At 40.4% G+C, this 288358-nt stretch overlaps 4 long non-coding RNA genes across 6 annotated transcripts, besides 5 other annotated features; 2 read left to right on the top strand and 2 right to left on the bottom strand.

Moving 5' to 3' along the window:
* Positions 1 to 39592: 39592 nt before the first annotated feature.
* On the bottom strand, positions 39593 to 41064 carry LINC02349 (long intergenic non-protein coding RNA 2349). The gene is made up of 2 exons (NR_146448.1): positions 40978 to 41064; positions 39593 to 40400 (listed from the first exon to the last, which is right to left on the bottom strand). It is a non-coding gene; the product is annotated as a long intergenic non-protein coding RNA 2349 (long non-coding RNA).
* Positions 41065 to 55795: 14731 nt separating this feature from the next.
* LOC107984782 (uncharacterized) lies at positions 55796 to 264120 on the top strand. Of its 3 annotated transcripts, none has more exons than XR_001751569.2 (4): positions 55796 to 55867; positions 135493 to 135567; positions 180979 to 181066; positions 263742 to 264120. It is a non-coding gene; the product is annotated as an uncharacterized LOC107984782 (long non-coding RNA). The 3 variants fall into 3 exon arrangements; XR_001751570.2 differs by lacking the exon at positions 55796 to 55867 and adding an exon at positions 117737 to 117793; XR_007064667.1 differs by lacking the exons at positions 55796 to 55867; positions 135493 to 135567; positions 180979 to 181066; positions 263742 to 264120 and adding exons at positions 117737 to 117793; positions 131270 to 132055.
* LOC107984783 (uncharacterized) lies at positions 81270 to 83890 on the top strand. Its single transcript, XR_001751571.1, has 3 exons — positions 81270 to 81560; positions 82701 to 82778; positions 83821 to 83890. It is a non-coding gene; the product is annotated as an uncharacterized LOC107984783 (long non-coding RNA).
* Positions 89549 to 90150: an enhancer, noted in NCBI's record as "NANOG-H3K27ac hESC enhancer chr15:61973031-61973632 (GRCh37/hg19 assembly coordinates)". NCBI's record gives its function as "activates a minimal SCP1, AML or CMV promoter by ChIP-STARR-seq in primed H9 embryonic stem cells {active_cell/tissue: H9 hESC(primed)}" and the evidence as "EXISTENCE:reporter gene assay evidence [ECO:0000049][PMID:30033119]".
* Positions 89638 to 89932: an enhancer, noted in NCBI's record as "tiled region #8834; K562 Activating non-DNase unmatched - State 22:ReprW, and HepG2 Activating non-DNase unmatched - State 24:Quies". NCBI's record gives its function as "activates a minimal TATA promoter and a strong SV40 promoter by Sharpr-MPRA in K562 cells, with weaker activation in HepG2 cells {active_cell/tissue: HepG2 | K562}" and the evidence as "EXISTENCE:reporter gene assay evidence [ECO:0000049][PMID:27701403]".
* Positions 129700 to 130328: an enhancer, noted in NCBI's record as "OCT4-NANOG hESC enhancer chr15:61932853-61933481 (GRCh37/hg19 assembly coordinates)". NCBI's record gives its function as "activates a minimal SCP1, AML or CMV promoter by ChIP-STARR-seq in naive H9 embryonic stem cells {active_cell/tissue: H9 hESC(naive)}" and the evidence as "EXISTENCE:reporter gene assay evidence [ECO:0000049][PMID:30033119]".
* Positions 165741 to 172468, bottom strand: LOC101928850 (uncharacterized). The gene is made up of 2 exons (NR_187928.1): positions 172381 to 172468; positions 165741 to 166577 (listed from the first exon to the last, which is right to left on the bottom strand). It is a non-coding gene; the product is annotated as an uncharacterized LOC101928850 (long non-coding RNA).
* Positions 213817 to 215016: an enhancer, noted in NCBI's record as "CDK7 strongly-dependent group 2 enhancer chr15:61848165-61849364 (GRCh37/hg19 assembly coordinates)". NCBI's record gives its function as "activates an origin of replication core promoter dependent on BRD2, BRD4, P300/CBP, MED14 and CDK7 cofactors, with strong dependence on CDK7, by STARR-seq in HCT116 cells {active_cell/tissue: HCT116}" and the evidence as "EXISTENCE:reporter gene assay evidence [ECO:0000049][PMID:35650434]".
* Positions 233309 to 233810: an enhancer, noted in NCBI's record as "NANOG hESC enhancer chr15:61829371-61829872 (GRCh37/hg19 assembly coordinates)". NCBI's record gives its function as "activates a minimal SCP1, AML or CMV promoter by ChIP-STARR-seq in primed H9 embryonic stem cells {active_cell/tissue: H9 hESC(primed)}" and the evidence as "EXISTENCE:reporter gene assay evidence [ECO:0000049][PMID:30033119]".
* Positions 264121 to 288358: the final 24238 nt, after the last annotated feature.

Below are 288358 nucleotides of genomic sequence, written 5' to 3'. Positions count from 1 at the left end.
CCTCATTACCCATGAATTCCTATCTGTACCTCTTCAGCTCATCAAGACCTCAGAGTTCTGCTTGGGCACCACCTACTTACTTTGTGGCCTAGAAAGTAACTTTGAGCAGAAAGGTGGGGTGGCTGTGGCTATCACCTCATGTATTTTTCTTCTCTGAGGGATGACAGCCCTCTGGTGGGTCTTCTCAGATGGATGACAGTCTTATGCTTCTTGGGGTAACAGTATTCTGCTGGTGGTAATGGTAGCATTACTTTAATGGCAAAACCCACCATTGCTTTTGCACCAACATAATACATATTTTGCTAGTTTGAGAGTTGTTTACAGCAGAAAGACTAGTCTGGTACCAAGTACTTCATCATGATTAAAAGCAAAAGTCTCACTTATTTTTTCATTGAATGTAATCTATTATTTAAAGTGGAGTTAACTAATTCCATCTCCTGTTTTCCCTTACCCTCCTTAAAATAAGTCAAAAGCTTATGTGAGCATCCAAAATATCAAGGGCTAAGATCATGAAATATATGTAATTAATACTACTTCACTGATAAATTCTACTATGAAGGTATAAGTTGGTATTGAAGTTTGAATTATGAATTTGGCATGATAATTCCTAAAACTCTTTAAAGGAAGAATTTAGAAAAGGCAAGCTAACAGCTCTCTATAGATTTAATATTGAAAGTTTTTTTTTTCCATTTGGAAGCATTGATTTCTTCCCTTCTTGGGTTTTTATGTGATGCACTGATTGACGTGGCTGCCTTAAGATGGCAAGTCTGTTGCATTTCATTTTTTATCATCTCCAGACATCTTGATTCAGGCCTCAGAGTCACTGATTGATTGCAGTGCTGTCTTGAGCATTGTAATGGGTTGTTTTGTTCTAAAAAGTAACCACTGTGGGTTACTTTTTAGTGAAAGAGAAGAGTTTATTATTTTGTAGATCCTGTTTTAAATGGCTAATTTCATAACCATTCATTCAGATTTCTATAATTTGTGACTTATGATTCCTAGGCAAGTGCTAGCAGAAGTCAATCTGTCTTAGGAAGCTCCTTCTTTTTAGCAGAAACAATGAGTTTTAAGGATGCAAAGGACTCCTCTCCCCAATTTTCCCAGGGCAACCCTGATGTGCAGAGGGATTCAGGGTTTCATATGTCATAGAATGTGGCTCTGAAGAGTGAAGCACATTGTTTCGCTTCCCATTAGTGCACCAACTGAATATAGCAAGAGCTGAGCTTGATGTCCTGAGCTCAGATTACAGAAACAGGACAGCTTGTATGTATCTCCACTTTTGCTCTCTATTTCTACTTTATCCAAAGATGAATCTCCTTTGTCCAGGACTGAGGACTATTTCCTCAGCCTCTTACTAGTCCTTCATTTAAGATGGTATTTCTTAGGCCCAATATATAGAGCGTTTCATGCAATATCAGTTTTTTTTCTCTGGTAGAAAGAACTTGGAAGAAACTTGGATATGTGGACAGTATGTAGGAGTTATATTTTAATAAACTATTAAAATATTTCCTAAAATCATTGATTTTGTCAAACTTGGTTAGGTTTGCTGTTTTTTTTTCTGTACTTCTTGAGAGTAATAAAGCTATATTTGTTTAGATAATAGTTCCCAATCCTTTCTTCCTAGTTAGTCTAATTGAATTAATGACATTTTCATATATTTTAATTTTGGGACTCAAAATGGGCATTTTTCTCTTTCTCAGTTTTTAATGCTGTTCAGATCTGTTCAATAGTTTAGCAAAAAAATCGTATTATTCATTTAACTTTAAAAATGCTCTTAGATGCCTTTTAGACTCTGTTGATGCAATATGTTTATTTGCTGTGAGAATTTAATGTTTTCTAATACTATGCATGGGTAACTCACAAATATGAGTAGGTCAGGCCTTCATTTGTTTTACAGTGCCTTTAACTCCCTGTTCTGGGGCACCCTCTTTGGAATAGCTTGTATGGAAAACTGTGGAGTGGGTGAACTAAAGAATTCATCTAATTCTCCACACTTAGAAGTAAATGGTTTGTTAGACTCACTTATCCTATGGAGATCTCATGATGACCTGAGATCACAGGTGAGTTGAGATTTCTCTGAATCCTCCTGTATTCATACATTTCCCTGTCCTTCTACTGTGAAGACTTGTTAGGACACTTGCCTCAGACAAGATTTTCTAGTCTTTTAAAAAAATTCCCAAACTGGAATTGGTAGCAATCTTTAACTTCCTGCATGCAAAGACAGAGAGGAGATACTTTAATCATAAAACAATAATAACAAAATTTAGTAAGAGTCAGAATTTACAAAGGACTTTCTTTCTTTCTTTTTTTTTTTTCTGAGACGGAGTCTCGCTCTGTCACCCAGCCTGGAGTGCAGTGGCATGATCTCAAAGGACTTTCTAATGAAAGGCTCACAACAACCCTGGGAGCCAAGCAACATTATTATCATCATTATTATCATCATCATTATATGGAGGAAGGAATGGAGCTTTGCAACCGTATTATACAAGGATGTTAAGGAGTATAAAAATGAGAATAGCTTGAGAAGAGAGTAGAAAGATTCTGGAATTCTGAAAATCAAATTTTGTTTTAGATTGCACCATAGAACTAGAAGGGATCTGTGTAGGCTGGCTCCTGAGTCATGCACTGAGACATGGACTGGGGAAGCCAGACACTTACCAATCAATCATTGAGAGGCTGCCTGGTGTCAGAGCTGGGGCAGGGTCACCTGGGTAGCAGGGCACCTCCTAGGGCAGAGCTGACTCTCTATGTTCTCAAAAATCTGCATCCTCTGAACTGTTTCTCAGGACTTCTATCCAGACTGGATATGGTAAGACGGTCTGGCTTGTTGAGGGCACTGTCAGGGCAGGTAGCTAGCTCCCCAGGTGTGGCATGTCCTGCTTTAAAGTCACCTTTGCTTTAAGTCATTGGCTCTCTCAAGACCCTCATTAAAATGCAACCTTATGACATGTGAGGGAAAGGCACGTAGGCAGTAGGCTTTCTGGTCGCAGTAGCACAAATTAGTTAGTTCAGTTGGCTTGTTGTCACCTTGCAGACTGACTTCCAAAGTGATAGCTGACTGGGCTGGAACATTTAGATTGGGCAATGAAGAAAATGAAAGGCTATAGTACACAGGGCTGGTAAAGGTGGACCTAACTGGGGAACGATAATGGGCAGTCCTGGACCCTGGGCAGCTGGATGTGCCAGGTTGGGAGGACACCAGGCTTCACCTATTTATGCACAGGGCCACTTCTATCCAGATCTTTCAATGGGACTTCAGGGATTGTTTGTTCATTCATTCATTTGGTCATCAAACATCTGGAATTACTTTTTTTCTAGAAGTTTTACTGAACCTGTTATAGGTAGAGGTGACTAATTAATTAACCAACCCATAATGCATTATTGAGAACCAAATATAGACAAGGCGCAGTGCTAGACACCAAAAGAACACAAAGATGAAAGTGACATCGTCTTTGCCTTCAAATGGCCCACAGTCTAGTTCACAAATAAGTGAAATAAAAGGAAGGTAGACTAGGTGCTCATGGAAATATACAGAAAAACAGTGTTAAAAATCCAGAGAAGCTTTGAGCAGCTGGGGGAGAAATTAAAGAAAGATTCATAAAGGAGAAGCCATTGAACCTGTCTTAAAGTTTGAGAAGAATGTCACTCCCAAATTTTAATCTTTAGGCCACACCTCTCCCCTGAAGCCAGACTCAGATGTCCAACATCCTCGTGCAGATATTGAGTAGATATTTCATATCTGACATGTCTATAATTAGACTTTTTATTTTACTACCCTTGGTCAGGGTATTCTTCCACTTGGTCAGGGCTTTCGTCTTCTCCTAAATCACCCCTTTCATTTTTTGCCAAAGCCACACTTTATGCATTCAGTAGGTTATTGCTGTGAGATCTAGATTTTTGATGTGTTAATGATACTGATAAATAGCTAATAGGGACTCAACAGCATTTAAATAAAAGATCTGATGGAAGATGATGTTTTACATTTGTAAGATAATATACCTAGAGTCTCTTATTTGTGCCCAAGATTGCACACATCCCTGTATTGTATAGGGAGTCATACATTCATAAGATTTGTGTCACACTTAACCATTTTACCAAGTGTGCTCTCACTGTATACTTCCATTTCACTTGTCAACAAGAATGTTGCCACAGGTGTCTTTATTTTTCTCATTCCCTGCATGAGGAAGCATAAGGAGAATGAGTGGGTTACCTGTGACTTGACAACTGGTATAAGGAAGAGCCCATACTCACAGCCTGGCCCCAAAGCCTATTGAGCAGCTTGGAGCTTCTAGGCAATCAGTGATTCAGTTTGATTGCTAAGGAGGGAACAGCAGTGGATTATGCTGGAAAGGAAGTTTGAGACTCCATTGTGGTGGGCCTCGAATGCCACTCAAAAGTTAGATTTTTTTGTTTTCTTTTGTTTTGTTTTGAGATAGAGTCTCACTCTATCACCCAGGCTGGAGTGCAGTGGTCTGATCTCAGATCATTGCAATCTCTGCCTCCCAGTTTCAAAAGATTTTCCTGCCTTAGCCTCCCAAGTAGCTAGAACTACAGGTGTGCGCCACCACACCTGGCTAATTTTTGTGTTTTTAGTACAGACAGGGTTTCCCCATGTTGGCCAGGCTGGTCCAAAAGTTAGATCTTGATCTTCTCAAACTAGGGTCTCCTGACTAAGACCTACTCCTTTCTGGGGGTGTGCTAGGCAGTCCACTAGGGCACAGTGAAACATTAAGATTTCTGTTTAGATTTGTAAACCTCCTCCTTTCTAAATATATTTTTGTTAATGTTTTATAATATGTTAATATATTTGCAGAGTGAGACATGGATATATATACATAGACATATATTCACTCACACATATATATCTCAAAATGGTTTTTATTGATAATAGTGCAATGATGCTTTTCGAGCAAGGCGGTATCATGAGGACAGCAAATGTTTAGGGAAATTAATTGTGTGTAACATAGCTGGGGACATGAAGAGAGCCCTTGTTCCCAAGGTATTGTGAACATACCAGCGAGTCTGTTTTGGATGGGGGAGCTGAAGTTAGAAAATATGAGTGAAAATACCCTAAAAATATAAAATAAACAAGAAAGCATACTAAAAAAATGCAAACAGAATTCATATTTAAAACTTCTCAACAGCTGATTCTAGGTACTTGGAAATCAAGGACTCCGTTAAAGGCTGAGAGGGGAAGCCTAAAAAGTAAGATGAGGAATTTGGAACGGATGCTGAGGAAACCCTTTTCAGATCTGCCTGAGCAGATTTTGAATTGTTTATGTATTTGGCATTCCTACTGTCTATTCTAGAATCATTAAAGCCCTAAATGTGGAAAAATACAAACACTGTAGAAAGCAGAGCTGTGCTTTGAAACACTAGAGTGAGTTTTTAAGGCATCTTTACCTTTTTATACAGGATAGCATTTATCATTTTGTGGTCCAGCGCTGATAAAACTTTCACAGAAAGGCGCGGGGGAAGGAAATGGCCGTGTGAAGAAACTGACTACCCAAGCATTAATAAGTAGGAAGTTCCATTTGTTCTCAACCTCCTCAAGCTTCAACATTTTTTATGCCCAGAAGTGAAGACGACGTTTTCTTGTTTTTTCAAACTGAGCTGAACCTGTGTTTCAGGAGCTCTGGCTTTATACGCTTTTATTTTACACGGAACAAAGTGGCAAACTTTCTAATTTAGTTAAAATTCCTGTAACTTAAGAAGCAGTTAAAAAGGATCTTGGTGCAGAACAGTCTGTTTGCCAGAGTGAGGACTCCACTGGCGTGACAACTATTTTTAGGGAGAACGCTGGCAGGCAGCATTCTAATGAAAGGGACAACAGAAGTACTCTAAATGCCTTCCCTCTTTGTCCAACCTAGACTGGTGAGAGGGCTGGTTTTACAATCGCATTTTCCCTAGTTCAAAGATGTCATGTATCTGCGCATATTTCATGTGTTTAAAAAGCTGCTAAGTTCCATGGAGGGGTAAAAATAACCATTTTAAAATCCATGGCTTAATAGTCATTGTTGGTTGGTCAGGATTGATCGGTTCTTGGCTCAGGGAAAGTTGGATTGAGAGACATCAAATATTAAGTAGGAGTTTAATTAAAGAAAGCATTGAGTAAACCTGTGTCACTGTAAATAAGTAAAATTCAAACTTTTCCTGGGGGAAATAATGCATTTATTGTTAACGAATGTCTTTGTTGAAGGCAAGAGATTTTTTTTGTTGTCATTAGAACAAAGGATTCTACTTAAACAACAGAAGGGTAAACAGGACATTCCTCATTGCTGCCTCTGGCTTTGGGTTTCTTGTGGGTTGGCTTCTTGTAAGAATTCTGGCGGGAGTGGGAAAGGGCAGAGGGAGCCCTGAGCTGGGTGGAGGTCAGGAGACTTGGGTCTGGCTAATCGCTGTCAAGAACTGATTCTTCAGCGTGACCTTGAGCAAAACCTTCTGCTCTTGGGTCTTGATTTCTTCTCCTGTCATATGGCATGGTGCTTCCCGAGGCTCCCTCTAGCTCTAAGTGTGTGACTCTGTATCTGTAGTTTTCTAGGTTTCTTCTCTTTTCACTAGACAACACGAGAGTAACTTTTCTTTCATCTGGCAACAGAGCCCTCCTCTGGCCTGGTCCTGTACTCTACTTATGAAACTTTGGCTATCCACACTGTCGACCTCATCTTGATTTCATTTGTTTAAACATAAGATGAGTCAATTAGTAGTAGTAGAAGTGTTTAAAAAAGATAACCATATGTAGCTGAGGATGAGGTATGGACCTATGAAATGCAGTGTGGTGACTGGTAGAACAGGCACTGGAGGAAGCACCAGAGAAAGGGCCACTTATTCTGTCTGGGGTGGGTGTGGTTGCATGTCTTTAAAGAGGCTTCCAGGTCAACTGAGAGGCAGTATGGCGTTAGAACCCAGCCTGCCTGTGTTCTGTTCTTGGTTCTGTCACTCACTGGCTGTGTGATTTAGGGCAAGTTTCTGCATTTCTTTGTAACTCAGTTTTCTCACTTGTAAAATAGGGATAAGGTTAGTAATTACTTCATAGGATTGTTGTAACGATTAAGTGAATGAATGTATGTAATATATATAGAACACAGCCAGACAGTTAGTAAGTATTCCTTGAATGTAAGATTTTTTTTTTTTTTTTTTGAGACAGAGTCTCACTGTGATGCCCAGGCTGGAGTGCAGCAGCGTGAACTCAGCTTACTGCAGCCTCTGCCTCCTGGGTTCACGCAATTCTCCTGCCTCAGCCTCTTGAATAGCTGGAACTACAGGCACCTGCCACCATGCCCAGCTAATTTTTCTATTTTTGGTGGAGACGGGGTTTCCTCATGTTGGCCAGGCTGGGCTCGAACTCCTGGGCCCCAGTAATCCACCTGCCTCAGCCTCCCAAAGTGCTGAGATTACAGGCATGAGCCACTGTGCGGCCTGAATGTCAGGTATGATGTGATTGTGCGATTAATGCCTGGCTCCTCCACCAGCATGTGAGCCCCAAGGAAACAGGGAACATCATAGTTCCTAGTGCTTATCAAAGTCTGCCGTATGATAAGTACCCAATAAATAATTGCCAAATCCATGAATTTGCTATTTGGGATCTCCTATTGGACATTAGCCAGTATTCCCCTTTTTTCATGACAATACACCCCATTCACTGATCTCACAAGGCTGCCTGTCCCTACTCGTTGATGAAACGAGCACAATAAAATCTATCGAAATTAATTCTGATACAGTTAGCAAATGTCTCATACAACTATATTCTTAGGTCCTTGCAAACGATGGGTGTCTTTGTCTTATCAGCCTGTAGGCTCTGGCCTGCTAATAAGGACAAAAGGAGAAGCTAGAAATAAATGAATAAGAAGACCCGCTGTTCCCACAGCTCAACTTTCTCAAGGCTTGGCTGATAGGAAGGCAGATGATGTCCTTGAGCAACTCCACAACCTATATAAGGCTGTCTAAGATAAAGGGATTGTCCCTGCTTTGACAAATGGGACTGACCTTCCAGTCCGGGTAAAACATTCGGGTTTCAACAAAGTCTGTATTAGGTTGGAGATGATATATGACTGGAAGTATGTAAATCCACAGGCAGGTGTTAACTGGCTGCCTGGTTATGCAATTAACCCACAGTTGTCAGGCACATCCAAGAAAGAAGGGAAGTTGTATTTGCCATCTCATCTGGCTTTTTAGTTAAGTGGCTGTATTAAGAAACACTTCTGAAAAAGAAAGATTCATTAGTCGTAGATTCTAAGAGTCTCAGTCTGAATTAAGGCTCTGTAATTTAGCCTCAAACAACACTTGTCTAAACATAAGATGAGTCAATTAGCAGAACTGGAGGGATATCAAGCTTTCTTTGTATGTTTTCATTGGTGCTACCCCCAGCAGTCAAGGAAGATAACTGCAGAAACATCTTTACTCTATCAGGCCAGAAGTGAAGTGGCAACCGAGGAATGAGGATTTCACATTTAATTTGAGTCAAAGTAGGAAAAGACATCTTATATTATTTGGTTCTCTGTCCCCAGTTTTAGATAGCAGCGTGCCTTCCCATCCATTATCTCTTTGTCTGATCCAACATGTCAGTTTGGCTCTCCTTCTCTGAAGCGAATCAAAATTCCTGTACTTTTCCAAACTTGCTGTTCAATGTCACTGTATCTTCAGATACTTGAAGTTTTGAACTACTAATTGAAATTTTGATTGAATTTGTTGAAGTGAGGACCTGGGAGGGCATGATAATTATCTTCAAATAGTTGAAGGTCTGTCATGGGAAAGATAAAAACATTGTTCTGTAAGGGTGTAGAACAAGGGACAGATGCTGCAGAGGGAGTTTTTAATTCATTATAAAGATGGATTGTTTATCAATCAAGGATGAGGAAAAAATGAAATGGATTATCCTAGGAGATAGTCGGTTTCCCATGGCAGGGCAATCCCTGGATTTGCTAAGAATTACCGATTCGATAGCTATGAATGATGATCTCCAATCCAGTATCTGCCTCTCCTCTCATTCCAGTCACTTGGAGGAATGATATTCGTGGCTCCCTTATGGCCTAGCAGGGCCATGTGACCCAGAAGTTCTGGCTGTTAGGTCTAGCCCTATTTAATAGCCTGTGTGAGACTTCAGGAGTTCTCCTCCCCGGCCATTGACATTATGGAAACACAGGGATAGATGGAGCTTCTATTAGCCAGACTCCCTGGGGGGATAACAATGAGCAGAGACCCTTGCCACTCTGCACTGGACCCATGGCAGGAGAGAGAAATGAGCTTTGTTGTTTAAAGCCACCACAGCATAACCTAACTCAACATGAACACAGATTTTGCTCAGTTTTTCTTGGGCAGTTTTAAGTTCAGCAAGGCAGACCCCGCTCCAGCCTCAGGGTTGAATTGTGATTGGTCACAGCCAATCATGGCACTTTGATCCCCCTTTTCCAGAGAATAACCTGCTCAGGGCTGGCCATGTGACCCAGCTCTGGCTGATGAGACTTAAGGGTGGTCTTGGGTACGGAAGCCTTTGAAACAGATTTTCCTCCCTGATAAAATGAGGGAAAAGAGCGAGGAGGAGAATTATTTTTTTTCCTGCTTTTGATTGTTTGATGTGAGTGAGATAATGATACCTGAGGAGAGAAAGACAGACATATAGTCTATTTCACACAGAGTGACATGCTTGTGGAATGCATTATCCTTGCAGATAGCACAGATTGAGTTGTATAAAGTGGAGTTTCCGCTTTCTAAGTCCATGTCTAGCCAATTTCACTTGTATGTAGAAACAAATACAGGCTCCTCAAACTTGTGTTCAAAACCTGTTCCTCTTCTTAAGGTCCCTGTCTCAGCTGAAGGAACCATAGACCTCCCTGTTGCCAGATCAGAGAAGCCTGGGACTGCATGTTCACTCATAGCTCTTCCTCATCGAGTCTCCAGTATTTCCCATCTGCCCACTCCTCTCCTCCAGCATTGTCTCTACCTTAGCTCAAGCCTTCAGCACCTCTGCAAATGACTACTTACCTAACTAGTGGGCCTCAATCCTAGCTCCTTTCCAACTTAGGTCCATATCATGGCCAGAAGGACCTTTCTAAAACAAATTGATCATATCGGCCTCCTGTTTAAAATGTCTTCTTAATGTTCCCTGGGTAAAGTTCCAAAATCTTGGCCGAGTTTATAGGACTTTTCATGGCTTAGCCCTAGCTACATCTTCAGTCTTGGTTTTGGCCACTCCCACATATCCTCTTTGCTGCATTCCTATTTTTTTTTTTTTTTTTTTTTGAGATGGAGTCTTGCTGTGTCAACCAGGCTTGAGTGCAGTGGCACGGTTTTGGTTCACTGCAACCTCCGCCTCCTGGGTTCAAGTGATTCTCCTGCCACAGCATCTCGAATAGCTGTGATCACAGGTGCCCGCCACCATGCCCAGCTAATTTTTGTATTTTTAGTAGAGACAGGATTTCACCATGTTGACCAGGCTGGTCTCGAACTCCTGACCTCAGGTGATCTGCCCGCCTCAGCATCCCAAAGTGCTGGGATTACAGGCATGAGTCACCGCACCCGGCCTTTGCTGCATTCTTAACTGCATCACCCACAGGCCACAGAATGCTGCATGCTCTCTTCCTTCCCTGCCCCATGAACATACCAGCCTCCTTGCTTGGAACAATCCTCCCTTTTTTCCTCTCTCCCTTGCCTAGGTAATTCCTCATCCTTCTTAATATTTCAGTTACTGTCTTCTTATGGGGGCCTTCCCTCACTTCCCCAGTGCTGGTGGGGCTGATCCTTTGTGCAAGCACCACATTCTATTTCTACCACTCCCTTAGCATTTTTCACCACTGAGTATTAATTTCCTACTAATACTCTATGTCTTCTAGCAGACTGCAGCCCTTTGAGGGTGCCATCTTTGGAAAAGCACCTGGCATGTTTTAGACCGTCCGTGAAGCATTGTATGTGCTGTCATTATACAGCTTGCCTCTTTACTAGGCAGAAGTAGTCCATGCATGCAGGTTTTCAGAACACCGCTGTGGGGATTGATGGCAGGAGACAGGGATGATGGTAAGAGAGACAACTTGGGCTAGACAAGGCTCTGGGGCTGGAAGTGTAAACCAGGCAAACAGCCTGTGCATTGAGGAGCCAGGAGTCAGAAGAAGAGCAGGAATAGAAGCTCAAGAGGCATGATCTGGGCCCGGGAAGTCATCCAGCTGGAAAGATTCTGGGCAAAGGCCCTAGGAAGACAGAACACCCAGCTTGAGGTGACAAAGGCCTCAAACAAGGGCTGTCTCTGAGCACAGAGCCACAGGAAGCTTGCTTTCTTTAAGTCAGAGGGAACTTAGCTGACCTGAGAGAGATGCAAGGTGGAGCAAAAACAGAAACCTGTGTTAAATTAGAGAAAGCTGGCTTTGTAACCACACATGCAGCTGGGAATCTCCTGCCTGTATAGAATATGTACTCCAGGACTCTTTACTTTGCGGTAGATGAGACCTTGTGTTCTAAGTAGGCAGACAGTGGGAGGCAGAGCTTGGCTCACAACACAGGAGGAGCAGAGCTGTGGACCCGGGCTTGGCCATGGTCTGAGAGGAGCTGCACTAATAATCATCAGCAAGCATAGGATGCTCTGGTGCGAGATGTCCCTGGCTTCTCTCACAGATGAACAAAAATGGTTCAAGTTGGTAACGGATCTGTGAAGATCCACAGATCTGAGAGAAAAGATATTGAAGCAGGAGAATCAAAACTGGGCTTTGCTGGCAAAGAAATTTGTTAAGTTATAAGTGTAAACCAAAAAACCAGAAAGGATACTTTGTGCTGGGGAAGGGCCTCTAAAATCTCACATGGGAACTTCATGTGAACATCTAAGCTGTCCTTAGAACTTACTGAGAATCCCTATGTGATAGTGCAGGCTTATTTGCTGGTCTTTTCTAAGCATTAAGAGGGTCTGGAGAATCTATGTCTTTCTGCTGAATTCAGGCAAGTGACACCCAAATGATAAGTTAGAGTCTTCTAAGACTTATGAGGACAACAGAGAAACCCATCTCTTGGGTCCTCATTGCCTCAGTGGGGCAATGGTGGCCTTCACAATCAGGTTTCAAGTCTCTTCTATGACCAGGCCTTTCTCCTCTCCCCTCCAAATGCTGATCACACCAGGGTACCACGTGGGTCAATTACTTTATCTTTACTTTTATTTTATGGAATAAAACCTCCCCTGACTGACTCTACCCCATCCCCAGCCCCCTGTTGGTGCTCTCTGGGCATTCTTTCTTACCACTCTTATTTCTTTTCCATAATGATAAGTCATTCATCATAGCATCACGAAGATTAAGCAGAATATTATGGTGAGTGTGCCCAGATAGAGAGCATGTTCCGGAAATGTGTGTTCTATGTACAGGCAAGGAAGTCAGACTTTTGAACACAATCAAATTTAGAATTAAACTTGATCCTCTTGAGTCTTTCTGTCCCCAGGATAATTTCTTTACAAATATGTATCTGATCATTGTTTTCCCTTGTTTCTGTGTTTAAAAAGGTCCACTGTTTTGTTTTTCATGTAACACGTGGAGCTCGTGTTATTTTCTATTGTCCTCAAGAAGTGCATAAAATCTATCCTATTCCATTAAGATTTTATAACAAGTGAGGAGATTTTATAACAAATAATGGAAATATTTACTGACCAGTCATGAACAATGACGTGATACAGACTGAGAAGAGCCCATGAGTGTCTACACAGTCAACTTCAATTTGCCAGGCATTCATTGTATACCTATTGGGCCCAACGTTGCATCTATAGAAGAGTAATATTTTCTGGAGAAACAAGCAATATTCAAAAGATGTTAAAAGAGACTAAATTTGCAAAACAGAAATCATCACCTAAAATATCACTCAGATTAAAGGAGATCCAAGCAAGAACATCAGGGTGAAGGCCAAGGAGCAAGCCCAGGATGAGGGTAGAAAGGGATTGTTGAGCTAGATATAGTTTCTTCCATCAGTGGGCTGTGAAGATTCTAACCTTTCAATACCAGCACTAATGAAGGGGCATGGCCCCAGTAATAGGAAATACTGCATGCTCTGTACTGTGCTAAGAGAAACTTCCATGTTTTGTTTTCTATAATCCCTACAACACCACAATGGAGTAAGAACTGTTATTGTACCCATTTCATAGATGAAGGGAATTGAGGCAAAGAGAAGTTGAGTGACTTGCCCAGCTAGAAAGTGGCTGAAGTGGGATTTGAACCTGGGCAGTCTGGCTCTGCAGCCTGGTATGCGCTATTGTCTCCTAAGACACAGGATGAGAACAAAACCATGTACTCATTATTGACTTTGTAGTTCATTTTCTGTTTTTTCACCTCAAGCAGTTCTTCTCACTTGTAAATAAATAGATCTAGGGACACTTGTTGAAGGCTACGTGCCCATTTGCATTGTTTGAACATGCACTTGTCTGGAGTTTTGGGAGAGACCCTTAGAGGGTGGTTGGTGGAGATGGCAAGTTGGCCTGGGAATGAGCCAAGCATAATGGAACTGTCTGAGGTCAGTAGAATCCATGAGCCAGAACATAAGTCAGAGCCCAGTGAGACCTTGACACAGCACCTCTCCTTGGGGGTTCCTCTCCAACCCAGGCCTGTGCAGCTGGTGACTTTTGGGGCCGTGGGTTTAGTGATGTGTGCATGTGAAAAGGCTGGTGTTTCTTTACATTCTATTTAGAGGGACGGGGAAGGAAAGGATTGGAAATGGAAAAGAGCATGGTTCTCTAGTTGGGGCAGATCAGCCAAAAGAGAGGCCAGACTCTTCTCTGCTCATACCCCAGCACTCTCCCTCACATAGTCTTCCCAAGCCCCTTTGGAGCCTTGGCCTTGTTGGGAGTGCCCTCATGCTGCATTTTGGCCCACACTCTGTGCATTTTCCAAGGTCCACCTTAAGGCTGTGCTTCTCTTTGATGCTTTCCTGGTCCGTCACTGCTCTCTGCCTCTCCCTTCCCTGAAACCGTTAGCATGTGGTGGGAAACCCAGCGCTCCCTAAAGTACTTTTACCCCCTGTTGCACCCAAGTCTTCTGCTCTGTACCAGTATGGAACATACTGGAAGATGGAGACTGTCTCCTGACTTTAATCTGCTCTCCCAGCGCCCCCACTATACTGCCCCACTGTCTACTGTCTACTGGTGGATTTTGGTTGTAACCCACACATTTCAGCAGAGGGTGTGTAATCTGTGGATTTGGAAAAAAAGACGAAAGAGAAGCTTGAGAGAAAAAAAAAGTGGTTTGCTTTAAAAGAAGAGAGATGCTTCTCTAATAAAAGATAAAATGGCCAAATGGGGGTAGGCTTGTGCCCCTGAGATAAGAGGAAAGGTCATTTGTTTAAACAGTAAATGGCTAGAAATGCAGATCAGATTTATAGGGCTTCTACAAATCCACAAAAAATGCTTGCACACAGATGCATGCATAATAATCCTGAATTGGCTATGAAATTTATCTTCATGAGTAAAGAGAGGAGGGATTGTTGATGCTGTTATGATTTTTACTCCATCTTTCCAGAGAAGACAGGATTAATACCAGGAGAGATAAATCATGATCTGATTTTTGTATATATGCACAAAACAAACACAATGAATATTTGATTTTCTCCAACTTCTGCAGGGCTAAATCAATTTGAAGAGATAATGGTAGAGGATTAAGTTATTGAAATGTGTGTAACTATAAAGTTTTGAATACAGTTAACTCACAAGTTATTACAATTTCAGTATAACATCTGTTATCATTGAACTAACAGATGTGTTGTGTATTGTGAAACTAAGGGAAAATGGATATGCACACAGTTTCAAAAGAAACCAGGCTCATATTAAATTATTTGTGAAATATAACACTGTAAAAATTATCGCAAAGGGTAGACTAACTAAAGGGGTTTCCCCAAGATGAAGCTACAATGCAAATAATGTTATTCATAGAAAGTCGCCTTAAAACATAAGGCAAACGAAATGTTCTATGAATTCTTACAGTTTGTCGAATTGGAGAGAAAGGAAGTTATCGTACTTAAGAAAGTAGAAAAACGTAAAGACATAAAACAGAACATAGCAATCCATAAAAGTGGGCTTGGAATAAAGAATGATGATTTCTTAACTCTGCCATCTACACTCAGTAGTCTTTGCTTTTATTCCCTTACTATGGCAGCTTAACTATAAACTCTTTATGAATAGTGAATTATGTCCACCATTCTTTCACTGGTCATAGTTTCTGAACCCAGAGTTGGTACATGTGCTTTAACAAGAACACAAGGAAGCACAGAAATTAGGGGAGAGGCTTTCTGACATTGAGGCTTTCTCATAAAATACGGGAATGTATCAGTCACTTTTCCTGTGTTGCTCCACACAGTGCTGGCCTCAAAGCAGAGGCTCAGAAACTTTTTCTGCTTGCTGATGCATCTGAAATCCCTGTTAACTAGCTGGACTATTTCCCAGCCCTTCGCCAAGTGCCACCCTTGAGGCATCTCTGTGAGTTTTCTGATTACATTATTATGATTACATTATTGGTGATGTTCAGCTATTATTTTGTATAGAGTTATAAAATCTGTCACTGCATTTTTGTTTTCTTTCTCCACCTGTTCACAATTGTGCTTCTTTTTTTGAAAGGTTTGGGGGAAATGAATCCCACTATATTGTTATTTAGCAAGGATTATGGTCAGGAATGAATATACCAGAAATGTGAGGTTGGAGTTGGGGGGAGATCTAATTAAACTTGACTTTGTCTGGTTTTCAATTCTACTACCGTTGACAGCTTGCTCCTAGGAGAAAGAGGTCCCAGTTGGTCTCCACCACAAAAAGGTTTTTAATAAAATATTCAGGATAGCTGAGGACCTTTAGAATGGGTAATTTTATTCAACATACACTGTGATCTTCCTGCTGGTTGTGGGCTCTGGACCAATACCCAGGAGCTTGTCTTGGAGTGTACGACTATTATGCATTATGTTAGAGTATTCTGTGAAAAGTCAGTTTACTCGGAGTCAGATACACTATATTTTGACTTTGAGACTAAAATTGTCTCTGGGGCTTAGTTTGCTGCCATGATTAAATTTTTACTGTTCTGCAAATCCTAGATTTATTCTTAACTGTTTCGATGCTGCATTTTAAAAAGACTAATAATGAATGGTTAAAAGAGAAAGAAAAAAATTGAGGATTCAGGAAGGATTCTCTGATAAAGTGCAAACTTTCATTAAATAATGCCTGTAGTGAGTTTACCTGCCGTTGGCTTTGCCTCTGGTTTCGAGAGCCTGCCTAACCAGGCCTAGGACTTAATGAGGTGGCTCCCTTCAGTGTCTTAGACACTTAGCTCTCAAAAATCTCCATCTACAAACCATTTTTTCCCATCCGTTACAAAACGAGCAAGAGAAATTGAAGGCGTGGGTTGAAATCCCTGTTAATCAATTGGACTATTCCCCTTAGGTTGTAGTTGAAGAGCAAGTTTTCATTATCTCCAATAATTAGCATCATCTTTTTTGAAATTAGCTGAATGGACTGACACAATAATCTGTGGTAGATATGTCATGTGTCTTTCCATTATTAACTTTTTGAAAGGAGGGAAGAGTGAGGAGGGGAAGAAATGAACTATGGGATTTTTTTCTTATCTTGGTGGCATTTAACCTGAGCCTGTGGGGCAGTGGGTGTCTATTTTAGATGATCTGAAAGTATAACTTTGGAGACATAATCAAGAACTTGGGTGCTGTTTCTACAACTTACTTGGTGAGTGAAATTGGACAAGTTACTTACTTCTCTAAGGCCAAGCTTCTGCTTCTGTAAAGTGGAGATAATAATAATGCCTTTCTCACTTGGCATTATTGCAAAGATAAGGTTTATTATAAAAATAAGGTTATTGTAGAGATTCAGTGGGAGAGTGCACATAAAGCACTTAAGAAGTAACTAGTGTTTAGTAAATACCCAGTGCATTGTAACTACAATTATTGCAGCTTTGTTACTTTAGGCATTGTCATATTAAATGGGAATTCTTATTTATTCATCAGATACTGATGGATTCATTTAACCACTATGCTCAAGACTGCTGACTAGGCACTGAGAAACATATGCAGATGGACCCGCTGTCCTCGTAGAGGGATCAGAGGTTGTCAGAAATGATTGTGGTGCAGGTGGGGGGTGGCAAGCGCCATAGGAGATGACCATGGCAGTGTCCAGTGCAGTGGTGCTGATGGAACCAGGCCTCCATTAAGTGGTTGATGGCAGAGGAGGTGGTGTTCTTGTGGGACAGCTCTATGGAGTAATTTTGGGTGTGGTGACTGGCAGCAGAGCCACAGAGCCTAGCTTTCCTTTCAAGGGTGTTATGGCCTGAATGTATCTCTCCAAAATTAATATGTTGAAGCCCTAACCCCCAATATGATGATATTTGGAGGTGGGGCCTTTGGAAGGTAAATAGGTTCAGATGAAGTCATGGGGGGATAGGGCTGCCATAACAGGGTTAGTCCCCTTATAAGGAGAGGAAGTGAGACCAGAGTGCTCACTCTCTAACCCTAACACCCAGCCCCATTGTGAGAACACAGTGAGAAGGCAGCTGTTTGCAAGCCAGGAAGTGGGCCCTCACCAGAAAACAAATTGGCTGGCACCTTGACTTTGGACTTCCTAGCCTCTAGAGCTGAAGAAATAAATGTCTGTTGTTTAAGCTACTCTGTCTATAGTATTTTGTTATAGCAGTCTGAGCTGACCAAGACGAGGGCTTCTGTGAGCTTGCCATTATCCTTTTAACGAATTTCTTTCTGCTTCAATCAGCCAGAGTTCATTTGCTGCTTGCCAGTAAGAAGCTGACTGTCATGCCCCTCAGGGGCAGGATCTTCACACTCGGGCTGTGGCACAGCTTCCATCTCTGGTCCTCTCTGCCTACATCTTCTTTTCGTCCTGCTAGAACAGGCTAATTTCTTCATGGTTCTTTCATTCAACTTCCAGAGTTGGGGGATCTGATTGGCTTTGTTAATTACCGCTGGGCAGAGTGTGGTATCAGACCATCCCGAAGGACTCTACTCCACCTGGAAACTGGACCACCTTTGGTCTAACTAGGAGCAAAGATGTGCTCAAGGCAGAGCTTGGAGCATCTTCCCCTAGCACAGGGGCAAGAAGAAGGCCCTGGAAAGGGATAGTGAGCACGGTAGACACCACGATTGACTTTTCTAGTACAGTTTTCCCCAGATTATATAAAGCGAGGTACAAGCCAGCAAGATATAGCAGAGAAAATTCAGGCTGGGATGGAATAACTGGGAAAGGCTTATCAGAGAGAGGAGCCAACTCCACCTCTTCCTCAGAGGTCACCATGTCTCTAAAGGCTTCTCCTGACTGCATGCTTTTAGCTCTGTTCACATAGAATATTAGAAGAACCTTAAACATTCTTTTATTGCAAAATTCTCATGTTCTATTTATGTTATTCTTGTTTCTCTCTCTCTCTCTCTTCTTTTCTGTGAATTTTTAAGGTCCGGGACTAACTTATTCAAACAGAACTTTCTATAGAGCTGGATCTGTAAAAGTTCACATTAGGGTGTTAATGGTTGTTGTAGTAAACAAACTTCCAATTACAAGGACTCAGATGCGATGGGTGAAAATTTATTTCCTCCTTACATGAGACCCAGATGGGAGTTTCTGATTAATGGGTGGCCTTCCTCTAAGCAGGGATAAGGGATTAGGGACCTTCTATTACATGGCTTCACTGTCTTCAACATGTGGCTTCTGAGGTCTCTTTGCTTAGCTACATCAGACTAGAAGGAGGATTCCAAGTGCATGCAGAGTTTGATTAGGTGGGCCTGACAGTGGTTCTCGTCACTTCAATCCATGTTTTTTGGCTAGAAGGCAGTCACATGGCCATACCTAAATGCAAGGGAGGTTGGGAAATGTAGTCTCATCGAGGGCCCAGGAAGAAGAAATGGGTTTGGCATGCAGCTAACTAAGCTCTTGAATCTTGAGCTGGGCCATAGAGAAAAGGAAGGATCTGAATGGACGGAGAGCAGAGGATGATATCTCAGCAGCAGGCGGCGGGGCTAGAGTGTGGAGAACAAGAAGAGAGGCTGGCTATGAGGAGCTTGGCATGGATAACTCACCTGTTTCTCATCAGAGTTTCTGGTCTGTGATTTTGGTTTCTCAAACAAAGAAGGAGAGCTCTGGTCAAAGATGCTAGTTTGGAACCCAGAATGCCTGGTTCCAATCTCAGCTCACGTATGTATTGGCTGTGTTACCTTGCATAAACTCTCGTTTTCATTTTCCTCATCTATAAAATGGGGATAGAAATTGTATCTACCTCATGGGCATGTTGTAAGGATTAAGTGAATTAAAACCTATAAAAGATTTAGAAGTCTGCCTGGCATATAATATGAATTCAGTAAATGTTACTACTTTCACTCTTTCCATCTGTATGTGTGTGTATTTTTATGTGTGTGTGTGTGTGTGTGTGTGTTTGTGTATTAAGTACAGCACCATGAGCACAGGGAAATAGCAATATGAGGGTAAGGGTAAGAGAAGGGAAGGAGGTCAAGAAATTCAACTTCAGCTTTGCAGTTTGGTCACTAACTAATAGTGTTGCAACACTCACTCTTATTCATCTTAGTACTTTAGGCAGGCCATGCTTTCTTCTGATTGCCTTTGCTGTCTCACCAATTATCAATTGGTTCTCTAGTGACATTTGGTCTTACATTTTGTGTTTTGTGTTATGATATAAATCTTTTCCCTCTCCTACCTTTTGTCTGAAATTTGGCTCATTTGTATGAGGAATATAATGATGCTCATTAGTATTGGTAGGGCCCATCAGCTGTCGGCTTCCTTAGAGCAAAGCCCCACTCATGTGGGTCTTTATTTCAGTGGGTGTGATGTCCATTAATGCAAGGTCATTGCCAGTTCCTACACTTGTTTCCTCTTTCCTCCTGGTGGCCTTTCTGTCTCCTCCATTCTATTGCCGGTGGGCTGCCTTCCATGATCAAAGGCCACCCCCGACTCGCTCTCCACTCACTTGGGTTGCAATATCCCCAGGCCAGCAGCTGCCCCGACTGTGAGTCCAGTGGCCACCCACACCGGCAGCCAGGAGGGGTAGAGCAGCTGCGTCTGGATAAGGTGATGGGTAATAAGCACTGACATTTGATGAACTACCTCTCTGCATTCTTGCTTCGCAGAGAGGCTGGGTGGACTGGGTTTGCCAAGTCCTCAAATAAGAAAACACTGTGTTTCCACTCGACTTCACATTCGGAAGTAAACTCGCTGGGCAACTTCTTGCATGAGGCTCATGTAACTTTAATGCCTTGGCACTGTTTACTTGCCTGGCCGGTAATGGCCCCTTTGCTCGGCCTCCTGGAGGACAGGATTTGTTGCGTGCCTCCAGGGCGTGCCATCCCAGGTCAGCAGATGGCCTTCTGATTCCTATTTCCAGCCTGTCTTACCTGACCATTCCTTCACTGTATGAACAGCTGTTTCCTTCACTTCAGTGCTGCCCAACCAGATTGGTGATTTTTCTTCTGCCCTTTTATTTGCACAGAACATAAATCTTTCTCTCTTTCTGACCTGGCCTGCAGTTCCATCCACCTGTGCCTGCCTTGAGCAATATATAACTCTCGCCAGGTTCTGTTTACCTTGCTTGCTTCAGCCTATAAACCAAACTTTCTTCTTTCTTCCTCCCTCTCTTCTGGGCTGATTCAGCACTCTCTTAGCACCTGGCTGCCAGTTAACACTTAAACACACAAAAAAATACATTATTTTATGAGTCTGATCTGAACTGGAAACTTCCGACAGAATGAGATGCACTACAGAAGTCTCAGTTCCATTGGCCTCCTTTCTCTCCTTTGCTTGAGTCTGAGGAGACTTAATTTACACTGGGCCAGAAGCGACTGTGCTAATTGAAAATGAGTTAATTAAATAACTTGGTACTTAGGAAGGATTTCCAGCTGTCAAAGTATAGCCAGTCAATTGAATCAATTCAGTTAAATGTTTAACAATGATCACAAAAATTGGATATGAACTTAAAAAAGGAAAAGTAACCTATGTTCCTAAGAAGACCCTCTTGTGGATTTCAGGCCATTCCTAGTCAAATACTATTGACCTCTCCAACTGCTGCAATTGTTTCATGGGTGTTTTGCTTTATAATTTTATTTTGGTTTCCTGGACTGGAGGAGAATCCTTCTGTACGTTCTCTTTTTGTCCTCTTTTTATGGAGTGTGTAACATGCACTCAAAACAATGTTTCTCACTTCCAGTTGAAAATCAAGAAAGTGAAGTCCTCATGCAATAAAGTTTGTAGCAACAGGCTAGTTAGAAAGAAGGGACTCAGCTGTGCTTATAACAACCTTTGTAGTGAAATGAGTGAGATCCTAGGATGTTATGATCCATAATCTGCCAAACACACACACACACACACACACACACACATACACATACACATAACTGTTCATAGGTGATAACTGATTGAGAATGCTTAGCTCTTTCCATTTTTTTTTCTGAATGTTAAGCGTGTAAGTTTAACACGCTTTAATGATGGACTTCTTCCTCTCTCTCTTCCTAGTTGTTTTTTGAATAGCAGGTCAAGGTTTGGTGTGTAATCAAAACCTAAGTATCTAAATGAGAGCTTAATATATTAGGAGAGTCTGTGTGGCATATGGGATGTCTTCAAATTGACTTAGGCTGAGTCAACAGGGCAGTGAACATCCGGCTGGAAAATGGCAACACTCCAGCCATTTGGCGGGCCGCTTCACCCCACGGAATTGGCATGTTGAATCCTGTTTGGACTGATGCATCATCCCATTTCTCTCACAGAGAAGAATAAGTTGATGGTATTTGTTGGGTGGTTTTTATCGTTCAGTTTTTTTACAACCTGTTATAACTTTGAACCTCACATCAACCCTATGCGATAGGACAGATACAGTTTTCCCATCTTATATGCAGAAAAAGGAGATTCAAAGTGGTTTACTTGGTTATGGAACTAGTTAGTATCAGAACTAGAATTATATGCTTGACACCCTGATACCTTGTCTAGTGAAGCATTTTCATTTCACATCTACCTTGAAAGGTATACTCTTGAAAATTAAAAGAAAAGACACATAGGACAGCAAATTTAAGTTCACAAGCTCATTAGCCCCAGCAGCAAAGCTCAAATGATCAGGTATGATTTAGAGTGTAATTTTATGGTTTCTGTCTCTAATGATGAGCCTCTAGCACTACCAGATCCTGAAGTGCTGTCTGAGTCATCAAATCAACAGTTGATTCTAAGACCAAGCCACTGGTGATGAACATCTCTTTCTTGAACATGTGTAATTCATTTATGGTACTTATGTTACTTGTCAAGTAAACAGAACATTCAGTTATTCGGAACACTCATTCGACAGGTATGTTGTTGTTAGTGGGTAGGAGGATAAAACTTGGGAGATGACAGGGACAACAGAGCCATCTAATTGAGTCTTTTCATTTCACATATGAGGAAATCAAGGCCCAGAGAAGTGAAGTGACTCAATCAAGGTCTTAAGACTATATAACAGCAGACATGGTTTCTTGCCTTTCAGTCTAGTGCCTGTCCACCATGTCATGTCAAAGATGTGCACCTACTCACCTATCCTCAGAGTGGAGCAAGGAGGAAAAGAACCTTCCTAGGGGATCTTGGGTCCCTTTCATAGTGACTGCGTGTATAAAGAAAATCACATTTTATACCTAGTTTTTCTGCAAAAAGTTACACACACAAACACGGTTTGTTTAAAAGCATGGAATTTAGAAAAACAATCTATTATTAAAATATATATATATATTTTGAGATGGAGTTTCGCTTTGTCGCCCAGGCTGGAGTGCAATGGCATGATCTCTGCTCACTGCAACCTCTCCCTCCCAAGTTCAAGTGATTCTCCTGCCTCAGCCTCCTGAGTAGTTGGGATTACAGGCTTGTGCCACCACGCCCAGCTAATTTTGTATTTTTAGTAGAGGCGATGTTTCACCATGCTGGCCAGGCTGGTCTCAAACTCCTGACCTCGGGCGATCAGCCCGCCTCAGCCTCCCAAAGTGCTGGAATTACAGTCATGAGCCACCGTGCCCGGACTAAAAGATTTGAAGTAATAATAGATACAGTGATTTGTTTTCATCCTACTCTTCTATATTGAGGCTTGTTTCATAATTTGTAGATTCCCTAGGAAGTTAAGATCACTATACTATTTTCTTTGTTTGAGGCTTAAGATCCTGGAACTACAAATCTCACACACTTATAATAAATGTCTTAGAGATTGCCATGTTCAAGCACGTTGATTAGTTTTTCCCACTTAATTCTTTCAAGCACCCTATGAATCTGATACTATTAAGATCCCATTTTACAGATAAGGAGGCTGAGACTTAGAGAAGCTTGAAGTCACACCCTCTGTAAATGGTAGTTTTGAGTTAAGTCAATATGATCTGAACACCAGAACCTGCAATTTCAAACAGTGCTCTTCTGCCCCCAATCATATTTCAAAATTAGTTTTATGAAGTTCTTATGCTGCTTGATTTCTTCGATAAGCATGAAATGAACTGCAAATTTAAATAAAATAAATTGCTCAACATTTTCTGTTAAGAACTTTTGGAATTGGTTACCAGGTAGTGTCAAGACAGGCACCCTCCTGAGTTGGTGCAAGAGGGCTTGCCAGGATGCTGACCACCGCAAGCATCTTGTAGAAGGACTCCTGGGGCTGACATTTTTCCAGCAACTTCTGTACCTCTAAAGAAACTTCTAAGCACCCAGTCTGAATAAAAATCTCTTTTATAATTTGGACACTTGTTTTAGAAGATAATGAAGATATATACTTAACAAGATAACAAGCAGTGTGGAAATCATTATCATACTAGGTCTTAAAGGCCAATTTATGTTTTTATTTCTTTGTTTCTAAGTTAGGAATAGGGCATTAAATTACATATCTTTTTCTTGCTTATTCATTTTCTGGGTGTCATCAGACAAATATTTACCTGTTGATCACTGAAGCTTCAGTGTGAAGCACAATGGCCCAGGCAGGCTTCCAATCTCAGATGAGAGTCCTTGGAATAATTAGCTTTTGATTTTGAAGATACACCAACTTACTAAGAACCCACAGCAAGCTTAACCAATCTCAGAATGCCTCCTTTACAACTCCATTTTCCCTTGACTCACCACCAGCTCTTTCAATAAACATGAGCTTATGAGAGAAAGAAAAAGCCACATAAAATTTTCTACTTCTCATATTGTTTTCCTTTTTAAGTTGCAAACTCAAGCCTGATTGTACAGCACTCCAACCAAAAGACCCCCTCAGGCAAAAATCACATTATGAAAAGCTGTTTATAAGGTTTAAATTATCCATATTAACATATTTAAGATTCACCAGTGTGGTTTTTAGATGTCAGCTCCAATCCACAGTGAAGCTTCGGTACAGGGTTATAGTCGACCAGAGACTCTTATAGGAAGAAAATGTGGAGTGAAACCACAGGGCTGGAAAATCCCTGGAGGAGTTAACTAATCTATCCCCCTGCCTCTGGCAGGACCAAAAGCAAAACCCATTTAGGTTTAGGTACAGACCTATATTCCTATTTTGTTTGCAAAACCTGATTGGTTCATCTCTTTCCATTTTTTAAGTGAAAGCTGTAGGCAAAGTATGAGAGAAAAAAATTACTTAGTATATATAGACATGAATGTATACAGCCAGTCCTTGATCATTAAGTATTTATTGGAATTCTTCTATATTAAAAGGACAGCACTGAGCTCAGAAAGTTAACCCAGTTTAGGTAAAAACATGGTTTATGCTCACAGTACGATTTCACTAGGGAGATATGACATATACCAGAAACATTTATATCCCAATTCAAGCCAGCACTGGATTGTCTTGACATAAGTATTAGGAACCTAATGTGTACTAGCACAGACAGTTCTAATCACATTCACTCAGACTTCTAGTTCTTTATACTTTCATGTCCTGGGAATTCGTTCATAGGATTTCAAAATTACAAAAACTTTATTTTAAGGAGGTTGGTGACATCCAATTTTCGTATCTTGAATTCTTGCCCAGAAATGTTATCTGCTCCCTCTATGCCCATCCCACTGCTGGAAACTACTAGTGTCATCAACTGGACTGATGTAAGAAACCCAGCAAAGCAGGGCCAAAGTCTCCATGCAAGGCTATGTCTTATGGCATTCTCCTAGGCTATGGGGAGGTTTTTTAGCTAGGGAGAAATGGTTAATGGTCTGCTGCTCTTGTCTCTCCTCAAGTAGGGTCAATAGGCTCCTCCTACTTGGGTCAGAATGCATAGAATTAAACAGAATTAAACTAGGTAGAAAGGCAACCTTTCATTCATTCATGAACTCGGTCAGTGGGCTGTTATGGGCTAGACTCTGAGGCTATAAAAATGCACGACACTTGGTCCTCATTTGTGAAGGGCTCACAATAAACAAGTAACAATGTCGTGGCAAAGGGCAGTAATCGAGGCAGATACAGTGGGAGCCAGGAGGGAGAAGGATTAGATTAGCCATGAGGTCTGTAGATATTTCATAAAGTATGTGACATTTAAACTGAACTTTGGAGTATAGGGGATTTCATCAGATGGAGAAGGTGCAAGAATTATTCTAGGCGGAAGAAATGCTATGTACAAAGTACTGTCGTTGGGACACAGTGTGGTCAGAGAAGGACGAGGTAGAAAAGGACCTGTGGACGGGGCAAGGGGATGGGGTTAGAACAGCAGTGTGACGACCACATCATAAAGGCCTTTTTATAAAGTTTGGTTTGGGAATTTTGATCCAGAAAGAAGGATGGAGAGAAGGGATGGGAGTCACCTAAAACTCTTAAACAGGAAAGGACATGTCTGGGTTTATGTTTTAGGAAGATCACCCCAGCCCCCAGTGCCTGGAGAGAATACCGAGCTGAGGAAAGCCTGGAACAGGGAGACTGGCTTGGAGGCCACGGCAATAGTCCGGATGAGACAAGGTGGAGAGAGGAGATTGGAGACTGCTGGCATCATAGGAGATGACAGGATTTGCAGACCAGATCTTGTGGGCAAAGGAGAGAAAAAGCTGGGGGAAGGGTTTGTTACGCTTCTCTGGAGATCAATAGAACATGAAAAGAGGATCACATTAGAAAGGGGTGAGGTGTAAAGCCCAGGAATCTTTGAAATGAGTTTAACTGTAGACATGTTGTATTTGTGGGACAAGATTTTAGTGATGGTTAGCTCAGGTGAAAACATTAGACTGTAGAGCTGAGGAGTGACCCCTACGTGGGACAGGACAGTGAAACTCACCATAATGACCGAATGGATGTTCTAGTTCTGGGAAATGCTCCTGTTGCTGGGGCCGTTTCCCTGTTTGCATCCCAGAGATAGCTGTGAGAGCATTAGTTTCAGCCACACTGTGGTTTACACGTGTCAACATTTCTCCGATTTTTCTACCAAGATGCCCTTATACCGTGGGGGAGACTGGGGCAAGGAGAAATATTATTTCAAGTGCCTTTTTTGTCGGCAAAATGTATTTAATGTCTGGATTCTGCTACATGTTTGTTTTGATCTAAATAATGTTTTAAATTATTTACCATTTAAATTATGCATAGTAACCACTCCCCACCCAAACCTACGAATAGCCAGGGCTTTGGGCCCCCTTGGTATGTGACTGGCCATACTGCCTGGTGGGTGAAGCACAGAGCTAGTAGAGATCTCGCCATTACTATGACCACCGTTCTATTCAGAAAGACCCTCCTAGGCCCCATCTGTGCGCGTGTCAGATTGCGGTGGCCCAGAATTCCCTGGTCATTCCCTCAGGCACAGTGTGAGCACATTCTGACTTCATGAAAAGAAAAAGAAAAAAAAAAAAAAGAGATGATCCTTTTTCTTTTCATAAAAAACAAAGAGAACTAGATTATGTATTTGACCATTTTTAAATTACAAAGATAGAACACAATGGAAAAAACTGAATAATACACAAGTGTGTAAAATATCAGGTAGGTTTTTCCCTTATTCCGCTCCCTCCTCTCCTCCCCAGCTCCCACTTCAGGGCTTCCTATCTGAATCATTGCATGTGCTATATTGCCTCAAAATAAAATCCAGTAACCAGTAGCAGCAAAAGCCTCACCTGGGAGCTTTCTAGGAATGTAGCGTCTCAGGCCCCACCCAGACCAACTGAGTCAGAATCTGTGTTTTAGGACACTCCCCAGGAGATTGATATGCACTATCAAGTTTGAGGGGCAAACTCTTTGTGAAATTAGAAGGAAAAGTTGATTTCCCTTCTCTTCATCAGGAGTATCAGTTTCTTGAGTCCTCAAATGTTGCTGCTCTCTCTGGGCTTGTTGTACTTGCCCTGTCCTGGAGGGGCGGGGCTCATCTGTACCTGACTGTGGACCATCCTCTCTGCTCTACAACCGATCAATCCCCACCCAGACAAGTGGTCACCAGCCAGCCTGGCTGTTTGCAGGTCCCACCATTCATTTAGCACTCTCTGTCCTCAGATTTCCAGGAAAGCAAAACAAAATGTCAGGACAGAAGGAACAATCCACAAATTGTGCTTTCTTGGGCACCCCTCCAGCCATTCACACCCATTTGAATGGATTCCAGCTCTCCTGGTGTGTTGCTCTGAAGCTGCTAGGGAAGGAGGCCCACCAGCTTCTTGTGATAGATCACCTGGATCTCACTAAATGCTCATTCCTGGCATCACTGCTGCTGGGGAGCAGTTGGCTAGGTTGTTGGTGGAGGTCTTTTATCGGGGACTGGTGTGAGGAGACTAAAGCAGAGCTGCCTTAGAGATGATACTCACATTTTCTATAAAACTATGCATGCTGGAGGGCCAGGTGTGGTGGCTCACACCTGTAATCCTAGCACTTTGGGAGGCTAAGGCAAGTCTATCACTTGAGGTCAGGAGTTTGAGTCCAGCCTGGGCAACCCAATCTCTACAAAAGTGCAAAAACTAGCTGGGCGCACACCTGTAGTCCCAGCACTTTTGGAGGCCAAGGCACGTGGATCACTTGAGATCAGGAGTTCAAGACAAGCCTGGGTAACAGGGCTCTAAACAAACAAACAAACAAACAAACAAACAACCAAAAACAAGATATAGCTGGTCATGGCGGTCCACATCTGTAGTCCCGGCTACTTGGGAGGCTTATGTGGGAGGATTGCTTGAACCCAGGAGGTGGAGGTTATGGTGAGCCAAGACAGCACCACTACACTCCAGCCTGGGCAACAGAGTGAGACCCTGTCTAAAAAACAAAAACAAACAAACAAAAAAGCACACCAGAAGGTGCCTTGTGGTATAGGGAGTCTAGTTTGTATGCTGTTGGCATGGATCCAGGATACCTGGGTGATAAAGATTCAAGTTAGTCCTCAAGGCTTCTGACTCATAGTGGGAGGTTGTACTGGTCACATTGGTTATGGATCTTGGAGTCAGGCACACTAGTCCATCTTTCTCCTTTGTGTGGGGTAATGACCACCACAGAAGCTGAAATATTTTGGATGATCTAAAACAATTATTCAGGGTTAAGCCATGATTAGTTCCACCAGGGCTAGTTCCTCTGGAGTTGCAGAAAATTTAACTGAAGGGATCCGAGCGTAGCAAAGCATGTACAAAAATGACTGTCTTAGCTAGCTCAGACTGCTGTATAACAACAACCATAAACTGGGAGGGTTAAACAACAGGCATTTATTTCTCACAATTCTGAAGGCTAGAAGTTCAATATCAGAGTGCCAACATGGTTGGGTTCCAAGGGAGGCTTTTTCCTGCCTTGTAGACAGCTATCTTCTTGTATCCTCACATGGCAGAGTGAGAGATCATGTCTCTTGTGTCTCTTGTTATAAGGGCACTAACCCCATTCATGAGACATATACCCTCATGGCCACATTGCCTCTCAAAGGCCCCACCTCCAGATACCATCTCATTGGGGGTTGGGGCTTCAGCATACACTGCAGGGGGAGGAAGGAATACAAACATTCAGTCCGTAGCAAGTACTAAGAGGATGATGTATTTTAGACCCACTTATTTATTTACTAATTTGACGCATCAACTGAGGAGAGAACAGGCCAGTGTTTTAAAGCCATGCTTTATTGGATATACCCAAAACTCCCTTCCTTCACTGCCAAGATTTTGATACACTCATTATCTCACCCTTACCTCCACCATTTCTACTTAAAAATCAATATATTGTGTTTATCTCCATCAGTTAAGACAATTTTTTAGACTTTTATTTTCATGCTATGAAAGTAATGCTTGTGTTTTTCATTTTTCAACCATAAAAACATATGATTGAATATGTTTTCTTAAATTACATGTTGTCTCCATGTCCCACCAGGGGAGTTTGAGCCACTCCTTTATGGAAATGTGCTCCTGGAAGTGAATCACTATCCTAGGAATCTAGTGCAGGTGAAATTTTAAAAGTAATGATCTTGCAAAGATCATGCTGGAGAGCTCAGAAAAACAACAAGGCAGCTTCTTTCAATAGATAAAGAAGACAAGACAAAGGAGAGGTATAGATAATAGAGTTTGGGGTTATTCTTTTACCATTTCTCAAATTTGCTTTCCACCAAATCCCTCCATGGATGAAATATGAATCTGGGAAGGTGCTTGGCTATTTCAAAGTTATAATTTCAGCATGCTTGTGAATATTTGAAATTTCTTTCATAAGTAACCGATTTATTGTTCCCATTGAAAGTGAGTTTTAAAAGCCCTGGGAGATGCCCTTCAGAAAAGAAACTTCTACTGATGTGTAAATGATTGATGGTGGTCCTTCCTTAAAGTAGATTTTGAGGTGTGGAGAAGAAGAGAGCATGAGAGCTTTGTGTATCTGAGAAAAAATGTTTGCAAAAAACACAGAAAGAGCAGACACAGGACATGAAAGACAAGTGTGGCTAGTGTCACAGTTATTCTGTAGGAGTTTTAGTGTTTCAAGGTTATCTGACAGCTTATTTCCAAGTGCAGGTGGAGAGGGACAAACATGATGTTTCCACTCAGTATCCCAATAGCATCTGACACATAGTAGGTGCTCAATAAATGTGGACTGGATCAACACATTCTTAAAAATATTACTTAGTGTTCTTCTCTAATTCTTGCCACCTGTCACAAGTGAAATAATGCTTGGTGGGCAGATGGTTTGTAACATCCCAGAGGCTCAACTTGATGTTCAAAGTTCATCTGAACATCCTAAGAGAATTTTTGCAGAAAAATGATTTTCACAAGATATCTCTAAGGCACATAGAATAAATGTCAGAAGCCTGATCTTAGCTTTTGTACTACTACTCTTCTGAAATTCTCTAAGTCTCCGTTTTTCATCTGTCAAAAAGTAGAAATGAATATTTCATCAAGTTGTCATGAGGATTACATGAGACATGTAGGGCACAAGGCATAGGGCCTGGCACCTTGTAGGTGTTAAAAAAAATACCGTTATCCCAAGTCATTCACGCTATGAAAATAATGCTTGTGTTTTTCATTTTTCAACCATAGAAACATATTATTGAATATGTTTTCTTAAACTACATGTTGTCTCCACATCCCACCAGGGGAGTTTGAGCCACTCCTTAATGGAAATGTGCTCCTGGGAGAGAATCACTATCCTAGGAATTTAGTGCAGGTAAAATTGAGTGGGGATCGGAGTTCCCTGCCACTTTATATTCCTTTGGAGTAATGGCTTTTAGGCCTGTGGATTTGTTTATGAGTGATATATTTCAGAAACATACAGTGGTCCTTTATGGGGACATTGCTTCCTTCTCAAGGTAGGGTGAGAAGGTTGGCTTTTGATGAACCTACTTAGGAGTGTGACTCAAACCAAAGGTGTAACTCAGAGGTACTGGAATCTCCTTACCCTGCGAAGAGCCTGAGATTTAAGGCAAATATTATAATAGTGTTCGCAGAAGCAGTGGGCTCTCTTAGGGCTTGGCCTGGTGATCTTCAAGCTAAACACAAATATATCTCATTTTATCATGCTTTGCTTTATTGCACTTTGCAGATACTATTTTTTAGACATTGAAGCTTTCTGGCAACCCTGCATTGAGCAAGTCTATCGGTGCCATTTTTCCAATGGCATGTGCTCACTTTGTGTCTCTATGTCACATTTTGGTAATTCTTGCAATATTTCAGATTTTTTTTATTATTACATCTATTATGGTGATCTGGGATTAGTGATCTTTGACATTACTGTTGTAATTGTTTTGTGGCACCATAAACCATGCTCATATAGGTTGGCAAACTTAAAAAATATTGTTGGTATTCTGAGTGCTCCACCAGTCTACCATTCCCTCATCTCTCTCCCTCTCCTCAGGCCTCACTATTGCCTGAGACACAACAATATTGAAATTAGGCCAATTAATAACCCTACAGTGACCTCTTCTTAGTGTTCAAATGAAAGGAAGACTTGTGTGTCTCTCACTTTAAATTAAAAGCTAGAAATGAGTAAGCTTAGTGAGGAAGCATATCGAAAGCTGAGATAGGCCAAAAGCTAGGCCTCTTGCACAAAATAGTTAGCAAAGTTGTGCATGCAAAGAAAAATTTCTTGAAGGAAATTAACAGAGCCACTTCAATGAACATACTAACGCTAACAAAGTGAAGCAGCCTTATTGCTTATATGAAGAAAGTTTTGGTGGTTTGGATAGAAGATCAAACCAGCCCCAACATTTCCTTAAGCCAAAGCCTAATCCAGAGCACAGCCCAGCTCTTTTTAATTCCGAGAAGGCTGGGAGAGGTGAGGAAGCAGAAGAAATGTTTGAAGCTAGCATAGGTTGGTCCATGAGGTTTACGGAAATAAGTTGTCTCCTTAACATCAAAGTGCAAGATAGATCAGCAAGTGCTGATGGAGAAGCTACAGCAAGTTATCCAGAAGATCTAGCTAAGATAATTGAGGAAGGTGGCTACACTGAACAACAGATTTTCAATATAGGCAAAACAGCCTTTTTTGGAAGAAGATGCCATCTAGGACTTTTGTGGCTAGAGAGAAGAAGTCAATGCCTAGCTTCAAATCTTCAAAGGGCAGGCTGACTCTCTTGTTAGGGGCTAATGCAGCTGGTGACTTTAAGTTGAAGCCAATGCTCATTGGCCATTCGGAAAATCCTAGGGCTCTTAAGAATTATGTTACATCTACTCTGCCTGTGCTCTATAAATGAAACAACAAAGCCTGGATGACAGTACATCTGCTTCTAACATTAGTTGCTGAATATTTGAAGTCCACTGTTGAGACCTACCACTTAGAAGAAAATATTCCTTTAGAAATATTACTGCGTATTGACAATGCACTGAAACCCTAGAGCTTTGATGGAGATGCACAAGGATATTCATGGTTTTTTTTCATGCCTGCTAACGCCACATACATTTTGTAGCCCATGCATCATTGAAGCATTTTGACTTTCAAGTCTTATTACTTAAGAAATACTTTTTATAAGGCTATAGCTGCCATAGGTAGTAATTCCTCTGATGGATCTGCACAAAGTAAATTGAGAAACTTCTGGAAAGGATTCACCATTCTAGATGCCATTAAGAACATTTGTGATTCGTGGGAGGAGGTCAAATAACAATATTAGCAGAAGTTTGAAAGAAGTTGACTCCAATTTTCATGGATGACTTTGAGGGATTCAAGACTTCAGTGGAGAAAGTAACTTCAGATGTGGTAGCAATAGCAAGAGAACTAGATTAGAAATGGAGCTTGAAGATGTGACTGAATTTCTGCAACCATATGGTAAAATTTGAATAGATGGGGGAATTGTTTCCTATGGATAAGAAAAAAAGTAGAATCTATTTCTGGTGAAGATGTAGTGAACATTGTTGGAATGACAACAAAGGATTTAGAATGTTACATAAACGTAGTTGCTAGAGCAATGACAAGGTTTAAGAGGATGGACTTCAATTTTGGAAGAAGTTCTACTGTGGGTAAAATGCTATCAAACAACATCATATGCTAGTTGTGAAAAAAAACTTAATCGTTTTATTTTTAAAAATTGCCAGAGCCGCCACTTGGATCAGCCAGCAGCCATCAACATCTAGGCAAGCTCTTCCTCCAGCAAAAAGATTACAAGGCTTAGATGATTGTTAGCATTTTTTATTTTTAAATTATTTTATTTTATTTTATTTTATTTCTAAGACAGGATCTTACTTTGTCACCCTGGAATGCAGTGGCAAAATCACAGCTTACTGCGCCCTCAACCTCCCAGGCTCAACGGATCCTCCTACCTCTGCCTCCCAAGCAGGTGAGACTACAGATGTGCCTCACCACACCTGGCTAATATTTTTTTTTTTTTTTGTAGATGGGGTTTTGCTATCCTGATCAGGCTGGTCTTGAACTCCTGGGCTCAAGTGATTCGCCCACCTTGGCCTCTCAAAGTGCTGGAGTTACAGGCATGAGCCACTGTGCCCAGCCAATCATTAACATTTTTTTAGCAATAAAATATTATAAAATTAGTGTATGTGCAATTGTTTTTTAGACATAAGGCTATTTCATCCTTAATAGAATGCCTTATTTTAGTGTAAATATGACTTTTATATGCACTGGGAAAGAAAAATATTCATGTGACTTGCTTTATTGCAACATTTACTTTATCACAGCAGCCTGGAACTGAATCCACAATATCTCCAAGGTATGCCTGTATTCAAGTATCCAGAGCCTGGAACATGAGCTTATTAGCAGCAAGGGGCTGTGATCTTTTCTTTGTGACTGCACAGCTTCTAGTCCAGGCCTCCTGGGAGCTGATAGATATTTGCTGAGTGAATAAATGAATGCCCAAATGAAGGCTAACCAGGGACATGAGCTAGAATGGTGAAGACTTCAGACAGGAAACCAGCCCAGAGAGAGGGAGGCTGGTGATGGATGGGGACAATGCCAGAATGCTAAATAGAAGTAGTGCAAAAAGTCACACACCAGAGCAAAGGCCACACCCGGGCCAATTCCCACACAGGTTTTTTGTTGTTGGTGGTTGTAGTGCCCCCAAATTCTACATTCTAAAGGGAAGCTATAGATTTTCTTGGTGGCCCTTCAAACAGGCAGCTTGGTCCTGGCCTTAGAGCATCCCAGGAAACTATAGAGAGGTGGATTGACCAGAGGCCAAGTGTGGGTCGCCTTTGGTGCTAGGGTCTCTGACTCTGACTTGCATGACTGCATTGCATACTTCCTGTTTTGAGCAGAGACAGAAATCTTGAGGTCATTTGTGTGTGAGGCAGCTTTGGGCTCTTTTTTGCACAGTAGGCCAGAACTATTGCAAAATGCTTTTGATCATGTCATTAGTAGCAGTTCTTTTTTTTTTTTTTTTTTCTCTCTCTCTCTTTTACCTTCTTAATTGAGACCCACCATTTGACACTGGAAGATTACACTCAATGGGCATCATAGGCCCACAAAATAGGTACACTCAGACTCAAGCAACATTTATTTGTTTATCCTTAAAAAGCTTTTATTATGGAAACTATGAACCATCACATACTCATTTAATATCTTCAACAATTATCAGCTCCTACAAACTGCTTCCCCCTGAAGATAATTCAAACAAAATATAATTTCATAATCTAGAAGCTAAAAATTATTATCATCATCACTACTACCATTACCACTACCACCATCACCATTATCCTCAAAGCTTCTTTGAGAGTCTGGTAAGAATTATAGACTTCATCATCAGAAAAATGCATCTGCCTGCCTGTACCCCCAATCCTTTGTACCATTGAAGATTTTCAAAATTCTTGAGGTTTTGCTAAGGACTCATGTTAAGAAACCTTGCTCTGGACTGAAGTAATCAGTTCTGGTCTTAATTCTTGGACCTCCATCAGTGAAGAAGACTGTTGATTAAAGCAAGGACAATGTGATGTTCCTCAGCAGAGTGAAGAAACACAGGACCTCCAATCCTGATTCATTACTTTAGTGTGTTTCTGAGGAGTTACTTGCATTACTATGAAGCACAAATTATTATTTTCATTGAAGGTGGAAGTATCTCAAAGCCTTTAAAAGTAATACTTATGAATATGTAATAAAAAGTTAGTCTGGGTTTATTGAAGTAGCAGGTACTTTTAATGAATATTAATGAAGAAATATGAGACTAAAAACGATACTAGGTTATAATACTAATGCACTGAAATTGAGAAAGATAAATTTTAACAAAATGATTAAAGTAATTGATGCTAAAATAATTTTTATATGTTCCAAATTTTTTAAGGGACAAGAAATTACTTTGGAATTAAGCCAGCAAATGATGTGTTTAAATGCCAGCCTGGCTACCGTTGTGTCATTACTAACTTTCATTAAGTATTGAAAAATCTATATGGGGTGTATTTCGATTTCCTAATTTTGCTCGTTTTAAAAGAGAAAAGTTAAAAAGGGGAATCCATCACCAGCCTGGTATTTAAGCTCACAATCAAGATGACCAGCATAACATTTAAGATACAAGCTGCTGAAAATAATTGATCACCTTATGTGCAGACAATTTATTAACATATGGCAAAGATTATAGGCATAAATATGAGAATCAGCATAAAATCCTCTTGCTTAAAAGTACTAAACATTATCATTTAAAAAACAGTAGACATTATTAGGTAACCAAGCAGATATCTTCTCAGGTCTTGGGAATGATTTCCTTCCATTTCTGCCATCTACCTTCTCTTCTGCTAAACCCACCTTCAATTCCCTTTGCAGTGGTAGTCAGGCTTCCCCATTACCTAAGGGTTCTCCTTGACCATTTAGAAAGATAGTGATGGCAATCACTTAATTAACTACATCATTATCTCCTAAGTGGCTTCACCAGGGAGATCTGAGCTCACCTTTGGGATCTTTACCTATTTTTTAAATCACTCTATCATCTTCAGCCTAGTATATTTAATAGAATTAAGAGTAAGCATGCTAACTTCTGACTTGGTCTCTCTCTCTCTTTCTCTCTCATTCCACACACACACACACACACACACACACACACACACTCTTTTTCCCTCTGTGTGAGCTCAGACTTGCATTACCGAAATAATGTATATCCAGAATTTCTAGATAGTAGGAAAATTTTGAGCGTGTCTTTAGTTGGCCATCTTTCTAGAACTACAAGCTTGTCTTAGTTTGCCTCTATCTTTGCTTGGCCTTGTGTAGTGTTGGCTTCATCCTCAGATTCCACAATATAGTTTCTAGAAAGATCTAGGCTTCTCCCTTATGGTATCAGGAGGACACCAACAGTTCCAGGTGTTCACATCAACAAATTTAGAGTAAAAGTGATGGTCTCTTCTGGTAGTTTTACTGAAAAAGAGAATAATTTCACTTCCCTGGAAACTCCCTGGTCTCACTGGCTGACATTGGGCTGTATGCCCCTGAGCCAGTCACTGTGGCTGCGGATGGCATATGCTGAGTGGCTGAAGCCCTCAGGGAGCTCGCCCCCACACTCTTCAAGCCACGTGGGTGATAATGGGACAAAAAATAACAGTATTCTGTCCAGAAGGAGGGTAAATATGTGCTGGACCGCCAGTAGGAGATGCCCATTTTGCTTTCCTTTTTTTTGTGAGGCTGAGTTTCACTCTGTCACCCAGGCTGGAGTGCAGTGGCCTAATCTTGGCTCACTGCAACCTCCACCTTCCATGCTCAAGTGATCCTCCCACTTCAGCTTCCCAAGTAGCTGGGACTACAGGTGCATGCCACCACGCCTGGCAAATTTTTTTGTATTTTTTTTTATGGAGACAGGGTTTCATCCTGTTGCCCAGGCTGGTCTCGAACTCCTGAGCTCAAGCAATCCACCTGCCTCAGCCTCTGAAAGTGCTGGGATTACAGGTGTGAGCCACCATGCCCAGCCCATTTTACTTTCCTTTTCGCTTTTACCTGGCCACATGTTTACTGCGATGTGTCCAGGTTCTTGTTATGCCAAAATGTGGGGGTTTGCAATGGTGGGGTCATCAAATGGGGATCAGGAAAAAGATATGCAATATCTTCATCTGCAGGCAGAGAAGTTGTGTTATACTGTTATTTAGTTAAGTCTGTTATTAGGACTTAAAAGACCTACAAGTCTAAAAGTCAAGATAGAAAGCAGAGCGTTTGTAATACCTGTGGTTGATGGTACTAACGCTATCATAAATAATCATAATAACACAGCTGTATAGAAACTTACCATTTATAGAACACTTTTACACTCATTTACATTTAATGGTATATATAAGGCAGGTGTGAATTTCATTCCTAGTAGCAGAATCCCCACAAACATACCAAATAACCCAGTAACTTGTAGAAGTAACAGCTTGTGCTAAAATTAAAATGTTATTTTGGCATGTAAGTAAATATGTGCTTCAAATTATAACACATTAGCTACTCAAAGGTTTATGTAAAAAAGATATTTACGATAACAAAAATTGAAAACTCTATGAATATTGAACACTAATAGAATGTCTCAATAAATCATGATATCCACTCCCTTGCATTATTAGTAGATGATTTTAAAATCATGCCCTTAAAGAATGTCTAATGACAGGAAAAGTTCATTATATAAGTGATAAAAGCAATTTTAAAATCTGAATGAGCATATATATTCAGTGTGTTTCCAAAAACAAACACATATGAATGCAAAGTGTGCACAAGCCTAGGGTAATTCTGGGAATATTTGGGAATTGTTGTAGCTGGGTCCAGCCAATCAGAATGGACACCTCTGTTCTCCATTGGTGTGGCCATGCCAGTGTTTACTGACTCATTATCTATCCTCAAAAAACCACCAGTGAAAAGATTATGAGATTGATTTTTCTTTTCTTATTTTAATCTTTAAAAAATTTTTGTGTCTTTCTCTGTTTTCTAAATTCTGTACACTGAGAATGTGTTGTTTATAGTAAGAATTAATAGAAAAGGATATGATGCCTTAATATTCCTTTTAGTGAAAGTAATTTATAATTTCTTAGAATTATACAATGTTTTTTGCATTCTTTTCTGTTTCTGTAGCCCTTTCTCACCCTTCACTGAATTTGTCTGGACTAAAAGTCCATGCAATTTGCAAAGAATACCGGGAATGGGCCAAAAGATGTGCTTTTTGAACTGCCCAACGAAGCCAAACTAAATCAACACCATAAAAAAGAAAAGTCTACCATCTCTTAGTGCTTATTGGTGTGAAACCACAATGTAACCAGTTGTATTTTTAGTGGAGGAGTCTTACAGGCCAGCCTACCTATTGACTATAAAATTCTCTTCTCTGTCAACAGAGGAAAATAATTACAGTATTCATTTAACTTTTACTATGCACTGGGCTCTGTTCTAAGCCCTTCTCTGAGATTATTTCCTTTCATCCTCACAACCACCCCACCAAGTAGTTGCCATTATTGCCTTCATTTTATAGATGAGGCTTAGAAAGTTCAAGTAATTTGTGCAAGGTCACACAGCTAGCTGTAGCGGAGCTGAGATTTGATATGAGAGTCTGACTCCACAGCTTGTGCTCTTAATCAGTTCATTACCCTGACATCATTATTTCATTTGTGTGTGTAAGAGCCAGCATCGTTCTGAAAATAAGAGTGCAGACACGCTATACTTACACACACACACACACACAAAAGAACATACTGTAGTAGATGCTTAATAAATGATAGATAAGGATACTTATTGTTATTAAACCTGTTGGCATTTTAAAATCCTTCTAGTAGACAATGTAGCATAGGACATGGAGCCTCTCGTCTTCAGGGTCTTCTTGCTTTCTACACTATGCGGTGGTATCTATGGTCTTTAAGCCTCAGTTTTCTTTCCCACTGAATGGAGATAGGAAAGATAACTTTCAGCGCAGTGTGAATTAAACAGGTAAAACATATAAAGCCCATAGACTAAAGCCTGGTACAAAGTAAGAGCTCAATCCATATTAGTTGTTTCTAAGTGAAATAACTTAGAGATGGAAATATCTGCCCCTAGGAAGCTACAAAAAGAGGTTTATACCTGTTCATCAGTAAGGCTTCCATGACGTAGAAAGGGAAGGCACAGAATCACAAATCATAAAGGTCAGCATGGAGCATTTAGTTATTATCTTCACTTCTGTGTGCCTGATATTTATTTGCACTATATATTCCCTATTTTTCCCCCTTGAATAGCCTCCTCCTAAAAGACCCTGCTTTGCTCTGTAGTTTGGTTAAGACAGTCCCTAATCGATTTTACATATACTGCTCTTATGTTGTTTTAAGATTAGAGTGAATTTCAGCTGGCAAGGGTTTTCATGATTGCTTGTAAGTTCTATCCATTCATAATATGGCTGAAGTGAAGAGAAATGTAACCAGTAGTTTAAAGTTAACATGGTACGAGGCTAATGGGGCACTAATTGAGTAGTGAACGCCTAATTAGGAATCACGGAGGGCTTGAGCTGGCATGTGGCGAGTGAAGGTTCCCAGTGAATGCTGAGTTGTGGATTTTGGAAAAAGGACTAACTAAGCTTAGACGTGTCTACACTCTTCTTGCAGCCCAATGGGCCTTGTCATTCCAAATTTTCTTTGCAAGTGGCAGCTTCTGGGAAAGAAATTCTTATTTGTGGGCTTGAAAAGGTGGTAAGACAAAGTGCTCCCTCTCCTCCTCCACCCCCCACCAAGGATGAAGAGGACAAGCAATTGATTTCTGAGGCAGGCGATCTCTAAATGATTGTGTACTCCCTGATAATTTGGGGAGCTGCTAACATTTATGGAAATGGGAATATATTTAAATTCAAACATATAATTTCTAGCTATTTCCAACCTCCCATATGTGTATCGCCAAAAGTGAATTTTGAGAGCAGTAGTGGGAAAATACTGCCTGGGGATAAAGAAAAGTTACTGCAGGAGTCTGGTTTCTATATTAATTTATTTCACAATAAGAGCAAATTCCTTTCCCTAGGGGAGTATTTGACAGAGTAATTGCACTAGGGAACAGTCACTGTTTCATTTCGTTTTCTTTCTCTCTTTTAAACTTTCTTTGTGAAGCAGAGTGTCATAAATCTTCCTGAAAGAGCAGCTTAAGCAAGATATGTGGGCCGTGAGATACAGGTTTTATTTGTGTGTGTGTGTACAAGTATATGATGAATATATACACATTCACTCATTCATTGTTGGATTTCAGAATGACATTTTCAACAATTAAAAGTGAAAGTTAAAATTTTTGAGATTAGAGGTACTATGAAATGCATCTTTCCAGATTTAGAGAGGGTAAGAGAACACATGCCATCTACATATTACTGATCAGGAGCAAAAACCATAGACCTAAGCTTGACTTGCATTGCTTCTGACCCAAGTAGTAATGATTTTCTTATAAAGATTTGTAAACATTTCAGTTGTATCTATAATACAAATTTTAGTCAACAAACTCCTATACCTGTGATGGTTTTAATGGTCAATATCCAGTTATTAATTAAAAAAATGCTTAAAGGTAGACAGATCTGAGAGGCATGTCTTTCTGAGCTCTAGCGTTTGATTGAGAACTGGGCTCCAGTATCCTGTAAAACGCAGCAGCCTCCTGGTTCCAGACTCCTTCGCACCATCCCCAGGGTCTTAGTACTGTCACAGGCTCTTGTTAAGGTCTGGAAAACCTCTAATAAACTCAGCTGCACCAAGGTTTAGAGACTGAAGATGCTGTTCCTCCCAGGAGCATTTGTAGCTGCAAAGACAACACAAGCCAGAGGGACGGATTCCACTATTAGAAACATGGAGTTTCATGCGTGAGGAGGATGTATTTCAGGATGGGAGGTTTTCTGGCATACCTCAGTTATTATCATGAACAAAGCATGCACGTAATGCTCACATGCTGCATTCTGCAAGGAAAACGAATGTTTACAAAAATAAAAGCATTACAAAAAGTTTAAAAAGTAAGAGAGGTAATCAAAGGCACCAAAAAAATAAGAAGAGAAAAATAAATTGATTCTAAAGGGAGGAATAACAGTTCAAACAGACATTACATTATGATATTATTACCATTATTTTCATTACTACAAAGACAATATAACACCAAGAAAGTTAGGAAACTGACAAAAATAGTTTTCATACTCCTTTTCCCAGTAGGAAAATTACTCTTTTTTAAAAAATTATGTTCCAACAATCTCATTTTCTAGATTAAGAAACCGTTATTGAAAAAATTAACTCATGTGCTGATGATTACCCAGGTCAGACAGAACTCACCAAGACTGACAAACAGGACCTACTTTTAAGGAAGCGTTATAAATTATTTTGGAAAGTACCTTGCTGATTTTCAGGTGCCATCAACTCATGCCAGCCTGTGTCCAATAAAGACTCCATGATCGAAACATTGCATTGGATTGCATTCTCTCTGGCTTACAATAGGAATGAGAATCCTTTATGAGCATCTCCATAGCCCTAGAACAAATTATGAAAGGAAAACTGGGACAGATGCCAGCATTCCTAACTCAAAGCCCAGCTCATCCCCTTCTGCACTTTGCTACTTTTATTGATTGAATTGTTAAGTCTAGAATGGATGCTGTTCATAGTTTTCTCTGCATGATTTGTCCTTTTAGATAAGGGTGGTGCTTCTTTTCATGGGAAAATAAGTTTAGGTTGGGAACAAAAAGGAGCAGCTCTGTGGGGAAGTTAATATTATGACCTTTGATAGCAGACGAGACTATCAGAAGGTTGAGTGGGGAGACTGAGTCAGGCCCTGACTTAGGCCTTCACCCTTCCAAAGCCCATGCTGTCAAACACTATGTCAAGGCAGAAAATCCGTAGGAGGCATGGTATTGCTCCTCAATTCTGTGTCTTGCCAGACATTGCTAGTTGAGATACTGTTTTCTCTTGAGTCCAGATAGCCTCAGAATCTTTTCAACACATCACAGTTACTACCAACCAATGCAAACTGACTGTTTGTGTGAAACCTATTGGCCACCACAACTGCAAACCTCCCCTGAATTAGGCTTATATGGTGGGTAGAGCCCGGAACATCTGCCTGGATCACTTATGTGAGTTTGTGAGCAAATGCCTTAAACTTTCAGAGCACAATTCTCCATATTATAAAGGGGAAAAATCCTACCCCTTTCCAAGGCTGGTGTAAGGGACACATCAAATAAGAAGACACATTTAAGAGCACCTGGTAAACTGTTCAAATTGAAGGATAATAATAAAAATAATTAGTTTTACAGATGAGAAAAATTGGTTTTGCTTACACGATTCACTCCTTTAGGTATTTACTACTTTTAACCCTTTTAAAAATAAGATTTAATATGCTCTTATATTAATTATCTCATTTAAAGCCTAGACACACAGAAGCAGGGATAGTTGCTAGAATTGTGGCATGAAGTTCCGCTAATGATTTTGTTTTCAGTTGCTCCCTTTCTACATAATAATATTGTTACCTTTCCTGGATACATGAGGGTTTCTTTAATTACTGTGAAGTAGGTCCCTTTTTGTTTCTTGGGTAGTATAGCTTCATCTCTCTTTCCATGCTCATAGCATGGGGAAATTGAGGAGCAGGACTATTTACAAAAGCATGAGTAAGGTGAAAGACCACCACCAAAGGAAGTGCCCTACCCTAGGGCTAAAATCAGTGGGGGAACTGTTACCTCTTGGGCTTGCAGAGGGACAGGAGAGGGCGGTCACTACAACCCGGAGAGGATGGCCATTCAGAACCCTGGCCTTTGGCAGAGGAATAACTGCAGCTGGTGCCACCCTTTGACCCAGTAGAAAGGGAACCCAGAGCTTAGAAGGCACAGGAGGTGTTGGTGGGATCCTTGTGCTCTGTCTCTTGGGCACAGAGAGGTGGGCTAGGGAGAGACTAGGGTACACAGAGGACACCCGGAGCAGTAGGCATTCAGAGGGGAGAGCAGAGTGGTGCTTAGAGGAATTAGATTTATTAGGGGCTATGGCAAGATGTAAAGAGTAGAGGAGAAAGAGGACCCTGTGACCCCAATGTCTTGACCATCCAGTTGGGAAGCATGTGGCCTTATATTGTGGAGAGATGCCAGACTGAATCACTCTTCTGGAGGCAACGTGGAGACCCAACATGAAGATCTGAAACCAACCATACATTCTCCTAGGCTCTCCAAGCTCCATCTCTGAAGAGGGTGGGATTACCAGAAAGGTAATATCTGCACTAAACTTCCTTAGTTCCTGATGGAAACATCCTCCCAGGGCAGTGATAGAATCCTCTGTCCTCCATGTTTTACCAAGGATTGAGCTTTTTGAGAAGTCACTCAAAGAATATTTCTTTGCTTAAGTTTCTTCTAGAGATAATGATGATGATTGTGTTGTTCAGAGAGCCTGCCATGAAGTTCTCGAAAATCAGCATTTCTCATAGATGATCACTAAACCATCTTCATCAAAACTACCAGGAATGTGTGTTGAAAACAATGATTTCTAGGTTCCAGGCAGGACCTACTGTGTCAGAATCTGCAGAGGGATCCCAGTCATTTGTTTAACGTAGGCCTTCCAGGTCATTCTTGGGCACCCTAAGTTTTGAGGGCCACAGCTTTAGAGTTTTGCGCCAGAGAGAACAGTGTTGTTGAGGCCTAAGCGATTGTGATTACCTCATGTGATCATGAACTCTCTGGCAGCATGGTTCAAGCATCTCTCCCCTTTTGCTACTTAAGCTAATTCTTTTACCCCTGTATTAATCACTTACATGTATGTTTAAGCCACCTCAAACATTTTCATTAGTTGACCACGTGTGTATCATTAAAGTTCAGCTATTATAAAATAATAGTTTTTTTCTCCTGCTGACCCATAGACACTTGTTTCAGACCCTGCTCTTAATATAAAAATTTTACTTTAACTTTTGATTTAACTTTCTTATAAAGTTACTTTTAAACTCACACCTTTGATTTAAAAGCTCACATTCTGACTTATCTATTTACTTAGTACAGTTTGACTGCATGCCTAGAATCCCAGCACCCACAACCACCTGCACTTATATTTAAAAACGGGTCTTATTTCTTGAGTATCTCCCTTGGGGTCGGCAGGGGGTCCAGCTATGAGTACAGAAGGTGAGGGTCATTGGGAAGGGTTCCCAGAGATGCTGTGTAAGGCTGCCATGGACGGCTTTATGCCAAACATATTTCCCAGGGGCTTTTGGAAAGTAAAGATGCAGTGAGGATATTCATCTGTTTTTAGTGTCTGACATACTTGATTTCAGTCCTGGCTTTGTCAGTTACTTCTGTGTAGATAACTATGAACATATTTCTTAAGCTCCTGAGCTTTATATGGTTTTAGAGATTTCATTGGAGGAAATAGCAGTAGATTGGATTAATTGAAAATGCTATCACCCCACAGCATTAGTGGTAGATTGGATTAATTGAAAATGAGGAATGAAGCCAGGATGACACTGAGGATGTGTTTTGGAGGTCAGAAAAGGGGACTGTTCCCAGGAGCACCCTCGGGGAGCTGTAACATGTTTGGGGGCTGACCGCAACCAAATTAATTAGGTAGATCCCACTTTGAGCATCCCATGAGCTCTTTTCAGATTGGCATCCTATTTCTCTGTGCAGGTGCCCATTGACCTGTCTCAGTGGTTAGCAAACTATGGCCAGTGGACCAAATCTAGCCTGCATGCCCAATTTTTGCAAATAAAGTTTTATTGGAGCACAGTCACATTCATTCATTCATTCATTCACACGTTGTCCATGGCTGTGTTGATGCTGCAACAGCAGAGTTATGTAGTTGTGACAAAGACCCAAGTGGCCCACAGAGCCTAAAATATTTACTGTCAGGTCCTCTAGAGAAAATGTTTACTGACCCTTGTTCCGGGACAACAAAGCTTTTTTGGTCCCACCTATCCCTTTCCCCAGGGCCCTAGGAGGAGATTGGCTGATCTGCTGCATGCTCCTGATGAAGTTGTTCCTGGTGTCAGCCCTCCCCGGTAGGGTTCTCTTATCAGCATTAGCCTTTAAAGCCTGGTCCTAAGAAGGAAGCGATGTTGAAAGTGATGATAGAATCAGTGGGGGTGCGTTTGGGATTGTGGAGATTTTGTCTTCACCGAAGTCATACTACATTGACAACACACAGAGAATGAACGTATCTTTACTATCGGTGGAACTAAAAACAGCTTTTACTTACAGATCTCCTTCCTTGTCATTAGGAGCAGCATCCTGATGTTAGAAGAGAGGCAGAGATTAAAGTGAAGATAGAGGATAATCGGGGAGATGTGGGGCTACAGCTTAACCCCCTTTGGGCCTGTTGGGTATCTCCTCACTGTCCTGAGTGTTTAACCACCTTGAGGGTGTGGGTGAGTCCTTAAGGCTAATGAAAATTCAGTAATGAAAGGTGAGTCCTGCTGCTTCTTAGGCTAAATGCTAGCCAGATGTGCTGGGCTGCCTTGGACACACCTTCTATTCCATCCCTACCTTCCACCCCACTTCCACCCCACCCTCTGGTGATTGTAGAGACCCAGTGACAGACAGTTTTGGTGTAAAGTTGTGGGGCTGACTCCCCCCACCATCCGAGTCTCTTCAGTCTGGGCAAGGACACCTCCCAGTCCTTTAACCCTCCCACCCATCCCCACCCCCGCAGAAGCTGCTTCCCCTTGGCTCGCTTTTCATACACTTCCACTCCTTTGGATGCCTCTTTCCTTCTGCCAGGGCTGCCATCTCCCTTCGAACCTAGATCTCATGTCTCCTTGCTGTGAATCTTTCCTTGGCTTCCCCAGACAGAATCCCTTCTCTTTCTGCGACCCCAGAATATTTTTCCTACTTTGTTGTAGCTTCACTCAGATGGTGTATTTGCATTTTTATCTCTTGCTTCCCTGGAAAGTGGGCAAGGACTACATCGTTGTCATTTTTGCATCCCCAGTTCCCAGCACAGTATCTGGCAAGCAAGAGAGCACCAGTAAATGCAAAGTAATAAAGCAGCAAGTTTATGAGCATGAGTTAGAATCTGTGGGACTCTGGACAAGTGGCTTAACCTCTTTAAGCCTCACTTCTTCACTGTCATGTGGGAATAATAACAGTTCCCAGCCATAGGATTGTTATGAGGATTAAATGAACTGATTAGGTAAGGGGCATAGCACAGTGCGTGCTACACAGTGAAGACTCAATAAATGTTAGCTAATGCAAGTACTAATAATACCCTCCACTATTTAATTATCTGATATAGTTGACAATAGTACTGATAACAATTTGATGACTGAATGACTTGATGGACGAATGTCTATTTCATTCTCTTTTATTCCCTTGATGGGGCCATGATAAAGACAGTGGTTTGCTACCTAAATGAAAGCATTGTCCTGGGCAGTGAAAGGACCTGATTTCTTCAAAAGTATCTCCTTTTCTGGAAGGCCTTCCCTCCACTTGGGCAAAGTTTAGAATCTCTGAACTTTCCTTTTCTTCAATCAGGTCAGGCACTCCTGTGCAGGGAGGAACCGACACCAAAGGCCAAGGAATGGGCTCCAACACCCCAACTCATTAATATCGTCAGCATCCTAACAAATGGGAGGCCGGAGAGCCAGACCGAGTGGCCACTTGGTCACATGGCGGGGGTCTGCCCTGGGGCCCTGCGCACATTGAGCGGACGGGCACAAGTGCCATCTATATTTCTCTGCACAGCCCCGGCCCCCACCTCCCATGTCAGCCTGCTGAGCGGGCTTGGCCCAGGTTCTTGTGCTTCACAGAGAAGATTTATTCCTCAAGACTGACCTACATGGACGTATGTATCTGAATTCACAAAAGCTTGAGTTTGATGGCAAGCAACGAAAGGTCAGAAGAAAAACAGGCAAGGCATTTAAATCAAAATGATGAAACTGGGTAATTTCATTAGCAACAGTTGTATTTACTGGAAGTCACAGATGGTGCAGTTTAGCTCATAGCCAAGTTTTTAGGACAAAATAAGAATGAAGAAAGAAATATTTCAAGGGAGAGGTGGTTAAAAATTAAATAGGCACCAGATGGCTCAAGATTGTCCTTCCTATAAATTTGGTGAAGGAAGGCATGCTGAATCCAAAGGCTTTCTGAATGGGTTTAGAGTTTGAAAAGGAACTTTAGGAATATATAAGGCCTTTAAAAGAAAGCAATATTAAGTTTGGAATGATATTGAGTGGAGGTGACAGTATTATATAAACCCTATTACATTTTATTTACTTATTATTTATTTATTTAGCATTTATTAGGAACCTCCTGTGGGCTGGATCCTATTTCTAATGTCTGTTAATGATACTAAGGAAGGTTATAGTTTCCTGGAATATTGGAAAGCTCCTTGCTTAGGCTAAGAGGGGGAAAATGTGGATTTGAAATACATTTAGCCATGAAGACACACTTGTTTTTCCTCTGGTACATTTGGTGAGAAATGCTTCAATAATTTCCCATCTTGTAGAGATTAAAATCTAAGCTCTGTACCATGCCCCGAGCCCATCGTGCGCTGGCATTGTCTACTTCTTTAGACGAGGAGTTCGTGAAGTAGTAAGCTGGCGTGCATCAGATCGGGAGAGACCTGCATTTCAACAAGCAACCTAGTTGTTGCTATTGCAAGCTAAGGATTGAGAACTACTGTTCTAGACTCTTCTTTTACCTATCCTCATGGTATCTTCTCTTCAACGTGCTGGGAGCTAGTTGTCACTCTCTGAACTTCTAAGTCTGTTACTCTTACATCTTTGTAATGATATTCCCTGGCATGTTTTTGCAAGTTTGTCCTCATGTTCACCCTCCACATCTGAGTTTAAGAAGCATCTCCCGCTGGGCACGGTGGCTCACGTCTGTAATCCCGGCATGTTGGGAGGCTGAGACAGGTGGATTATCTGAGGTCAGGAGTTTGAGACCAGCCTGGCCAATATGGTGAAACCCTGTCTTTACTAAAAGTACAAAAATTAGCTGGGTGGGATGGCAGGCACCTGTAGTCCCAGCTACTCAGGAGGCTGAGGCACGAGAATCACTTGAACCTGAGAGGCGGAGGTTGCAGTGAGCCAAGATCTCACCACTGCAATCCAGCCTGGGTGGCAGAGTGAGACTCTGTTTCAAAAAACAAAACAAAGCAAAAAAAAAAAAAAAACAAAAAGCAAAAAAAAGGAAGCATCTCCTCTGAGCCAGGTGTAGTAGCACACACCTGTAATCCCAGCTACTGGGGAGGCTGAGGCACGAGAATCGCTTGAACCCAGAAGGTGGAGTCTGCAGTGAGCCAAGATCACGCCACTGCACTCCAGCCTGGGCGACACAGCAAGACTCTGTCTCAAAAACAAAACAAGAAACAAGCAAGCAAACAAACAAACAAACAAAAACCCCTACATTTTAAAGGAAATTGACCTGTTCTAACAAAACTTCCACTAGTTCAGGGTGATCACCAGCAATTTAAATGTCTGCAGTAACCAAACTCATTACTCTTCCGAGGAAGCTCTACACCTTAAAACGATGGAATTTCTTCAACAGAGGATGCTGAGAATGTATACATTTTAAGATTTTATATTCTTTGCTCATTTATTTGCTTTTTTAATCCATTGGAAAAAAATTTCTATTCCTAAATAATTTCAAATTAAGTCACATCAGGCCGGGCGCTGTGGCTCATGCCTATAATCCCAGCACTTTGGGAGGCTGAGGCGGGCAGATCGCTTGAGGCCAAGAGTTCAAGACCAGCCTGGGCAACATGGCAAAACCCTGTCTCTACTAAAAATACAAAAATAAGCCCAGCATGGTAGTGCATGCCTTTAATCCTAGCTACTCAGGAGGCTCGGGCACTAGAATCGCTTGTAACCAGGAGGTAGAGGTTGCAGTGAACTGAGATCGTGCCATTGCACTCCAGCCTGGGCAAAAGAGTGAGACTCTGTCTTAAACAAACAAACAAAAAGACAAATTAAGTAACCTCACATATAAGTGCTTTTGAATGTCAGGGTTCCAAGATCCAATACCCAGTAATGTATAGTGCAAAGCCATCTCCTTATCTTTGGGTCGCTACCACATTTTCTCCACAATTTAAGTTCTGTGTCACTTTACAGTCTCCAACACTATTCCATCTTAATTCTTGGTAATTTCATTATAAATATACATGATGCTCCCAATACATTTTTTAAAGTGAATTAAATAATCTTTATTTTTCTAGGCCCTCTCAATTCCCTGATCTTGTCTTGCTGATGATTCTATCCTACCCTAATTCACCTGCTCACTTTCAAGGTCAAAGCCTAGACCTTGTCATTACTAATAACTGCAGTGCCGCCAGCAATCACAATTTTAAACATCTCCTGACCACTCCTTCTCTCTTTCTAGCTCACATGCTTTTCTACACCAGCTCCAATAGCCGTTCTTCACCTATTAGCCATGAATCCACCAACATTATGTCTCTCTCGAAATTTCCAGAAGCCTTCTATTTTTTCCTTACCATTTCACTTCCTTTGCACACCTCCACCTTCCTAGTTTCTCTCCTGGTTCTTCATTCTGGCTTGCTTAGCCACAAGGCTGATGATATCCAACTCATTATCTACTCCAAGGCTATGCCTGTGCAGCTGGAGAAAACATAAGACCAAATTGAGGTCTTCACCAGAGCCCTCACTGCTGTTTTTTCTCTCTTTCTTGGAGACAACTGTTTCTACTCTCTCCTTGTCTCCTGAAACCCTCAGATATCTTCCTTACACTTTCAGATAGACCTTGCCTTCTACATCGCTAAAGAAAACAATTTCACAAGGAGGAAATCAGTAAAGAACTTCCAGAGACCCGTCACCATCTCTCCCCTCTTCCACCCTGTGCCTGGCCTGATAATATGGACAAAAAGTCAGTGGTGCTGTTTCTCCACATGGGCCCTACCTCTTGAGAGGGGGGTCACTCCAGCTGTCTTCTCCTTTCCCTGTTGGAGGAGCAGCTGCGTCCCTCTCCACTGGCCTTTCCCCACAGCATACGGATCTGTCTGCATTAAAACTCTGACCCTACTTTTTCCTTTAACTGCTGCCACCCCTCCCCTCATGAGCGTCTCTCTCCCCAAGAGCACAGTCTCTGGTTGCTGCCCGATGTAACTGTTGAACCCTATCATCTTTGGTGATCTCAGGATTGAATATTAGGTGATTAGTACAGTGGCATATTGTCTTTTTACTTGTTCTTCAAACAACATTATATTTCAGTGAAGTTATGGGTAATCATGATTTTCTTCCCTTTACTTATTTGTTCTTTCTAAATTTTCTATGATGAATATGCAATACTTTGGTTAAAATGAGAAACAATAAAATTATATAAAAAGAAACACCATATTTTATGAATACTTTACAATCAATTGCATTTTTATAGCAAAAAATTGGCAGTGGGTTGGAGTGGAATGGGCATTGGGATTGGGGCCAGTTCTACTCCTGACTTGCTCTTCAGAAGACACTTAAATTCTCTGAATTTCAGATGCCTCAGCTGTGAAGGGGAGAAACTGCCATTTTCCCGGCTTTCCTTTCAACAATATTGTGAAGGTCTTAAAAAAAAAAAAAAAAAAAAAAGGATGTCAATATGCTTGGGGGCTACATGGATGTAAGCCCCTGTTACTCCTGGCCCAGACATGTGTGAGCTACATGGGTAACATCTTTGTTTTACTAATGAGGAAATGAGCACCCTGAGATGGGACAGGTTTCAACATCACATTCAAGGAGAACAGTAATAATATCAGCTTTTCATGCTTCTTGGCCAGGTTCTTCGCTGTGTCCCAATTTCTTCATCTAACCCACTCCCAAAATATCTAGTGAGAAGGATTCTTCTTCCTTCCACCGAAGGTGATTGTCGGGCTGGCTGACAAGAGGTGGGTACATGAAGGCATCTTGGCCAACCAGATGCTATGCTGATATTGGCTGAAGGTTGTTGAAAGCATTTGGGTTTTAAATATCTGTTAGAAAGAATACTCCTTAGCCATGTGAGATCCTCAAGAAGACTGACCTAATAGTTTGGCTGTGTGCTAAAGTTGCAATCTGGAATCTATGACACCAAGGCCTGCTTGAGTGTGGGAGTTCTGACTCGTGTATGCAGAACCTGAAGTGCTTGTGTTAATTGTTTTTCTCCTAGCCCTTTCTTTGTTTTCTCAATTTTCTTCCTTTGACTTGGTTTAGTTTCTAGTAAGTAGGAAGGGGACACCCCACTGATACTGCAGAGGGAATAGATTTAGCGCATCCCTAGGCTTGACCCATTTTTCATATTAATCACATGCTGGGTGAAGTGCTTTCTTCCCCTTCTTTTGTCCTTTGGTTCAGCCCTTGAACTCTTAGTCCAAGATCTGATCAAAGAAGCCCCGTATTCACTGAGTTGAGTAAATTTCAAGGCATTAAACTGACAAGCAAATTCCTTCACTGCCCAGCCCTCCATGGTTTGCCTGATGGTTTGGTCCCTTCCTCCTAGGAGGGTGCTTATCTCTTGCTTTCTACCAATCAGCATTCCCAGCCTTCACAAGGAAGGGAAAAGCATTTCCTGAATGTCTACTTTGTGCCAGGGATATTCATATACATTGCTTCATTTAATCATCAAGACCCGTAGAAAGCACATATTAGCCCAGGTCATTGAAACCCTTTGACCTTGCTGTATAGAGATGTAGAAGAACTGAAGCTCAGAAAGCTAAGAAGCCACCACGCTGGGATTCAAAGCCAGCTCTACTTCCAGAGCAGAGCTCTTTCCAGCACCTCCAGCAGTTTTTACAAGGCTTTTCTTCTCTAAAGTTTTCCTTGACTACCCTTCTCTCTCTACCCATTAAAATGAATGCAATGGTTTGCTAGCACACTTCCTTGACCCTCATCCTTCCCTACTGAAGAGCACAGATATTTTCAGGATCGTCCTTGAGTGTGCTGGGATGCTGACTAAACCCATCCAGACAGGGACACCTGAAGCTGCTTCCTGCTGAACAAGGGGTTTCCTGGGGGAGGAGAAGGTCTCTACCACCAGGCTTAGAAATGACATGTTGGTTTTCTTGACAATTGGATTGTTAGAGTTTTCAGAGAAAAGAGTCTGAATCCAGAGAAGCACAATTTAAATGTAAATGAATGTTTACATGGGTATTTGGAGGGACTCTGGGGTTGGAATACTGATGTGGTGGTGCTTGATAGCACCCAGGGAGCTGACTTTGGAGGTGCAGGGGTGGAGAATTGCCCCTCCTCCTGTTCTTATCTTGATGGAAAGAAATGGATCTGCTCTGGCTTAAGGGCCGCTCCCAGCCTGTTCATGTCTTCTTGTCAATCAGTTGGTGAAAATTCAACAGTGGAAAAGTACTTATTGAGTTATAGAAGGAGTTGTAGAAATGGCCCCTGCCTCTTGATAGTTAGAGCCCAACCAGACTGCCCTTAGAGAATCTCTTACTGTCCAATGTGATTGTCTTTTCTGCCTCTGACCTTTAAGCTGCAATTTGTACTCTACTCTAGAGGGCTGTTATTCTTCCTCTGCTTAGACCTCAGGGAGCCCAGGACTCAAGGCTTGAGTTTTTGTTCTTGGCCCTACCTTCCTATCCCCGAGATAGCTTGTCTGTCCCCCACTGGATTCAGTGGTTCCTCTTTACTGTTCATTCTTCCCCATACTTGGACTTCTGGCTCCAGCATTCTCCTGCCCAAGTGCTCACATCCTATTCTCGAGGACAGCCTTGTCTCCTTGCAGGTTGAGAGCATGTTTAATCCTGCTGTGTACCCCCTAGGGCAGAGCTGGTAGTAGATGTTCAAAAACTACTGTTTTTTGAAATTCACACACACAGAAATTCACTTTCACAAAATTCACAAGATTAAAAATTCACAAAATCCACATAATTAAAATCCATATACATACACACAAAATTTACTTTCAACAAACATGTAATGAACATGGATGAGCATAAGGAATGGTTTTAAGATTAATACATTAAAACTGATAATATGTTGTCTTAGTCCATTTGTGCTGCTGTAACACAATAGAATAGACTGGATAATTTATTTAAAAAATAGAATGTATTTTTCACAGTTCTGGAGGCTGAGAAGTCCAAGATCAGGGAGCCAGCAGGTTTGGTGTCTGGAGAGGGCCCGCACTCTGCTTCTAAGATGGTGCCTTGTTACTGTATCCTTCAGAAGGGATGAATGCTGTGCCCTCGCGTGACAAAAGGAATGTAAGGACAAAAATGGCAAATGTGATAGAAAGCTTTTTTTTGTTTTGTTTTTGAGACAGAGTCTGGAGTACAGTGGCATGATCCTGGCTCACTGCAACCTCTGCCTCCCGGGTTCAAGCAATTCTCTTGCCTCAGCCTCCCAAGTAGCTGGGATTATAGGTATGCGCCACCACACCCAGCTAATTTTGTATTTTTAGTAGAGACTGGGTTTCACCATGTTGGTGAGGCCGGTCTCAAACTCCTGACCTCAGGTGATCCACCCACCTCAGCCTCCCAAAGTGCTGGGATTACGGGCATGAGCCACTGTGCTTGGCCAGAAAGCCTCTTTTATAAAGGTCTTAATCCCATTCATGAGACAGGAACCCTCATGACCTAATCACCTTCTAAAGGCCCCACCTCTTAATACTTCTGATGTTCCTCAACTTATAATGGCGTTATGTCCTGATAAACCCATTGTAAGTTGAAAATATTAAGTCAAAAATACATTTAGTACGTGTAACCTATCAAACATGTATAGTTTAGCCTAGCCTACCTTACATGTGCTCAAAACACTTACATTAGCCTATAGGTGGCAAAATCATCAACACAAGGCTTATTTTATAATAAAGTGTTGACTATCTCATGTCATTTATTGATACTGTACTAAAAGTAAAAAACAGAATGGTTGTATGGTTACTTTAAGTACAGTTTCTACTGAATGCATATCACTTTTACATTATGGTAAAGTTGAAACATTGTCAGCTGGGCCCTGTATTACAATGAAATATTACACCATATTTTAATATTACCATGTTCTTATTCAACATGAATTTTGGAGGGGACATGAACATTCAAACCACAGCGCCTGTGGAATCACAAGCTCCCTCCTCCTCCCTGCTCCCCGCCAGGCTAAAGGACATATGAAGACAACAGAAGATTTTTCTTCTTAGGTGGGGAGTAAGTTATGATTAAAAATACAGTTTGTTCTCCATTCAATTAATCCAATTTAAAACTATTTATTGAGTCTCTACTATGTGCCAGGCAGGCTGTGAGCTAGGTGTTAAGATGTGACTATAACCTCTTTAGCGGATTCATCTGGAAGGATAGACAAACAGGTTTAAAATGTTTATATGGGCCAGGTGAGGTGGCTCACACCTGTCATCCCAGCACTTTGGGAGGCCAAGGAGTACAGATCACCTGAGGTCAGGAGTTTGCAACCAGCCTGGCCAACATAGTGAAACCCTATCTCTACTAAAAATACAAAAAGTTAGCCGGGCATGGTGGCACGCACCTGTAGTCCCAGCTACTAGGGAGGCTGAAGCCAGGGAATTGCTTGAACCTGGGAGGCAGAAGTTGCAGTGAGCTGAGATCGCACCACTGCACTCCAGCCTGGGTGACAGAGTGAGACTCTGACTAGAAAATATAACAACAACAACAATAATAATAATAATAATAATAATAATAATAATAATAATAATAAAAGGTTTATAGTGTAACGTGACAAGGAGTTAACTCCACATAGGAGATGAGGGCTGCTGGGAGTCAGGGAAGACTACCAGAAATGTATTCTAGAAGAAGGGACCATCTGAGCTTTGTTGTAAAGGCTAAATAGAGATTTGCTAGGCAAGACTGAGAAAGGAGTATGTCAGGCACAGAAAGTTGTGTTCGCAAAGGCTGGGAATGGACAAAGGCAGCTGTGTTGGAGGCCTGGGAGTGGTTACCTACCAGCAGGGCAGTATTAAAGTGCAGGGAGAATGGAAAAGACATGGGGGCTAAGGGAGGACACAGACCCAGAGGGACCCCTGCAGCCCATCTTAAGATCTTGTTTTTTATCCTGCAGCCATATGGAACAAGTGGAGGGCTAACCCAGAGGGTTAGGGATGGCCCTGAGCGGCTATAAAAAGATAGACAAGCACAGGGCAGGGCTGCAGGCTGGCAGACCACTTATGAGCCTGTTGAAACAGTCCAAGAGAGAGATAATGAAGGGGTAGAGACGAGAGAGATTTGACAGATGTATTTTTGCTGTAAAGAAAGAGAAAGAGAAAGAAAGTGAGATACCAGTCCTGTATAATTCATCCTTATTCTTCCAACCCTGTATTGCAAGGAACAGTGTTTGATGCACTGTGGGCTCTTAATAACTATGGAAATGTATGAATAACTCCTTTTTTTTTCTTTTTTTTTTTTTTTAGTCTCACTGTGTTGCCCAGGCTGGAGCGCAATGACACAATTACTCAATGCACCCTCTGCCTCCTGGGTTCAAGTGATTCCCCTGCCTCAAGCTCCTGCCACGAAGTGCAGCAAATTTTTTGTATATTTTTTTTTTCAGTAGAGATGGGGTTTCCCCATGTTGGCCAGGCTGGACTTGAACTCCTGACCTCAGGTGATCCACCCACCTCGGCCTCCCAAAGTGCTGGGATTACAGGTGTGAGCCACTGTGATTGGCCAACTCTAAGTATTATATATAATTCCTACAATTTATTAAAAGAAAAAACAGAGCTGGGTCTTTACATAGCAAGATATTAGTCACCTGGAGACTAGAAGAATTAGCACCAGGCACAGTTAGATTAGCTAAGACACAACTGGATTATTGGTAGTAGAATGCATAACCTTGGATAATGCACTTCAATTATCCAGGATTTGGGTGGAGAAGATACACTTCTCACAGCAGTGTTGTGAGGATCAAGAGAGAAAATATGTGTCCAAATATTTTACAACATATAAGGGCTATAAAAAGCTACAGTTCATTAAGGTGTTGCTCTGGATGGTGTGTTGAGCTCTGATCAACAGGGCTGATCTTGAGAAGTCAACCAGATGGGCAACAAAGCTTTCTCTGTGTCCAGAACTGGCAGGTCCCTATGGGGAACCTAGAGCTATAGCAGCTGCAATTCCTGAAATGTTGCCCTCCCTGCTCTCTACTCTGGTGCTTCCTTTCCTGTGTTTGCTTTTCTTTCTGCACTTGCCTTTGGCTGCCCCTGCCCTGTGGTCACTTCATGGGCAGCACCCAGGATGATGTCACCCTTCTTCTGTTCCAACAGTAACCACCCCCAACTGCTACCACCCAAGATAAGCAGGTGTGGCTCTGGGCCCCTCAGCAGCAGGCCAGTGGAGAGGTGAGACTAGCAGTGTGTGGCCTGGGACAGGAGTAGATAAAAGGCAGCCATGGTAAGTGTTCTCTCCCACAAAAGCATGCTGAGGTGGAAAGGCATGTATGAGTCAAAGTGTGTGTGTGTGTGTGTGTGTGTGTGTGTGTGTATGTGTTGGGGGCGGGGGCGCAATAGTAAAAAACTGTGCTATCACAGCAGAGCAAATACAACCAGCTAAGGTTTAGATGGTACTTGGATTTACAAAGTGCTTCCACTTCTGTTCCATCACAGGTGGTCCTTACAATATCTGGGTAAGGAGGAGCTGTTATTCCTATATTCCTATTTATCTAAAGAAGAAACTGAGGCTTACAAGAGCTCATCCAAGCTCCTCTAACCAGTGGCTGGGAGACTGAAAGCCCAGATCAAGCTTTCAGACTCTATTCTTTCACCGTCTTTGGTGGAGGGACAAGAGGAGGTGCCAGTGCGCCTAGGAAGCTGCATTCTATGAAGGAACCATTTGAAAAGTTAACATTTTCAGTTAATACAATAAGTAAATGCTTATTGTAAAAATTTTAACAGCACAGAAAAGTCTAAAGGAAAAGTACAAATCACTCAGAATCTCACCATTCAGACAAATACTGTGAATTTACCATTATTTCCTTCCATTGTTTCTTCTGTGCTTATGTTCTGTATAGCTGAGATTGCATTTTATATGTAATTATGTATCCTACGTTTCCACTTAACATTATATTATAAACATTCTTCTCTATGATAAAAGAAAAACTTCAGCCGAATTAAATTTAAAAGAGTTTAATTGAGCAATGAATGATTCGTGAATTGGGCAGCCCCCAGAATCACAGCAGATTCAGAGACTCCAGGGGTGTCTCGTGGTCAGAACAAATTTATACACAAAAAAAGTAAAGTGACATACAGAAATTAGAAATGAGGTACAGAAAGAGTGAGATTGGTTACAGCACTGCGTTTGCCTTATTTGAACAGTTTGAACATTCACTAGTCTTTGAGTGGTTGAAGTATAGCCATTGGGAGTGGCCAATACTCAGTCATTGTTACAGGTGCATATTACTAAGTTAGGTTGTCAATTTTGTCAGACTATTAGGCTAAGTTACAGTTCATCCAGAAGGGCTCAAATATAGAAGTACAGAGTCCTTCTCAGGCCATATTTAGTTTGCTTTAACATTGATTATTAAAAGCTCTTGACCGGGTGTGGGTGGTTCATGCCTGTAATCCCAACACTTTGGGATGCCAAGGCAAGTGGATCACTTGAGGCCAGGAGTTCCAGACCAGCCTCAGCAACATGGAGAAACCCTGTCTCTACTAAAAATACCAAAATTAGCAGAGTGTGGTAGTGTGTGCCTGTAATTCTAACTACTCTGGAGGCTGAGGCATGAAAATCATTTGAACCCAAGAGGCAGAGGTTGCAGTGAGCTGAGATTGAGCCACTGCGTTCCAGTCTGGTGACAGAGCAAGACCCTATCTCAAAACAAACAAACAAAAAACCCTCTTGTTTATAACTGTAATTTTTACTGATTGTATAATATTCCTTTATGTGAGCATACTGAAATTGATGTAAGTGTTCTCTATTTATCGATCAGTTAGTTTAGGGAGGAATTTCGTATTACTTTGTTCTTCAGGTTCCACAGACACCAAAGCAGCATCCCAGCTGGCTCCTTGCTTCAAAAATTCAACTCTTTCCATAGATTCTCAGTCTTGTAGGTTGAAACAACTTATCTCTAAATAATCTAACCATTTATTGATTTAAGACAAAACAAGCATCAGTGAAAACAGGGGCTGAGGTGGACAGGGAGGAGGTGATACATAAGTCGCTACCTTTGAAGAGCTTGCAGTATTATGAAGCTTAGATGACTAAAGCCTATGAAACAAGCAAGTTAAGGCAGATGCTCATTGCTGGGCTGTGATCCTTACTGCCAGAAAGCTCATGGAATGGGTTTGCGGGGGCAGAGCCATGGTGATGAAAATAGACAGCTCTCTTACCTGTCTTACGCTTCCTTTCATAAGCAGATCTCTCTCACAGGTTTGTTCCTCAGGAGTGAGTCGTGGTCAGCGACCCACTTGGTGGACGGGGCCTGGAAACTTCTGTTAAGCTTTGTGTTTATATGTTGCATAGCCTGAGTATGACTCTCAACTACAACATCTAACACTTGTAGAGTGTTTTCTGTATCCCAAGCACTCTGTGAAGTACTGCATGAGATTCTTCTTATCTCCCTCACACAGGGAGGCAATGTAGCATAATGGTCAAAGACCCAAAACCAAAACTGCTTTCTGACTGTGTGACTTTAGACAGAGTATTTTCATTTCTCCATCTGTTGAAAGGAGAGACAAAAATGTCTACCTTAGTGCATTGTTGAGAGGGCTAGATAAGACAGGTGGAGCATTTAGCTTGGTAACTGACACAGAGCAAGCATGTACCAAAGGTGAGCTCTTATTACTTAAGCTCCCCAAAACATTTCCCAGGAGGTCCTATTTTTATTTCCGTTTCATGGAGGCTGAAATTGAGGCACATAAAAGTGAGGTGCCTTGCCCACACAGACACAGACAGAGTAGGCCTCTAGAGACTGCACTCTGAATTCTATGCTGTACTGTCCAGAAGGAATTTTCCATCAAGGCACAGGGCCCTCCAAGGAGAAGCAGGGAACACTAACTTTTGTATGTGGTCAGGTCTCGGAAGATGAATGCAGAGCCTGAAAAGGAAAGAGAAGACTAGAGATGTTTGTTTGCCGGGGTCCCAGGCAATAATAAAAGAATTCTCATGGCTGCCAGAAGCCAGGGAAGCCAGCTGTAGTCTTTTGGTCTTTAGAAAGGGAGAAGGATGGGAAACTTAAAATATTTTGGCTGCATCAAAGTGCCCTATGGGATGCTGGCTGATTTACCGATGATGCAATATGTGCAAGTGATTCAAATTTGGTGAAAGAAAATGCTGTTCCTGAACTGGTATCCTGGGGAAGGCCCTGACTAGGGGCACTGGCCTGGGCAGAAAGAGTCAGAGAAAACTTGGTTTTGTTTTAATCTTTCACTTTTTTCTCCAGCCAAGTCGAAGCTTATTGTACCCCTCCCCGATTTCATTCTCCTCCTTTCCTCTCCACTAAAGTATATTTGGTGTGGTGTGGTGTGTGTGTATGTGTGTGTGTGTGTGTGTGTGCGCGTGCATTTATAGAATATGTAGCTACCTATTGTTTTACACAAATATACCAACTTCAGTGTTCTTTTTTTTTCTCATTTTTGTGTTTTTGCAGTCTATGTTGATACACATGGCTCTAGTTCATGTAATTTTTTAAAAAAATTTTCACTTCCATAGGTTTTTAGGGAATAGGTGGTATTTGGTTACATGAATAAATTCTTTAGCGGTGATTTGTGAGAGTTTGATGCACCCATCACCCAAGCAGTATACACTGAACCCAAGTTGTAGTCTTTTATTCCTCACCCCGTTCCCACCCTTTCCCTGAGTCCTCAAAGTCCATTGTGTCATTCTTATGCCTTTGTATCCTCATAGCTTAGCTCCTACTTATGAGTGAGAACATACGATGTTTGATTTTCCATTCCTGAGTTACTTCACTTAGAATAATAGTCTCCAATTCCATCTAGGTTGCTGTAAATGCTATTAATTCGTTCCTTTTTATGGCTGAGTAGTAGTTCATTCATTTTAACTGCTGTATAGTAGTCCATAATGAGAACATTCTATAATGTGTCCATTTCCTTACCAATGGAAATTTCCATTTTGTAAATATTGGCTATTTCAAATAATATTGCAGTGAACATTTTTGTACTATTCTTCTTATAAAGACGTGAGAATTTCTGGTTTTGGTATCAAAGTTATCCTATCTTTTATAACAAGGTTATCATATAAAATGAACAGGATAATTTTTCATTTTTCCCGAATTTCTTGAAACTGGTTAGTGTAGGATGAGATGCTCTGAGTTTTCTTTTCTTTTTAGGGTTTGATAAAATAACTTGTGAAGTCATTTGGATTTGGTTTGCCTTTCTTTTTCAGGAGGATGAGAGTGTGATGAGATTGGAAGATATTTGACTAGGAATGAAATTGTTGAACTAAAAAATAGTCACATTTTTAATTACGAAATTTCTCTTCAAAGTGATTGTATCAATTTATGCACCTACCAGCACTGTATGAGAACTGTTTCCTCATATTCTCTTCCACATTTGGTATTATTTAGCTTACCTGATGACACCTTATACCTGATGATACCCTATAGTTTAAAATTTGCATTGCTTGTTCATATATTTTGACTAATTTTTCTAATGGTATATTTGTCTTTTTTCTTAATGATTATAGGAATTTTATCCTGCATTCAAATCCATATCACAGCAAATATCTTCTTCCAGTTTGTTACTTGTGTGTTTGGCTGTGTATTGTAATTTAGAAATTTTAATCTCTATGTAGTCAAGTTTATCAGTTTGTTTCTTTATTATTTTTGCTTTTTTGAGGTCTTAAGATATTAGTCTTTAACTTCCTAAACATATTATTTTACATTATATTATGATAATTATAAAAGTTTGGGATTTTTTTACATATAGGCATTTAATTTTTCTGGAGTTTTTTTGTGTACAGTATGAGCTGGGTATTCAATTTTATCTCTTTCTATATGGAAAACTAAACATTGACTAGCAATTCAGTTTACTTAATGGTGACTGGTTTATTCAGATGTTCTTACGTTTTCTTGGGTAAATTTTGCATGCGTACGTATATCTATGTGTGTTTGTGTATACACACCTATTTCTGTTTTTATCTATATACTTGTATATAATTTTTCATGTTATCTAAGTTTTTGAATTTATAAGAATTCACTTTTTTGTAGTATTCTTTTATGTATGTGTAGTTCATCCCTTTTTCTTTCTAATTGGGCATCCTTGCTTGAGATTTTCCTTTTCTATTAGTAATGTAACTAGCAGCTTTTAATTTTGCAGATCATTAATATTTTTTCCATTACTTTTACTCTTATTTATTTTCTATTTTCTTTGAATTTAATGTTTTCTTTTTCTTCTTGAACACTTAACTCATTTATTTTCAATATTTAATTTAACACATGGATTTAAGACTATAAATTTCTCTATAATTCTTGTCTTCATTGACTCCCATAAATTTGATATATAGTGCTTTCATTGTTATGCAGTTTGAAATATTTTATAACCTCCATTGTGATCTTTTTTCTCTAATTCATTGGCGGCCGGGTGTGGTGGCTCACGCCTGTAATCCCAGCACTTAGGGAGGCCAAGGCTGGTGGGTCACTTGAGGTCAGGAGTTCGAGACCAGCCTGGACAACATAACGAAACCCCCATCTCTATTAAAAATGCAAAAATTAGCCGGGCTTAGTGGTACACGCTTGTAATCCCAGCTACTCTGGAGGCTGAGACAGGAGAATCGCTTGAACCCGGGAGGTGGAGGTTGCAGTGAGCTGAGTTTGTGCCACTGCATTCCAGCCTGGGTGACAGAGCAAGAATGTCTCAAATAAACAAACAAACAACTCATTGGTTACCTAGATGTGTGATTTTTGCTTTCCAAATTTATGATTTTTTATTCAATTTTATTTTAATTATTTTGTTGTTGATTTGTGAATTCTTTTTAACGTAGAGTCTATGCAATTTCTAAAACAACCTTTATGACCTAGTAGGTGCTCAACTTATGTGTGTGTGAAAAGAATATATATTCTGCACTTGGGTTCTATGTGTCATTGTTAGATCAAGATTGACATTAGTGCTGTTCAAATCTATTCCTTTGCTAATTTTTTTGTCTGCTTGATTGCTGATACGGTTTGGATCTGTGTCCCTGCCCAAATCTCATGTCAAATTGTAATCCCCAATGTTGGAGGTGGGGCCTGGTGGGAGATGACTGGATCATGGGGGTGGTTTCTTATGAGTGGTACTCACTCATAAGAAGTACCTCACTTGGTACTGTCCTCATGATAGCGAGTAAGTCGTCATGAGATCTGGTTATTTAAAAGTGTGTAGCACTTCCCTTGTCTCTCTTGCTCGTTCTCCCACCATGTGAGATGCCTCACTCCCCCTTTGCCTTCCACCATGATTGGAAGCTTCCTGAGGTCTCTTCAGAAGCAGAGGCCGCTATACTTCCTGTACGGCCTGCAGAACTTTAAGCCAATTAAACCTCTTTTATCTATATATTACCCAGTCTCAGGTATATTTTTATAGCAATGTGAGAACGGACTAATACAATTGCTTACTAATAAATGTGTGAAAAAATTCCTGCTATCTGTGTTGATTTGTCAAGTTAATGTAATTCTGTCATTTTTCGCTTTACCTAAGCAGATACTGTTGGGCACACACAATTCATGACTGGTATATCTCCTGGGTGGTTTTTCCCTTTTATCATCATGGTGTTCCCCCTTTGTGGTAGAGAGAGTTAGTACTCTACATTCTTGCTCTTAGGTTGGGCCATGTGACCTGTTCTGGAGAATGAGTTGTGAGGAAAAGTGTGCTTCTTCAAAACTGTGAGGAAAAGTGTGGCTCTGCAGTGCCTCATTCATTTCTCTCCTCCCCTGCCATGGTGATCTGGGAGGCCTTACATTTCAAATGACATAGCTAAAATATGTAACCAGGCCTCCTAACTTATACTGACCATATGTAAGTGAGAAATGAATCTTTTTATATTAACCCACCGGGATATCAGAGGTTTGTTAGTCATAAAAGCTAGCGTTAATTATTTTGAAATATATTCCTTTATGATATATATGTATATCACATATATATTTTAATGCCTTTTTGTTCAAATTTTACTTATCAATTCCTTCATATTCAACCTTGCTTTAAATGTGCAGTTCGAGACCAGCCTGGCCAACATGGTGAAACCCTGTCTCTACTAAAAATACAAAAAAGAATAGCCAGGCATGGTGGCAGCTGCCTGTCATCCCAGCTACTCGGGAGGCTGAGGCAGGAGAATGGCTGGAACCTAGGAGGTGGAGGCTGCAGTGAGCTGAGATCCCGCCATTGCATTCCAGCCTGGGTGACAGAGTGAGACTCCCTCTCAAAAAACAAATAAACAAAACAGAATATTGCTGGATTCAAAAATTCATCTAGGTGTCTCTGTTTTTTAATAATGAATTTAATTTGTTGTGATTACTGATGTATTTGGTCTTATTTCTGCTATTTCATTTTGTGTTTTGTATTTAACAAGCTTTTTCTTTGCTTCTTCCCACCCCAACACCCACCCTGCTTCCTGTTTTCTGTTGGATTGCTTTCATTTTCTCTATTTTCTTCGTTTTTATTTTCTGGTGGTATTCCTGAAATTTTAATATGCGATCTTTTAAATGTACTTTTTATTTCTTAATTTTCATTTTGTAATAATTTTATACTTACAAAAGGTTGCAAAAATAGTACAGAGAATTCCAACGTATCCTTCTTCATCTGCAGATAGTAACGTCTCACATAATCACAGTAAAATCATCAACACGAAGACATTAACATTGATATAATACTATTAACTAATTTATAGGCCTTATTTGCATTTTTCCAATTGTCCCCCTAGTGTCCTTTACCTGGACCAGGGTTTAATCCAGTATCATTTATTGCAGTTAGTTGTTTTATCTCTTTAGTCTCCTCTAATCTGGGACAGTTTCTTGCTTTTTCCTTATCTTTCATGATCTTGACATTCTGAAGAATACTAGCCAAATACATCTCGTAGAATGATCTTCACTTTGGATTCATCCGATGTTTCGTTGTGATTAAATTCAAGTTATGCATTTTGGGCATGAATACCGCAAACACTATGGGTTCTTAGTACTACACGATACCAATTTCTCATTACTGGTGATGTTAACTTTGGTCACTTGGTTATGGTGATGTCTGTCAGGTTTTTCCACTGTAATGTTACCATTTCTCCTTTCCAATTGAGATATATCTTGTAGGAAGATGCCTTGAAACAGGAAAGCATCCTAATTTTCATCTTCATACTCTTATCTGTCACTGTTAGCATCCATTGATGATTCTTGCCTGCAACACTTATGACAGTGTTTGCAAAATGGTAATGTTTCTATCACCATCGCTTCTTTTGTTTTTATTAACTAAAGTATACTATAAGGAAGAGTTTTTCCTTTTTTGCATTTCCTTATTCAACTTTTTTATTCTTATTACGTACTCACTTGTTTTTTCTATGGGCCATAATCCATTATAATCATGATTTATGTTACTGCTTAAAATGTTTCAGATTTGGCCATTGGGAACATTTTCAAGTTGGCTGCTGTGGATATGCCCCCATCAGTTTTTGAGCGTTTCTTTACTTTTTGTCAACATGAGATGTTTCAGGCTCACCTTGTACTGTTCCTGCTCTAGCCCTAAAGTCTGCCATTTCTCTCAGGAGTTCTGGTTCCTATTAGTGGAGACCAAATTTTAAAACAAGATATGGTTGCTAGGTTTGCATTGCTTCTAGATTCTCTTAGTAGACAAAACTAGGACACTGTTCCATGTCAGTTCATAGAGATCTTCTTCTTTCTTCCTATGGCTGCACAGAATTCCATAGTGTGAATGTACCAGAGTTCATTCAATTACTCTTCTGTGTGTGGGTATTTAAATGTTTCCAGGATTTTGCAATTACAAAGAATGTGGCAATGAATAACCTCATGCATGTGTACTTTTGTATTGATGGAGGTGTATCTTCAGGGTAAATTCTTAAGAGTAGAATTACTACATTAAAAGGTAAGTGCACGTGTAATCTATCAGATATTGTGAACTCCAAAAGGATTGTAGTGATTTCCATTTTCACACCAGTATTTGAGAGCAATTGTTTTCTTTTTCACCACCGTTTTGTCAGTAGAAGTAGTCTTTTTGATTTTCACTAATCTGATAAGAAATGGATTGTCATTTTAATTTGCATTTCTCTACTTATGAGTGAGTTTAATATCTTTTTTATGTTTGAGGGTCATATTTATGTCTTTCTTTTGGTACATTGTCTGTTCATCTTTTTCACATTTTTGTATTGCAGTTTTGGTACCTTGTCCCTCAATTTTTAAAAGTTCTTTATATGTTAGTGATATTAGCCCTGTCCGTAGTATCTGCTGAAAGTATTTTCTCTGTCAGTTGTCTTTTAACTTTGCTTATGTTTTGTCTTTCCCATAAATAGTTAAAACTTTAATAATAAATGTTTGTTTATTCTTATTTAAAAATTCTATAGAAACATTTATCCATCTATTCTTTTGTTACCTCTGGATTTTGAGTCATAATTAGAATACTTTTTAATGTATACCATATATATGGGTGACTTTCTGTTTAACCTAAGCATGGGAAAAGTGACCATATATAAACATATATATATATATATATATATTAGTACTTGTATGGTTCTATTTTAAAATTTATATTTATTTGGAACTTGTTTTTTATTTATTTTATGAAACATTTTTATTTCTTGAATGAGGCATGGATCTTGTTTTGTTTCATTCCAAATGGCTATCCAGTTTTCTAAGCATCATGTATTCAAAAGTCTATCTTTAAAGGAAGAAACAAAACAAAAAATAAAAAATAAAGAAACCCAAAAAGCAAAAGTCCATCTTTGACCCAGTTACTTTAGATGTCATATTTTTAATACACTAATATTCCATGTGTACTTGGATCCATTCCTGAGCTTTCTATTATATTTGGCTGGTCTATTTGTCTATGCATGAGCAAATACCATACTGCTTTAATTATATGGGTTTTACATTATAGTTTAATGTCTGTCTGACAGAGTTAGTACCCCCTTATTGTTTTCATTTTTCTGTTGTTTTTGTTGTTGTTGTTAATTTTTTGAGACTGAATCTCGTTCTGTTGCCCAGGTTGGAGTGCAGTGGCGCGATCTTGGCTCACTGCAACCTCCACCTCCTGGGTTCAAGTGATTCTCCTGCCTCCAGCCTCCTGAGTAGCTGGGACTACAGGTGCATGCCACCACACCTGGCTAATTTTTGTAATTTTAGTCGAGACGGGGTTTCACCATATTGATCAGGCCGGTCTCAAACTCCTGACCTCATGCAATCCACCCTGCCTCGGCCTCCTAAAGTGCTGGGATTACAGGCATGAACCACCACGCCTGGCCTCTGTTGATGTTTTTTAAAGTGCTTTCCTGGCTATTCTTACGTATTTTCCCCATATGAATTTTAGTATCAACTGGTGTAACTCACTAAAATGCTTGTTGGAATTTTCTTGAGTTAACATTAAATTTATAAATTAACAAGGAGAACTGATAATTTTTGTGATGTTGAGTCATCTTACTTAAGAATGGATTCTTTCTATTTGTTTAAGTTTACTTTTGTGTCTTCCAAAAGGTTTAAAGTTTTGTTTATAGAGATTTTGCCCATTTCTTGCTGGGTTTTTTCCTATATATTTAATCTTTTGCTATTGTAAATTTCTTAACCATTATTTTCTATAACTGGTTATTATGTATGTGAAGGCTATTGATTTCTGTATGAGCACACATTTTTTGATTTAGCAAAACTCTAACCCTCATTCATTACCTTCACTCTCTTCCAGAACAATATAAGAACTTAAGCTTTGATCTCTGCACTGACACTATTCATTTTATTTTTCTCCAGTGTTTAAGTTCCTCTTTGATTTCTTCCCATAAGAGATGAGGGTCTCACTATGTTGCCCAGGTTGGACTTGAATTCCTGGGCTCAAGGGATCCTCACTTCAACCTCCTCAGTAGCTGGGATTGCAGATGCTCACCACTGCTCCTGGCTTTTTCCCACTCTTGTCGTTGTTATTATGATTAGTACTCAATGCTTATTTAGATGTTTCCAAAAGAAATCTAAGTAAGAAAAATCTCATTTGGATATTTTAGAAATATTCAAAAGATATTTGCCAATATCTTTGCCTAGTGTTACTTTTGAAGCCTTTTTATCATTTGAGGTTCACTGTCTTTCTTCTTGAAATACACTTTTAGCAGATCTTTCAAAAAGAATTTGTGTAGTAAACTCTCTCTTTTTCTGAAAACACCATTGTTTTGTGCTCACTCTTGAATGTTGTTTTAGTTAGATAACATACTCTATTGTCTGGAATCCTTTGTTGTGGCAGAAAGTCTTAGCCTAATGTTACTGCTTGTTAATTTCTCTGTTTCTGAATGGCTTTGTTTATAATACTCTATTGTTTTATTGCTATGTGTGTAGAGGTGGGTTTCTTTTAATTTATTTGTCTAAGAATTTTTATGTTCCTGCCATATGAGGACTTCTTTCTTAAATTCTGGAAAATTCTTAAGTATTATCTCTTTGAATATTAACTCTTTTCTATTTTTTCTTTTCCTGTGTTCTGGAATTCCTAATGTACATTTGGACATTATATCTTCCACGTATTTAACCCTTTTTCATATTTTCTCTTTGTGTTGCATTCTGAGCAGTTTCCTTATATCTATTCTTATAATTCACTTAATTTCTCAATGGTTTTGTCTAGTTTTCTGTTCAACTCACCCATTGGATTTTTTTCACTGACTGTATATTTTTATTTCTAGATTTGAAATTTGATTCTTTTAAATCTTTTCTTTTTCTTGCTGCCTTATTTTTACCATGTAATTTTCATTCCTGCTGTTAACTTTCAAACCGGGGCAGATCAAGGTTTTGAAGAATCTGAAGCCTATACACTTTGGAAGTCCCCTCTTTAAGAAAAGTAATAAATCAACCACATACAAAATTAGGTAAAATAGTGAATATTTATTTAGAACAAGGAAAGAAATCACAACAAATTATGGATTCAGAAAGCTGACAAATACCACAAACATTATACAAAATCCAGAAAAATAACAATATACTTTAATAATTAACTGCCTGACACATCTCTGTAGTTGACATCTTCTTCATATGACAAGTTTATAGTATTTTCTAAAGAGAAAATAGAAAGGTAGTTCAGTCTTTTCTATACCATATTTGATCAAAATGTAATTTTTATTTTTTGTGGTTTGGAAAAGTTAGTTTCATTTTCATACATAGTTATTGGCAATATCATAAATTTCTAGAATGGTTGTAAAATTTGGAAAAAGCTCTATCAAGTTTTTTCTATATATAAGCTGTATGAATTGGAACTTTGGGGGGTTCCTGAAGCGTGGAGACCCTCAAGTTGGTGATTACTTGCCCTAAAGATCATCTATCTGCCTTTGATCCCAAACCTACTGGCTGCTGCGTGCAGTTCTGTCTCATGTGGGAGTAGCAAGGATTTTGGCATGTTCTCAGCCTCATGGCTTGTGAGGCAAGCACAAAGGAACAGCCAGTTACCATGCTGCAGTTGTTGCCCAGTATCTTTCTGGGAGCATGTATGGGGTCTGCCTGCCAGGCTGCACACCTGCTCCAGCTTGCTCATCACATGGCCCATGGAGCAGCAATTTCCCTTATATGAGGTGGTTACACACCTGTTTTCTTTAGTCAGGCAAGCAAATACATTCGTGGCATGAGCCAAATTTCTCCTTCAAAGACATGCTTAGAGCACCTATTGCAGGTGACAAGCAGCAACTGCACCTCTGGGGCCAGGATGGGCCCCTGTGGCTGGCAGGGGTAATCTCTCCCCACACCTGTGTGCTTCATACTCAAGCCAAAAGGACATAAAACACATATTAACTACAATCGCTGCTTTGAGGTTGCTTCCTGCCATTTTGGAAGCAGTGTGCCATGGTGGAGGATGTTCTTGTACATGTTTGATGAGTAAGTGGTACATCCTGTCCTTTTAGTCAGGAGGCATAGTTGTGTAGAATTGCAGTGTTGAAAAGACCCTAAATGTCATCCAGTTGAGCCACCCAGGGGACCAGTGTTATTTGGATGGCTGTCTCTGCCTGTCTGCCTTCTGTCTGCTGCATCACAGGAGACAGCTGATGCTGACATCGCAGATTGTGTCTTCCCTGGAATCCCTAGATATCTTAGGGAGAGCAGCAGAGCAGCATTGATGACATAGGCTCCCAGCTACAGCCAACCCCTGCTATGCTAACTGAGAAGAAAAGGAAAAGATCCTGGTTTTATCTAGTGGTTCTTAAAGCTTGATTTGTGTTCAACTTCCTGATTTGATTTTAAATTCCATTCCTTTTCTTTGGTTCTTATTGACAAATGTTGTGTCTGTAGAAAGATTTTATTTTCCCTTTTTTTCATTTCTGTTTCTGTATAGAACTAAGGCTTACTTAGTAGAATCTTAAAAAGTACTCTACTAAAAGTTACTAAAAATTTAGTGTCTTGGACTGAAATTGTTAGTTTATGAAAAGTTGGAGTCAGGACTTTTCTCCTTACAAATAAAGACCTTCTCCGTGTCCCTAGTACATGCCAACTGATTCCCACTCGAGGGGCTTTGCCCTCACTGTTCTATTTGAAGACTTTTGGTCAGTTATGACTATTAGAAATGTCTAAATTTTTTAGAATTAGGGTTAAGGTTAGGGCAAAATCTGTTCCCCATTGTCTTTTCCTTCTTGGCTGATGTTTTTCCGGTAATGCCAATTGCACGGACTCCTGGGCACCCCTTTTAGAGAGAAGAGATAGACATGTATTATTGAAACCTATTTCATCTCCCCAGTGCCTGGAATGTGTGATGTAATTTTACAGTAGGTAAGCTTCCTTCACTTGTTTTTCTGGCATTAATTTTGGACTTTGACCTTCACCGGGAAACGCTAGGCCAGAATTCAACAATTTTAAAAAATTGGTTAAATGCTCTTTGTAAACATCATGTAAATGGCCATATACATAGACTGTATGTCCCAGAGTTTACTTAACCTTCTCCTACTTTGGAATGTTTAGATTTAAATGATTTTCTGTAATTTTTACAGATCCATAAAATAGGAAACTCACTCATACATAATCAAGAGGTGACTGCATTTGCTAGACTTAGTGCAGACCATAAAATATCCCCTGGAATTAAGGCAATTGAAAGCTACAGTCCAAAAAGAGCTTGTTCATGTTTTAGTTTCAAAATCCTAGCCAAGGAACTAGGTAAACAGTTATCAAAAACACAAATGGTATTCAGGGAAAGAAATCTGTAATATAGTTTAAGTATGCATTAAATCTTTTATTAAAATATCTTGGCTTATTAAATGCCATATTTAAGGTCGCTTTCCGAATAGTTTTAATAATGCTTATACTGCAGTGTAGTTTGTGCACCCATTAAAAGAGAGAAATATGTTTACATGGTGTAGTCATAAAACCTATAAACTGCCATTTTGTAAGTGGCTAAGATGTGAATTGCCACAGAAACCCAGACCTGCAGCAGCTGCAAGTACAGGAAATAAGTTTCTAAATGCTGACACCGGTCATGAAACTGATATTTTATTTAGATGTCCTTGCAGCACAGAGCTCTTGGAAATCATGTTTATAGTCTTCGTGCAATAGAAATACAAGCAATGGCGTATATTTTGGCAGGTGGTGCCCGATTTAGTTGTAATAATTCACAACACTGCTTCAGGGCTTCCATGTTGCTCCAGGCAAAAACCTGTATTATAAATTATAGCACACAAAGCTGAATTTGACCTACCAGTTGATGCATAATAAACTGACTTAATTCTGAATATTAACTACACATTGTGGCCTAAAGGTTTTATGCTCTCTAAATGTAGCAATACATTATACAAAAATCTTCCTCTTGGGTGAAGCCTAAATATAAATAAATCCCCAACCTTAATACTATGCCGAAAGACCGGTTACTATAGATACCAGAGGAATATATTAATTTTAAATATTATTGCCGAATAAAATAACTTTAGAATATCACTAAGTACCTGCACTAATTATAGAAACTTTCAGGAGAAGTTTCGGTACTTTAATAAACCATTTTCCATTTGTCACATTTCTTGAGTGGTAAACTGAAAGATATCACCTTGTCTCTTCAGTGATCAGCATGGGTAAAATGATTTTTAAGAATTCACCTCTCTAGTCTCAAGCACAAGAGTTAGCCCATATATATATATGTGTGTGTGTGTGTATACACATATATATGTATTATATATATATACACTTATATATACTTATATATATATATATATATATACACAATACATATATATGTGTATATATATACATATATATATACTTAGCAAATATTGGTCAGTGAATGAATGGAAAGGAATGTTTTGAAAGTGATCAAAATAGTCTTGGGTTTGAGGAAGGTAGATTCCTGGATTTAGGTATTTTGCTCTACCAATGAGTTTCTGTGTGATACTGAGCAAATCACTTAGCTTCTCTGAGCCTCTTTACTTGCTGGTAAAAGAGAAATTAAAAAAAAAATCCATCCCTATTTCACAGGATTTGAGGTTTGTGCATAGTTGAGACCAACATTTGTGAAGTATTTTGAAAAGTATTACTATCTCTAGCAAAGATGTTTTCTACAGGTGAGAAACAATCAACCCTAGCCAAAGGGTGGACTCTTTTTGCCATGTTTGTAACATGGGGCCCCATTTCTTTCTGGCCACAGTTGACTCTTTCTGGGATAGATAGATCTTCTCTTTTAAGAATTTGAACTGACAGACTCAGAGCCTGGGAGTTGGTTCATAATTGTCCCTGAACCAAGAAGTATCATGTCCTTCTTTGGGCCTGATTCTATTTTATTTCCTGCCCCCAGTTTCTGTGAGCTCTCCCTATATCTCAGTAATAAACCCCCCTTTCTTTGAGTTATATTAAGTGGGATTTAATTTCTGGCAACAGAACCATCCTGAGACAATTTTATGCACATCCCTTCTGCATTCATTTCTTGAGAACCTACTATAAATCAGACTCAGGAACTTTTGATTTTAAATTGTGAGGATAAAACAAAATTCAATATGATATGAGTCAAAAATGCTAATACACATAAAAATATGAGTTGTGGCTTAAATGAAATAGCAGGAAGAAATAATATCTGCACCAGGAGGAGGGGTAGAGTAGGAGAGTCCTAATAGAAGAGAGTTTCTTATATACACCCCCCTCTTTAATTTATACTGCCTCTATTGTGCTGAAAGCCCTGATTATGTCTTGTGTGGACTATTAACAGCTTCCTAACTACTGTCCTTGTCCTCAGTCTGCCCTCAATACTACTACCAGAGTTATCAGGTGGCATCAACCATATAATATGACAACACTCTTAAAATCAGCCTTGAAAATACCCTCACATCCATGGGCTAAAGTCTGAACTCATGCCTTGGAAAACTGACCATTCTTTGTCCCAGAATTCCTTTCTATGGTCAGGTCTCATTCCTTCTCCACATACTCCAGGATCCAACAATCTGGAACCTTGTCCTTGTCCTTGACTATGTTTTGTCCTTGCCTCTGTGCCTTGGCTTACACCGTCCTCTTGTCTTTACCTGGAAATCCACTGTTGTACCTTACAGCTGAAGTGCTACCTCTTCTGAGCCTTACCATGATCCTTCTCACTAGCAGAAATAATAATTAATTTTTCGAAGTCTATCCATGCCTACACAGTGCACTATACATACCAGCACAATGTCTTATGGTTAATTGTTTATGTGTCTATCTTCCTTCTTCTTAGGAGGCAACTTGAAGGCAGGAGAGGTATTACTCATCTTTTCATTCAGTGACCCAATAGAAAAAGCTCATGGAAGGGGCTCAGCAAATGATTGTTTAATCAGATTGGGATGAAATTTGAATTGGACTTTGTACAATGGTTACAATTTCAGAAGGTAGTTGTGGGACAGAGAGGCCTTAAGAACCAGAGAACAAAAACCTGAGCCGCGGGCAGGAGCATTCAGAGCAGATTCAGGGGAGGGCATGTTGTCAGTTAGGCTGGAAAAAAAGAGAAGAGATAATGAAGATGAATAAAGAAGATAATGTTGCAAAGATTGGTTAGGACCCTGTTGTGGCAGATTTTAATTTTAAAAATGTGAGCTTAATTTTGTAGGCACCAGGGAGCCATGCCTAAGTCCTTGAGCATATTGGAGATGTGATCAGAACTGCATTTGAAGGAGATTAACCTGGCAAGGTGTGAGGGTGTACTGGGCTGGAGGTCCTGCAGGACTCTCATGCTCCAAGGGAGAAGGCCAGGCATGGTCCCCCACTGTGTCCATCTAGTTAACTATTTCTTTATATTTTTCCATTCTTTTTTTAGACAAATTACAACAGACTTATTCACCATGCCAGTCTCATTTTCTTCATTTTGGTTTTGGGAGTCAGAGCATTTGATAGACAAGAACAAGGGCGTATCATCCCCATCCAGATGTCACCCTGACTTTCATTTTTAGCAATGCTGGAGAGATGGAAATGGTTTGATATGGAGACACACTTGACCTGTTCTATTTTTGCCATGCTTTCAGGCGGCTTCACAAGAACACTGGGTTCCTGCATCAACAAGGGAATTGGAAGGTTTCACATTGCCTCAGTGGCTTTGGTTTCCCTTCTGACTCCCCAAACTTGGCAAAATTCAGAAAGCATGACCTCCAGGTTTCAGCTGCTTTTATTACAAATATTACTTCTTACCTGGAGCCTTTGTTAATTCTTTACCAGCCCCCAAGGCCGAAGCAACCCCACCTCTATGGTATTTACATTTTCTACCTGAAATTATGATTATCTATAAAATGAGCTTATGTGTCCACAAGCCTGAAATCTCCCTGAGGGCAGGACCAGGTCTTGTATATTCTTAAAACCTTAGCACTCCTTACTCCCTATTCTGTTTCATCTATGTCCATGGTCCTTGAAAGTAGCAGGTACTAATACCTTACATTTGAATAACACTTAATAGTTTGCATAAACTCTCTGTACATCAGGAAAGGAAGGCTTTCTCATTCCCGGTTCTGTTTTGCAGATGAGACCATCAAGACTCAGAGTATTTGAACATTTGCATAAAATGACAAAGCAGAGATCAAGATTCATGTTTTTTTTCCCTTCCAGGTTCATAAATACTCTTTCTACTACACTCTCCCGCTTCATGCTGGCTGATGAATGAGTGAATGTGAGTTTTAGTTAGGATTTTATTTTGGAATTACATAATATTTTAGTGAGGAAAGAACCTGTTGAGATGTCATCACATTCTCTGTAGCATCCTGGGGAGGCACATATGACAAGCAGTGGAGTGCACGGCAGTGTGGAGATTTCCTGGATCCCACTGAAATATTTAAAATTCAGCCATTAATCATAACAGCTGTATTCTTGCTTCAAGTGATGAGCCACTAACGATTTCAACATTCCGAGTTTTAGAAATTCCCATTAATTGTCCTTAAAAAAAGGGCAGGAATGAATAAACTTGACTTCATTTGTGAGGAAAGAATCAGTTCCTCTAACTCTCTTAGTTGCTCTTGGTCTCCCATTTTTTTCCCTTCAAAATCATTTGATCTAAAGTGCAACTATTTTCTGAACTTGTTTCTCCGCGTCTGAATTGTAAAGGCTGAATGTTCTAAGTGGCTGTTGGTCTCCAGAATCAACAGGAAGGAATGGGCCCTTTGATAACCGGTGCTTCTGGGAGCAGTCCCTGCTAGCCAGCTTAGCTTCAAAACAGAGCAATGCTAGAAGAGACAAGGACTGGAGGCTGAGAAAGGTAAACACTCATCAATATGTAGAGTGATAAACTTCTTTAACATTGAGAAGACAGTATAGCTTTAAGATAATGTATGAGTATATATGTATGTATACATAGATGTACATGTCCATATCTGTGGGTTCCACATCTGCAGATTCAACCAAATAAAAAGAAATGTAAAATTTTTGAGAAAAATGATAAAAATAACAATATAATAATAAAACATAATACAAATAGAAATTATACAGTATAACAACTATTTACCTGCCATTTACATTGTATTAGGTGCTAGAAGTAATCTAGAGATGATTTAGAGTATATGGGAGGATAAGTATAGGTTATATGCAAATACTATTCTATTTTATATGAGGGACTTGGGAATTCATGGGTTTTGGTATCTGTGAAGGGTCTTAGAACCAGTCCTCTGAGGATACCAATGGACAACCGTGTGTGTGTGTGTGTTCATGCATGTAGTATATATGTGTGTCTATGTCTACATCCTCTATATCATTGCTTTATACAAAAGCTCTCAGATTTTCCATAGTTCCCTCGCTCATTGGTTCACAGAATTTGGTATGAATGTGTAGACAAGTTTGTATTCTAGTTCGGAGTTTTTCAAAATGGGTTATTTCTCGTCTTAATCTGCTATGTAATGTAATCATTCAGTTTTAACAAGTCAGTAATAATTTCAGAAAGACTGAGCCATTCCATGTAGACAGCATTCAATTGCTCTTAAGTGAGGAGTTTAATTTTCTTTCTTTCAAGTATATTTTAAATTATTTGTGTTTAGATGTTTCATATGAACCTGTGTATTCATTTGCTAGGGCTGCTTTAACAAAGTACTGAAAACTGAGAATTGACTGGCTTAAACATTAGAAATGTATTGTCTCACAGTTTTAGAGGCTAGAAGTTCGAGATCAAGGTGTTGGAAGGGCCATCTTCCCTCTGAAGTTTCTAGGGACAGATCCATTCCAGTCTTTTCTCCCACCTTCTAGTAGTTCCATGGCTTGTAGCAGCATAACTCCAGTTTTTACCTGGTAATCTCTCTGTGTGCATGTCTACATCCAAATTTTCTCTTTTTATAAGGACGCCAGTAAAATTGGATTAGGGGTCTGTATGAGTCTGTTTTCACGCAGCTGATAAAGGCACACCTGAAACGGGGAAGCAAAAGAGGTTTAATTGGACTTACAATTCCTCATGGCTGGGGAGGCCTCAGAATCATGGCAGGAGGCAAAAGGCACTTCTTACATGGCAGTGGCAGGAGAAAATGAGGAAGAAGCAAAAGTGGAAACCCCTGATAAACCCATCAGATCTTATGAGACTTATTCACTATCATAAGAATAGCATGGGAAAGACTGGCCCCCAAGATTCAATTACCTCACCTTGGGTGTCTCCCACAACACGTGGGAATTCTGGGACATACAATTCAAGCTGAGATTTAGATGGGTACACAGCCAAATCATATTATTCTGCCCCTGGCCCCTCCAAATCTCATGTCCTCACATTTCAAAACCAATCATGCCATCCCAACAGTCAGTCTCCCAAAGTCTTAACTCTTTTCAGCATTAACGCAAAAGTCCACAGTCCAAAGTCTGATCTGAGACAAGGCAAGTTTCTTCTGCCTATGAGCCTGTAAAATCAAAAGCAGGCTAGTTACTTCCTAGTTACAATGGGGGTATTGGGTAAATACAGCCAATCCAAATGGGAGAAATTGGCCAAAACAAAGGGGTGACAGGCCCCATGCATGTCTGAAATCCAGCGGGGCAGTCAAATTTTAAAGCTTCAAAATGATCTTTGACTCCAGGTCTCACATCCAGGTCACGCTGATGCAAGAGGTGGGTTCCCATGGTCTTGGGCAGGGTCCACCCTGCTCCAGTATGGCCTCTTCTTAACTAACCATATCTGTAATGACTCAATTTCCAAATAAGGTCACATTCTGAGGTTTTGAGAGTTAATACTTCAACATGTAGATTTTGAGGGGGATGGGGAGGACAATTTAACCCATAATGGTATGCCTTCTGACACCCCTAAATTCATTTCCTTCTCACATGCAAAATACAGTAATCTCATTCCAGCATCAAGTCTAAGTCCAAAATCTCATTCACATACTATCTAAATTAGGTCTGGGTGGTACTCACCACATGATTCATCCCTGGGGCAAAATTCCTCCGTATCTTTGAACCTGTGATACAAGTTATTTGCTTCCAAAATACAATGGTGGGACAAGTATAGGATAGATATTCCATTCCAAAAGGGAGAAATCAGAAGAAAAAATAAGGGTTATGGTTCTAAGTGAGCCTGAAACCTAGCAGGGTAAATTCCATTTGATTTTAAGGCTTGAGGATTATCCTCTTTGGTTGAATGTTCCATCCTCTAGGCCTGCCAGGGCGGCGACCTCACCCCCTCCACCCTAGGTAACAGTTCTGCCATTTAGAATGGAGGAGGTGGCTTCTCCTTCTGGAACCAAGGAGGTGGCCCCATCCTTGGGGTCATTCTTCCTTCTTCTTGAAAGATAACACATATCTGTAACCAGACATCTCTATAAACCCATTTGCTGCCTTTAGAAGCCCAGAAGTCTGGCATCTTTCCTTCATTTTTTCCTGTCTCTGTCCCCTTCCATCCAAGTTGGCAACATTTTTGTTGAGATGGTTGATTGGCTCCACCTAGTTTCTATAGCAAACACCTGTTCAGCCACACCCGTGGTGCTTTCTCCAGAACATACTTTTTAAATTTTTTGTAATATATATAAGTTGATAATTTTCCTGATCTTCAAATTCTGGTTTCTTTTTGCTTAGCAGCTCCTATTTCAATTTATCTTTCTCCTCTCACATTTTACTATAAGTAGCAAGGAGAAACCAGGCCACACCTTCAATATTTTGCTTATAAATCTCCTCAGCTAAATAGCCAAGTTTATGACTTACAAATTCTACCTTCCACAAACAGTAGAACACAATTCAGCCATGTTCTCTGCCACCTTAAAACTAAAATTGCCCTTCTTAATTACAACTGCAATGACCCTATTTCCAAATAGGGTAACATTCTGATGTACTGGGGGTTAAGATTTCAACATATGAATTTTTGGAGAACACAATTCAACCCATAACAACCTGCTAAATTTTCACTGTTCTAGAAGGACCTAACAACCGTCTGTCTCAAGATCCACATTATGTTTTTGACTTGGGTGTACTCAATGACAAAACAGCCATCAGAGACGTCAGCAAGTAACCCAGTTAAGTTCTGTGGAGCTGATTTCATGGTTGTATGAGTTTCCAGGGCAAGGTCTCAGCCCTGCGTCCTGGTCTAGCTTAGTTGGGAAGCATTAAATAATAATAGTCACCATATATTAAGTTCCCATGATATGCGAGGGGCTATACCAGAGTCCTCATAGATATATTATGGAATCTTTAGAATAACATTGTGGGGCACTATTTATGATTTCCATTCTAAACATTAGAAAACCAAGGTACAGAAAGTTTAAGAGACTTGTACATGGTCATAGAGAGTACAGAGAGATCCATGCCTTGAAGTATCTCAGAAAATTACTGGGGTGGTTGAGTCAGTCTGGAATCATCTGCAGACCTGGTATGTCATCTGCCTTGGGGAGTTCATCAGTACAACCTTATTCACTTTGAGCCTTTAGAGCTAGATACCCAAGAATCTTCCCATTTAAAAACAGTTTTTAGTTCTGGTTGGTTTTTCAGCTCATCATCACATCCACAGATCAAATTGGTGGTCTGATGATCTGGTTGGTATCCAAGTCCCTGCCTTGTTCATTTTAGCCTCTTCAAGGGATCCTGCTCTTGAAAGCCTGGCTACTGAAATGATTCTGTGCCTATTTGGAAGAATCTGTTTGTAGTGGAAATTGCTAGCAGACATGGGACTCTGCCTATTTAAGCAGTCTCCCCGTAGACCAAGTTCAGCTCAAATCACACCCTCAAATTTTCAGGTCCTCTTGGACATTATGATTGCCACTGCTTGTGCATCCCTTAGGTTCAGTGGGCTTGGCAAGTGAGGGATAATTACTATTTTGGATAATTAGTTAATTAAATATTTTGAGCATGTGTCATTTTAACAGTAATCAATTCCATGGTCATGATTTCTTCCCTCCTAGAGCATTACAATCTCTGCCCAGGCCCAATTAACTCCCCTGTGCCTGAAGTCTTATCATTGAGATCCTGGTGTGCTTCACAGCCATGGCTGCGTGAGTTAGACAGAATATATATGCAGGACAAAAGCCCAGAGAACCCTTGAGGTGAATTTGGAGTTCATCTGTTCGCTAAGAAATTTCAGGTTATAGCCACACTATGTTACTTTAATTCTCACTCATTTCAGTATCCTTGCTTCATTAGGTAATAAAGGGTAGAGGTACAGCTCATATTTTGTCTGTGGCAGAGGCCAAAATCCGGAGATACCCATGGGAATATGTGTCATGTTTGTGAATATCATCCACCTGTGCTGTGTTTGATAATAGCCCATCTATTAGGTCAACTACAAAAGATCATGGCAAACCCTAGTCAAATATCCTGACTTCCCTGACTGGTCCACAGTGGATCTCTTATTTCACACATTCTTCTAAACATGCTTTGATTCTATTAATAAATGGCCTGTACCACCTCAAGGGCTAGTAAGTCCCATAAGTTTCCTACCTGCTGTGTAAAGTTACATTTCCTTTCAATTTTTCCCAAATGGCTTCCTTCCAATTTGGAGGCTGCTCCCTAGTCCCCATGTGTAGGGTTAGCTGAACAAGGCCGTGTACAACTTCTCACTCCTCTTAATCATTATCTGCAGAGACTTTGATTGGATTGTTTCTGAGTCCTGATCTTTTCAGAGTGAGGAAGCTGTGTCATTTAATACCTTTTCTAACACAACAGAGGCTGCCTACTCTTGATCATCTGGCTTTCCTTCACAATGGGTCTGCTGTGGTTGTTAAAGCTCTAGAAGTGTGGCACCCAGGACAGCAGGGGTCCTCCCAGGCAGGACCCCCCACCTGCACTCCTTGCCAGCAATAATGAAATCTCTTGGCCCCATCTTCCTCAGTTCTTATTCCCCCGAAGATTCCTTTAGCCAGAAGAGTGTCCCTCTTAGAATTCTAAAGCAGCTAACATCCCACAAAAGGGGAAGCAAATTTCCTCTGGGGTCACGTCATTTGCTGTCATTCCAAGCGTCTGATTATAGATTCTGAAGTTCTGAAAGCCCCCAAAGAGTGGAATCACCTGCCGAGAAGCTGCATGGCTAGCCAGGGAGAGTCTCTTGATGCACGCTTTATTTCAAGCATGAGGACCTGGTTTATTAGAAGCACTAGGGGAAAAACCCACACCTGAGACTTCTCACATGCTTGTGAAATTCAGATATGAGAAGAAACATTGTTGGGATCAATCAGAATCTGCTGGCCACCTGGCTGGAGGGAGATGGCCGAGGAGGCAAATGGTGAAGACTTTGAATATTCTGCCTTGAATAAAGTGCCCTGGCTCCCTGGGGTTTGGACAAGGATGAATGAAACCTGCTTTGGCTTGTTCTGACATCCAGTCCCTGGAGCGAATGGCATCTGCAGCGGGAGGCAGGGGATTCAGTTCTTCCTTTTTAACAGGAGCCTTTGTGGTGCCTGGTTTAGAATCTCTCAACCCTGCCATTCCGGCTCCCTTTAAAGGGTGGCTTGTCAACACTGAATGTTGGGTGAGCCTTGAAAAGGTAGGCTTGTTCTTGGCAAAATTCTGATTTAAAATTAAGTTTTCCTCCATACTTACAACTGAAGGTCAATTCAAAGACTTGACTTCACTAAGGGTGGGCCAATGAGAAAGAAAATTAAAAATCTGCTGACCCCAACTTTTAGGGAACATTACCCAAAGTGACACTATTTTATGTTCAACCACTTGTAGGTAGAGAAACCCAAATAGAGAGGTAAGGAAGACAGGGGTAGAGAGGAAAGTCGATGAAAGTGCTAACACCAGCATGGCTTTCAGGTCAGGTAAATCCAATTACTTCTAGCTAGCTGTGTGATCTTGGGCAAGTTAATTAATCTCTCAGGGATAATGATACCTATTGCACAAGGTTGGTATGAGAAATAAATGTAGTATTTACACAAGGTGCAACACATTGTAGGTATACAATAAATGTTCTTTTTTCATTTTCAGAGACACTATCATAGATTCTTCTACAAAGAAAATGCTTGCCAAAATGTAATTACTATTACATGCCCCCCCAAAAAAAATTAAACAGAGAGATAATGTGTGATTATCTCTTTGTTTTACTTTTTGGGGGGCATGCTATGGAATGAAGATGTTTGAACCAACAGCAACATGTTCATGAGGAAGTTAAGTTGTGACTATAGAAGGCAGACAAATGGGCAGTCCTTATGTCCTTTCTCAGGAGAGCCTCCACAAAAACTGGGCAGGATGTCATTTAAGGATACATGCCAGATCTGTGACAGAGGTCCTCTGTGAGGACAGGTTGAGGAAAAGGTGTTTCACTTCACGGGTGTTAATAATGGGACAAGTGTTAGAACAGCATATATTGGTTGCATATAATTTGCTACTAATATAGAAGGTGATTACATTTATTTTAAAAATTTTGGCAAATGAAAACATGCCCTAGAGAAAATAGCAAGAGAGGAAAACATGGATAGAAGTTGCAGAATTCAGAGGCCTTGATTACTTAAGAGGAGAGGGGTCCACTTTAAGAAAAAGAATACAAAATTAGGCCTAAAAATATTTATTTAGGATGAGAGAAGAAATCGTAACAACTTACACATTTAAAAGCTGGGAAATACTACAGACATCACAAACTTTGGGGAAATTGTTCATTATTTTAATCAATAAATCAACTGATAAACCTCTTTCCTTTATATTTTTTTGGTTTCATATTCTTCGATTACTTTTTCCTGTGATAGTGATCTTACAATATTGCAGAGAAAGCAGAAGGATAATTTGCTCTTTATCATAGTTGATTGAATATTATTTTCATTATTTGTGATTTAGAATAGTTTCATTCAACTTCACAACTCATCACATAAATTTTTAAAGGACCAGCCCAAAATGGCAGCATAGAGCAAGCTGGCTTCGCTCTCCTTCACAGAAAACTCAAAACAAATATACAGCTTTGGGATTTTCACCAGCAACAACCCAGACTCACTATAAGAATGAGATAGTTCCTGGGGCCCCAGAGAAATAAAAAACTTTGAGCAAACAATAGGATAATTGGACTTCCACAACTTCAACATTCCTCCCCAACATTCTACTCAGCACCAAGCATGTGGAAAATCTCCCCCCAACTCCTGGTTTCTACACCGGAAAAAGTGGGATTGAGGTGGTCAACCAGCTTCTTCACCATCTTGGGTGTACTTGCAGGAGGTCTGTCTTGCCCTTACCCCACAAACATCGTGATTGTCTGAAGGGAGAAAGAACTGTCCCCGAGGACAGCCAGAGACAAAGGGAGAAGGTGGGATGACTATCCCCAGCCCTGGAAACTCTGCTGTGTAACTTGGCCAAATGAGATGCCTCATCAGAGTGGCTGCTTAGCAGCACCATGCCATAGGAGGTACATTCTGCAGGTCCCCTGGGCACGAACCCCTAAGCCAGCCTTCCACACTGCTGAGATAATGCCTGTGGGACCTCCCCAATTCAGGACAGGAAGTGCTCTAATCATTTACTGGAGCCAAGGCGAACCTGGGTTTAAGGCACCACCTAGAGCCAAAAAGGAGGCGGTGACTTAGCGGTAAAGATTCACTATGTGGGCCGGGCGCGGTGGCTCACGCCTGTAATCCCAGCACTTTGGGAGGCCGAGGCGGGCGGATCACGAGGTCAGGAGATCGAGACCATCCCGGCTAACATGGTGAAACCCCGTCTCTACTAAAAATACAAAAAATTAGCCGGGCGTAGTGGCGGGCGCCTGTAGTCCCAGCTACTTGGGAGGCTGAGGCAGGAGAATGGCGTGAACCCGGGAGGCGGAGCTTGCAGTGAGCCGAGATCCCGCCACTGCACTCCAGCCTGGGCGACAGAGCGAGACTCCGTCTCAAAAAAAAAAAAAAAAAAAGATTCACTATGTGAATATATCCAATAAAAATCCAACAAGGTGGATAGGGAAAACTGGAATACATAACTGATCCTTCAATGCAAAGACATAGATGCATACCCTTAAGAAAAAACAGCAGAGAACCCTGACCTCCCCAAAAGGACAAAACAAAAATCCAGTGACTTGGTCCTAATGAGACGATGATTTGTGAGCTCTCTCACCATGAATTCATGTAAATTGTTATGATTTTCATCAAGTTTGGGAAAACATCAATCAAGCTTCTTTCCTGTGTGAACTATAGGATTTCAGGGCATTTCACTTTTTTGGTTCATGGACTAACTCTCGATACTCCTTGAATTGATGATATTAGGACTGTTCCTGGAAGTGCCCATGGCCAGTGATCATTTAATTATGCTTGGGAGTGACCACATTCCACTTAAAAACACTTCACTAAACTCAGACGTGTTTCCATAACTCAGCTTCCCAGAAGCTACATCCTCCAAGTGCCCAAGATTCCTCCAGTAGCCTTTAACTCTGAGGGGGAAAGATCATGGCAGGTAAATTGGATTGGGAAGCAATAGCAGTAAACCAACTGAAGTCGAACTATCTTTTGCAAATTTTATAAAAATTTTATAATCTTAAATTTTATTGGCATCATGGATAATCTGCCTCTGTCCCTTTGTCTCTAGGATTGCCCATCTTGTACCTGGTAGAAGGTCAGTTGGGTGAATCAGGGTTACTCCAAGCCCTTCTTTACATTCTAGCCCCTCTAATGCTTTCCCTTCTCCTCACTCTATCCAGTTTCTGCTCAGCCTTTGAGGCCCAGCTCATGTACATGTCTTCCACCATGACCACCTGGTCCTGTATTGTTCACATTGATTTCTCCCCTGCCACTGTCATATTTCCAGTTGAGACAGGGAAACCTGGAGGCAGGGACACCTAACACAAATAATTCTTGACAAATGGACTTGAAAATCCATCTGTTTCCTATGGTTAACTAATTACTGACTGTCCTCTTGACCTGGGCCACTCACTAGAACCAGATGTTCTCTAAGTTATTTTAAGGATTATTTCATAAATGTAATTTTGACTCTTTTTTCCCAAAGATAAAGGAAAGCCTGCTGGGCTATTGCTCTGTGCCTACTGATTATACAGGAGAGAAAAGCCTCTCATAGATGACTGACTTCTAAAGCAGATGTGCCAAGTTCCTTGGGCTAAAAACTCTTTAGTTGGAAATGATCAGGGCATTTTTAATATGAGTTTTCAGAATGTGTACTTTGAGCAACGCTAATTATGATCAGTGTGATGGTGACTTGGTTTAAGGGTTTCAGGGATTTCAAGTGCTAATAAAACTGCCCAGAGGAACATGAACTCACCTGATATAGCAGAACTAATGAAGGACTCGGCGCACAAAGTGTCCCTTGTCAGAGCGGAAGTATTTGTGTGTGGCCTCATCCAACGAGGCATTTGACAAGGACAGAAATAGAAAACCGTTTGTGGCCACCTGGCAGAGATTTTCCTGGTGTCTTGGTTTGTTATTCCTACTATTGTACTTCATTCTTTCCTAAAAATCTTTTTTTCCCCTCTTTGCCTTTTCAGTTGGCTTCAGCACCTTTGTGAGTTTTCATCAGCACATTTCATTCTTTACGGAACAATGAAAATATAAGAGAGGGATAAATGAGGGAATGAGTCTGTTAGTAATTGTGATGGGAAGTTGGGGGAATTGCGTTGGCTTCCCTGTTGTTCGTCTAAATCACGTTGTTCATTTTCCTTGACACATGCACGAGGGAGATGAGGGCTCCTGTATTTAAATGAAGAACGATGAGCATCCAGGCTCCTCTCTGAGTTAGGATGAAAATTATTATTCATTGAGTACCTACTATGGGTTGGGCTAGGTGTTTAGCACTGAGGACAAAAGGAAAAGACAAATTTGTTGTCCGGGGTGCTTAGAATCTCTCGAGCCTGTAGTTTGCCATCCTTACAGCACAATGGCTGCAATCCTTAACTGCACAGCTTCTGGGTGCCAGGAATGGTGAGAGATCCAGAGAGGTCAGGCAGCCTCTGCCCACCAGGCATAAGGTGGCAATGCCAGAGCGTAGTCAGGCCCGAAGTCCCTGGGAAGACAGCAGGAAATCAGTGTGGGCTGGTAGCGGAGAGAAAGGACAGAAGAGAAACCTGGTATTCCGTTTATCCTGTTTAGCTCACAGCAGCCCTAAGAGGGGGATAGTATCCTAATTAAAATATGAGAAGTTCTGCCTCAGAGAGGTCGATGATTCTTCTCAGTGTCACACAGCTGTCTGCAGAGCTTCTTGAAAGCCAGGAGTGTCTTATGCATCTGTGTATCTTCAAAATGTCCTGGTACAGAGGTAATGCCCCATCAGTCCTTGGGAATTAAAGAAGTGATGAAGTGCTGAAAGCAGGTTTCAAACTCAGCCCTAAGCAGGTTTCAAACTCAGCCCTGTCTGAATCCAAGGTCTGTGGTCTTCCCTCTGTTCCACGGTGGGTTCCACTGACAGAACCAGAGGCAGAATTGGAGGATATGGCATTGCCACATTCTGCCTGGCCTGCCCTCTTTGGGCAAAGGCTGCCTGATCTCTCTAAATCTCTCACTATTCCTGGCACACGGAAGCTGGGCAGTTAAGGATTGCAGCCACTTGGCTGTAAGGATGGCAAACTTCAGGCTAGAGAGATTCTAAGCTCTGTAAGGACAATGGATTTGTCTCATCTTGAGTAAACAACTTAAACAGATTGAAATCCATTTTTAAGCCTCTTGAGGTTCAATGATAGTGGGGATTTCCTGTGTCTCCAAGGAAAAAAAAAGACACAGGATTGACACCAAGGAGTGAGTTCAGGGCTCAAGAGGAGACTCTAGCACCATGGGGAGTGGAGAAGGAGCTGAGATGGCTACACAGAGAGAACAGGGAAGGAGAAAGTTGCGGGTCTGGGGCAAGTGATCTTCTTAGCGTTGTTTGGATGATTCAGATTGGGTGGTGCCTTGGAGATCATTCAGCATGCCACCTCGTTTTGCAAGTGAGCAAACAGAACTGAGAGGTTAAGTAATTACTCGAGGTACAGGGCAGTCAGTGGCTGAGCTGATGCTAGAACCCTGGTTCATGGGCCCCTATACCTCCCTTTTTTATGATTTCTTCATAGTTACCCATGAACAAATATTTAATGTGTCTACTGTCACTGGTGTGCATCTTTGTATTTGTCTTCTTTAAATAGAGAGTGAGGGCACCTAGACAAGCATTAAAACCCAAGAAAGGGCCGTGTTTTGTTTTGCACCATTTCTGTAGTGCAAATTATATGGTCATTGGTCTCTAAAAAGATGAGACATGGAGATCTAGTCACATAGTGTCCAGTATTTAGCATGACTCTCCATTTGATTTTACATAAATACTGCAAGGATCTGAGGGAATGATGCAATAAAAAATATCCTGTGTACAAATTTGATAAGCTCTTAACAATATGGTGCCTGACAGCCTCTCACTTAAAGAGAAGAATCCCGTCAATCAGCATGAAGCATGCTAAAACCTCTGCTTCTGTGAAGTTCTTTATGCCTGCAAAGCAGCTTTCTTCTCTCCAACTCTTAACTGTCTTTAATATAATATGCCAACTGTAGCAATTGGAAGCATAATGAACAGTAAGTTGCTTTCTTACTCTCAAGAGCTTGTTATTCCCCTGACACTAGCAAGACTCTGGCTTCTGAGTGTTGCATTTGCACTTTTTCCATTCTCCATCCTCCACTCTCTACCCAACTTGGAGTGCAGGGCAGAAGCAAACATCCATGAATCAGGCCTTTGCCCTGAGCTGGGCATAGTGTCAGATAATTTCTTATTTACTTAATCCTCACAATAGTCCTGGAAGAGTGGTAGGTGAGAGGTGTAATAGTGTCCCCATGGTAGAGATCAGGAAACTGAATGTTATGGAGTGAATTATGTTGCCCCCCAAATTCATAGGTTGAAGCCCTAACCCTCCGTGTGACAGTATTTGAAAATAGGCCTTTAAAGAGGTAATTAAGGTTAAATGAGATCATAGTGGGTGGGGCCCTAATTCCATAGAACTGGCCTCCTTACAAGAAAAGGGAGAGATTGCAGGAGCACAGGTGTGAAGAGAGAAAAGGACTTGTGAGGACACAGCAAGAAGACAGCCATCTGCAAGCCAAGGAGAGAGGTCTTGGGAGAAACCAAACCTGCCAACACCTTGATCTTGGACTTCCAGCCTCCAGAACAGTGAGTAAATAAATGTCTGTTGTTTAAGCCACCTAGTTTTTGATATTTTGTTTATGGCAACCTGAGCACACGAATACACTGAGGCTCAGGGAATTTAAATCAATAGCACAGAAATGGCTATTCTCCCACTGAGAACCTGGAGAAGCCCTCTGAGGCAGAAACATGGGCTCAGGGGACTTGGGTTTGCATCCAGGCTGTGTCACTAATGAGCTGTGTGACATAGGAGAGTTACTGCATGTCTCTAGGCTCATTTCCTCATCTCTTACAAAAAAAGAAAAAAAAAGTGAAATAATTGACCTTTAGTATCCTTTTCAACCCTTGAAATTCTGTGTCTATCAACATTTTCTTCTAGGCCTCAATTCCTCATCTATAAAAAGGAATAATAATACCTACCCTAAATAGCCTGAAGAATGTAAAGAGAATCTAATGAGTTACAGGACTAAGGAAGGACTACGTATAAGATAGGTGTAGGACATGATCTGCCCGGGCCCAAGTCCCAGCTGGGCCGCTTTCTAGCTGAGGTTCCTTGGACAAGTACATGTACTGTTTCGAAGCTTCTCTTAACTCACCTGCAAAATGGGCCAAATAATACTCCCTACCTTAAGGAGTTGCTACAAAGAACAAATTAGATGCTCTGTGGACCATGCTTAACAGAGAGCAGAGCCCATCCCATTCTCTATAGTGTCAGTGATTTTTATTGTTATTATAGCCCCAGAATGGTGGGCTTGTCTTCAGTGAGCCCTGTTAGAGTTAGCAAGGTCGGGCTTCGGTTCCAATTCCAGTGCTTACTTGCCTGTGAGCATGGGCAAGTTGCTTAGCCTCTGGGATTTTTGAGGTTCTAAGAATTCTGAGTGTTAGGTTAGTGCCTACTGTACCGATGATAAATTGAGATAAAGCACGGAATGTGCTTTGTCAATTATAAGGCTGTATATAAATGTGAGGAATTACTGTTATGAGCAAGGATCATTTCCTCCGTTTTCTGCCAATACCGTATATGTACTGCCAAGAGCCTTGCTTAGAGATGCTTGAAAAATGGAGAGTGTGGAAGGAATGGAAGGCAAATGCTTACTGTAGTTATAGTAGCACACAGAGGTGTCATATTAAACAGAATTAATGATAAACTTGGAGAGGGTGGCATGGAACATGTTCCAAAGTATCCCCCTCCCCCATCATTGCTAGAGAGTGTCTCAAGGCAGGAAAGTGTTTACAGGACAAACACCGGCAGAGTGCTTCTAGCCAGTCCAGATAAAGCTGGGATACCTTTGTTAGATAAACACAGCGCCCAATGGCTGCCAGAAAGGTCACTGGTGAGAAAGGGGAAGGTGATCTGTTTTTTTCCTATCTGGCATATGAAAGCCAGACTTTTTGAGGTTAGGCCTATGGTTACTGGTTGTGGCCTATCTGGAACATCAAAGGGTCAGGTGCATGGTAGGATGAGGCCTATAAGGACCCTGATGGCCAGTGGAGAAGGTGGGGTCAGAGCCTTCTAGGACCAGAGGCTCCTGCCCAACATAGCTCTCCAACATAGATGGGGTCCACCTGCCCACTCCTCCTTCCTCTTCATGGATGTAGGGGTTATGGTAATGTGTTGGATGGGGGTTGGAACCAATAATGTGGGGCTTGGGATGTTGCAGAGATTTTGGCTATCGGCATTCTTTTCTAAGCTTTTCTGTCTCTGAATGAGATTGGTTCAGGATATTTGCTGACTCTCATTGCATGAGGAACACTGTGAGACCAATAAAATGTCCTAAGACTGCTATTCAATAGTTTCTATCTTAATTTCTATTAACTGTCTTTGAAGTGTTTTGAAATAAACTCTTTCACATACACATTTTCACAAATTATTTCTTACCTATACTTTGTGCAATGTACTGTAATATTTTCTATTCTATTTGATTTTATTTAAAAAATGTTGATCAAGACCCATTAAATTAAAGTCATGATGTACAACAAGTTTGCAACCCTCAGCTTGGAACCACAGGAATGCTCTATGGTCATCCAGAGGTACCGCAATGTCCTGTGAACAGTCACTGAGCTGTACCTTTGTGATGTGTGCACCTTCTGAAACAGGATGACAATGTAGAAAGACCATAGGCTTTGGTGTTAGACCTGAGGGCCAATGCTATCCTTTCCTGACTTACGCCCGTTTTTCCTTACAATGCCTACTTTACAGAGGAGTTGTAAGGACAGGGTGATCATGTGTATGTGAAAATGCCTGACATAGTCTGGCCCAAAGTAGGACTTCAATAAATATTAACTCCCTTCTTATTTCTAACCAGTTGAGAGTCAGAGTCCCTGACAATACTTGCAGTTTTTTAGAACATCTGTCCTTGCTATGTCCGCCTGTTAGGTTCAGAGAGCCTTTGAAGGAAAACAAAAGAGTTGCTTCTCCGCACTGATTGCTTTGAGGGGCTTCTTTAGGGTTGAATTTCAATAATCTTAAAGTTGCTAGGGGAGCTTAAATATCGTTTGCTCTCAAAGAATTCAGTGGCTAGGGATCTTACTATATAGAAAGACGATTTTTTTTTTTTTTTTTTTTGCCTTGGTTAGATGTCTTTTTTGGTTAAGAGGCTGCTCTGCAAACACATCAAGAAGAGATAGTATCTGAACCCAGGACAAGAGAAAACTTACCAACAGCTGAGTCAATAAAAGCATTGTAGCACCTGGTGAGCAGTTAGGTAAAATGCATCTGAGCCCTCCTTGTCTGATTTCAGATTTTTCTGTCCCATGTTTGACTTCCCATGACACATCCTTGCTCACCACCTGTACTCAGTATAACTTAGTTATCACTCCCTGCCTGTGTCCTAGACACATCATAGAAGGGTCCAGGCTGGACTGTTTTGGAAGAAAGAGTAGTCTGTTTTGTGCTCCTTGTCATTTTGTAACTCACCAGCACTTGCTCCATTCACTTTGTGGCCAGTGCTCTGAGACCCTCGTCCTCTCAAGGTTCTCTGCTGCCACTTCCAGCTAACCACAGGAGATGAAAAGCAAAAGCAACACTGTCCTCCCCACCACTCATTATCCCAGGTATGGACACAGGCTTCCCCACCACATCCCAGGACTCTTGTGTTTAACACAGTTGAGTACTTGAGGACCAGGGAGCACTAGGGGGATGGGAACTGAAGACTTGTTCAGATACTCGCTCCCGAAGACCATCAGTGACATGCACCATCCTATGTGATGGGAAGGGCCAATGCCTTAATTCATTTGCAGCAGAACCCTCCCTTTCATTTTCTCTCTTACTTCAACTCTGCCTCCCCACACATCTGCCTCCTCTGGCACTTCCTCTTCCTGATATCCCAGGGAACCCCCCACTCAGTTTATGATGCAATAGCTTCTCCCTCCAAATGACCTGCTTTATCATGCAGATCAGTTCAGTTCTTTGTTTCAGTCCCTTTCCTTCTTTGCAAAAAACCCACAGCAGACTCATAACTTCAAAAATTGTCTTCACTCCTGAGATAAATTTTTTCACTCCTAGAATTTGGAAATACTGGGTTTTGTTTTGGTTTTGTTATTATGCTTAGGATGATTATTAGTTGATGCCCTTTGGGTGGGCTATCTATACCAACCTCCACACCCACCTCTGAAGTTATCTCCTGGGTCTCAGATGGTTTCTGATGCCAAATCTCGTTTGTCTATTCCCAACTGGTGAGCCCCTGGAGTGGATAGAAACTACAGAGGGATAGACTTTGTTCTACATAAGAAAGGACTGAGTCATGGTCATAGTTAGGGTGAGAGAGGATGTCTGAGCAAAACTGTCGCATCCAGAGGCTGGTTTCCATGAAGCAGGACTGATAATAAAATATAATCTTATCCTAAGTGGCATCCCTCTGGCACTAGGTAATAACAATACTTGGATCTCCTGTCAGGAAATATCCAAAAGGCAGAGATGTCTGGCATTTGTGGAGGACATTAGATGCATTAATATGTTATTAGGAAATGATAGGAGCAAATATTCCAACCAGGGACTTGGCTCTGATCAGTGGGGCTGTTGGTGCATTAGGAGAGAAATTACCTCTTCACTTGAGATGCACAGCGTGTGTTCAGACCTGTAAGTATGGTTTTGGAGTCACAAATGGAGATGTGCTGAAGTTGACAGAGGTGACAGCTCCTCACATATGGAAAACTGAATAATAACAACAATTCCATTTGTGAAGACGGGCTGGAAATTACATTTTCAATTTTGATGCAAGGCAGGGGCTGAGATGAACAGCTTCAAATTGGAGTTTGCCTGGGCTATTTTGCTTTTTAAGTGACAAAGGAAATAATGGTTGATGAAGTTGCCTTTAGGGGATCTGGGAAAGATTCTTTCTACTATTAAGAATATGAGATTTCACATGGAAGCTATTAATTACTACTAGCCATTTGATAAATGCAGCATTCACTGATCTAACTCTGTCAAACGCTGTGTTGCCCACACTGCTCCGAACGGCATAGTTGTAAATACAGATTGCTGATATTCATAGAGGAGTATCTGCTTATAAAAGGCTTAAGTTGGCTTCTGTTTTTGTTCTTGTTTTTCAATGGATAGTGTGATGGGACTATGAATGTAAATAAATATATTGTTTACGTTACTTCAAAAAATGAATATTAAGTCAAACTGGTTTTAAAGGAGGGAAAAACAGAATCTTGAGTCCTAATCTCAAAAAGGATAAAATATTTACACGATTACTTTGTCTTGAAACTAAAGTTACTTCTTTTAATTTCAGCCAATTATAAGAGTCTCTAAGAGCTTGGGCTCTTGAACCAGAGGCAAATGAACATGAGCCCCTGTTCTAGCTTGGTTTCCAGTTCTTGTGTAGACAGCTTGTTAACATGGCTATTGGCTTCCACTCCTAAATCAACCCCAGATTAAACCTTACAACAGCAGTTTTCTACCTTTTACCTTAGAATCACCTAAAGAGTTTTTAAAAAAAACACTGAGGCTGAGTTCTGCTCTAAGTTTGGAGAAGCAGGCATCTAACAAGCCAATTCTCCCATAAACAAAATCTATAAATCCTAGACAAAATCTCAAAAACAATTCCTTGAAGTCTTTCAAGACTGAAATCAGATAAGTGGATTTTGGAGACGTGCTGAATCTCGAAACAAGCAACTTCCACAGAGTAAGTTCCATGGCTCTGTGGCAGCTAAAACTCTAAAACAAACCCCTCTGAAGATTTGGACAGAGGAATCAGTTGAAGGAGCTCAGATCAACCAGGGTGGCCAGAGTATGAGGGGGAAACCCTGAAAAGAAAAGAACTAAAAAAGAGAAGCTCCAAATTCTGTGTTCAAACTCAGTCCTAGTTTCTGGCTGAGTTTCATGAATTCATGGGACAAATTGGAAGCGTAATACGGCTAAAGCTTAAAGAACTAAACTGAAGTCCTAATGCTCTCTCCCCACCTGAGGTGTGATAGTTTGTAGTCTAAGTTGAATCAAATTAGTAGTCTACTAAAACAAAAATGCCAACACTCTTTGGATAAATATAACATAATCCAGAGTATTTACAATTTAATATTTACAACATCTAGGATGTTGCTCAACATATTAAGAGCCAGGAAACTATGACCTGGTCTCATGGGAAGAAACAATGAACAGATGCTAATCTCTACATAATAGTTTGCAAGGGCTGCCTTAACAAACAATTACAAGCTAAGTACCTTAAAACAACAGAAATTTATTCTCTCACAATTTTGGAGGTCAGAAGCCTGAAATCAACATGTCAGCAGGGTTGCTTCCTTCTGGAAGCTCTGAAGGAAACTCCTTTCCTTGCCTTTCTCCTCACTTCTGGTGGTTTCCAGCAATCCCTGGCATTTCTTGGCATGGGGCTGCATGAATCCAATCTCTGTCTCCATCTTCACATGACCTTCCTCTCTGCATCTCCATGTATCTAATCCTCCTGTCTTTCTCTTATAAGGACCCATAGTATTTTAGATATAAAGTTTTGTATCCAGACATATTATTATTTAAATATGAAAACATAAAAGTATTTTCAGCCTACAGGGCTGTGAATGGGGCTTAAACACAAAGATCCATATTGAAAAAAATTTGGAAGGAAGTATTCAAATCAGTAGAGAAACAAATCCTGCAGATATGGCAAGAGATATATAAAATAAGAATGATCAAGTATTTCAGCAAAATTGGGTATTTTTTGACTGTAAAGAAAAGCTAAGCAAAAGGAAAAGAGAAAGCATATGCTTAATAATTCATTACTAAAATTCTATGTAGTATCACTGAGAGGGAAGTCTGGAATATGAGAATGTGGGTGGGTAGAGACCAAGTGATATAAGAACAGGATAAAGTTCTTATTTTGTTAGAGGAGTGTTATAGGTATCAATTTTTTTTAAAAAAAAGGCAATAAAGAAGACTAATAAAAAACCAAAGAATTTAGTAAATTGAAAGTAGAAACTAAAGTTATAGCAACAAATCCTTGTATACTCATTATAAATATAAATCATCTAACTAAATTCCCAAGTTAGAAGACAGAGATTACTAGATTAGGTTTAAAAATATAGTTTTATGTGTTTTATGAGACTAAAACAGAATGAAATAGAAAATTTTAAAATAAAAGAATGGGAAAAGATATATTGGGTAAATATTAGCCAAAAGAAAACCAGTGTAAAAGAAAAAGTAGGTTTTAAAACAAGAAAGCAACATCAGCGTTAGAAAGGGTAATATACAATGATAAAAAACGTTTGATCCATCAAGAAAAGGATGTGACAATTCTAAACGCATATGCAATTAATAAAATAGCCTTAAAATATATAAAGCAAAAGTTGATAAAGCCATAGGGATAAACTGATAAATCTCCCACCATGTTGGGAGATTTCGACTGATTCTTTTGTTTACAGATAGGTCCAACAGGCAAAAAAATTAGCAAAGGTGCCAATAGTTTGAATAACAAAATTAACAGGTAGAATCTAATAAAGATGTGTGGAAGTCTGTAGCCACAAATTAAAGAAAATACATGTTATATTTATTATAATATTTATTAAGTATTTAAGGAGTTTAAACCGGGTAGCAATTTCGAATGTGTTAGTTATTTTCGCATGTTACTTACAAAACTATACATGTTTTTATTGTCTCACTCCTTAGTTTTCTGTTGCTATGTAACAAATTACCACAAATATAGTCACTTAAAACAACGCAAAGGTTTCTGTAGGTCAGAAGTGCAGCATGGTATGGCTGGATCCTCTGCTTAATGTCTCACCAAGCTAAAATCAAGGTCTCCTCAGGGGCTGTAGTTCTGGAGATAAGGGTCCTTTTCCAAGCTCACTGATGAGTGAATTTGGTTTTTGGCTGTTGTAGAAGTGAGATCCCCGTTTCCTTGCAGCTGGTCTCTGCTCTCTGCTCCTGGGGCTGCCCACATTCCTTCTCAGAGGGCCCCCTCCATCTTCAAGCCAGCAGTGGCTCATGTCATTCTTCTCACACTTCCAACCTGTCTGACTTCATCTTCTATCTTTGTCTGCGCCACTATGCAGAGAAAATTCTCTCCTTTTAAGAGCACATATGATTAAATTAAGCCCACCTGGGTAATCTCCCATTTTAAGGTCCATTGTGCCATATAGCATGTTAGAACTATGGGAATGATATGTCATTAAATTCACGGGTACCAGAGATTAGAGCATAAAATATTGGGAGCCATGTCTAGAAGTTTTGCCTGCTATAAATCCTCACTTATTTTTCTCCTTGAGTCCTGTTATTTTTATTGTGTGAAATTCCATGACATGGTACTTTTGTAGAAATTCATAAACTATACTATAAGAGCAATGACTGTATGTCATAATTCCCCATATGATCATCTCTTTAACCCAAAGGTATGAGACAGACATATAGGAGTTTTGAGACATGTAGGAGATTTTGTAAATCTATCATTTTGTAGTTGATATCTGCATTGGGGTCACAGAAATAGACTATAAAATGTTAATTCTTTAAAATTTATAAAAGCTTTCCTTGAAGTCCAGTACTTAGATAACTTTTCTGAAGGTTCCATTTGTTCTCAAAATAAATTTATGTTCTACATTTGGTATAAATGTCTATTAAATTGTGTTATTAAAGTTTTTTATATTTTATTTATCGTCTGTGTTATGTTTCTGAGAGAAGTATATTAAATTTTCAACTATAGATTTTGTTTCATATATTATCCCCATAATATTGTCACTTCAAGGCTATGTTTTATGTACATACATGTATATGGCAATTATATATTCTTTTGTTTTCATAAGCTTATGCAACTTGGTTAAGGGAAAATAAATCAATTACCAGCCGAGGTATTAGATGATCACTCTTCCATTGACAACTTCCAACACTTATTCACAGGTAAGATATATTAAAGATTATATTGGAAGATAGACTAACTGTGTTGTCTTCTAACAATTTAAATGGAAATTATAAGATGTTGAAGACTATTTTTGAATCAAGGTGTTCCACAACTTCTATTTTTCTAGAGACCAAGAACAGATTATTCTTTTATTGACAAGCATAACATATATCATGTTTTGTTTTGCTTATGCTATATATTCAGCACCAATTCTTTAGCCACCTCAGTTATGAGCAAAAAGTATATCATGTACATGAAGTCTCTATTGCTGCAGGGCTTAAACAAGATGGATGCTGCTACAGCAATGATGCTTCTCCCATGTGACACCTGAGTATTCATCTCCCTGCTGCTCAGAGGATCTCCTTAGCAGGTTAAAGCAGTGAGGAATGGTTTTAGCATCATTAACTAAGTTAGATTGAAGTATTGGACACATAATATACAAGTTTCCATATTGACAAATTCTGAATCTTAGCTACCTATTCTTTTGCAACAGCTTTACATTTTCTGAAAGCAGTTACTGTCCAAAGTTAGAAACAAGTCATTTTGGTTGAGCGTGTACTTGAGTAAAGAGATGTAAAAAAAATTAAAATGTAAAAGAAGAATTCATATAGGAGAGTTGCCAGATTAGAAAATTAAGAAGTGCCAGTTATTTAAAGTTTATCTCTCCTGTAATGCAGGCTTTTTTTTTTTTTTTTTTTTTTTTTTTTTTGAGACAGAGTTTCACTCTTGTTGCCCAGGCTGGAGTGCAATGGCACAATCTTGGCTCACTGCCACCTCTGCCTCCCGGGTTCAAGCGATTCTCATGAGAGCTCCCGAGTAGCTGAGATTACAGGCATGCACCACCACACCTGGCTAATTTTGTATTTTTAGTAGAGACAGGGTTTCTCCATGTTGGTCAGGGTGGTCTTGAACTCATGACCTCAAGTGATCCACCCACCTTGGCCTCCCAAAGTGCTGGGATTATAGTCATGAGCCACCGCGCCCGGCCTAATGCAGGCTATTCTAACATTAAAGTAGTATCATTGCATGTCATACTTCTGAAACTGCCCCCAAGATATTTTATTGATTTTTCTTTGTTTTTGATTTTCAGGCAATCTCTGATAGTAGAGGGTTATCTTCGTTTGGATCACATAGCACTGGAAAATAGTGGATAAAAGAACCTTTGAAATAGTTTAAGCAGACTACATTGATGTTAAAATATCAAGACAAATATTGCCGTTACTGTTAACATATGGATGATAAATTATTTTAAGTGCAATCTTAAGTGGTTTCAATGCAACCTTAGGTTGATTTATAAGAAAATAAATTTTCACAAAGTAAGCACTACTTGATATGGACTATTAGGTCCCATAATTGTGACTTGCCAATAACACTTATCATTCCTGACCAGATCTGCAGAGCATTGTGCTAGAGGGTCACGGGCCAAAGAGCTAAGTTTCAGTGCCATGTGTTGCCTTTATTTGATCTGGCTCTGTACCCTCTTGGTGTGGGCACAAGATTTGGACTAAAATACTTGATTTTGGCTGGTAGGAAGGCAGGAAGGGTGCCTTTTAACTAAATAAGCGGTAAGTTGGATAGGGAAGACAGGACCAGGGGCCAGTCATAGGATAAGCAGGAGAGGGCAGTGGAAGTTTGTGGGCAACAGAAACCCTCAGATGTAGAGATGCAAAGAGAATCAAAGCATCCCCACCGTTATAAGTTCTTTTGCTTCTGTGCCTTTTATTTGCGTAGGCTATTAGTTCTTGTTTCTTACTATAATTTCTAGCCTTAAATCCTAGGTTATATTTTGACTCAACCCTGTTTGTTGGGCATGAGGAAAATTAGAGACACATTCTGGGGTTTGGAGTGAATACACTGTCTGGTGGGGGAAGCCTCTGCATCATCTGCAAGTAATGGAAGCACTTGCCTGAAGTAGGGAAGAGTTGGACACCTTTGCAGGTCCAATGGTTCAGGGGAATCTAGGGATCAAAACATGTTACTGCACTAACCCAGTTGACCCCATCATGTCAGGGTCCCAGTCTTTCCCAATCGGGGCCCTAATTTTGCCTGTGTTGAGAACTTAACCTTCTCTGGATCTTAGTCCTGATCTTCAGTTTTCTTTCCATCCCCCAAGGAAGCCTTCTGGTTTTCACCCAGCTTTTAATTGATGATCACCATCACCATCTTTCTCTACAGTTTCAATTGTCCCCAGCAACAGCCCTTCAATTCCATTGTTTTTAAACTCCTATTTCCTCTATATTTCCTCAACAGCTGACTATTGCACTCCTTCCACCGGTATACCATCCCAGTTCACCACTTGTGAACATTTTAGCAGTTGTGCAGCAAACTTGTGCTAGGTGCAGTCTGTGCTCCTCCACCTGCCCTGATGGTGTCCTTGATCTGACTCCAAAATTCTATTTTAGTGTCTACTGTCCTGGACCTTTCTTGGTAGTACCTGTTGTAGGTTGAGATCCTCCAATAGCATGTTCTGAGACAGAGATGAGTGTGTAGGGATTTTATTAGAAAAAACTCTGAGGATCAGCCTCATCGGGGTAGGGTAGACAGCAGGATCAGTAGAAGGAGAATCTGGGCTGCAGTGCAGTTTTAACAGAGGCCCCAGCCAACCACACAAGAAAGAGCTGAGAGTCTGGGATGGCCTTTTGGCATTGTCCCCATTGGCCTTTTGGGACAGAGGATCTGGTTCCTTATACCTCTGCAATGACCAGATGTTGGGTACAGTTTGCCCTGGGAATGGGGTATGATCTTGAGCTCTTCAGCTGAGGACAATTTCTGGAGAGCACTGACAGCTGAAGGCACTGTGTGCAGCTAGCTGGGTGAAGGGTGATGTGGGCACATTTGTGCCTTCCAGGAAGATGCCAGCAACTCTTGCTAGTTATTACCTTGTTACCTGCTTTTCTATTTCCTAGAGTTGGTATGAAGATTAGAGAGAATGTGGAAAGTGCCTGGCACAGAGTTGGTGCTCAATGTATTATTATTAATAGTAGTATTAATATTAGTATGTATATCTTTATAGTACTTTGCCATGTATTTTTTGTAGTTGTAATCAGCTAAAATTAAGCATATATTTCATGTTGCCACATAATCCTTATAACCATGATTTTGATTGGTGCTTCAAATGTAATTCCAGTGGGTTGATCATAATTTACTATTTTTACTTTGTGTATAGTTTCATGTCTTTGCAGTTATAATACTGAATTGGACATCTTCATGCATCAGTATTTTTCCAGGCATCAGATTATTTTCTTAGGCTAGATTCCCAGAAGTGTCATTACTGAATTAAAAATATTTTGATAGCTTTTGATTAAGAGTGCTAAATTGCTTTACAAATATATTGTAATAATTTTATGGCCACTAGCAATATTAAGAATATCAATTTTCCTGAAGCTGTATCAATAATGGGTATTATCAGTTTTTTTATCAAAATCAGGTGAATAATTTCAATTTCTATTTCTTTAAGTGAATTGAATATTTTTATAAATATTTACTAATACTGTAGTATACTCTCTTTCATGAACTATCCTTTCATGCCCTTTATCTACATATTTATTGGGATATTTTTTTTTTTTTTTTTTTTTTTTTTTTTTTTTTTTGAGACGGAGTCTCGCTCTGTCGCCCAGGCCGGACTGCGGACTGCAGTGGCGCAATCTCGGCTCACTGCAAGCTCTGCTTCTATTGGGATATTATTAATGCTTTAAAATAATTTTGTGAGTTCTTTATATAATTATACTATTCATCCAATGCTTTATTCATCATGCTTTGTGAGCCTGTTATTTGCTTTATTCTACACTATGCTTTAGCTATATAACACTTTAGGTCTTCAGGTAGTTGTATTTGTTGATCTTTTACTTTGTAACACATTCTTCATTTTATAGCATAGTACCTCATATCATCTTAAGGATTCTCATAAATATTCACTTTTATTCTTTTAATTTTTCTGTTTTTTTTTTTAGTCAACTAATTCATTCAGAATTTATCTTACCTGTGATATGATATGAGAATATAAACAGTTAACCAGGTATGACAGCGCTGTTTTATTTGTAAAAGTTAGTTGAAAGGGGTGAGGTGGAGTTGGGCTGACAAGATAGAGAGGAATTTGGGAGATAAAGCCCAGCGCTGGGAAGGAGCAGAGTTGATAGAGGTGGATCAAGGAAGCCAGGTCAGAGTGTTCTGTTGAGTTTGGTTTCTGATGCATTAAACTATTCCGGTGAAAATGAAGCTAGATAACTCCGTGTTAAGGAAGGATGTGCAGCAGCGCTTGACTGACGGTGTGCAAGTTCCCACTTAGTAAGGTCATGCTAAGAAAATGTCCCCTTCCATGTGTCCAAAGTGTTCTGCTGCTCTGGGGCCCTTATGCAACCAGATTGGAAGCCAGCCCGTTGAGAAATCATTCCTTTTCCCTTGATTGGTAATCTTGTATTTTCTTCTAGTTTCTATTTATTCTATGCTTTGGTTAAGCTGTTTATTTTTGCATCAGTACCAGAATGTTTGAATTATTGACATTTTACTCTGTGTTCTGGTTTTGGGAAGGGCTTCTTTCATCCCATTTTATGTTTTTAATATAATTACATTTTCTTAAACTTGATTATTTTTCCAAATTAAATTTACCATAATTGGATCCAGTTTAAACAAACAAACAAACAAACAAATAAAACCCCTATTGGGATATTTATTGAAATTGCTTTAAAGCATAATATGTTAATTGGAAAGAATTGGCATCCTTAAAATATTTAGGCTTTTCATAAAGAAACATGCTGAGTCTTTCCATTAGTCAAGTTTTATTTTATATCTTTCAGTAAAACACTTGAGGCTTCTATCCCCACTTCTCCCAATCTAGGTCACACATTTCCCATTAAGATTCTATCTTAGTAGTTTGTATTTTTGGTTTTATTGGGAATGGTTTTTTCATCCTCTGTGAAATGTTCTATATCTTTATGTAGCAATTTTATTGATTTTAAAAATTAACTCAAATATTTTTTTCAATGGATTGTTATAAGTAGTAGTAATTTTCCTATTTCCTTTTAAATATATATAACTTTTTTTTCCATCTCCCTCTTATTACTGGCCAGCTATCTATGAACATATTTGTTTTGTGCCTGATTTTACTAGTACTATCTCTAATGGCATCAGCTTTAAGCATGATATTGCCTGTTGGTTTAAATCAAATGTTTATATGTTGAGTGACACATGCTTCTATTTTCACTACTTGAAGATGTTTTATAAATAGTGGGTAGTGAATTTTATCTGCTATATTTCTGTCTTTTTATGATAAGATTATATGGTTTTTCTTACTTGGCATATTGCTAAAATTATTGTTATTTCTGGTACTAATCTGTCCTTGTCTCCCAGCAATAATCCCTATTTGATTATAATAGTCAGGTCTTTAAGTTAGCTTTCAAATTTCATTTACTCTTATAGTTGAGATTTTTATGTCTGTATTTGTAAATGATATTGGTTTATAAGTTTTTATCCTGCATATTGCAGGTTTTGTGTCATTTTTATACTTGCTTGGAACTGTGTAGCTTCTCATTCTATGTTCATCAAATTTTATAGACATTTGTAATGGTCTTTTTTGTTTGTTCTTAAGGTTTTAAAAATCTCACCAATAAGAGAAACTTATGCCAGAGATGTGAGAGAGGCACAGCTGTCTGTTTAAACATGTTTACCTTTGCTTATTTCATATATATATATATATATATATATATATATATATATTTTTTTTTTTTTTTTTTATTTTTATTTTTTTTTTTTTTTGGAGACGGAGTCTCACCCTGTCGCCCAGGCTGGAGTGCAGTGGGACAGTCTCAGCTCACTACAACCTCTGTCTCCTGAGTTCAAGCGATTCTCCTGCCTCAGCCTCCTGAGTAGCTGGGATTACAGGCGCCCGTCACTACACTCAGCTAATTTTTTGTATTTTTAGTAGAGACAAGGTTTCACCATGTTGGCCAGGCTGGTCTCGAACTCCTGACCTTGTGATTCACCCGCCTCGGCCTCCCAAAGTGCTAGGATTACAGGCGTCAGCCACCGCACCTGGCCTATTTATTATAATCTTTAAGTTTTATATTAAATTAATTTGGTAGTTTTTTTCAGAATATTATTAATTTCTTTAATGTTTTTGTATATAACAATATTCTCATTCTTTTAACCTATATATTGTATGTCATAGATCCTTTCATTTTAAAAAGGTTTTTGGTTTTCTCCCTGATTTCATATGCCATAGATTTTATTTGTAATTTTAAAAAATATCCAGGAACTCGTTCTATTTATTTACAAGTCCAAACACAAAAGCTGCGTGCCCACAAATGATTAGGAAATGAGCAGTAGAATTATTAAATGAAATTAGTAATCTGATGCCAGTCTTCTCTTTCCTTTGTAGATAATCATTTTTCTTCAATCTGGAAAACTAAAGATTTCCTTTTTATCCTCAAAATGTATATTTCCCCTGGTTACGCTTAGGTCAAATTCTTCAACAATAATACTCTTTCAACTCAGTTGGCTCTTTTTAAAATAGAGTCAAATCTTTCTTGGAAACATTTTCTGCTATTCTTTTAAAGTCCTGTAGCTTCTGTTTAAAATGTAGCTTTTATTTTTTTCAAAGTTTTATGTGCACATTGTTTAAAGGGTCTAATAATTCTACAAAGCTTGCTATGAAACACATCCCTCTTCCCACCAGCCAATCCCACCCCCGCATAACTTTCTGCTTCTCAGAGGCTTTCTACTTTCATAACATTTAGTTCTTTCATGTCCATATTTTTCAATAACATGCTTTTTTTTTTATTACTTCTTGAGTCTTCAGTTTTTGGCATTTTCTGTTGCTTTCTCATTATTGAAGTTGTTTTAGCACTCCTCCTCCTCATTCCTTCCATACACATGCACACGCCCTGTTCCCCATTATCCTGATTTAATATATTAATGTTTTGAGTAGATCATTTTTATTATTTATCTTATGATGACAATGGGGTATTATTCAAAACATTGAACAAAATATTTATAGGCACCAACCAGACAGGATCCCCCAAGACTCTTACTATGCCAGTTATTAATCCTCTAGTTCCTCATTTATGAGAAGGACCTAGGGTTCCTTGGGAAGAATTTAGGATGAAAGGGGGCTCCGGGCAGCAGATTTTCACCAATCAGTAGTATTTTAATATACCAGTTTGTAGGTACCGAATATAAGCCAGTTTATGATTAGAAAGCTCTTCGCAACCAACCATCTAATATGGTTACTTTTCCTTTCTTGAGCTACGTCGTTTTGTTTTCTCTAGAGCCAATGTTTATCTTATTTATTCATTAGCTTACTTTTCTGTGGATATAACTGCAAGTCAATTCCAAAGTTTACACTGGTTTTCTACAGCTCCTTTCATTTTGGTATTAATCAGTGTAGGCTAAGCTAAGCTAAGCTATAATGAACAACGCTAGAGAACCAGAGGACTCTAATAACAGAGGCTTATTTCCTTCCCGCTTTACGAGTGCGCTGCGGGTTGGCAGGGTCTCTGCTCCTTATCTCTTTACTCCAGGGCCTAGGCAGATGAGCCTCTATCTTCAGGAGCGTGAGAAGTTGCTGACGCCCGCGGAAGGGGGACGTGGTCAGGCACTAGCTCTTACAGGATTCCTCTTGCACCATTAGCCAGAGTCAGTCACATTGCCATCTCTGATTTCAAGAGACAGAGAAACGTGCACTATAACTGTGAGCCCAGAGGAAGGAGAAATGAAATATCTGATGAATGATACTATGGGCTATCGCAGCTGTGTTCAGCAAATTAACTATTCTATTTTGTCTCCTTTCCTGGAATCTTCTGATCAGTTCCAAACTGGACTGGTTGCCCAAAGGCCTGCGACAAAGCTGTTGTCTTGGAGTCGGCAGCTAAGGGGGATTCCTTAGCTCTTTGTTTGTACGGAATCCGTTTCCTCAATTCCATTTCTTCTCTTAGTTGATTTTTTCCTGTGTTTTAATCAAGCACGTATTCTAGAAACTACCTGAGAAAGAATCTGTGGAAGTAAAATGTTTGAGACCTTTGCTGTGTGAAAATGTCTTTATTGTACTTATATATTTAACTGAAAGTTTGGCTGGGCATACAGTTATACATTGGAAAGGCATTGCTTCACTGTCTTCTCACTTGTGGTATTTGTGTTTAGAATGCTATTATCATTGCAATCTCTATTGCTATGGCTTTTTATCTTTCTTTTCAATACTTTACGAAACCACTGTTACTCAAATATTAGAATACCTGAACTAGTCTTCTGATTTTCTTACATTTTCCCTTTATTTTCTATCTCTTTGTCTTCTTGTTTTACTTTTTGTGAGATTTCCTCAACTTTATATTTCATCCTTTTCTTTACTGTCATTTCAATGGGGTTCTAGTATTGCTAAATGCGTGTTCAAATTTCTTTACTTAATAAAAAAAATCTGATTATTGCTAGTTTAGGTTTTCTTTCCCTGTCAAATTCTGGTGTAAAAGAATTAGATCTACTGAATCCATTTTCTTTGCTTCTTATATGTTCTCTTGAAATTTACATTTGTGCTTTTAGCTATAAAAGAATTTCACCAGCATGCCTTTTAAATGATTTCCTCTTTGTCTTTTTTTAGTAACTTTTTTGCTACTCACTACTTTTATTCAATTCTTTTTTAAAGATAGAATGATTTAAAACATTTTCCAATAACTCTTCTGTATTATGCAATAACTTTTCTGTATTTTCCATTGCTCCACTTGCTCTTGTTTTATTGAATACGCAAATATATATATTCAAGAAGAGTGATATATAATTTCCCGAATTCAGTCTATTTCAATTGGAACTATTTGCCTCAAAATTTTCAGCTTGGTTCACCTCTTTCAAACTGTTGGTCTTTTCACTTATCCCACAATTTTTTGTTATCTTATTTTATGAGTGGAAATTTTCATAACTGAAAGTCTCATTTTTATAGATCAATCAGGACTGAAAGCTGCTACAGATTTCATCAAGAATTACAGGAATTCTTGTAATTGTAGGAGTGTTTCTTAAGCTTATTCTCTTCGTCATTCATCAAAAGACAGTTGCTATTTGGCTACTTCAATTTTATTTTGGAGCAGTCTTTTTTTTTTTTTTTTTGAGCAGTCTTTTTTGATTCAACTAGAGTCATCTCCAATGTTATCCTATTGAGAACAGGAAGCAGTTATTTCCTAACATTGGTATTGTTTTGGAGTAAATCAATTTCAAAGAAAGAATTCTATTCTGATGCTGCAAGAATTCGTTCTTACTGTCTTTCACTGGGTCCTTTTCCTTTCCCTTTCCCTTTCCTTTCCTTTCCTCAGGGTCTTACTCTGTTACCCAGGCTGGAGTGCAGTGGCAAAAGCACAGTTCCCACTGCAGCTTCAACCTCCCAGATGCAAGCGATCCTCCCACCTCAGCCTCCTAAGTAGCTGGGACTACCAGCACATGCCACCATGCCCAGCTAATTTTTAAATATTTTTGTATAGATGGGGTCTCTCTATGTTGCCCAGGCTGGTCTCAAACTTCTGGGCTCAAGTGATACTCTCGCCTTGGCTTCCTGAAGTGCTGAGATTACAGATGTGAGCCATCATACCCAGCCTGACTATTTTCATAGACTTCATTTTCTTCTTTTCCTATTGGTTCATTCTCAAGCAAGGAGAAGTGTTGGCCCCGTAGTGGCAAGGAGTCAGGAAATGAGGTTCGCCATCAGCCACTTCATGTTCTGCCCAAGCACTGTGCATTCCTTTTCTCAGGTCAAACAGAGCAATTCCTGTCTTGTAGAAAGAATTGTATGCTCAGCTCCAGGTACTTCCAAACCTCCATGTCAGCACTGTCCAAGAAAACTTACTGAAATGATACTATATCATCACAATATTATATTTGCTCTGTCCAATAGAGTAGCCACATGTGGCTATTAAGCCCTTAATATGTGGCTAGTGTGATGGAGGATCTGAATTTTAGATTTAATTTAAATTAATTTGAATTTGAATAGCCGCATGTAGCTAGTAGCTACCATATTGGAGAACAGAGCTCTAGGCAACTCACAGCATTGAGATTGAGGAGAAAGTCCCCATTGCAGGAGTAATTCTTATTTCAGTTGGAAGGGAGATGTCAGCCAGAAGCCAATGGCCTTCTAAGATCCTGGGTCCACAGAAGCAGAAGGAAGCTTCCAGTGAGACTGAGAGGTCTTTTGGTTTAAGAAAATGTAGATTCAAAGGATATTTGAACTTCCTGCATAGAAAGTACACATGCTTCGGTATAGTGACCCAAATGCTCATTGGAGTTGGAGAAAGATACATGGGACTCCAAGAAGTTAGCTTGACAGTCACTGATTTTTAATCCGTGACCCACCACTTTATAAATTCCCACCAGCATCTGCATATGGTTGTTTCTTGCTTCTCGTTGTGGCTACACAAAAGTCTTCTTTTATAAGGCTTAACAGGTACTATAAGGAATCTCTGGGAAAAAGATTTCCTTGTACTTTTACTGCTTAGCCATCTTCCCGGAATTCTTCTGACTTTATTTTTAAATTTGGAGAAACAGAAGTTATCAGCCAGGCAGATAAATTGATTAGTTTGATCATCTAGGGAGTGAGAGCTTGTAAAAGGCATTTGTTTGAGGGCTCCGGTTAATCTTGACAGCACCTTGCCATCTGACACTCAATTTAATGTGAAATTCAGAGAGAAAATAGAAAAGGAATGGTGCAGGTGTCATCTGTTAGCACTTCGAAGACAAGGTCACTTCTATCCTGCCTGCTGGGACCCTCCCCATCCCATTCAGATTCTGCAGTCTCTGGTCACTTTACCCTGAAACTCAGCAAAACATCGTCCCACCAGGCTTCACCCTAATCAGATTCTTTTTAAGTGCAAAAGATTAGTTCCATGATTACATCCTCAAAACTCCATCCACTTGGCACTGTGGCCAGGTTCCCAAACAACCTACAGACTTACTGTCAGTGAGTTCTGTGAAACGGGTGGCACACCAGGATGGACTTATTTGCTTTCTGCTTTAAGTAGAAAAATTGGATTTAGAACGCTTTTCCTAATCTGGATCTCTGCAATATATAATAAACTCCTTACATCTGTCACCATCAGCATTCTCCTTGCAGTCTTTACCTTTTATGTTTCAAAGGGGAAAGACAGGAGTGCTCTTTCTTTCTCTTCCTATTCATGCACTGTCTTGGGACAGCTAGCCTTGAGAATTCGTGACATCTTCCTGGCCGGGGTGACGGGAGACCGGAACAAATTTAGGATTGTCCTCTATATCAGCCATGTTCTATCCCTATTAACTCTAAGAAGCAACTCTTGATGTAGAAGCTTCTAACTGTTTGGAAACTTTTCAGACAGAAAAATAAAAGTCAAGCCTCATAGTCTCTGAAGACATTCTTTATTGGGAACATGGATTACATCCTAGAGGCAATGTTTTCAAAGTAGGGACTGAAGTCCACTTGCACCAGAATCATCTCTTGTGCTAGTTAAAATGGGCATTCCCAGGCCTCACTCCAGGCCCCACTGAATCAGAATCTCAGGGCTCCATCTGCATTTTAAAACCTGCCCCGGTGATTTCTATGCATTGTGAGAAATACTCTGAAAGAAGTAATGTTATTAAAGAATTCATTCAGTGGTCACTCTTAGAGGCTGGGGAATTAGACAGCAGTCTTTTCATCAGCAGAGAAGTGTTCCAGTGCAGAGTGAGGTGTGAAACGTTAAGAATGAAAGAGGCAGCAGTTTTAAGTCTTGTGCCATTATTTGCTTGCTATGGGGCCGTACAAAATCAATTTAGCCTTCCTGACTTGGTTTCCTCATTTGCAAAGAAATTAATGCTTGCTTCACGGGCTTGATGAGGTATGAATAGAAATCACCTGGTACAAAGCGAGCACTTGATGAACATTTTCTATTATGATTTCTCAACAGATGCTATGTTTAAAGAGGTTTTATGTCTGAAATAACTTGATTTTATGAAGCAATAATATGTTTATTCAACAGAGACATATACATCTGCCAATTAGAGTTCCGATGAGCTTAAGTTCTTCCACTGATGTAATTCCTATCAGTTGCGAAGGATTTTGGTGTCTCAGACTGAACATTGACATTTGAGTTTTTTGAAATTTTCAAGTAGCTCCTATATCCTCATTACTACAAATCTTTGTCAGTTCCTACTGATACCTAAGACTAGTTGGCAGCTGCAAGATTTTAGGCTCATGGGTAGCTAACAGGAGCCAAATATCTCCATGTCTTGAGAGAACAATTCAAGAGGGCTGAATTCATAAGGCCACAGTTAGGTCACCAGGATCACTCTATGTTAGGGCTGTCGATTGAACATTACTCATCTTTTTCCCTGCAGAATTTTCTGGGGACTTGGGAGCTTATTTTGCCCTTCAGAAATATCTTTATTCATGTTTTACAGGTTAGTTTTGGGAGTAAGATTCACCTGGGGGATGGGAAGTCAGGGATCTGGCTCCTCTCTAAGGAGAAGTCTGAAGTACAAAAGGGCAGGTCCAGCTGGGGGCTCTAAGTGTTCTCCAGGTTTCTCAGAGGTGCCCGAGAAGTCTTAGGGGAAGGAAGCTAAGATCTGCCTTTCACAGCCCTTTTCAAGCACAGCCACTCTGCAGGTAATCTGTTTCATGTTTTAGTATCCATGTATGAATTTGTTTGAAAAAAGAGAGTCATTGTAAAACACTGAGCAACAGTCATTGAAAATTATCGATGTGGTCCAACCCATTAAAGTTTGAACTATGACTGAACAAACCGAATTTCCATCAGGGAGCTTAAATGCCTAGAGTAAGAACTCATGGTTGGATTAAGGCAATCACTGTGCTTGGCTAGCTGCCTGTCTATCTATCCATCTATTTGTCCATCCATATCTGTGAAATGGCATCATTTCTTACATTTTAAAGATGAGGAAACCAAGATGTAGAGAGGTTGTGTCTTGCCCAAGTTCACACAATTAGTAGCTGGCAGTAGTAGAAGCTGGGATTCCAGAAGAGATAGTCTGACTCCAGGACTCACACCTTTATCCTCTAGGAAAATCTAAGAACATTTTACCAGGAAGTAGTTTCAGAACTACACCTAAAATGATAAGAATTATTTTAAATAAGAGGTGGGAGAGGATTGTGGGGAAAACATTCCAGGCAGTGCCCAGTACAGACAAAGTACTGAAAGCCTATTAACATGATAAAAACGCAGTGTGGAGCCACATTTCGTAAAGGTTTTATAATTGCTATCTCAAAGAGTGAGACTTTAATTCCTAGTGCACACAGACTAGAACTTAGCTCTTAACTATTAAGCGAAGATGCGCTGGGAGACAGCATGAGGATTGGGGTCAGTGTCTGCCACCTCCCAGTTGTGCAACACCAGGCAAGCTACTTAATCCCTCTGTGCCTCAGTTTCCTCATCTCTAAGATGGGAGCGTAATAGCCACTTCACAATGATATTATGAGGATTCAATGGCGTAGTATACATAGAGGCATTAAGGGTAATACCTATCCTATGATAAGTAATAAATGGTTGCTAATTATTTGGATTAACTCTCAATCTAATAAGACAAGCTTATTTTTTGAGCACTGATACGTGTCGGGCATGGCACCAAACACTACATAGGCATTATTACTCTTTACAACAACAGCTCTATGAAGCAGCTGCTATTATCTCCCTGATTTGCAAAGGATGAAACTGAGGAGGAATACAGTATTGATTTTAGTGTCTGATTCCAGAGCTCTTAACTATTATGTGGCCCTGTCCCCTTTACAGGACACTGCGTGGGAATTTCAGCAAGTTTTGATGTAGACAGGAGGTTCACTGGAGAGAGAGATATTTGGAACAAATGGGCTTTATAACAACCTCTTGAAATTACACCAACGAGATGATAACCCAATTATTGGGTCTTATGCCTCTTGAAGGGTCTGTAGTCTCTTGTATAAGGTCTAGGGTTTTGCTTTTTGCATACTCTTAACTCTTTTACCAGCCATTCCATGAACGTATTTTATTTTTTTACATCTTTGTAAAAGGCTATATAAGTTAGCTTTCACAGTCTACCCTGATATCCCGTGACTTAAACCCTCAACCATTTATTTAGCTCATGATTCTGTAAATTGGCAGACCAGGCTGGGCTCAGCTTTGTGATTCTTCTTTTGATCCTGGCTGGGTTATGTATAAAGTCAGCTGCCAGATCTGCTGGGGCTTGTTGGTCTGATAGGATATTCAGTGGGGATGATTCATTTGGTCTTTCATTTTTCTAGGGTGCTAATCTGGGTTTATTCTTGTGGTGGGAGAACAGTTCCAAGAACTAGAAGAGAGAGAACAAACCCCAGTGTGCAAGTACTTTTAACGTTTCCACATTTTGAAAGTCTGCTGTTGTCTCCATGGCCAAAGCAAGTCACATGACCACTCTGAGAGTCAGTGTGGGAGGAGGCTGCTGAAGGGAGTAATGCAGGCACATGAAAAACTTGGATGCAATGCAGGAATAATCTACCACCTAGGCTTTAAAAAGTTAGCCACAGTGGCTCTGCAGAGCGGCTGCATAGTCACAGGTTTGGAAGGATGCTGGAGGAAAGCATCTTTTGTTAAGTTGCACTGGGTACTCAGCTTTTACTTGGGAGCAGTTAGACACCTCTTTGGTGTGACCGTGGTATCAGATGGTACCAGAAGGTGGCATGACACATCAGGGACCATACACTCTTAAGTTGTCCCCTTCCCACCCTCCATGTCCAGCCCTTCAATCTAAAGGAGGACTCACCAGAGACAGCATTCTAGTAGCTAGTGAGGGCTGAGCTGTGGAATGACTGATTGTACTATTATCTTTACCTTATTATTATTATTTTTTGTGCACACAGGCTGGCATGGCCTGAAGAAAAAGCTGATATATCCATTAGAATTTATGCAGCACTTAAGATATCTCAATAAAGTCATCTGCAACCCTCTCCAATCACTATCATTCTAAAGGACCACCTAAGTTGATCTTGCTTACCCTTGAAATAAGATTGTGGTGGTATCACCCTACAAACTCACTTGGGTAATAAATTTCAGGCTTACATTCAATTTAGTTACCATATTAATGGTTTCTGTAGTTTATTTTTTGCTCAACCGTATGTTATGTCCCATTTTATTTCATGAAGAAAGAAAATGCTGTAGGGTTTTTGAGGACCTTAGTATCTGGTATCCAGCCACACACACATAACGATACAACCCATTACTCAATGCTGGCCATTCTGGGAAACACAATAAAGAGTCTGGTGAAAATAATTTTTCAAAAGTACTTCTTGTCCTCCTGTGATTTCAATATAAATGTCGGTATTATAATAAAATCCACCAGAACAGGAAAAATTCCTTAGCTCTTTGTAAATATCTTAAGAAATAGTATGATAATACTTTCATACCCTGAAACTTGGGGCTGAAAACAAAAATGTAATGATCGGATTCCATGGGAATGAGATGATGGCATCCATCCAGGCTCAGCAGTGTTTACTGCTGCTACTGCTGTGTGTCATCAAATTCTGGATTTTGATTGCAGTTTTGATGCCACAGACCTTGCGTGGAAAGGCCCCTTTTGCATATGCAGTTTGCTTACAGTTTCCATAGATACCTTTAAGGAGAGTTTGAGGATTTCAGGATTCAGTGCCCTAGGGACATGTTGTTGTTGTTGTTAAACCATCAGCTGAGTTCATTCCAATAAGCATTAGTATAGTTCCTTCTGGGCTAGGTTCTGTAGCTGGTTCTGAGCCAGGCATATACACAGCCCTGACCTGTGGAAGCTTCAAATCTGGTAGAATTCAGTGACAGAGGCAGGCCTGTGGGATGAAATAACAACTTTGATAAAGATACCAAGAAGTACCCAGAAGAGAGGAATACATTGTAGAGTGGGGAGGCAGGAGAACAGAGAGGAGATGTTTAAGGGGTATTTTGAAAGATAAACATTAAAGGACATTCTGTTTGACTTGGTGAAAACTGAAGATTAGAAAGCTTGAGCGGACTACTAGGTCTGGAGAGACAGTGAACTAGTTTTTTAACTACCTAAATATGCTTGACAAAACAGCTAGACTATCTAAATATACTTAACAAAATGTTGATATATGATAATTTTAAAATAAAAGTTAAGCATACCAGAAAGCAAGAGAAACTCCCCATGGTTGAGAATGTAAGGGGAGTAGGAGTCCGGAGAGGTAAGTGATGGTCAAAGTTGCTGAGTACCAATAAATTCCAGGTTAATCAAGAGCTCTGGCTTCAGTAGCTGTGCCTATGTGTAAGGGAGGCAGATAAAAAGACCTCACTCGGGAGAGAAGCCAGTGGTGTAATCCTGTGGTAAAGCTGGGACCGATGAAGGACAACATTCTCAGGGAAAGAGTGAACTGGAAAAAAATGTATATGCCAAAGAGTCAGATGGCAAAGAACCTTGACTGATTTAAACTGGCTATTGAAGGGTGGAGAATGTGGCAATATACCAGCTTTAACATAGGTTCAAGGCCTGAATTCACAGTGTTTGCATGGTCTAAATAACCACAAGCGAAGAATTCAAATTTAAAGCAGACTCAGCAGGAGTGAACACAAATTTCTAAAGGAACTCAGATTCGATTCATTCATAAAGAATTTTCATAGGCTGAGTTCCAGTGAGCATGAGCTCAGAAATGGCAAAACATACAAGAAAATAAAGCATCATGAGTGAGAGTCAACAGAGACAGCCAGTAACAGCAAATAATTACCTTGAGTGTTTAACATGTTTAATACATTTAAAGAAATAAAATAGGAAAGCAAAAATATGAATAAGGAGTGAAAGGCTATCAAAAATGACCTGTCATACCTGAAGAAGTACTAAATAGAATGTCTAGAAATAAAAAAGTAATTGAAATAAAAAATTCAGTGAAATAATAGCCCTAAACTAAAAAAAAGCAAAAATTCATCAATAGCAGAAGGAGTAAATTGTGATATATTCATATAATGGAACGTTACAACACAATGAAAAGAGAAAAATATTGCTAATGCAACACCATGGATAAACATCATAGTCAAAATATGAAGCCAAACAAGCCAGATACAGAGCATATGTACTATATGAGTCCATGTATAGAAAGTTCAAAAACAAGCAAAGCTAATCTAGGTTGATTGTGGTCAGAATAGAGGTGACCTCATGTGGTAGGGTGCTGTTTGAGAAGTGGCTAGAGGGAGGGCCTCTGGGGTGCTGGAGATGTTCTACATCTTGATACAGATGGTGGCTACATGAGTGTGTACACCTGTAGTGTCATCAGGCTGTCCCTTTAAAGATTTGTACTTGTACATTATGTGAGTTGTATCTCAATACAAAAGCATAAAAACTTAAATGGCCCTATCTTCCAGTTCCTTTGACCCCCAAGACCAGAATAGACACAGCCAAAGAGAAAATTAGTGAACTGAAACTGAGAGAAATACACAAAATTCAGCACAGAATGGAAAAGACATGAAAATGACAGAGACGTTAAAAGACAAATGAGGCAAGGGTGAGGTCTAAGCAGAACTCTAAAAGATATAGAGAATAAACAACTTCTAAGAAAGACTCAGATCCTTTGATTCAGGATATCTAATAAACTCCATGCAGGATAAATAAAAGAAATCTACACCAAAATGCATCACAGCAAAACTACAGGCCAAGGAACCTAGAAACTGCCCAGGTGAAAATAGAGATTGCCTACATAGGATGGTCAGACCAAGGAAGTCTTCTCAACAGTAATGTTGCAAGCTGGTAGAGTATGATGATATCACCAATGCCTTTGAAAGAAAGTAACTCTCAACCTAAAATGATTAACTGAGTGAATGAGGGCAAAATAATAATAATTTAAACATTAGGCAAACAAAGCAAAACTAAAAAATACAGATTTTTACTACCAACAGACCGTCATTCAAGGAATTGCTAAAAATGTACTCTTAAAAGAAAAAAATGATTACAGGACTGAGGTACAAGAAGGAATGAACAGCAAAGGAATATTAAATAGCAAGGTGTATATACAACATGGGAAGTATTTGGTTCTCTCTCTCTCCACACACAACACCACACACACACACACACACACACACACACACACATAAAATAAAGAACTAGAGTGTTGTGCAGGCAGGCAGGAGGCTTATGCTAAAGCAGGGCATACTGACTACAGTTAGTTGAATTGAAATGGACTCCCCCTCCGTATAAGTCTATTTTATATCATGAGTTGGGAGTTTTGTTACATTCCATGGAATTTCTAGAATTGCCACTGGACATTGACCTTGTTAGATGAATTAGTTCTGCCATATCTAACAATTTTCAATGTTCCCTTCTTGGTAGTTGTTGAAAATAGCAAGCCCATAATAAGATAAAGACAGATTTTATTCTTATAATGCAAGTAAAGCCTAGAGATTAATTAAACAGATTTTATTCATTTACATAATTAGAAAATTGTTTGCAACATCAGTCCTAATAAACTTGGATTTGTTTCACAAATGGGATGATTGGTTCTGGGATAAATATATGTCCTTTGCAAATACTTTTGATATTGATGGAGGGCATGGCCTCTTAAGGAGCAAATGATACAAATGCCTGCCCTTTGAAGGGTGCTCGGTGCTGTATAAACATTCAGTATTACTCTCAGTCACGGCGAGGTGAGTACAGCACCCTGCAGCGGGTGGAAAGGGTGGCTGCTGGCTGCCTCAGCTGATAATTCAAGAAACCATTTTCTTGGCATTCAGCTATCATTGTTGTAATGACAGACTGGTGGTTTTAAACCTTGACCTCAATTTTCTAGTTCTTCCATGACCCCACAGCTCCCTTCCATCTTAAACATTCCTTCAGTGGCCTTTAATTCCTTAGTGAATATTTTAACCTAAATAAAATTTTCATCTTTTCCACCTTCAAGAGACAGCTCAGAGCTCACCTTCTCTGTAAATTCTGCCCTGAATTCCCTGGCAGGATTAACCATACTCTCCTGCCTGCTCCCCTGCCACTCATAGCTCTCTATGGCAATTATTTGTAAGTAGACAGAGAACACAGGAAAGGCAGAGACTTCGCGAATTTCTCATGTCTCCATCCCCAGTGATCAGTCCAATAAATGTGTGCTATACTGAAATGGAATTATTTCCATTTGAACAGAAACATGATTAATATGACATTGCATCCATAGGCTTATAGTGAAGATGCTTTGGCGAAGCATTGTTTCTAACGGCTTATGAATGTCTTCAAGCGCAGTTCCAATGATATTGTCTTGTGACATCTGCCCTCGTTAAGTAGTTGGAGCAAATATTCATACCTTCATCTGATAGATAAGAAGCCCAGGAAGAGAAAGCTTAAGTGGCTCACACAAGGCTCAGCAGTTTATGCAGGGTGTAAGTCAATGGATAGGGTGGTAGATGGGAAATAATAAGAAGTAAGGTTTGTACTCCTCAGAGAAACGACTTCATTAATTTTCTCTCCATTTACATCCAACTCCATCTTCTCCAGTTCTTTTCTTCATGGGATCAGAGGAGCAGCCTTTTGATAGAAGGAAGACATACCACTGAGACGCTGAATATGAACTGACCCTCACGTGGGAACCATTTTCCTGTAGAAGCAGCAACAATCATAATGCTCGCTTGAACTTGGCGCTTTTCTTCTCTTGAGCATAAAGTCTGAAGTTACCCGCTGATGCCTTCGGCACGGCAGTGGGCGGATGAACAGAGGAGAGGCTGGGGACTGCGAAGTGTGTTATTGTGGAGAAATTCTTGGGGCTGTCAGGGCCATGAATGGATCTGGTGAATAAGCCAACCGGGGCAGTTCAATAGGCAGGGTGATAAGGAGGAAGCTGTGACATTGTTTCTACAGAAGGAATTGCTGGAGATCTCTCAGGGGCTGTGTTGTGCTCAAGCCACTTGGCAGAAAGGCTCATGGGAGGACTACGCCAAACGCTTAGACGTAAACCAAAAACCTACTTCTTAGGGACCCCAGGAATGTCAAGAAATCTAACTTCAAAGAGGATTGGAAGCATTGATAAAAATCAATAGCTCTTTGACTTCGGGGTGTTGGTTTTCTTAGGTCTGTAATGCAACCCAGGTCTGTGGCAATCTCTATCGTGGCATAATGCAGTGTTTTGTGCAATAAAATAGCACTCATGAAAATTTAGGAGCCTTGAAGTGAGAGCTCTTCTTCCATGTATTTCTTTTGGCAGCTTAGAGGATAGATTTCCAGAACACAGACGTCATTGGCCTCACCCTTGTGCCATTTTCAACTTGCAGGGGGAGGGTGGGAAGAAAGACAAGAAGAAAACAGTGTGGCATGCTTGGAAAACTGTAGTTGTTCTGTGTTTCTGGGGTATGGAGGATGTGGGGAGCAGTAAGCAATGAAGCAGGAGAGATGATCATGGACCAGGTTGTGGGGACCTGATGGACCAGGCCAGGAAGTATGGACCAAAGCCAGGGGGACCGCCCCAGATGTAGGCTGGCTTTGAGGGGGTGCTGGAGTTCAAATCATGGTGTCCAAAGGTACATGGCATACTTGGGCTTGATTCAGACTGCACAGGTATCAGAGGGTCTGATCTGAGGGCAGTGTATGCCCATAGGAATTTCCTGGTGGTAGTGACATTTGATGCCATGTGCTGGGTGGCCTTTTCTGGGTGATCAGGACCCTACGCTGTTGCTACAGAAACAGGACTCGGGGTTTAGTCCTCTGCAGGAGAGGGCTGCCCAAGACAAGGCCTAATGCCAGGGTCCTAGGGAAATGGGCTAGGGCTCATGGAAGGAACAGCTCAGCTGCTGTGTACACTGGGCCAATCCAGAGTAGGGGAAGTTGACATAAGAAAACGGAGTCCAGACAGCAGAATAATTCCAGATCCCACCAGCCAGTGGAGGGGAGTCATCTAAAATACTCTCTGGCCTGCTCGGGCTAACACACACATTTAGTGGAACAGAAGTACATCCGGAGAGGCAGGGACTAGAGAAAGTAGAGACTGAAGTGAAGATTTCAAAGCAAGAGTAGCTCAAGTTCGAGTGAAGGAGGCCTCGCACGCTCCTTGGACACGCCACACTGTTGTCTTTGTGACCTTCACAGGTGTCCTCAGCCTGGAGCACTCGCTCTGCTCTGACTTCAGCCATGAGCTGTCGGCAGGCCAGTCCACAGGCTGAGAACCCAGTGTGAACGTGGGAAGAAGCCTGCCGTCCAGGCCGACCCGAGCCTGGAGCTTTCTCTCCAGAGGTCTGCTTGATCTGAGTGAAAGCTGGGACAGGCCGTCCTCTCAGAAGTATTTCCTCACTGCCTCGAAAATAACCCTCTGGATAGGACAGGCCTGATTGTGAAAGGAAATTCCAGCTCTACAGGGGACCAGTCCAGACCCCTGTCCTATTACCTAAATAATCACTTTGTGAGGCTTCCAAGAGCAGTATTTTCAGAATAGTTTATGAGAAATTTTCTGATAATCTGCTCAGTTTGCAGAAAGATTGTTTTGTTTTCATCTACCAAACACACATCACACACACACACACACACACACACACACACACACACACACACACACATTGTGGGACATTTACTGCTAATTTCAAAGAGCAGCTAATGGGTTTTTTCTTCTCCTAGTCATCTGGGATGCTGAACGATTTTAAATTGAATTGTTCCTGCAGTACTGTGAAGAAATGATTTAAATAAAACTCTCCTGCCCACTGAGGCTGTGCTTTGGGCCCTCAGCCACAGTCTGGGGTCCTGTCACAAATCCAGGGCCACCATGTTGTCACCTCCCTGACCCTGAAGTGCTTGACCTGATGGGTAGCACACGTTGAGGAGTCCCCAGGACACAAGTGACATCTGCATGTTGATTTCCCTCTGCTCTAACACCAGCCAGTGTGGGATGGTGCTGCAGAGGCTGGGTTGTGGGCTAAAGACAGCCACCGAGATCCCTAGAGAAGGTAGGTCCCTGCTGGCAGACAGGGCCCAGGTCTTTTTCTCTTGGTAACTCCAGGACTAGCAAGTGCCATGCCTGTAGTTGCTTTGAAAAGTGAGTTGCATCAATCTGCAGAATGAGGCGTAGCACCGTCTTGTCTTGGGAGTCAGGTGGGGGTCAAAGTTCAGGAACTCAGCTGAAATGAGGCTGCTGCGGGGTGGGGCACATGGAAGAACAGGAACCAAAGAAATGTCAGAGACCTGGTGTTGGATTAAGTGAACCCAGCCTCAGGATTAGGTGAACTTGTTGGAAGCGCTGGCTGCTTTTCCATCTCCGTCCCCGGGAGCTTTTCCATCTCCTTAAACTCTAGTAGAAGCTGCAGCTGTGAGAACTGCCAGTGGGCCTCAGGGGAACACAAGGCCTCTGGAGGGGCTTCACACCAGCTTCCCTCACCCCTCTTTCCTGCTGAGATCCCCATCTTCTCAACCATCCCCCATACAGTTTTCTAAGAAAGCCAGAGGAGGAAATTATCATGAAAAAGAGAATTGTAAGTATTCTTCTGGGTTCTGTATGATCCATAAAAAACTCTCAAAAGAATTGATTTTCTTATTTTCAGATAGGTAAACCAAAGCTTAGAGATAAGTCACCCAACTTGGGACACTTTGAACAGTAAAAAGGAGTGCTAAAAATACTTATACAGTATTTATCATCTGAAAAAAATTGGTTTTATTATATTTTTGAATGTACAAAATAATTATACTCAAAAACTCTTAAGAATAAAATTCTTTCTCAAAAAATCAACAGACATAAACCAGGTCTGGCAAGTGGCAGTTCTGCAGTTGCCCTGATGTAAGTGACTTTTCCAGGATCACACAGCTAGTAAGTGACAAAGCCAGGCTTCAAAGCCAACCTCATTTCATGATTTCATGCTGCTTCGTTTTGTAAGCGAAAGATTGTTGGAAGTCTCCTAAGTGTTCCAGAAGTTTCCTTCCAGCCTCAAGCATACCCCTCTTTCCACGCAGGAGGTGGACTTGTCTGCCGGGCCATTTCCTTCCCACCTAAGCTCCTGCCAGATGGCTCCCAGTTGCTGTGTTTGAGCCCAGGCTGACCACTTCCTAGGCAGTGGCGTTGGAGATGGGTGTGGCCTTGCCTCCAGGATCTCCTCACAGCTTGTGCTTCCTGACAGCTGTGGACACTTGGGCTGACTGCAGACCTCCCGCTACCCTGATTTCCAGCAAGTAGGTGTTACTGGGCCTGGATGTCTCCGTCTCGGGTCCTCTGTGTTTCTTGATCCTTCCCTGCTCCCTCGGGTTCTGGCTGCTGCTTCTGCCTTGACTACCCACCCTCAAGCATGACCCTGGGTCCCTGAGTATGGCTCCCTCCCTGCACAGCTTTGCTCACCCCTCCCTGACTCAGTCCAGAAATTCCTCTCTGTGGTCCCTCCACCCCGCCTCCACGCCCCTATTCACAATTTGACAGTCTTTGAGATTTAATCAACTAGTTCATTGAGCAATCCAGGTGTATACCCACCTGATTTGAAGTGATTTAGTTTAATGAAGATAATCATGTGGCCCAGGTTTTCTGGGGCAGCCCTAATTTCAACTATTCTCTCTCTTTGTCCTCACAAAAACTATCAGAGTGGTAAAAATCCTAGTATTTTGGCACAGAAACATCACGCTCATGGCACCCAGAAAACAAAAAAGAAGCATAAATCCCTAGTCAGGCAATATGTCCCACTTTTGGCTCAGGACATACAGGTCTCTGTTAAACCATTATTTTTTTTGCAACCTGGGTGAGCCTAAGAGAGAACAGCTTTTTTGTTTATTTTCTTGAATCATAATATTTCTCTAGTCCCTGTGTTTACTAAAGACACATCATGGTGGGACACATTTATTTACAAAATAAGTTTTAGTCTTATTATGCTGGCCTGGTTATTTGTATAACATGCAGCAACAATAATTATTTGCCACCTAGGCCCCTTTTAACAGGCGAACATAGCAGGGACAGACATTCTAAAAAACTGCAAGTATTGTCAGAGACTCTGACTCTCAACTGTTGTTAGATTCTAGGCTGTTGTTTCTGAGTTTTTATTATTTTCTGCAATTTGGACTAAATCCTGAATTCTTTCTGGGATACAAATTCCTAAACTAACACTTTCAAAATTTTCTTCTATTTTTCTGATTTGGACTCAATGAAATTAATACTACATTATTCCTTGTAATACAGGCAGGAAAAACATATCTGACTGTCACTGCCTTTCTCTTCTGTAGCTAAAAATGCTTTGAGTCTAACATCTGGATAAATTCTGTCCAATGTTAAAAGAAAAAAAAAGAGGCCGGGTGTGGTGGCTCACGCCTATAAGCCCAGCACTTTGGGAGGCCGAGGTGGGTGGATCACCTGAGGTCTGAAGTTCAAGACCAGCTGACCAACATGGTGAAACCCCATCTCTACTAAAAATACAAAAAAATTAGCCGGGCATGGTGGCACATGCTTGTAATCCCAGCTACTTGGGAGGCTGAAGTAGGAGAATCACTTGAACCCGGGAGGCAGAAGTGGTAGTGAGCTGAGATCGCACCGTTGCCCTCTGGCCTGGGCAAAAAGAGCAAAATTCCATCTCAAAAAAAGAAAAAAAGAAAAGAAAAAGAAAAAAAAAGAATTAGCCCTGCAAAGTCTAAATATCTTTTAATATATTCAGGGGTTTTTTTTTTCTTTATACATTAAATTGGGCATTCTTAACCTGGACTGCATAACTCACTAAGGTGGGGCTATGGGGCCAATGCATATGCCTTACATGTCCAGAAATTGCCTGAAATTAAAAGCATATTTTTTTTGTGCGTATGCATAGGTGCATTTTTTGAAGGAGGGGAAGGTTGCTCTAAGCCACAAAGTAGGTTTTGGTCTCTGTGAACTGCATGAATCACATCCAGAAAAAAACTCCCTGGCCAGCAGAATTCACTCTACAACTGCTCATTGAATGGGGGCTCTGGCACTCCCTTGGACCCCCTGGGGTTCTGCAGCCTGTCTGAGGCACCGTGGCTATGCTGCTTCATCAGCAAGACTTTGATTTTGCTTGGTCCTCTTGCTCTTGGGAGCTGCAGCTTCTCTGTGATGCCTCGTTCCCTCTGTGGCCTGCAAAGTCCTTGAAACCCACTGTGGCTGCTGCTGTAAATCCTGCTTTATCTATGGATGGCTGACATGACTTTCACAGTTACACAAATGGAGCAAGCAATGTGCATGCCAGGCAACCCAGGCTACTTGCATTTCAGCAGTCAGTTGACACCTGTTGGTGCCAGGCACTGTGCTAGGACCTAGGTGTAGGGAGGTGATAGAAGATAAAAAATGATGACAAGTCTGGTCCCGGTGGCTCATGCCTGTAATCCCAGCACTTTGGGAGGCTTAGGTGGGTGGATCACGAGGTCAAGAGACTGAGACCATCCTGACCAACACGGTAAAACCCCGTCTGTACTAAAAATACAAAAATTAGCTGGGCGTGGTGGCACGTGCCTGTAGTTCCAGCTACTTGGGAGGCTGAGGCAGGAGAATCGCTTGAACCCGGGAGTCGGAGGTTGCAGTCAGCCGAGATTGTGCCACTGCACTCCAGCCTGGTGACAGAGCGAGACTCCATCTCAAAAAAAAAAAAAAAAAAAAAAAGAAGGAAAAAAAAATGATGATAAGCAGCTCTTGCCTTTCAGAGGACTCAGACAAATGAGCAACTCATTATAAGTAGTAAAAGGGCAATGATATGGAATTGTGGTCCCTATCTTGTCAGAGCTGTCTAGTGACACTAACACTGTAGAAGGGTGAGCCTGCCCTGTGTTCTCGGTGTCATCATTTACTCATCTAACAAATATTGATGGCGTGCCCATCCCACGTCAGGCACTGCACTAGGTCCCAGGATCCATGGCTGAGCAAACACACAGAGTTCCTTCCTAGGGTGGAGAAAGACACAAATTAAGTCAAACCATATAAAATTATGACCGAGATGTGGGCCATAAGGTGGGGAGACATGGCGCTATAGCAAATATAGAGACTATGACAAGGGACGTTGGGTCTTGTCACAGAGATCTTGGAAGCTTCCCTGAGGAAATGATGCCTGAACTGAGATCTTAAGGAAGGAAAAATGTGAATTAATAGGATGAAGAGGGCAAGGACAATAAGGGAACTCCAGGCAGAAGGCACAGCGCGTAGGGAGGCCCAGTGTTAAGGGGTAACCTCGTTCCTGTTAGAAAATGAAAGAAAAGCCATGGAGGCCGGAATCCAGAGAGTGAGGAGCACTGCCTAGAACAAGGCTGCAGCCAGACTGTCAAGGGGTCAGTTTGGGTTTTGGTCTATATGTTGCTATTCAATGGCAAGCCCTCAGGATTTCTTTTAAGGTGGAGTCTTACTCTATCACCCAGTATGGAGTGCTGTGGCAAGATCATAGCTCACTGTAACCTTGAACTCCTGGGCCCACGCAATTCCCCCCAGCCTCAAGCTTCCAAGTAGCTGGGACTAGAAGTGTGTACCATCATGCTCTGCTAATTTTTATATTTTTTTTTATAGAGACAGGGTCTTGCTATGTTGCCCAGGCTGGTCTTGGACTCCTGGGCTCAAGCAGCCCTCCAACCTCAGCATCCTACAGTGCTGGGATTACAGGTGTGAGCCATTATGCACAGCCCCTTTGGGATGTTTTAAGCGGGAACATGATATGATATATGAGCAAACCATTTCAACTGGGGAGATCAAGGAAGTTTTCATGTGGTAGATGCTTTGGAGCTGACTTTTGCAAGATATGTAGGAGCTCAATTGTTAAAGAATAAGAAGGACCTTCATGGGAACCGCCGAAGATGGAAAACACAGAAGAACGAAGGCATGCACGGTGCCTGGGGAGTGGTAAGCTGCGGGTATGACAGAAGCTTCATGTCTTTGAAGGAATGACTGGAAAAGCTAAGGGAAGCCAAACCATGAAGAGCTGAACCACCACACTGGAGGGTCTAGGTTTTATCAAGTGGAAAGTCAGAGTTTTGGGGAAAGGGTATAGCATGATCTTATCTGCAACTTGAGTCCTGAGATTTCCACCAGAAGTGGCCCAGCCATTTCTAGCTTCTGGCATCCATATCCAGTTGTACAGCCGGGGATTTTAAACAAGGATTGCTGCATAACTTGTATTACTGAGAAAGAAACTATTGCTTGGTTCCCCTTTTGGCGTGGGAGTGTCTTTGGTCATCATTGTACGTTGGGGTTGGTTGCGTTGATTCCTATGAAACAGAAGAATTGCAACATCTTAATCCCACAAAGCAGTGGGATCTAGACGTTCTCCTCCTGCTCTGCCATTGATCATGGATGAGGCTGCACTACTGGGGGAGTCTCCCAAGCAAGCAAATGAAAGCTAAATTTATTATGCATTTGGAAAAGTGATAGCTGCATTGAATTCTCAAGTTTGAGATTTCTTGGTCTCTAAAACCCAGTAGGTAACTGAAACAATTCTAAATTTTCAAGTTCCCACTTCATGGAAAAATCTTAAACATCTTCCTAGGATAGCATTTTTATGGCATGGAGAATGTGCTTGAATGGTACCAAATGGTTGAACCTCTGCAGAAGAAAGTAGCCATTCTGCAAAGGGAACGGGAGGACCAGTTTGTTAAATATACATTGTAGCTTGGAACACTTAAGCCATGGAAATAAAGCAAAAATACATGCTGAGTGTTTCTTCCTAGGACACGCTCTGAAGGTGAAGATGTAAGAGGAAATCAGTATTGTTTTGAGATTCTTGAGATATTCTCTGTATATGTGACAGTAATTTTTTAAAAAATGTGTATGGTTTGAGAATTGAGGAAGATGTTCTCTCCTTGAAGTGCCTGAAGGAAGGGAAAACGTGAAAATGGGAAGTAGATTTTATTAAGTATCTGATTTGTACAGGGCATCCCACATACGGCATTTTACTCACTCCTATGACAGTCCTGCAAAGCAAGCTTTACTGAACCCATTTTATGGCTGAGGTGGAGGCAGGCAATTCATAAATGGCAGGTCTGAAATTTGGATTTAGGGTTGACTGTCTCCACATCCATGTTGTTGCATTATTCCACTTTTACAGATGAAGAACCAGAAACAGAGAATTTCATTGCTTAAATGATGGTGCCAGCTCTCAGGTCCAGGTTGTCTGACCTACTCACCGTATTGCCTCTGGGGAATAACGGAGTGAAACCCAAATAATCATAATAATACTAACTAATGTTTATTGAGCATGGTGCTAAACTCTGCACAGATTTTTATCTCATTTAACTGTCATAACCACCCTCTAAGGTAGGTGCTTGAATAATTCCCACTGTCTAGAAGAGGAAACTGAGGCTGGGAGCTGAAATAATTTAGCCATGCTCACATAGCCAGCACATGCTAAATCTGTGATTCAAACTTGGGCATTCTGTCTCTAAAACCTGTGAGCAAAGCTCCATTGCCACACAGCCTGGCTCTCAACAACCCACCCAGAGAAGCTCTTTGAAAGAGCTCTCCCTGCTCCCACTGAGATGATGCTTCTGTTTCTCACTAACACAGCTCCTGGGTCTAGTGTTTCCTTTTAGATCCGTTTTGTCCTGCATATAAAGATACTGTTTACGTATGTCGTCTCAGGCTGTGGGAAATGCCATCCCTGTGTTCCCCTTGACCAACTCCTAATTCAGAAGGTTTTGTTCTAAGCATCCTGTAAGAGTTCGAGTAAGCTTAATTTACATGGCCATAAGCCATAAAACACAGTTTCTTTTTGGATAGGTTTCATTTACTGACTTGCAGGATAGATGACTCATAAATAAATTGCTCCTTTTCCTTGTCGATTTCTGTCCCTATCTTTGGGAATGCATGGTTGCTTTAAATATCTGCAAAGAAAAGAAATTGGATTCTGTGTTAGTGGCACTGCTGGTTCTCTTTCTTTCTCTCTCTCTCTCTGGCACATTCTGAATATTTTACCCTTTTTCCCAGCATGGAAATCTTTATAGTCCTAATAGAATTATTTCTTGTATGGTTCTTTATGCAAAATGACATTATTAATATTAAAATGATAAATATTGTGACTCCTGAACTGATGTGTTTTGATCACACTTTAACTGTGGCAAAACACTTTTTTAAGATCCTTTCAAATGTTGTTATAACCTTATACTCACATGCCTACACAGATATGGGTCATATGTGCTGACATTTAAAAAGATGAAACCCAGCTAATTCTCCCACAATAGTCTTTGATATAAATTACAAGGGAACAACAAATTGTTTTGCCTCTGATGAATGTAGGGTAGGTATTTTTCAAAAGAAATGTTAATCTTTCCTTTTCAAGAGGAAAGTCTTAAAATGGATTTTTGGACCTTGGCTCACAAAGCTGAATTTTTATATTAACCTGGCCTTAACCATGCCAGACAGAGTCTGTCTCGGTCCTCAGGAGACAGAGCCATGCACAGTACTTGCTGCACCGTCGCAGTCTGATGAAATAAAATGAGCATAGGGCCAGGGATCAGGAGGCACAATTGCTGACACCAGCTTAGTTACTAAGAGATGCGCTGAATGACTGGGGCAAGTTCCTTCCCCCAGCGCCTCCGTTTCCCCCATCTGCACAATGAAGGACTGGAATTAGGTGGTTATTAAAGACTCTCTGGCACTAACATTTCATGATTCTATGGCTCTTGATAATGGCCATGTGTGAAGTCCACAGAGGCCTCCTTCTTAAATGCTTAATGTAGAATTAATACTTTATCACTTTTTCAATTACCAGCCTCTCTAGCTTTTCTTTGGAAGGAGCAAGAAAAAAATGAAGTACAAGAAACGGTAGGTCTTGTTATACCTGAAAATATTAATAATATAAAAATATCCCTTATACTGCATGTTGGTGAAAAACATAGGTATCTCTACAGAGCGAGGTCCTTTGCTATTTCTAACCTTTAACTCACAAGCGAAGTATTAATTGTCCCATTTTACAATGAAGAAACTGAATTTCAGAGATGTAAACTCACTTCCCCAAACTTGTGATGCCACTAGAGAGAAAAACCCTGGTGTACAGAGCTCTATACTTGAGCTTGGCTGCTGTCTCCACAGCCAGCCTGCCCTAATATCTGTGGGGATTAGGGCAAGAGAGTAAATGGACACCATTTATCTAAATATTTCTAAGTCAACCTTCATGTTTTCCCCATAGGAGCCTTCTTTACAAGGTGCACATATGTGCCATTGTCATACTCTACTCCTCAGAGTCCAGGTTGGTAGCGGCATTCCCTGCCCTCTCATCTAGCTCATGTGAGTTACTTGAGCTCTCCTTCATCGGCCTTTGGTGAGCTGGAAGACTGGGCATTTCATAGCTTCATGTAACCACAGCTGCTGACTAACGACCCACATGTCTTTAGCTCTTATATTAGTTTCCTGTGGCTGCCGCAACAAATGACCATCTACTGGGTGGCTTAAAACAATAGGAATTTATTCTCTCACAATTGTGGAGTTCAGAAGTGCAAAACCAAGATGTTGGCAGGGCTTCCTCCAAAGGCTCTAAGGGTGAATCCTTATTTGCCTCTTCCAGCTTCTGGTAGCTCCAGGAGTTGCTTGGCTTGGGGATGCATGTCTCCAGTCTCTGCCTCTGTCTTCATGTGGCCTTCTCACTGTATATCTGAGTGGCAAATCTCCCTCTGCCTTTCTTTTATAAGGATACCTGTCATTGGATTTAGAGCCTAAGTCTAGGAGGATCTCATCTCAAGATCCTAAACAAAGAGTCCAGCAAAGACTCTTTTTCCAGAGAAGGTCACATTTGTAGGTTCTGGCAAATAGGTTATGGACATATCTTTTGGGGACCACCATTTAACCCACTACAGTCCTGGATGCCACCAGCTGGGCTCAGCCAGGGCTAGGAAGATCACTGGATGTGCACAGGCATAGATGAAACCAAAAGAAACATGGGAAATAACTACAGCATGCAGAGAAGGAGCAGGACATGAACTTGGGGAAGGAAGGGAACATTTACTGGGGAGAGCTGCAGCAGTTGGCGCACCAGGGCCCAGGGCTGTGGCAGGAAAGCCTAAATACATTTCAACAGCCAAACTGCATTACGTTTCTACTCTGTGAGGTCCTATGGGAGAAGTCAAGACATTTGAGCCGGTGCTGAGGCCCATGGTTTGCAGATTGATGACAGGAATAGCAAAGAAGAAGGAACCCTTTTGTGATAGTAACTCAGGTGGTCCCAGGATGCAAACCAGGTTGGGACCTTGGTAACATCACAATGGTGAAGGCTGGCAGGAAGCCATGTTGCAGTGAGATGGTGGCTGAAGAAATGGTTTCAAATCCAAAAGACAGCTCAGCAAAGGATAGAGCAATGAACACTAAGCAAGGGAGGCCAAATATTAGATTAATCATTGATAAATGCTATCATTAGTAATATTAAAAGGTACCATTGACCAGGTGTTTACTGTGTATCAGGAGCTTCTGTGCTAAACATTTTTACTGAGATCAATTTATTTAATGCTCACAACAGCCTATGAGGTAGGCGTTATTTTTTAGGGAAAATTTGAGACTTGGAAACGTTCGAGAACTTACCTAAATCCCACAGCCACTGGGGGGCAGGGCTAGTATTCAAAATCTGGATTACATGAGTTTAGTGTTTCTTTGTTTAGTCCTTGACTGAGCAAATGGGTGGAGATCTGCCCATATCTGGCAGGGGCCAGCCAGTGCCTAGGAGTACAAGGGGATGCTGAGTCAGTCCCTGGGAGGAGAGAAATAAAAAACTAGGGCCTCCATCAAGCACACTGGAGTTCACAATGGAGCCTCAAGCTGGGGACTAGTCAAGGAAACCAGCCAGACCAGTTGGCGGGGACAGAGGCAGGAGGCTGGTCCTGCAGACTCAGCTATGGGCTAGCCCTGGAGATGGCAGGGGCTGTGTGTAGGGGCTTTCACACCCCAGAGCTTGCTCCTTGTTCATGGAATAATGGTGAAAGTAAGGCAGGCATTCTTGCAAAGGAAGCAGCTTGATGATTGGGTGCGAGGAGACTGTCTCTCTACTAGGAACTTCCTAAAGCAGGGTGTGGGCTATTTTGGTTCTTCCTGCTTCCAATTAAGATCAGCTCAGGAGCAGATTGGAGGCAAGGGAATGGGCTAGGGGGATGGGCCTCAGTGCCCCCAGCCCTGAGAAAGTAGAGAGGAAGTGAGGTGGCAGCTGACAGGCACAAGTCTATGTGCATGTGTGTGTCCATCAAGAGATGGAGGGAGACGGGGGACTTGACTCTTTTTTTTTTTTTTTTTTTTTTGATAACTCAGTTACGGGCAGGGGACTCTGATTGCAGTTTCTCATAAGTTTGCCTCTGGCTTTCACATCCTACCATCTCAGAGTCTTTGTCTTTCCTGTGTAAAAAGTTAAGGCCTGTACAAGTTCAGAGAATTTCTCAAAATGAACTTATTAACACATTAGTTGTATAAATAAGTATTTTAATTTTTGTGGTGCACATTAAAGTTGGGGGATAGGAGACTGTCAGAATTCTTAATCGTCATGAAATATGCTCTTAATAATGAATCTTATTAAATCTAAATGAAATGCCTGTATGAGGCCCTATTTTAGTATTTTCTGAACTCACTGCAGCTTTTTTATCTCAAACAGCAACCAGAGTCATTCTAAATCATCATCAAATTAACTATTTATGTTCCCTTTCACAAACGTTCCCTTTCTCCCCCTTCTGCCTCTCCACCAACCTCTGCACAAATCTCATGTTTTATGAAGAAATAATCAGCTCTTGCAGCTCAGCGGTGGGCATTCTTTGTGCGCTGGAAGGGAGATCCAGTCACGGGGCAGAGTGATCCCCTGAAGTTCCAGAAGTGCAGGGGAAGTATCTCCTCAGAGGCGGCTATTCCTGAATGAGAAGTCCTCGGCATCAGGGGGCAAGAGAGTATGCCCACTGGAGCGCAGCCTTTGCAGAGAGACATCTGATTGCTCCCTTAGTCAGCTTCTTTTGGCAGAAGGCCAGTGACAAGGTAACGCCTCATCTCCATTCCCTTCAGATGTGATTTGGAGGAAAGAAGCCGACCAGCTTTTCAAGACCTTTTCTGTTTTGCCTTTTGGAAGCATAGCGGAAATTTGCCAATGCAGAGATCTAAGTTGGCCAAAACCATGGTGGCAGATACAATGCAATGTCACTTCAAAGTCTGGAGAAGATCATGAAAGAGTTCCATCCACGATCTTCTAAGATGCAGGGAAGAAGAAAACTCAGAGATTCAGAGGTGACACCTTCTATGTATGGACAAATTCCCCCTCCCTTTACTTTGGGACAGTAAGTTGGATTTTTACCAGAAGAAAAGGAAAGAGAGAATGAAGTAGTGTGCTATGAGAGCATACAGAGCACAGGTTTCTTATCCTAAGATGACTATCATCTTGCCCTAGCCCCTGCAGGAGGCTGGCACCATCCTGGGAGCCCCGTGCCATGGATAGGGAAATGGAAGAGATCTGCCCAGCTTCATTCAGCCTTTGCCACCCTCCCTTCCCTCCATTCATCAGGACAGCCTGGGCCAGGAGCCTCCTTTTCTTCAGCCCTTCTGCCTTCTGTTGTTACTCTGTTCTCTTTCCAAGGGTGGAGCTGAAGCTGGACCTTTGGTCAGGGCCATCACTTTCAGATCCATTAGCGGCAAATGGTATAGGGGCCAGCTAGATATGAAAAAGCTTTACATTTTTCTATGGAAACATCATTTAGCAGTAAGCACAATGGACACCAAAGCTCACCTACTTGAAAAAGGGGATATTCTCCCAGGAGTAGGCAGAAGGAGGGAGTTAGAGAAAGTCTGAACACCACCATCCCTGTTGCATCCCACATGGGTAACTTAATTAAGGCCAGGGGTAGCGAAGCCACTTTTCCAAAGTGACATAGCTGTTAGCACAGAATCTAAACCATTTGGCATAGCTCCTGGTTCTGAACATGGTATCTCTATGACCTTATGGGAAACGATTTCCTCTTCTTCCTCCTCAGTCCAGCCTTTACTAATAGCTCCTCAATACATCTGGGCTCTGTTTTGGCATCTGAGCCACGGGGGGCATCTTGGGGTGTGGAAGGAGCTTCCACTGTGATGGCTGATCTGGGCTTGAATCCCACATCTGCCACTCACTAACGAGTGGCCTTGGTCAAATGAGATAATCTTTCTGGGTCTTAGTTTTCTTATCTTTAAAATGGAGGTAATAACATCTTCCTCATCAAATTAAATGAGAAAATGCATGTGAAATTCCTGACCCATGATAGGTGCTCAGTAAATGCTACTTCTTTCTTTCCTTCCACAAGAATGAATGTAATCAATTTACGAACAGGATTCTGGACTGTGTTTGGCATCATTTACATGCTGCCATTACACAAACAAAGATGTTTGAGCCTGGAGTTGGCACTACTTTGTTGTAAACTGAAGTTGTCATTAAACTGAAATGAACACAGTATGTCAAGTTCAGCTATTTTTACATCAGGGAGAAAAACGCATGTCACTTAAGGACATAGCACCCATCACAAGGAGCTGGGAAGGCACATTTGTGAACATTGACATGAGGCAAACCAGGGGCTTTTCGTAAGTTCAGCTGTGCCCTGTGAATGTGATGGTTTCTGTTCTCTGTCGTGGCTCAGATGGGCCGAAGCCCAAAACAACATGGTGGCATACCCTCTGCGGGCCTTGCAGGTGGCCAGTTGCCAGAATATACCTGAGTCCTGGTTCTTCTCAGTCTCACATCTGGGATCCTCACATCTGAGCAACCTCATAGACTAAGTTTCTCCTAATCATTCAGTCTTTCATCAGACATTTACAAATATCCGCTTTAATCCTAAGCCCAGGGGATACAACAATGATCATAGGGCACTGAATAACCAAAATGTTTACAAAGTAATATTGCACTTAAATGATAGAAAGTTACATTGAAATAGGTAAAATAACCAAGCAACAATCGAAAACAATTGCATGTCAGCAAATCAGGAAATGGCTTTCAAAAATGGCCATTTAGAAGGGAGAACTAGGTTTTGCTGCAATCACCTATGCAGCAATGGAAAAAGAATTGGATTGCAACTTGGGGTAGCTAGGTTTAAATCCCAACTTTTGGTTCTGGATAAGTACTTTGTTTGAGCCCCAGTTTCCTCCTGTGTAAAACTGGAACTATAAATACTTTCCTTATGGTATTTTCATTAAAAAGATTAAAGTCAGTAAGGTTCTTGGAAACACCTAGTACAGGGCCTGATACATAACAAGTGCTTGGTGAACGGAGGCTGAAACTGAATTTGGAGAGGCTGCAGAGAGGGTCAGAAGCTTCAAACAAATCTCACATCAGATAAGGTTCAGGCAGCATGACTTAGAGCAGATGGCTCTTCAATTATCCAAATTAAATTGGATGAAAAATTCACCCTGGAGATTTTTAGGTGAATTTCAATCCTGTGTCTCCTTTTCAGTATTTTAGCTCCTTCACTTGCCCACCCACTGTGTAGAGTTGTTTTTCCTTTAATTTACTCAACATTTGCCTCTTTCAAACTCCAAGGGGAACTCTTTTGTTCTTGTGGGCCTAAACTCTTTATTGACAAAGGAATTAGGAAGTCTGTGGGCCAGGGAAGTGAATCTACTTTGAAGCTTCATAATTAGTATCTGCCTCAAATAGCTTCTTCTAGTGCCTATTTAAAACAGAAACCAACTTATCCTCAACTCCCTTGATTTCCCTCCTGCCCTTTGCCCCTTCTGTAAAACAATGGTTATTTACTTTAATTGATACCAGAAAGTCACAGAATCATAGGATTAAAATAGGCTGGGAAAATGACAGTAAGTGATGGTCAGGACCCGGCAGGGTCTGGTGTCCTGGGACTCCTTGTCTCGTGCTCTCCTTCCTCACTCAGTCTCTGCTCCATGTTCAGGTGCCCACTTAGTCTTACCCCCACCCCACCCTCCCCAGCCCCTCCCTGTCTTGGACACATGCCCCATTCACTTACAGCCGATACGAGGAGCCCATCTAAAATATATTCTGCAAAAATAGGATCAGTGCATCTCCATTTCCCCTGAGTGAACTTACCAAAACCTATGATTGTTTTATTGCCTTCTTCTCATTGCCATTGATACTGTCATTCTTAAAAAAACCTTCTGCAATTACATAGCAAAGTTTGCTTTTCAAGGCACTTTTATATACATTATTCCAGTTGATCCCCAGAAAACCTTCTGCAGTAGGTGTGGTATGATTATCTGCGTTTTACAGATGTGATAAAAGCACAGACTTCCCTCAGCTCACACAGCAAGGCCAAGATGGAGCACCCACATCTCTCATGGCTGGCCAGGACTCTGCACTACACCTCTCTCTAGGCACCAGAGATGTTTAGGGAAACTCAAACACCAGCTCTTGCCATCGTTTTCTGAAATTCCTCTTTAGCTAATTCCACCACCCCCATACACACTTGCAGGCCTCTTTCTTCCAGGAATGATTATGCAGAAAATGGGAACAGACAGTGATAGATGGACTTTTCCATTTTCTGCTAACGTGGCTATCAAGTCAGAGCCCATTTTAATGAATGTCCATTAAGGTCAAATTTGGAAAGCAGGTATTAAGAGTCATTGCCGCTAATTACACCCTGAGAGCTCTATTTGTATTTTCAAATTGGATAAAAAGGTTAGTAAAATGGAACGTTACAGCACAGGCTGACTCCCGGCTTGCTCTCCAAGTTTTCGGAAATGATCGGCTGCCCAGACTTGCTAAGAAATAATGTTCTGTCTTATTCTTGCCTCGTGCCTCACAGGTGAGCCAGCGCCATGAGGAGTGGCTGCCTCTTGAATCCTGTCAGTCTCCGGCAGATCCGATTACATCTGGGACCCTTAAGAGTACTTGAAGCAAACGGCGCTGGTCTATTTTAATCCTGCTCCTTCTAGAAACTAGAAACTGTAAGGAGAGTCTTCCTGCTGACAGGTGGCTCCATAAAAGTCGTCCATCTGCTGCTAATTATGGCAGAAAGAAAATTCACAGAGCCGAGTTTTCAGTTTATTTGCTAAAGATCTCCAAAGGTGTAACTGTCTTCCCAGATCACAAGGCCATTCACAGCGTTACATCTATAGCGCTTGTTAATTATTTAAATAATTTACAACTCGGGGTGGCAGCGAGCATTTAACAGAAGTCTGGCTGGGTGAGGATGGGTTTGATGGTTGATCATGGCAGAGGAGGAGAATCTGTTTTCACAGCTCACAGAATCTAGACTTGTGGGGTTTTGTTGTTCTCCTTACCATTCTTTCCAAGGGAAACTCAAAAAAGGGTCAGAATTTGGAATATTTTGGACTTGATTGCTTTGATTCCCAAACTTCAGTTCATCTCCCTCTCCTCTTCATGGTTTCATCTATAAAATGGGTACAATCTCTCAACTGTTTAACTCAGAAGGCTTTTGTGATCTTGGAATAGGATAATTTATTAAAAAGTGTCATGTATAGCATAATATATAAAGAATTTTAGACCCATGAAATAGATAGAAATGAGTAAATCTGATAGGTCAGATGATAAAATAATTTAATAATAAAAGACAGATATTTTTCCCTTCCCTGTAGTTTTCTTTTCCTTCTCCCATCTAGATACCAGTAGAATTTAAAAGTTGCTTCCTTATTTTTGTTCTTATAGAATTATATGTATATATATTTCTCTTTTTCTGCAACAATAGTCTTACATTATAGTTTAGTCATGGGTTTATGGATCCATCTCCCTCTGCTAGACTGGGAATGACTTGAGGATGGGAACAATATCTTATTCATAGTTATGTTCCCAGTACCTAGCAGGGCCTGAAACATCGCAGATGTTCAATATATGTTAAATTGAAGAGCCTTGACATTAAGCAAATGAAACAAAGGTGATTTTACTTTATGATGAAGTTATATTCAATATTAACCTTAATTAGTGGCACTAAATCTGTCAAATTCAATCATTTTTGACATATTTGATGATTTTTCTGCCGGTGCTAGAAATACTATAAAATCCATTTTAAAAGACGTATAGCTCCAAGTTGGGTGTGATAAACTGGAACCCTCCTGATCTGTTCTCTAGGTTCTGTCCTTGGGCATTACACAGAACCTTACATAAGACTCTGGTTTTCAGGTATAAAATGAAGGTAGGATGGGGTTACACAGAACCTGATGTAAGACTCTTGTTTTCAGGTATAAAATGAAGGTAGGATGGGGTTAACCACATGACTTAAGTTACATCAAATACTCTGATGGCTATAACGTGGAAGTCAGAAATTGGTCCCTAGTTGAATGATTTGCAGAGAATATACCAAAAATACAGAAATCAAATGAAGTCATTGCACATGAAAATGGTAGAACAGTGAGGCAATGGTGAGGTCAAAGGCTAGGGTCCATGTCATGAGGCAAAAGCAGTGCTAGGTCACCCCTGACTCCATCTGGCCCATTTTTTGACATTATATTTGGATGTCCTTTTACCTAGATTATATTGTTGGAATATAATTCATATGGTTTTCTATATATTCAAGTTCTCATAGAAGGGAGGTTAGGAAAATAAGTTTTGATAAAAATGACATAAAACAGCCCAAAACAATGAAGAAGTCTAAAAAAGTGGCTAGAAAAGAATTGGCTGGGATAGTGAAAAGATTTTTATTGCAAAATGTCCTATTAGATAAATCTGGTTGCATTTGCTGTTGATTTTATTTTTAAAATGTTTCATTCTGCCACTGTTCTTTGCAGACTTTCTACTTCTGGTTTTTCAATGTTGCTCTATTCTTTGAAATGTTACATGCATATGGAAGCTGCAAAGTGGGCACTAGATTGGAATAGGCCTCTCAAACCCTGCCATTGTTTGAATCTCAGTTTTGAACTAATTGCCTAACTGACTTTGCCTTGAATACCTCCTGTTCTGGTCTTACCAGCTTCTTACTTGTGACCCAATCCCTTGAAGCTGAGCTTCACTTGGTCTCATTTCTCTGTGCATTTCTTGGTTGCTTTCCTTGATCTCTCCCTCTAAATAGATCTATTTTCTAGATCTCTCTCAGCAAGCTGTCAAGCCTGCTGGGTAACCTCTTCTGGCCTGGCTTGGCCTTTGAAAGCATCACTTCTCTCCTGGTCCTTCTGGCCCCTTGAATATGACTTAGCAAGAAACTAGGTGGATAAGCCTCATGTTATGGGAACTTTTAGTTACAACCAGACTTCAGTGAGTCTTCCTCCAATCTCTCTCACTTTTCACAATTTTTCCATTCTCCATTGTACTGTTGCATAAGTTCCCATGGCAGGATTTTCCAAAATCTGGTTGTGCTCAAAGCCTTATATATTTGATTGAAAGAAACATTGCCATAGCTCTTTCTTCCTCCTTTTCCTATAGCTAATTGTAAGACTTGAGGAAAATGAAAAGGGGCTCCTACTTGGGAAAGAGCTGGAGAATTTTTGACTCATAATCTGTATAACATGAACTAATGTATATTATACATTGTTGTATGATATTCCTTATTGACATTGTCTCTCTAAATATATGGCTGATTCCTTAGAAGGTAAATACTTCTCTCTTGTCTCTCTCTCTCAAGTTTAACACCATGCCTGCACATACTGTAGGATTATTAAGTATTTTTTTCTTTAAAAATTTTTTTTTAAATTTCAATAGCTTTTGGGGTACAAGTGGTTTTTGGTTACATGGATGAATTGTATAGTGGTGAAGTCTGAGATTTTAGTGTACCCATCACCCAAGTAGTATACATAGTATCCAATGTATAGTTTTTTGATCACTTACCACCTCCCTTCTGAGTCCCCAAAGTCCATTATGTCACTTGTATGTGTTTGCATACTCATAGCTTAGCTCCCACTTATAAGTGACAATATGTGGTATTTGGTTTTCCATTCCTGAGTTACTTCACTTAGAATAATGGCCTCCAGCTCCATCCAAGTTGCTGCAAAATACATTATTTCATTCTGTTTTACAGCTGAGTAGTTTTCCATGGTGTATATTTAACACATTTTCTTTATTCACTCATTGGTTGATGGGCACTAGGTTGGTTCCATATCTTTGCACTTGTAAACTGTGCTGCAATAAACACATGTGTGCAGGTGTCTTTTTGATATAATGGCTTCTTTTCCTTTGGGTAGATACCCAGTAGTGGGATTGCTGGATTGAATGGTAGATCTACTTTCAGTTCTTATGCAGTGCACAAGTGCTCCCTCTTCACCACATCCACCTTCACGTCTATTGTTTTTTGACTTTTTAATAATGTCCCTTTTTGCAGGAATAAGGTGGTATCTCATTGTGGTTTTAATTTGCATTTCCCTGATGATTAGTGATATTGAGCATTTTGTCATATGTTTGTTGGCCATTTGTAAATCTTCTTTTAAGAAATGTCTATCCATGTCATTTGTCCACTTTTGATGGGATTTTTTTTTCTTGCTGATTTGTTTAAGTTACTCGTATATTCTGGATGTCAGTGTAAGATCATTAAGTGTTAACTATAAAAGTCACCATAGTGTGTCCACTAACTCACACTTGAGTGTTATTGTTACCGCCAAATGGCTGCCGAGAATCATATATTCTTATCTCTTCATTTCGTAAAGATGAGATACCTTTGTAAATCAAGGCCAGTGAGGTTATACTTTTGTTTTTCAAGAAGAATTATTAGTGAGAGTATGCCAATAACCCTAATATGGTATAATGATGTCCTATGTCATCCTGAATAAATAAACAATTATTTGGGGGTGATTTTGTACTTTAGCAAAGGTTTTTTCTGTGATTAAGTGAAGTATATATGCAAAATATTTTTGGCAATTATATTCTCAACACTCCAGTGTGTGGCTTGATGTTTTGAGAAAATACCTTCATTGTTACTACTCTGTGGAGCTTTTGCCAAGGTACATTTTGCTTTGCTAGTGTAGAAATGGCCTTTCTGTGGCCACTAACGATTTCTTGGCAATCCTGAATCAAAATGTCCTTGCCAGAACCTAATTTAGGGAATTGCATCTTTTTCCCACTAATTAACTCCATTGTTTCAATTAGGAAAGAACTATTCCTTCCAGCCCAGAACACTGTCTCTGAACAGCAAGATGGCTTTGAAACGCTTTCACAACGAAGGTAAGGATTTGTTGTACTAAGCTCACCCAGCATCTCTTGGGGCCACATTTTCAAGATGGCTGACCCTGTTTTTTGAGGGTCAGTAAGTTGGAATCAGAGGGTTATATAGAGTTGGAAGTTATATCAAAAGAATGCAGGGGAAGCTAAAATGATTCTTATTGTTCCCATTCTATGGATGAAGTCTCCCTGAAGTCAAGTATCCAGGCTCATCACAGTTAGAAAGTGGAAGAATCAAGATTAGAGCATAGGTCTCGTCTCTCCTTGGATAGGCAGACTAGTTCTGACTGGCTCAAGTGAATGTCACATCATTGAAATTGATCTCCTTAGAAGTGTAGTAACTAGCTGAGTTAATCAGTCATAAATTCTAAGAGCCATATCAGCCACTTGACTCTCATGGTACATGGCTGAAGTGATACTTTTCACCTAGAGTAGAGAGCATAGTCAGCAGTCTCTGATCTTTGGCTAGGAAATCTAAAATTACTTCCTCTCCATTAATGCAAATTATTATAATTAACATCAGTGATGTATTTAATTGCTATTTGTAAAAACTACTTTCTATCTGCATTAAGGTTTGAAAAATAGCTATAAATATTTTGGTGGCTTGTGACAGTAAATTAATTGCAGTACTGACTTAAGAATGATTTAAAACCTTGTTAATCTATTGGCTCATTTTTCCAAGTGACTTTGCCCCTTTAGCCAGAAAAAGAGAAGTTACCAAAGATACCTTTGCCTTTGACAGATGTTTCTTATTTGTTATCCCTGTATTGGATATTTTAATGTTCAGAGAGAATGGTAGAATGTAAAAGATGCTTATTTGGCCTTTCAGAAGAGGCTCTAAGAGCTGATGGGAGGAGGAATAATATTAACTTACCCTTTCCTATTCTCATAAGAGTTCTTCTCTCATGTCACCCATGGAGTGTTAACTGAGTATAAGACACGGGATCCAGGGTCAGACACATGTTCCTTTCAGCTCAAAATATGCCCTAACAGCAGCTTCAAGATTGTCAATGCTAACATCAAGAGGATAGGAACAGAAATCAAACAACCTCTCATACATCTTTAGTCTATATTATCCAGCTCTTAATTTACAGGGTATCATCTCAGCTAGTATGTCATTTTGAATCAATAAGTTCCCTGTTTTGATTCCTAGCTGTGTGAAGAAATATTGCCCTTTATTTATTTGCTCTGAATCTACACTTATAAAAACTCCATGTACTGTTCTTTATCCTGATGTCACTGGTTTAATTAGGCAAGAATGGGAACTATGCAAAGGCACCTGGCTGACGGTCCAGCCAGCGCTGAAGGTAGTCATCATGAGAACACCATGTCCAGGGTATTGTTTTCTATTGTTCCAAAATTGCTGGTCTTTGGCGCACTGAGAATTGAAGCAAATGTTCCCCTCCCAATATTGTATTTTGTCACCGGCATCCAACTAGCATTACTAATACTCAAATCCTCATTCTTACTCAGTATTTCCTTCCTAATGATGTCTAGTATTTGGCTGATTTTTTTTGTAGCTGTTCATTGACAAATTTTTTTTGTAATAATGATTTCAAAGTCCATAATTTGCCATATTTTTCTTATATATTAGGAGAAGATCTTCCTATTTAAGATTTATAGATTAAGCACTGTTTAAAAGATTGGACTATAATGTAAGAACCTTGTATTAGTCAGTTCTCACACTGCTGTGAAGAAATATCCAAGACTGGGTAATTTATAACAGAAAGAGGTTTAATTGACTCACAGTTCCACATTGCTAGGGAAGCCTCAGGAAACTTACAATCATGGTGGAAGGCAAAGGAGAAGCAGACACCTTCTTCACAGGGCAGCAGGATGGAGTGAGTGCAAGCAGGGGAAATGCCAGATGCTGATAAAGCCATCAGATCTTGTGAGACTCACTCATTATCACAAGAATAGTATGGGGGAGACTGCCTCCATGATCCAATTACTTCCACCTGGTCCCACCCTTGACATGTGGGGATTATTACGATTCAAGGTGAGATTTGGGTAGGGACACAGCAAAACCATATCAAACCTTGAGGGCAAGGAATAGTTGACTTCATAATTTTATACCTAATGGTACCTAAAATAGTACCTAAAATATGGTAGATACATGACCCAAATTCTCTAAATTAAAAGAAATGACTATGGCCGTTTGTGGTTATCAACATATTATCTAATGGTGAGATCAATTTTGGATGGAGAGATTCAACTCCGGAAAAGATGCTGACACATAGTAGTGAAAGATGATGTCATTTGTAACTTCAGTGGGTGGTTCCTTATTTCATTCATTTAATAAATATTGATTGAATCCCTATTATGTTCTAGGCATTGAGCTAAGTTGAAGGAAACTAGAATGTAGTTTGAAATTCCTTTGGGATCAATCAATTACATTTTTAAAATGAATTTTAATTATTATGTCTCAACAGAGGTATAATTTACACAGAATAAAGTATATAAATGTAAAATGTACAGCTAAAGTTTTTACATTTATGTCCCCATATAACTACTACCAGATCAAGTTATATGATATTTTCATCACCCCAGAAAGTTCCTCCATGGGCTTTTCTGTTAATTACCTCTTCTATGTAAATAAGCATATTCTAATTTATACCAGCATATATTAGTTTTCTGTTCATCAATTTTTATAAAAGAAATCATACAGCATATGCTTTTTTGTATGTTTGCTTTATTTTACCGAATATACTCTTTTAGAGATTAATCCATGTTGCATGTGTAAGTAGTTTTTTTTAAAGTTAGTAGTTATATTTCCAGAATTATATTATTTAAAATGGTATTAAGAGGACTCTAGGAAATGGCAGTGTCAAGGCAATAGTTTTTAAATCTCTGGAAACACCCATTAAAAAAAGTCAGAGTAGGATAACAAAGCCAAAACACCATGTACGGTATCCACAACAAAACCAAGTGAAAAGATGTCCCTACAAATGCCAAGCATTGAGCCATACTAACCAGACTACTATAGTAAGGAGGAGGCAGAGGGGTAAAAGAGGTACTTCTGATGTACTGACTAACAATCCCAAACTGACAACAGACAGTCACTTGAAAGCTCAGCAAGCCAATCTAAGGAGAGCAGTCAAATCTGGGTGGGAGCTTAGCCGACTAGAATTCCCGGGTAAGACTGATGTAGCCAGAGATGTCTGGGACCTCTGTACTCTTGATACTAATCATCCAAATCTCCCTTCAAGATGATTTCACCAGGAAGGAGAAACTTCTGTGAGCAGAATCCAAATTAGTTAGGTTAGGGAAAATAGGGGCAAAGAAAGGAGAAGGAGGGAAAAAGGAAAATGAGCAGAGCCAGTGGATCTCAGGAAGTATGAGAGTATATGTTTTCAAAAACGCTTGAGAACAACAGAAAAGAGAGCTCTACAGAATATAGCATGAAATCTATCCTGGTTCATCTTTCCTTTCTAGCAAAGAAAAACCTGTTTCACTTAAAATGAGCAACAGAAAATGATTGCAGGCAAATCCCACATAAAGTCACTATAAGGGGGAAAAAAAAAAACCAGGACCAACACAATATTCATATAGACAATCAAAGAAATCAGAAGATTATGTTTACAAAATAGATGAAAATTATAAACTAATATTTCAGAAGAGATGAAAAATAATATGAAATAATGCAAATAGAGTAAAAGAAGCTATGAAGGAACACAAATAAGCTTAGAGAAACTCAGAAATGGTATGACTGAAGAAAAGATAAGAAAAAGAAAAGCTTTGAAAAAGGACCTGTCTAAGCTTAGAAAATAATGAAAATTAAAACATTATTTCAGAAATAAAGTCTAAATGAGAAGGAACACAAGCATGAATAAGCAACACACAAAATTCCTTAGATAAATAGGAGATTGAAGAGAGTGACACAACTTTAAATCAGAAAGGAATTCAAAAGAGATGAAACAGATTAGACAGTGATACAGAAGCTAGACAGGGAAGATCCAATGCATGCATAATAGGAGTTTTCAAAGAAGAAAACAAAGATATGGAAAAGAATTAATATTAAAAACTATAATTCAATCAAGCTTTCCTGAAATAAAAGTAAACAAAAAATATGCACTGAAAAAGGGCATGCTATTTCTGAGAAAATCAATTCACAGTGGCCAAACTGGCTTAAAAATTAAAGAAAAGACTTCTTTATGAGCACCCAGACATTGATACTGGCATTCACAAGAGAGGGGAAAAAAATCAAAAAATCAGTTTGTCATCAATCTTTTCAAAAACAGTGCTTTAACCTGAAGACAATAAAGAAACATATTTAGAATACTCAAGGACATAAATGATAAGCAATGGAATTTATACCCGGCCAAACTGATCTTCAAGTATAAAGGTTGTGGCAGAGTATTACATACATGCAAAAACTCAGGGAGCGGTGTTCTCCTGAGTTTTTCCTCAGGAATTTACCAAAGGGCTGAAGAAACATGGACGTAAAGACTGATGTCTAACAGCAGCATTCAGAATGTGTACAGATAAAATTATATTTTAACATACTTCTGTAATGGGACCACCGTCATGGCACACACTGACATTTCAGTCAATGATAGACTGCATGTACGATGGTGGCCCTATAAGATAATAATACCATATTTGTTTCCTTAGGAATGTTTAGATACACAAATACTTAACATTGTGTTACAATTGTCTGCAGTATTCACTATAGTAACATGCTGTACAGACTTGTAGCCTAGGAGCAATGGGCTATAGCATATAGCCTAGATATAGGCTATACCATCTAGGTTTGTTTAGGTACATTTTATGGTTTTCCCACAAGGAAGAAATAACCTAACAACACATTTCTCACAATGTATGCCTGTCATTTAGTGATGCATGACTGTATTTATTCTGAGAACAAAAGGCTTGGTGCAAATGAACCTTTGAAGCAAGTCTGAATTATAAGAATAAGATAGTCAAGGATAAAATAACAGTGTTCAAGTAGTTCAGGTGCTTCAGTATCAGAAACAAATTTATTATGGATGAATCTTCCTTAGGAAAACCACTGGTTGTGTAAGATGAAGTTCTGTGTATGACGGTGGAAGAATAGCCATAGGCCAGTATCCATGAACTGTTGCCTGCACGTAGCTTTTGTAAGGATCCAGGCACAAAACACCTGCAAAGAATTCACAGACAATCCATACCAACACAAGCTATACCCAGGCTATACCTTCGGCAAACAGTCACCTTACACAAAGTTTTCCTCAGGTTAACTATTTCCAAAAGTGGATATTAGCCTGTTCTGGAAAATAAAGTTAGTCATTCTGTATAACCCTGACAAGAAAGGAGACCCACAGCCAGTGGTGTTATTACATTGTTTTGGGTACAAGGTGATACACTGAAGGCACTGTCTATAGAACTGTGAGGGATTTCTGAGCTTGAAGCTTGTTTCACGTGGTCCTCCTATGAATGTCTACCTGTAATCTGAATACCTGAAGCATCCACATTACATCTGGATTTGCGTTACCTGACTTTGGTTACAAAGAGCCATCCTCTTCCATTGCAGCAATACTTCCAATTTGTTAAGCACATGTGACTCAGCCACACCATGGAACTCACTAGGATTGAAGGTCTGCCTCAAGCAACTTATTCCAGTTCTCTGGCTACGTTTGCTGTATGCCCTATACATCTTATTTCTACAGGAATGGCAGTTTGGGGCATTTGAAAAAGTTGAAGTTCCCTGTTGCATGTCCTTGGTCCCCAAATCCAAGGATTGTAATTGTCCCCAGACTGTATTGCTTGCAGAAAGATAGGACACAGTATTTGAAACCAATGGGCTAAATTTTGCTAAATAACATCTTGTTTTATTTATTCACAAATAAAAATAATTTTGAGATACTCTATAAATAATTTTATTGGAAACAACGTTCCTTTTGGAATTGAACTGAAATAACCATGTCAGAAGCCAACAAGCAGATGGTAAACTTTCTGTTTCTGCTGACTTGGGCAGATTTTCTTTAAAGCTGAAGAGGGGTTCCATGCCCTAAAATCTCAATGCCTTCTTGTACCTTTCAACTGTATCAGATTTGGATCATTCGCTGAAGACCCACATTTATTTGTAGCCTACATAATCTCAGCGTTATCACACTATTTAATTACAGTACATGATTGACACCAGGAATGCTGAAATATAAACCTGAAATTGTAGAAAAGTGTTAAATTCTAGTGTTAACCCAGCATATTTCCTGTTTCAAGGTTTTGGGAGCCTGCAAGGTATTTTTTTTTTCTGAATAATTCTAGAACCATGTTTTGCTTATTGAAGACACTAAAGGTCTGTCAGGTCAATATATTTGTGGCTTCAGTTTTTGTAGTTCCTGGCAGACCTGAGGTAGTTCCTGACTTCTTCTATGATTTCTATGTTATCTTTTTTTCTTGTGTTATCTTTTCCTCTCAGAGGTACTGCCCCTTCTCAAACCTCTACTTCCATGATTCAACAGCATTTACTAAACAGTCATTCTACACAGGCATTTTGTTAGACACATTCCCTTTTCCAAGTTAAGTCTATATACATATACAGTGACTGACTGTATATGGTAGGAATATTTGTCCTTTCTTTTTCAAAAGATAAGAAAAACTCAAGTTTATTAAAGGAGTAACACGCTTAAGGCCACAGAAAGTAAATTGCAAATTTAGAATTTGAATATTAAGGCTTTGGAACCAAAACATCTGGTCATGAATCCTAAAAGGAACATTTGCTAGCAAATTACTTACCTGAGTTTCCTATTTATTACAAGTGAACATAATTTCTACTTTATAGGGTTGTAAGAACCAAAGATAATATACATAAAATGCCTGGCACAGTGCCTGAGACATAACAAATGCTCAATAGTGGTGGTGATTGTTAATTTATAACACTCACATTTTTGTTTTAAATGCTTTTCATTCAATGTAACTTAGAGACAAGTGTTTAGGCCCTGGAGATAGAGGTTTGGACATGAATCCCATCTCCACCACTTACTAATCATTTAATTTCTCATTTAATTTCATTATCTGAAAAATGGGAATAATAATAGTGGCTACTTTATAGAGTTGTTGTGAGGATTAAATAAAATAGTGCCAATTAAATTTTTTAAAGTGCTACTTCCCAGTAGGCACTTAATAAATACTAGCTATTACTATCCTACCTCAGTGCCAACCTGTTCTCAGAAAAGGATCAGGCAAATTCCTGTACCCTAAGAACTAAGTTATTGAGAAGTCTTGCTATAACATTCCTCTCAGATAAGTTATTTGGCTCAAAGTTTTAACATCTACTGGTGAATTTTTCGGAATCAACAGCACAAGCTGGGAAAACTCTGCATCTGTTCGATATGTGTCCCAAATGTCAAATTTCAAATTTTGTGAAAAAATCCACCTCAGAGACACAATTTGGTACTGAATCCTTTAGTTTAGGTCTGGTCCACGGAATGATAGGCTCTCAGATGGGAAAGATCTTAGCAGTTTTCTGGTCTGGTCTTCTCACCATCAATTCCAGGTAAGCTGTTACACCCTCTCTGTGCAAATTGATTCACAGCTAGGGAACAAGCTTAGGTCCACTCCTCCCCTGTACTCTTCTCCACTGTTGAAAGGACTTCTTCCTCTTATCCTGCACTCCTGATTGACCTATTGTCGGGGCAATGCTGTAATGCTCTGTGCCATATATCTTGTGCTCATGTTTAAGTTCAATCTTTAACTTTTCCAGAATCTATGGCCTCTTAAATAGAATATAAGCTCCCTGAGGACATGGCTTATGAATTAAATTACTTTGAACTAATTATTAATAACAAATCCTGTGTTCTGTGCTGTGCTATGGGGGGTACAAAGAAGTTGGTAATAAATAAATAAGTTGATAATAAATAAATAGGCCAGGTGTGGTGGCTCACACCTATAATCCCAGCACTTTGGGAAGCCAAGGTGGGAGGATCGCTTGAGCTCAGGAGTTTGAGACCAGCCTGGGCGTCAGGTGAAACATGGTGAAACCCTGTCTATAGCAAAAATACAAAAATTAACCAAGCATGGTGGCACATGTCTGTGGTCTCAGCTACTCAGGAGGCTGAGGTAGGAGGATCTCTTGAGCCTGGGAGGCAGAGTTTGCAGTGAGCTGAGATGGCACCAGTGCACTCCAGCCTGGGTGACAGAATGAGACTCTGTCTCAAAAATAAGTAGATATATAAATAAATAGTTGTAAAATAAGATTTTTAGCCCCCAATCAACAACAGCAAATCCATTTCACCTCTCCTATCAGTGCTGACCCTACTCTAAAGTGGTTTGTATTCAGAAAAATGGCAGTATGTGGTATACATACCACGTACCATTCTAGAAAGGAAAGGAGAAGTGGGCATTGTCCCAGTCCTTGAAAGATAGGTAGAATTTTAATAGAAAGACCCATGAGTGACAATGGCAGTTCACATGCTTTGAGAAAAGGCATTAAGTATTCACAGTAGTGCAGAATATTACACCTTCACTATGGTAGCTGTGCCATCAAAGACAGTTGAATTCAATGCCTATAGGAAGAGACTTCCCTCCAGGCTCAAATTCCAAGACAAGTCCCATGAGAGGGTGGCATCATTAAAACACCAATTTTTTTTAGATTGGCTCAGCTGGGTGTCATCTGGCTGGGGTGCCAGGATTCAAGTGATCTGATCAGGTTATATAAGGAATTGGTCAAGTAGCTGAATATTAGAGGGAGGTCTCCAAGGGGACTTCAGTTTTTTTTAGGGAGTTATGGAAGATGACAGCCATCATCAGCATTAAGCACTCCTTCTTACTTTTGCAGAAAGGTGCCTGGATCCCCCTGGGAAAAGTGCTGTCTCCAGTTGTTCACAGTATATGCTATTATATAATTGTGTGGATTATTTCCCACTTACATGTGTCTGGGTTTCTATAGTAAGGGCATAGTCATGTTGGTGTTGATTGGGCAATATAGCCAAGTGGTTAAAAGCATGATCCCTGCATATGAACAATGGCTCTATGACCACTAGCAAGTTACTTAATCCTGCCAACCCTCATTTTCCCCATCGGTAAAATTGGAATGACAGTCATGCTGATTTTCTAGGGCTTATGTGAGAATCAAGTAAAATAAACCACTTAAATATACCAGTCACTGTTTTAACCACTTTGCTTTTTTTCTTTTCTTTTCTTTTCTTTTTTTATGATGGTGTCTCATTCTGTCACCCAGGCTGGAGTGCAGTGGTGCAATCTCAGCTCACTGCAACCTCTGCCTTCCAGGTTCAAGCAATTCTCTGCCTCAGCCTCCTGAGTAGCTGGGATTACAGGCACTCGCCACCATGCCTGGCTAATTTTTGTATTTTTAGTAGAGACGGGGTTTCACCATCTTGGCTAGGCTAGTCTTGAACTCCTGACCTTGTGATCCACCTGCCTTGGCCTCCCAAAGTGCTGGGATTACAGGCGTGAGCCACTGCGCCCAGCCACCACTTCACGTTTATTAAGTCACTTAAGTAACTTGACAATCGTAAAAGGAGTTACTATTATTTTTTCAATTTCAACATGTGAGGAACTAAAGCAGCAATCAAGTGATTTCCCTGTTATTATTATTCTAGACACATTAATGCAGTATTTTCTCTGAGGGAGAATTTCTTCCTGTGGAGCCACAGGATTCTTCTAAAAAAAAGTTTGGCAGCTTCCAAGCCTCTCAACGTGAGAGCTTTCAATGTTTGAGATGATGTGGGGTAGGGGTAGAAGGTTCCTCATGAACCCAGCCAGGCTGACAAGAGGCTTAGGTAAGGTCAGTTTCAGCTTCTACACTATTCTGTGGACCTGCACATTCTTTGTTTTTTGTCTTTTTGGTTTTTTTTGAGACGGAGTCTTGCTCTGTCGCCCAGGCTGGAGTGCAGTGGCACAATCTCGGCTCACTGCCACCACCACCTTCCAGGTTCAAGCGATTCTCCCACCTCAGCCTCCCAAGTAGCTGGGATTATAGGTGCTTGCCACCACGCCCAGCTAATTTTCGTGTTTTTAGTAGAGACGGGGTTTTGCCATGTTGGCCAGGCTGGTCTCAAACTCCTGACCTCAGGTGGTCCGCCTGCCTCGGCCTCCCAAAGTGCTGGGATTACAGGCATGAGCCACCGCGCCTGGCCGACCTGCACATTCTTTGTGTCCTAGGACTTATCATATTTTAGGAATCTATGTGACTCAATTATTGGAAAGAAATTGTGTGATCATAATCTCATGAGGTTTTATTTTTTAGGATTTGCTTTCTTTTTGAAAAGACATACGTTTTAGAAAATCACATATTTATCAACTTCTAAGTGAATTTGCTGACCCATGATAATGTTAGGCCAGTAGTCTTTATACAAAATCTCAAATACTTTCTCATGCCTGACACAAACCTAGCAATGCGCCAGGATTTGGGACTGAAGAAAACCAAAACGACCTGCCTCGTTGTTGAGTTGTGCTTTTAATTTTTGTGAAGTGACTTTCCTCATCACTTCACAAAGCCTAACTTATTCCTCAGGATGACAATCAGGACATGACAGAACCAAGAAGGAAGGAAGCTAAGGACTCATGCCAATGTGTGTCACTGAATAAGCTTGCGCCTCATGTCTGCAGAGCATGGGTCTCCCCAGACCACCTTCTCCTCCATTTGGACAGATCTTGACATTCTGTATTCAGCCCTCATCTCAAATTTACCATGTACAAAGAAACATCTGGAGAATTTGTAAAACATAGACTCCTGGGCTACAGAGATTCTGATTCAGTAGGTTTAGCACAAGGCCCAAGAATTTGCACATTTAACATGCCCCCTCGAACCTTCCTTAAGAATTGCTCAACTCTGCAAGGAGCAAGCTCATTCTCACCACTGTCTGTTTGTCTTTACTTTCCCCCCACTGATACACCTTCATCATTCCTCTTCACCCATCTCAATTCTATCCATTCTTGAAAATCTTGTACCAACTCTGCCTCTGCCATAAGCCTTCCGCAGCTACTCTGATCTCTCTCTCTCCCTTTCTGTCTCTCCACCTTAAAAAGAAATTAAACCTTTTGGATCATTCTCAATCACATGATCTCAGACTCAGCCATTCTCTGGTTTGTGGAAGGGGAGGGAGTGTGATATTGGACGGATGATTGATTTGCCCAGATCTTGAGGAATGGGCACGTATCTGTTTCCCATCTCCAGTCGAAGTCAAGCTGACACCAGATGCCACTGGGGGTTTCAGTTATTCCCCATCATAGCCACAGCTTGCCCAAACTGCAGGAAACTGGGCAGGAACGGCCCCCCGCATCCTAGACCTTAGACCCACAAAGTCTGCTTGGTTGAAAAAGCGCTCCCCTTCCTGTCCCAACGTGTAGAGTTCTAAAAGTCAGAGTGGGCTGTGAGAAGCCCTACTTAACCTGTACAGGCCGCTCGTCTCGGCACCGTTTCCCGAGCCCTTGGTTATTTTTACTCTCTCTGAGCTTCTTCCCATTCTTCAGGTGCTGGACGAGGTGGTGTTCATTTGGCTTTGCTTCTGACACAAGATAAACGAGCTTGGGGCCTTCGGCGATTCACTCTGGCTGCCAGGGGGTTCCAAAATAGCAAACTATTTTTCATAACAGCAACGTGATATGAAGGGAGATGCAGCAGGTGCACTCCGCTTTCCCCTCGCCGTCTGGGGCATGTGGTGGAGGGAGAGGATTCATTAAGTTTGCACTTGTGTCCAGGAAAAAGAAGGGACCTGCTCTCGCAGTGGCCATTCCCCTTTGGCTGGGTCAAGGTCTCACTTCCTGAAGGCGAATCTCGTCCTTGGGCAAGGTGGAAGTGCAGTAAAACAGCAGTCCGGGCGCCCCCATAGAGTTCAATGCCTTTTTCTTTTTCCTCATAGAAAGATAAGGTTAGAAATGTGACTATCTGCTGAGTATTTTTTTTCTAACACTACCTTGTATGTTAAACAAAAGAGCAAGATTTCTTAAAAGTTTCAAATATTTGACACTATAGTTCATTAAATGTAGGGTCATTTCAGAAAGTTCAAAGAGGAAACTTCTCTTTTATTTTCTCTTTTTCCAAAGATGTAGAAGTGAAAGATCAAACTGTCGTTGCCTCTTTGAGTTCCTCCCTCATTCTCTTGGCTCATTAGAAAAAAAAAACTTTTCATGGCACTATTCACTATTAAAAGGTTGTCCCCAGCCCTGCATCTTCTAGTCCCCCCATCCTCCATCATGAATTATGTACATGTTTTTAGAATGAAAATTATAACAAAGCAAGGTGGATTTTAATTTATATTTACATGTATTGTGAGTTTCCTTTTGATGTTTCTCCCCTATCAACTTACTAGATCTTCTTGGCCAGAGATGAATTAAAAGTGAAATTAAAGTATATGTGATGATGATGATGATGATGATGATGTTCATGATATGGGCTTCTCGAAGTTGGGGTGAGGCTTAGGAGACAAATATTTTGTAAAAATGTTCAGAGTCAAGGTCAGAGTGAGAGAGCAAGTATTATGTAAAAGCTACATGTTAGTGAGTTGTAATTCAGTGCATAAGACACCGGAATCTGTCTTATCATACATCTTAATTTAAACATTTCTTTTCCCAGGGGACCACAGAGTACATAGTGCATGAATAAATAAATGCCATGACTTATTTTGGAGTCCCCAGTCATAATATAATTATATGCATTGCAAATTTTCATATGCTACTTTTAGTTTCTAGGGTTTCTTAAAACAATTATTAAACTGCATTGCAGGAAGAGATCTACCTCGATTCAGCTATGAAAATGGAATCGGAGAAGCTAGTCACATTAGACAGCAGAATCCTTCCACTGTGAGCTTGATCACATCAGAGAAATGGTGATTACAGTTTACATGGAGTTATACTAATTACTGGCCTGGCTCAACGAGCCTAGAAAAACCAGATATAGACAGAGTTGTGACTCTCTCTTATTGTCTTGTCTTGCTGGGTTTTAGAGACCATTCCTCTTCTCAAATCATTGGTAGCTCCTAATCCCACCAGAGGAAAATAATACATTTTTTCCTCCTTAAGAACAGCTTTTTCTTTCTGTGGGTCACCAAGATCCATTTGCTAAATAACTCTTGAAGTCTAAAAAATTGTCTCTGAGTAGTCAGAAGAGGTGAATTCAACCTTGCGAAGTTATCTAAAATCATCATCCTCCTTAAGCCTTTTCTCTTTATGCAGTGTATAAGTCCTACCCACATGGGGTAATTTGTCGTCTTCTGCTCTCTCTCTAGCTTTGATTTCCACATTTCATTCAATTTCTCTTTATTAAGAAAATATAAGAGAGATGCAGGATAGTGGAGCAGTTAAATGCACTGGCTTGCAACCACACAGACCTGGGTTTGAGTCCTATATTTTCTACTGCCTACGTATTTACCAGCTGTGTGACCCTTGGTAAGTTACTTAACCTCTCTGTGCTGCAGCTTTCGCATGTAAAAAGGTGATAGTAATAATTCTTATCTTAGTGGGTTGTTGTGAGGACTGCAGGAGATACTGCATATAAAGAGTCCAGCAGAGTGCCCATGTGATTCTAATAAATATTATCAATTATCATATCAAAAGCATCTCACTACAGTACATCTACTCAGCTTGTAATTCTCAGTCCAATCAAATTAAGAAATCTGGAAAACAATCGATCTTTGCACTAACATGATTTGGGTGCTGAATTATTCTCTTTCATTTTCTCATGTTAAGGAAAATCCATAATTTTCTGAACAGACGTACCCTTCTCTCCCATATCCTCCAGTCTCATGTACACTAAATTTGCTGCGTTTGTGGTGGCTGTACTCTCTTAAGACCAGATGAAAAGGAATTGAGCAGCAAAGCAGGGTTTGTGGTTGTTTTTTGTTTGTTTGTTTTGTTTTTTGCCTATCCAAATACAGTGACTTATTTTCTCTCTCTAAGTATTTTGGGTCCTAGGTGAAGGCTCAAGCTCTGGGCACATGAGGTCCCCAGGAGACTGGTGATGATCAATCATCATTGACATTCTTTCCACTTAAACCAGGAGCTCAGAACTTTAAACACATTGTAAAGAGTCTACATTGGTCCAATTAGGCTTCAGCTCTAAAGTAACCTGATAGTGCTGTATGGGAGAGATAACTGTGGCTAATAGGCCTGAGTGTGCAAGATAGGGGCCAGCCTCCTAAGGCAAAGTGTGGGAGAGGCAGACTCATGAATGAAGGTCGTGGACAAGGATGGCACTCCAGCGACTGTGGCCAGCAGGTGGGGCCACAGCCCATCTCCACCAGCCAGGTGCATCTCCCTGGATGCTTTCTGGCTGCTTTCTTTGATTTTCATTTTTATTTTAGAACTTGATTTCTCCTCCCTCCTTTTTTTATTGTTGCTACGAAATTTATTTTATGTTGCCATGAAGATTTTTTTCCTTTTCTTTCTTCATTCCCGTTCAATTCACTCCACACATATTTGAGTGTCTACTATGCACCAGGCACTGATTCAGGTACTGCCACTATAGGATTGACTAAGACTCATGGGGTCTCTGTGTTTTGGGTGCTGACATTTAGAGATGTAAGACAGTGCTTCCCAAACATCAGTGTGTGTTAAAACCACCTGGGGTCTGTGAAAATGCAGATTCCAATTCAGGAAGTCTGAGGAGGAGCTACAGACCATCGCTCTTAGGTCTAAGAAATAAGCTCCTCAGTAATGCAGGTGCTGCTGGCCCAAGCCCCATCCTTCACATAACAAGAACGTGAGGAAATGCTGTTCCCTTTCCTCCTCTAAATGACTGGCTGAGTGTCCTCATTTGTGTTAGCAGAGTTTAACAACATCACAGACTTGATCTTTCCTATGAGACCATCAGCTTTGTTCTGTGACCCTGACCTAGGCCACCTTTCACCCAAACATCTGAGGGGTACAGGGGAAATGAGTGGGAGGATATAGATAAATGACTGGCTGCCCCGCCCCCCAGCTTTCCGTCCTGGCCAAATCCTGTGTCATACTGTGAGTGGGACCACTGAGGACTCATTGTATGCACAGGACAGCTCCTGACTCCTAGATAGATGGTAATAGTACTTTAAACACACAGAATGATATAGCTCCTCTCTGGTAACTGGGGTGCCATTTACTAATTTGCTGCTCTTACATGACTAATTTAACTCTAGTTGCTACTCAGTCATCAGGGAGTCACTTATTCACAAAGCAGAATCAGGCTAAATAAATATTAGGAAGCTGGGAAAAGAGGCAGATGAAAGTAGAGAGTGAGAGTTAGCTTTTAATGCAGGCTAGAAACTTGCTGGGGTTTAAGGCAGATCCTCATTTAGTGCATAAATGCAGATTCTTCGTCTGTTTTTAAGTCCCGCTGACCCTAAATGAATAGAATCCTGTAGCAGACAGCAGCGACCTTCTCTTCTAATAAGAATCACATTCCAACAGAATGTACGTTTCCAATTACTATGCAAAAACAATGGCAGAATTACTTAAAAATGTACAGCCCCCTAAGGGCTCTGTATGCTGTAGTCCATGTGAATCTATCATTTGCATGCAACTATTGTGGGGAACAACCGAATCCTCCATCACAGGCTATTTAATCAAGTGAGAAGCCCCTAAATTTCTTTGCAAAGATTCACAAATTCTGGAGCTAAATATGCAATTGGTAATGTATTCTGGCTGTCTGCACGCAGGCTTCCTTGTTTCATTCTGAATGGCATGGTGTTTGCGTTGACATTTAGATGATGGGTCATCTTGGATTTCTCCTGTTCACAGCTGGAACCTTAGTGGCATCTCCCATTAGTAATCACTGTGCTTTTTTCCCCCTAGTGACTGACCGTTTACAAACTAAGAAGAGGAAAAATTGTATATTTGGGTACTGACTATAGAAAGAAAATAAACTAACAGCACAGTTGGAAAGGTGCCTAGGGTTACTTTCTGTGGATAACTGAAGATCCAGTGGAAGTAAAGGACTCAGATCATGTGTTTCCCCCACCCTTACCCACCAGCTTCAGTGGCCAACTTGTTATTGGAGAGTTAAGTGAAAATAGTCTGTAAGGACAGACTCCAGGATTAACCACAGCCACTAATGCAATAAGATTTGGGGCAGGTGGAAAGATTTGTCCCTACAAGTATCTACTTTTCTGACCTATAATGTATGTGGAATTCTCCCTTGATTTTACCTATTTGTGCCTTTGAAGTCACCTGTTGAGATTCAAGAGTGTTTTTTGGGTAGGGCTCCCATCAGAAAGCCCTGGAAGTCACAAATGCTTTGGCATCACTTATTTATCAGCTTCAGCATTCTGAAGCAAGGCCCCGAGGGACCAGTGGGCCTAAAGGGTGGGGGAAGCAGGCCAGAGGCAATGCTTTAACACATGGAAGCCCCAAGCAATGAAAATACAGTGGTCCCTGCCCTCAGTATGCAATGCAAAATAAAGAGCATCCTATACTAGACAATAAGTGTAAGCAAAAAAAGAGTTTTGTGGGGGTTTTGGGAGGTAAGAAGAAAACACGAAATCTACTGTCATATAATTTTAAATGTAGAGTGTATTATTGCTAACTATAAGGACAATGTTGTAATGTTGCAGAGCAGATCCCTAGAACTTTTGCTTCTTGCATAACTGAAACTCTATACCCATTGAACAGCAATTCCCCATTTCCTCCTCCCCTATCACCAGGCCACCACCATTCTACTTTCTGTTGCTGTGAGTTTGATACCTGTAAATGAAATCAGACGGTATTTGTCCTTCTGTGACTGGTTTATTTCACTTAGCATAATGTCCTCAAGGTTCATCCACGTTGTAGCATATGACAAAATCTCCTTTTTTATGGCTGAATAATATTCTGTGGTATGTATATACCACATTTTCTTTACCTATTCATTCTTCCGTGGGCATTTGGTTGTTTCCACCTCTTGGTTATTGTGAATAATGCTGCAATCCATGGGAGTACAAATATCTCTTTGAGATCCTGATTGCATATGGTAGTAGTTCTATTTTTATTTTTTTTTTAGGACACTTCAGCTGTTTTCCATAGCAGCTGCACCATTTTGCATTCCCACCAACAATACATAAGCATTCCAATTTCTCTACATCCTTGCCAACACTTATTTTCTGTTTTGTTTTTTGTTTTTTGATTGTGGCCATCATAACAGGTGTGAGGTGAGATCTCATTGTGCTTTTCATTTGCATTTCCCTGATAATTAATGATACTGAACAGCTTTCCACATACCTGTTGGCCATTTGTATGTCTTCTTTGGAGAAATGTCCATTCAAGTCCTTTGCCCATTTTTTAATCAAGATGTCTGCTTCTTGTTTGCTTTGCTTTTGGGTTGTAGGAGTTTCTTACATATTTTGGATATTAACCCCTTATCAGATATATGGTTTTAAAATATCTTCCATTCTATAGATTGTCTCATTGTTCTGTTGATTGTTCCCTTTGCTGTGCAGCAAGAAGCTTTTAATTTGCTGTAGTACCATTGTTCTATTTTTGCTTTTGTTGCCTGTACTTTTGATGTCACATCCAAGAAATGTTTTCTTCTAGGAGCTTTATTGTTTCAGGTCTTATGTTCAAGTTCTTCATCAATTTTGGTCTGATTTCTGAGAATGGTATAAAGTAAGGGTCCAATTTTATTCTTCTGTTGATGGATATCCAGTTTTAGCCACACCATTTGTTTAACAGACTGTTTTTTCTGCATTGTATATTCTTGGCACTGTTGTGAAGGTCAGTTGATTGTATATACGTGGCTTTACTTCTGGGCTCTCTATTCTGTTCCATTGTGCTGTATGTCTGTCTTATTGCCAGTACCATACTGTTTTGATTACTCTAGCTTTGTAATATGTTTTGAAATCAGGAGTTATGAGACCTCCAGGTTTGTTGTTCTTTTTGAAGATTGTTTTGGCTATTCCAGGTCCTTTGTGGATATCAATATAAATTTTAGGATTTTTTTTTCTATTTCTGTTAAAAATGCTATTGGATTTTGATAGAAATTGCGTTTGATCTGTAGATTACTTTGGGTAGTATGACCATTTTAACAGTACTAAGTTTTCTAATATATGAGCACAAGATGTCTTTCCATTTGTTTGTGCCTTTTAATATTTCTTTTAGCAAGGTTTCATAATTTTCAGCATATAAGAATTTCATCTTATTGGTTGAGTTTATTTCCTAAGTATTTTATTCTTTTTGATTCTTTTGTAAATGGGATTGTTTTCTTAACTTTCTTTGTGGATTGCTCACTGTTAGTGTTTAGAAAAGTAACTGATTTTTGTGTATTTTGTATCCTGACTTTGGTATGCTTATTGAGTTTGTTGATTAGTCCTATCAGATTTTTGTGTGTGGAATCTTTAGGGTTTTTTACATATGAGATCGTGTCATCTTCTAAAACAGATCATTTTACTTCTTCCTTTCCAATTTAGATGCCTTTTTGTTGTTGTTTTTGTACCTAATTGCTCTGGATAGGAACCTCCAGTACTATGTTGAATTGAAGTGGCAAAAGTAGGCATCCTTACATTCTTTCTGATCTTAGAGCAGAGGCTTTCAGGTTTTTACCAGTGAATATGATGTTAGCTGTGAACGTTTCATATACAGCCTTTATTATATTGAGGTAATTTCCTTCTATTCCTAGTTTGTTGACTGTTTTTGTGTCATGAAAGGGTGTTAAATTTTGTCAAATGCTTTTTCTCCTCTGTTGATGTGATGTAATTTTTATTCTTTCTTCTGTTAATGTGGTGTATAATATGCATTGATTTCTATATATATGTTAAACCATCTTGGCATCCCAGAAATAAATCCCACTTGGTTGTGCTATATGATTCTTTTAATGTGTTGTTGAATTTGGTTTGCTAGTATTTTGTTGAGGATTTTTGCAAATATGTTTATCAGGGATATTAGCCTGCAATTTTCTTTTCTTATAGAGTCTTTTTCTATCTTTTAATATGAAGTTAATACTGGCTTCATAAAATGAATTTGGAAACGTTCTTTTCTCTCCACATTTTTGGAAGAGTTTGAAAAGGATTGGCATTAATTCTTCTTTAAATGTTTGATAGAATTCATCACCAAAGCTATCAGGTCCTGACCTTTTCATTGGATGTTTCCAATTACTGATTCAATTTCCTTACTCATTATTGGTTTGCTCAGATTTTATATTTCTTCACAATTCAGTCTGGGTAGGTTGTATGTTTCTAGGAATTGATAAATTTCTTTCAGGTTATCCAATTTTTTCATGTATAATTGTTGATAGTAATTTCTTATAATTCTTTTAATTTCTGTGGTATCAGTTGTAATATCTCCTCTTTCATTTCTGATTTTGAGTGTTATTTATTTTCTTCTTAGTTAATATAGCCAAAGATTTTTATTTCCTTGATCTCTTAAAAAACAAGTCTTAGTTTTGTTGCTTTTCCTATTCTATGTTTTATTTCTGCTGTAATCTTAATTATTTCTTTCCTTATCTTAATTTAGGGATTAGTTTGTTCTTTTTTTTCTATGTCCTTGAGGTGTACAGTTAGTTTGTTTATTGGAGATCTTTCTTCCTTTTAAGTGTAGGTGTTCACCATAGACTGAATATTTATGGCTCCTTCAAATTCACACATTGATGCCTAATCCCCAATGTGATTGTATTTGAAGGTGGGAACTTTGGGAGATAATTAGGTCATGAAGGTGGAACTCACGTGGATGGGATTAGTGCCCTTATAAAAAAGGACCCAAAGAGTGGAAGGACCCAGAGATCTTTCCACTATGTGGGGTTACAGCAAAAAGACAGCTGTCTATGAACCAGGAGGCAGCCGACTCTCACTAGAATCTGCCTCTGACTTGATTTTGGACAGTCCAACCTTCAAAACTGTGGGTAATAAGTTTCTGTTATTTATAAGCCACCCAGTTAATGGCATTTTATTGTAGCAGCCCAAACAGATGAAGAAAGTGTTTATTGCTGTAAACTTTCCTCTTAACACTACTTTTGCTGTATTGTATACATTTTGGTATGTTTTGTTTTCATTTTCATTTGTTTCAAAATATTTTCTAATTTCCCTTTTGATTTCTTCTTTGGCCTATTAGTTGTTCAAGAGTATGTTATTTAATTTCCACATATCTCCACATTTTCTAGTTTTCCTCCTGCCATTAATTTCTAGTTTAATTCCATTGTGATCAGAAAATATACTTGGTATAATTTCAGTCTTCTTAAATTTGTTAAGACTTGTTTTATGACCTGACATGTGGTCTTTCCTGGAGAATGTTCCATGTGCACTTAAGAATGTTTATTCGGTGTTCTGTATATGCCTATTGGATCTGCAAACATTATATTTTCGTAGGCTCATGTGTTACCGTTTAGCATCTGTATGTTTCCATTTGTAGGACTCTCTAACATTTCTTGTAAGGCAGGTCTAGTGATGACAGACTCCTTCAGATTTTATGTATCTGGGAATATCTTCATTTCTCCCTCATTTTTGAAGGATAGTTTTGCCAGACAGAATACTTTTGGTTAGCAGTTTATTCTTTTGGAACTTTGAATATATCATTCCACTCCCTACCATTGTGTAAAGTTTTGCTGAGAAATCTTCCGATAATTTCATGGTGTCTTTATATATGAATACTCACATTATTCTTGCTGCTTTCGAAATTCAATCTTTATCTTTGACTTTTGACAGTTTGACTAATGTGTTTTGAGTGAATGTCTTTGGTTTCATCCTAGGTCAATATCTCTTGGGGTTCTTGAATCTGTATGTCCATTTCTTTCCCCAGATTTGGAAAGTTCTTGGCCATTATTTCTTCAAAGAAGTTCTCTACACTTTTTTCTCCCTCTTCTCCCTCTGAGACTCCCATATTGCACACATTGGTCCACTTGATGGTGTCACATAAGTCCCTTAGGTTTCCTTTATCTGTTTTCATTATTATTTCTTTTTGTTTTTCTCATCATATAATTTCCAATGACCTATCTTTGAGATTACTTATTCTTTTCTGTTTTGCTTGGTCAAGTCAGCCATTGAAACCCTCTAGTGAATTTTTCAGTTTAGTTATTGCATTCTTTATTTCCAAAATTTTTGTTTGTTTTTAAAAATATTTTCTATCTCCTTATTGATATTCTCATTTGTTCATGAATAGTGTTCTTGAGCTCATACAGCATTTTCATAAGGGTAATTTCAAATCCTTTTTCGGGTATCTTATATACCTATGTTTCTTTATGATGTTTCTGGAGACTTATTTTGTGCCAGTCTTTGGGTCATGTTTTCCTTTTTCTTAATATATCTCATAACTTTATGTGGGATTTGCACATTTGAAAATACTGCCATCTCTCCCAGTTTTGATGTATATGTTTTGTGTAGGAGAAGACCTTCACTGATCATCTTGGCTAGAGTTTCTGAGGGCCTCTGGATCTTTTGTTGGGGGTGGGGCTGGGGCTGTGTGACTTCTCTGGGCCTTTGCAGGCAATTTCTCAGAGAGGCTTGCCAGTTTCTTTTTCAGGGGTTCATAATCTTCTGCTTCCTCTGGTACCTTTCTGTGGTACTGCAAGTTCTGTGGTTGTAAAGTAACAAACAAAGAACAAACTCTCCTTTGTTCTCAGTAGCCACCAAGCATCCAAACTATGTGGTTCCATGAGGATTTTGAGGGAAGTGAAACAGAAACCATTCCCTTGGGCAGTCCTCCAAAAAACTGCAATGTTGCATGCATAGTTGTTTTCTCTTTCCCTGAAGAGGGAGAAGTCACAAGCAGGGATTTTATTTCCCAGCACTAAGCTATGCCAACTAGGGGGAGAGGATGACATGGATAAAGTGAAATTGCTCTTATTACCCATTTCAATGTGGCTTTCTTCATCTTTGTGCTCTGCTGGGGCACTGTGACTTCTTAACTGAAGTTAACTGGAATTCTCATTAATGTATTTTAGTCTATATATTATTGTTTTATTAGGGTCTCTATGGAGGAACAAAGGCTGGGACTTTCTATTCCACCATCTGCTGATGTCACTTTTCTTGAACTCAGTTTTGACTTTTTTCCATTACAATATAATATTTCCATAGCATTTTATATCACTGTCCCTGCTTCATGAATGTTCTAAAAACATATGCTTGGCCTGCCTATGGAAAAACCCAGTTCTGGGAGCCAGAAAAATCCAGGAAGAGCCAAGACATGGAATGGAAAGGTGGCTGAGGCATGGGAGTGGAAGGAGAGTGGATAAAGTAGTAAAGTGTTTCCTCTTTGAAATGTGCCTACTTGGCAATTTTGATAAGAGTAGCCTGTGTAGTTTTTCTTTCAGGGATGAAAAGAAGCTAACCTCCCTTTTCTCTTTAATCCTTCAAATTATTTTCTATTCTTTTTCCTGTTATGTAACTTCACAACTCAGCTCTGAGGTTGACCCAACAGCAGCAGTTGTCACTCCACTAATGGATTGTGATAGTCCTTTGGGCCAATTTGGCTGAAGATGGCATCCCCTTCCACCTTCTCTGAGGTGGAAGTAAAAAGAAGTGGGAAGATGTGAACCAGGAATGATCACTGTCTACTTTACCATCCTGCCACAGAAATGGCTGAGGGTGGCTCACTTTTCTCACTGTGTTGGATGGACTTTGCTTGTTTTAATAAACAAAACATGCCCCATTTTCTAAAAATAAGATGGAATAGTGAGAATGTTGATAGTAATAATTTACATCTGTGAGATATTGTTATACAAATTAGCTCATTTGCAACTCAAAGGAGTTCTCTGAGGTAAGTCTAGTTATTGCGGGCACCATCTTCATTTCATAAATTTGAAATCTGGGGTCCATAAAGGCTAAGTAAATTGCCGAAGGTTACACAACTAGAAAATTGCAGAATGGACCCAAACTCAAGCATTCTGATATTTTCAACTATACCCCTCCATGGGCCCACTAATATGCCCATGTTTGAGAAACAGAAGGAGCTTCAAAGGTAGAACTGCTCATCTTTCTTGGAACTGTCAGACACAAACACAGATTATCTGCTACCATGGTAGGGCAAGACACTGAAGCCCGGCAAAGACGAACTGGGGAGATATGTGCAGTGAACTTGGGAGAGGAGCCAGAATGGCTTTGGTGGAAATTGAAAAGAAGTTAATAATGAGAAGAATTTGTAATTTTCTTTTAGACTATTATATACAGGTAACAAGATGGCAGCCTGTTCAGACAAGCTATTTTGAGAGGTTGGCTTGTAGTCCAGATCTTACAGAATGCTGGTTACTCATTTATCTCTAACATGATTAGGCTCATAGATCTTCCTGCAGAGAGGAAACTACAAATGACAGCTGATGCCCAGAACCTTAGACACTGTTCTAAACAGTTTACAAATATTAGCTCAGTGAATCATCATGACATCTCTCTGAGGTAGGTATTATTATTGTTGTTGTTGTTTTCAGATGAAGAAACTGATGCAAAAAGAGGTTAAGACTTACAGAGATATAAGATTTCTGTTTCTCATGCAAAAATTCTCTAGAACTTTGCTTAAATCTTTCAGGTAGCACATGCATTGAAGTACATGTTTCTACACAGCCACCATTGTTATTGGCAGCTTACTGTGTAGAAGGCTGCATGGTAAATGCTTTATACAAAAATCCCATGAGAGTTATACCTTTTTTGACAGATTGAAACCCGAGGATTAGGGAAGCTAAGTAGATGACAGAGGGTCATGATGTACATAAGTGGCTGAGCTCAGACTAGAACCCAGGGCTGTTGGTTTCTAAAATCCATGCTCAATTACAGCAATATATGTTCCTTAATCCCTAGATGGGTTAAAACTACTAAGAGATGTTCTACCAATCCAGGAGCATATCTTTCATCCTAAGTGCCGTAAATGGAGTTCAGTCGCCTCTGAAGGAGCCTAGGTGATGTCCTAATTTCTTCTCTCATAGCAGAAGTTTTGGCAGTTACAGAAAAGGGGAATTGTGGCTTTGAGAAGGCAAGCACTATGATTTTCAATGAACATAAATTCAAGTTATCAATAATTAATGGTCAATGATGATAAACTTTTATCCTATTACATATTTTAGCATTATGAAAAAAAGGATTGGCTGTACCTGCCCTCAAGAAACTTGTCATCTTATTACATTGAAAAGTATTTACATATTTGATAGTATATATTAAGCACAGAAATTAATACAAGCAGGTTTTGACCACCTAAAATTTTAGCATTCTCAGTACCAAAAATTTGTGGGCCAGAAAAGATCAAGAAGCCTGAGTTTTCCTTTTCTGGGCAGTCTCCATCACCTTCCACGTCTCTCTATTCCCTCACCCATATGAGACTTGTTAGTCTTCAGCATTGAGACCATAGTCCCTTGAGCCCTCCCTGTTCTCCTACACCATCACCGCTCTTCTGGATCCTCTTCCCTTCCTTTCTGGCCAAAACCCCATGGCCATCTGTGCCTTCTTTTTCTAGTAGAATTCCTTGCTCCCTACCCCTTTTCAGTACCAATAATGTCCACCTGTCCTCTTGACAGCTTCCAATCTGAGTATCCTCTATTGCCTGCTTTCTTATCTCCCATGTCTGGAAAAAGTTATGAAAGCAGTGGTAATGTGGTCCACTAAATATTGGTGGTCTACATTGCCACAGCTGGCCTCTGGATCCATAAATTTATTGTCAGCCACCTGCTGGATTCTCCATAGTGACTGAATCAGCCCTTCTTCAGGCTTCCCAGACTCGTCTTTCTATTTTCAGTCCCTGTAATCTCAGCAGATTGAGACCCATCACTTTTACTACTGAAGTCTATGAAACTCAACAGCTCTCAACCTACCCCTTTCTAACCATAGAATAGTTCAATATTTTCACTCGCCATCCTGATTTCATTCCTAAGTCTGAAGAAGAAATAACTTCATTCTTGCAGAATTTAAACTCTTGAAAATAAGGAAGTTTCAATGGCTAGTACGAGGTATGTTTTTATGGGAGGTAGTTCTACTGTATGTTATTTCTTTCTCTTTTTGCAGCCTCTTCTGGTTTTCCTCCTTCAGACTAAAATATACTTAGTCCTACTTTTCCTTCACACAAAGCAAACAAAAAACTCTACATGTCTCCTGTCCTCTAACCCTCCAAATGGCTTTGTTAAGAGCCAGACTCTTAACAAAAAAGGCAAAACACATTTCCTTACCAATTTCTAACTCCTCAGTCTATTGCATTTGGCTTCCACTCCTGTTATTCTGTAGAATCTCTGCTCAATGGCTTCTCAATGTTAAAATTTTTGGCCTTGTCTCATTCTTCATCCTGCTTGAACACTGATGGGTGTTTCTTCAGAAAGCAAACCTCTTAGAGAGCGGATTCTTCTGAGTCAGCCTGGCACTTAGGGTCCATGCTCTGGCCCCACCCTGCCTTTCCAGCCACTCCTACTAACATTCTTTTATTCCCAGCTTTTCACCCAATGTACTGGACTTTAAGTGGACCCAGTACTTGCCTACTTCTGCTCCCTTCTACAACTGAACCTTCAATTTGGAATTTACTGCTTCCTACTTTATCTCCGTCTGTCAAAATCTTATCCATCCTTCAGTGCCCAAGTCAAACATCACCTGTTCCAGATAGCTGTTTATGATTTTCCTGGTTAGATTTCCTTGATCTTCTACTCTCCCTTCAGTAGCATTGTGTTCATATCTCTGTTGTGAGCCTTTGTACATTCTGCCTTTAGCTATTTTTCTTTCTCTCCAAGTTAATAACTCTGAGTACTCAAGGCTAACAGAGGTGTCATTGATGAGGATAGCCCCTAGAATATAGCAGATGCTCAATAAAATCTTGATGCATAAATTGTCAATGGTCAGAAAAGGAGAAATAAGCACTGGCAGACACAGCCAGGTCAGTCTCATAGAGGAGATGCCCTGAAGCATTATGTAGTCTTTTGGTGTTACAGAAATTTTGGTTGACCTCATTTCACCCTGGTTACAAGTAACTCATAAAATCTACCATATGTTGAGTGTTTGTGCTTACTGTGCTGCAGGCATTGGACAAGTGCTTTTGATGCATCATTCCACTCATTCTCATAACCTTTTCAGGGGAGTACTGTGATTATCCCTCTCATTTAGATTAAAGCGTCATTTATAAAATGAGCCTGCGAGTGCTCATGTAATTTATTAGAGGTCACGCAGCTGAAACTGCACTGAGCTGGGACATGCACTCAAAGTTGAAAGGTTGAAACCAAACCAAAGTTGAAACGAAGGGTTGGTTGGGGCTAAAGCCTAATCTCTTAATAACCACATTGTACTGTTTCCACACTAAGCAATTTTTCAGATTTAAGAAGTTTCATAAAATCTACATTGAGTATCAATCACTGGAATCTGAAACTTGAGCTTAGATTCCAGTCCGTGACTATTCTTGATTTGTGGTTTTATGTTCCTCTATGGGCTATGGAGATACCTGTCATTCTTGCCATACCCTTGGCTTTCTCTCTATTACCTTAAGAAAGAAAGCTGATGTTTTCATAAAGTCATATAGAATTTCATATTCTTCTTAAAAAGCTGTTGATCTCACCTTCAAAATTCATCCATGTTCTCCTTGGTCATGGGGAAGTCATATGTTGTGTTATTGACCTGGCCTAGGAAATAGCTTTGTTCCTTTCCTTGGAGGGGATAAATCCACATGTGATAGATTATATGCCTTCAGAAATAATTACCTTACAGAGCACTATAATCTCCAATGTATAAGTTCATTGATAGGAGAAAAAATTCCGCCTTCTCAAGGTTATTTTATTTCTTACTGTATTGTGGGGTGAACGCTATTGCCCATTTCTCAATGGTGGGTTGGACTTGACTAGATTATAGAACAGAAAGTTTCTGAACAAACAGTGATAGTAGCTGACTTAATATTGCCTGCCATTTAGTAATTACTTAGTAGTTTCTAAGTGTAAAATGGCAAGAGTTACCATAAGTTGCACAATGTATTTAATATCTTGAGACATTATATCCATGGCCAGGCATTAAACCCAACTTTCTTCAAACCGATATGGAAAGAGAAAGGGGTGAAGTATAATAAAAATGTCTTTCTGTCTTGCCTTTAAAGACTTAACACATTAAGGGTTTTCCATAAGTCCACAATACTCAAACATGGTAAAATCTCTTTTAGGATTCATTATATCATCTCAGTCTTCATTTATTGGCAAGTTTTACTTAAAAGTATGTGTGCCCTTGATATTTCCTAATCAAGAAATAAATTTTGGTGATTTTAATCTAGCAATCTAATTTCCTATTGTTACCAGCAGTAACACCTCTTATCACATAAATATTGAGTGAATTCAGGGGAAAATTAGTGAAACATTCTAAAATCCTTGGAAGTTGCTCAAAACAGAGATGTATGTATTATCACTTGTAGAACTAAAACTATCTAGATACCATTTTGACACTAGTGACCAGAAGTTTCTAGGAGAAGCTCTTTGAGGTATATACATTCCTTCCTCCCTCCTTTACTTAAACAATTATCAGGTATCTTTTAAGAAACTACGTAATTTCAGGATTGGGCTAGATTACTTAGATTGGCTGGAAAGGCAGGTGAGACCAGCTGTGAACTTCAATAAATTTACAACTTTGTCCTGGACATAAGGTATAAACACAGCTAATGTGTGTTACGAATCTAACCAAGCCATGATTGACAAATATGGTCTAAACAAAGAGTAAGTAAACTAAAACCCATGGTCCAAATCCGGCCTGCTCTTGTTTGTATGAATATAGTCTTATTGGAACACAGCCACCTCATTTGTTTACTTATTGTCTATGGTTGCTTTTGCACTACACCACAGAGTTGAGTAGTTGCAGCAAAAACCACACGGCTTACAAAGCCTAAAATATTTACTATTGTGCCCTTTACAAAAAAGGCATGCTGACCTCTGGTCTAGACTTCACTGATGAAGGCAGCCTAAAGTTAAAGGTAAAAATGACAATTGCTGGTGACTTCCACATGGCTTTACATTAGGGTGTCAAGGAGACTGGATTTCCATCTTACTGCTATCACTTACTAGATGCAAGCCTTCGAGCAAATTTGACTTAGTTTATTTTAGCTTTGAAACACATGGCAATTAAAAAAAAAAACATGTAAGTATGTGTTTTGAGAGAACTCAATGAGAGTATTTGCTACACCAAAATAGGAATCAACATTTGTGACTATAACCATCAACAAACTATATGTCGTGGACAGGTCATATGAGCAGGGGATGAGGCTGAGGGCAGAAGTTACAATTGTTTAGAAAGCTATAGTAGATATTTGGGGATTTTAGTGTAAAAACAGCTTATGAGTGAACTAGTTAACTGGTAATCTTTTTCTCTTTCTCCTTCCTTCCTTCCTTCCTTCCTTCCTTCCTTCCTTCCTTCCTTCCTTCCTTCCTTCCTTCCTTCCTTCCTCCCTTTCATGGAGTCTGGCTCTGTCACCCAGGCTGGAGTACAGTGGTGCAATCTCAGCTCAATGAAACCTTGGCCTCCTGGGTTCGAGCGATTCTCCCTGCCTCAGCCTCTGGAGTAGCTGAGATTACAGGCGCCTGCCACCATGCCTGGCTAATTTTTGTATTTTTAGTAAAGACAGGGTTTTGCCAAGTTGGTCAGGCTGCTCTCGAACTCCTAAACTCAGGTGATCCGCCCACCTCAGCCTCCCAAAGTGTTGGGATTACAGGCGTGAGCCACTGGGCCTGGCAGAGAATCTTTTTCATGCAGAAAAATATTTCACACATATTCTAACAATTAAATATCAGTAGTTAAAAAAATCAGTAGGTAAGACAAATTCAGGAGGGAAAAGTTATTGTTCTGATAAAAACTAAATTATACCCACTATCCCTTTGAAGAAGGAAATTCCCTCTAATTTCATATTCCCCTCCTCCTTTGATTTGAAGATTCTGTTAAAAACGTTTCTAACAGCTATAGTGTATGACCCTAGAAACACATCATTTATCTAGGGAATAACATTCATTTTAATATCATTTCACCCAGGAAGCAAGTCTTAAACCCATATTTTCTGATCCACTTAGTTGATAATATTCTTCCAAAAAAATTTCTGGCTGGCAAAAGAAAGATAATTTAATTTAAAGAGATTAGATATATTGCTTGAAATGCAAGTCCCCCAGAATTTGACAGCAGAACAAGACCAGCGAACAGAAAACTCATCTTGCTGCCTTGCTAATACTGGCATCAGGGAATTTATAAGTTGGGCCGTCAGTATTTGCTCCATGGAGTAATGTCAATGTCATTGATTCTTAAAAGCTGACATTCATTAAAAGTACCCAATGTGGATATGTAGAAGGATTTTTGACAAATCAGCCAAGTGTCACCATTCTGTAAAGGATTATAGAATGATGCTTTGCGGCTTTGAGCTCTTTCTTTAAACTGAATGGATCTTGTCTTCATATAGCATGTGAAAGATTGGGTTTCATTGCCATTCCAAATGGGCTGATTTTGCTTTTTTCTTTTCCCATCAAAAGTTGGGGGAACTTGGGAAACAGGGGAGGGATAACTTTTACTATTTATTTACTATGAGCCAGGTGTGTAAGTTCATTCCATCTATCCATTTATCAAAATATTACATACATGTGTATCTACCTGTGCATGTAGATACACATGTATGTAATATTTTGAGTGTGATTGTTATATGAGTTAGGTGTTATAATTTATCCCCATTTTACAGATAAAGAAACTGAGGCTGAAAGAGGTCCAGTCATTTGCCCAAGTAGTAGAACATCAGTGAAGAGGAAGTCTATAAACACTTGGTAGAAGATTTGTCAGTGACAGAACAGTGTCATACACTATTAAATTGGTCAAGCTGCTCTTCCCACTTCCACCTTGGAAGGAGAATGAGAAATCCATTCATGCCTGTTGGCTCTTCCAACTTCATCCTCTCCTCAAAAGCCTTGGGCGGAAATACCATAGCAGTATTTATTATTTTGAAAGCAAGCACACGCCTGCCCCTGCCCCCAGTTGTGTTGTTAGATTGGAAACAGTGCCGCCTGTGGCTCTCTGTACCCTCCCCTCTCATTACAGCTCATCCTTGGAACACAATCATTTTCTGTGTTATCCAAAGGTGTCATTACAGGGTGCCTGCTATATAGTTAGTGCAGTGTCAGCATATTCGGTGTGGAACTCCCCCCACTCCTACCCCCGATCCTCCTAACCTGGAGGACATAACTAGGCCGTAAGAATTCCTTTGGGGCTACTCTACTGGGTAGAGACATAGTTATGTCTGGGGGAACTGTTTCTAGTGACTTATTGTCTATAGCTTTAGGTCAAATTTGAATAAATTCTCCCTTCAATTCCAGAGAAACAATAAACCCACAATTTGTGATGGAAAAGTCAAGTGGATTTGTGTAAAGGCTTTGAGGAGGTCAAGAAGAAGACAGGCCATAAAATGAAAAACTAGAATTAAAACTGTTTTATTTAAATTGGAATTTTTAAAATATCAGCCTGATACTAAAGATTAAATAAAATCAGCCTAAGTACCTTAGCTACAAACAGTCATCAAGTGCCAACTGCATGCTGGGAGCTCCTGGGAGATGCAGATGCTGAGAATCCTCGAAGGGCTCCAAAGTCCTCTGGAAAGGTCGATTTACCAAGGGTGTTGGACACAAGTGCAGAACCCATTGGCACGCCCCCTGTGCAATACACAGCCTCAGGAAAGTTGTAGATTAAAGAAATACTCAGGACAGGGGTGGGATTCCTTGGAGAGAACTTCCTAGAGGGCAGCATTTCTCTGGGGGAATGCTGAAGGTTGAGATAACTGTGAAGGACAGTGAAGGTATCTTCAGGTTCTCTGAGCTCCTTGGCTACAAGAACTTTGTGTTAGTCACCTGGGGTACCTTCTATACCTCAAAAATAGATTGTCTTAATACATGTTTGTGAACTTCATGTGGATTGAATTGAGCCAAGCCCCAAGGATGGCATCTAGTAAATTATCAGCAGAATTCTGCAAGGAAGGAAAGGGGTTGTGGTAGGGGTAGGGAGAGATGGAAGATATGGAGTTTGTGTGTGTGTGTGTAGGGTAGGGTATATTAAAGGCAGTGGTTCATAAGGTGACATGAGGCTCATTAAGTAGATGGAACCACTTGAGGGAAGTGCCATAAAGAGCCCCAGGGAACTCACATGCTAGTTGGGGGCTCAGGATGAGCAGGGTCCCATGAGGGTTCCTAACTCTGTGGATTGGAGTCCTTCAGACGAGGTTGTGCTCCTTGTGAATCAAGGCAGGTGGCGGTGGGGTGTCTGTGAAGAAGAAAGGGCTTGGGGCAGTTGACTAAGAAAATTGCTATATGACCAAGGAAATATCATCTTAAAAGAGGGATCATTTTTCCAGCTGCTATGTGTGTTCAACGAGGCAGATGCTAACCGAAATAGCAAGAGTTACTAATAATAGCTAATATTGACTGAGCATGTATAGGTCAGGTGCTGTGCCCAGCACTTTACATGGATTAACTAAATGATCATGCTAAAAATATTTGTGAGGTGCCTACTGTGTGTATCAGGCATCATTTAAAATACTGGATATTCACCAGTGAACAAAAACCATAAAACTTCTACCCTTACAGAGCTCTTAAAGTTATACTTCATAATAGACCAATAAGACAGGCAATATTGGGAGCAACAATAGGTAATAGGTACAATAGAATAATAAGATAGGTAATAAAGGGAGCAACTGAGATGCAGTACAGAGCGATTAAGTAATTTGTCCCAGATTACATGAGTAATCATCAGTACATTGCTTTGTGAATATAGTCAACACCAAGTCCCTGTTATATAAATGAGACTGGGGTCAGTCCTAAGAATTATCGAAATGGCTTAAGTATACTGCATGCTCTGAATGAGCTTCCAGTTGAGTGGCGATGATGAGCATGCAGACAGTAATGGTAGGTTAATGTGGCATATACAAGGTGTGAAGGGAGTCAAGAGCAACTAGCTTTTCCAGTGGGGTAGGGAAAACTTCCTTGAAGGGCTACAAGACGAGTAGGAACTTACTGGGTAGAAAAGTAAGTTGGAAGTCAAGAGGACATTTTAGACAGGGAAAGGTAGCTTGCTCAAAATGCATACAGGAGGAGAGGTAGGGAGGATGCTAGCCTTTGCCGATTATGTTATCTTGTACTGGCACTTCACATATTTTTAAATTAAATATTACATGCATAGAAAGAATATTATTTCCATTATATATGCAACAATTAATATGACTGTATACCTAACTGCATAGCTTAATGAATAAAACATTGCTATTAAAAATTAGTCTTTCAAGTAAGTTAGGAGAGATTGAGTCATTTGTCCAAAGTCATCGAGTTAGGGAATGGTAGAGCCAGGCTTGTTGCTTGGCCTGTTTGGTCTTAAAACTGTTGTATTGGAGTCGGCACAATTTCTTCTTTCAGGTGGGTGGAATACTTAGACAGTGGTGGGAGTTGCTGCATAGAAGTTTTCAGGGTACTAGTGAAAAGGAAAGAAGGAGAGGAGTCTATTCCCACTGGTATCCTCTGATTGGACAGAAAGACACCAAACGTGAGAGAAAACAGTTTCTTCAATTATTGATAAATCTCCAGAGAAGAAGACATAACAGGGTGCTGGACCTGGGGAAAAAAAGTACCTGTGGGCCAGATGCATTTCTGCTTTCACCAGGATGGTCAGAGTGGGCCTCTGGAAAAGAGACTTTGATCTAATTCCTGGATGATAATAAGGCACTCGTGATGCAAAGTCCTGCGGGAACGTGCTTCAGGCAGAGCAAACAGCCAATGCAAAGGCCCCGAGGGGGGTTTATTTTATTTTCTTCTAAGGTGGGTGTAGTTGAGACTTTCAGAAGACCAAATACTTTGACCATAAGACTTTGGCCCCAGGCACGTTCACCTTTCTACATGTGCTTAAATTACGTGTGCGGCAAAAATACGAGTATTGCCCAAATGAAACACTGCATTAGTGTTAAAATTAGTACTCAGTGAAAGCCAAATATCACATCATTGAATAAACTTCTAGGAGTTAAGAATAAGTCTGATACATTATTTTAAAATAAATCATTGTGACAATTTTATTATTAAAATTTTAGTAGTGGTTGTCATTATAGTGCAGGAACTTTCGGCACTACATAGAAACTCACTTTAAACTGACGTATTTAATAATATTACTAGACTTATGTTCACAACAGCACATAATTCAGGAAAAAGGTTTTTAGTAGCATTTTCTGGGAGGAACTTTGTTTTAAGGACACAGATTAATCAATCTCAAAAACTTTTCATCTTTAAATATTGAAAATTTAATATACTTAGTAGTATATGGTATAGCCTCATTTTAACAAGCTTTTTTGTTGAGAAGTTTAGCTTTCTTGAGGGTTGGGGAAGAGGGAGACTGTAAGTGTTGTCTTCCTAAAATTGTCTCGTCCAGTCAGTCGTTTCGAAGTTTGGTAAGAATAAAATGTGTTTGAATTCCTCATTTGTGTCTAATAATTTCCTCTTTTCTTTATATTATTTTTATTTTTCATTTTGCCTGGATCAAAGATAATTTACTATGAATGTTATTGTACATGAGTGTGCAGTTTTTCCTCCTCATGAAATTTTGATATGGAGAATTTGGCATTCTGCTTTTAATTTATCCTCACAAGATATGAAGAATTCCCTTATAAATAAGACTTTTTCTTAGAAGAATTTTGGCCTAAATTGAATTAAATAATGACAATTTTAATACACTCCTTAAAGGTTTTATTTTATATGTAATGGATGCTAATACACCAGACAATTCTACAAGGACTAGAATTATGATACAATTGAATAATATTCTGCCTTGTATTGTTATTTAAATTTCTATATTTAAATAATTCTTTGGCTCAAAAAGGATGTAAGTTAACTTGCTATTTTTATTTGAAAATAGCAAGAAAATCTAATGACACACCTCATTTATATCACTGACAATATTATAGTGTAACAATTAGAAGTAATGGTTATTGGTCGTATGATCATTGGTCATGAACAATACCAGGGAAGCCAGAAATGACTTTAAAGTGAGCATTTGGTGATTCAGTCCTTTGAAGGCTGAAGCTGAAGCTGAAGCTGAAATCAGAATTACGGCCAATTCTCCAGGCACGTTGGCTCAAGCCTGTAATCCCAGCACTTCAGGAGGCTGAGGTGAGTGGATTACCTGAAGTCAGGAGTTCGAGAGCAGCCTGGCCAACATGGTGAAACCTCATCTCTACTAAAAAGACAAAAATTAGCTGGGTGTGGTGGTGTGCGCCTGTAGTCCCAACTGCTTGGGAGGCTGAGGCACGAGAATCGCTTGAACCCAGGAGACGGAGGTTGCAGTGAGCCAAGATCATGCCACTGTACTCCAGCCTGGGCGACAGTGAGACCCTGTCTCAAAAACAAAAAAAAAATTATAGCCAATTTCAAGATGGAAGACTGGCCTCCAATGAACTCCTTTCCTCATTTAGTGTAGGTTCTCATCTTTTTTCTCTTGCTTGGTAAAACATTTTATTGAACTATAACATATAATGAAAAGTACTCAAATCATAAGTATTCAGTTTGATTAATTTTCACAAGATAAATGTTCCCAAGTAACTTGCACCCAGATCAACAACAACAAAAAAACAATAGTAGCATCTCTGAAGCACCTTTCATGCCCCTACCGGGAACCACCATCATCAGGGGACACAATTACCCTGACCCCTAACACCAGAGACGCACTGCCTATTTTGAACTTATGTAAATGGAATCATCCGTATGTACTCTTTTCATGTCTGCCTTTAGCTGAACATCATGATTGTGAGATCCATCTCATATGGAGTTGTAGATCATTGATTATTATTGCTGTATAGTATTCCCTTGTGTAAACGTGTTAAGATTTATTTATCCATTTTGCTGTTGATGGACACTGAGAAATTTCTTAGGCCCTTAATTTTTATCAAAGACTTATTTTAAAAAGAAAGAAAAGGCACACAAATGCTGCTTCTGTACTTCTTATAAAACTTATCATTGAAGACCTTGTCCGTTACACTATTTAATGGCCTCTAAGTCATCCTGCTATGATTTTTAGAATTTAGTGCCAGAGAAAAGCTTCAACTCTCTTGAGGAATTAATATGCTTCCTCTTTTCTTTTAATACATGTGCTTATTATATCCCACCTTGTCCCAGAAAGAACTAGCCAGCTTAATTAAATAAAGAAAACCTTGCAAAATTAAAAATTCAACATGGATAAAAACAGTGAGGCAAAGTGAGAACTCCTGTAGCCTCATCCAGTGACTTTAGCACTGAAGCTTATTCAAGCATTGGTACAAGGAAGGTCTGTACTCTTTCTTACTTGGGACCCAGATTCCCAAGAGTCCCTGTAAGTTTCACATCAGCTGATTCTAAAAGGAAAATTAGATCAATTCTACCAAACTGTGTCCAAACTATCAGGGCAAGCTAGCTCCTCCTAAGAAGGGCATCTCCCTATTCCTGGTATCAGAGACACATTTCTCTCAAGCATTCTCCAGCAGAGGACCACTTGAATACCTGTAGGTAGATATGGTGATGAGTTTAATTGACTAGTTTTTTTGACCACCCCTCATCCCAGGATGATGGCATCACCTCAGGGAACAATTCAGTAAAACCATTTAAACACTTCAGAGAAGGGGCGGGGAGACCTTGAGAAAGAAGTTATCCAACACCATCTTGAGATATACTTTCCATTGACCTGACTTGGTCCAGTGGTAGGGTTTGTGCATCTGGATAAAGAGAAACTAAAAATCTTTTGGATTACTCCCCACAAATACTGCTTCCTTCCATAAACTTGATAGACACAGAGTAATAAAAAGCTTAAGATCATACTCCTTATCGAATATCAAGGGTATAGCTAGTGTATGTTGCCAGTTAAAGATGATGCCACTTGCTGTAACAGCCAACTCCAAAGGAGGTGGAATTAATATCCTTTTAAGAGAACTGACTATCCCAAACAGAAGATTGTCCACCTGTTCTTTGGCTGGGCCAAGATATTCCATAAAAAATAATTGAGTCTATTCTCTCTAATGCTTATACAAATGGCTCACCAGAGTTACAGAGTTTTGCTCTGCACAGCATGTCCTGAATGGCTGTAACCTGAACATTTTAAGGCCGGGGTAGCCAAATGCCCAAACTGGCCATTTAACACCAAACTCTTCTTTGATGCCTGGTTGGACAGTTACATAATGTCATATTTCCTTTCCCGCTCCAGCTGGCAAGAAAGTAAGACAAATTTTAAAGCTTAATCACAGCAGCAATGCTTATCTTTACATTTAAAGTAACAAGTACAAAGTACAAAATTCAGATGATGGATACACCAAAAGCCCAGATTTCACCACTACACAAAATATCCATGTAACAAAATTGTACTCCTACCCCTTAAATTTATACCAGTACAAAATTAAAATATTTACTGCTTCTACTTTGCTTGACTTGGGCTTCCTCCTCTCTGTTCCTATTTTATATACTAATTGTAGATAAACCTTATTTTGGGGAAGGTCTCAAAGCTTTTCAGGAAAAAAGACATGGTCTAAACAAATTTCAAGAGAACAAAGTATAATGTGTGAGGAAAGTGATCAAAAATTGGCAAATGTCTAATACTTGTCTCCAGTTCTTCTGCCCTGGGAATAAAGACCTGTCTGTACAAAGGCTTCCTGACAGCCGAAGGAACAAAATGCTCTCCTGAAAGAAAAAAGCGAGAGTTGCACCGTCTTCCCCCCACCCCTTCTCTGCAACGAAACAATGCCTCCCAAAGGAGCTGGCAGCTGGCCCTTGGCAGGTGGTAGAAACAGCATTGCAGCTTGCACGAAAGGAGAAAACCCAAACTTTCAGCTTTGGGGAGCAGTGCGATTATTCTGCCTGCTACCTCTTAAAAGAGAACGGACCGCCACGTCATCCAGCCAAACTGAGCCACTGAATGCCACAGACTTCTTCTCCCCTTCAGCAGTTCCCATTTTTGTTCCTGTTGCCTCAAGGCTGATGGCGGCAGGGGCGAGGGGAGGCTGACAGTACTGATACACAGCTCCTGACCTTGTCCCCTTGGCTTCTTGTTCATTCTAAGTGTGTTTACTCACCTTTTGTCGATGTGCCTGCAGTGACTGCTGATGTGCCAGGAGGGCACAGGCAGAACAACCAGGAAAGGGAGGAAAATGGAAGGTCAAGGTCTAAAAAAAAAAAAAAAAAAAAAAAAAACTGGTGATGGGCATCCTCCACATAGAGGGCCTGGGGAGGAACTGGGTTAAACTAGACTTGGATTGATTATGGGGTTGCTGTTTTTTTGATGTTTATTTTTGACTCTTTGGTAGGAAATGAATAAATAGAACAGTTTTGATGGAACAAGACCGTATTTTACCCTTTTCTCCTGTTCTCTCATCTACCCAGCTACCTCCCTACCTGAAGATGGCAAAATCAGTGATGACATGAAGGTCACAACTGTATATTTATACAGGTCATTACTATAGTAACATATTCCTATAGTTCTTTCATTATTATAATGCATGTATTGATTACCTCCTATACGGAAACGTGAAACAAGCATGGTATTTGCAGCCAGAAAGACCTAGATCTGCCATCTACTAGCTTGGAAACTTTGAACAATTTCCTTGACCTCCCTGAGCCTCAATAAATGCAGGTGAAGAATAGAGATGATAATGTGTACCTCATAGGGCTTCTGTAATAATTAAATGGAGCTAACCTATGCAGGTTACCTGGTAGAATACATAATCGACTTTCAGTAAGTGAATACTATTATCATCAGGATAATGGCCATGAGAGATGCATTCATTTTAGAAAGAATGGCATCTTTCATTGGAAAGTTTGTGGCCTGGTGACACTAAATATATGATAATATTCTTCAGATTTCAAAATGTTTAATTGTCTTTTCTGGAACCATAATGGTGATCAGGGTCACTGAAGTTGTGACTGAATCATTGGATTAAAAAGCCCAAGATTTCAAGAGGCTGTTCACCCTTGTCAACTGCAGGGACAGATAAGCACCAGGAATCCTTAGGAGAGAAGAAAGATGGTTGCTTTCTAGGTCTGCTATTGTGGTATAGTAGAAAAGTAAGAGAGAGGGCTAAACAGCTCCCGTCTTAGCACTTTGCTAAGCTCTGTGACAAATCACAGAAAATAATAAAACTGTTACTGTTTATTCACCTATTCAGTGCCAGGCACACAAGCACATATACAATCTCATTTAATCTTAGAACAATTCCATATGGTAGGAATTTCTATCACTACACAAATAACCCCATCTGCAGTGGATAAAAATATCCTCACAGAGCTCCGGGAAAGGTCAAATGAGATGCTAGATACCAAGGTATTATTATTGATATCACGTAAATTATTCCATGATTTACATGGAATGCTCACTGGTCACTTGGAAATTGTCTGCACTTTCCTTTTTATGGAACCGTTACTGTTACTTAGTCTTATCGCTTGAATAACTTGGACACTGTTTCTCGCAATTGCCAACATAGTCTGAACCCATTTCAATTCCATAAGGACTTAACACCCACTATGTTGAAGGCATTGAAATGGGGTTGCAGCAGGAGTTCCCTGTCATGGGATTTATGTTCTTTGGTGGGTACTAGAGAAGATAGCACAGAATACTGAGTATGAATATGGGGCAAGAGAAACATAAGCAGTTCTAATGGATTTTGGAGGAAACAATATGCATCTCTAGTCTGGGGTATCTGGGAGGGAGGAGAGGGATCGGGCATCACGGAAGTCTTCCTAAGGAGGTGGTATTTGGGGATGGACCTTGAAAAATGAGCATGAGGTTTTAAATGAATTTTTTTTACCCAATTATTAAATCAATACACACACATTATTGAAAACACATAAAAACAAAAAAGTAAAAAGAAATTCACCACATGCCAATCAAGGATATTACTGTTACACTTTGGGGTACATTCTTACAGTAGTTTTCTCTGTACTGAAGTATATTACATAAGTACATATATATTCATAAGTATAATTAGGTAAATATATAACACACAATTTTTTTATCCTTTTTCTTGAAATTTTAAGTATTTTCTGTTTGTAAAGACTTTTCATAAATATGATTTTAATAATTACATCATAATGTCCCAAAGAATGAATATGCCAAAAATATACCTAACAAATGCCCATGTTTTAAAATACTCTGATATACCATTTATAGCTATTGTAAATGATCCAGTGATATGTTTAGCAGAAACAATAAGGCTAAATGCCAATTATCTGGTCTGGGACATTGACAAGTAGGTTGAAAGCATCAAAAAATTGTTGATGACTAGCATTTCCTTTCTTCAATTCTTTCTGCCTATTAAACTTCATAAATCGTTTCACTCTCATTTTCGTCATCTTCCAGTGAATTTCAGTTGCTCACGACGTAAAATCCCAATTCCTTTCCCATCCTATAGGCTCTCCAAACCCAACCCAACTATAAATAAGTTGTTTCCCACCACTGCCTTCCTCTGCAAAGATGCGGCCCATCCTTCCACTGTCTTACTGTCTTTCCCTATTTTGAGCTCCTTGACCTTATTAAGACCCTCTGTCCCTTGATCTTTCCCTTTTCTCTGAATCTGTCAGTTTCCTCTCAGCCTCACTTCCTTCCCTCTCTGGTTTAAGCCTCGTCAGAGTGGATTTTCTGTGATGCTATAGCTTAAGTGTCAAGGGTCCTCACTTTCACAGGCACCTTAGAAGGTGCTGTGCCTGATTTTGCATTTGTAATTTCATATTTTTTTTTCTTAAACAGGAGACTCAAATTGTATAAACTTCAGGCCCCACAAAACCTGAATCCTATGGTGGGCACTGCATCACTGAGGCTTCCCCATCTCTGAGTAATTTTATTTTATTTGCTACAAAGTTTTTCATGTTCTACATTCTAGAATTTAACATATGGAGTTATAATTGTTTGTTTGATCATAAGTTCCTTGAGGGTAGGAACTATGTCTTATTTACATTTATGCCCATAATTAATGCACATTTGTGGAATCCTTTGCTAACTTTTGCTATCTTGCATCAAGCTTCTCCTTTCCAATATTACTACTACTACTACTACTACTACTACTACTACTACTACTACTACTACTACTACTACTAACTGTAAAGGTTTTAGAAAGCATACTGTGTCAGATTATATTTTCCAAAAATGGCTACAGTATTATTTCCAGTGCTACATGTTCTTCTATATCCTTGACACTCCCCTTTCAGAGATGAAGTCAATTTCCTCTCCTGGTGAATCTGCATAGGCTCTAACCAATGCAGTATGGGGAAGTGATATTATGTGCCTTCTAAGGCTAGGTCATAAAATAGGATGCAGCTACTCTGAATGTTTCCCTTTGGAGTCCAGCCATCAATTGTGAGGAAGTATAGAGCCATGTAGAGAGGACACATGGAGGTGGTCCAGCTGACAGCTCCAGCTAGGGTCCAGCCAGCATCAGCCACCAGACACGGGAGTGAGGGAGCCTTCTCATGATTCCAGCCCCTAGGCCTTAAGCTGCCCCAGTTGATGTCAAGTGGAAGAGAGACAGCTGTCCCTACTAAGCCCTGCCCAAATTGCAGCTAGAGAGCAAAATCAATGTTGTTTTAAGCGACTAAATTCTGAGGTCATTTGTTTCACAGCAATGAATAACCAGGCTGTGTGCTGAAGGCATGACATGTATTATCTTCCTAAGGAAACTGAGACCCAGAAAACGCAAATAACTTGTCCAAGCTCACCCCCTCTCCACCTAGTCAATTTTGCCTCCATTCAGGCCATATCTCCTCTACCATGTCTTTCGGCTTGTTTCAATGCACAGAAATCCCCCTTCTTTAACTCTAATAGCCAGTAGTCAATGTTCTTGACACCTATATCTCTTCCCAACAGCCCTGTGATGTAGATGTATCACTTTTCTTGTTATACAAATGAAGAAACAGACAAACAAAGAGATTGGAAACTTGTTTAAGGAAACAGTAAGTGGCAGACATCTGTCTTCACATCTCATTATTTAAATTTAAACTATTCCTTCCCTTCATTGGCTTCCTAAAGTCCTTATTAGGATCACTTATTTAGACTTATTTAATGCAACGTATGTCTTTTTTGATGATCTGTTTTGCACACTGGATTGTACACTCTTGGGCAATGTCATACATTTCTTTGAGATCCTTCTTAGCACTCTGCACAATGCTGGGCACAAAATGGGCACTCACCAATTGAGTAAATGTAAAAAGTTACATTCAGCATCCACACAAAGTAGTTTTACAGTTACATGAAGAAAAAACAAAAAACATAGAAACACAGAAGTAAACCTTGCAACTAAATTAGTAAGGGCTTTAGGCAAGTCTTAGTGATTTTCTTTTTTTGTACCTAAAAATATATTTTCTTCTCCTTTAAAAAATGTTTAAGTCTATCACAAGCGTAAATATTTGGTTGTATCTTTTTTAGAGTAGTTTATTTTTTTGGAAAAAATCTGGCTTTCTCGTCAGCCTAGTGTTTTTATAGCGTTAGAATCTTTTTTTTGTTTTGCTTTGCTTTTTTTTTTTTTTTTTTTTAGCAGATGAGATATTCAAATAAAGGCCTCTTATTGATCTCACTTGTTGCTGCAGGCTCCAGCTTCAAATTGAAACTTGATCAATATGGCTTTGAGGCAGTCTGGAACATTAAATAAGACCTTGTTAGACTGAAACTTTTTATTTTGCTTTACTTAATTTGGAGGGGCGGGAACAGTAAAGGTGGGGGAGAGATGGGTGCACACCTCAGTCTGTTGCTGGAAGTGAGTCTTGATTTAATTTCCTATAGTATCCTCTGTGCAGTAATCCTAGCTGAGTGGTGATAAGTTGGGTGGCACCATTATAACTATTGCATATACTCACAGTCTTGTTTTCCCACGTCTAGGTTATATGGTTTTATTGTTTGTTTGTTTGTTTTTCTCTGAGACAGAGTCTTGCTCTGTCACCCAGGCTGGAGTACAGTGGCGCGATCTCGGCTCACTGCAACCTCTGCCTCCCGGGTTCAAGCGATTCTCTTGCCTCAACCTCCTGAATAGCTGGGATTACCGGTGCATGCCACCATGCCTCGCTAATTTTTGTATTTTTAGGAGAGACGGGGGCTTCACCATGTTGATCAGGCTGGTCTTGAACTCCTGACCTCGTGATCTGCCCGCCTCGGCCTCCCAAAGTGCTGGGATTACAGGTGTGAGCCACCACACCCAGCAGGTTATATTTTTTAAACACCCTCTTCAAAGCTGTTGAGAAATGTAGAAGAAAGGAATGACATTTTAAGGGCCCCATCCAAGAACTAACAAGATGGGTCTTTATTTAATTCACCATCAATGCCCATTTACTGAGCACCTACTATGAGCCAGGCAAGGGGATACCAAAATGGAAAACACAGTGTCACTAATCTCAAAGAGCTTATAGCTTTGACTACCATTTCAAGGCAATATTCTCTGTGAAAGATATGAGGCTGAAAAGAGCTGTCAAAATGTAATCCCATCTGACATGACTGTTCTCATAGCAACGTTACCTTATCGTTCTGTTGAATATGGGTCTTATAGCATTTTGAATTAATAACTAGTTTCTCAATATAAACTGCTTAATGTGGGAGATCCTTACTGTCCGCATGTCCTATAAGCTTAATGCTAATTTTGAGGCATAATGTTGGCAACTGGTGTTTAAAAAAAGGGGTAGGGGATAAAAATATCATTATAGAGATGGGAGAGCAAAGACTCCTCATTGTATAGAGGAGGAAATGGAGACCCTGGCAATGAATCATTTAACTCTACTAGGGTCCATAGATCATGTAAACACATTCACTTATCCAACATTTATAAATGAGGGTGATTTCCTTGGCAGGCACAGTGGCATTGGGAATACATTGATAAATAAAATACAGCTGCTGCCTTCAAGGAACTTAAATTAGAAATTACATCAATGTATAAAGAAGAAAATAACAATAGCTTATTATTCTACTGTCTTCTGAGTTCAAGCCTATTTTAACTTTATTAATTATAGAACTATAGAGTAAACTTTTGGCTCTGTCAAGCTGTAAGCTTTAACTTCAACTTTGAGAATAGCACTGCTCCTCTTTCCTATTGGTCTGCTTTTGCCAAGTATGTTTTCTATTGCCCTTTAATTGTACCTTTTTTATGAACAGCAGAATTTGTGAGTTTATCCTAATTTGCAGTTATTCATCTTCTAGCAGAAGTTTATTCCATCCACATTTATTTTCTCTAGCTATGCTTGTCTTCTGTCACCTTGTTTTAACTTTCTGCTTTTTATGCTTTATGTCATTTGACAGATGGACTTTGGGTTTTTTTCTCCTTTTTTAATTTAAGTGGTTGTGATGATGTAAAGTCTGTTTTCTTTCGATTAGTACTTACCTTTACATTGTTCCAGAATGTATTTGAACTAATTTCTGTCTCTAATTAAAAATGTCAAGAATGAAATGTAAAAATACATCGTATTTTATACAAACTTAAGCGGATGAAAATTAATCTCTGATTTTTCTTTGAAAACACTTACATTTAGTTTACCCCAGTGGTTCTCCACTAGGGGCCATTTTGCCCTCCACCCCACAGGGGACATTTGGCAATGTCTTGAGACGTTTTTGGTCGCCACAACTGAGGAGAGGAAGTGCTGCTGCATCGCGTGGGTAGAGGGCAGGGATACTGCTAAACACCCTGCAATACTCAGGATAGCTCCCTACAATAAGGAATTGTCTGGCACAATGTTCCAGTAGTGCCACGGTTGAGAAACCCTGGTTTACACTTTTGCCTGGTTACATGTGCTAGGTAAATTGACCACCACAGATATTTTTTCCCCTATTTTCAAAATTGAAAACAGAAAGAAAAGGAATTGCATGTATATGTTATCACTCTTCTTGTTCTCTCTTACATATCTTAATTAAATCAGTGAGCCCCTCTGATGAAATATCTATTATTTATCGACTTTTGCCCCTACCCCTCTCAGGCATGCTGTAGTGGAGTCGAGACATTATACAAGGTTGGCACATATAAGGGCACTATTCCCATCACACATTGAGGCTAATTCAAATGAAAGCACAGATGGCATCAGGAGATTCCCAGTCTCTCCCCTGAGTCCCAGCACTTCCCTGCTTCCCCGCATCTCTAATTCAGATGGACTCTGAACCTCACCTGGGGGTCAACCCTAACTTCTGAGGGATGTGTGCATGCACACGCCCGGGTTGTTGCTCAGAGGATGTTGGGGCTCTGAGAATCTCCCTAGGCAGAGCTGTTCAGGCTGTGCAATAATACACTGACTTATTTTTCATGGAAGGACAGAGTAAATATAATACGGAAGTTTACAGGTGGGTTATTATTTTCATTTGACATATTTTTTCAATAACTGTTATTAGTAATCATTATTTAATTAACTGTGTTTTAGTACAGCAATTCTCAACCATAGCTACACATTAGAATCACCTGGGGAACTGCTTAAAAATACTTTTGGGGGCCTACTCTAACCAATTAAATCAGTATATCTGGGAGTAGTAACAGGGCCATGGTACTCTTACAAGCTTCCAGTGTGCAGCCACATTTGAGAACCCATTGGTTTAGTGGTTGCATCACTCACCACCGAATCTTTTGCATCAAAGTTCACCTATTTTTTTAATAAATTATTTTTAAAATCCTGGTAAAATACATATAACATAAAGTTCACCATCTTAACCTTTTTCAAATGTACACTTCAGAGGCATTAGGTACATTCACATTATCGTGCAACCAGCACCACCATCCCTATCGCATTCATCTTGTAAAACTGGAACCTCTCTACCCATGAAACGCTAGCTCCCCATTTCCCCTGCCCCAGCCCCAGCCCCTGGCGGCCACCATTCAACTTTTTGTTACTATGAATTTGACTACTCTAGGTACCTCATATAAGTGGTATATATAAAATACGCCACTGAAATTTTCTTTAGCCTTAAATAGGAAGGAAATTCTGTTACATGCTACAATGTGTATGAACCTTGATGACAGTGTGCTAAGTGAAATATGCCAGTAACAAAAGTACAAAGCGTCTCCACTCTTAACTTCTCATTTTTCATTTTCCCTTGTTAATTCTCTTCTTATTCTGATAGTACCTGAAGTTAGTATCATTGCTTGTCTTTGCACATGAGTGAGAATTTGGTGATTGTGCTCAGGTTACTGTTTATTACTATTTATGGTCAGCACTGTCTAGACATCGCTCCTTTATCTTTGTGTGTTTGTGTATTAACCTGATTTTCTTTTCCTTCCTGTATTCTTCTGTGATATTTTCTTTGTCCTTAAAATTCAGCAATGTACAGGGCTGGGTCTGAAAGTTGATCTGTTTTAACTGGGTCTATCTAAACACCAGTGAGTTCTTTTTACATTGAGGCACAAATTTTCCTTCATCTCAGGAACATTTTCTTCTATTTTTTTTTTAGTTTTGCTCCTCTCCTGTTTGCTTGGAATTCTTCTGAAATGGTTATTCTACGTATATTGTAGAGGTTCCCAAGCTTGTTTACACGTTAGATTCACCTGGGGAATCTTTTAAACCTTCATAAGCCAGGGTCACACCCAGTCTAATTAAATCAGACGAGCACAGGCTTTGGGAGTGTTTAAGGCTCCTCAGCTGATTCCAATATGCAGGAAAATTTGGAAACCACAGATGTATTACCTGCCCTGGATCTGTTGTTCATTTCGTCTTCTCTTCATCGTTTTCAGGTGTGCTCCACTGGGCACCACAACATACGGTTCAGACGTTTAAAGCCTGTCTCAGCCCAATTTCCTCTCCATTTGCTCCCTGGGTAAGGTAAGCGTATAGCTATCTCTTTGTATTTCTTCAGCAGTCCAAGTCCTAATTTACGACAGTTTATTGTTTGGATTTGTTTCTCATTTCTATTAATACGTTCTTCAGTTTTTCCATTTCTTACCATGGAGCCATTACTTAGACTCTGGATTTCCTTTTGTCTTATGAAACAGTAGTTCTTAAACTTGGTTACACATTGGAATCACCTGAATTTCACTCGCAGCAATTCAGATTTAATTATTATTCTGGGGTCCAGAATGCATAAAAGATACTTAATGCTTCCCAGGCCATGTTAATATGCAGCCAAGATTAAGAACCACGGCCTTAATCTATTGTGTGCATGTGTGTGTGTGTGTGTGTGTGTGTGTGTGTGTGTGTGAGATGATGATTCCAGTGGTCTTCCAACTTTAGTGTACATCAGAATCACCTGGAGAGCTTCTTCAAACAAAATGTGGGTTCCCCCCTCTTCGGAGTTTCTGACTTAGAGGGTCTGAGGTAAGGCTCTGTAATTTGCATTTCTAACAGCTTCACAGGTGCTGCTGTTGCTAATCTGGAGACCCTACTTTAGGAACCACTCGACTAGGATATAGTTGGGCCAGAATCAGAGTCCCTTTAATAATGCACTTCGCTTCTTATATGGCTTAGCTCTGTGTCCCCACCCATATCTTATCTTGAGTTGTAATTCCCACGTGTCGGGGAGGGGCCTGGTGGGCAGTGATTGAGCCCTGGGGGCAGAGTTCCCCCTTGCTGTTCTCCTGATGGTGAGTTCGTTCTCATGAGATCTGGTTGTTTGAAAGTGTGTGGCACTTCCCCCCTTGCTCACTCTCTCCTGCTCCACCGTGGTAAGACGTGCTTCCTTCCCCTTCCGCCATGATTGTAAGTTTCCTGAGGCCTTCCAGCCATGATTCCTGTGAAGCCTGCAGAACTGTGAGTCAATCACACTTCTTTTCTTTATAAGTTAAAACTCTTTTCTTTTTATTTCTTCTGAAAAAATGGGATGCATGTGCAGAACGTGCAGGTTTGTTACATAGGTACATGTGTGCCATGGTGGTTTGCTGCACCTATTGACCTGTCCTCTAAGTTCCCTCCCCTCACCCCCAACCCCCAACAGGCCCTGGTGTGTGTCGTGCCCCTCTCTGTGTCCATGTGTTCTCAATTAAACCTCTTTTCTTTATAAAGTCTCAGGTAGTTCTTCACAGCAGTGTGAAAATGGGCTAATATACCTTCCCACCCATGATATATTGGATTCATTAAAATGTGGCACTTATTACATATTTTATATGCGTTAATATAATTAGAGGTATTGATACTAAACGTCGGAAGAACTCAGATCACTCTGGGTCTTCTGGAGTGCTGTTTGGCAAGTACTTCATAAGGCAAGGTATGAAAAAAAAAAATAGAGTATCAAGTGTCAAATGGAATGTGTCGGCCCCCATCACTGTTTCCATATACCTTGAGGTTTCTAACATCTTAAACCTTCTGCAAGTCAGCAGGGTCTTTGTCTTTTGGGATGCCGGGGTTTCCTTCTGTGATAACACCATTTACTGCCTTGATTGCAGTTTCTAATTTAGCAATGATATTTCCACTTTAATGCAGTTTTTCCTTCTCTCTTTATGACTACCTGTTCTAGTTTTATAAACACAATTACCTGTTGAAATACATTGAGAACATAGTTAGAAAGTTGCTGGATTTTTTTCTTTAAGTAATTTTCATAGGAAGGTACTGGCTCTGATTTCTCAGTGTTTCTCATTTTGTAAGCTGCAGAAATGTCTGTTTCTGCTGATTTTTCTCCCCCTGCTTGCCTTTTCCAAAGGAGTTTTATGCTTTTCTAGCATTGGAGTCCAACATGAGTCTTCTCAGATTCTGTGCATGTTCTATTTCAAATATTCTAGCCAAAAGAAGTTTATTTTTCTCTTTTTTTTTCCTTTGCCAATGTGGATTTGCAGTAGCCTGGGGGTGTAGGGAGGATGCCAAATTCAGAGTCTGTATCAGGGCGTTGTGCCTCTAGGCTGAAAAATTAATGATTATTTATGGCAAACATGTATGACCTAGCTACTACTCCGTCTCTTTGCCTAGTGAGGCCCACAGCATGAAAGATGGATCAGGGTCACACAGCTGTGATTTACCTCCTTGGGATAGCCACTGGGTGTTTTTATGCTTGCAAGGGCAATGGTGGGAGTCACATTCCTACCTGTCCTTCGGCCTGCCCTCACCTCCAGCCCTCATCCTTCCCTAGTGGATGTCTTCATCTTATTTCCTAGGTGAGCTGTTCCTTCCCAGATGGAGAAGTTTAGGAATAGATCAGTGGTCTCCAAACATTTTAAATAAAGACCAAGATAGTAAGTATTTTAAGTCTTTCAGAAGATATCTCTGTCAAAACTACTCACGTCTGATGTTTTAGAGAGAAAGAATCTATAAACAAACAAATGGGCATGGTTATACTGCAATGAAATTTACTTAAAATTTACCCGAGAAACAGCCTTCCTTACGTGCCACCCACCCGAGTGCTATCAACCAAAAAGTCTGCAGAGTTTTTGATGTCCTCTTTTCTCAGTGTGTAATTTTATACAGGATTTTCCTCATTTTCATATTATATTTGTCATTTCAAAGATGATAATGGAAGTGAGTCAGACACATGTCCTCAAATTGGCACCTTTTCAGGAATCCCGTGTGTGTGTGTGTGTGTGTGTGTGTGTGTGTGTGTGTGTGTGTGTATGTGTTCAATGTTCAGTATCACATTTTAAAAGATGTTTAATGTTAATATCACACAAATATCCAGACTCAAAAAATAAAGCATAATATCTGAAACCTACTTTTTAATTTTCTTTCAAAAAATTCTCTTCTATTCTTATTTAATAACACAGAACTACTCTTCTCCAGGCATAACTAGCTTTATGTGATGCCTGAATTTCACGGGTTGACTCCATTTTTTTTTTTCACTGCTGCAAAAAAGATTTTTATGATTAGAGAAAAATAAGTTTCTTCTCAGATTCTTCAATTTAGAAAATACCAGCGCTTGAGTCCTATTCAAGGAATAATGAATACTCAAAAATCTCCTTCTCAAGGTCATATTTTTACTTTTCATTTTACTTTTTTTTTGGTTTTTAAGTTTGTACAATTTTTATTGTTTAAAAGAATTTTCTTTAATTACACTTTAAGTTCTGGGGTACACGTGCAGAACATGCAGGTTCATTACATAAGTATACATGTGCCATGGTGGTTTGCTGCACCCATCAACCTGTCATCTACATTAGGTATTTCTTCTAATGCTGTCCCTCCCCTAGCCCCCCACCTCCAACAGACTGGTGTGTGATGTTCCCCTCTCTGTGTCCATGCGTTCTCATTGTTTACCTCCCATGTATGATTGAGAACATATGATATTTGGTTTTCTGTTCCTGTGTTAGTTTGCTGAGAATGATGGTTTCCAGCTTCATCCCTGTCCCTGCAAAGGACATGAACTCATCCTTTTTTATGGCTGCATAGTATTCCATGGTGTATAAGTGCCACATTTTATTTATCCAGTCTACCATTGATGGGCATTTGGGTTGGCTCCAAGTCTTTGCTATTGTAAATAGTGCTACAGTAAACATATGTGTGCTAGTGTCTTTATAGTAAAATGATTTATAATCCTTTGAGTATATACCCAGTAATGGGATTGCTGGGTCAAATGGTATTTCTGGCTCTAGATCCTTGAGGAATCGCCACACTGTGTTCCACAATGGTTGAACTAATTTACACTCCCACGAACAGTGTAAAAGCATTCCTATTTCTCCACATCCTCTCCAGCATCTATTGTTTCCTGAGCTTTTAATGATTGCCATTTTAACTGGCGTGAGATGGTATCTCATTGTGGTTTTGATTTGCATTTGTCTAATGACCAGTGATGATGAGCATTTTTTCATGTGTCTGTTGGCTGCATAAATGTCTTCTTTTGAGAAGTGTCTGTTCATGTCCTTCGCCCACTTTTTGATAGGATTGTTTTTTTCTTGTAAATTTAAGTTTTTTGTAGATTCTGGATATTAGCCCTTTGTCAGATGGATAGATTGCAAAATTTTTCTCCCATTCTGTATGTTGCCTATTCACTCTGATGATAGTTTCTTTTGCTGTGCAGAAGCTCCTTAGTTTAATTAGATCTGATTTGTCTATTTTGGCTTTTGTTGCCATTGCTTTTGATGTTTTAGTCATGAAGTCTTTGCCCATGCCTATGTCCTGAATGGTATTGCCTAGGTTTTCTTCTAGGGGTTTTATGGTTTTAGGTCTAACATTTAAGTCTTTAATCCATCTTGAGTTAATTTTTGTATAAGGTGTAAGGAAGGGATCCAGTTTCAGCTTTCTGCATATGGCTAGCCAGTTTTCCCAACACCATTTATTAAGTAAGGAATCCTTCCCCCATTTCTTGTTTTTGTCAGGCTTTGTCAAAGATCAGATGGTTGTAGATTTGTGGTGTTATTTCTGAGGCCTCTGTTCTGTTCCATTGGTCTATGTATCTGTTTTGGTACCAGTACCACGCTGTTTTTGTTACTATGACTTATGTCTATGGCCATACCACCGTGAACATGCCAGATCTCATCTTCGATCATATTTTTAATTCTGAACAGATGGAAGTATGTGAGATGCTACTTGGGTGGAAGTTTAAGTAGTAAATATAAAATAGTTGCTCTGTTCTAGATGACATAAGTGTTTTAGAGGTATAAATTATAGTATCTGGCTTCTAGGAATCAATCATGGAATTAAAGGGGGGGGCATCCCGATTCGTTGGTTCATTTATTTTTAAAACATCTATTTATTGAGTGTTATTACATATAAGATCCTGTTCTAGGCACTCCAAACACAAAAACTAAGACGTGTTTGTTCTGATGATGTTTACACTCTATCAGCGAATACAGATATGCAAACTAATAATTGCAATAGAGAGTGATAAGTGCTAAAACGGAACAGGTCACAAAGTGTGACTCAATCCTGCTGTGGACAAGGAAATTCAGGACAGGTTTCCTAGGAGTTGATTGAGTTGAGCCGGTTGAGTTTAAAACTGACCAGGATTTTCTATACAGATAGGGAGGCAGTGCCAGAATGTGCAAAGTCACAGAACAGTGAAATTACAGGGGTCCTCGGGGAACCATATATAGGTGGATTATTTGCAACTCTACACTTAATTTTTGCGTTTTTAACTACTCTCAGCCAACACCAAAGGCGGCCCTGGCATGGAGTAATTGTAAATTTTGCTAAGATTCAGTTTTGAATTACCTGTGCAGAGAGGTCATATTTAATAACTGCCTCTTCAGCACCTAGGACAGTACCCAACACTTAGCAGACATGAATGCTATGTTCAATCACCGATCCCTTAGTAAATGAATACAGCCAAGCTCTCAACACGGTTTCAATATTCTGTATACAAACTAGAAGCTCTTGTGAAGTGATTACTTGATACTATTATTCCTTTGAGAAAAAAAATGGCACAAAGATAGCACACTAACTAGTCTTGGTGATGAAAGATGGCTGAGAAACTCTGCATGTAGCAGCCCTATCTCATTGAATGTTACAAAAGCTTTGAGCAAAAACTGCCTGCTCTATTTATCTCACAGTCCTTTAACACACAAACACACACACACACACACACACACATATCTAGTCTGTCACAACATCCTTTGACTCTCTTTGAAATATATTCTGAATCTAACAGTTCTCTCCACTTCCATCATTGCCACCACAACCTAAGTCACCATTATGGTATGACTGTATAGTCACAGATAAGTCATAGGTGACTTGATGTGGCCACTTTCTCCACATTCCCTCTGTTGATTTTTGCCAGTGAGCCCCAGTGATCTTTTCTCCACCAGTAGTTAATGACTTTCTAAAAGATCAGTCAACTCCCTGCTCAAACCCAGTGTAAAATACAAAGCCTTCAGTGTAGCCTACAAGCCCCTATAAGGCCAGGTCTCACCTCTCTCTGACCCCATTTCCCCCACTCTCCCTCTTGCCCAAGGTCCTAGACTAGATTCCTTGCTATTTTAGACTCCCTGTCATTCCTCAGACTTAGCAGACACGTCCCTCTCTTAAGGCTTTTGAACTTGTTTTTGCCTCTGCTAAGATTCTTCCCTTACTAATTTCTGGCCTCTGCTCTAAAGCCACTTTGTTGGAGAGGCTGTAAGTGATTTCTGTGTAAAACAGGACTCCTTTCATCCTAAGACATCTTTATATGTTTATCTGTTTATTTAAAAAAAAAACCTTTTATTTTAGGTCCATGGGTACATGTGCCGGTTTGTTAGATAGGTAAACTGTGTGTCATGAGGGTACAGTGTACAAATAATTTCATCACACAGATAATCATAGTACCCAATAGGTAGTTTTTCTGATCCTTTCCCTTCTTCCCTCCACCCTCAAGTGGGCTTCAGTGTCTGTTGTTTTCCTCCTAGAGTCCACATGTTCTTGTTTTTTAGCTCCAACTTACATGTGAGAACATGTTGTATTTGGTTTTCTGTTCCTGTGTTAGTTTGCTTAGAATAATGGCCTCTGGCTGCATCTATGTTGCTGCGAAGGACATAAAGTCATTCTTTCTTATGACTGCATAGTATTCCATGGTGTATATGTACCACATTTTCTTTATCCAGTCTAACATTGATGGGCATTTAGGATGACTCCATGTTTTTGCTATTGTGTATAGTGCTGTGGTAAACACACACATGCGTGTGTCTTTACAATAAGAATGATTTATATTCCTTTGGATATATACCCAATAATAGGAATGCTGGGATGAATGGTATTTCTGTTTTAAGTTCTTTGAGGAATTGCCACACTGTCTTCCACAAAGGCTAAGCTAATTTACACTCCCATTAGTATATAAATGTTCCCTTTTTCTCCACAACCTTGCCAGTGTCTGTTATTTTTTTGACTTTTTAAAAATAGCAATTCTGACTGGTGTGAGATGGCATTTCATTGTGGTTTTGATTTGGATTTCTCTAATAATTAGTGATGTTGAGTATTTTTTCATAGGCTTTTGGCAATGTATATGTCATCTTTTGGAAAGTGTCTGTTCATGTCTTTTGCCCAAGTTTTAAAGGGATGGTTTGATTTTTTGCCTGTAAATGTTTTTAATGAACTATCTCTTCCCCACTATAATATGTCATGGGATCATGGATGGTTTTATAATAATTGTTCATAACCAGAAAGATACAAAATTTGATTTCATTACAGAGTATAATTTTGAATTTGCAGATGGCCGTGACCTACAATGGTAATGACCCTCTGCTCTACAAGAAAGCAAGAAGGTGGTTTGCAGAGCTGTTTCAGGAGGGGGCTGTGCAGTTTACCCTGAGGCAACTCGCATAGCATTTAGCTGAGATATTATTGAGCCTAGATATAATTTTTAAGGATACACTTGATTTACACTTTTTTCTGCAACTCTATGATAAATAATAATGGCTAACATTTGTATATGAACTGTACAACAACCTTATGAAGTAGCTGTTCTATTATTATCTTTTTTATAGATAAAGAGATGGGTACAGAGAGATTAAGCTACTTGCCTGAAGTCTCACATTAAGCAATTAGCAAAACTGGAGTTTCAACTGTGTCAGTGGCTGGAGTTTCCACTGTGTCAGTGCAGCAAGCTCAATGTCTTCCTGCCTGGTCACCCTGCTGCTTTTCCTGTGGTGAACAGGAAACGAAGGATGCTTCTCTGATGTGTGCTCCTTGTCACATTCTCAGACCATATTTAGTGTTTTGGTTGTACTAAGTACTGCTGTGACACAATATTAAGAGGGGTGCCTTAGTTTCTTTGAAAATTTACACACCACTGTTTTAGGAGTGCATGGAACAGACTGAGGAATATAATAAAATGTGTTCATTTGTCATACAAATCAGCCTTAAGTGGGGCAAAATGATTGAAGACCTCTCCCTGAGTGAATGATTTTGTAGATTATTGATTGGGCAGCAGTTTATTTAAACATTAAAACCTTAAATGAATTAACTTAGCCTGAAGAAAAATGTGTCAAATATAGTACTTGTTATAGCTAGTTTTTCAGCCTCTGAGGACTTTGTAAACTGTCCAGATGTATTTATTTTAAAAAAATTATCAAGGAAATAAAGGATGAATTGAAAAAGGATAGTGGGATTTGTCTTCAGAAACTATAACCTCTTTGAAAACAAAACTTTGGGAAAGTTTTTTTTTTTTTTTTTCCAGAAGCACTTTCTGCCTTTAGGCTAGTCTTGAAATGTTAGAAGTTGTCTGTTATTCAGATTCTGAAAAATGCAAAATGGTTCTCCCTCCCTTCCTGTTGCCTGTATCTCCTTCATCTTTCTTTATATAATTGGTATATGGAGTTAGTATTCCCACCGAAAGAGTAGGAAGAGATGGGAACATTAACTAATTATATGCCAGTTTAAAACTAGGGGGACAAATGATGATAGTTCTTGCCTTTGGTGTCACCAGTTAACAATAATAAAAATGTTACTCATGTAATTTGTGTACAGTTCCCAGAGTACAGTCACACTTAATTCTTTTTAATGGCAACACTATTGACTTTCTAATTGTCTTGTATGGGTTAACCTTGGCTCTATAACTAGTAGGCAAACTTTGGGAGAACAGGGCCCTGTACAATGTGGAGGTTGAGGAAAGTAGATTCCTGATTCTGTTTGCCATGGCTGTGTGATTTGGGCAAGTTATTCTTGTCAGAGTTAGGAGAATTAGAAAACTAATTCTCAGTTTCCTCATCTGTCGAATGGGAATAATAATGGAACCTGGGAGTAACAAAAGAGCTAACATTTATAAAATGTCAGTACAATGCCTCACATTTTTACTTTGCCTTTGTGTTTATCAGAAGTCTTCCTAATTCTTCAATAAATTATTGTGTTAATCTTTATATATTAACTAAGTTGCCCTAGAAATAGCATCACTTGAAGAGAATCACTTTCAGAATTCCCAATACTTAATTTCCCAAGAAATTAAATGAATGAGAAAATTAGAAAGAAGGAAAATACAAAATTGATTAAAAACATAAGGTTGATTATCTTATGGTGATTATTGCAAGGCTCCAGTGAGCATATTTAAATGAAAGGCTCCTTGCATACATTTTACCATCTTAATCCAGACTAGATCCTTGTTAAGAATGAAAATACAAAGCAAAAACAACTAAGTTGAAAAGAATGAATTACCAAGTACATGCATAATGTGTTTCAGCACGTGAGGAGCAAGGGTTCCATGCTATATTTTAAGACTCAGACATTTTGGTGGGTGGGCATAGATTAGAATCATCTGAGTAAAATGTAAAACCATTCCATGTATTCCTTTTTTTTTTTTTTTTTTTTTTTTTTTTTTGACGAAGTCTCGATCTGTCATTCAGGCTGGAGTGCGTGGTGTGATCTTGGCTCACTGCAACCTTTGCCTCCCGGATTCAAGCAATTCTCCTGCCTCAGCCTCCCGAGGAGCTGGGACTACAGATGTGCGTCACCACTCCTGGCTAACTTTTTTTTTTTGTATTTTTTAGTAGAGACGGGGTTTCACCGTGTTAGCCAGGATGGTCTCGATCTCCTGACCTCGTGATCCACCCGCCTCGGCCTACCAAAATGCTGGGATTACAGACTTGAGCCACTGTGCCCGGCCTCATCTTTTACCTACAATAACCAGCCCTAGTCCCTACAAGTGAAGGCCTTTGTCCCTCAGTCTCTAAACCAGAAGCTCTGACTGACATCTCTTTGCCATTTCAGAATTTTTTCCTGAGCATCTTCCTAAAGTATGAATTAATTACCACTAGATCTCCTCTACCCCAAAATAGGCCCTTAAAAGTTATATCAAAAAATAAACAGCAAAATAAATTAAAGATCTTCATGTTTTAAACAATGGTATTGGGGTCAAAATGAAATTTGGTGGAATATGAATAAAGTTTGTTTTAGTTGATAACGTCTGATGATAGTTTTGACAAATGTATCATGGTTATATGTTAACGTTAGGGGGAACAGCGTAAACATTATACAGGAATCCTTTGCATTATCTTTGTAACTTTTCTTATCTAAAATTATGTCAAATGAACATTTATTTTAAAAAATGAAATTTGAGGCCGGGTGCGGTGGCTCACGCCTGTAATCCCAGCACTTTGGGAGGCTGAGGCAGGCGGATCACGAGGTCAGGAAATCCAGACCATCCTGGCTAACACAGTGAAACCCCATCTCTACTAAAAAATACAAAAATTAGCCAGGTGTGGTGGCGGGCACCTGTAGTCCCAGCTACTTGGGAGGCTGAGGCAGGAGAATGGTGTGAACCTGGGAGATCGAGCTTACAGTGAGCTGAGATAGTGCCACTGCACTCCAGCCTGGGCAAAAGAGCGAGACTCCGTCTCAAAAAAAAACAAACAAAAACAAAACAAAACAAAAGAAAAAACAAATTGAGGCATGTTGGCTCACACCTATAATCCTAGGATTCTAAAGTGGAAAGACTGCTTGAGGCCAGGAGTTCGAGACCAGCGTGGACAACATAGCAAGACCTTGTGTCTACTAAAAATAATTAAAAAAAAAAAAAAAGCCAGATGTAGCGACACAGGCCTGTAGTGTCAGCCACTTGGGAGGGTGAGCTGAGAGGATCCCTTGAGCCCAGGAGTTCAAGGCTTCAATGAGCCTTGCACTCCAGCCTAGGTGACAGAGTGAGACCCTGTCTCAAAGAGAAAAATAAAAAATAATAATAAATGAAAATTAACAAAATCTAGTTCGTTTATTTTATATAGAAAGAAACTGACTTCCGTAGAAGGGAAGTGACCACAAACCTGGTTTCCTGACCCCATCTGGTGATATATTTGAAAATATACTTAGAAACTTAGAGATTAACCTATGAACTCTTTTATAAAAGAAAATATGAGATTTTGAATTTTTGTCCTATCCTTTCCCCACAGACCTTGTTAAAATCTGTCAGGTGGGCCTGAAGAGGTGGATACACCAGAGTTGGGTGTGAGGCTGAGAAGTGGGGTCTCTTACCTAAAACCATCCTGTCTAAATCAGCCCAATTCTACAGTGCCATCATATTATAACGCAGGTCCTGGAATTGGGGGTCATGTCGAGTTAGAGGTCATTCTTGAAGATAGTTGCAGGTGCGGGGGCTCAGGAGAGCAGACTCATCAAAAGGAGTGCCAGCACTTTGGCCCAAAGCAATGTTTCAACCCTAGGGAGTACACCTTGGCTGTTCGCTCCCCGGTTTTGGAACTCAGATTGGCAAAGAAGCCGGTCTCTGGCATTTGTCAGGCTGGGACTTGGATGTCTTCTGTTGGCTGTTCTAGTTCCCTACACCTGGTCATACCCCAGCCTTGAGCTCCTGCTATGCTCCCAGGTTTTGGCATCCCACCTGCTCTCTCCCGGCTTTTCCACTAATTGTTGGCTTTACCTTTTCCACCTGGCCGTGACAGCTTGTATCAGCCCTGTCCTGCAAAGCTTATTGGCTCTTGCCTAGTAAATCACCACGGACAGCATGTGGTAGTGGGATAAGTCTGTCTTCTCGATGAGAATGTAAGCTCCTTTTGAAAACGACTGTACCTCACTTGCTTTCTCAAACCAACATCCATCCTAGTGTTGAGAAACACATCACCACAGATGGCTTGGAAGCTGATTTGGCATTGATGAGCCTCTCTCCTGCTTTGTCCTATCACCCGTAGCTAGACATGGCCCCACCTTAGCTTGGTTCTGATAAACATCCCAGCACTGAGAAAAATGAACAGACTTGGAATTGGATATTACTATTTTGGAGCTAAAGTCTGACAGGGACTTTCCTCTTTGAGTGTCAATTTTATCATTTAGGAAAGGAGGTTGTTGTATTAATAGCCTTGAGATTTCTGTGTAACTACACCAAATAATAGTGCATGCCACTTCTTCACATGTAATGGAGTTAAATTGTATTACATCAGAGATGAGAACTCAGTCATTGATTTTCCCCACCTCCATTTTACAGATGAGGAAACACCTGAGGTCCCAAGAGGCCAATTATATCAGTAGATTGTGGGATTAATGGATGGAACCACATCCTCTGATTTAATCCAAGAATCTTCTAGGACAGCCTCCTCTTCTAATTTGCATTAATTCAGCCTAAAATTTTTTTGGTGTTGACATTCTGGTTGTAATACCATCTCTGAGATCGGATACAAAGCTTTATATAGAGCATGATAGAACTTTAGTTTCAAGCCTGAATACACATAGACTGAAAGAAAACATGCCAAGACGTCAAACAGTGTCTATATTCTGGGTGATGAGATTATAGATGTTTTTAATTCTTCTTTCACTATTTTATCAACCTGTGTATTCAATGAATATATTACTTCTACCGATAGAAAATGCATAGGTAGTATACAGAAACAATATTTTGAAAATACGTACGTTTAATAGAAATAAGGAAGAAATAAAAGAAAGAGAAGGCCATTGGTGTAAGTTGTGGTTTTAATTCATTTATTCATCAAATGTTCATTGACCACCTAATATATAAAAATTCTTGAATCAAATCTTTGTCAGATGTAAAAGTAGATCAGAAACAGTACTTCACCTCAACCTGGAACTTAGCAGGGCATATAAGTGTTTAGAACATGTATAATTTCAGAGTTCATTCATTAAAGACCACAGAAACTCCCACATGAGGGGCCTTGGCTTAAACAATATATAGGTCACTTTGGCTTTATTAGGAGAGGCTTTGTGAAGGAGTTGGCATTTGATTTGAGCCATGGAGGGTGAGGATGATTTTATTTTGGATTTTTCTTGCTTTCAGTTTTCACTTTATGATTATTGTCGTTAATTTTATCTCTACTTATGTCTTATTTTCTTTAACTTTTACGTTAAGTTCAGGGGTACATGTACAGGTTTGCTACGTAGGTACGCTTGTGTCATGGGGGTTTGTTGTACAGATTATTTCATTACCCAAGTATTAAAGCCTAGTACCCATTAGTTATTTTTCCTGATCCTCTCTCTCCTCCCAACTTCTACTCTCTGATAGACCTTAGCATCTGTTGTTCCCTTCTTTGTGTTCATGAGTTCTCATCATTTCGCTCCCCCTTATAAGTGAGAACATGTGGCATTTGGTTTTCTGTTCCTGAATTAGTTTGCTAAGGATAATGGCCTCCAGCTCCATCCATGTTCCTGCAAAGGACATGATCTTGTTCTTTTTATGGCTGCATAGTATTCCATGGTATATATGTACCACATTTTCTTTATCCAGTCTAACATTGACAGGAATTTAGGTTGATTCTGTGTCTCTGTTATTGTGAATGGTGCTGCAATGAATATACACACACACATGTGTCTTTATAACAGAATAATTTTATATGCCTTTGGGTATAAACCCAGTAATAGGATTGCTAGGTTGAATGGTATATCCGTTTTTAGTTCTTTGAGGAATTGTCACACTGTCTTCCACAATGGCTAAATTAATTTATACTCCCATCAAGTTTATAAATGTTCTGTTTTCTCTGTAACCTCACCAACATAAGTTATTTGTTGACTTTTTAATAGCCATTCTGACTGGTGTGAGATGGTATCTCATTGTGGTTTTGATTTGCATTTCAAGGAGGATGTTGATAAACCATGAAGGCATGGGGAGGACGTATCTCTCCATCGATTCTTTTTTTTTTTTTTACTCTCCCATAGCTAGCTATGGGAGATAGAAACTCTGCAGGCATAGAAGCTCCAAACTCCCGCTTGTGTGAAGGTGGACCTGCGGAATAGAAAAAATGAGCTTTTTGAGGAAAAGAATTTCACTGTCTTCATCGTTGTATTCCCAGGGTACCAGCTGGACACGAAATATCTCTGTGCTTGGTAAATCCTTGTTAAATGAATAAATAAATTACCAGTGAAGTCATCAGCCAAAGTGATCAAGAGTAGCAATGAATTTCTCCAAGTCCATGGAATTACTGGGATTCTTTTTCAAGGGGGAACTTAAAGTATGCCGTGTGAGTTTGTAAACTGGTTATGCATTTACCATTTTAATGCTTATTATTCCCCAGTTTGTGCATGCCAAACCTTCTGAGGTGCTCTCATTGTTCTCTGAATGTCCTCAGACCTAGCACTGGGAATCAGTTGCTTAACTGTAATCACTCCTCACTCAACTGTGCTGTCTGAGGACAGCACCTTTACCTTGTCCATGCTGTTCCTCCAGGCCTAGTAAAGGGGCTGTCCCAGGGCCTTTACTATATGAATAGTAAGGCACTATATGAATATTTGTGGAATGAATGAATACCTGATGTTCCATGATGATGATTATAAAGTGGCAGACAGCCGTTACTAAATGAGTCAAGTTGACTGTAGTTGATAAATATAGATTAAGGGGAGGTTTAGGCATCTGGTCACTGCCTACAGGTTCTTTTGGAGACCTAAGTGGGACCATTTCTAAGTTGTTTAGAAAGAATATAATTAGGTTAGAACAGAATATATAATGTTATTTTGGATATCAAAGTAGAAATCAATAAATAAAGCTAAATGCTATTCGGCAGGACAGTAAGGGCCACTCAGAACTTCCCTTGTGGAATTCCAATTATTTGAGAGAGGCTCAGTCTGATCTGGACTCAAGCAAAATCATTCTCAGAAAGTGATACAGTAAAAAATTTCAGTACACTTCCTACCTAAGAAAAAGTATTAAACAAAAATGTTCTGAAACCAAGTTCCTTAACATTGCCCCTACCCTTTAAAAACAGGCACCATTAGCATTCCTGACTTAGACCCTCCAGTGACTCCTAGACTCGCTCTTCCCACCTATTAACAGAGCTGAACTGTCAGTGCTCTTATCCAAAGCCCAGTCATCCCTCTTTACTTGTGCTACATCCTATTTCTGCTGCTTATGCAAGAATTCTGCTCCACGAATCTCTTCTATTGGACAATTCCTATAAATGTGCTATTGTTTTTTCTCATCTTAAGAAAACCTTCTCTGGACCTCACTTCCCCTCCCCTGTTTCATTGTTCCCCTTGTCAAAAAATTCCTTATACGAGTTTTAAGTACTTGGCATCGAAAATTCCTCTTCTTTTATCTCTCCTCAACCACCCCAGTGAGGTCTTTGCCCCGTATACACCATCAAAACTGCACCAACACACCCCTTTTAATGTCACATAACTAGAACCAGTGGTGGATTCTTAATCTTCGCCTTGCTCAACCTATCAGTGCATTTGGCATGATTACTCACCGCTCCTACCTTTTCTCTCCCTAGGTTCATCAGCAAAGTTATCTCTGGTCACCCTGAGCCCCTAACCTCAGTAACGCTCAGTTGCCCATATGATGAAATTGCAACTCCTTAGCCTAGCCTCCAAGGGCTTCTAACTTAGCATTCCAGTCTCACCTCCAACCATTCCTCCCAACAGTTCCACTTCCTGCTAGATGATGCATTACCATTATTGTTCTGTGCTTTTGTATGTACTGTTCTCTTCCTTCCCAGAAATCTTCTCTCCATTCTCCCATCTGTTCTCCAAGGCTGTGCCTAATGCTTTGTCACCTGGATTTGTATTTCTTAACAAAATAGGCATTAATGATACACTAGCCCTAATGTGCTCGTGTAGCTCTTTTACGCATAGAACGAGGAGCTTTAGCCAATAGATGTGTTGTGGATATCACAAGGACTGAAGAATAGATGCTCTTAGGATGGGAGAAAATGAAAATGTTCTGCCATAAAGGGTTAATTTGATCTCCTTAAAGCATTTCCTAACACTCTTAGCTTGAAGGATCTCCTCCTCTTCCCCGCTCCCTGATACCATCGCCTTACAGCACATTATTATCTGCACCATACAAATGGCTATATGGGTACTGATGGCTTCTGACTATTCTCTTGAACAATTTAATCACGTATTGTCATTTCATTTCTCATATGTTTTATTTTTGCTTTTTTGCCCTATCTCAAGGCAGGGATCGAGTCCTCAGGGTACCTATCAGTGCTCCTGGCACAAAACAGGTACTCATCAAACATGTGCATTGACAAACAAGACATATAATTACAATGTGGCCACTGTATTGAATCATAATGAGTAGAAGAACTGCCTCTGTTTTTAAGAGTGCCATCTATGGCTTTGGAAACCCTGAGGCTGAAAACCAAGGGTCCCATTTTACAACTTTTCTGTGAATTGAGATTGAGTAGCTGAGCCCAGCTCCCCAGTTCCAGTTTGCTCTTCATGCTGGTGATTGGCAACACTCCAAGGCATGAATTTTTCAAGAGCAAGCTATTTCGATGACCCCTTGATGTGTGCTAGCCAACGGGGTTAGCTGTGGACTCTTTCCTCTGCCCTCTATCAAAGTACAGGCCATAATTTTGAGGGATAAAAGTACGAGAAGGGAGCAGAAAGTGGCAGTGGCAGGCCTGGGTCCCATGGACACAGGTTCAAATCTTAGTTTTCTTGCTGCTTAAGTATTTGACACAGGGCAATTTGCCTTAACCTATTTGAGTCTTGAGTTCCTCATTTAAAATCTGTGGATAAGAATTCCTGGTTCATACTGCATTTATGAGGTTTAAAAATACAGCATCTAATCTGGTGCCTTACATAGAGTAGACACCCAGTAAGTAAATGGTTGCTGATGTTACTGCATTTGAAATTTTAAAGCTTGCCCACAGTTATGACAATATTTCTTCCTCATGAGAACTCTGTAACTCTTTTACAGGTGGATCAAAAGAGGTCTGGAAAAGTTCAGTGGCTTTCTTAATATTACTCAGAAATGCCATGACTAAATGAGGTTGAAAATTCAAATCCTCTGTTTTCTAAACCCAAAACGTTTTGATATATTGGGCTTAATATAAATTTTGGTGGATGAAGCAAACTCTCTAAAGTACTTAGAGACCAAGTGGTAAAATGTTTAAAAATCTTTTGCAATAAAGAATGGTGTATTCTTTAATTGGACCCTTGTAGTTAATCAGTTGTTTTATAAAAACTCATGGACAAATGTTTTGAGAAGGAGGGTTTAATTTTCTTTTCAGTAGCTTATTATATTAGTCTTGTCACCAACCTAACATCTAATGACCTAATGCATTTTTTATTTTATTAACCAAAACGTAAGCAATTTCTTTCTAAACAGTAGTTGAAACTTAAAAAAAAAAATCTGAAGCAGGTCTCCAAGGAAGCAAAGAATTGCCAGACAATTACTTTCTTCTCTCAACATATAGAAGGCAAAATATAGTCTTATTAAAATCCTGAGAATGAATTCACTTAAGCTCCCCACTGCAGGATGTTTTTCTGACAAGTTCTGTCTCAAAAAAAGTATGTTGTACAACTAATTAAGAAATTATTTTGACAGGGTGGATGTTTTGAAGCTCCGTGTTGTACACAATCTAATATAATCTAATTTTCTTCCAGTGAAACAAAATATGTGGCTAAAAAAAAAAACATGGTCAGATAATATCAATAATAAAAGTGCCTGAATTTCAGCTGAGATGAATTCGAGAAGCAGCCAGCCAATTTGTCTAGGGAAATTTGCTCTTGGCTAAGACAGTATAAAGGTCTTACCCCTGGGCAAACCATTTATTTAAAAAGTTTAGAAAAAACATTTTTTTTCACTGATTGCAAGATTTTTCAGTTACGATTTCTGTATGAGAGATTGCAGGTTTGGGGGTAAATCTAAATTATTTTGCTATCTATAATAAAAGGATGGAAAAAGCAGTGTGTAGAGGGAAATTTATAGCACTAAATGCCTACAAGAGAAAGCAGGAAAGATCCAAAATTGACACCCTAACATCACAATTAAAAGAACTAGAAAAGCAAGAGCAAACATATTCAAAAGCTAGCAGAAGGCAAGAAATAACTAAAATCAGAGCAGAACTGAAGGAAATAGAGACACAAAAAACCCTTCAAAAAATCAATGAATCCAGGAGCTGGTTTTTTGAAAGGATCAACAAAATTGATAGACCACTAGCAGGACTAATAAAGAAAAAGAGAAGAATCAAATAGACACAATAAAAAATGATAAAGGGGATATCACCACCGATCCCACAGAAATACAAACTACCATCAGAGAATACTACAAACACCTCTACGCAAATAAACTAGAAAATCTAGAAGAAATGGATACATTCCTCGACACATACACTCTCCCAAGGAAAAATGAAAGTGTGTGTTGAGTATTCACAATTAAGTTCTAGCCTGGGCTTACTTCAAGCAAGATTATGGATAAGTTGGGGGGACCATAAATCCCCAGTTGACAAACTGTGTGTGTATGTGTGTGTGTGTGTGTGTGTGTGTGTGTGTGAGAGAGAGAGAGAGAGAGAGAGAGAGAGAGAGAGAATAGCTCCAAATAATCTAAAATCTTTATTTTTCCCATCTTCTTTGTTTCTAACGAGTAGTATTTTTTGAGTCTAGGTGGGAAAACTTGTAATAAAACAAATATTTTACCAAATAAGGGCTACTTATAGCATGCCTTTTTAATACTGAATTTTTTGGCAACAATTTTCATTATGTAATGAGAAATAACTTGTTGAAGTGTGTGTGCTAGGGGGTTGGGGAGGGTGGTTATCCCAAATCACATCTAGCATGCAAAGAACACTTTCAAAACATTCCCATACATGAATGAAAATAGTATTTCATGTCAAAATCTAATAAGGTTCTCAATTATAAGTACAAATTAGATGGGGATATTTTCATGTTTCACATGGAATTAGGAAGCCTGTAGAGAAAGGCTGTTGGTAGGTCTTTTGCTATATTTTATAGGACATTGATTTCTAAATACCACTGAATCAAATGAAGCACTTTTAAAAAGCACCTGTTCCCTGGCCCCAGGCCAAACCAACTGAATCAGAACTTTCCTTTCTAAACCTCCTCAAAAGTTTTTAATGAAAGGCCTTAGTGATGAGGGAAAGAAAGTAGTCTAGAAGGACTCTGGGTTTCTGGCCTGGGTTACAGGATATGGCACCAACAAAGAAGGGGCAGATGATGCATCGAGCCTTGGACATGTTGCATTTGAGGTGCCCATGGGAATCTAGGTTGAGACAGCCAATAGTTTGTTGCAACTGGAGTGATGGATCTGGACGTCAATGGGAAAGGTCAGATCAGAGAGACATGGATTATTGACTTGTACACTGGTTCATCATTTAAGTAGCAGATATGAGCAAGGTTTTCCATAATGAGAGCGTGGAATGAGAAAAACAATCTCTAATCCTCAATTCATAAAATATTTTCAGAATACCTAATTTGTGCCAGGCGTTGAATCAGGCATTGGGTGTTCAAAATGAATGAGTCCCTCCCTCAATGGATTCACTGTTAAGTTGGGGAGACAAATTCATAATTGAATCTATAGGATAATATTCTAACGATGTATGGTGGTGCATGCGCTGAAGGAGACATAAAAAGAGTGGTCAGAAGAAGATATCCTTGAAACCCTTAATATTCGAGATGAGCAAAACGAGATAAGGCAAGAAATACATTCTCTGAATGATTGAGATGGTTTGTCATGCTCAGGGAAGGGGGACAAAGAATTCTCAAAGCCTTTCTGCCTTTAGGATTGCCAGATTTAGTGCCCTCTTCCTCCCCAAAAACAAACTAACAAACCAGAATGCCCAGTTAAATTTGAATGTCAAGTAAACAGTGAGTAATTTGTAGTGTAAGTATGTTTCATGCAATATACAAGGCATACTTATAGTAAAAGAAATCATAGTTTGTCTGAAATTCAAATGTAACTGGATGTTCTGCATTTTTTCTGCTTCATGATTCAGTAATGATTCCTTGCTATATTGTTCTTGCTATTGTTATTATATACCATTTTAATAGTGCTTTATGGCATTCAAATGTTTTCATAACTCTATGATAGCCCTAGGCATGTAGAACCAAAATACCTTCTTGTTGGAGAATGTTTGCCCTTGATTGCTGTTTCTCTGTCAATGGAATGTTCTCCAAAAACATAATTGTGTTTCTCATGATGTCCTTTTTTTTTTTCATTCAGGGGACAAAGTATTTTCATATAACCATCTCCCGTGTCCTCATAACAAACCTAAGATAGTGGTAAGGCAGAGATGACATCCATTTCCATATGTGGGACAGACGCAGTAGGACCCAGTGAGTTGCTCAAGGTCACCCAGCTTGTTTGTATCAGAGTGAGATTCTAACCATCTCAACTAACTCAAACTCTAGTGCTTGTTTATTGTGTTACGTTACCTCTCCAAAAAGACAAGTCCATCATATTGACGTTAGCTTCTATATGCTCAGATTTTATTTAGTATGTAGACAGAAACTCTAAATTACATTTGAATGAACTTAAACCTTGGGGACAAACGACAATAGGACAATGTAAAAGGAGGATGAACTTTGTAAAGTTCAGCTGTATTTATAGAGAAGTAATAAAATCATTGAAAACTTCCAACTATCTTGTGAACAGCTGCCATTAATGAAGCTCTGAAATATTCTTTATAATTATATGTTGATCACTAGATGCAGTCTATTCTTATGACTTCCATATTTGGAATAACATTTGCATAACACAGTATATCCAGTTTGTTTCTTGGTGTCTGTAAACTTGTAAATAATTTCATGAATTAAAACAGCTCAAAAATAAACCATAGTTTATAACTGAAAACTTAATAGGGCATAGATATTTATGTAATCTATTGCTATAGATTTGCTCAGTAATGTATTCCCTATATGTTTTACGGGACATGAATCTGATCTCTGAGAGTCTAAATTGGGATTAGTAAATCTATCATAACAAGGATACTAGATTGTTATTATAACATAAAGCTTTTTACTTCGAAGTTTATAATAAATGTCTGTTTTTTTTTAATTTGCTAAAAATAGGGGCCCTGTTTAATACGTAAAGAACCCCCTTCCTGAGTCCTTCTTTTTCTATCACCAACCACTGCTCATCTGTCAGTTCATTTTTCTGCTGCTTTTAGCTCATGCTCAATAAATGATACTCATATTTTCATGTTAAATGCTATGTTCTTTTTTAATTTTATTTTTTATTTTTTTGGTTTTATGGAGTGTTATGAAAAACTGCTCACTTTAAGAAATTGACAGGTCCATTAACAGAGAGCTTTATGTCTGGGAGTCCAAGCAGTTAGGCCTTCTGGATGTTCAGGAAGTGGAGGGTGTCAGACCAGTCACTTTTATTGCAGACTAAAATGATGGCCGCAAGGAGATGAGCTCACATTATCACTTTATATAAATCACCCAGCCTGTCTTTCATTTCTTGCCTTCCCTTAGAAGTTGGAAAGCTCAGAGGTATTACACTTCAAATTAAGAAAAGAATAGAAATCTTATGATCCTGGGTCCAGCCCAAAGTTCATCCACTCTAGCTGTGTTTATGGTACCAAGGAACAGATAGTAAGACGTGGATATTCCCTTTGGTAAAAGGAATACATATGTCCCCCAAATAAATGAGCATGGGTCTTGTATCCAGAAAGATGTGGTTATAAATTTCAGCCTTGCTGTTGACTAGCAGTGTGACCATGGTTAAAGGGCTTAACCCTTCTAACCTTTTTAAACCTATAACATGGTGATAGTAATGACTATTCCTAGTTATTTTTCTGATGGAAAAGGTAGAGATGGTTGCAATCCTGATTTCCTCATTAGCTTAAAAAGTTTGTTGATGATCAACAGTGGGAGCATTTCAGGAAAATGTATGTTGATATGTTTCTACCGTAGCCCTAAGTGGACTTCTACCCTGGTAACCTGCAAACAGAGTGAGTTTCTTCTCTGGTTGGAGACCCAGAATAAATGTAGCTTCAGACCCCTTTCCCCCTCAGGCATCATATTTGAGCCTTTGGAGTCTTACTCCTCTAATAGCAAGAAGAGGTACAAAGATAAAGCAGAGGAATGGAGCACCCTCCTCCATTGCTAGAGACTAGAGCAAGACTGGCCTAACTCATCTCCCTAGATCCCTAGGCCCCTTTCGCCTGACCCACCTGGTCCTGCCAAGCTGGAAAAGTACCAAAGGTGAGGCAGCCCCAGGCCCATCTCATGGTACCAAGCACGTGGATCAAACCCTTCCACTCAACAATTTCAAGAAGCCTAGAGACTCCAAGGGAACCAGGAGTAGGAGAGGCCGAGGGAATGAGCCACACCATTGAAAAGCCACCAATTACTGTGGTCCAACTATATGTTTTTCTTTCTGTGGGTTTAGAGAGAAGTTTCTCAATGATATAGTTTGGTTGTTTGTCCCCTCCAAATCTCATGTTGAAATGTGATTCCCACAGTTAGAGGTGGGGCCTGGTGGGTGGTGTTTTTGTCATTGGGGGTGGATCCCTCATGAATGGCTTGGTGCCCTCCCTGCAATATTGAGTGAGTTCTCGCACTACGAGTTCACATGAGAGCTGGTTGTTTTAAAGGGCATGGCATCTCTCTTGCCCCCTCTTTTGCCATGTGACATGCCTGGTCCCCTTCATCTTCTTCCATAAGGAAAAGCTTCCTCATCAAAAGCTGAACAGATGTTGGTGCCATGCTTGTATGACTGCAGAACTGTGAGCCAAATAAACCTTTTTTCTTTATAAATTACCCAGTCTCAGGTATTCCTTTACAGCAATGCAAAATGGACTAACACACTCAACCTCAGCACTGTGGGCATTTGGGGCTGGATAAATGCTATGGGGGCCTGTCCTATGCATGATAGGCTTTTTAGCAGCATCCCTGGCCTCTACTTATGCCAGTAGCACCCCACTCCCCGTTTTGACAAGCAAACATGTCTCCAGATATTGCTAAGTGTCTTCTGGGGGAAACATTACTCCCTGTTGAGAATGACTAAGTTAGAGGAAAGAAGGGATGTTGTAATCTCTCTGAAGCTTTAAATAAGTCACTGATGTCTATACAGCAGGACTAAATGCAATAAGAAAATTGTCCTCCACAGTGCTTGGAATGTAGATGGTGCTCAATACATTTACCTCCTTTTTATTCTTCTTTCCCTGTAGTGGATACTGTGGTGTGTCACTCGGATCCTCACTTGAGGACTGAGGTACCCATTTCCCCAACTCCTGGGAGCATTGGCTGCTGACAGCTCACAGCTTAGTCTCTTTCAGGATTCTGTAGCCCTACATTACCAGTCACTGGATACTGACTGCTCCCTAAGAAGGCATGTGACTTGAATGAGGCAGCAGCACCCTTTGGCAGAGGTAAAATTATAAAATTAGGAAGAAGATTGATACGAACAGATATCAGTATCTGCCAAAGGGTGCTGCCTCGTTCAAGTCACCTGCCTTCTTCAGGAGCAGCCAGTATCCAATGGCTAGTAATATAGGGATACAGAGTCCTGACCCCTGTCTTCCACTGAGGACGTCTCTGAAGAGCTATCCCAGCTTCATAGCTCCTTGTGGGAATCAGCTGAGACCTTTGTTGTGACTGAATTGGGTTCACCTTCCCCCTTGCCCAGTCCTGCTTCCTCATGCCTTGCAGGTGTGATTCCTACGAGCACTCTTCAGTAAACGTCCCACCCACAAATCTCTGCCTCAGACTGTTTCCCAGATAACTCAACTTAAGACACACCTCTTTCATCCCAAACTTTATGAGAATCTCAGTTTTTAAGTGAGATAATATAAGACAAATGCTGAATACTATAGTAACTGTGCAGTATTTATATATTAGCTATTATAATCAATGATTTGTATCCATTGAAATTATATGTATCTTATATTTAAATTATAGATATCTTAGACTTTATCTCTCCTGGTGGATCATATGTTTCTGAGGCAACTATCCTTAGCAATAAATTGTGTATAATTTCCCCAGATATGGTTTGAATCTGTGTCCCTGCCAAATCTCAGGTCTAATTATAATCCCCGGTGTTGTAGAAGGGGCCTGGTGGGAGGTGATTGGATCATGGGGGCAGGGTTCTCATGAATGGTTTAGCACCATGCACCTTTGGTACTGTATAGTGAGTGAGTTCTCAGGAGATCTGCTTGTTTAAAAGTGTGTAGCACCTCCCCACTCTGTCTCTTCCTCCTGCTCCAGCCATGTCAAGTACTGGCTCCCCTTTCACCTTCCACCATGATTGTAAGTTTCCTGAGTCCTCTCCAGAAGTCAAGCAGATGCTTCATCTACAGCTTGTGGAACCATGAGCCAATGAAACCTCCTTTCCTTATAAATTACCCAGTCTCTGGTATTTCTTTATAACAGTATGAGAATGAATGAATACACCCCCATCTCCCAAATTATAGCTTTCAAGATGAATGGAGGCTAGTTATTTATCATATGAATTCTGGCAAACTTATCTGTTCTTACCAATATTCTTCCTAATTTTGTAAGCTTCAGTCATGGGTGGTCACCCCCTTACACTATGTCTCCAGTGAGTGCATTGAGACCTACTCCTGAGTGATCAGAGTAGGATGGAGAAGGGAGGGTTTTAGGCCCTGTTCTCACTCCAGATTATCATAAATTTCTATTTGTGCTACTTGTACAACTTGTGAATAAACTATACCTTGTGGATAAACAAGTTTTATCACTCTTTCCAGATCAGAAGTTCTTGAGAGGCAGAGTTCTGTATATTTCATCTTTTTACCTCTTTCCTCCTCTCCATCTCCACCCCCAACACTTTGCACCACAGGCTTTCAGCAGACATGGACTAAGAATGATTGAGGGAGCAGGGTGTAGGGCATGGAAGGCAGGGAAGGATATTGTTTTCAGAGGAACGTTCAGTTGAGTAGCAAAACAAAGTTTCTTTTGCTGGAAAATGTGAACCACAGGGTTCTCAGTGAGCAGACAGGATGCATGAGACACATAGCAGAAATAAGGAAATCTTCCTGGAAGACAATAATGGAAATAAATTCAGGTAATAATTACTGAGTTCTTACTGCATGCCAGAGCCTTTTCTCTGACTTATCTTTTCTAATCATTTTCTAATGTTCTACTAAGGATGGACAGTCGTTATCCCCATTTTTCAGATAAGGACACTGAAGCACAGAGAATTGTCCAAACCAGAACGGCAGAATTCAAGCCCAGATGTGCTCAATTTCAGAGACTTCTCTAATGTAAAATATCTCATGGCCAAAACCATGTTACATGAAATCTTATGCAACAGAATATAAAAATCTTACGCAATTTTAAGATAAAACATGAGACAGCAAAAAATTATGCTGGGTAGGAACAAGTCACTTTGTTACCTTTTCTGGACCCCAGTTCCCTGTCCTTTTTAGAGGAAAATCCATTTTCTCTGATCTTGGTTTCCATGGGGAGCAATTTTTCCTATACATACTTGCAGCCCCTCTTCTCTGCTTTGTCACACACACCTGGGGAGGTGGAGTGGGCATCTCAACTTGGTAAATGTGGAAAGAGTCACTAAGCATGTTCAGCATGGCAACTCCTTTGTTCTTTCTCTTGAGAGTGCCCTCCTCCTTTCTAGAGAGTAACTGAGGTCCCTTACGCCTCCATATGCAATTCCTTTCTGGGCAGGCAGTCATGTCTTGAAACCTTCCTACTTCAGGGATTCAGTTAGCTGGTCTGATGGACTCTCACCCTAAGCCAGAGGCTCTTGCTTAGTGTCTGTGATAAAAGAGGTGATATTTGGCTTCCACCTTGATGCTTCTGTTTTTCTCAAATTGTTCAGTTTAGAACTGGGCTAGAAGAAGGTGATTATTTATTGGAGGCTCCCCTGGAGGCCTTAACATTCCTTACTCAGGAAGATCTGGTAAAAACTTGAGATGTGCTGGTCTATGTATTGAACTTGCATTCCTATCTGCTCAGCCCCAGACTGGGAGTTCCTCCAGATCAGGGAGTCTATTCCTCTCTAATTCCTCTTTCTCCCTCACTATCTGCCTTTTGCCAGTGTCTACAGAAAGGAGCTAAATAAGAATTTTATTATCTACACATCTTAGGTTTCTTGGGTATAGAAAAGCAGGCTTAATACCATGCAAATCTTCTCTTCAGAGATTATCTGGTTGTTTCAAAAATGAAATTAATAAAAACGACATATGAAATTGACCATTTTCCTAGAGCACATGTGGTAAAGTTTTTGTTGTAACTGACAAACCAGGTGCAGAATATTCCATGTATAATTTAGACCCCTTCCCTGTGGGCTGCTCTGCTGGTTTTGTATATAACTTCAGTTATCATTGCCATTAAGAAAAGATATTTTAGGGACAAACTCATTTTTTGAATAGATTGTTATCTCAAATTAAAAAAGATTACGGGAACTGGCAATCAATGCAGCATCTAATTGCTATTTCTCCAATTAAAAATTAATATACAGAAAGAGCTGCCTGGAACCAATTGGTCTTTTGATAATTTTGAAATAAGGAAAAAATAACATTTACAAGCAGAGGGCTTGGGTGAGTACAGGAAGGGTTTGTGGCGCCCGGTCTCCTTTGCAGCAAAGGCTGTGGGAACAAATGTGTTTCTGCCCTTGTGCCTATGGCCGCCACACCCAGGGTGATTGGAAACAAAGGAACGCTGAGCTTATGTCGCATTGTTCCTCCTCTGTTAAAGATTTATGTATAAAATCACTGTATTTTGTGATGTACTTAAGAATAGATGGCAGGTGTCATTTTCGTACAGTGCATGTCATCTAATTGAGGCGGTGGAAAATGTGTGTGACGGTGTTTGTGCTAAAAATGTTCCTCTGTTCTTTGAGGATGTCAGCGACGCCGTCCCAGCTCCTTCTCTTCTGCAGAACTTCATTTGCTAAGCAGTGTTTGAATAGATGGGGACCAAGGAAAATGAAATCAAAGAAAGCCTCTTATGTCTTGAAGACAGGACATCCTTCCACTTGGTTCAGAATAAGCCCCTTTAATCTGAAATAGTCATATTTTGCATTTCGAGTGTAATAGGCACTTGGTTTTAAGCTGGAACAAATTATTATGCTGTGTGTGTATACATACATACATATATACATATGTAATATGTATATATTAAATAAAATGGGCAAAAAAGCTCATGTATCCAGCAATCTGGTCCGCTCCCAGTGAAGAAGGTGGGTTTCACTGAGAAAGGAGCAGGTCTCTATTCAATGAATCATGGTTGTTCCTGGAACCTCACAGATTCCACACCTGGGATACAGGATACTACTTCAGGCTCTCACATCTGCAGAACTGGAGAAGGTGCAGAGAAAGAGCATGGGAACCATTCAAGGGATGGTAGGCTGACTAGAAAGGAGGAAGCTTTGGAGTGGAAAGACTGAAGCAGAGAAGGGATGCATCAACTGCCTGCAGATGCGTGAAAGGATTGGTGCAGATGAGCGTGAACCTGCCCGGCAAAGCCCAACCATGCAAACCCTGGGCACTGTCTGAGAAACTCGTGAAGAGAGCTGTAGGGATCAGAAGGGAAATAACTCAGAGGAGACTGAGAGGCAGGTTCAGAACCAAGGCAAGGAAAGCTTCTTAGAATATAGGCATCACCCATGTGGGGCTCCTTGTCCACAGGTGAGGTAAAACACCAAACCAATGATTCTCATCAAATATGGATGATGAATCTCTTATGTGATATCAAGGAAGACACGAGAGCCCTCTCACAATTCCTTATTTTGTGCTGCTTTCATCTTTGCTCTGAGTCTCACTGAGCAGCCCCTCTTGGTCCTCAGTCATCTAAGCCTTAGCCTGGGGAGACTCCCAGGCCCCTTTCCTCCCTCCCACCCAACCCTCAAGGCCTTCCATTGCTGACTCCTAAGTACCTCTCTAGTCTACTCTCTGGCTTTTAGCCAACAGAACCACAGCTTTACAAATGCTCCAACCCTATGGAGACCCATTAAATCAGAATCAAGGGGCTGGGGGTGAGGCTGAAGCATTGGTATTTTTAAAAACTCCCCTGCATATGAAATTCTGGGTTAAAAATTATTTTCTTGAAGAATGTTGAATATTGGCCCCCACTGTCTTCTGGCTTGTAAGGTATCTGCAGAGAGATCTGCTGTTAGCCTGATGGGTGATTCCTCAAGGATCTGGAACCAGAAATACTATTAGACCCAGCAACCCTATTACTGGGTATATGCCCAAAGGATTATAAATCATTCTACTATAAAGACACATGAATATGTATGCTTATTGCAGCATTATTCATAATAGCAAAGACTTGGAACCAACCCAAATGCCCATCAGTGATAGAATAGATAAAGAAAATGTGGCATGTATATAACATGGAAGACTACGCATCCATAAAAAAGGATGAGTTCCTGTCCTCTGCAGGGACATGGATGAGGCTGGAAACCATCATTCTCAGCAAACTAATACAGGAACAGAAAACCAAACACCACATATTCTCACTCATAAGTGAGAGTTGAACAGTGGGAACACGTGGACACAGGGAAGGGAACATTACACACTGGGGCCTGTTTGGGGGTGGGGCGCAAGGGGAGGGAGAGCATTACGACAAATACCTAATGCATGCGGGGCTTAAAACCTAGATGATGGGTTGATGAGTGCAGCAAACCACCATGATACATGTATACCTATGTAACCTGCATGTTCTGCACATGCATCCCAGAACTTAAATTTGAAAACAAAAAAAACATTCTGAGCTGAGGGAAGAGTAAGTGAAGAGACTTTAAGCAGGAATGAGCTTAGATATCAGAGGAACAAAAAAGAGACCATGCCAGTGCAGCTGGAACTTAAAGGACCAAAGAAACCATGGGAATTGAAATTGAAGAGAGAGGAGGGGGCTAGACCAAGCTGGGCCTCATAGGCCTAGGTACAGCATTTGAATTTTATTCCAAACGCAATGAGAAGCTAGTGGAAGGGAGAGATAGGATCTGGGTTGTGTCAACAAAACCACTCTGGCTGCTCTGTGGCAGGCAAGAGTGATACCAGGGAGAAGGATTGGAAGACCGTTGCAGGAGTCCAGATGAGAGATCATAGTGACCACATTAAACAAACAAAAAAAACAAAAAAAACAACTCTGCACTGACCAACTAAATTATGTTTTCTTCCTCACACAAACCTAGGTTCTTCTACCTCTGTCTTGTATCATGCACTTCTTTCTTGTGAAGTGCCCGAATTTTCCATAACTCTGTATAAAGTACCTATGACTTTCTAAGGCTGGGTTCCATTCTCCAAAGTTTTCCCAGCCCCTGCTCCAACACTTTGGAAGACATTACTCCTTCTCAAAACTCGCTTAACATTTACTTGTACTTCTCTTACAGTGCTTACCACTTTGGACCTAGAATGTTAACATGGTTGTGCCTATCTCATTTCTCTTTGATGAATTTAAGTTTCTTGGAGGTGGGTCTTTAGGAATTTATTTGGTAGCCCTTAGTGCCAAAAAGTAAAGTGGTTTCAATATGGCAAACTCATGGTTTTAAGATCTTTATAGGTACTTGATCCATTACTTTTCATAACTTTCTTATGCTATAGGCACTATTTTATTGCATTAGCATCCTCATTTACAGATAAAGAAACAGATAAAGAAGTACAGAGAAGCTAAGCCAAGATTACAGTTAGTATGTGGTTGAGTCAAGATTTGAACTCAGTCTGGCCCACATGAACAGCTATACTATGCTGCCTTTCAAACCATTGAGTAAGTGATTAAGGATCGTGAGTTAGTACAGTGTGCCAAGGAAATACTTATACTTCAGCAGGATCCTTCTGATGACCAGGGCATCAGTCCAAAGCAGTGATTCTAGGGACAATAGGTTGACAGCAGGGCTGAGCTGGGGCCTCATCAGTGTTCGTAGTTCTAAGCCCCAAGGGAACCTACCTGAACTTCTGTCCATCCCCTTCTCTCCTGGCCTCAGAGCCTGGATTTTCCCCCTCTAAAAGAAATCAGCCTATGGGAATAAGAGCCAGCATCCTCCCACCTGGAGGTAAGAAAGATCATAGCATCAAGCGTGAGTGTGGGGCCAGGAAACTGTGTGTGTTTGCGGGGTATGAGTAGTTTCCACTGCTGCTTCTATATAACTTTTAAAAATTGAGAATAGGTTTTAGTACCTCTGTGCCTGTGGACTCATACATTTCAAATACATATGAAATATGTGTTGATTGACTATTTATGTTATTGACAAGGCTTCTGGTCAATGATAGTTTATTCATGGTTAAGTGTTGGATTTTTGAAGGCACAGCAGTGTGGTGCCCCTAACCCCCACATTGTTCACGGGTGACCTGTAGGCTATTCTTACAACAAAGCTAGAGAAAAGAAAATGTTATTAAGAAAACCATAAGAGAAAGAAAATATATTTACTATTCATTAAGTGGAAGTGGATCATCATAAAGATCATCATCCTCATCATCTTCACATTGAGTAGGCTGAGGAGGAGGAGAAAGAGGAGAGGTTGGTCTTACTGTCTCAGGTGTGCCAGAGATGGAAGAGGTGGAAAAGAGATAGAAGGGGAGGCAGGAGAGGCAGGCAAATAGGTGGAACTTTTATTGAAATAAAAGAAAAAGTGTAAGCAAACCCACACGGTATGAACCTGTGTTGTGTAAGGGTCAACTGCATCTAGAATGCCTGCATCGTGCTCAAAGAGATGGTGGCTCTTGTGACTACTTACTGTTCTATAGCCTCTGGAAGCTGGAGTAGGACTTTAATGAGTAGCTCCAGGGATGAGGCAAGCAGGTAGAGAGTCCCGATGCTGCCACTGTGATCAGATTCCTTCCCTTTAGCCTTCTTGTTGAGGCCAAGTTCAGATGCAGTACCTGAGGCTGGCCTGGCTGGGAGCACTTATCCAGGTTATAGGCATTCCTGGTGTCACTTGCTCCTGAGAACTGGCAGCTGGATAAGGATGCCTCAGTTAGAAGGCAGAAAGTCCAAATGTTTCTGCATCCTTCTCCATCTTTGATTTTTCTGAACATCCTGAGGTTAACCCACATCTGTCCCTGGTTACTGATAGTTGTGTGTGTACTCTCTCATGCCGAATAATGTGACTTGTTGGCTGAAAGTTGTATCCTGACCCTTCTCTGTTCTTTGGTTTCCCCAAAATGTCTGCTTGGTGGTTCATCTCCAAAACCTGAGATCCACACTGAGACTTGTTCCAGTAGTGGGTTGTGAGATTCTTTTTTGGCTTTCAGTCAGTTGTTTATTTTAAAAAGCCAGCAAAAAGCACCCCCTATAGACACCACTTCCCAAACCAGCTCCTATTGAACAAAGAAAGCTGAATACTGGGAAAATTACTTGTGCCTGTGTTGCAGATATAGAAACTCGTGGAACCTTGTGGGACATTCTGTTCCACTAACAGGATTCCAGAACAGCATTAGGAGGACATCGGCTCATCTGTGTTACTTGCCAGGAGTTTTGGAAATTGAGCAATCATTAGCTAGTCTGTTTTATATTTGATCCTTAAAATCCACATTTGATGCTTGGGAACATTGGAAGTGGAATTTCTTCTCTCAAGCCAGATTGGATTTGGATAATTTCACCTTGCCTATTTAAATCTCCTCTGATTTCACCTTTGGAAAAGAAAGAGACTTGGATTTCTTTGGACAGAAAACTGAGTTGTGTATTTACCCTGTCTTGTTGTCCCATGATCTGGGTTGAGATTACTTATTCAAGTGGGAGATTCTGAGTCAGACTAAGGAGCAAACTCCTCATCTTCACTCCCCTGGTATAAAAGAGAAACAGTCGGAAAAAACTCTGCATAGTGGCAAAGCTTTAGCAAGCAATGTCACTAACTTCTCCAGCGGCAAACTTAGAGGTAAATTGTGCTGCAGCAAGCCAAAAGTTAATTTCATCCAGAAGAGCAAGATAAATTAAAAGGCAAATTGCTTGCCTGCTCCTCCTTGCTCTTCCAGTATCTGTCTGAGACTGGCCCTTGAGGTTGTTGCATAATAAATCTTTCAGGCTCACCTCCTATTTCTAAGAATTTTTAAGTTGTGGCTGGCTCCCGCTAGGTTATTTTAGCATTGAGAAGCCACATGATGGCATGGAAGGGACAGAAGTGACGTGCTCTAAGCTCTCACTTCCAGCCCTGTTTCTACCACCTCTATTTGCTTAGAGATTTAGCTGCCATTCTAGCCTGGTACCTGATCTTGCCACCTTGGCACAGATAGTCTCATGAGATTTTCTTGGAGCCATTGACTGTAGGGAAGGTTAGCATTTTAAAATGCTATTGTGACAATCATCTACAATCTTTCCATAAGTGTTTTTGCCATCTGACAGGCAGGAGTCTCAGTAATTCCTCCAGTGCCATCTACCTTGCTTTAAGGAGCTATTCTGGTGGATAATGCTGCGTAAGTGAAGACACTCTATTTGATCAGAAGGTCCCCTGTCCTAAGGAGAGCAGCACAGTTTCGGAGAAAGCCCAGGTCTTTTTCAGATGTACTCTGCCACTCATGCAGGAAGTGTTTAGTAAGCTCTTTCAGGGAGCCCACCATGTAGAAGTCCAAACCCATAGCTTCCACCTCCAAAGAGCTTATGACGGAATTGCTCATTCTACCTTGGGCTTCGGTTTCAGCTCCAGGTTGAGTTCCAGGGAAATTGGAATGAAATGGATACAGTAGTAAGACTCCTGGACTAGCAGCTTGATCCTCTCTCAGCCACTCTCTAGACTGTGCCCAGACTTAACCTGACTACCAATCTAACCACCTAACTCTGGACCTCCCTGTCTTCGGTGGAAAGCAAGGAAATGGTCCTCTGGTGCAAACAGTCTGCACTCTGTGTTGACACCCATCAATATAGTTCTCATTTCCTTTACCTAGTTTTGGGGGGAGGTCTGTGCCTCAAGCCTTCTACTGTTGAGCATCCACGCTCCCTAATTCTCATGGTATCTTCAGTCCTGTGCTTCTGAGGCTTTACACTGTTGGCTAAAGATGTAAGGAAGGGGCTCAGTGTTGGTGAAGTTACTTCAGGGAGAGCAGCTCAACTTCTGTTTTACATGCTGGGCTTCACCTGAGATTTTGTTTGAGGAAAGGGCTCTTCAAACAGTTAAGGAATCTAAAGATCTCTAGCATGTGCTGGACTCATTCTTCATTTGGACGCGTTGCTCTTGTCATCAGCATCCTCTGCTTGTCACGACAGGTAGGTGGCATTTTCCAGGGTCTACTTTGGTTTTCTGCTCCTCTCCTGTTCTCCTTGGGTGAGTTTCCACCATGGGGTTTGAAACAACTACTTCCCAGACATCTCCACCCAGATAGAAAACTCAATTTATCCAAAATGGAATAATGCTCCTCCAGGCTGTCTTAGTTCATTAGAACGGCTATAAGAAAACCCCTTAGACTAGGTAACTTATAAATAACAAAAATTTGTTTCTGACAGTTCTGGATGCTACGAAGCCTAAGTTCAAAGCATCAGAAGATTTGGTGTCTGATGAGGGCAGGTTTCTCATAGTTGGCGGGAGGGGCAAACAAACTGCTTCAGGCCACTTTTATGAGGGCACTAATTCCATTCACAAGGGCTCTGCCTGCATGACCTAGCCACCTCCCAAAGGCTCCACTTCTTAATATCATCACACTGGGGATTAGGTTTCAACCCATGAATTTGGAGGTGGGGGGAACAAATATTTAGACCATAGCACTTACCTCCATCCTTAAGTCTCTTCTGTAGTCTCTCCATCTCGTTGGTAGCATCATCAACCACAAAGCCTCCTAATTTAGAAACTTGAGACTTATCCAACTTTCAGTTTCTCCTTCTTCCAGGGTACCACATAGGTTGGTTGCATTTCTCTGATATCTCTTCGGTGAATCATCTTCTTCCTGTTCCGTCTGCCATAGGCTTTAGTTCAGGCTCTGGCATTCCCTAAGCTGACAAAGTTATCTTTCTAAAATAGAAAGATAATTTAGTCTGTCTTTTGCTTAGAACCCTTGCCCTGGCAACCCCATTACCGACTAGTGAGGTCTGAACTCGTTGGCATGGCAGACACAGTTCCTTATGATCTGGCCTCTGCTTGCTGCTTTCATATTCCTCTTCTACCTTGCACCTGATAGTCCTACAATATCTAAATTCTTGTGGTCTCTGAAATGCATCATGCTGTCAACATTCCTGACCCTTTCCCCACATGCATTTCCTCTGTCTGGAATGCCTTTCTGCCCCTGTTTACTTGGGGAATTACTGGTCAGCCTTCAAATAGCAGGCTTGGAAGACAACTTCAAAGACTCTTCACAGACAGAGTTACTCATTTCCCTCCCTCCATAGACTACCTTTGCTGTATCCCTTATGGTGACTTATTATAATTTGTTTGCATACCCACATTCTCTTCCAGGCTGTGAGCTCCTTGAAGCAGGACTACGTCCTTATTATTTTTCTAACCGCAATGCCTGGCACAATGTGTGAGGCATGGTTGATGCTCAGTTAAGCTGACTTCTCACTGAAAGTAGCTAAGTGCCAAATTACCAAATTATAGGGTTTCTTAGTGATAAAGATGTAACTCACTTATTTTATTCTAAGTTGTCAAAACAGCCATATGTTTTAAAGCATCCAGTCATTATTCTGCCTAGCGAGGAATAAAGCAAATGGGAAACCAAAACGATGAAGAAAAGCATTTTGCATAAGGTGCAAATTAAAACACCTAGGTAAATAGTAAGAGAGACACAGTGGGCGATTTTAGTGTTAGTTCCTCAGGAAATATTTGCAGCTAATACTTTTAATTGATATTTTCCTGGAGCTGTGAATGTTCTACTGCGTGGCTGATTTGTTCTCATTTATTTTTACCTTTCAGCTGGCTTCATCTTTGCATAGATTATCTTCTCTGGTTCCATTTTAATTCCAGTTGCTCATGGTGTGCTACCAAAGGGAAGCAGTTGGGGGCCCGTTGGGATTTCATGGCCATTTGATTCAAAAATTTATTCTAGCGAAACCCCTTTCAACTGTGGTGCTTAAAACCTCATGGATAATCAAATGAGATGAAGAAATGGTCCCCTCTGGGAAAACATACTTCAATTTGTAAAATATTTCCCTCAGATGTCTTAGGAGGAAAGGGAATGTTTTCTGAGAATCTCACTGGCAGTGTGATGCGCTTTGTGTTAGAGGCGACCCCCCTTGGAGTCTCTTCAAAGGCCAGGTCAGCACCAAGGCGTTTGAATACTCCTGGTTCCTAGAGCTGTACATGTTTCTGTCTGAGGTCCCTGCCCCCAAGAGAGTCTCTTCCTTGAGGAGTTGGCAAGAAGAGGGAAGCTAGAGGTTAAGAACCTTGCTTTTTCAGGTAAGAGCAGCTCATTTCTTCTTTAAGTGAATGCAGTAGAAGCTGACTTCAGTGAGGCCACCTAAATTTTTAAAAATGTATATAATTGAGTATGACTATTGACCATTTCTTTATCCTATGTGGAGTGTAAATGATGGTTTTTCTGGAGGTTTTGCTGTTATTGATCTGTGTTTTGCAACCTGAGGAAGAATAATGGGCTTGCTGGGAAATGCAACTTCAACATTAATTTCTTAGACCCCTCTTCCAATCAGTTTGCCATGCCTAATCCCTTCTATAGGTTAACCATGAAGCCCCCTGCTGGGTTTCCCAGTGGTCTGGAAAGCCTGTTTCGTGAGCTCTACTGCACTTCATTCAAGGCCACATCTAAGGAGAGTCAGCCAATGGCCACTGAGGAAGAGGCATGAACCACATGTCCAGAGACATGGCTGAAGCTCCTTCCATAGCCACCTTTCAAGAGACTGTGCCTCTCTGCACTGGTGTTTTCTGTTTGTTTGTTTCTTATTTTTCAGTAACAGTCACTGAGGTGTGACTTACATAGCATGAATTTTTTTTATTAGGTGAACAATTTTATGACTTTTGACAATGTAAACAGCCATGCTATTACTACTGCCATCATGGTCTAGAATATTTCTACCACTCCAAAAAGTTCTCTTTTACCTCTTTGTAGTCAATCTCCTCCCACAGTCTCAGCCCCTGGCCATCACCAATCTATTCTTCTTCCAATAGTTTTGCCATTTCCAGAATGTCATGTAAACGGAAGCACATGGTATCTAGACCTTTGAGTCTGGCTTCCTTTACTTAGAAAAATGCTGATATTTATGTTGTTGCATGTATCAGTAGTTTGTTCCTTTTTATTGCTGAGTAGTATTTTATGGTATGGATGTTCCACAATTGGTTTTTCCATTCACCAGTTGAAGGACACTTAGTTTGCTTCCAGTTTTTGGTGATTATGACTAAACTTGTTACATGCATTTGCACATAGATTTTTATATAGGCATAACTATTCATTTCTCATAGGTAGATACCTAGGAGCATAATTGCTGGTCATATGGTAAGTGTATATTTAACTCTATATACAAACTGCTAACTGGTTTTTAAAGTGACCCCTTTGCATTTCCACCAGCAATGTATGAGAATCTCATTTGGTCTGCATCCTTACCAGCATTTGGTATTGTCCTTTAAAGAAAAAATTAGGCCATTAGAGTAATAGGTAGTGCTATCTTGTCATGGTTTTTAATTTGCATACTGCCAATGACTAGTGATGTTTACCATCTTTTCATTTGCTTATTTGCCATCCATAACTCTGGTGTGGTGAAGTGTCCATTCGAATCTTTTGCCTGTTTTTTAACTGGGTAATTTGTTTTCTTATTAGTGAGTTTTGAGTCATCTTTATAGATTGTAAATAGAAGTCCTGTGTCAGATTTGTATATTGCAAATATTTCCTCCCAGTCTGTGGCTTACTTTTTTTTTTTTTTTCATTTTCCTAAAAGTGATTTTTGGAACAGCAGATTCTTAAATTTTGATCATCTCCAATTTGTTGATCTTTTACTTACAGTTCACGGCTAAATCATAAACACACTTGGAAAATGATGGCAGAGTAAGGAATTCAATATTTTTAGAAGAAGAGGAGGAGAAAACATCTGGTTCCTGAAGGCCTTATTTAGTTTTCCACTTTCAGTCACCTCCACTATTAACGTCTCCTAACCATTCTCTTTACTATCCATATCTTTTTCTCACCTTCTCTCTATGCACCTCTACTTCTGCCACTCCCCAGTTTGAGCCTTGCCACGGTTGGCTGAGATCTGAGATGGAAGGAACTCTGCCCTGTAACTTGACTGACACTTTCCCTCCATATTTTTAAGCCATGTTGAATCTGTATCTTCTCCTCTCATGTGCCCCAATGTGAGAAAAGTGAGGTCTGGATTCCACGCATATTTCTAAAGGAATAGCTTATTTGTACCTGTTCCACATAACACTTATTTATGCTGTGGGCATTTCCCCATTGTTCCATTTCACGTACATTCTTCTGCCTAGATTTTTAAAAATCTTCCTAATCCCCTCTGCTTCTTTATCCAGTCTCCCTTCCCATTACTCCATCTTAGTGTAAATCTCTACTATAGCCTCATGACTTGTATTACTATCTGTGAACACACCATACTCTTTCTTGCCCCCTTTGCAGAGGCTGTTTCCCGTGCTTGGGATGGTTTTCCCTGCTTGCACCTTACCAGCCTGGAGAATTATCACTCTTGCTTCAGGACCCCGTGAAGTCTTCCATGTACTGTTGGCCAGATCATTGCCCAACTCCTTCCTGGTCTTCCTCTGTCCTTTATGTTCCCACTGCCCTTTGCACCACCTCTGAGAGCAGTTTTTATTCTGTGGTAATTACTGATCCAGAGACATTCTCACTCCCTCTGGAGTTCTTGAGGACAGGAAATTTGTCAGATTTATCTTTGTCTCAAGTTTAAGGCAAACTCCCTGGCACTTTATACGGGTTTAATGCATTTGTTAAATGAGAAATTTCACCATTGCCTTTTCTCTTACTGTTTCTTTCCCATGAAATACTTCCTGTATCTTTCTTCCGCCAACCCAAATCCCATCTGTCATTCCAGGTCTAGTTTGGAGTCAGACTCTTCCTTGAAGTCTTCCCTGCCCACTCCATATTTCACTCCACTTATCTGCTCAGCTCTTGAAAAGCTCTCAGTATCTGTGTCACTTAGTCTGTCTCTTAATCACACACTGCACTGCCTCCCACTATTTCCTCTGTAGTTTTTCTGCTGTCGTAGCCTGGTTATAAGGTAATGGAGGACAGAAGTTTTACCCTAAGCTTCTTTATATACTAAAAATAACTAGTATAATGTCTCCTTTCCCTACTCCTGACCAATGCTTTCTCAGACCTTCAAAATTGACCGTTACCTTCTCGGCACCATGTTGTATACTCTGCAAACTTCTGTTATACAACCCTAAAACTCCGTTGAACCTAACAATGTACCCATTCATCTTCTCATGACCTGCCATGAACTTTTCCAGGGCAGAGACCCAAGCATACGTTTTGGAGTCGATTGCAGCCATCAAATTTCAGCTTCTCTACTTACTAGTTGAAAGAAGTTTAATTAGTCAGGGTAGTCAACACCAGCTGCTGTAACAACCCCACCATCTCAGTACCTTAATACTCTAACGTTTATTTCCCTATTATGTTACAGTTAAACATGGGTCTGTAGGGCATGGTGGGAGTTTCTGCTCCCCAAAGCCATGCAAAACTCAAGGTCCTTCTATTTTGTGAGACCTCCATCCTCAGCATAGATGATCACTACTAAATAGGAACAGCAAGCATTGATGATAGTGCAGGGGATTTTATTACCTGGCCTGGGAGTGATATATATCACTTCCACTCACATTCCACTGGCCAGAACTCAGTCACATGATCCAAATCTAACAGGAAGTGAACCTGGGATATGTATTCTTCCTATTTCCCCCCCAAAGTAAAATAGGTTTATGTTACATAAAATAGCATCCTATGTAGATGCTATTTTTCTCTATAGAAGTGGAGGAAGTTTCTTAACCTCCTTAAGCTTCCTTATCCTCATTGGCAAAATAGAATTAAATCAGCTAGGATTAGATTTTTGTTTTAATAAAAAGCCTAGGGTTATGTTGCTTAAACAAGCTTAATTTTTTTTTTCACACACACAAAAGGATATTCAGGGTAGGTGGTCCAGCAATTGTTCAGTAGCTCCTCAAAATGATCAAGGACTCTGAATCCTTAAAATTCTCTGGTTAACCATGCCTAGGATAAAGTCATTATCCTCATGGTTCAAAATGGCAGTGAGGGCTCCAGCCATTAGAGTTATGTTCTAAGGAGCAGGAATGAGGAAGAAGGCATAGAAGATTATGAAGCTATTTGAAGCCACAGAAACTCCACGGAAGATTCATATGATTATCTTGCTTCATTTAGTTATAAAGCCACAGTTACGTGTAAGAGTATCTGAAATACATTTGACTAGGCAAAAATATATCCTGCTGGAAATTAAGTTTCTATTTCTAAAAGGAAGGGAAGAATGAATATTGAAATAGGAAGCTAGCATTTATGCGTAAGGAATGAGGATATTTACTTACTGAATTGTTTTAAGGGTCAAATAAGATAGTGTATAAAAATGGTGGCCAGTAAGTTGTTATTACCATTATAAGCACAGTTATTGTTATTTGCACGCCTAGGATATACTTGACGAATATTTGAACTTAATATGTCAATAAGGAAGTGTATTGGTCTGAATTTAATTACTGTATTATTTCATTATTTGTAATCATTAAGTATTCATTATTTTATATATTAAAGATTTCTGTTCTTCTAGAGAGGTCCTTATTAGCTGGTACGTAGTGAGATTATTTTTTCATAGTATCTTGTTGAGCTCAAGGTCACTTGGATGTATGGCAGTAGGGGAGTGGGTTTAAGAAAAAGAATGAGGGAGGGGAAGGAGCAGGGGGCTAAGATTTGGGAAACCTGAACTTTAGTTCTATCTCTATTTGCCATCTATAGGGCCTGGGGAAATTCTTTCCGTCTCTGGAATTTTGACCCCCTCAATTGTAAAGTAGGCTCCCTTCCATAGTCACAAGGAATTATGTATATTATGTGTGTTTCCCTGTTAATCATAGTCTCTTATTTAAAAAAAAATAGAGGCTATGTTTGACTTGCTTCATAGATGTCCAACGCTATAACACATGTATTAAGTCTAGGATATAGGATCCCTGGGTCCTAACCCTGACTCCACCACCAGTAGACTGTAGGAACTTGGGCAAGGTACCTGTCCTTTCTTGTTTTTCACTTTCTCAGCTCTAAAAGGAGGGGTTGGTTTCAATGGTCTCTCAGAATCCTTCCAGCTCTAAATTTCTGACTTTAGATATATGGGCATATAGATATATGCATATATGGTATAGATATATGGGTATGTGATTGGGTATATGATTAGGCATATGGGTATAGCAGCCCATTGCCCTCACCCCACCTTGTCACAGTGATACTGTGATAAAAATGCTGGTGATTTTCTACTGACTGAAGTAATTGTCACTGGCTCTGTGTGCCTCTTACAAGAGAGTAAACTGGCCCTTTGACCCTGACCTGCTTGGTCAATGTCTGGACTCTGGGTCCTCTATTCAACAGCCTAGGTCGTGAACCACTTGGTCTGGCCTGTTTCACATAGCATGTATTCCTGAGTGTCCAATACCCCATTTCTTGGCCCATGGAAGAGCTAAAAAAATATAGACCTCAGAGCAGATCAACTTGATTTCAAATCCACTCTGCAGCTCTGGCCAAGTGCATAACCTTTTTGAACCTTTGCTTTGTAATTATAAAATGGGTATTGTGATCTATAATATAGAAGATTTGTGATGATGACTGAAAATATGAGTAGAACCCCTGGCACATATAAACCCTTCAGAAATGGTAGCTTATTATGTCTATCATCACTATTCAGGGTCTCATTTTCCTCTCCAGAGCAGTGAAAAGAAATTTAGGAATTATAGGCATTTGATGACCAGAAAAATGTGAGCAAGTCTCCAAGTTCCACTTCTTAAAACGTTAGCAGAGGGTGAGGTTGAGTGAGACCCTGAGAAGTAGAATGGGCAGGCCACAGACCCTCTGAGTCTTGGGCCGTGAAGGTTCATGAAACCAAATGAGACAGCACCGATAAAGTGTCTTGTCTTGTGCTCATAAGTGTGTTCCTTGAGTAACAGGTGCCGTGACTGTGCCCCAGGAGTGGTCAATCAAAGTTGTCTGTCTCCTTCAGAAAACCATTTCACAAGCTGAATGAAACAAACTTGAGAAACTCCACTGGTACATACTTTCAGAGAGGTGTATCTCAAATCATCTTTATTTCATTATGAATTAGCCCAGTTAATGCCAATCTCTAAAGTCTGATAGAAATTTAACCAACATCAACAACAGAAATTATAGACATCCTAAAATATTCCTCCAAGAAGAAGGTAGAATGCTGACTATTCCCACCAGCTTAATTGTTTGCTGTTGCGATTAATTGGCTAATTTATAAAATTTATTATTCCCTTCTGGCCAGTGGAGCTTTTCTGTTGAGGAACGCAGTAGATGTAATTTGGGTTTTAAAACCAAAAATGGAGATGAAGCCAAAAGCTCATAAAAGATTCTAGATCTCAAAAGGACTCCTGCTCAGCCTGAGTTAGGTTAGCTCAGCCTGAGTTAGGTTAGGTCATCCTGGGGATACGTGTCCCTGTATTAGCCAGAGATGAGGGAGGGGAGAATAACTGTGAGCAGATGCTGGCCTTCCCGAGGTCCACCCCGGGTGAAGAGCGTGGACATTATCTTTCAGATGCATAGGGGATGCTATACTGGAAGCTTATCTCTTCCAGTTGGCAGCCAAGAGCATAGCAGCCTGGAGGGGCAGCCCATCTGTCCCCTGTGCTCTGCACACTTGGAGGCATTTCTCCCCAAAGTAGAAAAAATGTGAAGCCCATAAACAATCAGGACATCTGCCAGTGTTCTGGGGCAGTGGGACAAGCCATCCAGGAAATCCAAGTGATCTTTTTCTAAGGGCTATTTTGTATATTTCTGATGATTCAAGGGCAACTTAGGGAAGGCTCTGAAATCAGCACATTTTTGTGGTGCCCTGTAGCTTATGAACATGTCCTAGGCTGCCTGGCACCATGGACTTTGGAAGCTCTGCCACAGTGGGAACCTTCCCTCGTGCCTCTTTGTCGGTGTGGGTCAGGTGCTCCAGATCACAGTGCCATCTGCTATCACCCAGACTGGAGTACAGTGGCAGAATCACAGCTCATTGCAGCCTCCGCCTCCTGGGTTCAAACAATCCTCATGCCTCAGCCTCTGAACAGCTGGGACTACAGGCATGTGCCATCATGCCAGACAAATTTTTTTTTTTTTTTTACTTTTTATTTTTAGTAGACATGGGGTCTTGCTATGTTGCCCAGACTAGTCTCGAACTCCTAGGCTCACACAGTCTTCCTGCCTTGGTCTCTCAAAGTGCTGGGATTACAGGTGTGAGCCACCCTGTGCAACCATGAAGAGCTACTTGATTGGCCTTCAGGAAAGCCAACTTGGGTGAAATCTTCATTTATTTAATAATGATTAGGTTTTAAGTTAAACTAGGCAGAGTTTCTTGCCCTTACTGGGCGATGAGCCCCTGCAGGTTCTATCCATGTTCTATCTGACTTTGGGAGGGCCTGATACATACCAGGTACTCAATAATGTTAGATGACAGATGGCTATCTCCAGCAGAAGGATAAAGTGGAAGACTATCTATCTCCAGCAGAAGGATAAAGTGGAAGACTATCTCCTTGTTTCTATCCTACCTGACTATATTGCCAAAAATAGATTTTTCTGCTTTCCATGACACAATTGAAAGTCCATAGATAACTGGAGTGCCTGGGTGTGTCCTGTGAGGATGGTTAGGATGTACAGGTGCATCAGCTCTTTAATTCTTCCAGTTATAGGTCTCTATGACTTCTAAAGGAATCAACATGTATGTGGGACAGCTTCTGGAATTGCAGGCATAATTCCTAGAAATTCATTAACTGTGAACTGGAGACTGTACTAGGTGCTGATGGAAAACAAAGATGAACAGAGAGAATCTTTGCTCATAAATTGCTTGCAGTCCAGAGTGGGAGGCAGTCACTTAAACAAGTGAGTAAAATGAAGTGCAAAAAAAGATCCAGTAGAGGTATCTCAGAGTGCCACGGAAGTGCCAAAGAGAGATTGGCAGGGGCGAGGAAAGCTTTTTAAAAGATGTGAAATGTGAACTGGTTTCTCATAGATGAGTAGGAGTTTGCTGGAAGAAAGAGAATGCCATTTTAGGCATCAGGACCAGCATATAAAAGTTCCCAGGAACATTCAAGGCCATGGCAATTTGGAGAATAGTGAAACCTCCTTATTGTTGGGCATGGGGAGCAAGTGCCCTGGATAGAGCAAAGAGGTGGGCTCAGGCCACATGCTGGGGGGCTTGGTGTGCAAGGATGAGACCTTGGACTTTATCTGATGAGATTTTTGTATTCATTCATTCACCCAATAAATATTTATTGAAAGCCTATCATGTACCAGGCACTGTGTTAAATATCAGAGCCTCATATGAGCAAAAAATATTCTAGTGGGGTGACAGACAGACAGTGGGGAAGCCAACAAACAAATGAAGAAGGTAATAGTAGACTGTAATGAGGGCTATGAAGAAACTAAGTAGGGTTGTGAGAAAGAAATACTGGGGCAATCTCTTCAGATGAAAAAAGACATGGGCCGGGCGCGGCGGCTCACGCCTGTAATCCCAGCACTTAGGGAGGCCGAGGAGGGTGGATCACGAGGTCAGGAGATTGAGACCACGGTGAAACCCCATCTCTACTAAAAATACAAAAAATTAGCCGGGCTTGGTGGCGGGTGCCTGTAGTCCCAGCTGCGCGGGAGGTTGTGGCAGGAAAATGGCGTGAACCCGGGAGGCGGAGCTTGCAGTGAGCCGAGATCGCACCACTGCACTCCAGCCTGGGTGACAGAGCGAGACTCCATCTCAAAAAAAAAAAAAAAAAAAAAAAAAGACATGAAAGGTCTCCTTTAGGGAGTTAGGGTGACATTTATACTGTGTCCTAAGTCATTCAGCCAGAATAGATTGAAGGGGGTGAAGTTTGTAAGAAGGGCAGTTAAGAGGCTGGTGCAATTGATCAGGAAGGGCTTAGAGAAGAGGGGAGGAATACGCAAGATATTTCAGCATGAGATTTTACAGCTCTCAGTGCACCAGGTAAAGGAGAGGTATGTGTTGTGGTGACCTCTGTGTAATGCCTCGGGCAACGGGCTGAGGTATTAATGCCATTAAAAACATAGTGGACAGTTGAATACGAAGCTCAGGAGAGGGCTGGAGTTTCGGAGATCACAGCACATAAGTGGTAACAGATGCCCATCAGTCAGGCCACGCCACACATTGCACGAATTTGGGATCTCCCTTTCGTCATCCCATTTTTGCTGATGGTGACATTGTGTTCCCAACAGCAATAACAATGCTGCTTCCATGCGTCTGCAGCTTTCAGCACCTTGGAGACTGGTAGGCAGATTACAATAGATTCTGTAGCCCCAGTTCTTCCCAGTTTGCTTCAGAGCTCTGGGCAGTGTTGCTAATGGAATGTCAAGCTGCAGGTCAGCATAGCATAGTGGAGATAAGGATGAATATATTGTGAGTGGATCATTAGCTTCAGAGCCCACAGAACATTCACCCTAGGGAACCTGCTCTGCGTGTTTGTATTTATATTCTTACAAATGTTATTCCTTGGTGGAGACTAGGACTCTCTCAGGCTGTTAGAGGTGGAAGGGTCTGGGGGGTTGCTCTGGTCCAGCATCCTGCTTTCTCAAATGATAAAGGTTAACATTAGCACCATCTAACAGATGAGGCACACCAAGGTCTAGAAAGTTCGAGAGCCATTTCCTATGTTGATCAGCTAAGACATTGCATGTGTGGACTGGGAACTGACTTTAGGCCCAGCGCCTTTTCCATGATGCCATAGCCTCAAATTGGAGGAAGAACTTAGGGCAGGCAGCGGTAGACCCCAGGCCAGCATAGGGATCGTGGTGGCTGCTGCCATGCTTCCTAAAGTGAACCAAAGTCCTGCAGGGCCTCAGCTGGCAGGGGTCTTTGAGAGTATCTGGAACAGCTCCACAAGTGTACAGACAGAGCACTGAGGTCCTGAGGCAGAACTTTCCCAAGTTCACATAACTGACAACAGAGAACATGGATGGAGGTGTGCTTCTCCACACAATGGTTCTTCCCTCGGCTGCACAGCAGAGTCTCCCGGGAGCTTTTCAAACTTGGCCTCACTCAGAGGTTCTGGTTTAGTTGGTCTTGGGCAGAACCCAGGCATAGTTCAACCAGGGTTAAGAACCGCTGTCTATTCCAATGACTACCTCAAGACTTACAACCCACTCTCCCTTAAAATATCTGCCAAAATGTTGACAGATTTCCACAGTCTTGAGTTTGTGGAGTCCCCACTTATCAAGATGCGCCACACAGTTGCAGACTCACTGAGTTTACTGCTTGGTTCTGGGGACTGGGACAATTTCCAAAGGCCATCAACAATAATAAAAGTAAGTATCTGTGAACTAGAAGAAAGAACTAAAAAAAAGATACAGGTATCAAGCAAAGTGTTGAAGCCATGAATTTCTTATTAAAGAAGAGCCCTAAAGTCACCTCTTTCCCTTAAACATCGTATAACCTCGTTGGCTCTTGTCACCTTTGAAATAAGGATTATGAATCCCAACCTCCCTCCCTTGTAGAGCTTTTAGGAGACACAAACAGGACAAGGACTCCCTCAGGATTTTACAGTTCCCTTCAGGAAGCATCGATGATTTAACCCAAGTCTGCCAGTCCTGCATGCTTCTCCTCTACCTGTTTATAGCCAGCATCTTCTTTAGGGTACCTTGTCAGCTCAGCTCTCTGAAGTTGGCCACTGTCAAATGTTAGTTCTCCGTAGTTCCTAAGGAAATTTCTCCCTGGCCCTGCAAAGACTCCCCCACACCCACCCACATCTCCAGCATCTCCTTTTTTCATCTCAAGCTATGCCATTAACACTTTGGTCTCTTTCTGTTCCCTAGGAGTAAGATCCCTTTCCTTTCTGCTACAGAGTCTTTGCACACACTGCCGTCTCAGCCTGGAAAGCACTCAGCACTGTTCTAATTTGTCATTTATTTGTATGATTATTCAATTAATATATGCTTCCTCACATTATATTGTAAGAGTTTGGAGGGCAGGTACTAGAATTCTTTGTTTATCGATGTATCTCTGGTGCCTAGTACAGCGCCTGGCACATAGCAGATGGTCAATACATATTTATTGAATTGATGACTGAATAAATGAATGAATGAGTCACAACTTGTTTTGGAGATTTAATGGAATAGTATGTATAAAAGCACTTTGTGACCTATAAAATTATTATCATGGTTTTGATTAGGCTGCCTTGTTAGGATGCTTGTTCCTTGCTGCGAAAACACTGTAGAGACACACTGGCTGGGACCAGGCATTAGATGTGTTAGGCATAAAAGATTCTGATTACCAGAAGGTTGTCACGTCCATCTGGGCCTGTCCCATCCTTGTTTACATCAACACAGACTCATTTAAAGGAAAGAAATAGATGCCAGAAATGGGTAATTTCTGTCCTCAGCTGTAGGATCCTCAGTTAGTTTGCTGAGATGGTTTCAGAATGGAATTTAACATTTCTGCACACCCTCAAGTACCAGGAATTCTTCGTATAGTCATGCACTATATAATGACAACTTGGTCAATGACAGACTTCACGTACAACAGTGGTCCCCTAAGATAATGGAGCTAAAAATTCCTATCACCTCGTGACGTCTTGATGATCCTAATCCTGTGGAGGCCCAGGCTAATGCGTGCGTTTGTGTCTTAATTTTTAACAAAAAGCTTTATAAGGTAAAAAATGTTAAAAACAGAAAACAGCTTATAGAATAAGGATATATAAGGAAATATTTTTGTGTAGGTGTTTTAAGCTGTGTTATTATGAAAGAGTCAAAAAGCTAAAAATTAAAAGTTTATGAAGTAAAAAAGTTATAGTCGACTAAGGTTAATTTACTATTGAAGAAAACATATTTTTATAAATTTAGTGTAGCCTAAGTGTACAGTGTTTATAGAGTCCACAGTAGTGTACACACAGTAGTGTCCACAGTATGTCCTAGGCCTTCACATTCACTCACCACTCGCTCACTCACTCACTCACACAGAGCAACTTCCAGTCCTGCGAGCTCCATTCATGGTAAATGCCCTGTACCAGTGTACCATGTTTGATCTCTTATACGGTATTTTTAGTGCATCTTTTCTATGTTTAGATGTGTTTAAATACACAAATACTTCCCATTGTGTTACAATTGCCTATAGTATTCAGTACAGTAACTTGCTGTACAGGTGAGTAGCCTAGGAGCAATAGGCTATACTGTACAGCCTAGGTATACAGTAGACTATACTGTCTAGGTTTGTGTAAGTACACTATGATGTTCACACAACAACATCGCCTAATGACCATTTCTCAGAACATATACCTGTCATTAAGTAACACATGACTGTATTGCCATTTAGTTAATCTTTGCAGCAATTTGGAAGGCAGACATTACCCAACCTTATAGAAAATGGAGGGAGATTTAAAAAATTTGCTCAAGGTCTAAAATGTAACAGTTAGTAAGTTGGTGGTGTAGAATGCAAACCAGAGCATGTCTGTGATCTTTCTACTGCATGTGCTGGCTCTTTAATAAAATCCAAGTGGCCAGTGCACAAGCAGACCTCGATGGAAGAAACCCAAATCTTGGCCTATTAACAGATAGTAAATCTGAACCACAGAGAGGTTCAAGTAATTTCCTCCCAGAGTAACAGTAAAAGATTACAGTGCATTTGGGGGGCTTGAACCCAGATCTTGACTATCCCAGCCTAATGATATTTAAATTATGCTTGTCTGACATAAAAATATATTGCAACTTGCTAAAAAATGTACTGCCTGCTGGAAAGTGCTGTCAGTTGCTTCCATTTTCGTCTTTCTCCTCATCTTGTTCTGCTTCACATTACTCTGAAAGATACTGCAGAGCCCCATTAAGCATGTTTTGACATCTGTTACTTTTAAAAATCTTACTTGTGTTTTTTATTAACTATTTTTATTGAAAAAGTAATACACGCATGGTAGAAAATTCCAGACAGTACAATAGGGCATATGGGAAAATGTATGTCTCTCTCTTGCTCACAGATGCCCTCCCACTATTACCACTTTCTTGGACATCTTTCTGGAAATAGTCTACATAGATGCAAATATATTTCTATACATATGTGGTGTGTGTGTGTGTATATATATATGTGTGTGTGTATATATATGCATATGTATATATATGCATATATAGTTATGCATGTCTCTTCTAATGGCCAAAAATAATTCTATGTTTTGCAGAAGTGATAATGTGTATCATCAAACATTTCTCTCTAATCCTACCCAAATTCTTATTTCAAACTCTTAATTGCCTTCTATTTATTTATATGGTTGGGATTCGTTATTGGAGGTACAAGGAACTTGGCAGCACCCAGGCATTTGGCAAGAACCCTTCCTTTTCTTATAGTAGTAATTAAAAGCCTGTTCCAAAATGAAATGAATCTGGTAGTTCAAATGAGTAGATATTTGTTAAACTAATACAAGTGCCCTGGTGTGGTCCAAGCAGCAAGGAAAGCAGAGAATCAGGGGCTTGGCTGTTCCATCAGCAGCGTGGTCCTCAATAAGCCACTTCATCTCTTTGAGATTCAGTTTCCCTACCAAAAAGTTTGAAAAGCTAGGCTAGGCACTTTGCCAGGTTCCTTCCTTCCTACTCTGCCACTTTATGGCTCTGGGAATTCTGGAGAAGAAAATGCCAGGCTGGAAATAGGGAACCAGAGAATTTACCACATACTAGTCTTTAATTCTGTTGATCAAGTATTTCTATCTCTTTTGAGTATGTAGTAGGATGACACTCTCACTTCCTGGGATGTCAGCCATAGCCATGTGACTCACTGGTGGTCCATGAAATGTAAGTGGACACGATATGCTTCAGTCTCAGGCAGAAGCTTTAACAGCCAGCACGTGATTCTCCATGTTCTTTTTCTGTCTCAGCATTTGGGGACACAGTGAGATGCAGCCTCCTTCAGTCTGGGTCTCTAAGTGAGGACAGAATAGCAGTTGGCCCACAATGAGCCTATAGCATGAGCAAGAAACAAACCACTGTCATTCAAGGCAATGAAATTTGCGGATGGTTTGTTATTGATGTTCACTCTAGCATAGGTTTACCAATATACACACGTCTTATTTTATTTTATTGTGCTTTACTTTTGTATTGGTCAGGATTCCCTAGAGGGACAGAACTAATAGAATATATATGAGTTTATTAAGTATTAACTTATAACTTACATGATCACAAGGTCCCAAAATAGGCTGTCTGCAAGCTTGAGGAGCAAGGAGAGCCACTCCAAGTCTCAAAACTGAAGAACTTGGAGTCTGACATCAGAGGGCAGGAAGCATCCAGCATGGGAGAAAGATGTAGCCTGGGAAGCTAGGCCCGTCTCCCTCCTTTTCATGTTTTTCTGCCTGCCTTATATTCACTGGCGGCTGATTAGATTGTGCCCACCAGATTAAGGGTGAGTCTGTCTTCCCCAGCCCACTGACTCAAATGATAATCTCCTTTGGCGATACCCTCACAGACACACCCAGGATGAATACCTTGCATCCTTCAGTCAAGTTGACAGTATTAACCACCATAACTTTATTGCACTTCAGAGATACTGCACTTGCTGTAAATTGAAGGTTTGTGGTGACCACGCATTGAACAGGTCTAATGGTGCCATTTTCCCACCAGCGTGTTCTCATTTTGTGTCTCTGTCACACATTGGTAACTGTTACAATATTTCAAAGTTTTTTTATTATTATGTTTGTTATGGTGATCTGTGATCAGTGATCTTTGATGTTACTATTGTAATTGTTTTGGGGCACTATGAACAGTACTCATATAAGACAACAAGTCAACAAGCTGATAAGGCATTTAATCAATAAAAGTTTTTTTTTGAGACAGAGTCTTTCTCTGTCACCCAGGCTGGAGTGCAGTGGCGCGAGCTCGGCTCACTGCAACCTCCGCCTCCTAGGTTCAAGCGATTCTCCTGCCTCAGCCTTCTGAGTAGCTGGGATTACAGGTGTGCACCCCTACACCCAGCTAGTTTTTTTTTTTTTTTTGTATTTTTAGTAGAGACAGGGTTTCACCATGTTGGCCAGGCTGGTCTCGAACTCCTGACCTTGTGATTCGCCTCGGCCTCCCAAAGTGCTGGGATTACAGGCGTGAGCCACTGTGCCTGGCCTAATCAATATAAGTTTTATGTGTTCTGAGTGCTCCACCAACTAGCCATTCCCATGTCTCTTTCCCTCAGGCCTCCCTATTCCATGAAACACAATACTGAAATTAGGCCAGGATTAAAACTCTACAATGGCCTCTAAGTGTTGAAGTAAAAGGAAGAGTCACATGTCTCTCATTTTAAGTTAAAAGTGAAAAATGATTAAGCTTAGTGAAGAAGGCATGCCAAAAACCAAGACAGACCAAAAGGTAGGCCTCTTGCACCAGTTAGCCAAGTTGTGAATGCAAACAAAAAGTTCTGGAAGGAAATTAAAAGTGCCACTACAGGCCAGGAGTGGTGGCTCATGCCACCAGCACTTTGGGAGGCCAAGGCAGGTGGATAGCCTGAGGTCAGGAGTTCAGGACCAGTCTGGCCAACATGGTGAAACCCCATCTGTAGTAAAAATACAAAAAATTTAGCAGGACATGGTGGCGTGCACCTGTAATCCCAGCTACTCAGGAGGCTGAGGCAGGGGAATCGCTTCCTGGGCGACAGAGCGAGACTCCATCTCAAAAAAAAGTGTCACTACGGTAAACATACCAAAGATAAGAAAACAAAATAGGCTTATTGCTGATATGGGGAAATTTTGAGTGGTCTGGATAGAATATCAAACCAGCCACAGCATTCCCTTAAGTCAAAGCCTAATCCAGAGCAAAGCCCTAACTCATTTAAATTCCGCAAAGGCTGAGAGAGGTGGGGGAGATGTAGAAGAAAAGTCTGAAGCTGGTAAAGGTTGGTTCATGAGATTTGAGGAAAGATGCCATCTCCAGAACATAAAAGTGCAAGGTGAAGCAGCAAGTGCTGATGTAGAAGCTGCAGCAGTTATCCAGAAGTTCTAGCTAATATCATAGATGAAGGCAGCTACACTAAACAACAGATTTTCAGTGTAGACAAAGCAGCCTTCTATTGGAAGAATTTGCCAGTTAGGACTTTCATAGCTAGAGAGGACAAGACAATGCCTGGCTTCAAAGCATCAAAGAACAAGCTAACTCTCTTGTTAGGTGCTAATGCAGCTGGTGACTTTAAGTTGAAACCAATGTTCATTTACCATCCTGAAAAAATCCTAGTCCCCTTAAGGATTATGTTAAATCTCCTTTGCCTGTGCCCTAGAAATAAAACAACAAAGGCTTGAAGGCAGCACATGTGTTTACTGCATGGTTTCATTGACAGTGGACCTGGACCCCCCAAGAGTTCTGATGGAGATGTACCAGGAGGTTCATGTTGTTTTCAAGACTAACACAACACCCATTCTGTAGCCCATCGATCAAGGAGTCAGTTTGACTTTCAAATTTTATTATTGAAGGCATACATTTTGTAAGGCTATAACTGCCATTGATAGTGATTCCTTTGATAGACCTGGGCAAAGCAAATTGAAAGAGTTCTGGAAAGGATTCACCATTCTAGATGCCATTTAAGAACATTAGTGATTCATGGAAGGAGGTCAAAATATCAACATTAACAGGTATTTGAAAGACATCCATTCCTTTTTTCAAATCTTCTGAAAGATTCTAGCCCTCATGAATGATTTTGAGAGGTTCAGGACGTCAGAGGAGAAACTAACTGCAAATGTGGTGGAACTAGCAAGAGAACTAGAATTAGAAGTAGAGCCTGAAGATATGACTGAATTGCTGCAATCTCATGATATAATTTAAACAGATGAGTTGCTTCTTAGGGATGAACAAAGAAAGTGTTTCCTTGAGATGGAATCTGTGCTTGGTGAAGATGCTGTGAACATTGTTGAGATGACGACAAAGGATTTAGAATACCACCCAAACTTAGCTGATAAAGCAGTGGCGATGTTTGAGAGGATTGACTCTAATTTTGAAAGAAGTACTGCTGTGGACAAAATGCTGTCAAGCAGCATCATGTGCTACAGAGAAAGATTTCATGAAAAGAAGAGTCAACTGATGCAACAAACTTCACTGCTGCCTTATTTTAAGAAATTGCCACATCCATCCCAACCTTCAGTACAGTCACCTTGATCCATCAGCAACCACTAATATCAAGGCGATACCTCCCACCAGCAAAAAGGTTATGACTCTCTGAAGGCTCAGATGATCGTTAGCATTTTTTTTTAGCAATAAAGTATTTTAAAATAAGGTGTGTGTACTGGTTTTTAAAACATAATGCAATTGCACACATGATACACTACAGCATAGTGCAAACATAACTTTTATATGCACTAGGAAAACTAAAAAATTTGTGTGACTTGCTTTATTGTGGTGGTCTGGAACTCAATATCTCCGAGGTATGCCTGTATCATGGAAGTGCCAGAAGTGTTTCTGAAAACTCAAAAACTTCGGAGCAATGACAGGAATCTCCCAGTATGCATTTAGCTCATTTTGCTCTCATGAAGGATTTTTCAGTGATCTTCCTGTTCGTTTTTAATTCTTAGTGGAATTTGTAGTTGTCTTTCTCCTGCTCTTTCCTATCATCTTTCTTCTTTTTTTTATTCTTCTCTGTTCCCTTTTAATATGTTTCCTAAGCTTTTGACCTGTTTCCCTATTTTATATTCCATCTTCTGAGAGCTCACTCTCTCCTCTCCCCTTCCCTCCTGTGCCTCTTTTCCCTACAAAGCCTTTTCTTGACACTTATCCCCTGACAATTGCTTCCCCGGGTCTGCCTTTCAGCTTTATAAAGCCCCATGTGGTCTCTACTTTCAGTCGCTTTCATGCATCTTTCTTCTTTCTTTTGGATCCTATCTAATCTGCTTTGTCTGAATTCTCTAATCAAACTGACAAACACCTCCTCAAATACCTTTTGAGCCATCCTCATCCTCCCTGACCTACCTAGTGCCCCCGATATGGCAGATGACACCTTCTTTCTCCTTTGATAACTGTCAATTTCAGTAATCTTTCATTTCTGAGGTTTTTTTCCCCAAATTATGGAGATACACTTTTATTTCAACTCAGCAGACGTTTCTCAAGTCTCTACCAAGAATGGGTCACTGGGCTGGCAGTGAGAAACCCCAAGGCTATCTGGCAATCAGAAATAGGGTCGAGGAGTAATATACCATGTGAGCACTGGAATTATTCCTGGAAAAAGTAAGTCAGACCATTGAGAGTTGTGAGAACAATCTGTCAGTATAGATCCAGCTCCAGTTTATATGTACCAGGCAATTAGCAGGTGTCAGGTCAAAGGATAAGCAGAGCTAAGTGAGCACATACCTGACTCAGAGCGGTGGTCAGGAGTCAAGGTCAGAAACTTAGGGAAGCAGATGTGTTAGGAAATGGGACTTTGAAGAGGAGCTGGGGGATTGTATAACCAAATTCTGATGGTCAGGGTTCTTCTGGAGACCCCATTAAAGAGCAAGGAGGCATCTTCAAGGTCCTGCTGTAGTCTGATTTAAAGGTGCCACCTGGCAACTGACACAAACCAACAGGAGAGGTGAACGTACATGCAGCTTACCCCAATCCAAAATGAATTGAGATCCCTGCCACACGAGAGCTAGAAACAGTTTGCCATTCCTTCACTAATTAATGCAAGGGAAGCCTTCCTTCTGACTGGGGCAGGTGGTCAAGTGAAGAAGGCTCCATGGAGGAGATCTGAGTTGGCCTCATCCACAAAATGACAGCAGTAATCCCTATCACGCAGGTGATGGTGAGGAGTAACAGAGTAAGGACATGCAAGGTGGGGGGTTGGGTACATGGAGCTTGGCGCATATTTGTGGAATTTCATCAGCTATGGAACAGCTGTAGAGGAGGGACAAGGAATAAGTCCCTTGGTTTTCCTCTTTGAAACCCTGACTTTTTTCTCCTTCCTTTGAGATTCCGCTCATCCTAGATGGTAGCCTTAGGCATGATGCTCCTGAGGTAGGCTGTCATCTGGAAATGAAGGGGGCCAATTTTCAAAGTGGCTAAGAGTCTGGAGTCAGATCACCTTAGCTTGCCATTCACTAACTGGGTGAGCCCAGGAAGTCACTTTATCTACTTAATCCTTCATTTTTTCATCTGTATAAGGAGAACGATTATGTTCTTATAGTGAAGATTGAATGAGATGATGCTTAGCATAGTCCTAGCACAAGGAAAGTGTTTTACAAATTACTTCTGATTATAACTAAATGTATTCAGCAACAGAGCTAAGTCAAGAGGACAGAAGCCACTTTATATATTTCAAACAAAAGGACGGAACACAGGGAATCGGGCGCTTTCAGAAGCTTTGTAAGGACCAGCTGGATAAGTTGAAACAAGGGGTCAGCCACTGGCTTTCAGCTTTACCACCAAGCTGTGATTCTGAGAATCAGGAAGCTATCACCACCTCCCAGGGGTCAAGAAACTGCAGAAAACCTCTACAGGCGGTGTTCACAGGTGGCCCTGTAACCCCTGCCAGTCAGAGGAACATGGATGCGACTGATAACATGCGGCTAAAGCCATGTGTTCACCCGCCCTGCCTGAGGAACAATGGCTTCTACTTCTACCACTCATATGAGTGCATCTTGCGGGGAGAACTGCAACCGTATCAGGAACCCTGCTGGCACAGGAGTCTGAACAATGCAGTTCCCAGCCATCATTCCCCTGAGACACTGGGAGGGCATAAGGGGGTGGTAAAGATGCACTTGTCAACAAGTGATACCCAGCACTCAGAGGATGTGCCTGGATCAGAAATTCCAACAATGGACCGAAAGGCATCGTTCTATTTCCCTCCATGCTCCATCACTGACACCCCCAGGGGACTGTGGCTCTCTTCCTTTGAGCTTCAGTGGAACTTGAATCTGAGCCTCCAGTCGATTGGAGGTCCTTACTTGGCTGCTCTAGGGTGTCTGGCTGAACTCAGGGAGTGTCCACTGTCACGTTCAGTGCCCCTCCCTGCCACAGAAAGGTCAGTTTCTTTGTGTCATCTATGCCAAATACATTTACAGTGTTTTGGATCCAGCTACACAAACTTTGGACTGGAAGGGAGACAGTTTTAGCTCTCAGAATGCTCTAGCAACATATGATTCTCCTCCACAAAGTGCCTCCCATATGTCTGGGCAGATTTCCCACGCTTCTCTTTCCTGTGAAGCAGTTTAAGTTGACCGAGAGGCAGCAGCATGGTGCTCCTGTCTTAAACCAGCCACCCTTTGGCTATGGGACCCTGAAAAAGTTGCTTCCCATTTGGGGGCCTTGATGGTTGCAAGCACAAAATTTGAGTGTTAAGTTAAATGTTCTCTGGGCTCTCTTCCAGTCTTGATAATGCATTGTTATTGGAGGCAGTGGGGTGTTGTGGTTAGAGCATAGGGTGGCTCACAGTCAGGGCTAAGGAAACCTCTGGCATTATGATTATTATCTTCACTCACTCTGTTGCTGCCTAAACCCCCATCCTTCCACCTTGGTAAGGACCCTTGGGTCAGAGTCCACAAGAAAACCACCTTACCTAGAGTCTACCTTGCCACCGTCAGCACCCAGTTCAGACACTGCCCGTACGCATAGATGTCTTTGCTGAGGGCTGGGGTACCAAGGCGATACTGGGCACATCCATGTTAGGACAGAGACATGTCATGGCTCATTTTCGCCTTTGCGGCCCTCTTTGTTTGTAAGACGCTTGTTGTCTGAAGGCAGCTAAATTTAGCCATATTTTGTCAGCTAGAATGTACGCACTGAAGAGAAGGCTAGCAAATCTTAGCCATGTCACACTTTATTAGTCATGCGAGCCCTTAAAAGCGCGCTAGAAGAACCACTTCTTGGGATTGGTGCTAGCAGTGCTGAGAAATGCTGCACGGACTGTTTTGGGATTTACATCAAGAAGCAAGATGGAGGGAAAGCGTGAAATCTCCTAAACAATGAGTGGTTTGTTTTTTTTTTTAACTTTCTTGCAAAATTGACAAATGGGATATTCAAATGAGGAGAGAATGTATGGAGTGGGATAGTGTTCATGTGGCCTCTTTCTCTGACATGCCGTCTTAACCTACCCTCCCCACCAACACCTCCATTTGAATTCAGAAATACAGTTTAGTTGCTGGTACTGGGTTAACTATGTAAGATACAAGTGGAGAGAGAAACTAATCTTTGTTGAGTATCTACTTTGATATAGGTGCTTTATGTTCATCACTTCTTTTCATTTTAAAAATGATGCAATAAGGTGAGTAGTGTGACTCTCATTTATTAAACAAGAAACTGAAAGTAAGGTGAATAACAAGAGCCAGGTTGTAAATCCAGTTTGCCTAAATTTAAAGGCCATATTCTTTCCACAACAAGGGTCAGGGTAAGGACATTGAGGAATTCAACTTAACGGTGACTGAAATGGACCCCTCTCTGCCTTGATATTAGCTTCCTTTTTCAGTGTGCATGGCTCTGTCAGTGCTGTGCAATTTCAGCCCGCAAGGCTCAAGGGTCAGGATATATGTTCAAGCAAAAGCTGCACATCTCCAGCTCTCAAATAGTCTCCATGGGGTTTGGCCCAGGTTGGTTTGGCAGTTGCTGAACAAAATCTCCCGTCTGTAAAAAGAGACATGTGTCTGCTCTTCCATAAGGCCCACAAAATGAAAAGGCAAACCCCTCTGCTATCCAGGGGAAAAAGGAACTCTCTACAGCTTTTGTTCATCTGCGATTCTATGGCAGGTTGACAATTTCAACCCTCTCCTTAACAAACCCTTCCTGTAAAATTTCTGGAGTTTCTAAATAAAGATAAATGCTTAATTCAATATGACAAGATGCCTCCAAGCATCCTGCAAAGAACAATGGCTTCCGTGTCCCGACCCCACCACATCTCCCGTTTCCTGGGAATTCAAGGCTCAATAAAAACACCAGTCTGGATTGTCTGAGGCCTTTTCTCTCATCTAGAAAAGCATAATGAGATTCACTACCCTCTGTGAATGGCATCTCAGAATGTTAGTGATAGGAGGAGCCATGGAGCTATAAAAATTAAGTCCATGGAAGTGAAATGATCCATGCAAGGTTTGACTGCTAATTAGTGACAGAGCCTGGGTTATACCCAGGCCTTCTGACTTGAAGGTCAACAGGTAACAGCATGGTAAAATTGAAGAAGGAAGCCTCTACCCTAAACTCTACCTCTTTACAAGCTACATGACCTCAGGAAACTCTCAACCTCTCTGAGTCTCCATTTATTTATCCAAAACAGGATAAAGGGTAGAGAGGATTAGTGATAATCAGGTATCCAGCTACATACCTGTCATGTAGTAGATGCTCAATAAATGGTAGCTAGTATTATTAAGGAGTAAAAACACTGAGGGATGTAGGAGTTCAGGGAAAGAAGATGAGCTTACTAGAGGAGTAAGGAAAGACTGCTTAAAGAAGGGCAATGATTGGCCGGGTGCGGTGGCTCACACCTGTAATCCCAGCACTTTGGGAGGCTGAGGCGGGTGGATCATCTGAGGTCAGGAGTTCGAGGCCAGCCTGACCAATATGGAGAAACCCCATCTCTACTAAAAATACAAAAAATTAGCCAGGCGTGTTGGTGCATGCCTGTGATCCCAGCTACTCAGGAAGGCTGAGGCAGGAGAATCACTTGAACCCTGGAGGCGGAGGTTGTGGAGAGTCAAGATTGTGCCACTGCACTCCAGCCTGGGCAACAAGAGCAAAACTCGGTCCCCCTGCCCCCCAAAAAAGGGGGCAATGATTTAGGCCTTGAAGACCAGAGGATATTTGGATGGGAAGTAAGAACAGGTAGGACATTCTTGATTAGGGCAATGAAGTAAGGAAAAGCTTGTAGGCAAAAAAAAAAAAAAAAAAAAAAAAAAAAAAAAAAAAAAAAAGCTAACAGCCAATTTAAGAACAATGAGTAAGTTGTTTGACCGCAGTAATAGGGTCAGGAAAATAAGTTGCTGAAGATCAAACTGCAAAGATTAGATTGAGGGAGACCTGAACATCATGCTAAGGAAGTTGGACCTGTGGATACGTGGGAAACTTTGAAGAAAGAGCTTCGACCAGAGGAATTAGTGAATACAGCAAATCAGTCTGGTAATGACATGGCGGGGGTGAACTGGAATAGGGAGCTGCTGGAAGTTAGAATAGTCGAAAGATTCCTACAGCAGGCCAGGCAGGAGAAGAAGAAAGCAAAGGAAAGTTGTGGCAGCTGAAATGAGTAGGAAAAGATGAGTGTGAATGATATTTTAAAGGAAAAGTTGGCAGGAAGAATCAATACTATTGTAGGAAAGAGAATTTAATTAGCTTTGTAAAGTGGAGAGGGAATATTCATGGCTTTTTGGGTTGAGCACTATATTTTAAAGAAAAGGTGTCCCAATCCACACATCTAAGAGAAAAGGAGCATGACAAATGGTTAAGCCAAAATGACTAAAAGACTTTAACAAATGATAAAATGAACTCAAATGAAGATTAAATGTTCAAGATCCGCAAGTCTTGGCTCAAACATAACTCCTTAGGGTTAACTTTCAATATGCATCTTGGTGATTCTTCAAAGTCTTTTCACTAATGGCAGACCTAGTTGCTGAAAAATGATGGTTGCATATTAAATTGGTAGCATATATAGCCTTTGCTCTCTTTTCCCTTATTTCTACAGGGAGGCTCATGGAGTCTAATTGAGCCTTTCTTAAATGATTTTTTTTTCTAACTTAATAGTAATGCTCAGAGCTACCTTTCTCAAAGAGTGTTTAGCAAAATGCTGGACCCTTGAGCTGTTCCTTAAGGAAGGGTCTATATTAATTGTCTCCTATCAGTCACAGACCAGAAAGGTGATAGAAACCTACCAGTCATTTGAACAGAAGGAATTTAATATAAAGGTATAAAATCATTAACCAAGCAACTGAAGATGTAGAAGCACACCAAGTTATCACAGAGGTAGCAAATGCAGGAAGGAGTGTTCACCCCTAGGGTTAGTATTACTAAATATACTAGCTGGTGTCCATAGGGCTGATTCTTTTAAATCCTATAAGCTTGTGGGAAAGCACCACAGAGCTGAAGCTTTGATCTCTGAGGAGGGGGTGCCACTTGTTGGGTGCTAGACTCTGAGCTCAAAAGAAGAGAGGCACCGAGGGTCTAGGATCCAGACCTCTGAAGTAGGGGTACCAGTCACCTGGTGGGGGAACCTCTTATGCAAGAGGCTGGTTCTGTAAGTGTTGAGAAAGAAACAAACTATTCAGCTGGGGCTACAAAAGTACTTGCTGCTGTCAATGGGAAGCACTGCTAGGATGCTTACAGGCAGGAAACAGGCAGGAAACATACAGGAAGTCCCTCCTGCATTCTCCCCATCCCCATCCACCAGCACCCCTTAGTGGCAGAGTTTAACAGGGAATCTGGCGGGCTGAAATGAGGTTTGCAGAGTTGTAATCCCAGCACTACAGGCAGAGTTGAGGGGGGGGGGGGTGGCATTTACAGCTGAGACAAAACAGTTTAATAACGGGGCACATACCACTTTCTGTATCATCCTCTTGGATAGTCACTGTGTATATTAAAGGTCCTGAACAGTTCTAGAGAAAAATGAGTTTGTATAACTGGGCATTCCTCACTGTGTGCTGGGAGTCTTCCCATTCCCCACCCCCTTCCCCGATATAATGAAATGCAAATGTAAAAACAAATGGGCTGGATATATACATAGTGACATAGAAAGAGACCCATTATGAATTACTTTACTTTTATATGAAAAACAAATATATGTTTATATAAAAACAGAAAAAGGCCAGAGGCTAGACACCAAACTGTAAACAGTGGTTATCATCTGCCAGGGTGGGTATTTGTTATGGGGTTCTGTTCACTTTCTACCTCACTTGTCTCTAGTTAGGATTTTTCAACACGAATGTACATTGTTACATAATCAGAGAAGAAAGTTATATCACTTTTGGGAGGGGGAAGGAAAGAATCACCTAGAACCAATAGTCTTCAGAATGCCGTCAGGGTCCCTGTTAAAATGTGGCACCCAAAACTAACAGAATATTTTTGAAGAGAGGAGAGAAAGAAGGTAAGCGGCATCTACTCTACACCTACTACATCGCAAGCTGTTGAGAATGTGGCATAAATTATCCCATTTAGTCTCAGCAATCTGATTATTCCTATTTTTCAGACAAGGAACAAGACTCAGAAGTGTATGTATTTTGCTCAAGACCTAAAAAAGAGGAGGAGCTACTGCATGCCTACTACACTGCACTGCGTCATTATCTGTCTTGCAGATATGTCTTATACTTCTTATATATCATGTGTTCTTTCTCCCCGATAATGTGGTGGTTTTTTATATCTAAGGATCTCTGTCTTGGTTTTCTAATATATCTTATACCTTTTAAGGAGTAATATGGGCTGAATTATATCCCCCTCCAACATTCTTAGGATTACTTCAACCCCCAGGATCTCAGAAGGTATTTAGAGATAGGGCCTTTAAAGAAGTGACTAAGTTAGAATGAGGCCCTTAGGGTGGGCTGTAATCCAGTCTGATTGGTGTCCTTAAAATGTGAGGACATTTGGACACAGGCTAAGGGGTGACCATGTGAGGACACAGAGAGAAGGTGGTCAACTGTTTGCAAACCAAGGAGAGAGGCCTCAGAATAAACCAAACCTGCTGATACCTTGATCTTGAACTTCCAGCCTCCAGAACTGTGAGAAAATAAGTTTCTGTCGCATAAGCCACCTGGTCCGTGGTATTTTGTTATGGCAGCCCAAGCAGACTAATACAAGGGAATTATTATGATTTATACTTGTTTAAATCACCTTGTAGTGCTTCGCATACAGCAGATGTTTTATAAGCATTTTGATGATTTATCATTTTGATCCGCTTTCATCCATTTATTCAATCAGTCATACCTGAGCAATGCCCTGTGCCAGGCTCTGTAATAGATCCTGGGGATAAAACAATGAACAAAATAAGAAAAATATCTGCCATCATGAAACTTAGATTCTACTAGGGGAGAAGATAAACAAATAAAATAAAAACTATGTTTACATAGTGATAAATAATTTAAAAACATAATATGGTAAATAGTGCTAAATGTTAAAGAGAAAGAGAAAACAGAGTTAGGAAGAGGATATGGAATGTGCGGGGAGGGTGGTATGTCCAGGGAAGACTTCCTGAAGTACACCACGTTGGGATAGACTTTTTAACGTTAGACAACCCTCCCCTACATCCCCACAAAAATCACAGGGCCGCCTTGAGTAGGTTTCCAGAGGTCATTTTAAACTTCTCCTCAAAGTCAGCAAAAATATACTTCCTGCACTCTCCCAAATCCTAAAGCGGCGTAGCAACAGGTCATTAACCAGCTAATAGATAAATACACAGGTCAGTCACAGACCTGTTTTCCCCTATGAAAAACTAGTTAGTCCTAGGGTACTTTTCTGGTTCAGAAACATTCTCTTTCTCCCACTTTCAAAACATGACTGGGCAATCATTCAGGAAACACATAAAGAGAGAGAATACCTAAAATTTATTTGCATCCAGTCAAAAATGGAAATGACTTTTAGCGTTTGTTTGCATTCCTGCTAGAAAGGACCTATGATGTTTTGTTTGCTCACACAGCTTCCTATTTAAATGGCAGTAGAAAACAGTGAAGGGAAGTAGGAGAGAGCAGAGAGACTGAATCATTTCCAGGATTTACTGATTTGCTGGCTGACCCTGACTAAATCTCCTTAACCTCTCTTTCTTGAATCCATCATTTGACACAATAGCGGGGATAAAGAAACTTGCTGTTTTGATGTTGTTATCAAACGTTTAAAGTTTGTGGTTAGAAGAGACAAAAGCAGGCTGCCGTATTTGCATAGTATTTTCGTTCTTCTTCCTCTCTTGTTTGGTTGCTCTAGTAATCAACTCAGGATAGGCAGTTCCCTTCCTCAGCCCTCCCCAGACCCATGAGGAGACAAACTGCCTGGCTCGCTCACTCTTTGGGGACAGCCATTGCTCAAACCTGGTGGTTGTGAGCTAAGGGTTAAACCCGTGGCTGCCTTGACCTGCAGCATCCCCTTGTTTCAACCACAATTTCAGCTTCATTACACCTATCTGTACCTGCAGGGCAATCTCCGTGACAGGAAAGGAACAGAGAGAACTGAGTGAATTTCATAGGCTCTGCTGAGCCACCCTGATTACCTTGGAATACAGGGCATGCACAAAGGAGGTAGCCTCCCAGATAAGACCTTCTGTTGTGATGCCTCTCCCGGGTCCTGGTCCTGAGACTGGTGAAAGTAAACCTTCTGTATTCAATAACTGCAAATGTGACATCGCAGCAGCTGGGAGGAGCTGTTTCCCAGGCTCTTCATCACAGACAAGTAAAGACAGCACAAGGTGAAGAGGCTCTTGGTAATTGAGGCCTGGAGGCTACTAGCAGCATTCCTGACTCTACCCATTCCCAGGACCTCATCTACCCCTGCCAGATCCCCTTAGGATTCCCCCAAGTGACAGATGGCTCTCCCAGATGGCCAATCGGCACAGATGTGATCCCAACCTTTAGATAAACAATAGCTTTTGCTGGCATGTACAGTAACCTAAATTTGTCCAATTATAAAATCCAGCAAATGCCACAGTCTTGGACAGACCCTGTTTCTAGGCCTCCATGGTCAATTTGAGGACACAGGCACTACACAGAGTGGAAGAAAATGACATGATGTTTAGGGAAAGCCTGAGTTCTGGTCCCAGCTCCTCCACCAAAGAGCTGAATGACCTTGGCTAAGTCCCTTCCCTGCTGCAGGCCTCAGTGTGCCCATCTGTATTGTTTGCAGCTATGGGGCTTGAAGGCCCATCATCTGTGGGCCAGGAACGTGTCAGTTTCATTATGTTGCCCTTTGAAATCTTACCGAAGTTCGTTTAAACTTCATCCCACTTGTGATGAGACCCCGTCCTCCCAGTCTCTGGAAATGAGAAGAGGAGGCGGCTCATGGCTTTGCTCTCACCTCTGCCCCTGAGCTCCTGTTTCTTGTGAATTCACTCAGCTTATTGCTCAGGTGTGCTAATCAGGGCTGTGATGATGGCCATGCAGCACTTCACTCTGTCACTAGTGAGCAGTCACATGGATTTCTCACACATGGCCATTGGGTGGGAAGCAAACTTAAAACATTGGGAAGGAAAATGAGGGAAACCATAAAGACTTGATTTGACACACCATAGTCCTTGCAGGACCATCCCTGCCAATCTGGGCCCCAGGCTCTGGCCATACAAGTCAGACCTCATTCTCTTTCCCCACTCCCTGTTTCCTCTGGGGAATAAGAGCAAATCCTCTGGCTCTCTATGCGGAACAATTCACTTCTTGTTCTGTCCTAGTCTACCAGCTCTGCTTTTTCCTTCCAGACCTTCTAAAGCATTATATTTTCACTCCCAAATATCCCAACAATGTATTTTTCTCCATGTCGTTAGTTCCCTTCAAAGAGTAATTCTGGTGCTAGCTGTTATTTACACACACACACACACACACACACACACACACAAACATGTAATCCCTTCAGACTTACAAGTCCTCAACATTTTGCTTTAATGAGAATTGGTTGAGTACCTACTGTGCTTGGCACAAGGCTGCTCACTATGAGATCTAAAAATGATGTATCTAAATTGGCACCTACTCAGGTGGGAAAACAAGATTAAAACACCCAGAGAACTGATTATAATTAACTGACAAAATGTATGCTGGGGAGGTTAAGAAAAGGAAGAACCAAGTTGATACAGGGAGATCTTCAAAGAGATGATAAAGCTTGTGAGGGCCCCAATGAGTGAGCTGCCTGCCCCATTTCCAGAGAAATAAATCATGTTCAGAGCCTGAGAAGCGGAGCTACCACCCCCTGAGAGGAGGACTGATATTCTCTTCAAACACAAATGCTTTTTGGAAGTTCATCATTAGCTGATGTATGTTTGCTCCAACGCAGACTTGAAACTGGTCCTCATCAAGTTTCCCTCTGTTCTATTTGTCAAACATTTACTATAAACCAGACCCTGATCTAGATCCAAATATCTGCTCTAGATAGCTCAGCCACAGTAGAGGTGGGTTGGTCTTATGTACTGGAATTCATCTCCCACTGGAATAGGTGCTTTGAGTCTGGTTTTCAGCCTAGGTGCTGGGGTCAGTGGCAAGCATCTGTGAGCACATGACTGGGAGCAGAGTGTAGTCTGTTGAGTGTAGAAACTGGGTAAACTGAAGATACGCAATCCAGACTCCCAACGCAGCACACATCCACTCTCATTTATTCTTTCTCTGGTCATGTCTAGCATGCTCAGTATGTGCCAGGGGAAAGGAAAGGGTGTAAAACCTATCCCTTACCCTTGGGGAACCTGCGAGTCTTTTATATCCTGAATAATGACTAGTCTGATAGACATGGGTAATGAGAGCTCAGAAGCACTAAGGAAGAAGAAACTAATCTTTCAGGTCTAAGGGTCATCGGAGAAAGCTTCATTCACTATGGAGGTAACTTTTGGAGCAAGAGTATCAATTCTCTAAGCAGAAATATGGAAGATGGAATCTATAAAAACTTAAAAATATTAATCTAGAATCTTTCAGAAGTAGAAATTCAAAGGGGCTGGAGTAAGATTGAGGTAGAGTAAGTGAAAGAGGGCAGTGTCATGAAGAATCAATAGAGGGTGAGGTCTTTCGCTAAGCCATGTTTGGTCTTTATCCCACAGCAATGGGGTACAGCTGGAGCTTTTGAAACATATGGGTTCACATCGTCTCTGAGATAACTCTAGTATTGGTGTGAAGGAAGAATGGAACAGGAGGCTGGTATATGGTGAGACAGGCAGGAAAGGGTTACAGTATTCCAGGTGAGATATGATGAGGGTCTGGACTGGCTGATTATGGTTGAAGAGATCAGAGTTGGCCTCAACCTGGGCTAGCTGTTGCTTTGTAAAATTAAAATGCCATCAGCTTAGGACTGCGGCAATGCTATGTACTTACTAGGTATTAAAAGTTGTTCCCCATTATTAAAAAGGAAGACGTTGATCCCTAGTACCCTCCTTGAAGGTGACCTGTAAGAACTTGTGCTCATAGTTACTGGGGAGTTGCAAGCTGGTCTACGAGCCCGTCTTCTCTCTCAGAGATCGCCTGAAGTTGTATCCGGTTGCTGAATAGAACGTGCCTCTTTTGCCGCCTCTCCTTAATATAATGAAATCCCCAAGCACAAGGGGGAAAGTGGGCCATTCGGCACAGAAGTGATTATAAAAATTGACTTTTATGTTGATTGTAGATTCTCTAACATGCCTCCCACCCCGTGGTGTCTGAGAAGAAAAAGTGTGACAGGTCTCACCCCGAAGGCAGAGGCGCAGCACTTGCTGGGAACTTCTGCCAACCTGGCAATCTGGTGCCACGGCCAAAGATGTCTTCCAGAAACATGGAGCCGAAGGACGTCGTGGCTAGCCCTTCCCTCCCTCCTTTGAAAGCCGCTATTCCAAAGTTAGCTCTCTCTTTGCTCCTCTAAATATTTCCTGATGTTGTATCCTTAGGTGTGAAATTGTTTTGTAAGGGACTCTAGCTTTTGCAGCTGGATTTTAGGAGGCTATAGAAAAGAAGTCCCATAAATCCCCCCACCTTCTAAGTTACAAACACCAATTAAACAACTGTACTTGCACCTGGAATGGCAGAGATTGCTTTAAAATCCTCATTCTGTAGCCGTAATTGCCAGATCATATGTAGAAATGTGGAATGTGGGAGTCATTATGGATGATAGTGAAATGGCCCGTTTATTGCCCTTTCTTGGCTAGAATGTTTCTTGAGTGAGTTGTTTTCTACTTACTGGCTCTGGCTATATAATGCCAAAACATCTGATGAATGGAGCCAAAATTTCAGCCCATGGTTTGCTGAATAATCTGAAAATGAAATTATATGAAAATAACTGGGTGTGAGGGAGCGGGTGGTACAAGTAGAGAGGAGGAAGAGGAAGGGGCAGGTTGTCTTCACCATTCTAAATATTTAGATTGGCTCAGGTTTTCACTAAATTGAAAAACTCTTTCTCAGTGATGTGTTAGGGACACAACTCTTTTGCATGTCTGAATGACTCTTAAGTCTGGTTTCCTGAAAATTCAGTGGTGCCTTTCCTTCCTGTGGGTTGAGCAGTTATTTTGATCTTTCAGCTTGGGGTTTCTGAATATTTGCAGTATTATTCTGATAGTGTTGTGCTGGCCCCAAACTGTGTTCAATAAAAATTCGGGAACAAAGATGTGGTTTCTTCTAAGTCACAGTCCAAGAAGAAGAACAAATGGATGTTACTCCTTTTATTAGAAATAACCAGGATCTTTTTTTTTTTTTTTTTTTTTTTTTTTTTTGAGGCAGAATCTCACTCTGTCACTTAGGCTGGAGTGCAGTGGTGTGATCTTGGCTTACTGCAACCTCTGCCTCCCGGGTTCAAGCAATTCTCCTGTCTCAGCCTCCTGAGGAGCTGGGACTACAGGCGCCCACCACCATGCCCAGCTAACTTTTTGTATTTTAGTAGAGATGGGGTTTCACCATGTTGCCCAGGCTGGTCACGAACTCCTGAGCTCAGACAGTCCACCTGCCTCGGCCTCCCAAAGAGCTGGGATTACAGGCATGAGCCACCGCACCCGGCCAGGATCTTAAGCAAGTGACATAAGGCAGCTGCTACTGACTTCAGCTCTTTCCCACCGAACATCATCTGACCTGCATTATCTATTCCTCTTTCGTCCATGTCCAAACAGTCTATCTTTCAAGGTCAAGTTCTTATTTTTATTTTTTTGTGCTAACACATAATTGAGCCCTTACTACATTACCAGATGCTGCTTTACATTTATTATCCGACTTAACCTACAAGGTAGACACTATTGTTATTCCCATTTTACAGATGAGAAAACTGAAGTTTAGGAGGATCAAATAACAATCTCAGGGACACACAGCTCCTTTGTGTTGGAACAGAATCAGAAAGCAGAGGATATCACTGCAGCTTGCTTTTCCTTAATCATTAAGCTATGTGGCCTCTCGATTAAAGGCCCAACTCTTCTGAAAACCTCTCCTAATGACCCCATCCACAATGCAGTCTCTGTCCCTCTGGCTTCCCTTTTAACTTACCACTTGTACCACATATCTGGAAATTTCCTCTCACCAAATATACTTTTGACAGTTTTTCTTTATTTTCTGGAATTATGATTATTTTTTGAACTTTCTTATCAAATACGTTCTACAATTATGTTAAAGTGCAGGCCATGTCTTAAATAGCCTTATGCTTGTCACAGCCCTCCATGCTGCAAGAGGACCTGGGAGGTAACAGAGAGATGGCAGACCTATGGTATTATCATCATTATCTGGTCACCTGCCACAGTGAAATCAGTCACATGGAAGCTGAGCTCATAGGGAGGCGAGCTCCTATAGTCCTCTCCACTTGGGGAATGTGTGAATGGGCACTCTGAAACTTTGTGATTCTGCTCAGAAATTTGGAGTTGTGATTTATGGGTGAGATTTACCCACTTCTTAGCAATAGCTGGAACACTAGACCAGTTTTGAAAGCTGGAGGTATTTTTCTGATGTGAGTGTTGGCAAGGATTGGTAAGACCCCCAGCCCCCACTTCCCCAGAGTGTTAAGTGGGGTCTTGAGAAGTGGGTAGGCAGCCAATGTAGAAGTGTATAAGATCTCTTTTCTGGAGATTACACAGAAAATGCAAGCAAAACTTGCAAAGTGGTTTCTATGTTCTTGGAGTTGTCATTTTTGTCACTTTATTTGGCTGTGAAGCTGATTTTCACACAGGCCTGGTGGTTGTTAAAGTAAACACAAGTATAGTATTAATATCCTCTGCATATATTTAGGTAAAATTGACATCCAGTTGAAGTCAAGAAGTGGTTTGCTTACTCATAGTTCTTGGAAACTGTACACATACTGATTTAATACTTATGTTCCCCACATATACATCCTGACTAACAGTATCTTCTCCTCAACTTTTACAAAATTTTACAAATTTAAGCATACAAAATATGCTTAAAATATCAAGTGAGTAATTTGCAGCCACTATACTTTGAGAATCTGCCAGGCCTACTCAAAGCATGAATCTGAACTACTCTGCTTTGAAGCTTTGGGAATTTGGAAATTCATTCATTCTTTTGGATTCATAGTCCATGAGCTGCTATTAAGTAGACATTTCTTCTGATTGGTCACCCCTATTTTGCAAGATTCTTCACTGCCTATTGAATTGACATCAGCTGCCTATTAGCTCTAGCGTATTTTAGGAATGAGTTGTGGCCTCCACCACGTCTGCTACTACTCAGCAGGAGTTGCTCTAGCTAAAAGAAGGCTCTGCTAACGTGGGACTATGCTTGGCATTCACATTGCTTTGGTGGCCCCTAAGCTTGACTTCCAAACTGTGATTAACTGTATGTTATTTTATTCTATTGTAATGAGCTAATGACAATTTTGTAGTCAGCCATCTCTGTCTCATCCCTCCTTCCCTGCAGATGACTAGCATATGTTACACATTTGGTTCAAAGATGCAAAAACCTAGTCCTTGACTTCAAGGCTTTTACAACCTATTTGGGAGAGAATGAGTAAAGTCCCAACCATGTAAATTAATAAATTCAATGTAAAGTAGAACCTTTAAAAATTGTACAGAAATTTTCAAATCTATAGCAGTTGTAGGAATTATAGGCATTTAAGGAAGGGAAGTCGCCATGGAATGAGGCTTTAGACCTTTTGCTAAGCAGCAAGAGAAAGTGAGCTCGCATTTATTAAACACCTGTTCCATGTCAGTTCCAGTCTGTTTATTCTCTCACGTCCAGTCTTCAAGTGTAATAGAAACCATTTAATTTTTAAAAAATCTACCATTATGTTTATTGAGATTGCATGAAGGCTATAAGGAGTGCTTCCCAAGTTACCATATTCAGCCCACACTTTTGGAACCATTGTACATCTCTGCATTTATTCAACTCCTCTTTTATGTCACCCAGTAAACTATTTTACTTTCCTTCTCATAGAACACGTTTCTCACCAGGTTGTTCCTTGGTGCTTTATATGTTTGGCACTATCATGGAAGGGATTCTTTCTACCGTATATTATTGTTGTTGGATATTGCTGAAAAACTACTTTGTATATGGATTTGTATCCTGAACCCTATTCTTGATTCTAAGATGGCTGGTCTGAGGGGATGTTTGAAGTGTCTTGAATTTTCTATGTTTAACGAAAGACCATCTGAAGATAAATTTATTTTCCTCATCTGCAATTATACCTCTCACTTTTGCTTCATGGCCTTTGTGTTGCTTGGATCTTTTGAAACAATAGGCAACAATTTGGGGATATTTTATAATCTATCTTGTTTCTGATTTTGCTAGGAATGATTTCAAATTTAGCAATTCTCAATTTTTGGTATATATTAGAATCACCTGAGAGAAGACCCTCCATGGCTGAATCTCAGGCATACATATTTGGGTTTGAAGTTTAGGAGAGAAAAATTTCCACAAGTAAATTCTGAAGTACATCAATTTTACAAGTATCACTAGTGTTACTTATCATCATCATCATCATCATCATCATCATAGCACTTAATATATAAATGTTATTATAACACTGTTACTAAGTTCCAGACACTATACTGAGCACTTAATATGAGTCACTTTAATTATGCTCACACCAACCCTAGGAGGTAAGAAATCATCATGCCCATTTTACAGACAGAACTAAAGCAGAAAGATTAAATAACTTACTGAAAGCCTCATGGCCAGAAAATCATGAAGCTGGAATTTAAACACAGGTCAGAATTATTTTTGAGCACGTTATTCATAGTCGACATCCCATATGGCTAAGTGTGATGATCATGTTAAGGATCCTTCTATTCCCAGTTTCATAAAATATATCTTTTAAATTTTACCTACTACTTGTTTAGTATTTATTGAGATGGTTTTTCTTCTTTGCCCCATTGATGCTATTGATTATAGTATTAGTTTTCTGAATATTTAATTATTCATTTCTAGTATAGTTTATCTAATTTTAGAGGATGATTCTTTTAGATGTTATTGAATGTGATTGGCTAGTATTTCATTTAATATTTTTCTACCTACACTCATTAGTGTCATTGCAGGTGAGGGGCGTGTGTGCTTCTTTACCAAGATTGGATTTCAGCATCCTTCTTCCTTCATTAAAAAATAAAATTGTGTAGCTTTTCAGCTTTTCTATGCTCTGGGACAAATTATGTGGCAGCAGAATGATGTGATGCTGCTGCTGAAGCCTCATGGCCTCTGACATGTTTCGTAGATAATTCTTTAATAACTTATAAAATTTCTTCCATTGTGATTGATCTGCAGGAAATCATTTCTTACAGGTGAAAAAGGTGTCATTGTTATTTTCTGCAACCCGCTCATTATTGAAAACTTAGAAAACACAAAAAGTCAAGAGAAGCAGAAAAATAATCACTGGCGTCCCATACCCCAGATTCACCACAGTTACCATTAGTGTATTTTCTTCTGCTTTTCTTCAAACTCAGAGGTTTTGAATTTATACTGCACACAAAATTTTGTATGCTGCTCTTCTCAATTAAGGTGATAGCCTGGGAATTTTACTTTTATTCTCAAAGGTTGTTTTAAATTACTGAATGATACTTCTTTATTTTCAGGGGACTCTATCTGGATTCAAGTTCTGCACACTTGTTGACTGATTGCATTCTAATTCAACTAGCTATAGAGCATAGGAACAAAGGAAACTTAGTGTGTAAATTAATTGTCATTGAAAACTATCCTGATATGAGATGCTCCACAGCAGTGAGTGCAAGAGAAGTAGGGAAGAACTTTTCTGTGCCCTCTGATTTAACTCACTTTTATTTTCGTATTAAATAACCAGTTAATTATTAATTGTACTATTCTACTCTAGGATACAGGAATAATCAGAGTGGTAAATGACTCAAATGGTCTAGAGGGAGGCAAGCAAGAGTACTCCTGGAAGAGGAGACAGTTTGAATGTGTTTTAGAGAATGAATAGAAATTTCTAGGACAATGGCAAACAGAAAAGTCAAAGGCAAAGAGGTATAAAACAAGGGAGGTATGCTGGAGGAATCATAAGGAGTGCCTGAAATGCAAAATGTGGAGGACAAGGGGTAGAAAATAAGCCCAGAGAGGAGGGTAGGGCTGAGCTCAATGAACAGCAACTTTCAGACAAATGATCACAGAAGCTGAGGGTAGGCAGACTCTCTAACTTAGCTGTGGCTGTCCCCATCACCCCAGCCTGCAAGTGCTGTCGTCACTTGCCAGGTTTTCTTTTTTTTTTTTTTTAATTTTAATTAGATGTCTTTTCAATCTGGATTGCCTCAAATTTTGATTTAACAGTTAATTATTTGCTGCTTAGTTGGCAATAATTGGTTAGTGTCTTATTTTGTGTTCTCCCAGACTCAGACCCTAAGACAAGGATTTGAGTACGATTAATTTGTGAAGTGATCCCCGGAAGCACTAGTAGGGGACTGGGAAAGAAAGGGAAGGGATGGTAGCCAATATCATTAGCATTGTGGGCTTCATTAGATTAGAGCTTCATCCCACCTGGGAACTCTGGGAGCCCGTGGAAAGCCTGCCCATCCGAATGGCTGGGGCTTATTCACCAACTCCTCAGTCATTAGTCAACCATTGCTGGGGGACAGTGGGTGGTTAGTTCCCTGCCTGTCTGGCCTGCTGTGTATGTAAGCAGAGTGGACTCTGGAGGCCAGAGGAAGTTCTCAGGTAAAGAAGTGCAGATGTAAGTCAGGCCAACAGGTGCTGAAGTAAGGCTCAGGGGAATATGGGTAGGGTGCTGACAATTTTTGCTACAGCTGAATATTTTGCACCCTAGACATAATATAAAATGAAATACTTTTAAAGTTCCTTTGTATCTATAGGCCTTTGTTTCTTTTGACAAATACCATAGAATCTTAAAAATCATAGAGTTCGGATACCCATCTTGCCCAAAGGTGTTTGATTTCATGTCTATAGAATGTTCATGTAACTGTATTTGAATTCCTAGTGACTCAGCATTCCCCCGCTTCCTCCTAAGGCAGCCTGTCAAGTCTCTAAACTGCTCTGTGTTTTACAATGTATCTCTTGATTGTCTGCAAAGACCCTTCTCCTATCCATTGACTTTTGGCTGCGTGCTGAAAAAACTTGATTTCTCATTTGCGTGGGGGTTCCCAAACTTGACTGTGTGTCAAAATAAAAATCACCTAGAGGATTTTTTTTTTTTTGGAGACAGGGTCTCACTGTGTTGCCAAGGCTGGGCTCAAACTCTTGGGCTCAAGTGAGCCTCCCATCTCAGCCACCCAAGTAGCTGTGACTAGAAGCCATGCAGCACTATGCTGGGCCCTAGGGAACTTTTAAAGTGTACATATTTCAGGAGGGAGTGCTCCCTCCAGGTCATCTGAGTAAGAATGTCTTAGGAGTGGGAACAAAGAATGTGTAGAATTTTCCCCAGGATATTCTTATGGGGCCAGTGTGGCTGTGGTCTACAGAGTAGAGTTTGGGACTAGCGAGCTAAATGGCATCCTTTAGTAAATTGCAGACAGCCATAACATCCATCCCAAGAGTTCTCCGCTCCAAAGGAAAGCTTCTCATTCCCGCAAACATCCCTAATATAACATGGGTTGGAGTCCCTTCAACATTCTATCTCCTCTTCTGAATATAGTTATGTCTATTTTTACATTAAAATGTGCCACCAAGAACTGCATATAATTGTGATCTGACAGTGTAGAGCACAGCAAAATTATCCCCTCACCTTCTAAACACTAAAATATGATTAAAGCAGCTTCATGTCACATTAACTTTTTTGAGGCCAATTAAACTATGGATTCATGAAGAACTCACCATTGACTAAAGCCTCTAAATCTTCATTGTTTACTTTGGAAGTTGGACTTTTAGTTTAACTTATGACTCAAGTTCAATACTCTGTTGTTCTCCCTTTTCTTCTTCTTTTTTTAAATTTTAATTCCAACACCTATAATAAAACAGACACTAAAGATATGGAGTCAACAGAATTTGCTCATCCATTAGATATTTAGGTGTGATTAACATGAAAGGTCAAAGATGACTCCAAGGGCTCCAGCTTGAAAAGCTATGTGAAGCTTCTATTTATTAAGAATTACAGGGGGTAAAACACTTGGAAGGTGGAGTAGAGGTGATAAATTCAGCTTTAGTAGAGTTGAGTTTGGGGTGCTTGCAGGAGCAGCAGGTAGAGATGTCTAGTGAGCAAATGTGGAGCTCAGAAAGCAGGCTGAAATCATAAATGTGAAGCCTAGAGTTTTCTAGGTGGTAGTTAAAAGCTACAGAACTAGTCCTCCTGGCTTAGGTTATTATTCACAGGTTTAACCCATCTGTTTTAGTTACACGACAGTCTTTGAAGAAAAAAAATACAGGCCAGGCACAGTGGCTCACACCTGTAATCCCAGCACTTTGGGAGGCCGAGGGGGGTGAATCACGAGGTCAGGAGATCGAGACCATCCTGGCTAACACGGTGAAACCCCGTCTCTACTAAAAATACAAAAAATTAGCCGGGCGTGGTGGTGGGCACCTGTAGTGCCAGCTACTCGGGAGGCTGAGGCAGGAGAATGGCGTGAACCTGGGAGGAGGAGCTTGCAGTGAGCCGAGATCATGCCACCACTACACTCCAGCCTGGGCAACATAGCAAGGCTCCGTCTCAAAAAACAAAAACAAACAAAACAACCAAAAACAACAGGACTGCAAGCTAGAGACAAATTTGAACCCTAGAGGTTTCTAGGTGGTAGTTAAAAGCTATAGAACTAGTCCTCTTAGCTCAGGTTATTATTCACAGATTTTATCCATCTGTTTTAGTTACAAGACAGCACTTAAAGAAAAAAATTCGGGACTGCAATGTGGCTCTAAAGACCTTCCTCGAGGTGGCCACTGATTATCCAAAACATGTTTCTATATTATATCCATTCAAATAAGAAATCCTGTCAATTTTCTAAATGACTAAATGTCTTGCAGATATATTATTTCTATCTCATTTCCCTGATGTCCCAATATTAATAACCAGGTAAAACAAGTAAGGTCTGACTTCAAGGACAAACCATTATCAAATTATGTTTATATTTACAATTCTAGTCTCAGTTATTCATTCATAATTTAATGCCTTTTGGCTGATCAAAGGTCTTTGCATATAAATTGCACGCCAAGCCTGGCTTCCTTTAACTTTTTGTTTTTCAAGACATTTGGTGAACCAAACATAGTTTCGATTAATGATGAACACTTTTTCTCCAAGAAGAAACTTTTAAGGAAAACACACACACACACACACACACACACACATATACATACAATGAATTTATTAAATTAGAAAGTAAAAGTAAACAAAAACAATCTTAATGAAGGTACACACAGTTTCTCTTTCCCAACAGTCAGGTCTCAAGTTACAACACGGTTAAAACAAGAGAAAGCATTTTGAGGCTTCACTGGAGAAATGGTCCTTGGGATTAAATTCTCCTTTGACCTATAACTTCAAACAGAACTGAGCAGCAGTATGGGGTTCTCCGTGCTTTTGGTATGTATGTGATCACTTCTTTGTGATGAATTGCTTTTAAATTATTCCCTTTGCTCCTGTTTACCTCATTATTCTTTGAGCATAAATCTTACCCTCAAATAATTTATGCGTAAAGGAATCTGATAGAGGAATGGAACAGGCTCACCAAGTGTCTCCTGCTCATTACAAGTGAATAAATAAATAGGTATACCAAACAATCATTCTCATCAAAAGAAAGTGGTACGTTTTTTTCCTAGACACGTCTAATAATTACTGAGGGATTAGGGGACTCTAACCACTGTGAAATTTGGCAGAGGCATATCAAAATCAGCACAAGTATCTGAGATCCAACTCTGATGACATTATTTTCTGCCGTAAGAAAGCTCATGATGATTAATCAGAGATTTTAAGCTGTTGGGAAAGCCCAACTCTTTGTGGTGGATAGTGTGTTGTTAGGGGTGGGGTATGTTTTTCCGGGCAGGGGGTAGAGTGATAGTAGGGCACAGTTCAGAGTATCCATATAATCTTTTGCCTGGGATGGTGTAATGCATGCTCACCCCACAATAAAGAGCAGAATAATCAATCTCACTGGCCTACACGGGGGTTGCCCTTATACTCTTGGTCTCATTCGTGCATCCCACCATCCAGCTGTGTATTCTCACCACGGATGCGCTTCTTTCTCTATCAAACTTAAGAGCCAAATGCTCCATCCAGTGTCTCGTTTTACTCCCACACATAGGTTGCTCACTCAATTCTCTGGGCTGTGAAAGGTACCAGCTGCTGACTCCTCCTTGGTGTTTAGAGGAAGAGCTGGTGAGTCTATGGAGGGCAGAGAATGCTGAATTTCATCCTTGCCTAAACATGGTGCTGAAGGAATGCCAGCTATAAGTGAATCACATTTGAAGTTTAAACCCACTATGCCCCTCTGCCCAGATCCCCCCTTCAGAAACAAAGGGCTTTGTCCCCTCAGGTGCTGGGAGTGCTATCAGAAGGTGGCTGTCAGCCATCAGCCCTCTTTAGGGATTGCCTTGGCTGAAGAAAACTACCTCGCCAAAGATCATGCCTTTTTCCATAGGCAGCCCACATTCAATGACTGATCAATGCAGAGGTTTAAAGGCCCAGACCCTCTGCCCCAACTCAGGACGATGCTAGAGGGCCATCCAGCCCCAGAGCTCCCCATGGGGTCCCCTGGGGCTTTCACTGGGACTTAATCACAGATCAGCATCTTCCTCTGCCGGACCCTGATGCCTTCTCCCTTTCAAAGGTGCTAGTCCCAAGAGTCCCTGATAGAAACACCTGCATGCTAATCTTAGGGTCAGCTTCCCAGGGGCCACTCTACTTAGAAGTGTATAAATAATCCTTATGTTATTTCATTGATGATCCCACTGCTTGTCCCAAAAAAATATTTAATTGAGGTTAAAAGAAAGTCTGAATAAGCAAAATCCAGAGGTTATTGTTTCTACTTTAGGGACCAGGCTTTTGGCCGATATGCATATGGCTGATCATCAAAATGATTGGGGGTGGATGGAAAAGGCTTTTGAAATAGAGGTTTCCAGGCCCTCTTCCTCAAGAAGACTCTCTGGTAGTATAGCCTCAGGATCTGTATTTTTTCACCTTACCCCTGGTATTCTGATGGGCGGTTCCTGTTGGAAAACCACAGCTCTAGACCATCTTGGCATCCTGACTTAATATGGAGAACTCCAGATACCAAGCCCCAAAACTGGCTCTTCCGTTTCCCTAAAAGAAATGTGACAGTTATCAATAAGTTCAAAATGGATCACTTGTGTTTTCTTCTTGGCTCCAGGAGAAATGTAGCTCTGGGAATGTTTCCAGGGTGTTTTTAGTTCTGCCCTCTAACAGATATTCAGGTCTAGCCAACAACTGATAGGTATTTCAGATTTGGGAACTCTAACATCCAGTCGACTCTGTGTTGGACTTGGAGGAGAAACGCAATCCTCAGCATGTTCTCACATATAAGTGGGAGTTAACAAAGGGTAACGTGGACATACAGAGTAGAATAATCAACATGGGAGACTACAAAAGGTGGGAGGGTGGGAGGGGGTGAGGGTTAAGAAATTACCTATTGGGTACAATGTTCACTATTTGGGTGATGGGTACACTAGAAACCTAGACTGTGTATTATATGCATGCAAGGAAGCTGCATTCATACCCCATAAACAAACATTTTACAAAACCACTTTTGTGGTTTTTATCTTATGTTTTCACCCTCATGCTCGTCATCGTAAAAAATTACTTTAACATGTCAATTATGTTTTTTTCTGTTTTGTTTTTTTGAGACAGAGACTTGCTGTGTCACCAGGCTGGACTGCAGTGGTGCAATCTCGGCTCACTGCAATCTCCACCTCCCGGGTTCAAGCAATTGTCCTACTTCAGCCTCCCAAGTAGCTAGGATTATAGGCATGCGCCACTACACCCAGCTAATTTTTGTATTTTTAGTAGAGGTGGGGGTTTCACCATATTGGCCAGGATGGTCTCGAGCTCCTGACGTTATGATCCACCCTCATCAGCCTCCCAAAATGCTGAGATTACAGGCGTAAGCCACGGTGCCTGGCCATCAATTATACCAATTTACCAAGACCTAATGAGATTACATTCTAGCCATCTTAAATTGTGCCTTGGGAATTAAATCTCTTTTGTTGTGTTTTGTTTTGTTTTGGAGACAGAGTTTCACTTTGTCACTCAGGCTGCAGTGCAGTGGTGTGATCTCGGCTCACTGCCACATCCGCCTCTCGGTTTCAAGAGATTCTCGTGCCTCAGCCTCCCAAGTAGCTGGGATTACAGGCATCTGCCACCACACCCGGCTAATTTTTGCATTTTTAGTAGAGACAGGGTTTCGCCCTGTTGGCCGAAGTCCTAACCTCAAGTGGTCCGCCCATCTCGGCCTCCCAAAGTGCGGGGATTACAGGCATGAGCCACCACGCCCGGCCAAGTTTTCATTTTTAAACATAAAAAAGGAGAAAATGGAAGAACAACTAGTGTTTATGGGGCACCTACTTTGTGCCATGTAGTAGCCTCATATTTTCATAAACATCCACCCAGGTGAACAGATGAGGAATCCAAGGAAATGCAGTGTAATGAATCCAAGGTCACACAGCAAACAATAAATGGGCCAGTATTCAAACCTAGGATTTTAGGACCTCAAAATCTGTGCACTGGTCATTTGGAAATAAGTATTCCTACTATTTTGGCTTTTTGACTGCAAGATGGAGAAATAGTGTTGCCTTCACTGCTAGACAGGCACTAGGACCATTTTTGGTTGTGCAGATAAGCCAAGGGTGACTCTTTTGTACTCTTCTGTTTCTGTGCACCAAACAATTGTGAAAATAGACTCCTGGAGGCTGTAAACAGGAGCAAGTGCTCCAGGCTGTTGAAGTTTAAACAGCCTTCCTGTTGAGGAATCGCCAGGACTGATGGTAAAGCCTGGGGAAACGAGGGAAGATGAGGAACTGCCTTATATATGTATATTTAAGTCCAAGACAAATAAATGAACAGTAAAACCCTTACCTCAAAGGCAAGACAGAGCTGTACTCTCACTAACAACCAGGGTTGTACATCCTCTAACAGCCCCCCTACCCCTCACCCCATCACTCCTCCCTTTTTGTGATTCATGTTCCTTTAATATTGGCCCAGATGCTAATTTGAATTAATTCAACAAGTTTGAGGTTGGAGGAATTGGGGAAGGTACACAATATTAACGGCCCCAGACCTTACTCCATCTTCTGGTGGCTTTGTCTCCCTCAGCAGGTGGAGGGTCTCCTTTAGCCTAGTGGAAAGTTCAGTTCCTTGGAGAAACTGGCTTGCAGAGATCTTGGGGAAGTTCAAGTCTCCTTAGCTGATTGAATCTAATTCAAGAGGTAGTCTAGGCACTTAAGAATGACTTGTATACTGTTAGTAGAGCCAAAAGATTTTGCATTCTGGAATTCTTCCAAGTCCTAGTTATATCATACCACTGTTGTCTCTAGAGCAGGGATTAACATGCTTTTGAATGTGCATCCCCCAATGTTAAGCAAATCGAGCACAGACCCCCACTAGTTTTGTCTTTACTTATATGCATATTTATTTATAAATTATATAAATATGCCTCTTATCATTTGCTAATATTTCAAGGCATGATATAAAATTGTATCAAGGTTTAGGCAGTAGATATAAATATATATTTGATAGTCTTTTATCATGTACAATTTTTTTAGCTGACCTCTTGTTAGATCTGATAGATTGTCATTGTTTATGCCTTAGTAAAAGGTTTGCTCATTCTTGGAGAAGAAATGTAAGCTCAGACATTTTCTTATTTTCATTTGTACTTCATTAGTGCATAATATCTGCTGTGAGACAGTTCTTCACAGATCTCTTATTTTTCTGCGTGTCTGGCAAGCAGGAGCTCTGACAACTTTGATTCTGGTCTATCTTCTCAAGGATGTTTGTATAGCAAAAAGCCATGAAACACAGAAACGGGCTCCCTATGGAGCAGAAAGCAGGTTTGTTTGCTGTCCAACATTATAAAGATAATGTCTTCCTCTGGAGCAAAGGTTGGGCAAGTTTTCTAGCAGTCCTATTACAAAAGATTTGGGTTTGCTTCACTCAGGCTTTCAGCTGTGACACAAACACACTGTATGTGCAGCGTCTGCCTGCACTGTCCACATTGGCCCTGGGGACTTGGGGGGCAAGGCTAGCCAGGGCATACATGAGGTTCACGCTTGTTGTGTTTTAAGTAATAACATCCTTAGTCTCTGACCCAGGAGTCTTGTGTCTTTTGCCAGCATCCATGAAATGTGGCAGGCTAGCTTGTTAGATTGCAAGTAGTATAAAATCTCAGACCTTTCACAATTTTTGACAGCATCTTTAATACATTTTTAAAATTAGAGCAGGAATCTTTTTTAGACGTTGATCTATTTTGTGAGAATTAGTTTGATTAAAACCAGATAATATTGGCAAACCCACACAACTGCAAGCACACTAACTCTTCCTAACACACTGACATGAAAACTAGTGCAAGGGCCCTAAAGTCCACTTGTCTTTGTTGTGATGAGCCCACACTTTTCTCAGGCTAACTTGCTTGCCTCCCAGGTCACTTAGACAATCTGACACACAGATGGAGGGAGGCCATGAGTCAATCCATGATTAATAAAGCTAACTTTTTTCCTTTGGAGATAAAATATAAGTTTCAAAAGAAATCATACTGTCTTCTCATACTCCCAAAGGATGAGCTTGGTATCCCCTTGGAGAACACTGCTGCTGATTATTTTTTCCTCCCCAATTGTGGCCTCATAATACTTACTAAGCACATCAAATGAAACCATCACTGAAGTAAGCACTTCAAGTAAAGTGGTTTTTTGCTTCTTACTGCATCTGAGCACGACTATATCTGTTTTACATGTGACTTCACTATAGGTTAGGTGGATTAAGTAAAATTTCACAGAAGATTTTCACAAATCAAAGTGGGTAACAGCCTCTGTGGCCACAGACTGTGCGCCAATACTGTCTGGTTCACAGATGGCAAGACTGAAGACAGAGGTGTCGGATGCACTGAGCCCCTTTCCATCACCAATTCTTATGTACAGCCGTGTTTTCCTTCTCAGGAAAACTTAGGATAGGCCCCCTGTTCTTCATTAAATGACTTTGTGGTTGTGAGCAAAACTTGATTAATTTCTATTTTAATGAATTCTGCTTTGTACTGAAATAATGTTAGAAGAAGAAACTTAAATATGCTCTTTGTGTTTGTGTTTTAAATACAAAGATTGAAATTTTGTACCTTATGGATTTTTGGGGAGAGGTGGCGGTAGATTTGGGGTAAGGAAAAGACAGATTAGGAAACAAAGGAAAGGAAAGCCTGCCAAGTGCAACTCAGGAAGGTAGTCATGCACGATCAAATGCGTACATGCTTGTAGGATTAAACAATTAATCCTACTGGTTCCACAGCTCAGATATGATCAATTTCCCCCCTAAACAGAGACTCCAGCAAGTCAGACACATCGGATCCGAGCACTTGAGCACTGTCACACTTCACGCCTGCTGGTCTTTAAAAAGATTGATCATCCTGACATGCTCTGAGAAGACCGCCACTGCGTTTCACCACTCTGTTCCGTGGTCTAAAAACAATATTTCAATTTAACAGAACATGGGGAAAGTTTCAAAAGCTGCCAGGCAATCTCCTCCTCTGAAGTTTTAGAGGGAAAATCATTGACACTTCCAGAAGTCAAAGAGAGTGCTTGTGTTTGTGTGAGTGGGGAGGGGGGAGACTGGGGTGGTGGACAAGAGAAATGGGGTGGGAGGTACAACAGGAACTTAAACAGATGTGGGAATCCACTGTACAACAACCTAGCCATGAAACACTGCTCAGAGGCCTCATTTGTATGCTGTGGCGACGTCCTAGATGGAAATCTTTCTGGGAGTTACTAAATATATATTTGTTGGAGGCTGTGAAGGCGCATGGCAGGAAAGGTTCCAGAGATGGATGGGACAGTTGGGGGAGGGAGGGTAGGCAGGAAAGCCAGGACGAGGGGCTGGGCAGCAGTGCTAGGATTTCTGAAATTATGTGATTTCTGTCTTTCTTCACTTTCTTTCACATCATTTGGAATCCCATGACATTTCATTCGCTGGCTGATCCTGTCTTTGTCATTCCCAAGATGACCCAGGCTTGTGAGCATTTCCTGGCTCATGACAGTTTTATAAATGCAGAAACACTGGACACCCATCTACCTCCTGAGACTGTGTCTCACAAGAGGATGCCTGCATATTTTTGGACCTTTTGTGGAGGAGGAAGCAGAAAGTGAGAAAAGATACCAAGATGAATAAACCAACTCACCTGTAATCCAGGGCAATATAAGTCAACAATTTGTCGTGACCAGTGCTCAAGAAATGTTGAAAATAGTGAATAGTAACTAGAGATATTGAAATGTCCTTCTTAGAATAAAGACTTTTTAAAAATCCCTGAATATATATATATCAAAATGCTCTAGATTTAAATTAGAAAGAAACATAATGAAATCGTAGAATTGGCATCTAGCCCAATCCCCTCATTTTACAGAAGAACTTAGTCTCAGAGACCTGAAGAGACTTATCTTGGGTCACACAGTATACCAGAGCCAAAATCAGTTCTGGAACCCAGGAGCCAGTGTTAAGCATCAACTCTTCATTTAAAGCTCAAAATTTCCTGGAAGGAACAAAAATAAGTCTCTAATATCTCACTCCAAATGAATGTTCTCCTTGGCAGGGGAAAGGTAGACAGCTGAAAATCTTTGGGTGCTAGAGAGGTGGAGGTCACAGCAAAGGTCAGCAGGAAATCTTAGAGCAAACTGCTTATCAGTATCATTGTCCAGAGCATGCCACCCACAAAGCCATTTCCCCAGCACCTGGCTATCATTATGTTACTCTCCTGCTCAAAAAAACCTCCACAGGCTCCATCATTGTCTACAGAATAAAAACCAAACTTCTTAATGACACAAAACACAGGCCCTGCTTTCATAGCCACTCCTCTCCTGTAATGACTCCATACTCGATCAGGTACCTGCTTTGTGCTGGGCACTGTGTAGACAAGGGGTTGGCGGGCGGACACAGTGGTAATGGCCAAACAAGACGCAATGACAAAGTGCAGCTTGTGATGGTGATGGGGGTGGCAGAAGAGGGCTCCTAACTATCTAGAAATGACATTTGAGCTGAAATCTGAAGGTCTCAAGGGACCAGCCCTATGAAGAGCTGAGGAGAAAACTTCATAGACAGAGGGAATTGCAGTTTCTCTACCTGAGTGGCCGCTACCGTCTGCCTGCTTCTGCTTCTTTTTTCATGCCATTCCTACTGCTAAAAAGGCCTTTCCTCCATTTGTCTCTACTGACCATTTCTGTCTGAAGCAATGCTGAATAGTGGTAACAAGTGTAGGCTCTGGGTTCATGTGGACTTGCTTCTCTTTTTGCCATCTACAAGCTGGGTGGATTTGGGCAAGTCATTTCATGTCTGTGAACCTCGGTTTCCTCATCTTTAAGGTGGAGATAATAATAAAACCTACCTTAGGGGATTACTATGAAAATTTAGCAAAATCTTTTATATAAGACACTTATTAAAACATAGGTAAAGGTCAATAAATGTTGGTTATTAACTACTCTTTAAGACTCAGCTCAAATTACATCTTCTCTATAAATTTCCTGGGCAATCCCAGCTCAAAGTGGTATTTATTTCATTGGACTTCCTATGTTTCTGGAATTGAATGTTGCTCTCCCTCTGTTTTTTTCGTGTGTGCCAATATTCTCTTGTAGTACGTATTTTGTGTATCACTTTTATTCATCTCCCCTAATAGATTGTGAGCCCTCTTCACAATAATCGTGGCTTACTCTCACGTTTCCTTGATTGTAAGAAGTCATGGCCAGGCATGGTGGCTCACACCTGCAATCCCAGCACTTTGGGAGGCCAAGGTGGGTGGATCACCTGAGGTCAAGAATTCGACAAGAGTGACTCAATAAAGAAGTCACACTACATGTGTGTTCAACGTACATATGCATGGGTGGCCGAAATGGAAGGGGAATGCAAGGAGAGGCAGTGCTGACCACAGGCATATGATCATCATCTGATTGCTATGGTCAGACTCTACGATGGCCCCAATGATCCATTCTCCTGGCATTCATGTCTTCATACAGGTATCCCCCCTTCAGTGCAGGCAGAACTGGCGACTTGCTTCTAATCAACAAAATATGGCAAAGGTAAGAAATTGCTGCCTCCATGATTAGGTTGTTTAACAGTGTGACTTCCATCTTGCTAGCAGACTGTCCCTTTGATGAATCAAGTGACCACATTTTGGAGATACTTGTGTAGCAAGAAACTGATGGTGGCTTCTGTCCAACAGCAAGCAAAGAAATAAATCCTGCTGACAATCAAGTAAGAAAGCTTGAAGTTGGATTTTTCCCCAGTCAAACCTTCAGAGGAGATGCAGCCCTGGCTGACACCATGTTTGTAGAGACCCCAGTGCAGAGGATCCAGATAAGCTGCCCCTGTATTTCTGACCCATAGAAACTGAGATAATTAACACCTGCTGTTCTAAGCCATTGGTGGGATTTTGTGATAAGAGTGTGGTGATTTGTTATGCAGCAATAGGTAACTATACTTGTTAAGTAAACTTGGAAAGATAGCTTTATCTCTGAACTAGGGTCTCCTGCTTAAGGATCTTCTTTATGCTGGGCACTGGAGTGGGTACCAGGTCTACAGTACCAAGCAAGACAGACAGCATCCTGCCGTGGAGCCTGTAGTCCTGCCTCAGGCCCCAAGGGATACTGCTTTCACCTTGCTGGTTGCACAGGGAACTTATGCAGTTTCAGGCTTTTCTGTTAGAAGGTCAACGGAACCACTAGGTAGAGAGACAAAAGCCAGAGCCATTCTGAAAGCTCTTAGGAAAGGAAATCAGATCGAACGGATGGGGGCTTTCAACATAAGCACATGCATTTAGGTTTTTTTTTTTTTTTTTTTTTTTTTTTAAATACTGTGCTTTTAAAATAAAGACTAATGTGGGGCTTCTAAGAAATGAGTATATGACATGGGAAAGGCATTCTGAAACCAAAGCACATTCTGTTATCTCCAGCTCAGACTGGAAGCCCTCCTGATTTTTCAAGAGAGGAAACAGGATTGCAAGTATCATTTGAGGTGATGGGTATTAGAAAGTTATCTCTTTCATGGAGTCATTCTGGGCTATAAAAAGGTATCCCTGTAAGAGGCCTTATTTCTTTTAACTAGCCCCACACAGACTATGAGTCAGGAGGAATGACCCAGTGTCCCAACCTTACAGGCCCCTAAGCGCCTCTGTTTCCTTCACACCTCTTCCCCACCTTTCTCCTCTAGGTAATACTCCCTGTTCCCATAGACACCACAGAAGTCCTGACCTCAACTCTTATCTTCTTTATTAGTACTCAGTGGCCTATGTGAAAGGAGTCACAGCCCTTGAAAAATAAAACTTGAGCCAGGCATAATGGTGTGCTACTATAGTCCTAGCTACTCAGGAGGCCGAGGTGGGAAGATGTCTTGAGCCCAGGAGTTCGAGTCCAGCCTCGGCAAGTCTTTTGCAAGTCTATCTTGCCCAGACTAGACTGGAAGTCCTAAGCTCAAGAGATTTAAAGAGACCTCATGTTTGAAAAATCTAAATTTGTTGGTCTTCTTTTAAGGATAAGTAAAGGCCTCAAGAATAAATGGCCTGCTGAGCTTCCCTAGAAAGACAATGCAGAGATTTTCTCTTTTCTTTGAGAAGCACGTCCACACGCAATCCCAACACTCACAAAGGATGGGCAGAATGTTGTTTTTAAGACAATATGCAGTAGGACTCACTGACTGGGTTCATAATTCCAGCTCAGCTACTGATAGCCATCGGGCCTTTGGCAAACTATTTAATGTCTCCGGTCTCTGCTTTTAATTTTTTTAATTTTTATTTTATTATTATTTTTGAGATGGACTCTCGCTCTGTTGCCCAAGCTGGAATGCAGTGGCATGAATCTGGGCTCACTGCAACCTCTGGCTCCTGGGTTCAAACAATTCTCCTGCCTTAGCCTCCTGAGTAGCTGGGACTACAGGCATGCACCACCATGCTTGGCTGATTCGTTTGTATTTTTCGTAGAGATGGGGTTTCACCATATTGGTCAGGCTGGTCTTGAACCCCTGACCTCAAATGTTCCACCTGCCTTGGCCTCCCAAAGTGCTGGGATTACAGGTGTGAGCCATTGCACCTGGTCTGGTCTCTACTTTTTAAATGGGGGCAATAATAGCCCCTACTATTAGAGGTGCTCATAGAGACAGTATAAAGTGCTTAGTGTGGTGCCTGGCACGTGACAAGCACTTAGTAAATTTTAGCTACACTCTTAATGTAGCAAAAGGAACAAAGAAAACAGGCAGTTTTCATCTCTGATTACATTTAATTTGATCAAGACACACTAGAAAAAACAAAGACTTAAATTCTCCTTGTTTGGGCTGAGTCAGGGAAAGGTTTGAGTCTGTCCTCAGAGCCTTTGCATTTGATTCAGATCCTTCTTGACCCCTGTCTTTTCACAGCTCCCCTTCCTCTGCTCCCCTCTTGCCCAAAGACCCGCAGGGCAATACCTCACCTGGGATCACCTCCCCAAGTCTTAGATTTTACTGTCCCACTTCCTTCCCCATGACATCTCTCCTCTCTCCTCTCTCATGTCCTTGTCCTTAGGGCTTTTGCTAGCATCTGATCAACTAATTTGTGCCAAAATGTTAATCACTCTTGGTTTAAATCAATCGTTCTTAGTTTTTTGAAAAATATATCTCCACACCATGCATATGAGATGCATAATAAATCCCATTAGTAACAACATCCTTCATCACCCCTCTCCAGTGATCTCAGCTCAGTGTGGGGAGGGGAGGTGTAGTCCAGAAGAGCACTCCCTCCCCAGCCCTGAGCGGGGGTCTCACACTCAGCCCCCATACCATTCAGAATCGCAGCAAGTGCTGCCTCCCAGATTTGCCTTTTGGCAGATACCTTCAATGCCTTAACCCAAACAATATCTGATCATGAATATTTAAGGTTCTCCAGCAGAACCATATCTGAGGCCTGTAAGGGGTGTTACGGTGGTAGATAGGGAGAAGACACATCTGATTACTTTCTGATTGCACATGTAACCTATCCTTTCCATCCCTCTCCAGAAAGCCTAAATAACTGTGGTCTCTTAGCCTTATTTTCCTCTGGCTTTCAAATAAAATATTAGACTAAATAATCAAAGCCACTAATCTGCTAGTATGTTCAGAGCTGGCCTTGGAAAGAGTGCTGGATCTTTGTTCATAAGTAGGAATGATACAGAAATTCTGCTGTTTATTCAAAGCAGTGTATTAACTGTTTAATGGGGGAAGCCTTCTTGCCATGGAGGGCTTTGGCTGGCTGAGCTGGAAGGTTAAATTGGCTGGGAAATGCTAGATGGATTTTCTGCTTCTATTCCTTAGCCAGCCAGGGCAGAGTGACTGCTTACACCCTGGTATTGGTGGCCTATCCCAGGAAGTCCTTGATGTCCCCAAACTCCAATCCTCATTGGACAATCTTAATATGCAAATTTTCCCCAGAGGAGATACACCTCATTGATAACCTACAGGCCACATTTGACAGGTTTCCAAATTAACCACCTAGGGAAGGTCATGGCTTCCATTCTGTCCTTGAGTAAAGAATTTCACAATAAGTCCCTCAAATCTTATCCTAAGTTCCTCAAACTGTTGTCTTACTGATTAATTTGTAATCTGCTGATACTGAAAAGGACACTGATTTGTTCCTGAATCATGAAGTCTTGTTGGTTGTCTTGCACACAGAACATTTTACCCAGTGTGTTGTCATCTGTAGCCAATGATTGTAACTTCTGTATTGTACTCTCCAATGATAAAGGATGACTCTGATAGGAAGAGCCTCCCCTCCCTTCTCCTAAACTTTCTTATAAAAGCATTTCCATTTGTCACAGACTTGGGAACATGCCCAACTTTGTTGATGTGTCTTCCTGGGTCAGTCCTCAAATTTGGCCTCCAATAAACCTTTATTAAATTATTTCTGCTGCAACACCCTTAATTTCAGTTGACATCATGCTATAGTTCCTGTTTGGGTTGAGTCAGGGAAAAGCATGATTATTTTGTGGTGTCTGGCTGTGGGGGATGAGTGAAAATCACCAGGTGGATCAGATCCAATTTCAAGTATTTAATTCTGTCTCTATAAAACCATCTAAGATGCTTAATATTTTAGCATCAAAATGAAGTCTTTCAGTTGTATTCAAGTGGCTACCTGAGAGTTGCTTTAAAATATCCTATTAATAGTACAATTACTGTGTGTGTGTGTGTGTGTGTGTGTGTGTGTGTGTGTGTGTGTGTGTGTGTGTGTATGGACGGATGGATATATTGGAAATCTACTGAATAGCGGTTTTCAAACATTGCTATATTTTAGAATCAGCCTTCACCCAGGCCAGTTAAATGAGATTCCCTCAAGCATTGGTATTTTTTTTTAAAGTTTCCCAACTGATTGCAGTGTGCTGCCATTTTGAGAAACACGTGCTACAAAAAAGAGCTGTTGAACAAATCAAAGCACAAAACAAATTTCAGCCCCAATGAAGGCTTTATCTGTAAAATCCTTTTCAACTCTCAGTTTCTATGATTAAATAAATATTTGTTGCTTTACAAAAGAAAAACACATCTTCTAGACTCTCTTCTGCACCTGGCAGTTGCAAAAATATGAACAAACAAACAAAAAATCTTTTGGTTCAGAAAACATAGTCCCTAGATGGGAATCTTTGACTCTTGCCAAATACAAGTTCTGTGAATTTCTTGATTTTCCTACAGGCTGTCTCTATCTAGTCTCACACAAACATTCTTAGAGGTAAATTTGATTTATTCCAAGAATACTTCCTAACATGGACGGGCAGAGACTCTCAAAACTGGAGGCCAGGTGGAAACCAAATTCCATAAGAGCTGAGTCCTGCCTGTTGAATTTGCATAGGTGGGAGGTCTAGGGGCTCAATTTAGGCTGCTGGAGGCATCATTAATTTCAATTAGATGTAAAGTCTTTGCAGTGGGTTGCTCCGTGACAACCATTTCAGGATATCTTGCTTGTGTGTGTGTGTGTATGTGCGTTTTGCAAGGATACTGCTAATGGAGTTTAACGTCCTTTCATCTCAACAGAGGCTTTATTAAGTCTCCTCACGTCCATAAGTACCTGTAGCTGCCCTGTTCTCTCTTAATTCGTTTTCTGTGCCGCATTCAAGAGTATTTGGAGTCTCTGCAAGAACAAATAAACCTCTGAACTCTGATACACGTGTAATCTGCCAAGGTCCACCCCACAACTCCAGACTGTCCCCAAACGCGGCTGAAACAACATCAGAAAGCATCAATGTTTCCTGTAATCCATTTGCCAAAGACAATGTACGAGACGTGTCGCATTTCCTATTTCAGCTGTGCCTGGCATTTCTTTCCCTCTGGTAACTGGGGCAAGAGGTCAAGGGAGACTCTCAAGGTGACAGATTTGTTAAAGAAAAAATGCAGTTATTTCAGCTTTCAGGGCTCAGCACTAACTACTCAGATATCTACCTTCCTTTCTCTTTGTTTTTACTCAGTGAATGAGTGAAGACCTTTTATGTGATGAAATGCATAACTGAAAGTTCCTACTGAGCCAGTTGTATGACCGTGGGCCTCAGTGGCCACCTCTGCAATGTAGATGATAACTCAGCAAGCTCTAAATTTCTGTTGTAATATGCAAAAGAAGTAAAAATGGGGTTATTTCTGTTACTATAGGCACCCTTCTGACTACACTTCCCTCTTGACAGTGAGATTGTGGTGTTAAAGACACAGCTTTAGTAGACAGCTTTCCAAATACTGACAGAGGCGACTGGCTTCATCAGGACCCCCGCAGACCAAGAACTTGAGAGATGAGGGCAACACACTCTTCCTACTTTTTGTGTAAACGATCAGAAACCAGAAACACTGGGGACACTTCTCCCTCTCGTAATTACTTACGAAGGAATGTCATAGCCTCAAGCGTAATTAACAGCATTTTAATTCATTCTCTCTTTTTAGGCTGCTCACATACTTGCTGTTGCAAGAATGAGCACAGCATTATGGTGTGTTATCTTTTTAAAATGAGGCCAGAGATGTTGAACTGTAGCCATCCCCATAAGGAACCTTGCTCTCAGCTTAAACACAGGTTGGGGAATGCACAGTGAGGTTGTGATGAAGTGCAGGCAGAGCTGCTGTGGTCCTGCACTCTCCGAATGATATGCAAACAGTATTTAGCTATGCTTATCTGAACAATCACCTGCTCATTATCTGGCCAGCAGGGAAAGATTCCACAAATAAACCACCCACTGACAAAGTTATACAATTATTTAGGAGACTTTGGGATGGCGCATCCGTGGACTTGCTTCCCTCCCTGGAGTCCTCCTTCTCCCTAAGGCCAGCACATCTCCCAGCCTATGATGGCAGCCATACTCACCTTCTCTGCCTCAAATGTTAATGAAGAAAAAAAATTCCTGTGTATTTGCTTATGAAAGACACTGCATGTTATTCCATAAAGTGGAAGGTGATGATCTCCTTCTTTAAAATGTTTTCAGCTCCTCTTAATATTTTTCCCTCACTTAAAACACACAAAGACACACCCCACACCCATCTACACACATATGCACACACTGGCTTCACAGAAGCAACTAGTTCTGTCTGGCTTTTAATTTCATACTCAATGCTAATGTGTTATTTCATACAGGAGCAGTAAAATGTGAAACTGACATTGGTTGAAATTTAGGGCATCCTGCTTTCCTATATATTATTCCTAGCTTCTAAAATATTCATAACCACTTAAAGATGATTTATAGATATATGTCTAGAATTGTATCCTGATAATAAGTGCTTTACATATTTGTATTCCTCAGAGTATGTATATGTTTGGTAGCAATTGGAGACCAAAATGCAGTAAAATATTTGTATGTGTTAATTATGTAATATAAATATACATGTAATATATATACATATATATTGGCCAAAGCTCTACAATGAGAGATACCATGTCAAAAAGCAGTAAACTGTCAGGAAACTATGAATATAAATAGTTTTTAGCAATAGCGTCTTATCAAGGCATTCTTAACTACATTTGGCATTTTTGGAGCAAGAAAAATGCTGGGGTTTCATTAAACTGCAGCACAAAGGAAATGGAGAATTTGGATCCTATATGGGAATGTCCTTCAAATGAACAGACTGCATAGAAAAGCTGAAAGGTATGTTCATGCAAAATCAACCCCTTTCCTAAGAAAAGCCCCTCAATTTATTTTTAAGTACCAAGAAATTAATAGAAAAAAATGTAGTAAATAATTAAGAGTATGTTTAAATGTCATATGTAACATCATTCATGATGAAAGTAAAGTTCATAAAAGATTCATTTGTTTTCTTACTCATGTAAAATAGCAAGATCAAATAGAGTGAAAAACTCTATTTTTCTGATCTATCTCAATAGTGTATATTTTTATTGGATTCTAAGAGAGCTATAATGATGTTTAGTTGTTTACTGCTAGAAAAATAAGTTTTTCTCAATTTAAAAAAATGCTAAAGGTATATAGCAAATTGAAACTATAAATGATTCTTATTATGAAACACTCAGGCAATATTTTTCCTGTATATTGGGTGCCAGGATATCACCCCAGGTGCCTCATTTAAGCCAGCCAATCTGTGCTGTTCTCAGAAAAGAAGAATGCTTTTCTGGGAAATTCGCCATTCGAAATTCCAATGGTTGCTTATCCCCTTCTGAAGCTAATGGTGCCAGTTGCTAAGAAAACAGTGCTTCTTGGCTGCCCAGAGGACATAGCTCTTTCTCTGTGTTGCTACAGGATCAAGGATCAACTTTGAGACACTCATTGTCCTGGAAAATTAGTGTATTGTGAACCTTCTCAAACTTGGCATCTAAGAGGTATAATCCGTATTGCTTGTTTTTTTTGATCCCTGGGAAGGTGCTGATAACAGTTTTGAAGTCAGTGTGTGCTTTCTCCCAACACACTCATAGTATAAAGGACTTGAGGTCTGGCTAGCTTGTGGGAAGACTTAGGGGAAGAATTTCTCAAGACAGAGCCAAAGAAGAGGGTCTGGCTATGGCTTTTAGTCATATTTTAACCCCCCAGCCTTCTTTTTCTCCCACCCTAATGATTAGGTACATTAATTTGGGGATATGCTCTCTGTCTAGGGACATGTTCTCTTGGGCTCTGTGCTGGACCCCTGAAGATGATGCTGAAAATGCACTGTTAGGAAAAGATCTCCTTATATTCTGTGCTTGAACAGCATGCCAAGTCCTCTAAATACTTTCTCTAAACCATTCTAAATGCGAAATTTAAAGCCTTTCTTTCTAGAAGTACTGAAGCAGACCGTATGTTAAATGGAAGAAATTAAATCGAAAGGTTCTAGAATAAGACAATGATTTAGCAAGACCTGTGGAGTGAACAGTGAAGAAATACAATGCAGACCAGAGTTTTCTACCTGAGCAATTCCTGTCTACTCCCTGATTATAAACTCTAACCTGCTTAGTGGCTGCCACTAACCTCCCAGCCCTGTGGCAATGATTTCTCTCTCCTCTACGCACCTTCCTCCTTCCCAAATAATAATACAAATTTATCATTGATTACTATTTACTAAGTATCTATTATGTGCCAGGCAACATATGTATGCTATCAACAATACTTGCATAGGTCATTCAAGAAAGGTAAAACTTTCCTCTCTTTACAGATAAAAAATTAAGACTAAAAAAAGTTTCGTTAACTTACCTAAGACCACAGAGTTGGAGGTGGCATAGCTGGTTTCCAATCAAGTCAGTTTCAAATTTAGTCTGTCTAATCCCAATCTGCAATGGTAACCACTACACTAGATTTATGCCTCTGTGGTGGTACTTATGAAACCTTGTTTATTCTTGCTTCTCTCCAACTCTGTTCAATAGCGACAGCTAAGGACCACCCCCTAGTCCAACCTGAGACCCCAAATCCAAGCGTATCTGACACCAGAGGCTTAGCATTTTCCATTAAATGCATACTGTCCAATACAGCAGCTACTAGCCACATGTTTTGAGCACTTAAAATGGGGCTACTCCAAATTGAGGTCTAAGTGTGAACTATGCACAGATTTTGAAGATTTAGTATAAAACAAAGAAGGTAAAAAATGTCATTAGTAATTTTTATATTGATTTTATGTTGAAATAATATTGTAAATATACTGGGTTAAATAAATTATTAAAATGAATATTACCTGTGGCTTTTTAAATTTTTTAAAATGTGACTCACGGACAATTTTAAATTTACATGTGGTTCACACCATATTTCTACTGGACACTAGGTCATTCAGAGTCTGCAGGGAAGGGCATAGTAAGAAGCTGCTGCCAACCTCCTTCAGGAACTTTACAGTCCCTATCACTCTATGCCCTGACTCTCCTGCCTCAGTATTTCAAAAAGTGATTGCTTCTCACAAAAAGATTGGGAGGTCCTTACATATCACAGAATCTCAAGGCTAGAAGGAAACTTACAAATTATGTGGCCGAACCCACCTAATTTTCACTGTTAGAACCCCTAATGTAGCAGTGACATCGTGGTAGCTTATGTCACTGTTCCAAAGATTGACTGTCCCTTATTCTTCCGTGCCCCACTGATGCCAAGCTTGGGCACAGAACTTGTCTTCCTCTTTCAGGGGCAATTATACATCTCCCCACTTTTTAACTCAGAGTGGCCATGTGACTTGCTTTACTCAATTAAATACGTGTACAAATGTCACATCTGAACTGTGGCTTTAAGAACCAACTCATGGTTTGCCATAACTCTCTTTTTGCTCTGATATGAAACCTGCAGTGTCCTGGTAAGGGCTGCTCTGTTAGCCTGGGACTCTAAGGGAGGATGATGAAGAGGAGATTCACGATTAAACCATGACATACGTATACTATGTAACTTGGGTGACAGATAAGCCTGAGTTGTTGCAAGTTGCTGAGGTTTTGGCTGTCTTTGTTACTGCTCACAACATAGATACTGAGGTCTCCTCACCAAATCATCACACAGCTATATTTGAATCCCTCCAGTGACAAAAAATTATTACTACCACCCCAGGCAGATCATCCTATCTTTTCATAGCCCTGACTACTAGAGAAATCTTCCTCATATTGCACCAAGATCCACTTCCTGGGACAAACTTCTTCCTGTACAACAGAATGGGTCCCCTTCTAATTGTCAAAACAAGTGAGGAAGTAATAAGCCGAAAACCAGGTTTCGCCTAAGGTCAGATATTAGCCAAAGTAAAAGAGGTCACTGAAGGTGCCTCCATAGGGTAGCAGCAAGCAGACTTGCGGGTGAGCCAAGGGACCATGTTCACAGCAGAAGGGGAGAGCACAAAAAGCTGAGCCCAAGAGATAGGGTGAGCTCAGAGCCACAGGGGCAGAGGAAGAAGAAAAGCCAAGGAAAATAAGATGTCCATACGCAGTTGGTTTGCTGGAAGTTGTGAGGATGGCAAGGTGGCATGACAAGCTCACTTATGGACGTTGTCCCACAGGAGAGGCTCTGGCAGCATGAAAAACCCCATACACTGAATCTGACATTGCCAACCTCAGTCATTTACCTCCTGGTTTCACTTTTGAAGCCATAAAGTTTTCTTCTTCAGCATATATTTGTAGACAGCTTCATTTGTCATCGAGGAGACTAACATTGATGCTCACTTTGTAATTCAACTAGAAGGACTGTGGGAAAGTGGCTCAGAACTTGGATTTTGGAATGGAGTTATATCTGGATCAAGTTATACATCAAGTTACATTCAAACTATGACCCCCATCAATTGTTAGCTGTGAGACCTTCAGAAATTTTCTAACCTCTGTACGCCTCACTTATCTGTAAAATAAGGATATTCCCAATCTTGTAGGGCTGTGGTTTTGAAGATGAAATACTATAAAATGTTTTCTGCTGTACCTGCCCTTCAATAGGTGGTAGGTATATGTTTTTCTCTGGTAAAAGCAAACAAAAAATTTAAGAGATGGATTAGGAGATAGGAGCCACATTGATAGCACATGCTATGCCTCCTGGGACTCACCTGGGGTCTTGCAAAGTGCTGGGTAATGATATCGGTCCTTATATTTTAGGACTGGATCGTCTGCTATTGAAATTTTGCTACAGGATCCCTTAAAGGTTCATCTGAGGTAACTCAGAAAAGCAGTGCATTCCTTATTTGTATTTGTGCTCTATTTTCTGTTGTATTTCCTTATCTAGTTTCTCCCACTTTCTTCTATTGAAGCCAGTACTGAGAATCAGCACCTTATAACAGCGTTACAGCAAGGGAGTGTAGATATTCCACAGCCAATTTCATATAATTATTTGAAAGCACAAGAAGCAAAAGGTGACAAGAACACTTATCATGTACTGTGCAGTCATAAAGCATCAGAGATGCTGCAACAAAACCTGTCTAGCCATCCAGCCAGCCCGGGATTCTATCCCTGGCACCCAAGACTGTTCTTCTCCAAGTCACCTTGAAAAGTTTTCCTCCAACAACTGTGCTTCCAGCTAATAGCCTATTAAGGCCATTAATAGAGCCAAATATATAGTTTTAAGAAACATTCGTGTGTGTGTGTGTGTGTGTGTGTTTGTGTGTACAGAGAGAGAGAGTAAATCTATTGGACCTCTTGAAATCACTCTGCAGTGTTTGAACTTAACTCTCTCCTTTCAGCAGGTCTACCCAGTCCTGTGAGCAGGAACCCTAGCTGTCCATTTCTCATTCAGTTGCGATGTCCTTCTGCAACCTTCTCTAGGTTGTTAAGTTTTATTGAGGCCCAATGACCAGAACTGCACTGGGTGGTGGGGCACAGTGTGGTATTTGACTACTTCCCTTTCTGATGATTTCTAGGATCCAGATCTCTTTCTGAGCCCTACCATATTCATCTCACAGCTCCAATCTACAATAATTTGTATACAAATTATACATATATGCAAATAATATAGCTACATAATGCAACCTTGGGTCCTATAGTTCTGGAAGTATACTGAGGATCTTATATTTACATAATTCATTTTGTAGTATATTTCCAAATTTCTAATCCAATTTAAAGTGTCTTAGCTATCACCATTTGTTAACCGAAGTTATTCCCCAATTACATTCTGCTTACCTTCAGGGGGTACAATAAAATAAAGTGAGTACATTTTTGTAAAATTAGGGTTTTTAATTCCCTTGTACCACCTTCAATTAGCCCATTTTCTGTCTTTATTCATTACAGACTCTTAAACTCTGATATATGTATTTCCTGAGTGGGAGATTTGGAGAATGTACATATGACTCTCTACTTCTGAGCTGTCATCATGATAAATTGAATGTGCCCAGTAAGTCTTCTCCTAATTTCCTATTTAAATGCTTCAAAAAATATATAAAAACATAGAAACCAGCGACAGAGTTGTCAACTACATTTGCTGTGGTTGGGGAATTTACACCAACTGAATCACTGATGGAAATGGATTGAAAAGCCCATTGTAGGATTACATATAACAAACCACATCGTGCTCTGTGAGAGCAGGGCAGGTACTGGCTGTGAAGGCTCTAATCACGCCCACTGACCAGACTTGACTAGCCCTGCCCTGCCCTGGAAAATAGGGAGGTGCAACCCAATTAAACACAAGCTTCCAAGCCCAGAATCCTACTCTTCCCCACCCCATCAGCTGTTTTTTACATTCAGTCACTGTAACTCAAAGCTCACATTAGCCCGTGAAGTATTAGCTCTTGGTTGTCTAAGGAAAAATATTGCAGACAGGACTAAAGATGAAATATTTATGAATGGTGGATGTTGTTTCAAACTGTGACTGATTCTCTATGTCACGTCAAAAAAGCAAATATCAGATCAAGGCTCAACTGAACTTATGCTAGAAGAAGGCTGTCTACGGCATATTGAGCAAGGGCACTGCATATCAAACTGAACTGAGAAGCAGGTGTGCCAATCCCCAAGTGGGCAGTAGAAAGGTCTAAGGAGGTCTGAGGACTCAACCTTTGCTGTTGATTAGGAACTAGCCCTAGAGAACATTTTCTGTCTTTAAGGATGAGTAAAGAATAGAAGGAAGGAAAGGAGGATAGAAAGGAGGGAAAGAGAGAAGATGACAAGCTCCAAAAAGCAGAAAGCAATAGATAAAAGCCTATGGAGTATTAAAGGTTAAAGTTTATGATACATTTCTAAATCCGGAACTCTATTTATATGTGAAAGCAGTAGTAAGAAAATTCTAGAGATACCTCAACAAATAAAGTACACCACTTACGTCAAAATTAGAAACTCAGGAATCAGGTAGTTATAGAATAGTATGAATAGTGCTAGGCTTTGAAAACACTTGAAGATACGTGGAACAAGTGCTCTCATTCTGAGTATATATTTTTACAATTGTCAAACAGGTTCTTGCTTCCACTTCTTATCTCCTAATTCAGAACCACTGAGAGATGAAGCCTAGACATGTGTGTTTTTCAAAAACTCCTCAAAGGATTGTGATGCAGAGCAAGTTTGAAAATCATTGTAATAAATGGACAATGTCTTTTCTTGAATTTGAACTTTTTGACCAATGATAAATTTTTATATGTTTACTGCTATTTCTGTTTCTTCTTTTGTGAATTATCTTTCTGTGTCTTTGACAATGTTTCTATGAATGTACCAGTATTTTTCTTACTGTTTTAAACATTTTTATTATATGTTAGAATGTTAATAAGCATTTGTCATAAATGTGGCAGTTATTTTCCTATAGTCTGTCATTTGCCTTTGAACTTTATTAAAAAGTCTATGCATTCACATTCATAGTCACAGATTTTAATTATTCTGGGCTTTCTGGGTCGCTGTAATATTTAAAATTCTTACATGTCCATGTTTTCGCCTAGTGTCTGGCATTCATACAGGAAGAAAGATAAGGGGAATATGCACTTCTGTAGGACAGCCGTAAGCACTACACATAGAGAAAATGCAGTATGTGGTGGAGACATTCAAAAGGAATTGGGACAACAGGAAAATCAATATGCAGACATTAGGGCTTCTACATTTTTTTTTTGTTTTTGTTTTTGTATTTTTAGTAGAGACAGCCACGGTAGAATCCACCGTGTTAGCCAGAATGGTCTTGATCTCCTGACCTCATGATCCTCCTGCCTCAGCCTCCCAAAGTGCTGGGATTACAGGCGTGAGCCTCTGAGCCCGGCTAGACATTAGGACTTCTAAGGCCATTCCATATGAAAGATAAGGAATATCTTGGTCCATTTTCTGTTGCTTATAGAAGAGTGCCTGAAACTGGGTAATTTATAAGAAATGAAATTTATTTCTTACAATTCTGGAGTCTGGGAAGTCCAAAGTTGATGAGGTACATTTGGAAGAGTCCTGAGGTAGTGCAGGACATCCCATGGCAAGGGGACTAAGCAGGCAAACCTGCTTACTCAGGTCTTTCTTCCTCTTTCTATAAAGTCACCGGTTCCCCTCCTATGATAACTCATTAGTCCATTAATCCACGAATGGATTAATGCATTCTTGAGGGCAGAGCTCTCGTGATCCAGTCACCTCTTAAAGGCCTCTCTTGATACTGCCACACTAGGGATTAAATTTCAACGTGAGTTTTGGAGGGGACATGCACACCACAGCAAGGAAACATATCAAATCCCTGCTCAAACATAGAAGAAAAAATAGCAACTTTTAAGGCCGTACTCCCACATAGCTCACCCAATTCTGATTGAGAACTTTCTTTCTAAACCCTTGGAGAAATATCCACTGATCTTTTTCCTCTTTGGTTTCTCATTTGTTTTCATGTTTAGAAAAGCCTTCTCTAACCAAAGGTCATTTCAAAAAATTCATCTGTATTTCTCCTAGCTTTATAGATTGATTTTTCACCTTTAGCTCATTAATTCATCTTTGCAATTGGTGCGTTATTATTATCCTTTCCATTTTTCAGAAGACAACATGAAAGCTCAGAAATGATTTTAAAAGTTTGGCTCCAAGTCAGATCTGATTCTGAATCAGTTACCCTAGGATATGAATTTGATTTTCAATCATGGTAGCTTCATACAAGTCCTGCCATCATAGGAAGTGGGCTGTGGCCTGGCATGGGCCAAAGACAAGGATGAGAATAATGTTTGGCACAGCAAACCCCCCTCCAGCCAGTGCAGCCACAGTGATTGAGAAATGTTCAGACTCTGGCCAGGGAAGCGAGCTGTGTCCCGCCCTAAGGACAAAGTGGGGGGCCACCATGTAAGTGTTCAAACTTCAACACAGCCTTTTCCAGGAGGGATCTGTGGAATCTTCTAATATTTTGTGTCTAATTATTTTTCTACTTAATGCATACCTTAGCTTTTCAAGAAACTATAGGACTAGTTGTCTTTCAAAGGTAAAATCTTTCCATAAACAGTGGATACAAAAGAAATGAATCAATCTCAGTTGTATGAATTGAACATTTTATTCTAGTGCTTGTTACAGCCTATTCAATAAAAAAATATTTTCAGCTTTCAGAAAAGTGCTTCATTCAATGTCGGGAGATGTTGGGAAACATTATACCATGAAAAAAAATAGGCTAGTGTCATAAGTTTACTTCTACCTTTTCCAACATCATTTTGCTAACTAGAAATGTGGACACACAAGTACTCTTTGGTCTAAGAGTGACTCAATATTAAATGTGTCAATTTATCAATACAGAGGCTTACAAAAGGACTGAGGAAGGATTTCTTTATGTTGTTTGAAAAGTGGAATTTAAGATTTTAATCAATAAATCTGTACTTGGTGTATTGGATTTTTATTAAGGAGAAGGAAAGTGTTGCCCTAATTAAAACTCAACTGTGCAATTGTTCTTTCTTCCTTGAGAATGGAGAACAGAGAGAAGAATGGAGAACTTGAGAATGGAGAACAGAGAGAAGTAGTTAAATAGAAAGACTCCACTTTATAGACACCCTCTTGATAGCTCATTCATAAGAATGCATGGTTCTTAAGGTATAAACATAGGATACTCAGTTTTGCTTTGACTGTTTTTATTTTTCTGTGGTAGGGATAAATTGCAAATTGTTTTGGACACTATCTCTTAACCCATTCCCGTGAGCAAAGCACATTTTTCTGTAAGATGACTAAGCTAATTAAATTAGTAAAATATAACTTAACAAACATGGCCAGTGTTCCAAATTAATATGCATGGTCTGCAAATCGCTCATTCATTCATTCATCAAACACTTAGCAAACATGTAAATAAGTCAGCCACTCGGCAAGACACATGGAATACAAAAATTCAGACAACTGCTCTCCAAGAGCTCATAGCCTAATAAGATATCTTGATGAGTGAGATATGAAGTGATACATGCTATAACAGAAGCACATATAAAGTATTAAGACAGAATAGAGGAGGGAGAGGCCAATCTGTCTGGGGAGAGTCAGGGAAGGTTTCACAGAGAAGATAATATTTGGGTTGAGACGTAAAGAAAGAGAGGGAGCTCACCAGTTTTAGCAGCATGATATGAACTTTCAAGGAACAGAGAACAATGTATTCAGAACTGAGTATTCTTAAAAGACAGTGGTATGTTTGGAGAATAGTCAGTCTGGTTTTAGAGTGTAGTGAACTTACTTTGGGGACAGACAGCAAAGGAGACTGAAAAAGTGAATTGAGGCCTAGATCAGGGTTGGTAATGTAAAAACAGTAAATGTGGCCGGGTGTGGTGGCTCATGCCTGTAATCCCAGCAGTTTGGGAGGCCGAGGCGGGTGGATCACGACGTCAGGAGATCGAGACCATCCTGGCTAACATGGTGAAACCCCGTCTCCACTAAAAAAAAAAAAAAATACAAAAAATTAGCTGGCTGTGGTGGTGGGCGCCTGCAGTCCCAGCTCCTTAGGAGGCTGAGGCAGGAGAATGGTGTGAACCCAGGAGGCAGAGCTTGCAGTGAGCCGAGATTGTGCCACTGCACTCCAGCCTGGGCGACAGAGCAAGACTCTGTCTAAAAAACAAAACAAAACAAAACAAAAAAACCAGTAAATGTTTCTGGCTTTGGGGAGACTTACTCAACTCTACCCTTGTATGAAAGCTGTCATAGACAATACACAAATGAATAGGCGTGGCTATGTTCTAATAAAACTTTACAAGAAGAGTTGGTGGGTCAGATTTGGCACGTAGGCTGTAGTTTGCCAATCCATTGGCTAGAATGTGAAGAGTCTTTTAATGTTACGTTACAAATTTAAGTCCTATCTTGTGGGCATCTTTAAGCATAAGATGATCAAATGTATTCTCTAGGAGCTTAACTTTGCATCGTCATGGAGTCAAAATGGAAGTGGATATGGATGTTAGGACAATGAGTGCTGGGGGAGAGATATGGAGGAGGTAGAAAAAGGGCCCTATGTTTGAAGTATGTAGTTCCAAAGTAAGATGGGCAGGTATTGAAGGTAAAGTGGGGAGGGAAAGGCTGATGTTAACTTTTCTCTGAAGTCTCCCCTATGTGTCTTGACAATCAATACAGAGAGAGTGGGATTTTTCACCCCTACAGCCCAATTATTTTTGAAGCTATTTTAAAGATAAAACCAGTAAATCAGCCCATGAGGTCTGTATCTAAAATAGGAATTATCTGGGTTTAGGCCTTCGGTCTTATTCCAGTGATTAAGCTCTAAGTTAGGAAATTCTTGGAATTGGCCTCAGATGTGGCCAAGCCAAAGACCAGCAGATCAGTTTCCCTGCTGAATCACTGACAATAAACACTGTTTTCTGAAAAGTCCTTGGCAATCTTGGAAGCTAAGTAGTTGGTATAAAGAAAAGACAAATTTCATTGGCTTTTTAAAAATGCTTTTTTCATTTACATTCTTGTTTTACAATCTTTTCATGGATATTAAATGTTCCAAATGGTTATATTTTGACTATGAGATGTCCAGAGTACACTGGAACTTAAATCAGTGACAAGACTCAGAATTGAAATTAGCATATCATAAATTTCTTAGTAATCTGTCTGTCCCTAGGCACCTGGCCTTGTCATCATCTGTTTAAATCCTATGATTTACTCTTCACCCCTCCTCTGCTATCCCACCTCCACTTTTGTTTTAATAGACAGCAGTCAACTCTTCTAGACAGGACGTTTTTCTTCACCATTAATGTTTTGGTTTAGTCTTGTAGACATAGATCAACTCAGAGGTTTCCCGAAACAGGTTTTTTTTTTTTGATGGAGTTCCGCTCTTGTCACCCAGGCTAGAGTGCAATGGAGCAATCTCAGCTCACTGCAACCTCTGCTTCCCAGGTTCAATCTATTCTCCTGGCTCAGCCTCCTGAGTAGCTGGGACTATCGGCACGCACCACCACTTCCGACTAATTTTTTTGGATTTTTAGTAGAGATGGGGTTTCATCATGTTGGCCAGGCTGGTCTCAAATTCCTAACCTCAGGCTATCCACCTGCCTTGGCCTCCCAAAGCACTAAGGTTACAGGCATGTGCCACCACTCCTGGCCCTGAAACAACTTTTAAGAACAGAGATATTTGGCTTTGGTCATTGTTTTTAAAATGTGACTCATCAGTCAGCCTCACTTGAGCACTTTACCTCTGTTTTTGTCATTACCAATTGCTGGCTTTAGGACTTCAGTCTTCCCTTGTCTTGGGTTCCATTGTGGTGGCCATCTTGCTTTGTGGGATTTTTGAGAGCCCAAGACTTCTTTGTCTCCTGAAGGTATCAACTGGTGACCCTGAGAACCTGAGCGTCACAGAGCTACAGGTGGGTGTGCTTGATTACTTTGTCTTCTGTTCCTTGGAAGATACAGATCACCTCACAACTTCAACCTAAGTTACAAACACTAAATAATAAGTGAACATAGGTAGAATTTATGCATGGAAATCTTTCCTCTGTAAGTTACCCGTATGTCAATAAGAAAATTGTGGCTTATGCATTCAAATGTATGCACTGTTTTCTTGATGAGATATATACGTAATTCAAGTACTTTTTTCCCAGGGACTTAGCTTTCAAAATTAAGGATAAGAACAAACACTAGGCTGGTTTTTTTTTTTTTTTTTTTTTTAGACGGAATCTCACTCTGTCGCCCAGGCTGGAGTGCAGTGGCGCGATCTCGGCTCACTGCAAGCTCTGCCTCCCAGGTTCAGGCCATTCTCCTGCCTCAGCCTCCCGAGTAGCTGGGACTTCAGGCACCTGCAATCACACCCAGCTAATTTTTTGTATTTTTAGTAGAGACGGGGTTTCACCGTGTTTTTTTAAATGGTTTAATTTAACTAAAAATCTTATATAATAGAAAGACTTTTAGGACAATGTACTAAAAATATTTTACAGAGAAAGACCCAAATGTAACTAGTGTTAGGAGTTAGAGAAATAGGTTCTTGTTTCAATCACTACCAAAAATTGTGTGTATGGCAAGGTATGTAATTTATTATTTGCATGATAATAAGGTTGGAGTCCCAAACAACTCTTAAAACATTATATTTATTTGTGTATATAATTACAACTTTTAAAATTTGATAGTGCACTCAAATAACTGTTCATACTAATTGTGTAGCAAAAGTCATCTAAAATGAAACCTGATTGAGAAATTCAATATTAGCCTACAAAATTATTCTAAGCTATTTCTGTCTTATGGGTAGAAGCATTCTACAACATAGTGCTATGCAAAAAAGATAGATGGTCCAGTAACTTCTTCTTAAGTCTTATGATAGATTACATTATTGCTTCTTTTCCTGTTCCTATGATAAAGAAACTATTCAGACATTCAGATAACTAAGGTAGAGAAGTGAAATTTAGTGTTCCTCAGTGTTACCCTAAAACCACCTGCATTCAAATCACCTATCTATTTTTTTCACTGAATACTTCTGGCTCCCATCTTAGACCTACAGAGCTCAAATCTCTAAGAGTGGAGTGTGGTGCTTTGAATTTTAAACAAGAACTCCAGGTGATTTTTGTGCAAACTCAAGTTCTAGAACCAGCAGTTCAGTTGTAAAGGGCTAGAGTTAACTGATTACGGGCTTTGGAGTCTAGTAGACTCACTGTAAAAATGACAGTAATTAAACTACTAGAAGAAAACATTGGGGAAATGCTTCAGGACATGGATCTGGGCAAACATTTCTTGAGTAAAACTTCAAAAACACAGACAACCAAAGCAAAAATTGACAAATGATTATATCAAGCTCAAAAAGCTGCTGTACAGCAAAGGAAACAATTGACAAAGTGAAGAGGCAACCTACGGAATGGGAGAGAATATTTGCAAACTATTCATCTGACATGGAATTAACAACTAAAATATATAAGGAACTCAAACAACTCAACAGCAATAATAAGAATTTGATTTTAAAAAGGGCAAAAGATCTGAATAGACATTTCTCAAAAGACATACAAATGGCCAACATGAATATGAAAAAAATGCTAAACATCACTAATCATCAGGGAAATACAAATCAAAACCACAGTGAGGTATCATTTTAACCCAGTTAAAATGGCTATCAAAATGACAGAAAATAACAAATGCTGGCAAGGATACAGAGAAAGGGGAATGAACCTATACTGATAGTGAGAGTGCAAATTAGTACAGCCACTATGGAAAACGGCGTGGAGGGTCCTTTGGAAACTAAAATTAGAACTACCATATGATCCAGCAATCCCTCTGCTGGGTATATAACAAAAGAAAGGTAATCAGTATATCAAAGAGATATCTGTACTCCCATATTTATTGCAGCACTCTTCACAATAGCCAAGGTTTCGAAGCAACCTAAGTGTCCATCAACAGATGAATGGAAAAAGAAAATGTGGTAAATATACACAATGGAATATTATTTAGTCGTTCAAAATAATGAAATCCTGTCATTTGCAGCAACATGGATGAAACTGGAAGACATACGTTCAGTGAAATAAGCCAGGCACAAAAAGACAAATATCAAATGTTAGCATTCTCATGTGGAAGGTAACAAATTGATTCCATGCAGGTAGAGAATAGAATGGTGGTTACTAGAGGCAGTGGAGGGTAGTGAGGAGGAGGGAATAAAGAGTGGTTGACTAATGGATCCAAAAATACAGTTCAATAGGAATAAGATGTAGGATTCAGCAGCATCGTAGGATGACTATGGTTAACAATAGTTTATCACAAATTCTAAAATCGCTGGAGGAGAAGATTTAGAATGCTTCCAACACAAGGAAATGACAAATGCTTAAGGTGATGGATATCCCAATTACCCGGATTTGATCATTCCACCCTGAATGCTTGCATAAAAATATCATCTAGGCCAGGCATGATGGCTCACACCCATAATCCCAGCACTTTGGGAGGCTGAGGTGGGTGGATCACTTGAGGTCAGGAGTTCAAGACCAGCCTGTCCAACGTGGCAAAACCCCGTCTCTACTAAAAATACAAAAAAGTTAGCTGGGTGTGGTGGCGTGCGCCTGTAGTCTCAGCTAGTTGGGAGGCTGAGGTGGGAGAATCACTTAAGCCTGGGAGGCAGAAGTTGCAGTGAGCTGAGATCACACCACTGGGCCACAGAGTGAGACTCTGTCTCCAAAAAACAAACAAAAAAATCACATGTATCCCATAAACTTGTACAACTATTGTGTATCCATAGGAATAATAATAAATGATAAACTCCACATCACTTTTTAAAAACTCCACATCATATTTTAAAAATCACAGGGTTGGGAGGCTTCAGGTGCCTGACACATGGTAAATACTCAGTGTATGATAGTTATTAATGTCATAATTTTTCATCTCAGTCATTTAAATATTTGACCTGATTCTCCATTTTCTAAGTGGAGAAAGAACTTAGTTTTGTGTCATAAATCTTTATCATTCCAAATGATGCTTGATAACTTGGCATGCCTCTTCTGACTGTAGGTCTTCCTTCCTCAGAGTGAGCTTCTCAACCTAGCTCTGTCACCCTGTGACTTGTTGTGGAGGCAGAGGTCCTGTTACCCACCATATGTGCAGAGGAGAGGATATGCACCCCTATCATTTTAGGGAAGCTTCCTTTATTTATCTTCTTTTGCTGGATCTACAGCTGAGAGACCACAGGAAATTAGGGGTTTGGCTAGTCATTCTCCTTTTCCTCACTCTCTTCTCCCTCATCTGAAAGACTGAATGGTCCCTGGGGCCTCTTCAACTTCTGAAATTCAAAGAGAGTATATAGTCTAATATTACTGAATCACAGTGTTTAAGAACTAGAACAGAATTTAGAGGTCAGATTGTATGACATGCAGTGATATACTATCTCTGTGAAAGCTGGTTAAAGCAGAGAGAAAATGAGAATGATTTGGGACTATTAGACAATATTATTGAGTGTCTTAGAACAGCAGCCCTCATTTCAGTCTATATCCTGTTGGCCTAAAGCATTTTTTGTGACAGAGTCTAACTAGAAATGACTATGTTGTGCTATTATATAGCAGTGACAGGCAATGTTTTCTCTTAGGAATAATCTAGTCAGGAAATTTGACACTGAAATGTGTTCAGTGTCTTGGGTTGGGCTTCCTAGAAGCAGAATCTGAGTTGTGGTTCCTCGTGCAAGTGATTTATTGAGGGATTGCTCCCGGTCAAAACTTGCAAGGGAGTGGGGCAATCAAAAGAGGGCAGGGGAAGCAGGTAGGCAGAGGTGTGGGTTGAGTTGACACCTGGCCACAGCCCGACCCCACAGGGAGCTGGAACCTGACTGGCATCTCACAGCTGTCCCTCCTGGAAGCAGTGGAGCCCACCTGTTCTACTTCTACCAGCCAGTCATTGGCTGTGGCCACCATCCCAGATCCCCCTTGCCTTATCCTTGACCTTCAAATATTTCATCACTCAATATGTTTGTGCTAGGTCTTGAATCCTTTTCCTTTTTTAATCATAGTTCATGGTATTTTTCTTTTGTTCCTAGTTTTCTAAGAATTTTATTTTATTTTGTCACTATTCTGAATTTTATAAAATGCATTTTCTGTATCCAAGATAATTATTTTGTTTCCTCAAAACTGTTAATGGAGATTAATCATTTTTCTTCTGTTAAAACACTCTTGCATTTCAAAGACTATCACTTCTTAGGTATAGTATTTTACTTTTCATATGCATTGTTGTATTTAAGATGCTTATGTTTTGTTTGATAGTTATAGATCTGTTTTCATAAGTCAGTCTAGTACAAAGGTTATAGTAGGGTCATGAAATGAGTTATAAGCATTCTCCTTAAAAAATGTAGAATAGGCCGGGCGCGGTGGCTCACGCCTGTAATCCCAGCACTTTGGGAGGCCGAGGCGGGTGGATCATGAGGTCAGGAGATCGAGACCATCCCGGCTAAAACGGTGAAACCCCGTCTCTACTAAAAATACAAAAAATTAGCCGGGCGCGGTGGCGGGCGCCTGTAGTCCCAGCTACTCGGGAGGCTGAGGCAGGAGAATGGCGTGAACCCGGGAAGCGGAGCTTGCAGTGAGCCGAGATTGCGCCACTGCAGTCCGCAGTCCGGCCTGGGCGACAGAGCGAGACTCCGTCTCAAAAAAAAAAAAAAAAAAAAAAAATGTAGAATAGTTTTTATAATATTGGAATCATTTGTGATTTTATTTCCTGTGAGTGGTGTAACAAACAACCATGCACTTGATTGTTTACAACAACAGACATTTACAGTTCTAGAGGCCAGGTATGTGACATGCAGGTATCAGCAGGGTCACGCTCCCTCCAGAGGCTCCAGGGGGGATTCCGTTCCTAGCCTACTCCAGCTTCTGGTGGATAGCGGATGCATCCATGGCTACATTGCCTCTTCCTAGTCTACGTGTTTCTTCTCTGTATATCTTTTATGAGGACGCACCATTGGATTTAGGGCCCACTTGGACAATCCAGGATGATCTCTTCATCTTAGAATTCTTAACTCAGTTACATCCACATAAGTCCTTTACCCAAATAAGGTAACATTCACAGGTTCTAGTGATTTGATGTGGTCATATTTTTTGAGGGGCCACCGTTAAACTCTACAAATTGTTTCTTGAAAGCATAGTAGAATTTGTTCCTGGAGGGGATTTTAGGGTTACATTTCTGAATACCTACTCAACTTCTTTAATGATTTTAGGACTATTCATTATTTCTTTATAATTCTCTTCTGGTACTTTTTCTTAAGTGTTATTTTGTCTACATCTTCAAATTTAAGTGTGAAGTTGTACCTTGAATTTTTTAAAGATTTTCTAATCAAATATTTTGTATAAATATGATCTAGTACATTTCTAATAATATTTATATACTTATTACTATGTATATATTCATGTACAATATATACTACTATTATGTAATATATATTGTATTACTGTATAAATAGTTCTGTGATCTATTTCAGTGCTAATGTTGTTTCAGCATGCACTATTGCTGTCCTTTTATTAATGTTTCAGCAGGTTGTCCAAAGGTATCTAACTGTATTCATTTTTTAAAGAGTCAAAGCCACCTTTTGAGATCTTCCCTAGCGATCACCTGTAACATTTTACCTGACAGTCTCCAGGCAATGTCTGTATCCAATTTTCCTGCTTTCTTGTTTCTCTCTAATATATATCATCATCTAGCATAGTATACATTTTATTTATTTGTCCCCCTTGTCTGTCCCTCAACTAGAATATAATTTCCAAAGAGCAGAGATTTTTGTTCATTTGGATCATTACTGAATCCCCAGTGCTGTATCAACCAATAAATGTTTTTTGAATGAATGAGCCAAAATTTATTTTTAATGTGTCAGTCTCTACCATTGTTTTGTTTTTTATTTCATTAATTTCTGCTTTTTATTAGTTACCCTTTCTTTTCCTTACATTTAGATTCTTTTTCTTATTTGTTCCAATTCTTAACTTTTGGGTTGAATCGTTCATTCATTTCTAGTCTTTTTTC

This window comes from Homo sapiens, chromosome 15 (assembly GCF_000001405.40).
Source record: "Homo sapiens chromosome 15, GRCh38.p14 Primary Assembly".
NCBI classification, from domain to species: domain Eukaryota; kingdom Metazoa; phylum Chordata; class Mammalia; order Primates; family Hominidae; genus Homo; species Homo sapiens.
This window is presented reverse-complemented; position numbering and strand designations above follow the sequence as displayed.